At 39.8% G+C, this 288358-nt stretch overlaps 2 protein-coding genes and 1 long non-coding RNA gene across 3 annotated transcripts; 2 read left to right on the top strand and 1 right to left on the bottom strand.

The window, feature by feature from the left end:
* The first annotated feature begins 60300 nt into the window (after nucleotides 1-60300).
* gabra3 (gamma-aminobutyric acid type A receptor subunit alpha3) lies at nucleotides 60301-225692 on the top strand. The gene is made up of 11 exons (XM_047380092.1): nucleotides 60301-62596; nucleotides 112272-112378; nucleotides 148608-148729; nucleotides 160687-160754; nucleotides 184680-184900; nucleotides 193651-193733; nucleotides 197788-197931; nucleotides 203369-203521; nucleotides 208154-208359; nucleotides 220274-220312; nucleotides 220452-225692. Exons 2-11 carry the CDS (start codon nucleotides 112293-112295, stop codon nucleotides 220770-220772), a joined length of 1443 nt encoding a protein of 480 aa, XP_047236048.1. The 5' UTR covers nucleotides 60301-62596; nucleotides 112272-112292; the 3' UTR covers nucleotides 220773-225692.
* A 35470-nt stretch (nucleotides 225693-261162) lies between these two features.
* On the top strand, nucleotides 261163-287901 carry LOC124876993 (transmembrane protein 164). The gene is made up of 6 exons (XM_047380087.1): nucleotides 261163-261982; nucleotides 272906-272955; nucleotides 279118-279184; nucleotides 283714-283792; nucleotides 285935-286035; nucleotides 286771-287901. Exons 1-6 carry the CDS (start codon nucleotides 261545-261547, stop codon nucleotides 286975-286977), a joined length of 942 nt encoding a protein of 313 aa, XP_047236043.1. The 5' UTR covers nucleotides 261163-261544; the 3' UTR covers nucleotides 286978-287901.
* LOC124876994 lies at nucleotides 262502-269636 on the bottom strand. Its single transcript, XR_007040424.1, has 2 exons — nucleotides 269481-269636; nucleotides 262502-262706 (listed from the first exon to the last, which is right to left on the bottom strand). It is a non-coding gene; the product is annotated as an uncharacterized LOC124876994 (long non-coding RNA).
* Nucleotides 287902-288358: the final 457 nt, after the last annotated feature.

The raw sequence follows: 288358 nt of genomic DNA, 5'->3' as shown, positions 1-288358 counted from the left end.
TTTTGCTAAGTTGTGTTCTTGGATTGGGCTTCTGGTTATGCTTTGGTTTCATGTTTTTCTAGTTAGATTTCTATTTGTTTGTATCCTTGAAGTTCTGTTTTGCCCCTGTCACGTTGTGTTCTGTCTGTTAATTATCTTTATTCTGTTCACCTGCTCCAAGCTAATCTGTCTCCTTGCTCCACCTGGTTCACACTCCATATATACACACCTGTTCTGTTTATTCCTTGCGGAATCATTTTCAAATCATGCTCATGTCTAGTTCTCTCGATCATGCTTATGTCTTGTTTTTTCGGATCATGCCATGCCTGTCTCGCCTGCCCGTTTATTGTTTTGTTCCTGCCTCCTCCGTGAGTGAGTTTTTGTTTTTTATTCATTAAATCCTTTTTCCACTTACTGTCATGCTGCCTGCCAGTCTGCATTCTGGGGTCCTCCATTTCGCAAGCCTTGACACTGGGACTTCACATAATAGGTCTGGTGCTCAATCATCCATTCAGTAGAATCTACTGGGAGGTCCTCTAGAAGTCAAGATGTTAATTTTTCACAAAACGTGAGTATGATCTCAGACAGCAGTCCCCACCTTCACCTTTTTTTTTTTTTTTGAATTAAAATCAAAACCAGGATTCAGTTTGCATGAGCAGAGTTTTAGGGATGAACCGAAAATTCTGCAGTCATAATATCCATCTTGTACTCATGTTTCATCCTCACGGGATCCCAGAAGGGCCGGTGTCTACCTGCAGTGGTCAGTGGGCAGTGGGTCAAGGTACATCCTGAACAGATTGAGTCATCCCATCTTCTTTTAGTGTCCTCCTATGAGATCAATCTCATTAATTATTCTCCAGACCTTCTCAAGGATTTCAAAGTTTTTTATTGTTTTATTCAGAAAAGTACTTGACCATTTTCAGTTGTTTGGAAAGCAATTCAGTTCTAACCTTTAGTCAGTCGTATTCAAGGTATGAACTGGCGCTGAAGCTGCATAGCTTTAGGAACCTTGATATACTACCATAAGTACCATCCCACACAGTAATTTTAACCTGACGCAATCCATCTGTAAAGACAACTGTCAGGATCTGTCTGTGTGTTTTCTTCTGTTTTGGTTTTTTCAGCAGGTTCAGTTGGAGGGTGGAGGTGCGTGCTGCTGTCTCACACCTGCAAGCCATCAGGCTCGTTAAGGCAGGCTTTTTAAGGAGCGGGTTGCTAAGCATTCGATGCCTGAGTGTTGTCCTTTGCGGTACCTCAAGCTCCCCGAATCTTGTCGTTGACTGAAAACCATGTGAAAGATTTTTTGTCACCTTAAGCTCTGCTCCTTCCTCCAAGGTGCCTCCTGAGGCAAACTCTCTGGGTCCTCCCGGTGATCCTTGTACAGCCTGGTTCAGCATACCTCCGGAGTTCCACGTTAGGATCGCAGGCTTACTTCCACCTGCCTCAAGACGCTCAGCAACCGAAAACCGTCCGCTCTCCAAAGAAATGCTTACATCCAGAAAACACAAACCTTCCTACCCGAAACTGACCTCCCCTTCCGGACTCCTAATCCACCTGCAACTGTAAGCTTTCCTCACTCTAACAATTCCTCTAAGTTCATGAAGCCAAGATCACCCATCTGCTTTCCTTCCCCAAAGGGCGAACCGCCAGAGCAGCCGAGAGTTCTTAACACATATTATTGTCTCTTCAAAACAAATATCTTAAACTTCCCTAGTCTCCTGAAAGTTTCTGCATGTAGGTCAAAAAGCTCAGTAAAACGATGACAATAACTTGGAAAGCGACATTCAAAGGACACAGAATCTAAAATCTGTTTTTACTGATCGCTCAGAGCTGATCACACCAAGACTCAAAACCCTGATGTTGTTTTTTAATGGGTCATGCCGCGATTATTGTAAAAATGTTAGAAAACATGTGAGAGGCTGCTACAAATACGTCTTACTTTAGTCTCTTGACAATCAGCAAATAGGTGCCATTCTGTAGTTTGGATTTGCGGGTGTTTCTGCCCAGCTGTGCACTGCATTTTACACGGTGCCTCATTGTTAGGTATTATTTAGTCAACTCAGAGGTAAGAACGATACAGTCAGAGTTACTTGTGACAAGGGTAGCCCACTTTGCAGTGAAACTACCAAGTTTTGACACCCTATCTCTTTATTTATATGCACAGTTCAACAGACAGTTCAGACAGGGTGTGTGTGTGTGAGACAGAAAGGAGGCTGGTTCACACAGAGATAACAATGATCTCACACACACAGGGAGGAAGGCATAGTGCAGGTGCCTTGCAACCCAAGGTTTTTACATGAGTGATAACAAGTTTTTGCACCCATCCAACAGTCCCTCCTTTTATCACAAGTAAAAACATTTAATATAAAAACGAGTAAGAAAAATACTTTGTATGAGCGAAAACCCACGGACGGTAAACAGATTATATTTTGTGGGAAATACTCATACGGCCCCGCCGCCCTCGGCGACCATTAAAAGTTAAATGTTGATTAATACTTGAAATCATAAAAATAAAAGAATAATACTTGAAATCATAAAAATAAAAGAATAATACTTGAAATCATAAAAATAAAAGAATAATACTTGAAATCATAAAAATAAAAGAATAATACTTGAAATCATAAAAATAAAAGAATAATACTTGAAATCATAAAAATAAAAGAATAATACTTGAAATCATAAAAATAAAAGAATAATACTTAATGAAAACAGTGAAACATAATAAAGGAATTTAAAAATCTGCCCTGTTTATGTCATCATTGTACTTTTTCTCATTTCACTTAAGCAACAACTTCTTTCGATTTTCTGCTGTAAGGTCATTTTATGAAATACAATGTATGAGTACACTCAGGCTTTCAATGTGATTTATTTACAACATGTCATCATAATCGTCCCCTTCATTTTCGTGCATTTCTACCTAGTTCAGTGTTGCATATGCCACCATGAACAATACCAGAAATTCTGTAGGAATGAATGTGCGTCATGTTCTTCCGTCAGTGTTCTGAGATGGGTCCCGTCTGATGTCCATCTCTTCTGGTTCGGTATCACCTCCTGTGGATCCTGCTTTAGATAGAGAAAGAGTCCTGCTACCAGAATTAAGCTCAGGCTTATCAGTCCTGTCCTCATGTTACAGAGAGCCATTTTATAATTGGGTGCAGATCAGCTGTTTTCTTCACCGGTTTGAGACGCTGGGCCATCTTTGAACCCGGACTTCCTTCTGCTACCCCGTCGGTTGGTTTGGCTCCTGTAACGGCAAAACTGGCTTACAGTGGCTTTTATGGATCCAGGAAGGCCTCTCAGCTATTTTCAGAGCTGTGGGCGTTGTTAGGAGTATTTGAAACGGCCCTTTCCACCGAGGAGTTCTCCAATCCTTCCGGTGGAGTGTCTTAATCAGGACCAGGTCTCCAGGCCTCATTCTGTGGGATAGGAGCAGAGATTATCGGCAGACCACTGGACATTTGTTCTTCTTTTGTCTGCAACATTTTATTCATCCACTCAGCTAATGAAGTTTCCTGTTGTGCTTTCTCTATTTCATTCATGTCAGAGGGCAGAGAAAACGGTCTGCCATGTACTATTTCTTTGAGAATACAAATTCACATCAGCAACTTGGTGTCACGTGATCTCAGGCTCAGAATATAGTGGGTGGAGTTATACAATGATGTACAGCAGGTGGCAAATGGAGTAAGACCAGTTTGATTTGGAGTTATTCTCATCCATAATTAACCAGGGATAGGCATTCGGGCCATGGCCTCCCTGTTTCTTCCATTGTTTTCCTTAATCTTTAACTGAAACCCTAATGCATTAGAACTTAGTTCTATTAATTTATTTACAAAATGAGTTCCATTATCTGACCTTATAATCTGTGGGATACCATATGTGGGGAAGAAATGTGTCACTAGGTTCATCTATTACAACTAGGCAATATTTCTTCCCCCGTGTTTGCAACAACTTATGCATGATCTGCAAAAATGATTTGCATAGTCAGAAATATTTATAGTGTAGCATTAATGCTTTACCAGATGTGACATATTCCCCTCTTGACACGTGGGTCTTCCCAATGTGTCACTGTAGCTGCTGTGTTGTATACATCTTTTGGGAGGATTGGTTTATCTTCTATCTGATAGATGTCATCTTTTTTCTGTGCTCCTCTCTTTAGCCAGGCCTTTATTTCTGTCTTGGTTGCTGACTGTTGGGCGTCTTTCAGCTCGTCTGTGTCTATAAATAGCAGATCTGACATTTTCTCTTTAATAGGTTGAAATGAGTTAGTTCTGTCCCTGATGATGTTTTAAAACCTCTATTTTGCCAAATCTTAGCATGGTGATGTACTGATCCGAAAACGTATTGGCTGTCTGTGTATATAGTAAGTATTTGTCCCTCATGTAATTCACATGCTCTTACTACAGCATATAATTCTGCTGTTTGGGCTGAGCATGTATTGGGTAGAGATTTAGCTTCTATTATCCTATCGATGGTTGTTACTGCATAACCAACTCTATTCTTTCCATATTCATCTTTAGATGTTGAGCCATCTACAAACACAACACATGAATCTGGTATAAGGGTTTGAGAAATGTCTTGTCTGGGTTTTGTGTCTTCTTCAACTTTTGCTTTATAAGAATGTGGTTTTCCATCTTCTGCAGAAGGTATTAGAGTACTTGGATTTAAAGGGCACATCTTTTTAGAGTTATGTTTGGCTGTGATAATAATAGCGATGTCAGTGTGATATGCCTTGCATGTAGCGTCAGGTGCTTCTCTTAATATTCCTGACTTCAACGTATCTTGTATTACTGGCTTAGTATCTTCTTCAGCTTCTGGCTTTAAGGGGTATTGACGGACTAATGGCCTTTTTTCAGATATTAGTTTAACCTTGTATGGCGGGAACCCCTTTATAAGTCCTACATCAGTTGATGATTGGGACCACAGTTCAGGTGGGACAGCAGCTAGGACAGGATGCATGTTGCTCTCTTTGCTCTCAGCTAAGCCCTGTATTTGTCCCTCTGCCTCATCTAAATGTGTCCTTGGATGGACTTTGACTGTCCACGCCAGAATGAGCTTCCAGATTCCTGTATTAGGATCTACCTTTGACAGTGTCAGTGCTGTTCCTGCAGAGGTTTAAAGCCTCTGTTTTTCCAAATTCGTATTATTCTTTTTTATCATATATTATAAAGTAAGTCCTTATTACATTTAAAAATGAGATCAATATTTTTGGTAGTTGCTATTATTATAAATAATGCTTGGTTTAGTTCTTATTAAAAATAAAAACTCACTCACTGATGAACACAAAAAATGAAGGGCATATTATATCTTATAATCTTAGTTTATCTTACCCAGTTTTATAGATACAACATGCAGTTTCAGTCAGCTTTGTATTTAGTTCAAGTAACTAAAGTTTGTTTCATTTAACTCAAGTTTTCTCTATTTCAGTCCAGTCCAGTAATTCTGTTAAGGTTCATTTCATCTTATGTTAAGTTTGAGTCTAATTCAATCATTTTGAACCTGACTGGAAAAAGTCTAAACATCTGTTAAAATCTTTTTGTTTTACCATAGAGAACTGACCTAATATTATTATGGTAATGTTGAGGACTCTAATTTTTACATAACATGAAACAGACATTTATTTCACAAAAACAGAAAGTCAAACACAGACATTTGGCCACATGAAAGTTTAAATATCCTGTTTGTAATAGAATTATGAAAAATTGAAGACGGATCCATGAACTTTCTTATGGTTATCAGTATTTTCAATACAGGTAGAACCTTTGCTATCTTTATATGATTTTTCGAAAAAGATTCTGGAAACCTTATTAAGATATAAATTTGGCAAAGATCATCAGAACATCAGACCTTTATTAGCGCTTTTAAGGTCCCTCAAAGATGCATTACAATGAAATCAGTCATTCCCATTCACACACATTCACACACTACTTAATTATTTCTCTGTCAGAGTAATTTTTATTTGCAAAGATTTGAACATAATTTGACTTCTATTATTCTTAAAATGCACATTGTTTCCTCATAACCCCTTTTGTTTCCACAAGGTCTGTTTTGAACGCTTCAATTCTTTTTTTTTATTCACGAAGAATCAATAAGGTGGTCTTAGTGGGGTCCACCTTAAAGGTGTTGTCTGTTGGGTGTCATGTTATCATTGTCAGGTCAGTGAGGTTCATAAGTCAGTCAGAACCTTGGTCATTTGGTCAGTGCTCATAATGTTTCATAGATCCAGCCTATGATTAGTCAGCAAAACTTCCACCTATAGGAGAAAAATTGATTGTTAATGAATGAGCTGCATTTCCTAGGAACACTGTCTTCCTCCTGGATGAGCATCACCTGTTGAAAAACTTTCATCATTGTTTGTTTCACATATTCACTCAGATCTTTATATTATACCAGTAGGTGAAGTTGTTAGTATCTCATGTAGACTGACATATACTGTTGCATTTGGAGAGGATCTCAGATTAAATAAACATAGTTAGAGCTTCAATCCAGGTTCATTTTGTGTCTGCAGACTTTAGCCAATTTTTCTTTTCTTTCTTTTTTTTTTTTATACATAAAGAGCAAGATTCAAAACATTTTCAAAAGGCAGATTGTGGCAGAATGTAGACAAAACTGCTTATTGATTGACAAAATAACATTCAAGCACACAATCACCATATTAAAAGGCTCTACTTCTAGAGAATCACTAAACTTCTGAGGTCCGGTTTTGGCCCGCGGACCTTGAGTTTGACACATGCAGGGTAGAGTTACAATTCTTTTTTTTTTTTTTTTTTTTTTTCCAGACCTTTCAGCAGAGACAGGCTTCTGCTGTTTGCAGAAGTTTTATCTTTGTTTTCAGGCAGCTGCATCTCTTTGTCAAGGTCGTTTCACAGAGCTGAAATTTAACTTCTCTCAAAGAGGAAAACTCAAGAATGCACACAATCTGAGCCAAATATGGAATTATTTCCCTGTAAAATTAATCTTTTGCATTTTATCATGATATTGTTAGTAGTATAACACCATAGAATTATTTTTAAAGCACCTGTTTCTCACTAATGCTTGCCTACAAAATCCTTTACTCTCAGATTACTTCTTTAACAACTCTAGTCATTGTTCACTGGGTTGTCCAGTTGGATAGTTTCCATGTTGTCCACATTGTCACCTCCTCTTTTAACTTCTTTTACCACGTCCTCTAAAACCACCTCTTAGTCTTTATAATTTGGGGCTACCTTGGTATTCTAAACTGGGATGGGTGGCAGTCCGCCCCCCTTTATTTGTTTTCAGTTAAGCTGAAAGTTTTTTCCTGTGCTTTTCTTAAGGCCTCAGTATTATGGCTATGTCAGTTAAAAGATGCTCTTATTGTTGTTTTTTTAATTCATCTTTTTGTTTTAATCTGTTTATCAACTGTGAGCACTCAGGGACTGAAAAGTCCCCTTTGAAATTATAATCTGGCAAGGTTTTTTATTGTCTCTTGAATCTTTTGAATGCATAATCTCCAGTTTAAGATCCCCGTGTAGTTTTAGGATTTCAGTGATAATTAAGTTACCTGAAAATCCGTATTTTTATGCCATCGTGCACATATTTCTGTTAAATCAGAGCTTTTTCTCTGTTCTTTCCCCATTGTTCTTTGTTATTTTTCTCTTTTTAGTTTTCATTATTGCTAATTTTAGATCCCCTTGTAATTTTAAGACATCCTTTGTATCTAATTTGCCCAAAAACCCATGTTTTTTATTTTTTATTCCATCTATGACAGATCATACCTGCTCCTTTTACATAGTTCTCCATAAACTTTACCTCCCCTTCTAAGTAAATTAGTTTACTTTGTTTCTTCTCCATTATGTTTTATGTTAGTTTAATTATAGTATAAATGTCCCAGATAAAAGGTCACTGGCATGAGACTTTAAGGAGAGGACATTAACACGCCCTTCTACTGCGACTAATTCGCAGCGGTGTTAATTTTCTGGAATGAAATCCGACCTGAATCTCCAAAGTCACCAGTACGTAGTTTTAATCTGGGCAAAAGAAAACACAGGACTAGCAGAATCCTGCTGATTCTATTAAAATGCTTAGTCCTCCATACACACACAACACAGTCACACAGTTAGTTTCAGGTACCTTGTAATTTTTTCTAAGTTAACTTGGTGTTATTTTATGAGCTCAATTTACTCCGTTCTTTTTACTTTTATAGCGCTTATTCTATTCCCTCGCAGGGGAATAACCCTTAGTCGTTTTATTTGGCCCCCTTCTTGGCGGGGCCCTACCTTAATTTGTCACTATTCCTTTCACGGTGGAATAAAACCATCCCAATGCAGCGTCCTTACCGGCGACGCACTACCAACGACTTTTAAGTACTTTTCTTCTTTTATTTATATAGCGCTTACTCTATTCCCTCTCAGGAGAATAATCCTCAGTCGTTTTCTTTAATCCCCTTCACGGCGGAATTGTACCAAATTTGTCACTATTCCTTTCACGGTGGAATAAAACCATTCGAATGCAGCGTCCTTACCGGCGACGCACTACCAACGACTGTTAAGTACTTTTCCTATGAACTGTATTTTAAAACTGTCTCACCTCGGAGTTGACTTCTTGGTGACTCTTTGGACCCTGTGAGAGTCACCCCGCGCAGAGGAAGGCAATAACCCACTGGCCAGGTGTGAATTCACACACACCGGGACTTTCAGCCACTCCGGCTAAAGGACCTCATGCATGCCTGTTTCTGTGTGCAAGGGGCTGTAGGATGGTGGTTATTCTTGTGAAGATGGTGGATGTCTTTTTTTTGGAGTTCCTGTTGTTTTGGTTGAAGCCAGAGCAGCAGCATAGCATGATGTGCATGACACCTGGGCTGTTAAGAGCATGACAATAACTTACTTGGACCACTGCCAGCCATGTGCGGGTCTGATGAGGTAGTAGCCTTGGCACAAGGGAAGCATTGCCAGCTCTGCCTCAAATTCTCCACAGCCCCCACACTGCATCAAGAACCCCGTTTACCACCTGTACAAAATAAACGAACACTATAAGTTCACCAAACGAGATTTGTGTATTGTCTAAACAGTTGGGGAACTCTAATACTTTAACATGCAGAGTGGAGAATCTGCTGCACTCTTAAGATATGCAAGAAAACTTCTTTAGGATCCTGCAACGACTACCCACATTCTGGAGAATGTTAATCCTTGTTTAAAAAAGAACTTAGCTGAAATAGTGGTGGAAAATAAAACAATATTATTCAAATTGATTAGTGTTTTCAGCCCACATAAAGGAATATCAAAAGACCTATTAGTTGAAAGCCTATAGCAGATAATGAACTGAAGAAGAGTATAACACTCAGACCTGCATCATGTCTTTGCTGGATTTTCTTCTGCTTATCAAACACATGACCTTCAAATGCTGTCCATCTGTTCTAGATATTTTTGGAGCCCTGACAATTCTCCTTTTGTCCTCCTCTTTCCCTCACTCAGGGATAATAAAGGAGAAACCAAGGCCAAACCAGTCTCACAACTTTATTATTAAAACAGAGGCTTGAATGAGGGTTCCCTTGGCTTAGCTCACCAACACAACCACAATAACCAGTCATACAGAACTGTGGAACAATGTGGACAACATGGTTCCAGGAATGTGGAACCAATAGGGCCAGTGGTGCCTGGACGACACCTACGTTTCTGCATCTCTTATTAACACATACAAAGCAACACCCAAAATAATAAATTTAAATAATTTTCTAAAAATTACTCATAGTCTACTGTATGGAAATGGGACTCTTATAAATTCAATACAATTCAATTCAAAAATACTTTATTAATCCCAAAGGGAAATTAAATGTTGTAGCTCATTATGAAGGTTTCTTCAAAGAGCCGTTGTAGATGCTGATGGCTGTGGGCAGGAAGGATCTCCTGTAGCGCTTCATCTTACAGCAGATCTGATGAAGCCTCTGACTGAAGACACTGTTGTTGTAGGACAGTCTTATGAAGAGGATTCTCAGGGTTCTCCATAATGTTCTTCATTTTATGAAGAATAAGTTTTTCCAAAATGATCTGGAGAAGTTCCAGAAGAGTCACCAGAACAAAGCTAGCTTCTTTATCAGCTTGTTGAGCTTTTTTAAGTCCCTGGCTCTGATGCTGCTTCCCCAGCAGATGATGGAAGAAGAGATCACACTCTCCACAACAGACTTATAGAAGATATGCAGATCCTAAGCTTCCTCAAGAAGTACAGTCTGCTCTGTCCCTTCTTGTAGATGGCTTCACAGTTGCATCTCCACTCTAGTCTGTTGTCCAGGTGAACACCGAGGTATTTATACTCCTCCACCACCTCCACTTCTTCTCCCATGATAGAAATAGTTTTTGACTTATTCCTGTTTCTCTTAAAATCTACAATCATCTCCTTTGTTTTAGTCAGGTTCAAAATGAGATGATTGTTTCCACACCATGCCACAAAGTGGTCCACCACCTTCCTGTACTTAGCTTCTTCTGATCCACCCCATGACTGCAGAATCATCCGATATAAATCATCCAATATATTATAAATAATATCAACCAGGAGGGAGGTATTCAGAGGTAATTTGATCCAGGCTCATATTGTTATATTTCATAAATGCAGGCTGGTCCAAATGTGGTTCGGTACAAAAATCAGTGGCAATACATTATGATAGAAAATCTTAAGAAAATAAAATACTTTCAAATTATACAATAAGAGATTTGAGCCTTTTTGTGATTATCTTCATAATTAATGAAGATACTTAAATACAAAGCATAAACTGATATCCACACAGTTGCATTAACTGGAACCAAGGGTAAACTCCTCCTTTGGCAACCTTTCACAGTCCCTGCCTTTCCAAACCATCACTCCATGCACAAGCAAACACATACAGACACAATCCCACACAGAAGCCTCTTCTGCCAGATGGGACAAATTCTCTTCTGCCTGTAGACTGATAATTTCGTGAAGATGTTATCTGCAGTGGGAGGTTCTAAAGTGTAGGCATGTCGGCAGCACAAACACTTCTTGGTTGGTTGGTTGGTTGGTTGGTTATCCCCTCTCCCTCACCCACTAAAGTTGCATGGAAGAACTGAAAATGGAGGTAATGCGATATTCAGTCATCAAGGTGATTTTCAGAATTATATTTATGAGGTTGCCCATTTGTATTATGTAGCGTACATGTACAAAAAGTTCGTTCGTTCGTCGTCTTCCGCTTATCCAGGACCGGGTCGCGGGGGCAGCAGACTCAGCAGAGACGCCCAGACGTCCCTCTCTCCAGACACCTCCTCCAGTTCCTCCAGGGGGAGCCCAAGGCGTTCCCAGGCCAGCCGAGAGACATAGTCCCTCCAGCGTGTCCTGGCGTCCCCTGGGCCTCCTCCCGGTGGGACGTGCCTGGAACACCTCCCGAGGAAGGCGTCCAGGAGGCATCCGGTATAGATGCCTGAGCCACCTCAACTGGCTCCTCTCGATGTGGAGGAGCAGTGGCTCTACTCCGAGCCCCTCCCGGATGGCCGAGCTCCTCACCCTATCTCTAAGGGAGTGCCCGGCCACCCTACGGAGGAAGCTCATTTCAGCCGCTTGTATCCGTGATCTCGTTCTTTCGGTCATGACCCAAAGTTCATGGCCATAGGTGAGGGTAGGAACGTAGACCGACCAGTAAATTGAGAGCTTTGCTTTTCGGCTCAGCTCTCTCTTCACCACAATGGACCGGCACAGCGCCCCCATTACTGTGGCAGCTGCACCGATCCGTCTGTCGATCTCCCGCTCCATTCTTCCCTCACTCGTGAACAAGACCCCGAGATACTTAAACTCCTCCACTTGAGGCAGGAACTCCCCTCCAACCTGAAGAGGACAAGCCACCCTTTTCCGGTCGAGTACCATGGCCTCGGACTTGGAGGAGCTGATCCTCATCCCAGCCGCTTCACACTCGGCTGCGAACCGCCACAGCGCATGCTGTAGGTCTTGGCTAGAGGGGGCCAGCAGGACCACGTCATCCGCAAAAAGAAGAGACGAAATCCACTGGTCCCCAAACCAGACCCCCTCCGGCCCTTGAAATCCTGTCCATAAAAGTTATGAACAGGACCGGCGACAAAGGGCAGCCCTGCTGCAGTCCAACATGCACTGGGAACAGGTCCGACTTAGTGCCGGCAATGCGGACCAAACTCCTGCTCCGCTCGTACAGGGACCGGATGGCCCCTAATAAAGGGCCCCCGATTCCATACTCCTGGAGCACCCCCCACAGGGCATCACGAGGGACACAGTCGAATGCCTTCTCCAGGTCCACAAAACACATGTGAACCGGTTGGGCAAACTCCCATGAACCCTCGAGCACCCTGTAGAGGGTATAGAGCTGCTCCAGTGTTCCACGGCTGGGACGAAAACCACACTGTTCCTCCTGAAGCCGAGGTTCGACTATCGGTCGGACTCTCCTCTCCAATACCCTGGCGTAGGCCTTACCAGGGAGGCTGAGGAGTGTGATCCCCCTGTAGTTGGAACACACCCTCCGGTCCCCCTTCTTATAAAGGGGGACCACCACCCCAGTCTGCCAGTCCAGAGGCACTGTCCCCGACCGCCACGCAATGTTGAAGAGGCGTGTCAACCATGACAGCCCTACAACATCCAGAGACTTGAGGTACTCAGGGCGGATCTCATCCACCCCCGAAGCCTTGCCACCGCGGAGCTTTTTAACCACCTCGGTGACTTCAGCCTGGGTGATGAAAGAGTCCAACCCCGAGTCCCCAGCCTCTGTTTCCACCACGGAATGCGTGATGGCAGGATTGAGGAGATCCTCGAAGTACTCCTTCCACCGCCCGATAATGTCCTCAGTCGAGGTCAGCAGTCTCCCGCCCCCACCATAAACAGTGTTGGCAGAGCACTGCTTCCCCCTCCTGAGACGTCGGACGGTTTGCCAGAATCGCTTCGAGGCTAACCGGTAGTCCTTCTCCATGGCCTCACCGAACTCTTCCCAGGCCCGAGTTTTTGCCTCTGCCACAGCCCGGGCCGCAGCACGCTTGGCCTCACGGTACCCGTCAGCCGCCTCAGGAGTCCCACAAGCCAACCACAGCCGATAGGACTCCTTCTTCAGCTTAACAGCATCCCTTACTGCCGGTGTCCAGAGCGTGGGCTCTGGAACCCATCTCCTTGAGAGGGGTTGGACTCTCTTCTACTCTGGAGTGGCCCACGGGGAGAGGCGGCGGGCTGGTGTGGGTTTGCTTGTTGCCCCTCAGCTCAGCCGTCTCGTGTTGGGGTTTACCCCAGTGGATGAGAGGGTTGTATCCCTGCGCCTTCGGGTTGGGGAGAGGTCTCTGACTATCATTTCAGCCTACGGGCCGAGTGGTAGTGCAGAGTACCCTGCCTTCTTGGCGTCCCTGTCGGGGGTGCTGGATAGTGCCCCTCCCGGGGACTCCATTATTCTGCTGGGGGACTTCAACGCCCACGTGGGGAACGACAGTGACACCTGGAGAGGCGTGATCGGGAGGAATGGCCTCCCTGATCTGAATCCGAGTGGTGTTTTGTTATTGGACTTCTGTGCTAGTCACGGATTGTCCATAACGAACACCATGTTCAAACATAAGGGTGTCCATCAGTGCACTTGGCACCAGGACACCCTAGGCAGGAGGTCGATGATCGACTTTGTTGTCGTATCATCAGACCTTCGGCCGCATGTTTTGGACACTCGGGTGAAGAGAGGGGCTGAGCTGTCCACTGATCATCACCTGGTGGTGAGTTGGATCCGCTGGAGGAGGAGAAAGCCGGACAGACTCGGCAGGCCCAAGCGCATAGTGAGGGTCTGCTGGGAACGCCTGGCGGAGCCCTCGGCCAGGGATGTATTCAACTCCCACCTCCGGGAGAGCTTCGACCAGATCCCGGGGGATGTTGGAGACATAGAGTCAGAGTGGACCATGTTCTCTGCATCTATTGTCGATGCTGCTGCCCATAGCTGCGGCCGTAAGGTCTGCGGTGCCTGTCGTGGCGGCATGTACAAAAAGTACTGACTTCAAATTTGAGGAAAGGTAAAGAGGAGAAACCAGCATATTTAAAACTTGAAAGTGATCGTAGTGAAGCTGAAGCAGTGAGGTCAGAAAGAGGAATCAATAAAATTAGTAGTTCTCTTTCAACATTCGTTTCGGTATTTCACTATGGGACACGTCTCCAGCACCTGTCCCCCAGAAGCTCTATGACATTACGCCAGTGGGAGGGACTTCTTCCCAGTATAAAAGCCGACGTCACGTAGGTGATCTTCAGTCTAACACCTCTTAGACGGTCATTACAGTAACTATTGAGTTAGCTTAAGTGTTCACAGAGCGAGCTAACACCTCGGTCGCCGAACGCTTCTCATTATCTGTGCTCAACTGTTCTGAGTCTTTTCCAACGCTGGTCTGTCGCCAAACAGCAGCGCTGCAGCTGGTCACCAAACTAGCTGTAATCTCAACAGAGCTTACGAAGTTGTGTAACTTGCGCTCGTTCTCACCATGAACAGAGTCAAACCACCATCTAGAACTCTGCACATGTGGCAACCTCATAGCTGGGGCAGACACCCATTCTGTCTGCGCTTCGTGTCTGGGACTGCAACATACCCAGGACATGTTAGCGTCACTGGCGAGCTGCGAGCACTGTGCACAGCTCTCCCTTAAATCTTGTCAGTGCAGGCTAACAAGCCAAGCTAGCCAGTCGGAGGTTAGTCCTGTGATGGGGGTAACCAATCCCCTGCCACCGGAGCTTACCGGTACCGATGAGAGAGAGCCCACCTTGGCTGGAGCCAGTTGGGGAGATCAGCTGGACGGTGTCGCACCACTAACTGACGTAGAGGCATTTGCAGTTTTCAGCACTTTTGCTAATGCCGAGTCCGAATCTGAAGTGGAGTCCATCGGTTTCGGGTCTGATGATGACTAGCTGGACTGCGGGCATTATGCAATCCCATCAGCTGCAAAGCCCTTGGTGATGGGTGACACCTGTCGCAGTGGCTCCCCAAACCAGACTGCAACGGACCTGCATGATGTCTGCAGAAGGGCAGCAAGAAGCTGGGCATTGAGTGGCCGGAAACCCTCACCGAAACTACCACATCTCGGTTTGAGGGGAAACGGCTTCTGAGAGCCAAATCTTCCAGCAGACAGCTGTTGCCGGCTTTTCCTGAGTGCCTCGAGGAAGCAACCCGGTCCTGGAGCAATCCTCTCACCGCAAAGAACCCCACCCTGGGAGGGTCGGCGCTGGACTGGATGGGCATGGAGGCCAGCGGTTTTTCACATCTGCCTCCCGTAGAACCTCTGCTGGCATCTCACCTGCACCCATCGCAGACATCAACCATGCCAGTGGCAGGACCTACCTTTCCCTTCAAAGCTGTTTCTTTTCAGTCCACTCTGAATGAAAAAAGCTAGTATACGGTGCCTGCATCGGTTAAAGCCCTAAATGCTTCATCTCTTCTCCTCGCTTACCAAGCAGAGTAACAGGAGCAGATGACTGGTACACCGATGGCTGATTTGTGGGACAAGTTGTGCGTGGTGACGGACCTATGCCTGCGTCTCCACAGAAGCGCTGTCCAAGCCTCTGGGAGAGCCATGGCCCTGATGGTCACCCAGGAGAGAGCTAGATGGCTGAACCTGTCTAGCCTGTCTCAAAGAGAGAAGAACCAGCTTCTCGACACCCCTGTGGACCCGAAGAGCTTATTCGGCCCAACTGTGGCAGCCATGCAAAAACCCTGTTAGGAGAAAAAGAGAGAAGGTGAAGCGCTAAAGCTGTGTCTCCCCAGGAAAGCGCAGCCTCCTCCTCCCCACAGCACCCTGTGTGCTGTTTGCTCAAGCGGCGGCTCGACCGGCCTACCGCATACCCAAATGCCAGCCTCAGCCGCAGTCAGCGGACTGTGGGAAATAGACCGAGCTCAAAGGTGCTCGGGGAAGGAAGCCATTCGCTTCCCCGGCGACACCGGGAAACCAAGCGACCCCTTCCGCCACTGTGAGCACAAAGAAATAGAGGCGCACTACCTAGGGAGCTGTCTTCGGGGTGGGAAAGCAGGCTCTACCAGACACCAGCACCCCCCCTACCAGGACCCATCCTGTCCCAGTTCGGGTTCAGAACGCCTCGTTCAAGGCAACTCAAATGGCACCTGGCTACTATTTCAGCCTGTCACGTTGGCTTTGGTGACAAAACAGTGGGGCAGCACCCCCTGGTGTGTCAATTCATGAAGGGTGCACGACAGTTCCACCCAGTCTCGAGGAGCCTCACTCCTTCATGGGATTTACCTATGGTACTCGATGCATTGTCATGTGCACCGTTCAAACCATTGCAGCAGGTTGAGCTCAAAGTGCTTTCCTTTAAAACGACCTTATTGATTGCTCTGGTTTCTGCTAAGTGTGTGAGTGACATTCAAGTGCTCTCAGTTAACCCATCCTGCACGCAGTTTCTGGGTGAGGAGTCAAGGGTTTTACAGAATCCTAATCCTGCCTTTATACCTCAGGTTGCTACGGCTGTGCCATGCCGTGCCCTTGAATTAATGGCTTTCTACCCACCACCATTCTCCTCTCAGGAGCATGAACGACTGCATATACTCTGCCCAGTACGAGCTCTGCGGTTATATGTGAAAAAAACAGCGGATTTTCGCAAATCAGAGCAGCTGTTTGTGTCGTGGGCTTCATCAAATAAAGGAAAGCCTCTCACAAAGCAACGTCTTTCGCATTGGATAGTGGGGGCTATTACTATGGCTTATGAGAGCAGAGGCGTTGCACCCCCTGCAGGTCTGCGGGCTCACTCCACTCGTGGTGTGGCCTCATCCTGGGCGTTGATCCAGGGTATACCTGTGGAGGACATATGTGAGGCTGCCAGCTGGGCGACCCCTCAAACCTTCACTAGGTTCTATAAACTGAATGTCACGAGGCCCATACTGGCTCACACGGTTCTGGGTGTGGGTTCCACATTGCCATGAATGCAGGATGCATCTGTTGGTCTTCGAGTGAGCTTATCTGGCTATACGGAGCAAAAATATCCCATAGTGAGATACCGAAACGAATGTTGAAAGAGAACTTGAGGTTAAGGATTTAACCCTGGTTCTCTGAAACATGAGTGAGGTATCACATCAGATCACCCTCCTTGCAGGGAGCGAGGAAGAGGTGTGCTTACTAGACCTACGTGACGTCGGCTTTTATACTGGGAGGAAGTTCCCCCCATGGGAGCGGACCTCACTTCCGCCTGCCAGTCAAGTCTGGCGTAATGTAATAGAGCTTCTAGGGGAGAGGCGCTGGAGGCATGTCCCATAGTGAGATGCCTCACTCATGTTTCAGAGAACCAGGGTTAAATCCTTAACCTAAAGTTTTTTAAGTGTACTCTATGTGTTGAGGTATATTACTAGGAAATCACAATAGCAACGTACAGAGATATTTCGATAGTTTTGTAGCATAATATATCCACATGAATTTTCCCAATATCATGTGTTTTGCTGATGGATCAATTAATTTACTTGCAATTGGAAGGTTGGTATTTTGAATTCACGGCCTTTGACCGGGGAACCCCAAGACAGAAATGCTGGATGACAGCGGAGACCGACACCAAATTTGAGCTGAATACACATAAGGCTATTATTCATTCATTCATTCATTCATCTTCTTATACCGCTTGTTCCATAGTGAGTCACTGGGGAGCTGCTGCCTTTCTCCAGCAGTCTACAGGCGAGAGGCAGGGTGCACCATGGACAGGTCGCCAGTCCATCGCAGGGCAACACAGAGACATAGAAACAACCATGCACACACTCAGTCACACCTAATTTAGAGAGACCAATTAACCTAACAGTCATGTTTTTGGACTATGGGAAAAAACCGGTGTACCTGGTGAGAACCCAGGCATGCACAGGGAGATCATGCAAACTCCATGCAGAAAGACCCCCGGCCGGGAGTTGAACCCAGGGCCTTCTTGCTGCAAGGCAGCAGTGCTACCAACTGCACCTTTGTGCAGCCCCTATTTTTAAATATAATAAATATCACAACTGATTATTCTAAATAAAGTGGATATAGGAAAACAAACTGTCAAGATCTTCTGGCTTCTGCTATTCTTCTGCAGTGTCAAAGTGACTCAGTTAACTAAAATAATCTTTGCAATCATCTAATTTATCATACATTTATAATAAACATATTCATTTTCTCTTTTGCTAAGCCACAAGTAAAACATTTAAAATTTTACCCGCAGTCAGTGCTCTTCTGAAACGTTCTTAAGTCTTTTTTTTTTTCCAAATTATTTCATACAGCACCTAGCGGTGCATCAGAAAGCAGATAAAAATCCTGTACCTCTCCCCATCCAGGAATATTCGGAACCACCATCAGTGTCCCTTCTGCTCCCCCTAGTTGTATAAACCAGCTGGATATCCAAAAATAACTTCACATCTTGCCAGTCATATGCTCACGGTGCATAGAGTTATGTCATGTTATTGTTACAAATTTTGAGTAATTTTTTACAGCACCCTCATGTCTTTTGTTCTTTACAGACAACATAATATAAAGCCGTGGACTGAGTTGTGATGGGAAGGCAAAACGTTTTAATTGCTGTCACTGCTAAAAAACTTTGTAAATAAAAAGGACGTGTTTAAACACCTGGAGCTCCATTGCCCAGATACCCAGTCCCAGCAATCAGCAGCAGCAACATCTGGCCTCTCAGCAGCAACAACCCAGAGGTACTGCAGCCACTTCTGGGCCTTGGATGCAGGGTTAGTAGTCCAGCTTTCTGCTGTAATTTTCTCCTTTCACAATAAGTAACAAGTAGCAACACATGGTACTATGTTTTTCTTTTGTAATAGTTGCCATGAAGAAAAAAGATGTTCAAATCTACAACACTACACAACCTAAAATGAATGCTTGCATTTACATCGTTCGTGTTGTTCGATGTTGTCAATATTTTTGTATAATGCTGGCCTTTAGCACAAATAAATCCAATATTATCTGAGGATGTTTAAAGGGAATAAGAAATGCCACATTTTAGAAAGAAGGACAGCTCCTAAATCTGTTTTATTTGTTCAGATATTCTGGAAAGTTTATTATAAGTTCTGAAACAAAAACAAAACAATTTCTGAGAACACAAAGATTTTTGTCTTTCCTTTTGGTTTGTAAGGGTTGAAATCAGGGCACTTACTAAGAAATCAGCATTTTATTTTTAAGACAGACAACCTTCATGTTTATTGTTTCAATGCCTGAAAGTTCATTCCCTAAAATATAGACGCCAATAAGCTGATCTGATCATGCAACATGAAAGCAGCTGCATATAGGCAAGAGCACCAAAACGTGGTTCTATAATCTGACTCCTAAATGTGCTCTTAATCCGTTATTTGTATTTTTACTGATTCTTCTTTTTATGCTGTAAAATAAAGTAGATCTTTAACCTCATGTCACATCTCCCATTGCTGCCTTTGATGTGGGTTATCAATATTTGCAGATTGCACATAATTATATTCAGTTTTGTTTGTAGAGCAAAAAGCTTTATGACTAGGTTTATTTGTGGCACATTAATTAAGAGGCAGTTCTGCATGGTCATTATTACTATTTGAAGATATATCTGACATAAGGCAAAGTACATTGTCAGTAAATGCATCTGTGTGAAAAACTATTTATTGATGAAAAATAAGACATTTACAGTAAGTCTTATACATATATCATACACAGTTCTTATCAAATGTTTTAAGCAGCTGATAAATTGTTTAAAGTAGGAATGCTTTCTACTGAAGTAATTAGTTTTATGTTAATGGGCGAATAAAAGAATAACAAAAGAAAAAAATATGTAGCATGAGCAACTAATGAAACAAAACAGCATGATTTAATTTAGGTCTTCACACAGCTTTTAAAGAGACAGTGATATTTATATATTTGACAACTACACAGTAATGTGTGGATGTGGATTAGTTCAGATCCTGTTTGCATTTAATTGCAGACCAATGTTGGGATCAGAGTTGTGTGTCTACATAGGTGTATAGACTTTTTCCTTTATATTTATACTGGTGGATTTCCTGAGCTTTTGACAAATTATCATATGGTTATAAGAGACAACGTTGGATGTTATGGCAAGGTTTACCAGCTCTTTGTTCAAATGAAAGTTTCCAAGAAAAAGCATTTTATCTGCCATTTAACATGAGAAGATTCACTTCTGTTCTAGGGTTGTAGGGTGCATCTGGCACAGGTTGGCTTGAATCTGTGCAGGATAAAATGAAATACCAAGCCATATAAAGCGAAATGTGCTGCCAAGTGTCAGAAAGCATGGTCTCAGTCAAATGTCATGAGTCCTCCAACAAGATAATGACCCAGAACAAAAAGCTAAAACACAATTTACTCTTGTGTTCTAGCTGAAACATGGAATGGGAAGAAGTGACCTTTCAAACCTGAGACAGCCAGAGTGGTTTACTAATGAGATGTGAGCCAAAATACCTGCTCCAGCTGCAGAAATCTCAGAAAATGACAGAAATCACTCATCTGTGGTGATTGCTTTAAAATGTTGAACAAGAAAATATGACATTATGGGTACCATCCTTTTTCCCCAGGCTACTTAAATTACTATTATTATTTTTTAAGTGATATTTTTAATGTATTCATTATTGTTTGTTTCAAACTACTTTTGTCAGTTTCATATTATTTCAATACACAAAACAGATTTTCTTTTTGAATATAATGGCAGGGTAAACAATTTTGTCCCAATATGTACAATTAACCCTCACAATATCTCAGAAAAATCAGTACCGTTTATTATTAAAAGATCAACCTCGTGAAATTAAAGAAATAAATGAAAGTCAGATGCCAGGGAGTAAACTACTAAAATTAGGGAAAGAAGAAAAAGAATAAATTTTTGTTTATTTTTTTATTTTATTATTTTATTCATACAGTTTAAGTCTAAAAAAAAGTACAAAACATACTCCAATGACAGACATCAATTTAATATAATCGCTTCCTGTTATTGTCCAATCATATGCTGGGTTTGTTATCTGTCGTCACTTCTTGTTACAATCATCTATTCAGACGTTGGCTTATTGATACGCCCTCAGTGTATTGCGCTTGATTTCGCTTGTCCAATAAGGGTTGGCGTTGGAGAAATGCCTTCATTTAGATACTCCCACTTCGTCTGGAGAAATTCCTACTTGATAATTTCAGCAATATTTTGGATAAAACTGAGAATCACTAAGTTTTCGGTTTCACAAACAGCATAATGGAAAACACACACTGCATCTCATTAGGTAAAAGGCATAGCTGGTGCCCTTAACACATATGAGACGTTTGTGTTGGAGTGTACCCAAGACAGGATTGATTACAGGTCTCCGGCCTTGGATAGTTTAATCAGAAAACCCTTTTAAAAAGAACAGGTTCGAAGACGATTTAATGTGTGGGTTATGGGATAGGAAAAAATTGAGGATGTATGTGTGCATATATTCGCCAAAAGCTGGCTTGGTGAACACATCCCTGAAAGCACAAGACAGATGCTGGGCTTCCAGCTGTTTTGAGCAGACCACAGTGAACCATACTGTGTCATGTTTCATTTAAAGAGGATTCAAATGCAAAAAAATCTGAAATAATGCCTTTATTGATAAATATAAGAAAAACTTACAAAAAACTAGTCTTGCACAAGGAGGTTAGACGGGTAATACTGAAGTGGAAGTAATGGAGAATAACAGTGACAGGGAGCAAGAAATAAACTGAAGGAACTAATAAAGAGCAATAACAGTCAACAAGCTTAAATACAGGGGAAAATAGGCATGGAGACACAGGTGAGAGATTTGAAGGTAATTGGCAGGCACAGGTGGACAGAATGAGCTTAATTGCCAAGATGGAAGTGTAGAGGAAGGCTCGGCAACTGAGAGAAGAAACTGGGACTAAACAGACATGTGCAGAAACAAAATAAAGAAGGAAAAGACATATATAAATCTAAGGGAAAATAAACTAGAATACAGATAGAATACATTAAGAAATCAAGCATAAAGAATATATTTGAAAACACATAAATGAAGATAAACACTAATGATGGCAAAGCATAAGGAAGAAAATGTGAAACACACTTAAGAACTAAAATCTAACACTCAATGGTTATGACATACTGTCCATGTCCATCTCAAAAAACACCACTGTATATGCAATGGCTAGGTTTATACGTGATGCATTGAACAGGGCGCGAGGGTGCACACACCAACAGTGACGCAGTCCCCGGCGCGAGGACTGCTGTCATAGCACCTGTTCGTGCACCTCCGAATTTTTCCAACTTGGCGCGGACCACGCGCTCCATTCAGAATGAACAAAGTTGAAGGTGCAAACGTTTCACAAATAAATAAATCACTTCTTAATGAACAGAACGAAGAGAGTAACAAAAAAGAAAAACAACAATGAAAAAGGTAGGAGAAATGTGACTTAAAACGAGTCCGAAATTGTATCTAGGTAGAGTTTTAGATCCTTTACAAAGAGGTCAAAAAGCTTTTGCCCCATAGGCAAAATCCCTGATCAAAGTCGTACTTGTACTCGTCGTCTTCCGCTTTATCCGGGACCGGGATAAAGCGCCCAGACGTCCCTCTCTCCAGACACGTCCTCCAGCTCCTCCGGGGGGAGCCCAAGGTGTTCCCAGGCCAGCCGAGAGACATAGTCCCTCCAGCGTGTCCTTGGCCGTCCCCTGGGCCTCCTCCCGGTGGAACGTGCCTGGAACACCTCCCGAGGAAGGCGTCCAGGAGGCATCCGTTATAGATGCCCGAGCCACCTCAACTTGCTCCTCTCGATGTGGAGGAGCAGCGGCTCTAGTCCGAGCCCCTCCCAGATGGCCGAGCTCCTCACCCTATCACTAAGGGAGTGCCCAGCCACTCTACGGAAGAAGCTCATTTCAGCCGCTTGTATCCGGGATCTCGTTCTTTCGGTCATGACCCAAAGTTCATGGCCATAGGTGAAGGTAGGAACGTAGACCGACCGGTAAATCGAGAGCTTCGCTTTTCGGCTCAGCTCTCTCTTCACCACAACGGACCGGCACAGGGCCCCCATTACTGTCGCAGCCGCACCGATCCGTCTGTCGATCTCCCGCTCCATTTTTCCCTCACTCATGAACAAGACCCCGAGATACTTAAACTCCTCCACTTGAGGCAGGAACTCCCCTCCAACCTGAAGAGGACAAGCCACCCATTTCCGGTCGAGAACCATGGCCTCGGACTTGGAGGAACTGATCTTCATCCCAGCCGCTTCACACTCGGCTGCGAACCGCCCCAGTGCATGCTGTAGGTCTTGGCTAGAGGGGGCCAGCAGGACCACGTCATCTGCAAAAAGAAGAGACAAAATCCTCTGGTCCCCAAACCAGACCCCCTCCGGCCCTTGGCTGCGCCTAGAAATCCTGTCCATAAAAGTTATGAACAGGACCGGTGACAAAGGGCAGCCCTGCCGGAGTCCAACATGCACCGGGAACAGGTCCGACTTAGTGCCGGCAATGCGAACCAAACTCCTGCTCCGCTTGTAGAGAGAACCCTAGTAAAGGGCCCCCGATTCCATACTCCTGGAGCACCCCCCACAGGGCATCACGAGGGACACAGTCGAATGCTTTCTCCAGGTCCACAAAACACATGTGGACTGGTTGGGCAAACTCCCATGAACCCTCGAGTACCCTGTAGATTGTATAGAGATGGTCCAGTGTTCCACCGCCGGGATGAAAACCACACTGCTCCTCCTGAAGCCGGGGTTCGACTATCGGTCGGACTCTCCTCTCCAATACCCTGGCGTAGGCCTTACCAGGGAGGCTGAGGAGTGTGATCCCCCTGTAGTTGGAACACACCCTCCGGTCACCCTTCTTATGTAGGGGGACCGCCACCCCAGTCTGCCAATCCAAAGGCACTGTCCCCGTCCGCCACACAATGTTGAAGAGGCGTGTCAACCATGACAGCCCTACAACATCCAAAGACTTGAGGTACTCAGGGCGGATCTCATCCAACCCCGAAGCCCTGCCACCGTGGAGCTTTTTAACCACCTCGGTGACTTCAGCCTGGGTGATGAAAGAGTCCCCAGTCTCTGTTTCCACCGGGGAATGCGTGATGGCAGGATTGAGGAGATCCTCGAAGTACTCCTTCCACCGGCTGATAATGTCCCCAGTTGAGGTCAGCAGCTCCCCACCCCACTGTAAACAGTGTTGGCGAAGCACTGCTTCCCCCTCCTGAGGCCCCGGACGGTTTTCCAGAATTGCTTCGGGGCCAACCGGTAGTCCTTCTCCATGGCCTCAACGAACTCCTCCCAGGTCCGAGTTTTTGCCTCTTCCACCGCCCGGGCCGCAGCACGCTTGGCCCCACGGTACCCATCAGCCACCTCAGGAGTCCCACAAGCCAACCACAGCCTATAGGACTCCTTCTTCAGCTTGACAGCGTCCCTTACTGCCGGTGTCCACCACCGGGTTCGGGGATTGCCGCCGCGACAGGCACCGCAGACCTTACGGCCGCAGCTACGGGTGGCAGCATCAACAATAGATGCGGAGAACATGGTCCACTCGAACTCTATGTCTCCAACATCCCTCGTAATCTGGTCAAAGCTCTCCCGGAGGTGAGAGTTGAATACATCCCTGGCTAAGGGGTCCGCCAGACGTTCCCAGCAGACCCTCACTATGCGCTTGGGTGTGCCAAGACTGTCCGGCTTTCTCCTCCCCTAGCGGATCCAACTCACCACCAGGTGGTGATCAGTGGACAGCTCAGCCCCTCTCTTCACCCGAGTGTCCAAAACATGCGGCCGAAGGTCTGATGATACGATAACAAAGTCAATCATTGACCTCCTGCCTAGGGTATCCTGTTGCAAAGAGCACTGATGGACACCCTTATGTTTGAACATGGTGTTCATTATGGACAATCCTTGACTAGCACAGAAGTCCAATAACAAAACACCGCTCGGATTCAGATCGAGGAGGCCATTCCTCCCAATTACGCCTCTCCAGGTGTCACTGTCGTTTCCCACGTGGGCGTTGAAGTCCCCCAGCAGAATAATGGAGTCCCCAGATGGGGCACTATCCAGCACCCCCGACAGGGACGCCAAGAAGGCCGGGTACTCCGCACTACCACTCGGCCCGTGGGCTGAAATGATAGTCGGAGACCTCTCCCCAACCCGAAGGTGCAGGGATGCGACCCTCTCATCCACTGGGGTAAACCCCAACAATAGACAGCTGAGCTGGGGGGCGACAAGCAAACCCACCCCAGCCCGCTGCCTCTCCCCGTGGGCCACTCCAGAATAGAAGAGAGTCCAGCCCCTCTCGAGGAGATGGGTTCCAGAGCCCACGCTGTGCGTGGAGGCAAGCCCGACTATTTCTAGTCGATATCTCTCGACCTCCCGCACAAGCTCAGGCTCCTTCCCCCCAAGCGAAGTGACATTCCACGTCCCTAGAGCCAGCCTAAGCATCCGGGGATCGGGCTACCGAGGTCTCCACCTTCGTCCGCCGCCCAATCCTCTTTGCACCGGTCCCTCACGGTTCCCCCTGCAGGGGGATGGTCTCGCGTCTCTCGTTCGAGCTTGGCCCGGCCGGGTCCCGCGAGGAGCAACCCAGCCACCGGGCGCTCTCCGACGAGTCCCGACCCCAGGCCTGGCTCCAGGGCGGGACCCCAGCTCCGCCGTACCAGTCGACGTCACGTGCTTCGATTTTGTAGTCGTCATGAGGGGTTCTTGAACTGCTCTTTGTCTGACCCGTCACCTAGAGCCTGTTTGCCATGGAAGACCCTACCAGGGGCATTTAAGCCCCAGACAACATAGCCTCTAGGATCATTCGAGCACTCAAACCCTCCACCACGTTAAGGTAGCGGTTCAAGGAGGGGCTGATCAAAGTCAACATTTCAAAAGTGCAGGAAAACAACAGAGCAACCACAGTAGCTAATGCCAACAGAAAACGAGTAAGTAGTAAATGTAAACACAGAACCGGCACCAGTCACACAGTCACTAATCAGAAGCGTAATAGGAGACAGGATCAACAGAGGAGCAGAAGACGTAGAGTTTTGAATTGCAGATTCCTCTAAGATTTCATAGCTAGCCAAAAGGTCAACAGTATGCAAAAAAAACTTCCAAAATAGAAATGGTTTCATTAACAACCAAAGCTTGTTAGGAAGCCAAGTTGTAAACTAGAGGTACTATATGAGACAGATGCACACTTCTTTCAGTGTGTGAAAATTTGACTGGTGTAGTAAGCCTCAATACATTTCTTTAATGACTCATACGTTTGATAGACTGTGTGGGCACACCGAGGCATTTAACGGCCCACTCTCATGGCTATTTATCCGCCTGGACGCAGCTCAGAACTCTGTAATTACAGTATCATCCTTAGCATCAGCAATAAATGCAATGCCTGTGACAGGTAGGCAACCTTCAGTTAGTGCAAAAGCCTGTGAAGCTGTTCCACACCACAAAACCTGCCCATGCTGACTGGTCTATCAGTTAACTTTATCTTAATCATAGAAATTCAGCTAAAGAGAGCATTGGAGCATTTTAAAATGAAGAGGTCAAAATCCAAGGCTGGTTCACTTTACGGGCCTCACCAACCAGAACTTTTAAATATGTTTTCCAATCCCCAATGTGGATAAGTTGGATGTTTACGTATAAAAGAGAGTTGTGGTTTGTTTATTAAACGTTCCACAGACATTTACTAATGGCAAGTTCTAAATGGAGAAATTAGCCTTTTAGATTATTTCCACCCTGTTTGCCTCTTTTCAGCTACGGTTTCAGCACTTCTTCGACCTCAATTCCCATCTGACCCAAACATCACAAACAGTATGCAATATAAAGGAGCAATGGAGTGCACAGAGTGTACTGGAACGAAATGTGTTTTGGGAAACGGTCTTCGTTGAAATTGAGCAGAGGCCAAGGAGCCTAACAAAAAATTATTAATCACTTTACATTCTGGTGACTACTATCGAAGTAGGCCAGAATGATCCAAGAGCCACGCAAAAGCTAGAAGCAAGTAGATATCCTTAGGCACAAAACGACAGACAGCTCCACAGCAGGTATGAGCAATTTCAGCTGACAGGAATACACACATTCCATCAAAATTCCTATCCGACTGCTCTGGCTGGGCTGCAGTCTGTGACGACATCTATGACTATCCCACACAATTTCCACTGTTTCTCCTTGGTCGCTTGGGAAGGTTGGCGGACTGGTGTTGTCAGATGAAATGCACTGTGATGTGACAGTTCTTACTCTGAGCAAAAATAAGATGATGACTAAAAAACATTTAGAGTAAGCCAGTGATTCTATTTTAACCGGGCTTCCAGTGGGTTTCCAAAAGGAACACCCAGGACAATTTAACACATTAATTAATCCAGAATGTGTTGTGCTCATGTGAATATCTAATTAAATATTTTTGATAAAAGAAGACTGAAGCTAACAAATACGTAAAAGATGAGTATTTCTCTGCACAGACCTTACCTGAGGAAGCTGCCTGCATCAGGATGAAATAGATTTAGGTTATCTGCGACTGTCTGGTTTGTAAGCTTCATGCTTTGGTAACCAGGGAACAGGTGTGGGACTCTGTTTCTACATGAACACACAAAGGCAAGAAGCCAAACATACAGAGAGGATTAAACTGTTAGTTGTTCACAGTACTGATATAGACTAATGAGAAAACATGTAAAGAAAAATAGGAGAGAAAAAGTGGTCTGAAATAAACCAGAACCCGCAGAGTGTACTGTAATACTTGTAAGACTGGGTGGGTAAACAAGCCATTGCAGCCATCACCAGTATATTTGGTATTCTTTTACAACTGCTGGCAAGAAAATAGAAAATCACGTCTCCTGGAAGAAGTTCAGTCAGTTTTGTTTTGCACAGAACTGACAAAAATCATGGATATGACAACAAAGCTCTGGAGTTTTCCTCCGTTGTTTGAATTTGTGCTGCTCAAACTAACAAATTATTGATTTTCAGATTATCATTTGAATTAATTTTGTGAATTGAAACTATTTAATCTCTACATAATTTCCATTACTGTGTCTTCATTCTCAGACCTTATTTTTTCTTTTTTGTTATACACCTCTAACTTCTAGAGAACATTAAGGAACAGGAAACGTAACATTTTAAGGACTCCAGGATTTGAACCCAGGATTGAGCTTTGTCCTGAGTTTTTTTTACAAGGGGGTATGATCATACCTGTATCATACCCCCTTGTAAAAAACTCTTTAAAAACTTCAATTTCATAGTTTTATTTAATGCAATGTGGTTTTTTTCATCAAATCATTAGCGTGAATGAAGAAGAATACCTTAACATCTCAAGTCTTAGATGTGTTTTCTGTTACAGGTGTGACTTTTTCTTTGTTACAAAATTAAACAACTGTGTGATTATCCCACAAGAATAAATTATTCCTTATTTTCTGTTTGTTTGTTTTATACTAATAAAACGTGAGCGCTCTGATTTTTTTAATTTAGATGCTTTTTTTATTTGGAGAATTCCAACATGCAGAACTTGAGACTTGAGAACATGAGTCCATGAACCAGCAGATAATGTTACAGTGTGTACTTCCTGTTTTCTTGATGTATCTTCCATCAGTGCAACCGCATAATGATGGATCAGCGAGTTACTCCTTAATCTGAACCTATCCCATCCATCTACTGGCATAACTGATAAGGTGACATAGCCGGTCCACTCAGGAGTTTTTAATTTACTTAGTTTAAGCTGGTTGCTTTTATGCTTTTCAAGGACAAGGATTAAGAAATAAATAAAAATAAGACAGAAAGTTGCTCCCAGTAACACTGATGTGGTTCCATGTTTGATACCAAACACGGAAATGTGCATTTGTCATGTATATTGATGTGAAGAACCCAAAGGAAGGCAGAATCATAACAAATTTTATAATAAAACTGAAGAACATTGGTGAAGGGAATACAGGTGAGTTATTTCACTCATGGATGACAGCTGAAATGGGACTAGAACCAGGACAGGGAGGCTGAAATAACATAGGAAACCATGTCTAAGCAGAATATTCTAATACAGTAAGCACCTAGGAAAAGGCAAAAAAGCGGAACTAACAACATAATTGACAAAAATGGCTACAAACCAGAGTCCACTGAGATATTAAATATATATATACTTATATATACTGTATATATGACACAGAACGTATGAGCAAGGTGACAATATTGAACCAAAGGCACATATCCTTATAGCATCAGAAATCAACATCAATCCAAGATCCGCTGAAAATATATGCACAAAATATGTATATATGTTAGCATGTAAAGCAGACTTGATACTGTGGTAGAAGTTTAACAATTATTGATGAAGTCAGTGATGAAGTTTTCTAAACACAAATGTGTTTCCTTAATTTCAATTCTGCTGCAGAGACATTTCTGTTCCGTTTGGTCTGCACTGTTTTCATGTCACCATTTATTGTCTATTCAGCATTCATGGCATCTCTCCAATACTGAAAAAGGACCTAAAACCAGCTAAAGAAAAAGAAAATGTTTGAGGCCTTTTTTTTCTCAATCTCATTATTTTGTGAAGACTCCAGCATCAAACGCTCTAATCAGGGTTTGAATCTGTTCTACTGGCTGCAATATAGCAACCATATACGCCTTGGGCAAACAGAAAATTAGTCTACCGCCCCCTAAAATAAATTGAAGGGGAGCGATAGGATCGAAACTTACTCTCTGAGGGAAAACTAATGTCATTAAAGTGATAGTAACCCTGCAATTCAGTTATATGGACCTAGAATCATAAAGCTATCAACCACAATATCACTTGCCATCTTTAGGAGGTAACATGGCATGTTTAAACAGTTTTTTATAGAAGTGAAAGAAAGTCAAGAGTAGATTAAGCAGCAGTGGACAAACAGTGGATAGACCGCTTTGTGGCATGGTGTGGAAACAATCATCTCATTTTGAACGTGACTAAAACAAAGGAGATGATTGTAGATTTTAAGATAAACAGGAATAAGTTAAAAACTATTACTATCATGGGAGAAGAAGTGGAGGTGGTGGAGGAGTATAAATACCTCGGTGTTCACCTGGACAATAGACTAGAGTGGAGATGCAACTGTGAAGCCATCTACAAGAAGGGACAGAGCAGACTGTACTTCTTGAGGAAGCTTAGGTCCTTTGGTGTTTGCAGCAAGATGCTGCATATCTTCTATAAGTCTGTTGTGGAAAGTGTGATCTCTTCTACCATCATCTGCTGGGGAAGCAGCATCAGAGTCAGGGACTTAAAAAAGCTCAACAAGCTGATAAAGAAGGCTGGCTCTGTTCTGGGGACTCCTCTGGAACCTCTCAAGATCATTGTGGAAAGATGGATTCTTCATAAAATGAAGAACATTATGGAGAACCCTGAGCATCCTCTTCATGAGACTGTCCTACAACAACAGTGTGTCTTCAGTCAGAGGCTTCTTCAGATCTGCTGTAAGACGGAGTGCTACAGGAGATCCTTCCTGCCCACAGCCATTAGCATCTACAACGGCTCTTTGAAGAAACCCTCATAATGAGCTACAACAACATTTAATTTCCCTTTGGGATTAATAAAGTATTTTTGAATTGAATTGAATTGAATTTAGCAAATGTGCAGGATGTATTGTTTAAAATAAATTTAATGGGAAACAAAGTAATTAAGTTGAAGATGAAGTTATCCATGCCATTTAAACTGCAGGACCATTTGTCACACAAAGATAACACTACAAATCCAACTCATCTAAGGGGGATTCCAACCAAGAGACTATAGATTCAAAGTATTAAGTGTCACATTACTCTGTCACTGATTCTATCACTGAGCAGGTTGAAGTAGCTCTGTTACTTTTGATTGTGATTGATTTTTTTTTATTTTCTTTTTATCAATTCTTCCTCTTGTGGTGGATACAATTGATTTTTTTGGGACAATTGTTCTCTCCGGTGTCGGATGCTGTGCAACTTGGAGGATTTTTCCTACTACCTTTGTACTTTTGGACATTTGTTATGATGCATTGCCATGGCAACGGGGTTGTTTCTTACAACCGGGGGCAGCTGATTAAAATCTCAAAAGCTGAAATAATACTTCAGCTACAACCCCAAATCCCTGATGAGTTGAAAAGGAGACGCTGTGGATGCAGAGCAGGAGCAAAGAGAAGAGAGAGAAGGAGGAAGTTCAAACCATCTCTTCCGTCAATTATGATGGGCAATGTGAGATCGTTGGGAAACAAGTTGGATGAACTCCAAGCCCTAGAAAGGACCCAGCCAGAGTACCAGGAATGCAGTATTATGTGTTTTACTGAGACATGGCTGCAGGATCATATCCAGGTGCGTAGTTAGACCTAGGCTTATGGGGCGGAAGCCCCGAATGTTTTCTGAATGGCCCCAGACTTCTTGATAGAAGACATTTAGAAGTATTAAAAAGATGCAGCAACAAAATGGTATTGGACTTCACATTTTTATTTAAAAACAATCAGATTTTTTTAATTGTGTTCCATATAATCACGTCCCACTCCACCTAACCTGACAATGAGTTAAAAGGAGAAGACAAAAAATAGCTATTTGCGCACTCGCAGCACCACGAATGCGCAACTACACGCACAGCCAGAGACGGACTCCATTCTGGAGAAGTCCAGAACAGGAATTTACTGCAGGTCGACCTGCCTCCTTCATTATCTGAAAAGTTACACTGAGTGCCTTAAACAGGGATCATTTCAGAGAAACCGTGGAGCCAACCGGAGAGAGGGAGCATGGTGCGTGTGTGTGTTCAGCAACAGGTGGAAGCAGAGCGGTGTAATTCAGACGAAGATAGCGGTAAAACCTGAATGCTTACTCGGAATGGGCTATTTGTATGTTACAGCTAATCACTGATTCACCCAGCAAGACATGAGGTGGAGGTTCACTCTAATGGGCATCTTCATGGTCATGATGAGAACATTGGATCTCATGGCTGCAGCCGGTCTTATAGTCTAGATCTACATGTAGACAGAAAAAAGTGTTGTTCAATAAACCAGGAAAATATCTCCTAGTTCCAATAAGACGTAGTAGTAAGTTCAAAAGTAAGCCGCCCTCTTCTCTTTCATATCTTCTGTGCTGATTCTAAACATACAGCTCTGGCTTTAAAGATGCAGGATAATTAAGAAATAAATCATAGCAATTAATCACAGGTGGACCATTGATTAGTTAACTATTTTATTTTTCTGAATTACACATGTAATATTAAATAAATGAAACTAATTAAACAAGGATACAGTTTTACTGAAGGTGAGACATATGTATACAGTTATTAATAACTGTAATATTAGTACTGATAAGGTCCAGGATGAGGCTCTATGCTATATTTTAAACACCACAATTTAACACCCTTTCCTCTCAAAGTGTTTAATAGTAAGAACTGCACTAATGTCTGCTGAGTGCAGAACAAAAGACTGTGTTGAAAAATGTTTATTTTATTATTTTTGGCTGGCCAAATTTCTTCAGAAGTGGAATGAAGGACTGAAAAGATGGCAATAAAAGAGAATAAGTTCATAAAAGAAGGAACAATTTTAAGAAATTGTTTCGAAAGCTCTTGGCATAATAAAATAAATGTGTTTTAGGATTTTACCATTGGACTAAGATTTAGGAAAATCAACTTTATACCACTTTCCTTTTTTTAAATATAAGAATAAAGACAATGGAGCCTCAGGAGTGGAACACTTTGATGAGAATGTAACGTTTAAAAAGGTAATTTATGTAGATGACAAAAGAAGCACATTTATCTGGCCCATAGTAAACATCTCTGAGTTTAAGAAAAACAATTGTCAGCAAAAATGCGGATTAAATTCTTTTCTAAATACCTCAACATGTGTCATTATTTGCTTCAGCAAAATAGTTTTTCATCAAGCCTAAACTCTGTTTCTCCTTGTCCTTCATTCAGCTTCTAACAAAAATAAAAAGTAAAATTATTGCAAACCTTTTCTGTTTCACAATAATTTACATTCAGTCTAAAACCAGCCGAGACAGCGAACTGGTACAATATGTCCTATATTATTTTTATTTTAAATTACCTATAAATTGTCTTATTGACATCTAAGTATTTTTGATGTGGGCTAAAGCCCACAATGTTTTGGAACCCTAAAAACGCCCCTGATCATATCCCCGACTCCAGCGTCTCTCTGCCGGGCTTTTTAACCATACGAACAGACAGAGATTCAAAGAGGAGTTGCAAATGTAAAGGAGGTGGACTGGCAGTACTTGTGAACAACAGATGGTGTAATCCAGGACATGTTACTGTGAAGTGTCGTCTCTGCAGTCCAGATATTGAACTGTTAGCAGTAAGTTTTCGTCCATATTATTTACCCAGAGAGTTCACCAGTGTTATTTTGGCAACAGTTTACGTTCTACCTTTAGCTGTTGCCGACCCTGCATGTGATGCCATCAGCTCAGTTGTTGCTAAGCTACAGACACAAAACCCCAATGCGTTTGTGGCAATTTCTGGTGATTTTAACCATGCTTCACTCTCTGCTACACTTCCAACGTTTCAACAGTTTGTCAGCTGCTCTACCAGAGAAAACAAAACATTGGATTTGTTTTATGCAAATGTCAAGGACTCATACATCTCTACAGCAAGACCTCCTCTAGGCAAATCAGATTACAATCTTGTTTTTCTCTGCTCGAAATATAAGCACTTTGTTCAAAGACAACCTGTAATAAAGAGGACTGTGAGAAAATGGTCACAGGAAGCTGAAGAAGCTCTGCAAGGTTGCTTTGAGGCTACAGACTGGGACGCACTGTGCCAGCCACATGGAGAGGACAGCAATGCCATGACTGAGTGTGTAACCGACTATATAAACTTCTGTGTGGATAACATCATCCCCACCAGAACTGTGAGATGCTTCCCCAATAACAAACCCTGGATCACCGGTGACCTGACGGACCTGCTTAACAAGAAAAAAAGAGCCTTCAGAGAGGGAGACAGGGATTTATTGAGTATACAGAAGCAACTTAAAGTCAAGATAAGAGACAGCTAGGAGGTGTACAAGAAGAAGCTGGAGAGCAAGCTCCAGTAAAACAATATCAGAGATATGTGGTCAGGGATGAAGAAGATCACAGGCTTCCAGCAGAAGGATAATCAGACCGATGGAGGTCTGGACAGAGCCAATGAACTGAACACATTCTTCAATAGGTTCAGTTCAGAAACAAGCTCAGCATCCTTCTCTCCTGCTCACCGCCAAACCCACATCCCACCCTCCTTTGACCCATAGGACCCACAGCTGTCCAGTAACACCTCAAATGTTTTATCTTCCACCTCAGCCCTAGACCCTTCTGCTTCTACATGTTTACCTTCAACCATATTAGAAAATGCTGATGCTCCCTTTTGCCTCAATCTTAGCCTGGCCCAGAAGAAGGTTCCGGTGTTGTGGAAGACCTCCTGTCTTGTTCCGGTACCAAAGAAAACTCACCCGTCCTCAATGACTATAGACCTGTTGCCCTGACATCCCACATCATGAAGGTCCTAAGGAGGCTCCTGTTGGCCCACCTGAGTAAACAAACAATAAACCATCAGGACCCCCTTCAGTTTGCTTATCGCTGTGGAGTTGGAGTTGAAGATGCCATCATACACCTGCTTCAACAAACCCACTGTCATCTGGACAAAGCCATCAGCACTGTGAGGATCGTGTTCTTTGATTTCTCCAGTGCATTTAAAACAATTCAACCTGATTTGCTTTGTCAGAAACTCCAGAAGACTCAGGTGGAGGCCTCAACAATCTCCTGGATCAAAGACTACCTGACAAACAGACCACAGTTTGTGAGACTGAATGGTTGTGAGTCTAACCAGGTAGTCAGCAGCACAGGAGCACCACAGGGGACTGTACTCTCACCATTCCTTTTCACTTTGTACACCTCATACTTGCAGTACAAGACAGACTCCTGTCCTCTGCAGAAATACTCGGATGATTCTGCAGTCGTGGGGTGGATCAGAGATGGACAAGAAGATGAGTACAGGAAGGTGGTGGACCGCTTTGTGGCATGGTGTGGAAACAATCATCTCATCTTGAACGTGAATAAAACAAAGGAGGTGATTTTAGATTTTAAGAGAAACAGAATTAGGTCAGACACTATTTCCATAATGGGAGAAGAAGTGGAGGAGTATAAATACCTCGGTGTTCACCTGGATAAAAGACTGGAGTGGAGATGCAACTGTGAAGCCATCTACAAGAAGGGACAGAGCAGACTGTACATCTTGAGGAAGCTTAGGTCCTTTGGTGTTTGCAGCAACATGCTGCATATCTTCTATAAGTCTGTTGTGGAAAGTGTGATCTCTTCTGCCATCATCTGCTGGGGTAGCAGCATCAGAGCCACAGACTTAAAAAGGCTCAACAAGCTGATAAAGAAGGCTGGTTCTGTTCTGGGGACTCCTCTGGAACCTCTGGAGATCATTGTGCAAAGAAGGATTCTTCATAAAATGAAGAACATTATGGAGAACCCTGAGCATCCTCTTCATGAGACTGTCCTACAACAACGGAGTGTCTTCAGTCAGAGGCTTCTTCAGATCTGCTGTAAGACGAAGCGCTACAGGAGATCCTTCCTGCCCACAGCCATCAGCATCTACAACGGCTCTTTGAAGAAACCTTCATAATATGAGATTCAACAACATTTAATTTCCCTTTGGGATTAATAAAGTGTTTTTGAATTGGAATTGGAATTATGAGCAGTACCTTCCCACACTATTTTGAATAATTTGCTTTAGAGAAATTCAAATATGTTTTGTTGTGACATTGTACCACAAGACAGCAGAACATTATGCATGTAATGTAGGAGGCCTTTCAGGCAATTTTAAACAATTTCTTTTCCTCAACATATTCAATAAAACAAAGTGGATAGAAAGTTTATTCTCTAAATGAAAACAGCTGCAGATACTTTCACGCTCTGTAAATGAGTGTCCATATCAGAGGTTTACAAGCACTCATCACTGGTATGTTTGTTAATATTAATGTTGGCTTTTTAATGGTGCCCTTAAACTGTTTTGTTCAGGGCATCATTTTTAATTCAGTATTTATTTTTTTTGTCCAGTTTATGCTGACATGGCTATGTGCTGATTTTCATTAATAAGCCTATTTAGAGAGTTTACAGTGAAGTTTAGCTGAAAAATGGTCATTGGGATGCTGTTTGTACAAATGGCAGGGAGCTTCCCTGCAACAAACTGTGTGACACCTGTGTTTGCATGTCAGTACTTTAGGCAGGTAAGTGGAAACAGACTCCACATAGATAGTGGGAATGCAGGGAAAAGTTTTCTGTTCTATTTTACATGATTTAGTTTGAGTTAGGGAGATGCAGCAGTGTTATAATAATTAAAAAGCAGATTCTGATCCATTTATGGTTGGTTACTTCATGCTAAGGGTCTGTTTTGCTGCCAGGGGCACTGGTATATTGTGGAAAGTCAATGGAATAATGAAGGAGGACTATCATCCAAATCCTTCGACTTTGCAACCAATCATCAACAAGATAGTTGACACTTGGATGGGATTGACTGTTCCAACAGGACATTGATCCAAAACACTCATAAAACCGATTTTCTTTTGGACTGGATAAAGCAGGTCAGTATTAAGCTACTGTAATGTAACCTCAACCCTTTAAAATGTATGGTAAGTAATTAAAATATTCTGATAAGAGTGGTCAAACATCCAGCCAGAATTAAGCTGGGAGTTTGCTTGATGGGGTGCAGAAGGCCTGTGGGTTATCTGAATTTGGCTAAGGAAGATTTATTCAAATATTAATTAAGGGGGCCACAAAAGGGGTGAAAGTTGTGGATGACCCAAATGTAGGCAAAATGAAGGCAGGTGTACAAAAACAAAGTCCAACGTCCAAACATCCAACAATGTGAACTAATGTTCGTGAAACTAAATGAATCCAAAAACAAAACAGAAACATAGAGCAAAGACAATAGAGGGCAGAATAACATTGGGCGGATTAGAGCAGGACTGAGCAGATGAACCAGCAGTGACTAAAGAACCAAAGGGGACCGTGCTTAGGAGAACTGATGAGTAGAGTGGAAACAGCTGAGAGTACAATCAGAGATGGCAGAACAGGACCCCAGCACAGACCTGACTAATAAGTAGTACACACTAGAACACAACTAGATATGAGAAAGATTCAAAACCATCTGGGAAACTCGGAAACAGTAAGAAAACAGGACGTAAAGAAAACACAGAACAAAAAGGGCCAAACTAACCAAAATAAAACAGGAAGCTACTTACTAGAAACCAAGGACGACTCTAAGTGCAAGAAACTTTACCCACGCATGATAAACTCCAACACATGACAGGCGGTGTATGTAAATATGCAAGTCTATATATGTAATTTTGAACCTGCATGAATGAAAAAAAAAAAAGAAAAACATTTAAATTTGTCTTTCTGAAAGTCATCAAAAGCTGTTTGTTGCATAATCATACCTTCAAAAAAAAGAACAGTTAAAATACAGCAATAAAAGACCAACAAATAATGTGATTTCCATCCTGATAATGAACATATGCAAACTTCTGCCCGGAACCACATAAGTGAAACCAGTCTGCAGGTTGTTGAGCTGTCAGTGTGAAACAATCCCTCTCTGTCATTAATTCAACAGTCATCTGGAAAAGACAGCTTAGTGAGCCTAATTTTCTAATTATCCTTCTGTAATTGCAGGCTGTCAACTGCCTGCAAATGGTATGGAAAATGAAACATTGGTTAATATATTTTTCTTTGTAAAAATACATTAACACTAGATGTAAGCATTAATAGCATTTAGATTGACATTGCAATTGAGTTCCTGTCCAAAACTATAGCCAACTGTGTGAGATTTCTGGCAGCAAACTAGGAGACACTGTCTCCGGGGACGAGAAGGAGGAGGAGGAAAAAGATTTACCATCAATAAAAAGTAAAGTAATTTTCTATTCAGCTCCTTTTTTGGTACACCACACATGGAATTCCTCAATTTCACCATATATGTCTAGAGTTGAATGCGTGAGTGCCACAGAACATTTCCAACTGTGATATCTCTAGAATATTATGTTCTGCATCAGCTTCCATCTCCATGCTTTTCAGTAAAATCTGATCATTAGTAGCTTCCAGGTGCAGCTTAGTATTCTTCACAAGGGGTAGAATTTTACATTTATAGCAAATTAGCTTGTTTCTGCATGCATACACCAAACAGTGAGATATTTTGTTCAGTTTAAGATGTATTCAGAAAAGTGTCTTGTTGAGTGATGCAACAGCCACCTCATCATCAAACCCTTTTTTTTAATCAAAGTTTTGCAGACTTTAAGTTAAATGTCAAACCACATGCAACATATCAGGTTAGCAGCAGTAAAATCCTGTTTTCTAGTAATTGTTTCTTATGATTCTGGCACACTCAGTTGGATCCAGAACGTGTTATTAGCTGCACAATCTCTAAAACTATGCGTATGCTGTGAGGTGGCATAATCGGAGAAAATTAAACACTGTGAGAGGTATAGGTTCTAATATGATATCTAGAGTGTGTAGACTATGTATTAGAGACAAGTGATGTTGCTCGGCAAATTGGACATGTTTTTTGTTCCATTTTTCAATTTGTACCTTTGAATTTGAAAGCTTTCATGAGCATTACAGCAATTAAACCTTTCTTTTTAATGCTGACCAGCTTTTAGTATGTTTCCACCGGTATTTTGATAATTTATTTTATCTTTGGTGATTAGCTCTGAGTCTTTCAGGTTGGAAGGCCTCCCTGACATCACCCTGATATTTAGCTTCTGCTGCAGATTATATATCTGATTCAGGTCAGGACTCAGGATTTGTTGCTTCAAATGAGAGATATCTCCGCGAAGACTAAACAGAACAGGTGTGAATATATGGCGTGAAAACCAGGTGGAGCAAGGAGACAGATTAACTTGAAGCAGGTGAACTGAATAAACTTAATTAACAGAACAAAACGTGACTGGAGCAAAACAGAGACTCTTGAACACAAACTAGAAAAACATGAAGCAAAAGCATAACCAGATCCGAAAACCAAACTTGACAAAACATGAACAAGACGACAAAACAAAAGCATGACCAGGAAAATAAACAGAAACATGATTCAAAACTTGAACAGTGAAAAAGATAAGGAAAAAACCCAAAACCAAAAATCAAACAACCCCAAATCCTGACACTGGCTGCATACGTGTGATTTGATTTGATATCAGATTTCACACCTGCCATCAGTTACAGGGAATCTGATGAACCAGAAATATGAAGTAAAGAGAGGACATGTATTCTCAACACACACTGCCCTGTAGGTTTTACATGACTCCCTCTTACATCACTGCTGATTTATGGTAATTAACAATCTTCTTCAGAACTTGGCTAAGATTTAGGTGTGCTGACGTAGCAAACCATAAACCATGTGACGAGTGTGATGCAAGGATCAGGGTTATGAGATGCTGGCTTTGTTTGATCTAATCTTTAAAGTTAAGCTTTTGTCTAATGGTATTCAAATCTATAGCTTTTTCTGGAGTTCATTTTGTTTATGGCTGTATTCGACAGAATTGGATTTCCTCCGCTGTCACTTGCTTATATAACTGAGAGAAAACTAAATTTTAAAAAGATGGAGTTAAAAATGTGAAAACACTGCAGGGGGTTCTTTTCTGAGGATGACTGTTTTCAGCTTTATTGCCAATGCAAAGAGAGAGAACAAGGAAAAGTGAGGGAAAACTGCGCAAGCTGAATGCAGTTACTGCTGATGGCTTTTGAGCTACTGTGTCAGCTCATGTAAAATAATTATTTTGCGTGACAACGGCCACTGTTTGCAAGTATAGCTCTGCTTTCTGTCCACATAAAAGTTGCGGGATGACTAAAGCCTACCACTGAGTTGCTTTTGCTGATTTATTACGCTTCACTGGAAGCCTTGTCTGGGCTGTGCACTGTCACACAAGATGCCCTCAGACCTATGAATACCTCTGATAAACAAAGGAAAAAATCCCCACACTAGCTGTTTGTGTTCCTTTATAGATGCATGTACAATGTTTTGTTAAGGTATTTAGAACCTTTGAACTTTGTCAAACTTTGTCACATTAAAACCACTAACTTCCAAGTATTCTATTGGGACTTTAGGTGATATAAAGACACAAACAGCGCATACTTGTAATAATAATTACCTCAAGTCCCCTAATTAGTTTAAAAAAGTATTCCAAGCATCGCTTTATCTATAAACGTAAAATGTAAAGAATATGGCACAACTGCAGGTCTATCAAGTAATGGCCATACATTCAACTGACAGACCAGCCAAGGAGAGCACTCGTACTTGTACTCGTCGTCTTCCGCTTTATCCGGGACCGGGTCGCGGGGGCCGCAGACTCAGCAGAGTTGCCCAGACGTCCCTCTCTCCAGACACCTCCTCCAGTTCCTCCAGGGGGAGCCCAAGGCATTCCCAGGCCAGCCGAGAGACATAGTCCCTCCAGCGTGTCCTGGGCCGTCCCCTGGGGCTCCTCCCGGTGGGACGTGCCTGGAACACCTCCCTAGGAAGGCGTCCAGGAGGCATCCGGTATAGATGCCCGAGCCACCTCAACTGGCTCCTCTCGATGTGGAGGAGCAGCGGCTCTACTCCAAGCCCCTCCCGGATGGCCGAGCTCCTCACCCTATCTCTAAGGGAGTGCCCGGCCACCCTACGGAGGAAGCTCATTTCAGCCGCTTGTATCCGGGATCTCGTTCTTTCGGTCATGACCCAAAGTTCATGGCCATAGGTGAGGGTAGGAACGTAGACCGACCGGTAAATTGAGAGCTTTGCTTTTCGGCTCAGCTCTCTCTTCACCACAACGGACCGGCACAGCGCTCCCATTACTGTGGCAGCCGCACCGCTCCGTCTGTCGATCTCCCGCTCCATTCTTCCCTCACTCGTGAACAAGACCCCGAGATACTTAAACTCCCCCACTTGAGGCAGGAACTCCCCTCCAACCTGAAGAGGACAAGCCACCTTTTTCCAGTCGAGTACCATGGCCTCGGACTTGGAGGAGCTGATCCTCATCCCAGCCGCTTCACACTCGGCTGCGAACCGCCAGAGCGCATGCTGTAGGTCTTGGATAGAGGGGGCCAGCAGGACCATGTCATCCGCAAAAAGAAGAGACGAAATCCACTGGTCCCCAAACCAGACCCCCTCCAGCCCTTGGCTGTGTCTAGAAATCCTGTCCATAAAAGTTATGAACAGGACCGGTGACAAAGGGCAGCCCTGCCAGAGTCCAACATGCACCGGGAACAAGGAGAGCATTGATCAGTAAATCAGCCAACAGGCCTTCGGTAACTCTGGAGGAGATGTAGAGATGGAAGAAAGCCAAAAGAAATCCTGTGATGTTATTTGTGGAGGACCACTAACAACGCATATCACCCTGAACACACCATCCCTGCAGTGAAACGTGGTGGCAGCATCATGCTGTGGGGAGAATTTTCTTCAGCAGAGACAAGGAAATTGGTGAAAGTTGATGGGAAGCTGGATGGAGCTAAATACAGGCCAGTCCTGGAAGAAAAGCTGTTAGAGGCTGCAAAAGACTTGGGTCGGAGGTTCACCTTCCAGCAGGACACCTAAACATACAGCCAGATCAAAGCATATTCATGTGTAAAAATGGCTCAATCAAAGCCCAGATCTAAATCCAAGTGAAAATCTGGCTGAGCTTGAGCTCCTTTGTAAAGAATAGGCACAAATTTCAGTTTCTATATATAGACAAAGCTGGTAAATCCATGCGTCAAAGACTTACAGCTGTAACAGCCAAAAAAGATGGCTCTTCAGTTTACTGGTTAAGGGGCAGCTGAATATAAATATAAGGCACGGTTTTCAGATTTTTGTAAAGAAATTCACATATATTCTACCTTCACTTGGTAATATGGGTTGGTCTATCACATAAAATCCTTTTCAGATACAAAGGAAACAAAAGTGAAAATGTTTACCAGATGAATCATTTTGCAAGGACCTGTATGTGTGTGTGCCAGAAACATTGGTGATTACTCAGTCACTCAGGATCTACCCAGTATTTTCTCATCCATATGAAGTTGTGAGATCTGAATCAAGACCTAATGTCACACCTGCTTACTCTGACACATCCAGGAGATCACTAAAGACTTAAGGTGATTGTAGACATGAGGCCATATTGGTCCATTGATCATACAGAGAAACACGGAGCCGACGAGATAATTGCTTTTGGTTCTTTCATTATTGCCCCTCCTGCAGTCGCTGCAAAGGTCATAACCCTTCTTGTTAGCCTCTTTCTGTCATGCTGTGGATCAATTCCATTCAGCACCTATGAGTTACTGACAGTGGGATACAATCAATAATTTTTTTGTCTTCTGACATAAAAAAAGCATTTTATCTTTTAAAAAGAAAATTGATGATGCTAGATTGAAAAATAGAAAACAAACAGACAGGATCGACTTTGTGAAAAAGTAGTTTTGCTAGAGGATGGCTGTTTGGATATATAAGAAATGCATATTATTCCCCACATTTTCCATAGCTGCTTCGGATAAAATACTATCACCCAAATATCCCTAGAGAAGCTTTTTCCAGCTATGGGTCATCGGTTACAGTTAAAGATGCTTCTCTTTCACCGATCTCCCTCCTTTTCTTTACTTGCCTCTGAAGATGCCTTTGGCTGCTGATGAAAGGGCCGGCCGCATTTTTTTAAGCTGTAAACCGTTCACAGTCTTTGCTGCAGGCTGTAAGAGTTTCGCACCATATTTAGGGTTTTGCTTGCATACGCCTGATCTGAAGCTCTCTGGCGTGAACAGAAAGCTGAATGATGGACAAACGCGGGAGGTTGCATCTAAGAAGATGATGTTTGTGTTGTTTTTCTGGCATAACAGCAAGCTGATCTTTGCATGCCTGTGCTTCTCTCTCCCTCGTGTGCACAGGCTGGCCTAACTTGTACCTGCTCAATAATTCTTTTATATATGCTTTTCCACATTAAAGATCATATGGTTGTCTCTCATCACACATCAATAATTTACTTTAAGCTTTACTTTGAATTAGTATTTCCATGCACTGCAGCAAATGCCCACACTGTTAGTGCCAGCTGTATCATCAGACAGACGAGCTCTCCACAATCGCAGGCTGTTTCACAGACTCTCCTGTGTCTCTTCTCTTTCTAGATAAGCTTCTTTTCCTCTTCATTTACTAAATTCATTGCATTTCCCTGCTCAACATGTCAAACCTTTTATGCAATGAAGGATTTGCAAAAACATCTAACAAAATACAATGCCACACAAAAATATTCACACCCTTTCTGGAGCTTTTTCACATTTTGTCACGTTACAATTTTGAACTCAATATATTTTAATGCGCTTTTCAGATCAACACAAAGTAGTACATCATTGTGACGTAGAAGGAAAATGATACCTGGTTTTTAAAATGTGTTCCAAAGCAACAATATTTATAGTGTACAAAGAAAACACCTTTTGCTGCCTTTACAGCTGCAACTATATTGGGCTCTGTCTTTACTAGCTTTTACAACTAGAGATTGGACTTCTCTTAGACCCACAGTTTTTTTGTTTTTCAGATTCTCAGACCTTATCAATTTCGCAATTGCTCTGGCTGTTCGTTTAGGGATGATGTACTGCTGGAAGGTCTTGCCCCACCCCAGTCTGAAATTATTTTGCATCCTCTAACAGGTTTTCATCTAGGATCGCCCCCTAAGCCCCCCTGTATTTAGTGTTCTATCAACGTTGACTACTTTCCCTACCCCTCCTGAAGAAAATCATTCCCACAGCATGATGCTGCACCACCATGTTTCACTGTGGTGTGTTCTGGGTGGTGTGCAGTATTAGTTTTTTATCACACTTAGTATTTAACTTGTAGACTAAAACATTTAATCTTAGTCTGACTAGAAGCATCTTCTTCCACACGGCTTGTGGCAAACTGCTAACAGCACTTCTTATGTCTTTCTTTCAACAACAGCTTTCTTTCTGCCATTTTCCATAAAAGCCAGATTTTTGTCCTTTTAACACACTAAGCTGCAAAAGCAGCTCCTCCAGAGTTACTATTGGCATCTTAGCTTAGTTTTCTGATTAATACTTTCCTTGCCCAGCCCATGATTTTAAATGTAATGTCTGTAATTACAAAAAAAAAAATACTTTTTAATTGTTTTGTCTCTACTTTTTTAAGTAATGCATAGTGGGCTTTAACCCTTAACAAATACAATTGTTTATGCATAATGCACTTAATGGACAATGAGCTAAATAATTGCTATTTTAACTATATTCACAGAACTGCTGGTTTAGGTTGTGGGGGTAAGTCATTTCACAGCCTAGGAGATGGGTGGCAAACCTTTTCAGGCCTTCACACAACAGCTGCATTTACAGTAACACTGAATGACACATAGATGGACTGTATGCTGATAAGGTGATTTCTGAAAGCAGTCCATTGCATCGGATTTTATTTAGGGGTGTCACAGTAGGGCTGAATACAAACGCATGCCATATTTTTCAGGTGTTTTTATGTAAAAACTGAAATTGAAAACTACAGTTTTACAATTATAATTACGGTGAATTTTGTGATTATAACAAGACAAAATGTAGATAATTTATTTTACTTACTTTATGTACAAAGGCACTGTACACATTTTTGCATAACTCTTTAGCTGCTACTGCTTTAGAATATTTGATTACATGGGTAAAATACAATTGTTTGGTGAAAATTAGATTTTATAATAGCTTAATGTAGTTTGATGTAGACAGAATTGTGGTTGTGTATTGTTAGCAGCACCTTTGTTAACACACAAGCCAAGGATCTAAAGTTGCTTTGCTTGTCTGGGCAAAAGTTACTCTATTGGGAATCTTCTAACCCCCAAAATTCTAAAAGAACATCCTGCTTCATAAAATCCACATCACAACGGCAAACTCTTTGAAGCCTGCAGAGCTGACTGCAGGAAGCCTCTTTGTCAGAGATGCTATGTGTAGCTCAAATCACCTGGGTCTAAACATGTGAGAGGCTATATGTGATGCTGGCACAGGTTTCTGGAGAAGCATGAAGCCTTACGGAAATTAAAAAAAAGGTTTAAGATCACAAAAACATACGCAGGGAAATCTGCACTATATCTGCAGCCTGCACTTTGCATTTACTGTCACAGGAGATGTTGTGACAAAAGAACAAAAACACATTTAGAGACCAGACTCCTTATGTAACTGGCCTTACAGCTAATGTGCAGAATGGAACATTGTGTGCATCTTCAAATGCTTCCATTGTATGCCGCATGTCATCTCTCTGAAGTTCACTGCTATGATCTTTGTTAAAGGTCAATTAAAGACAATATACATGAACGAGTTTTAAAACTGACATCAATAGATCTGAATAAAATAAATGTGTCTGATCTCTCTTGGATTATTAAAAAAACAGTATTTATAATGCAGCTCCCCTCCCCACATTATTAGAATTTTATGAGTTCGGTCAATAGCATTCATCATTGCTTTTATTATTGCTGTAGCATTCTTACAGGACCAACGTTGTGCTGAATTTTCACTTTTAAATATTAACATTAAATATGCATTATTCATTATGTCATAATGTAGCTTCAGCTGCTTAAATCCAGAGTTAGTAGCTGAGATGGAAGGACCTTTGAAACTGCAGTTACTCTGTGGTACATGATACGGTTTTCAGCATGATATGTACAGCAATCTTTCAGCTGCAATGATTATTTAAAAGAATTGTGTTGTACTTATTCATCGCTCTTTAGGTCCTTTTGTTATAATCAGTCATAAACCTGTTTAAAATTACTTCTGCTTTTATGTCAGTCTTCTTTTATGTGGTCCGTGCTTGACTGTTTTTATGTTACGTGTCACAAATTAATCATTCCTGAGGTGCTGTCATGATGTTTTTAGATTTACTGAGATTGTAGGACCTATGCTGTCTTGATGCATGGATATTATTAGATAGTAACTTATTTGAGTGCAATTTGACATGGTTAGAAAATATACAGAGATGTAGAAGCTGGCTGATGATTTCAGCCGACTGATTTCAGCTCAGTTGGCCCTGACTGACCTTTGGGTTGGAAACTCAAAAATCTGATTTTTCTTTTTTATCAGTAAAGGTACTATAATATGCGGTACCAGGTTGCTTTGATAATACATAAAGTTAGCTATTTTTAGTTTAAAATGAAATCAGAGGAGGTACAGAGATAAAAAAGCAACTTAAATTGTGTTTAATGTTGAGTTTCAGCAGAAAATAGGAAGGCTGAATGTTGTACAGTGAATTTGCTCTGTTTTAATCTAACGTCTATTTGTCATAAAACATGCTAAATTCAGAAATGTTGGCAGCATTTTAGAAGTCTGATAGTTAAGGTAAGGATCTGCACTTTTTAGAATATACACATGAAGACTGCTGTTCACATTGCTACTTAGTTAACCATGCTAATTGCTAAAATAAGATGCTGAAGCCCATTTAAAATGAAGTATGCCACAAGATGCTACCAGAAGTGCTGTCACTGCTTCTATTTGTGCTTGGTCCTGCTATTGAAACATCTGCTCCTTGACAATTGTGGTTTTGGTATAAAGTAAAAGATATCTCTTTGAGACGACTGACATTATCTCTACTCCTAATATGAATAATAATGACCACTCATAGTTAAAAGGCTGGAAAAAGAACTGTTCTGATTGGCGAATCAAAACTTTACAAAACATTGGCCCCAAGACTTCAACTGTTAAAGGTTTAGTGGTTTCAAATAAAGTGAAACCTGTTTTAAAAATGCCTAACAGGACTTACAGTGAAAACGTGAAAAATCTGTTTGCATTTGATAGTTTTCAGGTATTTCATTATCTCAAAGGCCTCCTGTTAGCCAGCTCACAAAAACAGACCTTGTAGGAATTTGTCTGCTGTCAAAAAAGTTGCTTAAGAAGTGAGAGCAGTTCTGACTTAGCTGTTTAATTTCATCCTTTTCTGATGTTTTCATCAGCGTACACCCAGACACCTGTCACAGTGTTGCTGCATTCACCAGCAGCTTAGACGTTTGTGAGGTGAGGAACGAGACTGAGCTTCTGAAGCCTCAATTGGAAAGAGATTTTGATTTCTGCAAAAGCAAAACATGCCTTTATAGCATAGGAATTCAGTTCTTATCTAATACAGACCTTTTTCAGTTCGGAGTTTCTATAAATGTATTCATATCTATTAAGTGTAAATGAAAACAGAATGCAATATTATAGAACTCATGCAAAATATGTCTTTTAATAAAAAACTTGAGTATATACTCCCTTAAAATGTTGAAAGATGATTCTTCATTACTTTCAAGAAGAACGTTTGACCTTCACAACAATAAATTACTAAAGAATCCGACTTTGATGTAAGAACCTATCTGGCTCATTAGATTAACTAACTGCTGGTATTTAAAAGCAAAACGCTCATGCATCTTTACTTGATGTTGGATTTCAGCATTTTAGTAGTAGATAGCCTCCTTGGTTGTTCTATTTGTTTTATGATGTGCCAAATGGTTTTAATGTGTCACAGGTCAGTACTGCATATTGTCCCTTTTTAGGGGAAATTATTTTTTTGATGACTCTAAAGAATTTGATCCTTTAAAGCAACACTTTACAGCATGGGGTGCTCCAAAATGAACATATGTACTGTTAAGCATTAGAGATGTCTTTACTTGCGCAAGGTAACCATGCTGTGTGCACTACCACCTGCGTCTGTGAGGAAGACTTTGTAATAGTGCACTGCTTGCATACTGTGTGATACTTAAAGGACACAATGTCTCACTTCAAATGTTCACATTTTCATCCTAACCAAAGGACAGTATTCCCATTTTCCCTCAGTTCATTCTCTCTGGCCTTTCCATCAGTTTGCTTCGTTTCTGTTTTCAGTGCTTTTGCATACTATTTTATAATCATATAAAGTCACCCCCAGAAATTCTTTTTTTTTTTCTGTAATAAACAAAATTATTCTGTGTAGTGACTGAATGTGTCAAATTTAAGACTAGCTGGTAACTGATTTAAATTGTTACATTGTTTGGTAGAATCGTGAGAGGCAACCGTTCCCTTTTTGTTTCACTACGTTTACATGTGGAATAATCATTCAGAGGGAGAGTAAGTTCACATGCACAGCTGGAACTGCAGCTGCCACAGATTTAGCAGATCAGACAAAGAGAGGTTTCACAGAAGAAGGTTTAAATAGCTTCTCAAGCTTGCTGAGCCTTTTGATTCTTTTGATGAATAGTACCTCCTATTTATTTCCAGAAATAGGAACAACTGTCATTTAAAAAAAAACATTTGACAACTCTACTTAGATGGCAGGATTATTCAATAGTAATCCAGCTTCACAGAAAAACCAACATTAAAAAGTACAGATGTCTTCCAAAAGTATTTATAGGCAACCACACATTTCAGTGTAATTTATTGGAATCTGATGTGATTGACCAACACAAATCAGCACATATGTGAAGTATAGGAGAAGATGCTTTTTTATTAAATAGTTTTTTGCAAAAATAATTCTGAAAAGTGTGGGGTGCATTTGTATTCAACCCCCTGACTTAATACCTTTTAGAACCACATTTCCTCGGTAACAGCTGCAGATATTTGAGATATGTTTCTTATAGGTTTGCACGTCTTCAGTTGTTTTTTTTCCCCCAGCCTTCTTTACAAAAAAGCTTACTCAATCAGATTAATTAGAAAGCATCTGTGAACGTACAGGTACATCTCAAAAATGTAGAATATGCTTTCCGATTGGTCTGATGCAATATGTTAATGTTCTAAGAAGTTGAAAGTCATGTTTTCATTAAAGAATCATCATAATTAACAGAAATAATAGCCTGAAGCATCAATTGCTGTGTTTCACTTACTGAACTGAATTACTGAAATGAATGAAGTTTTAAATAATATTCCAATTTGTTGAATATGACTGTAATTTCTATCACCACAGTTTGTCTGTTGCATTAAAGTCTGGCCTTTGACTGGGCCCTGCATGAAAATGGTTTCAATTAAACTTCTCCCTAGTAAGTATTGCTGTTTTTTTATGATCATTGCTCTGCTGCAAAGGTAAACACTAACAGGCTTTCTTCTAGCATTACCCTGTAGATTGATTTGTTCATGTTGCTGCTGAAGAAAAGCATCCCCACAGAATGAAGAGTCCACCCCTATGCTTCACCATAGGTTTCCACCAGTAACATTTTCTCCTGAACCCCTCCAGAGTTAGCATGGCCCTGTTGGCAGCTTCTCTAATAAATGCTCTATTTGACTGCCTGTCAATACCTAACAGTAACCTATCTATAATAAATAGAACAGTGATCTGTGAGATATTCAAAGCTTGAGGTATTGTTTCATAACCTAAACCTGCTTTAAATTTCTCAATAACTTTATTCCTGACCGTCTTGTGGCCTTCCCTACTGGTTGTTCACTAATGTTCTCTAACAAACCTCTGAGGCCCTAAGAGAACGACTGGATTTATACTGAGATTACATTACACTCAGGTGACTAATTAGATGACTTCTAAAGGAAGTTTAGTTAGAGGAATCAGAGTAAAGGCAACTGAATACCAACACATGACACAATTTTCAGAAGTTTATTTAAAACAAATGTAGGAAACCATTTCAATGTCCATTTTATTTATAAAGCCCTTTACAACAGGGCATATATAATATATGTATGTATATATATATATATATATATATATATAATTATTATTATATATGTGTATATTGTACATTGTAAATATGTATATTCTGTAATGCAAAAACAAAACCAAAGAGCAAAGTGTACCGGAGTCAAATTCCTTGTTTGTATGTACGAACTTGGCAATAAAGCTGATTCTGATTCTGATTCTGAACAAACATATTGCACCAAAGTGCTGTTCTGCAAGAACAATACAACTAATATGATAAGCGTGGTAAAAACACAAAAGACATATACCAAAAAAATAATTGCATTAGTGAGAACTGAAGATGTCAAATTCTATGTAATTTTAAAGTGAATAGAGAGTAGAGGTGGGTCTCTAAAAACATATTAAAAGACCACATTATTTAAGCAACCCTGATATGGTTCAGTAGATTATGCTACAGGTTTTGGACAGACAAGGCATGATCATTTCTTGGTCTTTTATGGATGTATTCCGATTTAGAAGATCCTTTAAATATAATGGGGCAAGACCCCCAAAAACCAGTAAAAAGGTTTTAAAATCCTGTAAAAATCAGTAAGCCAGTGGAGTGAGGCCAAAACTGGAGGTATATGTTCAAATTTTTTAATTGCTGTTTGTAGACGAGCAGCAGCATTTTGTATAATCTGCAAGCACTGAAGAGATGACTGATCCAAGCCTACATATAGGGGAATACAATTAACTAAGCACGCTGGTATAAAAACATGGATTCATCTTTTATAGTGTTTAGGAAGAAAATAAGGCTTTACCTTACCATAGTTGAAAAAGTAATAGTCTTGTTAATGTAACTGATTTGGTTTTCAATTTAAATAGATTTCTCAAAAAATATGACAAGATTCCAAATAAAAGTGTAGATGTATGACAAGAAAGGCTCTATAATGTCACTGGAATGATCTAAGTGCCCAAGTAACATGAATTCTGCTTTATTATATAGAGTTGTTTGTTTTTTTATGAATGAGACGTTAGATTTGAATGTCATCAGGAAAGCATATGACAGTGGAAAGACATTGGAGAGAAATATTTTATTTCCTAAAAACAGACCCTAAAGGCAACATATATAATCAAGACAAGACAGGTCCTAGGATGAAGCCTTGAAGAACTCCACAAGTACAAGATGCGGATGTGGAAGAATATGTATCTGTCTGAACTGAGAAGGTACTGTCCAATAGATATACGTAAACCACTGTACAGCAATTCCCTTAATGCCCACACAATGCTCCAGCCCTAATAGCAGGATAGCGTGATGTATAATGTCAAATGCCGTACTTGGATCTCAGAGCATCAAAACACCATAGGCCCTGTAATCAAATAAATAGGATCATTAAAAACCCTCAAAAGTGCAGTTTCAATGCTGTGATACCTTTAAAGCCAGACTTAAATTTTTCATGAAGACAGTTTTCCTCAAGAAAAGTTTGGAATGGAATAAAAAACATTTTCTCAAGAACCTTTGAGAGAAAAGGTGGTTTCAAAAAAGGCCTGAAGTTAGACAGATCGGAGGGGTCTAAATGATTATTTCTTGATGAGTGACTGCACCACAGCATGTTTAAATCCAGCTGGGAGATGATGTAAAATTAGGGATGTTGGGACCCACAGCCATGGATTACACCGAACTTTTCTGGAACTTTCAAAATAAATGGCATTAACCTACTTCCATCCAGCCAGGAAAGGGGATAACAGCGGACTTCCCGTGATGACATTGTCTGTATAAAAACACCCCCTTTCCAATGAATCGATCTCTTCTACACGGGTTCCTCCATGGGGTCCGGACAGAGAGACACAGTGCGCTAATGTCTCTTTGCTGGCAAACAGACATAACTCTTCAAACTGGATCCAAGAGTGTCATAAGATCACGCAATCATATGCACTAAGTTAAGTACGAATGAATTGCTGTTTGTGTATCCGGTATTCATTCATGAACAGCGGTAATTAAGGTACAAGCGTGGCTTGACTTTTCTCTCTGAGGTCTACAGATAAAGCTGTGTTATAGAGAGTTCCCGGCAGAGACCTTGTGTTTGTGTGAAACTCAGCTATCTTGGTGCTAGCAGGCTATCTGCTCAGCACGTGCTCAGTTTTGTGTTCTGTGTTTGTGTGTTTTTAAAATTAAGACAAACTTTACTTGAAGGGGGATTTTACACACAGAAGATTGATCATAACATGCCGTCCACGCTTATGCATTTTAATCCTTTTATTAGAGGTATTTAAAGGTATGTGTTTGATTCTGATGATAAGCTATAAGCTTCTTTTGTTAGCTTTAACTGCTAACAGCTAAGAACACGTGCTTACATACTAAAGATCATCTACCCAAAAAGGTTGTTGGTTTTTTAATCCAGTAAAATAATATTTCCTTAAACATTATTTAACCAAACTTGATAACTAATTTAGCACCATTAAGCCCCATTTCTCCAGAAAGATTTGGCTCTTTTCCAAAATATTTCCTTAATAATATTTATTTTAATATTATTTTAATAAATAAAGGCAGCTAATGAGACACCGTTGAGAATTGGTCATCCAGAAGGTTGGTTTTATTCAGCAGATCATTCTTTAAAACATTGTTTTATTAAAATTATATTTTATCTGATCTTGCATTGTGAATGGTTGTCTAAAGGTATACCAATTATTGCCTAAGTTAGTTCCATGACTAACTTAACTTCATTTCCAGATTCTTCAAGATAATCCTTGGTCCTCAAACATAAACACTGCATGGTAATGTTGCATCACTCTTTTGGTCATGGTTTTCAACCATCTTTAATCAACTTGTTTATATCATAGCCCATTAGTCTTTGTTATTCTTTAATTCTGCTTGGTAGTTTAGTTGGATTGTTTTAGCATATTAAAGAGTTTGTTGATTGAAATATGTTTGACTTGAGTTGACTTATTTTTGTTAATAAATTATTGTATTTTAAGAAGTTGTGTGAATTCATTCCATGTGTGTGCAGAGTTTTGCTGTTCAATAATGTCAGAGCTTGGCTCATCCCCTTCAATTTTGTCCTAATACCACCGCCTTATTGGGCTGGTATTCACAGGACAACCCTTAACAGACCGAAATATTATTTGATCAAATATTAAAATATTAACATTAAATATTAAATAATGTATTCATAATCACAACAAGAATGAGTAGACTATATGACCAAAAAGCTCCAAAACCTTCCAAAATAAAAAGAACACTGCTTTAAGAGTAGGCTGCAGATGTTTCACAACCTCAGTTAAAACTGATGAAAACACGGGCTCAAACTGGTTAAAAGCATCAGGGGACAATGGAGAAGCAAGACTATCCCCATTATTTTTTTCTACTTTACTATTATGGAGTACTTTACGTTGGGCCATGAAATGAAAGTAAAACAAATTAAATACATTGAAGTTTGTGGTTGCAATGCAACAAAATGTGATGTTTGGGCTATGAAAACTTTAAGAAAATGACTGTGTCTTCAGCTGAAGATATATTATACAAACCTAGAGTTGCTAAAAGTTGTTTTTCTGAGTTGCTGGAGGGTCTTGGTCTCTGAATCTCTCAGCACAGCATGTTGGATATATAAACCAAACCTCCTACTGAAAGACATGACTTTGAACCTTATGCTATTTGGCACAAAGAAGGAAACACATCCTCATGCTCACACAAGAACGGTCTTCTTTACTGCTGCAACTTACCTCCCTTACAACATTTAAATGTACATATTTTAAATGCACATATAGGGAAAGATATCCATGAAAGGTATAATGGCTTAAGGTTAAAAAGACTAAAACCTGGAGTAAACACCTCAGAAACCCTACTGGGAGCTGTAGCCAGTCTGATCTAGTAGCTCATCTGTGTACTCTCGAGAGGCCCATGTTTGAGAACGAATATAAACTTCTGTTCTTTTCTCCACGGTCAAATAGGCAGCAAAACACCACTGGGACAAGCACTGCTAACACTCTCTCATGAGGCCCGTTCTATAAGTATACATATGGGAATAACTGTTCAGGGCATCCATTGAAATATGATGTTAGCTTTCAATCCAGTAATTCACTTAGGACTGAATGAAGACTGCAATACAGAGCAAACACAATGCTCCAATGCCAAGGTGTTGGAATGGAAAGTCAGAGGTTCACCGAGTGCCAAGAACCAAGACTAAGGAGCTCTGTTGTAGAGCAGCATGTTACGGCCGTGAGCACCTTTTGTCCACAGAGCTGCTTCACGTCTTGTGTGGAAAATGCCAGAGTCCCATCTGGGACTATTTTGAGCTTAATGGTCTGAATTCAGATAGCTGCTGAGTCTTTAAGGGAATTCCATTTGTGCTGCATGAAACCGCACGATTGCCATGGTCTCATTATACATTTAAATATGGCTCCTGCACAAATGACTGGCAAAATGCAGCTTAAGAAATGCTGACTTTATGAACACGTACAGACTTAAACAGCAACTGAACCTATATGATGTTGTTTGGGGGATCATGAAGGAGGCTGGAGCTGACGATAGACATACAGTGTTGACACATTTTCTGGCACTCCTGGTTAAGATGTATAAAAAATAAGTATCTTTTAAAAATCCAAACTTTAATTTAAATACATTTATTCAGTGAGAAAAACAAAATTGGTTCTCCCAATTGTCCATTAAAAACAATTGTTACTGAGTCCCTTTTTTTCAAATTTACACTAACATTTTTAAAGTTGATCAGAGTTTCTGGGAACTTCTAATTAACAATCCATGATGTTCAGTGAGGACCCATGTTTATCCTGCCAGAGTGCACAGTGACAAGGATGGTATGAACAAAATCTCATAAGTTCACAGTCAAAAAACTACAACAATGACTAGCATTTTGGAGTCATCAAGTCTGCAGAACAACAATTAGATACTATCTACATACCACTGATACCTACCGTCACCAGGGCAGGGGTGCTAAAATCTATTTTTCGATGCATCAAATTGAAATGGGATACAATATTTCTTTATTGCTAAAAAGAGTAAGAAACTGTGTCTTGCATCACAGCACTATTGTTTACAGACATATATACACAGATGGAATTGAGTACACATTGTTTTAAGTTTAGTTTGATGACTGACTGATCTACAAAAGCAGTTTTCAGTTTAACCTTTTTAAACATTGAACCCTGTATCTTCGACCTGATGGTAACAGTCTGTATTAATGATTCAGTGTGTGGTCAAGGTTAGAAACGATGTTATTAGCTGATCTCTCCATATTGCTATGGTAGCAAGATTCATAAGGTTTTTGACTGGGTGTGGCCTACAATGTTAAAGCAAATTTCATACAAGGGTGATTCCGAATCAACAAACAAATGTTATACCTTGATTATCTTAATGTCAACTGATAGCAGAACATAAAAGGCAAAACTCTGAAGCAAGTCAGAGGGAAACAGTTTTTACGAGTGGTTGGCTGAGCAAGAAATGCATCCTGCACCCTCTGTGTCAACAGATAAAAGGACTTGGCCAAGAGCCCCACAAAAAAGCAGCTGGAATAATTTGAAACACAACAAACATCAGAAAATATATTGAATGGTTCCCCCCCCTTGTGGAATGAAAAAGGTTGATCATACCCTGGCACCATCAACCACAGGACCATTGAGCAAGGGTGTCAGAGCTCCCTCATAAACTAGTAAAGGTGAAGCAGTTACAAAGTTCAATGCAACTCTTACTATGGAGGAATTGCCACCTTTGTCAGTTGTTGATTATCCACACTTTTGGACTGAGAAGTGCTCAGGATGCAGCAATTCCCCACGCTCTACAACAGGGATCACTAAAAGCTGGTAGGATAGCTTTATATCATCTAGCAAGGGCAGCACCTGTGAGTGGGCAGCAAAGCCTCGGTGACCCGTTCCCCCCCCCCCCCCCCCCCCCCCCTTGTCTTGTGTCATGATGTATGTTTGGATGAGTTGTACTGGAATTCTAATTTCCCCTCGGGGATCAATAAAGTATCTTTGAATTGAATTGAATTGAATAAGGTGATGCATTGACAGAATGTCACATGAATCTTAGGTCACTGTAATTACATATTTTCTGATGTGCCTATGCAGGAGTCACACAGTTGCAAGCATGAATGAGTTGTAACCGAGTGGAGAAGGAATGGTAGAATCCTAAAAAGGATATAGTTTTAGTTACTGATGAGGAGGAGAGATCTTAAACTCATTTTTTATTTGTGAATTAGCTGAGCTGTTTACGTTAGTTCTGAACATCTGAAGGTCTGCAAGCCTTTCTTTCAGAGCTGGTAGTACAGAACATTTATATTCTAAAATCCTAGGAACCTTGTTACACTGAATGGCATCACAAACAATTTAAAAATACTTTATTTTAAATAAAAAATCTAAAGCCCTTTAACAGAAAACTGAAAATGGGTCGTCACCTGGTCTTTCAACAGAAAGTCATCAAAAAATATGTTAAAATCAACACATAAAGGGTCCCCCAGATTCCATGGCCATCTCAATCCTCATTCGTAATGCTTATAGAAAATCTGAGGGGTAAACTGAAAAAGGAGCACAAAAGCGAGGACACAGGTGTCTGAATAATCTAGAGCAGGGGTGCCTGAATTTAGTCCTCAAGAGCTAGTATGCTGCAACTTTTAGGTGCATGTCTTCTCCAACACACCTGAATCAAATGAAGGGCTGGTTACCAGGCCTCTGCAGAGCTGAATGACATGTTGACATGTTCAGCCTTCTGTTTTAGGTATTTTGGAGCATGATGTAGCTTTTGAGGACTAGAGTTGGAAGTTGGGCACCCCTGATCTAGAGAGAGATTATGCAAAGAGATCGTTAAAGATTCCTCTTTCTGTATGCTCCAACCTTGTGAAATGTAACATGCGAAGATTTAGAGCTGTCCAAGAGGAAATGGGCACCAGATGCATAAAGCACCTGTCTAACATAAATAACTTGGCTTTGTGTAAAAGACCCTTAAATATATCTATCATCAAAATGATTACCACGGAGAGATTTTGTCATAGCTTTAGCAATTTCAAATCTGTTGCTGTCAAACGTGGTGACTTTCAGAGTAGCACCCAAATGCAGACAGGCAGGCATAAGGTAAAAATGTTTAATTAATAACAAAATGGAAAAATAACAGCAGGTAGGTGGTAGCAGATGCAGTCATAGACATGGACAGGCTTGGCATGGCAAAAAACAAACCATAAAGTATGGGCGTAGCAAAGCGAACAGTTGTAGACAGGCTTGGCATGACAAACAGTATTCTCCAGCAAGGAGTAAACAGGATGGAAGAGTAAAAATAGGGCATGACACAGGTGGACTGGATGAAGCTGATTTTGTTAGCAGTGGCTGAGAGTTAAAACAAAACATGATTGGAACTGAACAGAGATACAAAGACACCAAAAAACAAAAGACAAATCTTACAGAAGAAACAGAACTAAAATGGAACATAAACAGAATAAGTAAGAAAGTAAATCTAAAGGAATGAACTAAAGCACCACTTGGAAAATATGAACAATTGTGATCAGAGGTTAGACCCAAAAACACCTTCAAATCATGTATGTTTTTCCTGAACTCCCTCCTAAACCTTGCATTGAACCAATGTAGTTGTAGATTCCCAGTGTCACTGTGCCCATTTCCTATAGGCAAAAAGGGGAAGTATAAAATATGTACAAGCAACACCCTGCCCCCTTATAAATGTACTGGACCTAAAGGTTAAATTATTCTAACATTTTCTGTTTAAATTTATATCACAAACTTCTTTACCAGGATTAGATTACACTGGCAGTAGAATACAACGCAAAGATTTCTGGTGCAGGACTGTTGTTTTTTGCAGAATTTTTATTACGTTTATTTTACATAGTGCGATGACAAATAACCCATTTGTCATTGTATCTACAAAGGATCCAGGAGACAAGACAACAAAAGTTTGATGGATGGCATAACAGCTTGTTTTTGTTGTCTTGCCAGTGATTTGTGTTCCTTGATTTTAATGTGATGACCTCAGCACTTCCTCTGTGAAGCGTAACTCCTTCTGAAGCATTCATTATGCAGCATTTTGATTCCATGTTTGTCTCTCTGGCTAACAATCACATTTCAGTTAGAAGCATTGTGGGAAAATGTTTATGTAGTTGTATAAGGCAGCATACTTTAGATTTCGCTGCCTAGGATTAAACCACTTCTGCTGCAAAGAGCAGAGCTCTGTACAAACACTGATATCTACTCGAAATCATCGCCATTTTAAGTGACCTTTCCTTAAAAGCACGAGAAGAAGTTAGAACAACAGAAGGAAGATGGGAGACAGCATAAAATGACTGGTGGGCCGGAGCCACTTGAAGACAGAATGGCCAATTGCTTCACTAAGGAGCTGACATCTCAGCTCTGCGCATGGCAGTAAATGGTCCCATTTCACTCATTACATCTAGTTATAGATGGCGGCCTGCTCTCCTGAACAGCTGCAGAGAGCTAGAAAACATACCACCCTGCTGCATCGATGCAAAAGCACAAACAACTCTGAATCACTGCATCATTTTGAATTGTTTATCAATCCTGATAAGGCTTATGGCCTTGGCTTTGAGCACAAGGCAAACCAGCATTGTTTCGCCTTCAATTGTTGGATAAAATGCAACCAAGAGGCTAATTTTTTGGAATACAAAGAGAAGGAAAGGTCACACTAATCAGGGGCAGGGAAAAGAAGAAAACAGGAGAAAACAAAGATTGTAGGAGAGTGCTCAACAACGTGACATTCAGATACACGTGTTCACACCTCGGAGACACAGAGTGCAACCTTCCGGTCAACTGCACTCCTAGATGTGTGTCTCTCGCTCAGAGCAGCACTAGAGGTACCTGTAATCAAGTGATAAGAGTTTCTTATTCACAGCCAAATGGAGCAGGCTGACCACTGTCACCTTCAGATGGCTGTTCCTCTGCAAAAATCTCAAAATAGGGATTAAAACGTTTTTCTCCTTCCCACTGGAATGAAATCAGTTAAGGTTTCCTGTTTTAGGTCAGGATTGTAGAAAGACCCCAAGTCTATCTCTGCCCGCTCAAATGTGGTGTTGACGTGTGTTGTTGTGCAGTCACCCCCGACAGCACCCAGCACCATCAACACCCCGACAACCCCCACCTAGAACCCTGGGCTTATTAAATAGATCCCCCCTTGATGCCATTAAATGTGCGCACCTTGAAGGCCATCATGTGTTTGTCATGAAAATGTTATAAGTTAGAGTGTCTAAGTTGTACAATGAAATTGGGGTCCAGGCCACCATGGGACCCCGGAGATGAAAAACTCATCTCACACCCAAATGACACACCCGCACCTCAAAGCCCTACATGAATGGTAGTGTGATGGAGCAGGCAAAGTGAGGGGTCTGGGGAATGGTGAGGGAAGGATTCGGGGACACAAAATGCTCTCTCACGGAGCCAGCTCCTCGGTTGACCCCAGTAGGCACCCACGTTCACCGAGATTCACCAAGGGAGAGAGGCACATACACCCCAGGGCTAATGGCAGCAGCACCACCGAGCTCCACAGAGCCCAAGCAAGGGACGGGCGTTAGAGGTGTCAGGGTTTTTTCAGCTTGATATGGTTCTGAGAGGTTACAAAAACGGTCTGGGTACAATACCAATAATGGTGTCAAAAGTTATTCACTAATCTCGCAAGAAAAAGGTTTATACGGTCACATTCCTGTGGAACTCCTGCAGACACATTTTCCATTCTTGACACTGCACACCGTCCCCAAATTCTAGCAAACTATCTTAAAAACCATGTGGAATGATACCCAAAATGTTCAAAAGGCAATTTTCCTCACAACTCCTGAACGTAAGAAACCTAAAGAAAGAGAATTTTTAAAAACTATATCGCACATTTTTTTGGTATTCAGCAAAAAGAAGTGATTTTAACTTACCAAAAACAGAAAAGGTTTGGTTTGATTGCCAGACACAGAGAAATAAATGGTTAAGTTTCTTCTATAACAGTGCACCTATTTCCAACCTCTTTTCCTCAGCCTAAAACCAATTCATAAAACAGCTGAGACAAACACACCCGAGAGTCATGTGGCCAGAGTTTATAATTATTAGCTGGGGGACATGATTATCCTGACCCAGGGTATTACTGAAGGGACGCTAGCTGTGCAGCACTGGGCTGGATTTATTTTATCTCCTCGAAGAGGGACATAGATGGATTTTAAATGTCACACGTTTTGCAGGACACCTTTGCATAGAGTACCTCTTACATGCTGTTAGCTGGCACATAAAACAAAAAAGGATCGAGAAACGAATCTTACACAACAAGAGGCATTGATGATAAAGACGTGTGCAAGGAATCTTTACCTTTTCAGTGCAAGGATAATCTTCACCAAACAATAAAGCTCTGAGGACCATAATCTAACTCTCAAAATGTGTTTCCTCCCAACTCTCAGGCTTCTTGGCACAAAACGTCAGCATGTCTCTCTCTTCTCATCCACAGGAGATCACATAAAATCAAATTTGTTACAGTCTCTAATTACAATTATAGTCTCAAATGGTTTCACAATGGAAGAATACATGAAAATAATAAATAAAAATGGTACGCCGCTTTCTTTCACACTAACCTTAGACCCTCACTGGTAACAAAACAACAACCTATCAAGAAAACTTAATCAGGAACAAATAGCAGGAGACCCAGCAGTGACACTCACCAGGAGGAATCCCTTGTAGAAAAAGCAATACCGATTGTGCCAGAAATGTATGAAACTCATCTATTTCCTGTTTATTTTTCATCTTTTTCTCATTTTAGCCATTGGTCCATGCAGATATGCAATAATCAAGATGTTATAGTTGAGACGTTGTGTTCTGTCTTGTAATAGCCCAAGTTATAGTCACCTACAAAAAAACATATTAAACATGCATTTACAGTTCAGGTCATAAGCCATGATGTGCATTAAAGCCATATTGCTTTTAGACTTTAAAGGATGGATTTAAACTGTTCTTTTTTGGCAGTAGAATGATGATAGAAAGAAAGAACTTCAATGATTTTCCAAAACAAGAAATGGGTGCATTTTTACATTTATTGTTAGTTTTCTCAAATTCTCCTCAGAGAGCCTAAATTACACATAAAAAAAACAAATATATGCATATACCCCCACTGATACTAGGATAATTATCTCTTAGTGGGTTGTAGAGAAACCACAAGCAATGTATCGAGTAACAAGATCCTGACATAATTCTGGCAGGATTTTTGACCACTCTTTTTTATCAGAAATGGTGGAGGTCATTTTAATGGTTGCTTTTCAGTCACAGACCTCACCTTTAGGTAAATTCAACAAATTTATTTTTTCACACCTACTTTGTGCAATGCGTCAGTACTGAAAGTGAAGAAAACCTTCAGCATGACGCTCCCATCACCATGTATGGGGGTACAAAGTTCTTGGTTTTTTTTTTTTTATCACCTTAAATTCTCCAAATATTTTCTTGTTATTTCAGTCAAATGGTTTGTCTCATCCGACCTTAAAATTTCACTCATGCTTGGAGATGTAGATTTTTGAGCAGCGCTTCCTTCTCACTCAGCACTCTTTCATTCCATGTTAATGTAGCATCACTGTGGAAAGTACCACTGGTGTGTGTACACCATAGCAGCTTTCAGTTTATTATTTAGAGGAATTATACCAACTCTTTCAAGTAGAGTTGTCAAACATCCAGACAGAAACATACCAGTATCTTGTTGATGGCTACAAAAGTGTGTTTGAGGTGCAACTTGTTCCGAGACATTCAACTAAATATTAATCGAGTGGGTTGTATATGTTTGAGCTTGTATACATATCTCTGACTCTGTAGAATACAGAAAATCCACAACCAATTCAAGCTTGTGGATCCAATTCTTGTTTTTGTTTTGTTTTTTTGTTGTTTGAAATGAATGTTGTTTTATGTCTCATAATCACTCCACAGATGAAAAACAAGAAATAAATTACAAAAAATTAATTAAAGCCCAAAATAATACAACAAGCTGAGTAATGACCTTCATCCTACGTTAAACTTGGTTTTAAACATACTTGTAATGATCCAGTTAGCCACAACCAGGCCACATTCGACATATCTGCATCTGTCTTTGCTCATATTTAAATGTAAGGCATTATCAGGCATTATCCATGACACAGATATTGACTTCCTAATCTAAAGAAAAGATGTTGACTTTGGAGCTGAAATAACAACCCCCATTTTGAAGATTCAAATAGAGTGGTTTTTGTGTTTTCTGTTTTGAAATACATTAAAACAAGAGAATAAGAATATTTCCTAAGTAACATTACAGTTGTACTTACATTAAATAATAGGTCTACTTTTGTCGAGCCCTAAACCTGTCACACATTATTACCTAAACTCTCTCAGCAGATTCCAAAAACATCTTTCTGTAGCCAAAGCCATTTTAATGCCAGCTGAAATCTGACTGAGAGGTCATGTGGATCAGTTGTTGCTTGTCTTGACAGTTGTGACATATCTGTGTTCATAGCGTAGAACAAAATCAGTTCAGGGTCTGTTGCTCGCACAAACACACCTGGGAGTTGAAACAGAGCAAACAGCTTCTTGCCATTTGCTGCTGTGTGAGCTGCGGGTTAGAGGTGATGTTACCTACTCCCTCATAAGGGTACCTTGGGCACAGGGAGACAAAAGTGAGTTGTCTCATATTTCCTCTCTCCCCTGTCCCGACTTTTTGCGAGGCTCTCTGATGAGACAATAGCACCCCAAGGTCACGGAGTGGGGGATAATCAGCTCCCATTTCCTGCTGCTGCACTGACTCAGATGATATTACTTTATCACTGTCAGCAGCAGCTCTAAGGCTGGGCATCTCTGTCAGTCCTGGCTGAACCTTTGGACACCTGCGTCAGAGCTCAACTCGCGACAGCCCACGGAATCAGTGGGCCCACTCACCACCGTTTCACGTCTGAGAGGCTGCTGTGCACAGGCGCACAAGGAGGAGGGGGGTTAAGGGTCCTCTATTTGTCGGGAGCATCAGTGACAAACTGCTCGGTTAAACCCTCTTGCAGACGTCCACTACAGGTCCATGTGGGTTCTGATCGCTGTGACAAATCAACGCTTGTAAATCAGCCCTCGGGTTCAGGGTTTGCCCCTCCTGTCCAGCACCAATCTGAGCAGGGAAGAAGGAGGGGGCGGGAAGGTTAGTTTGAAGAGGGCAGAGCCTTGCGAAAGCACGCCAAATTATCCCTTCTTTCACCGCTGGAAAAAAAAGATCCATACCCAGTGGATGACAGCAGTTGAGGGTGAAATCAGACGGACTAAACGTCAGAACCTCATTAACTCACAGGAGCGAGAAGAAACGGCAGGGACGCAATCCTCAGTGCTGCGGGTGAGATTCAAATTTTTTTTAGTGCTCCTCTTTACCTGTGCCGCTGAACGTCTCATGGTTTGTAGGGTTTCCTTAACGTTTAGGTCCGAATAACAGCAGGAGACGCTTTTAGACGTCCTCAGCAGCAATGTTTCATTCAACATGCAACAACTGCTGGTTGTGGAGCTACCGCAGTATAATTGATGGCTTAACAGGTCTCCAGCTGAAGTGGAGATGATGCTGGGTTGAGGATGCGGCGCTGCATGCGTATCCTGCTATGCTCATTTGCGCTCGGGAAATTAAGTATTGTTGTTAGGAAAAAAAAAAAAAAACATGTATTCCTTTCATTGTGTTTTCTGTGCTGAATAAATGGGTTTTCTCTAGCTTGTATTAGAATTGCAGCAGGATGCGCCACTATGGCTCGTGCAGGTAATTGTTACTTTCTGTTAATAGGCAATTAACCGACAAGGCGCGCGTGACGTCCTTCTTTTTTCTTTTAAATGTTGACAGAAAAAAATGAGCGCGTTCATCCTAACTCCGGTCTCGTGCTTTGACCCCGCGTGTCGTCCAGCTCATCAGAGAGGAGATGCCGCAACACGAGAGTAGACTGTTGAGCGGAGGCTAACTTAACCTTGGAATAAACCCCCTCGTTAAAGCGAGGGGTCCGGAGATGTCTGCGTTTCCTTTTACAACAGCACTGCTCTTTAAATCAATAACCGACTTCTGACGGCTCTTTTCTCATAAGTTTAACCAACGCGAAATAATTAAAGATGACTCAAAGATCATTTGAGTGTTTATTCAAAGTGCTTGCGGGTTTTATATATATATATATATATATATATATATATATATATATATATATATATATATATATGATATTAAAACACATAATGACGATACATTTCTGCTCCCTTCTTTGCCCCTCTGAGACCCTCGAGCCTTTCCTCTGTTGCTGCTCATGCATGTTGTGTATTGTCACCATGACCTGCTAGAATAATTTATTTGTAACATTAAGGTTTGCCTTTAACATCCACTTGATTGCAGAAGTCCCCCCATGAAAATTATATAAAATGGGTCAACAAAGACTATGCACACAAAGAACATGCACTCATATCATATACTCTACATTGCTTGTTTTCCTGTTGCTCGAAAAGAGGAATACAAGGAAGCAGTCTTGATCTGCCAATTGAGACTGGTTGAAGACCACATGCTAAAATGTTTAGCTTTATGGTTTAAATGGTTTAAACAGTTTGGGTTGAAAGGTTATGACAGTTTTGATACCTATTAGCATGCCTGGTGAAGACATATAAAAAGGAGAAATAAATTAATCTTTTATTCTGAAATTTTAGTAAACGTTATTCAGTGCCTTTATTCAGTGGGAAAAACATTAAGGACTTATTATTATCAACAAAATCCCTTGTGTTTCTTTCTACAGCTCCGTTAAAATAAATGTAACTGAAGAATATTTTATTAATATTTATCTATTTGAAGTTTATCAGAATTTCTAGGACCTTCCTATTGGTAATTCATGATTTTCTGTTTCCCTGGGGTATAAATATGATATTATAAAGGGCAGAGGCCCATTTATTTTAGCCACTGGCCACTAAGGCTAGTTGAGAACCCATATTTATCTTGCAATCACATGGTAAGGGAGGTAAAAACATGCTTCATAGCTCACTGTTATAGACCTCCAGCAAAGAGCAGGATCTTTAGATCACTTGGTCTTCATACCAACCATTAGACACTTGTTTGAGAGTAATGTCAGAATAAATACCTTTTATTCTACTATCACAAGATGAAAACATTTGAAGTGTGCTTTGGTCAGATGAGAGAAGATTGAGCCTTTTGGCAACAAAAACTCCAGGTGGGTTTGACATGAAACAATGTATGGATCTGTGGAAAAGCACTTCATGCCAGCTGTAGAGTGTGTTGGAGGATCTGTGATGCTGTGGGCCTGTTTCCATTCTAAAGACCATGGGAACTTTGTTAGAGTACATATCATAACAAACGTTTTAAACCATCAGGGGATTTGAAATGCAAATTTGGCGAACATTAGTGTGCTAAAATGAGTATTATTGATCCAAACATATGTCCAAAACAAGACAAATTATTTAGAAGACACAAAATCAACTATCAGGAGCTCTGAACTTAGCTCCATTAGAAAGCCTGTGGGGTGAACTACAGAGAGAGGAGCATAACACAGGACGCAGTACTCTGGACCACCTAGAGAGACAAAAAGAAATTGTCAAAGATCCCTTTCTGTTTATGTCCCAACCTTTTTGGAAAGTTACAGAATACTAAGAGCTGTCCTGTTAACTGAAAAGGGTTGTACAAAATATTAACTTTAAGGTTACCAATAATAATGCCACTGGTATTGTTAAAACAATTGTTTCTTTAAGTTTTTTTTTTCCCATGCTGAAGAAATGTGCTCAAATGAGGTTGATTTTTTTAAGAGTAAGATGGTACAGGAAGCCTAATTACATACCTTAATCAGGGTTGTCCACAAATGTGTGCATACCTGTATATATTCTGAATGTCTAAGTTGTATTTTTACTTATGCAATGTCATTATAGGCAGGGACACTCTGTATCATTTGCTTATAAGTGTCATTTGTACTTTCTAAATGAGTGTGCAGATTCTAAGTTAGTTGTGTTTCTTGATCATCACTTCAGTCTGTAAAAAGTCAAAGATTGTTAAATGCACGAGTTTCAAATCGGTCATTAAGTCCTTAAAGCTGTGGATGAAGTCACGGTGGCTTTTAATCATGACTTAATTTCAGTCTGAAGCATGCAGAGGTTGAAACATAGCCTGCACATCAGGAATAGCTTTGTTATTTCTTGAGTTTTAGCTTAATCTTTCCCTGATTTTCAACCAGCCAGAGTCAGAGGTCATGCACTCATTTTTATTTCTGGACATCATCCAGTTCCAGGTTATAAGATAATTCCACTGCTTTTCCTGTGTTCTTAGCTCGCATGATAGGGAAACGTTTTAGGGGGTTTCCCTACTGCACGGTCCATTGTTGTTACCACACCTTTTACTGTGACAGACACACTACAACATGTTGCTCCTCACAGCCAGCTCTCAGCCTGCATGATACAAGGCTCATAATACCATGAATTCCTTGACTCATTAGTGTGACCACAAGTAAATGACTTAGCCAGTTTCTTCATCTGATGGGACACATGGAGCATGCCCCCCACCCCAGCACCGCCACGTTTTCTTTTACTGCAAATTGTTGTGTTGGGGAACAAAAGCCTTTTCAGTTCTGTTGTCTGATGTACGCAAACTTTCAGATTGAGCAATTTTTTTTTTAAACTTCAAGGATGCAGTGCTTTCACGATGAAAAGAAACAGTGCCTTACAAAAGTATTCAAACCTCTTGAACTTTTAGCACATAATTGTGAGGTCACAACCAGAAACATCAGTGTATTTTATTGTGATTTTATGTGATAGACCGACACAAAGTGGTGCATAATTTGGATGTGTAAGCAAAATGGCACATGGTTTTCAGTCTCTTTTAAAACAAAAATTGGAAAAAGTGTGGAGTTCAAGGGCAAGTCAAAGAGAGAATTTAACAGAAAAGCAGCCAGGAGACCAATGGTGACTCTTAAGGAGCTGCAGAGATCCACTGCTCTGGTGGAAGAATGTGTCAACAGATACCTATTAGTGGTGACTTCCACAGTGTCAGTATCTGCCATTTTGGACTTTGTTTTGGTTTTGTGTTTGTTTACTTTTTCAGTTAGGTATTTTTTATTTCTTTGGGTTTAGTAGTTATGTTTGTTTATTCCTTCTGTCATCCTGATGTTAGTTTATGTTCTCTCTACTGCCCCCTAGTTTTAGTAGTCCCTTTTCCCCTCGCCCATAGTTCTCTTTTCCCCTTTGGCCCCTTTTGTTATTATTTACCCAGTTGCTTGTTCCCCTTATTATTAGTTGTTCCTTCCCCAGCCCTGCCTTACAGCATAGTTTTCTCTTGATTAGTTTTATAGGAATAGTTCTCTTCGTTTATCTCTCATGTTTTAGTTCCTGTCAGTAAGTTATGTTCTGTTATTTAGTAAGTCTGCTTATTTACGTAGTCCCTTCCACACCCTTAGATTTAGTTCTTCCAAGAGTTACTTTTTACGTCAGCTTATGTTTAGGTTTCTTTCCCTGTCCCTCCCAGTTTAGTTTAGTATTAGTTTCCCCTCCTGTCTCTGCGTTTACTAGCTCTAGTCACCATAGTAACCTCCATTACCTCAGTTCCCTTCACCTGGCCAGCACATCTGTAAGCATTCGTCTGATTAACTCCTCCTCTCGTTCCCATTGTTTCACCATTCACCTTCCCTGTATATAAGCTTACCGGTTTCACTTGTTCCTTGTCGCCTCATTCTGCTAGACACCTGCTATTCACCTGTCATACTCGTGCGTTATTCCTAGTATCCCCGTCAGCCTAGTTCCTGTTCAGCTCTTGTAAGTTCCGTAAATCTTGTTTACTGCTTCCTGAACTCCTGGCAGAGTATCCAGCTCACGTCAGGCTGCAGAGGAGGAGAGGCAGCGGTTGCCGTTTCAGGGGTCCAAGTTGGCGATACCCCTTCCTGGTACCGGCCCGCTTTGCTACAAGTCTTCTCCACCTCCCCAGAGAAAGCCTGCCACTTTACCAGCTCCAGAGTCTTCCTCCTCACACCTTAAGCGCCGCCGTCGCCTGCTGTCCACGCCCCCAGCACCCGCTGCTCAACTCTCCTCACCCCCAGCACCCGCTGCCCAGTTCTCTTCATCTGCAGCGGCCTCAGCCGAGCCATCCACGTCCGCAGCGTCCTCAGCCACCACCGAATTTCCTGCAGGCTTTTCTTCTCGGCCGGGACGACGCCGCTGCCGGAGTTTCGCTCCTCTTCGGGACCCGACCCCGCCTTCCGGTGACTCCAGGCGAAAGAGGGCGGCGGGGCCCGGGTCTCCAGTACAGCCAGGGGCTAATGCACATGCTATCCATCCTCCAGTAAAACCACATACATCTTCGAGCAGCCTACATCAATTCCCGCTATTTGGAGACAGCAGAACATCTGGTCACAAACCCCCGGGACTATGTATCTGTGCTTTTGGCACTTCAGGAGGAGTTTAGATAGATATATCTTGTTTACTGCTTCCTGAACTCCTGGCAGAATATCCAGCTCGCGTCAGGCTGCAGAGGAGGAAAGGCAGCGGTTGCCGTTTCAGGGGTCCAAGTTGGCGATACCCCTTCCTGGTACCGGCCCGCTTTGCTACAAGTCTTCTCCACCTCCCCAGAGAAAGCCTGCCACTTTACCAGCTCCAGAGTCTTCCTCCTCACACCTTAAGCGCCGCCGTCGCCTGCTGTCCACGCCCCCAGCACCCGCTGCTCAACTCTCCTCACCCCAGCACCCGCTGCCCAGTTCTCTTCGTCCGCAGCGGCCTCAGCCGAGCCATCCACGTCCGCAGCGTCCTCAGCCACCACCAAATTTCCTGCAGGCTTTTCTTCTTGGCCGGGACGACGCCGCTGCCGGAGTTCCGCTCCTCTTCGGGACCCGACCCCGCCTTCTGGTGACTCCAAGCGAAAGAGGGCGGCGGGGCCCGGGTCTCCAGTACAGCCAGGGGCTAATGCACATGTTATCCATCCTCCAGTAAAACCACATACATCTTCGAGCAGCCTACATCAATTCCCGCTATTTGGAGACAGCAGAACATCTGGTCACAAACCCCCAGGACTATGTATCTGCGCTTTTGGCACTTCAGGAGGAGTTTAGATAGATATATCTTGTTTACTGCTTCCTGAACTCCTGGCAGAGTATCCTGCGCTGTTCAAGCCTTTCAAATAAATTATGGATCAAAACCTTACCCTCTGGCTCCCGAGTATCTCCCTGCAAGCTGGTCCGACCCAAACCCACTCTCTGACACACAGAAGCTTCCTTTGTTTTTATGTTGTCTTGATTCATTTAAAAAGCAACTGAAGACATTCCTATCCGAACGTGCCTTTCCTTCAGATCATATGTAACTAGTATTTCACATTTGATTTAATTTATTTATTTTATTTTTTGTTTTTCTTATATCACACTTGTGATATTCATTTGGCACTAGAGGCAGACAGGAAAGAGGGGCAGAGAGAGGGGGAGACATTAGGCAAAAGTTACCAGGTCCGGGACTTGAACCCGGGATTGCCACATTGAGGAATATATATACTTCTATATATATGGTTGTGCGCTTAACCCCTACATCACATTTGATTTTAAATATCTGTATCATTAACTAGATTTTTTTCCTCTTTTTATTATATTTTTTTTTTATGCTCTATCTCTGCATAGCGTTTTTAACTTACTTATAGGTCTGGCCTTCATGGAAGAGTGGTAAGAAGAAAGACGTTGATGAAAGAAACACACAAGAAGTTTACCACCAGCAATGTAGGGGACACAGCAGACGTGGTCAAAAGTGTTATGCTAAGATGAGACTAAAATTGAATTGAAAACCTTTTGAACTATGTGCAAAACCCTGTGTGTGTGTGTGTCAGAAAACACCACCCTCACTGTAAAATAAGTTGCTGGCAGCATCATCCACTAGGAAAACAACCCAAAACATACAGCCAGAGCTACAATGGAAGGATTTAGATTAAAAAAAAATCATACTCACATGTGAGAATGGGCCAAACAAAGTCCAGGCCTTAGTGAAATTATTACTCTTCGTTAAATCTGACTGAGTTTGAGCTATTTTGCAAAGAAAAACGAGCAGACATGTTTCCAAATAGACAAACCTTGTGGGGATATACCCCAAAGACAAAGGCAGGCTCTACAATGTGTTGACTCAGGGGAAATTAATACAAATACAGAGCACACTTTTCAGATATTATTTGTAAAATATCTTTAAAGCCATTAACAATTTTATTTAAAGCTTTATAACTATGTTACTATAGACTTTGTCTTGGTCTATTACATAAAATCCAATTAAAATACACAGTTGTTTGTGGTTTAAGGGGATTGAATACTTTTTCAAGCCACTGTAATTGGAGTACTTTGGACTCTGTGTGCACACGCAGTCAAATGAAATGGAGCAAAAGCAGGGGCAGATTGTTGCAGGGGTTTGCATTTGCATTATTGTTCCTTCAGGCACAAGGAGGCATGATGCAGTAAAAACTAAAGGATCTCAAGTGATTGCGAAATAAATGAGAGTAATATCTTCCTTTCCCTGTTTGGGAGAAACGGTTTTTGTTGCTTCTTTGTGCTTTGGTGTGTGCTTTTGACTGTGTGCAGGAAAATATAGTTACAATTCACTCCACAAATGTTTCAAGTTTATAATAAGAAAAGAAAAGAATGTTGTTTGGATCCACTGTTCTGGTAAAGGCGACATTGGGCAAAAGCAGGCAGCAGTCATAAAATGAATATGATAGCAGTATGTAATTATGAGATGCCCTGCATATATTGAACCACATTTGAACATTGAGCTCTAAGGTGAGATTTGCTGGTTATCTCCACACAGTAACAGATGATGAGAGGTGGAACAAACCAGGATAAAGAGAAACTGAGGCAGGGTTAGTGCAGACACTGTAATGCAGATACATTAGGTTTGGTCATCCAGCACAACAGTATTATTATCTAGATTGGGCAAAGATAGCCAATATTTCCTTTTGGGTTTTTTCGGCATATTTATTGCTTCAAAGAACTTTACTTTCGTCATTTACTCTCCATTATGGTCATGTTCCGTTGTTTTCACTATTTCATGTGGAGAAAACAGGTTAAATAACTCATGCGGGGTCTTTTCATAAAGAAGCAATGTTACCTTTGTTTACATATTGTGTGGTAGTTGTTGATGGTATTCCTTTGCAGATGTTCTTCCAGATCTGTAATTTATTTTCTGTAGTTTGTACAGAAACAGAAAAATCTTGATCAGGTGGATTTCTTGAAAATGCACTTTTCAATAAATAAGAGGGGGGATAGAAACAAACACGAGCAGGAATATCCGCATCTGTTCCCCAGCTGCACAGTTTGATGTATTCCTGTTAGATTATCATTAGTGATTCTTGTTAATTTTTTTTTTATTATTCTGTATTAAGATTTAGACCTTTTTCACAGTGGAATTGCATTTTTCAGAACGTGATGAAAGGAATGTAAATTTAAGGAACATTTTTCTGGATTTAGAGCACTAGGATTTAAACTAATTCATGAACCCTCCCTCTCTAATGTCAAGTGTTGTCAGAAGCATTGTCACCGCATCCAGAGTCTCATGCTGTGCAGTTCTTTGGAAGGAAGGCTGTGAGAAATTACAATTGCATGATGAAGCTCTAAAAATAATAAATCCACAGTTAAATCTTTCTGATTGTTACGGTAAATTTGAAATCTGCATGTTTGCACTGTAGTTTCCAAAGGGATTGATCTAATTATATGTTGATTTTTATGAGTCTTTTTTTTCTCCTAGTTCAATACATATTAAACAGGAGGCTAAAACAATCCTAGCATATTTTTCGGTAATTACAGTGCTTGCCATGTATTCATCCTTCTTGAACTTTTTTACACTTTGTTACAACTACTATTGCACAATGGTGCAAAAATCATGCTTGATTTTCAAAATGTATTACAAATGCAAATACACAAAGATCAGTGTTAATTTGCAGTTACTGTTTTTGTGACTTTTTAAGCCATTTGGTTACTTAAGATTGTATTTAGCAATATCAGAGTTAAGGGGGCTGAATACAAATGCAGGGACCATTTTTCCTTCCACTTCACAGTTATGCACTACTTGTTATTGGTCAATGGTCTTTAACATAACATCTCAGTGAAATGCATTGAAGTTTTCTGCCGGTAATGTGACAAATTCTGCAAAAACTGTAGTAGTATACATCCTTTTATAAGACACTGTATACATTGTATCTCTTGTGTACCGTCTGAGCTTAAGACTGACAAAAGCTTCAAAATGTCAACCTTCCAAGAAGACTACAACTTAAATTTAAGGTCCAGCTGCACAGCAGGAAAAGAATGTCTGCAGGTCAGGAGGCAATGAACAAATGTCAGACATTCAAGATCTGAAACAGTGTTGATGAATGCTGTGTTTAAAATAGTGACACATATCCAAAGGTTGTTTGTCCAGTGAGGAATTGCCACTGTTGTGCCCTAACTTGATTTCCTGGCAGTAAAAATGGAATTCAAATATTAGATATATGACTTACAATTAAAGCTGGCAGAGGACTAGAAGCAATTTTAGTCCCTCAGGGAAAGTCACTGCTTGACTGTATTTTGTTATGGATCCAGATAAGCTGCAACATTTAGCTTTAAAGGTTTTTAGATTGAACAGTGGATGCACATTTCGTGAATCTGCATGCATGGTTTATTTGAAAATCATGTGGATGAAAGGGTGGAGTACTAATGGGTCTTTTGGTGCAAGTACAAATTGTTAATGAAAGCTTTCCAAAGCCACTCAACTTCTTGAAGATGACATCTTGTTTACTGCCCTGCTCATACAAAAGGTAACCAGTGCAAATAAAAAAGATAATTCACTGATCCTTGGTGACATAAGTGTGATCCTTCTTGTACTTTTGTGAGACACTGTGGGCAAAACATCATTCATCAAGCTGTTGCCTTGGTAACCTGACGGGGGTGGGGGTGGGGGGGGGGGGGGGGGGGGGGGGGGGGGGTGAGTTGGCCAAAGATAGTGGAGGTTATTTGGCAATCCTGAAGGGGTTCTGTAAGAGAAGAGAAGCTTTAGCTGTCTTTATTTAATTTTGTAAAGCATCTGAGTAAATTGTGTGTGTCACTAGCTCCTGAGGGTGTCACAATCTTCAGCATGAACAATGCAATTGTCTTTACTTCTTCTAGAGCGGTAAACTGTGCGTCTGTCAAAGCGACGAATGTGAAGGCCGCAAAACTGTTTTTGCTATTTTGTGACAGTGTTGCTGGGCAGGAATAAAAAAAAAACTCCAAAAACCATTATTTAGCTGTGTGTGATTGTGCTTTAGCAGTGTAAAACAATGTAAAATAATAACACTTACCCCTTGAGTTTCTTTTTCAAATTCAGTTAGAGAAACACATATGCAAGTACCCTACAGGCACGTTTAAATTGCCTCAACTGGTCTTAACATATCATTTGATCATAAATATCTGCACCTGGCTGTACATTTTAATATTTGTTTTAGAATCTCAATTAGTTGTTTTGCCTGTGTCATACGGTCATAAATAAAAGATTTTCTATTCTGGGCTGATGGTTCAACAAGACCAGCAATCTGAAGAAAGCTCTAAACGAAGCCCTAACCTCTATTGGCCGATCCATATTGGCACTGGCTGACAGATGTGGCATTTAAAAGATTTGAGATATCTTTTTTGTGCAATTAGAAAGGATCCTTAAATTTATATTTTAGATTTAGTCTTTGGATTTGGTGATTGTTTGGTGTCCTTTTTTGGTGCTTCTTTCTTTATTTCTGGATTCATTGGTCACTGGTTAGTAGATTGATCACTTTCCTTCAGCTCCTCAGTTTAGTCCCTCACCTAGCTGCACTCACCTGGTTCTCGAGTCATTGAGTCTCTTCCCAAACAGTTAGTTTCATTACCTTCCTGCCAGATTCTGCTGGTGTTCATTACCTGTATTCCTCCATGTCAGTGCTCCCTTTCACCTTTGCTTTGTTGTTCCCTTCAGATGCTTTCTGCTCCCCCTTGTGCCCATTCCTTGCTTTTTAAGTTATTTCAATAAATCTTAATAATAATAGTGCGGTAATAATGAAATAGCTTTTTTCCTGTCAGCACCTGGGTCCTATTCCACAAAATCTGGCAGCCTTGTCTTTTTCTCCAGAGCCAAAAAACGCATATTGTTTTGTAACGTGAGGTGAAAGTATTGTTACACTCCAAGTGTCTAAAATTGCTCTGGGAGTAGAGCTGTGCTTCTACAACTTGCTTTAGTTTTCTGTTTCATAAGTAGCGAATGGGAGTCAAATATATCAGGAGTGAAATGGCATAATCCCAACTAGATGTGTGCAGAAGCTTTTTCCTACTCTAAATGACAGGAAAACTTTGAACATTTGCATTATTGCACACTCAAAATCTGTACAAAGTTACTGAGAAAATAGTAATTTAGAAGTAACAAAATATAATGTTCAAGCAGAACTGAAACATTATCTCAACTATTTAACATATTAAACCAAATACACTTCATGCATGAAGGTCCTCTAGATAAAAAAGAGCAACTGTTGACGTTTTTAAATATGTATTCTAGGAGCTTATGACAGAACTCCTATTGACCTATAAAGCATATTAGCAGATTTTCTCCTTAAAACAAATGTTTTAATTTACTTTGTGCTTTTTATAGCTCAGGCAGGAAAGCTGCAGAATGACTTTTAGTAAATTTCAGTAGTTCGCTGGAACAGGTTAACAGTGGGAATTCAGTTTCACATACAGACACTGTTCTTTGGACATACCCAACACAACAGACTGTAATCTTTTTAAATTAAAAGAAATGTATGTGCAAAACCAGCAGCTTCTTCCTTCATAAGTACAATCCAACCACCCCATCCCCCCGAGACGGCGGTATTTACAGTTATTTTATCAGACATTGCCAGAGGATTGCAGGTATTTTAATGTGCACAGCTTCTGGGCACTTTCCTGCTGTCTCAGCCTACACCTTATTACTCAAGGTATAGCACAGAGACATTTATTTCCAAGAGATTATTTTCCATGACTATACTGCACCGCCAGGATCAAACATAGTGTAGGTGTCATCAGAGTCATTCAAATAAACCTTTTACATGCACAATGAGATTTTATGGCTTAAATTAGACAAATTATATTTAGTTTTAACCAACACAATGGGATTGTTTAGCATTTGATTCAGGAAATTTGTTGTTCATGGTTTGAAAGCATTAAATCATGTGATGTCACATGTAGTAGACGGTGGTTTGTGTGCTTTGAAGCTCTGATAGAAACCCTTTTAGATGGATTTAAAACATGCCATTAGGCTGCTGTGTACAAATTCCAGATTGCACATTGGGCCTTTAGGAATCTAATGGTCACACAGAAGTTGATGCTTTTGGTCGTTTAAGAACCAGAAAACTCCTGTAATTCTGAGAGAAGATCGAAAAAGGAAAGAAAAGTGGTCCCATTGCTTTCTTTGAAAGCATTGAAGCAGCTTAGATAAATCAGGCGTTGTATTAAAATAGGTACAATAAAAGACTAAGAGACTACAGATGTTACAAGCAATTTTATCATGACAGGGTTACTTTATTGCATTTGGTGTTTGGCATTTTGGTATTTGTTAACACAGTGTACCTCCACAAAATCCCAGTTTTATATAAGGTTGGCCAAGAGAGCTTTTACTGAGGATGAGACTGCATCCTGAATGAAACATGTACAGTACTAAAAACATGAACCCCCTTTTTAATGAACTGAAAGGGACAGGAATAAATTCAGATCAGAGCCAAGGGATGCATAAATGTTAAAAAATACTTCATTAAGCAAACAACTAACTTCATTTGAAATGCCCAGCAAAAGTATTTCTACCCCTTTAACCTTTTAATATGATATCATTTGGAACACAGAGACTGTAATTTTTTCAGACCTTATGAAGCACAATAGCAAATGACTGTGAAGCTAAAAATGGTGAAAATTTGTATGCAGCACCCCTGGATCAATACTTTGTACAAGCGCCTTTCACAGCAGTTACAGCTGCACGTCTTTTGGGGTATGTCTCTACCAGAATTGCACATGTAGAGATGAAAAATGTTTGTCTGTTCTTTTTTACAAAATTGTTCGAGCTGAAGCAGATGGGTTAAAGAACATCTAGGAAAAGGAATTTTTCAGCTATGGCTTTCATATGGCTTTATGTCTGGACTTTGACTAGGCCAATCTAACACATACACATACATTGATTTAAACTATTCCATTGAAGCTCTGGCTGTACATTAAGTGTCGTTTCCATGCAGGAAGGTGAACCTTCCTCTAACAATTTTATGTTGTGTATTGCCTTGTATTTACTTCCATCCATCGTTAATTAACTCTCACCACTTGTCAAGTGACAACTTTGTTGGACTCCATCATCCACAGGAGAGCTGACGGAGCTTTTCTTTTCCATATTTGTTTGTCAGCACCTGCTTGTTGACAATGCCGCCAAGGTAAGTAAAACTATTAAACTTCACCTTTTATCATGATGGCAGATGTAAGAGCTAATTTAGACTTTTAGAACATGAATGGATGAGGCCAGCTTAGCTGTTTTTCAGTGAAGCTGGTGCAGAAAAGGGGAATGTCATTTACAAAGTTGATTATATTCAAAGTCTTTTTCTTTTATGAGTTGCAAAATGAGTCAGCACCCATCTTGTCTCTGTTTGGAAGTGCTTATGGTTGATTATGTATTATATACAGGGCTTGACATTAACACCCGCCAACCCGCCAAATGCGGGTAAATTTTAGCACTGGCGGGTAACACAGCCACTCCGACTAGCCACTTTGGCGGGTTGAATTATATATACAGTTTTTGATTGTAGATTTCTCAAATGGGATTCAAAATAATAAGCAAGTTGAAATGCGACACTACGACACTACAACTCCCATGAGGACTGCCTGCGCACAGTGTTTGCTCTCTGGTCCATTCATGACCGACGTTGCTTTAGACAAACGGTCCCTGTGGAGAACACAGTTGTGAAGCGGTGGGGGCGGCAATGTGGCGGTAATGTTTCTACTTTGTACACTGCCAGTGTTGCCAAGTCCGCTTATAATAAGTGACTTTGGACTAATTTTTCTCTAAAGTCGCTTGCAAATCTCGTGGGTTGTGGTTTTGTGGGCTTGTTTTTGAACATGAAGTTTAGGCTTGGCATTCCTTCTGAGTGAAACCCCTTGGTTATCTCCCAGCTCCCACAATAAAGCAAAACACAGGTCGTAGATAGTTTGTCCTTTCCACGTCGCTGTTTCCTGGTTATAGCTCCCACCACAGTTGACGGCACACCCCTAGCACTAGATCCCAGAGTGACAGGGAAATGAGTGAGGTGACAGCATCAGAATGAGATGCAGTAAATGGGGAAAATATGGGAAATATTTTAAAACAGAGTGGGAGAAAGAGAGCGCACTGCAAGACAGGATCTGACCTGAGATCGGAGCCTCCCTTCTGATTCCGTAGTGTGAAATATGTGCTCACCATGCCTTTTCTTTTAAACAGACTTTAAAGAAAGTTTTTTCTTGACTATGTTTATTGTCATTTTGCTGTTAGGTATGCAAAATGCACTTTTCGTTTGATCAGTTGTTATTCAGCATTTTAAGTTATTCAAAATGTTTATGGTAAAAGTGTTAATAATAATTTTGCTGTTGCTTTTGTATAATGCCATAATAAATGTATACATGTATGCTGCTTACAAGCAGCCTCTGTTTTACACAGTGGTGTAAAGCCAGATGGGCTTCTTTTGGGCTTGTTTTGATAGAGCTGGTTGCTTGTTTCTCTTACGAGACCTGGCAGCATTGATCACTGCACATTTTCATATAAAAGGAGCTTTACACAGAACCTTGTCTGAGCTGAATACTTGATAATGACCAGTAGTGGTAAACATTTAATGTAGTCTTGATAATATTGTGTAAAAGGGTAATTTACATTTAAAAATGTTGTAAAGCTAGTTAAAGTAAACTTTAGCATGCTATAGTCAGCTTTAATCTTATTAAACAAATTCTCAACAACAAAATTGTGGCTGTTGAAAATGTGTAGTGGCTAGTAACTTTGGAAAACCACTAGCCACAGTGGCTGCTGAACAGAAACGTTCATGTCAAGCCCTGATTATATTTACATAAAAGAACACAAGACTAACATAAATATCACCTTAACCTAATTAAATATTTAGCTGTAATACTTGTGTTCACTAAACTGTTCACTGATCTTCACTGTCAGTTTCAGCTTGAACCTGGATCACACAGAGCTGATAAAACACAGGCAAAAAACAATCCATTCAGCTGATAGCTGATGGTTTATATCAGCAGCTGATGACCTAAATGAGGAGACATGAGTGGGTGTTATTGGAGAAGGACGGCTAAGGCTAGAGCCCTACTTGAAAACAACTGCTAACGAGGACGGGTTTGAAGACGAAGATAGATGCTGGCAAGAACAGCCATACTGTCCCTTTCAAACATGTTGTAAATTCAACTCAATTTGAGCTTCAAATCCTCTTATTTAATAAATAAAACCTGCATTAACACCACTGAGACCCTCTTCATTTGTTTTTATTGGTTAATTAACATACACCATTCAGTCGTGCAGTCCGGTTGTGTCTAAAATTACACATATCAGCCTAATATTTCCATTTTAGTGCCAACAATTGTTCAAGGTAGACACACCTGATAAAAGATAAAATACATATTTTAATTTCTCATTTTAAAGTAAATGACAAAAACAAATGTCTACAAGAGTGTATGTGTAACTTGCAAGGAGAATTGCCCTCCTTATTCCAGATGTAAATAAACATATGGCAGTGTATTTCTACGGTTGTCTTGATGTCAGCCTTCAGCCCTCCCTGCTGTCATTGTTATACTGTTCCCTTAGCTTCTTCACAACTATTTTTTTTTTTTTTTTTTGCAGCACCTATACATAAAAAACGAGGAAAGAAAGCCACATTTGAGAGGGCTACAGTAGCAGGTGTTTCAAGAATATGGTGTTTGTCTGAAGAGTTTGTGGTCTCAGTAGTTAGAGCTGATCATACTGACTGTACTGTATGCAAATGAAGCCTGGATAAAGGGCCGTACAATTCATTGATTCCTAATTTTCTTTGATTTCTTCCCCAAAAGATCCTAAACACAATGCAAAAACCATTCTGACTGAGATTATTTGACCACAGTCTACTTCCAATGAATTCTAGGATGTGGAAAATATGGGTAGATGAATCTCCTGTTCAACCAAATATCGTAGAATATGTGGATGTTCACTAATAAATATAGGTTTTACCCCCCCCCCAAAAAACATTCTTATACGTGACAATGACATTCACAGCAAAAGAACACTGAGGCCAGAGGCCGTAATTGTGCTGTTTCCCACTAGCTGAGGCTCAGGTCTCTCAGGTGGGGGAGCACAGAGCACAGCACAAAACATTATTCCTTATTAATATGTTCAAAGAAAAGCACAACAGTTATGGAGCATAGGTTTAGTCTGCACTCAGTTGAATTTCTCCCCCAAACAGGATTCAGTCCAAGTTGTCAATCATTAAAAAAGAAAGGAAGCAAGCAAGAGTTAACTTGCCACATCAGTAAACTCCTTTCAATGCAAAGATCCTCAGTAGGAGTGGGATGGAAGTTTCCTGCAGATTTTGCTGCCGTTTTCGCCGAGTCAGATAGTCCTTTAAATAAATGATAAAGCTTAAAGTGTTTTAGGTGAAGTGCTGTCAGAACATTGTGACATTGTGACAGCTTTCTGAAACCCAGCCTTCCCCATGTTGGAGCAGAGAATGTAATGCTGAAGAAGCTCCTGCAAAGACAAAACATCCAGCCTTTCCAATAAAAAACAAACAGGAGTAAACGTCTGATCAATGTCTGAACATCACTGGTCAGTCAGTTCGACTACAGCTAAAAAATGCCAGAAAAAATTTTAATGTGATAGAAAATTGTCAAATGAGGATATGATAACAGTTACTTATAACAAAGTTATTTCTAAATAACATAGATCACAACAAAAGTCATTTAAAGTTACCTGTCCTATATAAAATAGGCATATGCACTGTTGTTTTTATGAAACAAACAAATGATCTTGTCATTTATGTTATTTTCTGCTCTCTTTATCATTCCCTCTCTGCTCAGACCCCCACCACCACCACCACCACATACAAGCGGCAAAAATTGACTCGTCACCAAGTGACAGGTTTTGACCTTGGCTGTCAGAGGGGAAATACTCCCCTTGGCTGTGCAAGACAGATTTTGGTAAGTTAGTATGCAAATACACATATAACAGATACAGATAGAGAGATGGAAAAAAAGAAAACAAAGCTGGACACTTTGTTGATAACTGAAAAAAGTAATTTTTTATAGTGTTCTTTTTTATGACTGTTATATATAATATAGTTGTATCTATATTGATTAAAGCAATCGTTATATTGCTGTCATTAAAATAAAACTTAAAAAACATGTCTCCCTACTGAGTCTGTGTCCGTAAGGCTGCACACCCCCTTAAATTTCAAAACTTAAATCTGCCAGGGGTTTAAATGATAATAATAATGTGGGCTTAACTGTACAAAATACACACAACCATATAAGTGTACTTTCTTTTTACCATGACTGTATCTTATCATTTCACTTAGGATGCAATCAACTAAAGAAAAAATAAACACATTAAGACCAGCTTCTATTAACATACAGTGCCTTGCGGAAGTACTCTGCCCCCTTGAACTTTTCAACCTCTTGCCACATTTCAGGCTTCAAACATAAAGATATAAAATTCTAATTTTTTGTGAAGAATCAACAACAAGTGGGACACAATCGTGAAGTGGAAAGAAATTTATTGGATGTATCAAACTTTTTTAACAAATAAAAAACTGAAAAGTGGGCCGTGCAATATTATTCAGCTCCCTTGTGTTAATACTTTGTAGCGCCACCCTTTGCTGCAATTACAGCTGCAAGTTGCTTGGGGTTTGTCTCTATCAGTTTTGCACATCGAGAGACTGAAATTCTTGACCATTCTTCCTTGCAAAACAGCTGGAGCTCAGTGAGGTTGGATGGAGAGCGTTCGTGAACAGCAGTCTTCAGCTCTTTCCACAGATTCTCGATTGGATTCAGGTCTGGACTTTGACTTGGCCATTCCAACACCTGGATACGATTATTTGTGAACCATTCCATTGTAGATTTGGCTGTATATTTTGGATCATTGTCTTGTTGGAAGATAAATCTCCATCCCGGTCTCAGGTCTCTTGCAGACTCCAACAGGTTTTCTTCCAGAATGGTCCTGTATTTGGCCCCATCCATCTTCCCATCAATTTTGACCATCTTCCCTGTCCCTGCTGATGAAAAGCAGGCCCAAACCATGATGCTGCCACCACCATGTTTGACAGTGGGGATGGTGTGTTCAGGGTGATGAGCTGTGTTGCTTTTACGCCAAACATATCGATTTGCATTGTGGCCAAACAGTTCGATTTTAGTTTAATCTGACCAGAGCACCTTCTTCCACATGTTTGGTGTGTCTCCCAGGTGGATTGTGGCAAACCTTAAACTAAACTGTTTATGGATATCTTTGAGAAATGGCTTTCTTCTTGCCACTCTTCCATAAAGGCCAGATTTGTGCAGTGTACGACTGATTGTTGTCCTATGGACAGACTCTCCCACCTCAGCTGTAGATCTCTGCAGTTCATCCAGAGTGATCATGGGCCTCTTGGCTGCATCTCTGATCAGTCTTCTCCTTGTTCGAGATGAAAGTTTAGAGGGACGGCCGGGTCTTTGAACAGAATCCTGAGACTATCACAGAGCAGGTGCATTTATACGGAGACTTGATTACACACAGGTGGATTCTATTTGTCATCATCAGTCATTTAGGACAACATTGGATCATTCAGAGATCCTCACTGAACTTTTGGAGTGAGTTTGCTGCACTGAAAGTGAAGGGGCCAAATAATATTGAACGCCCCACTTTTCAGTTTTTTATTGGTTAAAAAAGTTTGACACATCCAATAAATTTCATTCCACTTCACGATTGTGTCCCACTTGTTGTTGATTGTTCACAAAAAATTAGAATTTTATATATTTATGTTTGAAGCCTGAAATGTGGCAAGAGGTTGAAAAGTTCCAGGGGGCCGAGTACTTTTGCAAGGCCAACTACCTACCTACTACCAATGTATAACACAAATACATTATATATACATTTATTAATGGCATTGGTTATTAGTGTTTAAAACACTACTAACCATCCTGGAATACCTAATTTTCACCTTCCATTCAAATTCTTTACATAAATTGAGCATAGATTCTCCCACACTTCATCTAAAACTGTAGCTTTAATTCCCAACGTCCCTTTTATATTTAAATTGTTGTTTTGAAAGTCAATTATTAGATTTTGTAAATATGAGATATTTGAATAATCCGCAACAGTTAAAAAAACAAACATGGTTATTTAGTGAATTTCTATATTGGTAGGTTTTTATTAAGCAATGTTCAATTTGTGAATACCTAAATAGAACAAGGTAAATTTGAACATGAACCAGCTTCTGTTGTAATCTGGGCAGGGAAGAGTGACTTCTCCTCTGTGGGAATCTCATGCAGTGTCTGAGCTGCTTTCGTCCGGCTTGTGAGACTGTCGCTGCTCATTATGTGGGTAGTTTACTCACAGTTTACAGTTCTTGTCCCCCTGTTGTAGAATAACTTAACCAGCCTACTGTTAATTGTTCATATGCCATGAAATGGCAACAACAAAAGATAAAAAAACTACTTGGCATATACTGAAGTCATTCAGCTCCTCTAATCAAGGCCTTATCTGCACTGGTAAGCATCCCTGGATCCACTTATACAGCTTTCTGCCTCCACTGTTCTCTCAAATTTTGTTATCCCAGTGTTTACTCTACTTATTAATAGTTCCAGTTTAGTTAGCAAGAAGCTGGTCTGTTTGTGTTCTTCTCATTTTCTGCCCGTAGTTTACCCATTTTGGCTACTATTTTTGACTCGGAGTCATGCATGTTAGCGTTAGCATTAGCTTCATCCCTCATTGAGGTTTGGATTGGTTGTTTCAAGTTTTCAATTGTTACTTTCAGTTTTTCTTGTTTAATGAAGGTCTTACTTATTTGAACAGAGCTTAGTGGCTGCTGCTGTCTACATGATATCACCTCAAGTCTCACAAAGTTATTTTTAAAGGACTTATCAGACTATCAGACAGAAATGGGCAGAAAGAGAAGGGAGGAAAGACATGCAGTAAAGATCCTGAGGTCAGGAAATGTACTCCAAATGGCTGTGTCAAGGATTGACAGCCTCCATATATGGTGCTGCCCATTTTACCATTTCACTGGAAGCACTGAACATTTTGATGGTATTGTCATTGATTACGAAAATACTTTCACTTGTCAGGGAAAAATGTTCAAACATGACATATTTTGGTACTGAATTTATTGAACTGTCCACCATTTCAATAAACACTTTTCATCATGACAAATAAACTCGATATCAGTGTTGACCAAAATAATCAAGATTGTTTATTTGTTTCCATAATCACTTCAATTTTCAGTTCTAGTCTGTCAATCATTCTCATCAGTAACTACTCAGTCCAATCAAAGATTAATCTCAATCCCTGGACATGCCTCATCCAGCCCAACATTAACAGCACATCAGAATGACCCTGTTGGTATTTTACAATTTCCTTCCAAATGTCAGACATTTTCAGAAGCATCTAATTGAATTGGCATTTTGTTTGCCCATACTCACAATGAGATATTTTTATGTATAAGTTTTTGGGTTATTATAGAATAAGCCCTATAAAAATCAGGGAAAGGTGGAATCAATACTTTACTATCATAAAGTAACCTAGACCTTAGATTGAGAAACCTTCTTTTTTCTTTCCTGTTTGGTTCTTCACATGCCTCCTCATCTTTTGGCTTGTAGGTTATGGCTATGAGGCACTTACACACAAAACTGAAGTGACCCAGCGGGCTGTGTTTGGTGTTGTGTGCCGAGTTACAGTCTGAGTTTTTACAGAAGTAGATTTGCCAGCATTCAATTATAGATGAGAAAAGAAGGAGATAAAAAAGCAGGGCAGCTTTATTGAATCGAGTGCCGTGGAAGCTATTGTTGGGGGTTTTGTTGGCCCTGAAGTCTTATCAATGGAAAGGAATGAAAGTAAACTGTATCAGAGCTTCACAAGAATTCAGCTAGAAGCTAATGTTTACTGGTCAAAAAGAAGAAAACTATCAGCTTTGATTAAATGTGTTAATAAATATTAAACTAAAGTTGAGAAAACAATGTCTGGAAGCAGACTAGCTGATCTATAAGGAAGCTTTAGACTTTCCAGCTAATAAAAAGAGAACTTTTTCTGGGAAGAGCACAACCATTTCTCTTTCTAATAATGTTACTGCAGGTCCCAAAAGAAGGCAATAAGCAGACAGAGAAAAGCAACATTGTCTGAGTGGGATGGAGGGTTTAGGGGGGTGTCTTTAGGGCTGCAATCCAAAAGCTGGATAACAACTTAAAAAGAAAAAATGAAAGTAAAATGGTCGGACATGAACAGACCCCTGTAAGTTCCTTTTTTTTGCACACAAAAGTAGCACATAAAAGGCTACAGTAAAGTGTTGAGGTTTGGAAAAACAATATTCCCCTTGAGAATATTTACTCATAACCTCTTTGAACTTATGAATCAGATGCATATGCAGCTTTCACACTGTTGGCTTACATATAAATGCATTTATGTGGGTTTAAACTTGCACTGCTTGATTACGTATCATTTTCTAATCACGATTAGTTGTAGTAAACATTGAAATCATGGTTTTTCATTGAATTAGGAAAAACAATGCATTAGGGAAATTCCTTGAAACACGATTGTTTTTCCTTCTTCCCTATATAGTGTGAAACATAAACTGCTATGATGTCTATGAGGTGGGTGTATCACTTATGATGCATTCCCATTTTGTCTGGTGTGTGTGTATTTGGATGATGAGTGTAAAATGCAAAGCCTGCTGCCGTGTCAGAACAAAATTTTCCATTCTTGATTTTATTTTCTTTCCAGGTCAAATAGTTACTAGCTAACATAATGCAAAAATAGGTTGCACTGCTCTGCTGTTGAAGCCACTCAAAAGATTCGGCATGCAGAGGTGAGTGAATGATCATCAGGGCAGAGAGAGTGTTAAGCTTCTTTCTTATTTTTGTGTTGCTGTTCTCTGTACATTTTGGCCTAGACTCCTTTGTTAGTCTTAGCATTTATTCCTTTGGTTTATATATCCTTTATATTTAGTTCAGCCCCTCTGTGTTAATTAGTTACCTTCCCTCAGTGTCTTTGCTCCCTGCTAGCCCCAGCAGTCTCTCATCAGCTTATTTACTCATCTGTCTAGCCTCCAAGTGATTAAGCTCCCGTTTAAATACTTCTTGGTTTCCTCAGTCAGTGTTAGATTCTTCTGTTGTTGTCTGCTTGAGATGATATTAAATCATGGCTACAAGATGTAGTGGAGTGAACATTTAGAGCAGATAGAGTCATAGACAAATCATATTACAATAGGCCTACAATAATCTACCACATGGAACTGCTATGTGGTTGGAAAGACTAGAAGCCTTTGGATATAGGAAGTATAGTTTACTACTACATCCTGAATTTCATTCCTTGTTGTAATATTTTACCAAAAAGCTTGGCTTTAATATAATAACTGGCAGCAGAATGAGATAAAAATATTTTCATTAGGTTTCTGAAGAGCGTAGCTGTAACCATGGCTCTGCAGATGTTTGAATAGCTACACACTTGTTCAAACATTTTATTTTCTGCCTGGTGGATCACAGGTTAACAGACTTCACTTAGGTTTGCTTTGAGGTAAGATTAGATGCCTACATGCAAGATATGTTAAGCTTACAGCGGCTTCTAGTCTTTCCAACCACAGGTGAAAACTTGAAGGCATTGTTACTTTAAAGTGAGGTTTTGTGAAGTACTCTGTGCCCTGCCTGCATAAGATAGTCACTTTTAGCAGCAATCAATTGAGCAAATTTCCCACCCTCCATAGTTGCTCAAACCTAAAAAATTGCAAAATTGAACATTACTTTACTGTAGATTTTTTAAACTCCTTTCTATCAAATGGTTTCGAGAACTGCGTATACCATTTTAAATTAGCTTAGACATAGGCAATTCAATTCAATTCAATTCAGTTTTATTTATTTAGCGCCAATTCACAACACATGTTGTCTCAAGGCACTTCACAACAGTCAGGTACATACATTCCAATTAATCCTAACAATTGAACAGTGCAGTTGGAGTTAGCTTTTTATTGAAATTGGATAAAAAGTTTTTCTATCTAAGGAAACCCAGCAGATTGCATCCAGTCAGTGACTTGCAGCATTCACTCCTCCTGGATGACCATGTAGAGACAGTGGACAGTCACTGGCGTTGATTTTGCAGCAATCCCTCATACTGAGCATGCATGTAGCGACAGCGGAGAGGAAAAACTCCCTTTTAACAGGAAGAAACCTCCAGCAGAACCAGGCTCAGTGTGAGCGGCCATCTGCCACGACCGACAGGGGGTTTGAGAGAACAGAGCAGAGACACAAAAAGAACACAGAAGCACTGATCCAGAAGTACTTTCTATGGGAAGGAAAAGTAAATGTTAATGGATGTAGCTCCTTTAGTCGTTTCACCTAGAAAGAAAGAACAGATAAACTCTGAGCCAGTTTTCAAGGTTAGATTCTGAAAAAGAGCACATAGAGTTAGTTACAGTAAAAGCTCAGTCAATTTCCATGTCTAGGAGAGAGAAAGGGTTAAACACTAAAAGACAGGGCTATGTGGATCATCGGTAGAGGGTGAGCATTAAGTTGTTGCCAGCAGAAGCTCGGACGATTCCCCTCCCCAGAAAGGTGTCACAGGCAGACACAGAGCCAGGCCAGGTGTAGCTTCTAGGAAGAGAAAAGAGAGAACAAGGTTAAAAGCTGAAATAACAGCAAATAATGCAAAATTGGAGAGTAGTGTGAGAATGTAGCGAAGAGGGTGAAAGTGGTCGTTATGTCCTCCAGCAGCCTAAGCCTACATAACTACACAGATAGTTTCAGTTCAGATTATTTAGTTAAACGGCGCTTATTTACAACAATGTCATCTCAAGGCACCCCACAAAGGGTCCCACTGATGGTCATTGTTATACTAAAAACCACAATGATTGGGATACTTCTCTCTGTCAGACTGATTACAACCATTGGAAAAGAGAAGGGGGCATACAGGTAGCAGAAATGGATGGTGTGTTTGCACCTCAACCATAACTGAGCCGGTTTAGGCTAAACCTGACTCCCCCTTACTCCAACCAACAGGGAGGGAAGAAGACGGAGGTAAAAAATAAGGAAGATAGCTCAGGATAAACTAAACCACTCTAACTATAAGCTTTATCAAAAAGTAAAGTTTTAAGCCTAGCCTTAAAAGTAGACAGGGTGTCTGCCTCACGGACTAAAACTGGGAGCTGGTTCCACAGGAGAGGAGCCTGATAACTAAAGGATCTGCCTCCCATTCTACTTCTAGAGACTAGGAACCACCAGTAAACCTGCAGTCTGAGAACGAAGGCATGTGTCCATTATCACGGCATACTGAGGTTTTACATAGTTACGGTTTCAAAACCGTTAAAATTTTCCACCATACTATCCTTACAGTTTAAACTCCTTTCCCCCATTAGTTGCTGAGCACTGCTGGTGAGCTGTCTGAAAGAAGCTTCCCTTTTCCGTCAGGAGAGATCACCTTATCTGCCGGTTAATATTTCTGGTTACAAAGAAGTCATAGTAGAAAAACTAAAGGAGATATCCTGGGAAAATAACCTGATAACCTAACCTGATAATATTCTTTTATACTTGTGCTATAAAGAGCAGAATGAAAAAAGGTGTCGTTTTCTCTGAAATGAGTACTACAAAAGTTACTACAAAATTGAGCAGGTGGTTATTCTATACTTTTGCCTAAGTCATAACCTAACTGTAGTAACCAGCAGCAGGAATATTTTTTGCTTTTCTGTTTTCAATAAGAGTGATTAGATGATGTTACACATTTCTGTTTTAAATTTCTGTTTATGTACCAGGTCTTTTTCCTCAGGCTTGCCATACATTACAGTCTTTACACAGGTAACATCCTCACACTCTAAAGTGTATTAAATCATGATTTTGCATCCTTTAATGTTATCATCTGAATAGAAATGACTATTTCCATCTAAGTGCATCACAAAAACAAAAACAAGTGGTTTGGAATTTTGAATATTGGCTACATCTGGAAGTAGAAACACGCTCAACAGTGTCTATCTAGGATGCTGGAGTGGTCATTGTCCTCACACTCCAGTCATGCTTGTAACAAGTACCGTGAACAATGCACCGATGAGTGTTGCTCACCACAGCTGCAGTCAGTCACACTTGTTGTTGTGTTTATCACAACGCCTTCCTGCCCAACCAGCAGTTTCCAATAGAGTGATAACTTGCTGCACCAGCACTCAAAGCTGCCTTCAACAGCGGAATCACTCTTCCCAGTCTGTCAATCTATACAGCAGCAGCAGCCCACACAGAGCCTCCGGAATTATGCTACACACATCGTCAGTCATGCTATTATTAATTGGGTCGAAGCAAGGATGATCCAAACGGTCCAGATGAACCCCAAGCTGATGTTTTCCACAATCTGCCATCACTGTACCCAGAGCTGTACTCACACTTTCAGCTTTCAGCATCGTTCTCATCAGAAACGAGCTTACCTCAGCCACAGTCATTCATGATCACTGGAGTGCCACACACCCTGAGCACTTGGCGCTGTACATGAGACCAAGCTGCCACAGTTGAAGTCACTATTGCCAGAGGCAACCTTACAGCTGCCATCATTCACATTAAATGGGATACTGACCACACAAAAGCTCCGGTAAACATACATTCCTCAGAGACTCTTAGCAGAACCCAAAACTAAATAACCTAAAAAAGAACAGCCTCTAATTCATATGCCAGGAAATGGTGTCCTGCAATGGTGAAACAAATTGGATTTAGTTATGTGCATGTAGCAATATTTATGAATGAAATTCTAATTTGTCAGCTCCCTGTCTGTGCAGCATAGGTGATAAAACCTGAGGGTATCCATGCTCCATTTGGATGCAGCATGTCTGGGTGCACTGCAAGGTGCAATACCATCAGTAGTACCTCTCTATGGTCATAAGAGAAAAAATATTGGCTCCTGTGCCTACAGAAAAGCATTTGCCATATTTCTGACTGAATGATAACACTTTTAAATATTATCTACTTTTTTTTTTCTGTTTTTTTAACCGTGTCCTGTTCGGCAGAGTAGCACTCAGAATTGTTGTCTGAGTGTCAAGAAAAAGCCCAACAGATTTACTTTCACAAGTGGAGCGTTACACCTAATGCTTTAAAGCTCTGCTTGATATTTATAAAATAAACTTTATTTGAAAATGCTTTGGGATTATTTCAATTGCTACAGACAGAAATGAAAAGGAAAAAACTAAGAATCACGAAACAGAGGGAGGTGGGCCAAAAAGGAAAAGGAGAGAGAAGGAGAAAAGAATGGAGGAAAGAAAGAAGGGTGAAGAGAATACAAGATAACATGCTGCTTGCTTCTACACCTACAGAAACGTTCATATTACCAGCTTTTTTACCAAAAGGTGCATGGTACTTATGAATGCAAGATGTATTTAGAGGTAAATACGGTTCAATATCAAACATTTATGTATCTGTTAACACCTGAACCTAAACACCTGTGTGAGCATGCTTGTGCATACAAGTTTTCTCCATAAAAATATGCAATAGCAAGTGTGAGGAGCCACAGACCTGTCCCCCTGGACCTGGGACAGATACGGAGGAGATCTGAGCCACAGACATCCAAAGGCCCCCCCAGAGCACAGGAACCCCGGAGAACCACCCCCGGGACTACCACATCCCCCCCCCCCCCCCCCCCCCCCCCTCCCCCCCCCCCCCAGAGAAGAGCAGGGGAAGCTGCAGCGACGAGCCCACAGGCCCCGCCTGAAGTCTACACCCGTGCAGATCCAGCCATGGATCCAGTGACCCGAGACCCTGGGACATATCACGCCCCGAGCAGAGGTCCGACAGAGCCCATTGGAGTAAGCCAGCACACAGCAAAGCACCCAGCCCTGGACACCGAGAAGCACAAGTACACCAGCAGGCAGAGACACCAACCACTGGCAGGTAGTGTGGTGGGGAGGAAATAGGCCCCACATTTGATGGGCGGCCTAAATGATCAAGGAGAGGGAGCAGTCCAAGAGACCCAACCTGACACAAAAAACAGGCACACACAGTCACAATCAACATTCCCACGCAACGTAAAGGCAAACAACAATGGATGTCGTACACTCACTCACACTCCTCATACATACTCTATACTCCCACGTCCAGGTGCCGATACCCCATACGGGCAACCAGCCGTTCGGGGGTGGAGATAGGCAGACTGCCTCAGGACCTGAACCTGGGCTGGGCTATCCTGGGCTGGTGCCCGGACCTGAGCGACCGCATGAGACCCCCAACCCCCAGTGAACCCCAACATGAATTTCCCCACAGGGGCACCCCCAACCAGGACACAGATATCAAACATATGCCCCCACACCCAAATGCTATGAATCCCCTCCCCACAGCACAGGGGCACACCCCCACAAGCGAGCTGCATCCCTGAAAAACCAATGGAGCCACACCCACACAGCGCAAACTCCACACACAGCCCTGCTCCAAGCAAATGCAGCTTCACTGAATTTCAGAAACACATACAGATGCAAATATATACAGTACACACACCCCTGCTGCCGAGCAATCAAGCTAGCTTATATTGGCTTGTTTTCATGAGGCTTTTAAAAATAGTCTATACATTTTTAAACTGAGTGAAGATCAGATATATTCCAGAATTTTAAAGTTAGTCTGCTTTATCCATTTAAAACAGTTTTGTTGTTTGTTTGGGATCGTTGTCCTGTTGGAGTACCCAAATATGTCCAGGATTTAACCATCTTATCCAAACAGTCACCCTGAGATTAACTAAATCTAGCCAAGGATATACAGTACATGACCAACCTAGGAAGCATTAATGCCATCATAAACAATGAAACTACCTTCACCAGTATAGACTGAGCACCAACCAAGAAAAAGGTGCCTGCTCCAAAATCTAAACATGCTATAACTGAAATTTGCAGCTGTCTACATGGACAGGCTATATTCCTTCATGAAGAAACGTTCATGCTCAAACAGGACAAAAACTGAGCCATTTGGCCACAATGACAAGAAATATGCTTGGATGTGTCAAGGTGAGGCGTTTAAACCTAGAAGACTGTGCCAACAGTAAGCATTGTGGGGTAGCATCATGCTGAGGGTCTGTTTTTGATGCCAGGGATACTGGTGCATTGTACCACGATTATTAAGGATGGAGGACTACTAATATACAGCATTCTTCAACTTTAGCTGAGATTAACAACTAAATGGTTGAAACGTAGACACAACTAGGTGTTCCAGCTGGAGAATGACATGAAATCTAATTTTGGAATTGAGAAAACTTGATACCATTTGTTATTTGGGATGGCCCCAACAACTACATAGTTTAAATAAATGTTGGACCAATGATGGACAGAAGACCAAAAAATAAATGAACCCCATCATTTTTATAAGAAATGTGCCAGATCCAGCCAGAACTATGCCCATTGGAGTTGCATCTTGTATTAGTAGTAGAACTTGAAAAAAGGGTTATGTACAAATACATAATTAACAGCCCAAAATGAATTAGAACTTCATGGAGATGTTGGGCATATATTTACTTTTGATCAGAATTATATATGAGGGTTCATGACTATATATATTTATTTGATTTTAACACACTGTTTCAGCACCATATTCTGGATGACCGTGGCAAATCTTCCTGAGTAAAATCTTCTGTACTGCATGATAGATTCTCTCTGTATTGTCAGCAGTACTTGAAACGACTTGTTGGAGCTGCATGTAGCAACTGATCACATTAAATTTATTTCCTGAGATGAAACCAGCTTGTAGCTTTTAAACCTGCCCTCATTCATCACAAAGCTGAACCCTGTATCTTTTACTGCTACACAATACATCGTTGAACCCCTACAGTATATTCTGTGTTTAGATAGGATACAAAAACAGGAACACGTATTTAACACAATTTCTGACTAAGTAGGAAAGACAGGCCTGTGGAGCTTCAAGGTGAACCCCTGAGTGGATGTTTGATTTATAGCTTAAATGGTTCTGTTGGGACAATCTGGTGAACTCCCCTGCTTTTTGTATGGCTATTACCTGAGTGTGAAACCTTGAATTCCAATTACTGTTAGGCTATATAGCTGTCATTCATGTTAGTAATGACTACAGCTTCTCCTCACACTGAATACCAATCATAGTCATTAATAGTGTGGTGGAAGTGTGATGCGTTGTTGCCGTTTATGCCCCCTCACGGATGTAATCCTGGCTGTACAAGCTACCTGACTCTTAAAAAAATATGTAACCAAAATCCTTATCCACAATTAATAATATTCAATATTTATTATACAATGTTGTAATATTTACTATGAGGTCTTCACTGTACATGATCAATATACAACCCTAAATGAATATCCATCCCATCTTTGTGTCTTACTACATTAACTTTTAACATGATTGGTGTTGCTAATTGAAAAAGACTTGTGAAAAGGTATTTGGGGCAGTATAGTTTACTTTATTGATCCTGGTTGTTGTGAATCCATACTAGCCTTTGTTAAATAAATGCTCTCCATTCAAAATCAATATATTGAAATAAACTTTATTCCTGAACTGTAAGTGACAAAGAAATAAGTCATAAAGTAAAGGTGATAAAAATCCACTTGAGCTAAACTAGAGAGCAGTGAAACTGAATAAAACTGAAAGCCAGAAAGATAAAAATAAACTTGCCTTGCCATAAATTACCAAGTTATTTATAGGGTTTTACAGCAGATTTGCTTAAAAATACTGGTGGTGTAAGAAAAACAGCCACTCGTCATAATTATGTCATGCATGGATTGAACATACATCATCCACGACAGCCAATGTGCATTCATCATACCTACAAATCTATTTTAGGTGTGTCTGTTACAAGGAGAAAAAAAAATCACCAAGGAATGTCAAAAACTTTAAGATTTTTCTGTCTCGAAAACAGCAGCCAGCATCAGTCCTGCACAACTGGGAAGCAATAAATGGCAAATATGAATCAGGTGCCAAACACCAAAGGGTAATAATTAGCAAAGAAGTATCTTCATAAAGTAGGCTATTATGACAACTTTAGTTCAATTTAAAAATTGAAATGATTATATTATATCGACCAGGGGTGTCCAAACTTTTTATCATGTGGGCTAGGACCTTCTTGCTGCAAGGCAACAGTGCTACCAACCGTGCAGCCCTAAAATGAAACATTGTTATTAAAAGACCAATACTTTGTGTTGTACCTTACATTTTCCAGTGTAAGGATATTTTAATGTGTCGTTAATATGAGAAGAAACTTGTGCCATCACAGTGCTATAGTGTGTACTTCTGTTAGTTTTGATAATTATGTCACATAGCTAAAGAAAAGCCTAAATTAATTTCTCAAAAAGTTAAAATAATACACAGTAAATAATATTTTTAAACCAAAATATTATAGCCTTGTTATGACTTACACAATCATGACAAAGCCTGCTGGACTCATAGGTCCAGCAAACAGTCATTACAAACCTCCACAACAAGGGGTGACCCACAAAAAAGCATTGCTAAAGCAGCTGACTGTTTAACATGTGATTTATCCAGACATATTAATAACATGTTGAGTAGAAGCAAAACATGTGATGGACACTCAACACTGTATCCTTACAGCACTGCAAGGAATGTGAAGCAAAAGTCCATTAAAGGGTTTGGGGGGAATTCAGTGGACTTTGCTGGAGACTTTTCTTCAGTCACACACAGACAGGACATGATCTACAACTGTCACATTCTTTAACCAGAGGCAACATCAGAAGAGTCTTACCTGGGCTAAATAAAAAAAGACTGGGCTGTTGCTCAGTGGTTCAAAAACTTTTTGAAAGTAATTTTTTTATTTAATTTGGAAAGTCTAGAGAAAGAGTGGAGAGGCACATATTCCAATTTGCTAAAGGTGCCGTAGGATGTTTCAAGAGAAACATCAAACAGTTGTTTTGGGGAGTCATGTTATCAGCTGGTGTTGGTCTACTGTGTTTTGTCAAGTCCATAGTGGTTTAAATAGCTTTTTTCCGGTAATAAATTAAGTCATAATTTGAAAACTGTATTTAGTATTTAGGTATAACAAAAAAGTAAAAACAAAACAAATATTATTTTTATTCAGGCCCCATGTGTTTAACTCATTTCGCTTTCAAGAAAGTTTCTGTGGGTATCAGTCAGTAGCTGTTAGTATCTATGCCAGTTCTCATGCCACTCATCCCAGTGTTTTTTGAGATATTTCATTGTGGACAGAAGCGGTAAATCTGCTGACAGAGAGATTCCTCTCTGTCGAAGAACTTTCAGCGGGTCTGTCAGTTAGATAATAGAGAACACCTGACATGTTCGTGCACAAACCCTCTTTGTTCCTGTGCTGATAAAAAGTGGCACATGTGGAGGATTTGATTGATGGCCACGACATCCAAGGACCAGTGTAGAACAAACAGTCCATCTCATGCTCTTGCTCTGGCGCATCTTAAATCACAGTGAAGTCACAAGACTGGAAGGACAAAGTAAAGTTTGACAAATATTTGCCCCGTTCTCTCCATTTCTTCGTTACTCTGAGTCGCTAATGACATTGGCTGACCATCTGTCAGTCTAAGGGACTGTTACACTGAAATATTAATGCTGTTGCATATTGTATGGTATGATCACTTTATGACCTATAAAGCTGTTATTTAAGTCAAAATGGACGAACTGTTAAATGGTGCTGGGGGTGTATTCAGCTTGTTATTTGTGGTGCGACACACCTTTTTTTTTTTAGCTTTTTGGAAACAGGAGTTGTTGGGCGCCACTCTGCCTCTTAGTTAATTTATTGTTTGAGTGAAAGGAAGCCCACATGCCTCTGACATGTTATCTCCTGTACAGTGAATTCAATAAATGGTTCATTAGTAAGATATAGGTTTTGTAGTAGATTGGAGAAGCTCTTGGGCTGAGAACATTTGCCTAAAAACATGGTATGGGTGGTTTAGCTCATTAGAAAAATAGTGTGAAAGTTTCATTATCTGTTCTGCTGTTGCTTCTGGGCTCATCTTAAAATGTCTTGTTAGAATTGTATTTTACAGAATATGAAACATCAAATACCAAGAAAGTTAAGCTCCATTGCAAAGTGATTCAGTGTTTAGAGTTCCTTGCTTTCTGGCTTGAAGCCTTAGGTCCTCTGGGGGACAAATCTGAGGGAATGGTGACTTCATGTGAAAGCAGTTGGTTTGTGTGTTGAGTGATGGATATACTCTGAGTAAAAGACAGTTTGTCTAAGTTGATAACATCATCATGAGGTTCAAGGTTTCATCACAATCCAAGGAGAGAAGTTTACTTTTAACAAGTTAAGCCAAACTGTGCCGTTGTTGAACTTACTTGTGAGCTCAACAAATGAATCAAGTGAGAAGTCAGCAAGTTAATCATAAACCAATTACTTCCATGTAAACAAAAGAAGCAGACTGTGACATAAATAATTCAAACACCGACCGTTAGAGGGAGCATCATTGTCCCATGTTGTCCTTCAGGTGATCAGTTAACCACAACTGGCTTGATTTTGACAACACAGGAGTGTGTACTGCAGTTTTAAACTGAATTCACACCTTTTAGCCACATTGTTCTGGTTATACCAGTCAGCTGAAGCTCTTTGATAACATGGCCTGACAAGAGATTCTGTGGCCCATTTCCGATCTCAGCTTTCTGTAAAGTTTTGACCAGTAGACATCAATTTTGACCGACTCTGATTTCTGTTTATTATAATTATAATAAAAGAAGATATAAAAAACAGCATTCAAAGTATGACTTTCTAGCTTTCCTGTCTTGAGTTTTATTTATCATATTTATTTGTAAGGCGACGTCACACCTTGTGAGAAAACAGTCCCTGTAAAAAGGGGTTTTAACATTTTAAGTCAAAGTCAAAATTATTTTAGAGTTGACCTGACTCTAGAATCTTATATTAGTGATTAGCACAGCAGGTGTAGCTAGCACTACTAAAACAGCATATCTATGTGCATTCCTTAGAGCAGAAGTGTCAGACTCAGGCCCTTGGGCAATTATATTTGGCCCCAAGATAATTCCAAATATCTACAAGCACTGGCCTACACTGGTAGATGGTTTGCTGGTGCCACAAAAAAATTTTTTATTCAACATTTTATTTCACACGTACTTGTTGTATTAGGCTTTACTTGTTCCAGAGTTCATGTTTAAGCAAAAACACAGGTTATTTTTCCATAAGAAAAGCTTTAGATTATATCTGGACGGAAGAAAAAGCATTCTCAGTTGTAAACATTTTATAAATATATATATATATATATATATATATATATATATATATATATATATATATGTATATCATCTCTGTCATTCCCCTGTCATTTTTAAACACCTCACTGAAAAAAGCTGACTTTGAGTCTACTTCACTTGCTTTAGAGTTTCCATCCAGCCTATCACCAATTAGGGCCAAACAAGCAGATAAATGTCTGATTGCTGGTAACAGCAGATTTTTCGGTGGATCTCTGTGTGTCTAAAGCAAGTCTACCCTGTATCAATTTGGCTCAACTCTTTCTACTTCCGTCAAATCTGTTGGAACAGCAAGAATGTCTAAATGGAAGAGAAGAGGTCAGCATTTAAGCCATTTCAGTTAATTTCCACATCTACTGTGTATCTGGACCAAGCATTGGAGATATCATCCTTTGTGTGAAACCACCCATTTTGTCAGCAAAATTACTATTATATGTAATTAATTGGTAGTCTTTGTTGCCATACCAACCAAGGAGCCTATCAGGAAAAGGAAGTGGAAGGTTTTAAATTAGCCAAATACATTTTATTGACATAAGCCCTATTTTGCTGTAGTGAATTATTTGGTTGTAATGTGATATAGTCATATTAATATTTTATGTCTATACATTTCTAGTGTACTGAAATAACGAAACTAAAGAACAAAACAACTGACCTTGTTACATCATAGAAGAAACTGTCCTTTCTCCACTGACAATGGCATCGGCTGTATTCACTGCAGGCCGCTTTCATTTGTATTCCCATCACATCATGACAACAGCATGTATCTTTGCTGACCACCACAACAACTGAGATGTGTCCATGGCACTAAAGTGATTTAGCGAAACATGACTCAATATGTTCAACTGGAGTTTGTGCTGAAGCATCAGTACTGTCTGTTGGAGTCCCTTAGTCTCTCCGATAACATTTAATCTTATTTAATCACGCCTTAACTTGAAAATGTAATTCTTTTTCTATAAAGAACTCTCATTTGATGCACTACCTGCCTGATAATGACATGTGTAATGCAAACTCAATACTTTAAGTTTTCACATCTGTGACTGCAAAAGTCACAGAAACTAGTCAAATTTGAGCTCCTTAACACTGCACATTTTTGAATATTATTAGGGTAGAAAGATTCTTCTTTTCTATAGTTTGATCTGAATATAATATAGTAAAAGGCTTTAGAGGTTTGTTGGAGCACATTAGAGAACACACACTATATTGAAGACCAAGGAGTTATGGCAACGTTCATAGTAGAATTAGGTTATAAAACAATATCTGCATCGTTTGGTATCTAACAGAGCACTATACAATTCATCATCTAAAATTGAAAAGTGTAGCAAAATTGCAAATTTACCAAGACATGTTGGTCTCCCTAAACCCTTTTTTTCAGTGGGCAAGGATAGCATTTTTAAAGAAAAGCAGCCAAGTAGTAACAGTAGAGGAGCTGAAGAATATCATAGCTCAGGTACAATAATCTGTTGACAGATCAACTAGCCGTCTCTGCACAAATGTGACCTTTATGGAAGAATGATAAGAAGAAAGCCATTTGCAGTTTGCTATAAGCCATGCAGCATATCTATGGAGGATTGGGCTCTTGTCAGATCAGACCAGAATTGTACTTTTTGGCCTAATGGCGTTACACTACATGTGCCAGAAAAATAAAACTGCTGTGGGAGCATCATGCTGTGGATGATGGTATTCAGTGTTAATGGGATGATGGATGGAGTTAAAGCTGAAGAAAACCTGTCAGAGGCTACAAAAGACTTGAGACTAGGATAAAGCTTCACCTTCCAACAATAATCTTAAACATACAGCCAGAGCTACAGATCATTTGTGTCTTCAATCAGTGTTCAGGGGTCAGTGTCAATGTTTTAGATCTTCCCCTGGTTCCACATGCCTGAAAAAAGGTTCATTACCAGGCTTGTGGAGAATGTGGCTGCAAGAAGTGTTTCAATCATTTGAATCTGTTGTAGGAGGGACATACATAAAAACTTCAGGAAACCAACTCTTGAGGACTAGAGTTGGACACCCTTGGTTTAGATCAAATCATAATAAAGTATGTAACCAATCTGACTCAGCTTAAGCTATTTTGCAATTGAAAATGGGCAAAATATGCATTCACTACTTGTAAAGCTGTCATTACAACAAAAGTTGGTTCTACAAAAAAAAAAAAAGCTGTCACCTGGGGGAACTGACAAACATAAAATGTGTAATTGTAATGTGACCAAAATGTGATAAACTTCAAGGGTGTAAATACTTTTTCACTGCCCTGTGTTTGTGGGTGGGTCAGTTTTAAATATTGGCGCAAACACAGAGAAGAAAAAAGCAGAATGAGGAAAACAGTACTTTTATAAACATAACCTGTGATGTGCTTGACATCACCGGCTCGGATCAAGGATCCTCTAGCCTAATAGAAGCTGGTAATAGTGCCGGACCAAACTGCGCTTTAAACTGCTTATCTCATCTCTCGATCCCATCACTGTGGTTCACTTCTCTGCTGGTTGTTCTCCTACTGGGCTCACAGTATCTTCTAGCTTTAATCATTAGCCATTCTAAGGATTCAGAACTTGCCCTTGTCTGAACTGTGACGTTATTACTCCCCTTCCCCATCCTTCAAGGGCTCTGCACCACTGATCCTGCAATGCTATTTGCTTGAAGAGGAATCTTATTTTCTTAAGAGCTTTACACAAATGTTCTGTGTGACATCTATTTTCTTGGTTAGGAGTTATATGCATTTGTTGTGTGAAAAGAGTCATTTGGTTCAGAATAGGTTTGAATTTTTATAGCTTGCATAAACAGTAAATCTAATTTATGTTTTTTAATGTTGTTTGCCTGTTATCCTCTGGCCTTGAGCAGAGAGTGACTTATTTTGTTTTCCTGTTAGAACCCTAAAGTGTACAATATGTTTGTTGCTGAGAAGCACTTATGCTGATGTTTGTGTTCTCTGTCGAAATAATTATAACGTTGCACAGGCTGACAATTAGTTTATTTTTTTCCCTCTATCAAGTCTTTTTCCCATTCATACAAATGATTTGCATCCTCAATTATAACATAGAGGCAGACTTACAGTACCACAAAAAAGTAATTGCCTCCTTATAAATGTACCGTTTTTTCTTTCTTTTTTTGTGAACATAAAGGCCTCTTATCATCAAAACATTATATCATTCCAAGGAGTTTTTGAGCACTGTATGTTTCACTCACATTTGGCCTTTATACCTGCCTCTTGTTTTGTTGATTGTAATATTAAGTTGTAAAAAAAATAAGCCATTAGGTAGCTTAAATAGCGTAAACTAGCATGTGTGAAGGTCTGCTGCAGTCTGCCTTGTTCAGACTCTAGGCTGCAAGCAGTTAAACAAAGCCTGAGGTAATACATGAGCACAGGTGGTAAGTGCTAGAAAAGGTATTGCTCTTCAGCGGGGATCCCTGATGAACTCTGACACTTTTCACCTATGAGGCAAGCCTTCTGTTCCAGATGCTTTCCACTGTTTTAAAATCACAGCTGCCGTGTTTGTGCTCCAACATGGGGCGCTATGGTTCCAACTGTACCAGCCACACTGTTTTGAATGATTACTCTCGTTAGGCTATCAGATCAAATCTCTTCCAGCAGCCTAATTAATTTACCTGTAGGCACAATATTCGTATTGGAGTCTTTTTATAACTATTTTAATTCAGTGGGAAAATTACTTAGCTAGATTTTTTTTCCAAGTGATTTAAAGTAGAAGTCTTCGGAATTAACTAACTGTCACCAGGTAATTAATAAAAATTTAATTTGGCACTGTCTTTCTTGAATAGTGAGGATTACTGGAATCTTTTTAGCATGTTATATCACAGCTGGATTAATTTACACTGAGGTCATCCTGGCTGATTTGTAGCTTTGATAAACTGGTATCAAGTAGTGTATGTTTAGCTGCATCTGTAGAGAATTACCCAGCTTTGCTTTGTGTGTGCAATGTGCTTAACTGGGTAAGCACTACAGATCTTAACCATTTGTAGCCTGAAAGATGACACACACACACAAACACACACACACACACACACACACACACACACACACACACAAGGGAAGGAGAGTGTATTCTGTTACCCAATTTTAACAGGTAAAAGAGTTACAACAGGTCACACAGTCCAGGGAGCAGTGTTCCACTATCTGTCATGTTCATGGGTTTGAACATGAACTTCTTTTCTCATCCCTTGTAGAGGAAAATCTGAATGTTTTATTTGCTGTCACCGTGTACAATATGGGCTATTGTGACAATACAGGGATCTCCTTCTTATGAGGTTCCTCCTGAACGCCAAAACACAAATCTTTAATGCCTGACAGTGACACTGCTTTGCTTTTAAGGACTGTGGCCTCTTTTTAAAAACCACATTTCTGTTCTGCCCTCACTGCTGCTGCAGTAATCTGTCTTTGTTTAAAAAAAAAAAAATGACGTGGTATTTTTTAATATTTTTTCTGCAAATGAATGTCTCCATTGAATTTTAAGAAGTCACACAGCCTTTTCCCAGGGGTGGTGTGCAATCAGCAGAGTAAACGGTTCCAATGCAGATCTTGGCAAAAGCAGCCAGCGAGAAATTGATTACTGCCAAGTTTAGCTGTGAAAGATTTGTCAAGTCACTTCTCCATAAATTCAAAGGAGATTAAGTCCATTTAACTCAGATTAAACTGGACCATTAGCCTGTTTCATTCCTCGGTTCCATTGCTCTTTTCAGCACACTGACAACACAATGCATCGCTCCTCTGCCCCCTGAAAACAGCAACATAGCGTTATTGTCATGTGGTGCCATGTTCATAATGGATCCTCTTTGCTCTCATTACATGTCTGTGAGGGAAAAACTGAAATCCTGACTAATTATCTTTGGCATAACATAATCACGATGAGCCTCATCAGAGGCTGTTTTGCCTGGCAGCTTGATCTATTGATCATTGGCTTGAGATACAACCCGAAGCTCATACTCCTCCCACTCCCACAGCAGAGAGGAAAATGTCCTCCCTTATACAAAGGTTCACCTGTGAGAAGCAGCCTGTCTGTCTTAATATGTTATGTTTTGCCATCACGTTTCTTACTGCTGTAAGGAAAGGAGACTTTGCTGCATTTTGTGATTGTCCGACTTCCTACAGAGTCTGTAAAGGTCTGGAGAACTATGGAATTTAATAAACTTTTCGGTTTTTACATTGGGCCTAGCAAAGTTTGGGAAAACTAGAGTATAGAAAACTATTTTTATTTCCAGGCTTTATTACCAATTTTATTGTCTACGTTGTCCATGTATCTGTCCAGTTTAAGGTAAATTATCGTCTGTCAACTCATTTGTTTACCATCCATCCATCCATCCATCCATTTGTGTCCATCAGTCTGTTCATCCATACACGCATACATCCATTAATAAACTCATTCATTTACAACATCCATCCATGGATTGTTTGTCCATTATCTATCTGACCTCCACAAATTCATAGTGAACTTTTGGATTTAATTACAAATTTCTACAAAATACAGAATTTTGACATGTATAATGTGTTTGAACTGTCAGCTTCAGTTCAGGAGCTTTTGGATACAGGCTGTATTGACATCCCTAACAATAATAAATCAGTGTTTTTGCTTAAACGTAATTAATGACAATAAACAATCAATCTTTCTGAGACACATTTAAAAATGACACACCAACTGGGGAACTTGTCTGTTTTAATTTATCCAACTGGCAAAAACTATCAAACGCATTTTCATGTATAACTGAGCACACATTGCTGTTGTTATTTAGTCCGTGACCATTTCATCCAACCAGAATGTGACAAGATCTGGCGCTATTTTTAGTAAACAGCCACTTGGATTACATGGCTGTAAAGCTGTGTCCTTAATTCAAAAATTACTGCAGTTGGCAGTGCTTTCTATCTGATGAGGAAGTCTCATTACCCATATCTTGAAATATTTTATACCGCAGTTTCAATTTCTGTTTTCTGTGGATGTAAAGTAGATGTAATTTTATATAGAAAAACACAAACTTTTCCAGTTGCCCAGGGCATGGCACTTCCCATTTCACCCCCTTACTATCTGTATTGTTTTATACTGTTTTAATTTCTGCATTGTCATGCAACAAGACTAATAGCGTACTAAAAGCCTTCAGAGTTTTTAATTCTGTCACAAGTGATTACATCAGTCATCGCTTACTTTTTCCCCACATATAAAAGAACTGACAGCCGAACTGAAAACAAATGTTAGAACTGGAAATGGAGCAGGCTTTAGGTCTACTGTCACCTGAGGCAAGCTATTTATAATTTCCCAACAAAAGCGTCAGTTTCTTTTTCTTTTTTTTTTTTACTCTGTCGCTTCGTGTTCTCTGTTTCAAGCATAATCCAAGGAGCCCTAGGGATCACTGAGCCCCTCATTTGCATGACAGGAATGAGTAAATCAGCTACATTGTATAGAGCTGCAAGCAGTCTATTTGGCCTGTCTATGTTTTTAATATGTAGAAATGATTCGCTGCCACCTGGTAACAGCGTTTTGTACACTAGCTCTAATTATAGCTTGATGGGAAACATGAAATAAAATAACATCACAGAACACAAATGCTGTAGGACATGATTATTGTTTTTACAGAGGGCTTAAGAAAATACATAAATCTTTACTTTTTTATTTGTCCCTCTGAAACTCCAGTTCCTGGTTGCCAAGCAGCACATTTGTTGGCTTTTTGTTTGTAGAGTGCATAGCAAAAGTATTCATGCTTCTCAAACTTTTCCAGATTCTGTTACAGTACAAACTTCAGTGAACGTTATCAGGATTTCATATTATAGACCAACACAACGTAGGGCATAAAAGTGTGATTTACATCCCTGCAGCTCCTCCAGAGTTACCATAGACTTCTTGGCTACTTCTCGGATTAAGGATCTTCTTTCATGGCCTGTCGGTTTAGGAGGATGGCCATATCTTGGTAGATGTGCAGGTTTTCAATTGTCTGTAACCTCTTCCCTGACCTGTTTGCTTGTGTCTCTTGGTCTTCATGATACTGTTTGTTCACTAATATTATCTAACAAACCTCTGAGGACTTTACAGACCAGTTGGACCTGAATTGACATTAAATTATCACTCACATTGACTCTTTCAACCAATCAGGGAATGTCTGAAGATAATTTGCTATGGTTGCACTAGATTTCATTTAGGGTCATCAAAGCAAAGGGGAGGGACATTCACAGATTGCCTTGTATATTACTCTGTCCCTCTAATACCATGTTTGATGGTGTTTTCAGAGTGATGTTCAGTGTTACTTTTCCTGCCACACCTATTGGTTTGTATAGTCCTCTGCATGGCCTGTGATAAATTCTAAACAGGACTTCTTTTAACTTCCTTTTTGTTCAGATGTGTAGAACAGATTACACAGAATAAGACTTTATTCATTAATTAGGTGACTTCCACATGCAATTGCTTTCTGTACATTATATTCTGTAGATTATATTTGGCGGTATTAGAGTTTGAGGGGTTATAGCAAAATAGCACTTTTCTTTGTTAGTTAACGACACAAAGGGCCAAATAAAATATACTGAAGTCTTTTCGTCAGTACAAATTTACTCTGGACCTTTAAAGTCTTTAAAATGTCACATAATCAATGATAAGAATGAAGGGAAGTGACTTGAATATAGAAAATTAGCAATCCCAATTTTTAAGCAGACATTGTAGAGGAAGAAAATTATCTTCGTGGGACCAGAGGACATCTTGCAGATTTATTGGAAACATAAAGATAGTTCCCATTGTTTAATGGTTGCTGATGGATAATTAGTTGAAACAACAGGACCCTCTGCTAAATGAAGAACAAAGGAAACAGAGAAATGGGAGAGTCTGTAAATCGAAAATCAGTGGGGGAAAAACAAAGCTATCCGTTTACTTGCATTTGTTAGGCAGCACATGATTGGTGTAATTTGACACAGTTTGGGAGTTGGTTTACCCTTAAGCGTGACATCTGTTGAAAGGGAGATGAAGGCGGAAATTATAAAAAGTAACATTTCAGCTAATTTGCATGCACTAGGCTCTGTTCATCTGGCTGTAGTTTTGCTCTTTATGCTTTAATTTAAGCAACCTAGTTTTGAGTGAATTCAAGTGAACAAATGAATGAGAATATATCTGAATCCTGGTTAACATCTTAATGTTGAAATCTTGTGGAAGTCTGAAAAAAGGAAGCAAAGAACAAACCCAAACTGTGATGTTGTAATTTACTTCTATTTCATTGCAGACTGAGCTCAACATCTTTCCTGTTTTGTCAACCTAATTTCATTTATATTGCTTAAAGTTTTTATACAATGTCAGTATGCATCTAAGCTTTTATTGTTGCCATACTCTCTCATAACTCTGAAAAGCAATCTGCAAGGGGTGAAGGGTTTTACATCCTTCCTATGGGGTGGAACAGTGTGGGGTCATTGCCACTTTTTCCATTTCATGTTTTTCATTTGCAGGCAGATCAGTCCAGTGCTTTCTCCTTTGTCTTTCACAAAGCCTTTGTAATGTGTGCAGCCTGTGCTTTGACACTGTCTTTTAGAAAAATGTATTGATGTCCTGAAAAATGATGTTTTCTTGTTGGCAGCATATGTTGCTGTAAAATCTCAGTGTACATTTAGGAATTAATGCTTCCATCACAGAAGAATAAATTTTCTTTGCCAAGGGTGCTGATCCATTACCATACCATCACACAGATTGGCTTTTGTACAGATAACAGTCAGGATGCCCCTTTTTGTCTCTGGTCATTATGTGTTTCTCAACTTGATGAAGACTTTCTAATATTCTTTTACAATTTTATTAGCTGTACAAAAACAGCGGGTCTTTGTGAAATTGGTTTTAAGTTCCGCTGTTGGGCTGCCCAATATACAGTAAATATATCACTCGCAGTTTCACTATGTGTGTAAATAAAGAACTTTGTGGAATGCAGGGTGAGATATTACATTCCATAATTGTGTTATAAATTCACACTTTGCATGCCAATACAATATTCTGCCTGTTAGATGGAGTCTCACAGCAAGTGGTGGTTGTTGCATGAATGGTGTCCTGGGCGGGCCCCTCCTTCTGCAACATCAATCAAATTGCAGGAAGTCATCTAAGATTCTGGGACAGAATAAAACAACCTAATCTTCCTATTTTGAGCTGTACGTGTCCATTGACTACACATGCATAAAAGCAATAGAACATTTTCTTAGTGTGCAACTGATCGATAAACATGATAGCGTGCTTCCCTTTCTAATGTCACCCTGGGCAACTGCCCATATGGCTCATATTAAAAACCACCACTGGTAACTGCAGTAGATTTCCAAACCTGACAAAGACAATAGTGGCAGAGATGTTAAAGGTCACATAGGGTTAGAAGCCTCATAGTCAAAGATGAGAAAGGTGAGGAAAATGTGGATTTATGCAGCTATTTTTGCTATATTATTACAATCACACGATATATTAAGTAGTACGGTTTGAGGGTGTACCACTGGAGAGGAAGACAAAAACTGCTATTCATGAACACAACTTTATGCTAAATTATATATGATATATATGTTTATAACTTGTTTCAAATAGCGTTGTTGTATATCATCTATACAAGCCTGACACTGCACTTTTTGTTGTTGTAGGAAGGGTTTGTTGCAGTCCTGAAATTAATTTACTTCTACCAACCAATGAATTCAGACTGTAGATGTAAGACATACCATTCATTTGGTTCATATGACATGAAATGGAAAAAATAAGACAAAGCAGTTAATATATTTTATGTTCTGCCTTTTCTGATTTATATTTCAGCTCATTTAAGGTTGTGAATGTGTTAGATAAATATGACTGCTGAACAATATTAGTAGCATGAAACATATTCAGTTTCTACTGACTAATTTACTGCAGAATTTCAAACTTGGTCAATCACAGCATATTTTATGGCTATTTACCCACTAGGAAAAAAAATATATTTTCTGGTCTCTAATTTACTTTAATATAATTAATTTTGTCAATAAAACCTAGTTTTCTTCAGGGTTTTCAAACATGAGGTTGTCACAGCCGTTCAAATTGACACATTAGGTGAAGGTTTGAGGTACATAAGGCAGGAGCTAATGCTGAATGGTCTGCTTGATTGAATCAGTAGAAGGGACTTAGTGGGTGGTGCTCTGTAGTTCAGTTGCTATATGTTATGGGGCTCCTGCTGAGGCACTTTCCAGAAATAACCATAGAGCAGCAGCAGAGTTTTGGTGATTGCAGAACTCGCACTGAGCTGAGTGTTTGCAGTTTCAAGGATAAGAGGGCAGATTGAAAGTGTTGGCATTCTTTCCCAGGAAGCAACTTTTTAGTTCAGTTAAATTTATTTAGGTAGCTTCTAAATCTGTAAAGATCCATAAGAACTGACATAGCTTGCTTAAGGTTAGTAGTATAGTGGATCAACAGCTTCCTGACAGACCGACAGCAGCAGGTGAGACTGGGGAACATCTTCTCCCGATCCAGATCAATAAATACTGGTGCCCCCCAGGGGTGTGTTCTATCCCCACTCCCCTTCTCCCTCTACACAAATGACTGCACCTCATCGGACTCGTCCGTGAAACTCCTTAAGTTTGCAGATGACTTCCACTGTCATTGGACTGATCCAGGACGGTGATGAGTCTGTATACAGACAGCAGGTGGATCGGCTGGTACACTGGTGCGGTCAGAACTACCTTGAACTGAACCCACTCAAGACTGTGGAAATGGTGGTGGACTTTCGGAGAACAGACTGCAACAAATAATCAGGACTGCAGAGAGAATAATCAGGGCTGACCTTCCCTCCATCCAGGACTTATACAGGTCTAGGGTCTAGAAAAGAGCCAAAATCTCTGCCGACCCCACACACCCTGCACATAAACTGTTTAGAGTTTTACCTTCAGGCCGCCGCTACAGAGCACTGTTTACTAAAACCAGCCGCCACAGAGACAGTTTCTTCCCCCAGGCTGCTGCTCTGATGAACATTCAATAGAGTATAAAACAACAGCATACAGATGTTGCAAATGCACCATTTTTATTAGATATGTGTATATTGTACTTTGTAAATTGTAAATTTGTATATTCTGTAATACAAAAACAGAACAAAAGAGCAAAGTGTACCAGAGTCAAATTCCTTGTTTGTATGTACGAACTTGGCAATAAAGCTGATTCTGATTCTGATTCTGATAAAGGAAAAATGTGTTGTACTAGAAGTGTCTAGTGTTTGTCTAATGTAGAGGTACAAAAACAGTGTAAAGCAAAGAAGTATTCGCTCTCACAGAACTTTCACGCTAACATTCACCCAAACCTTCTGAAATTCCTTGTTCCCTACATCCCAGACACATTTACTTGATGCTTAAAGTAGTTGGAAGTTAAAGCTGCCCGAACTCCAGTGGACACATTTTAGAATATTAGACAATTGGGGGACTAGACCTTGAAAGGGACCTTAGGAAAATAAAACAGTACTACAGACAAAAAATGGTTGGTTAATCCTAAAGCCTGTCTTAGACTCATTACAATGATTTTATTATTTTACATGAGTAGGGGTGTATCGGTATATCTGGCCAACAAGATGAGATGAAATGAAATTTTAGCAATATTTTTTGGAAAAGCAAGAATCTCTATTTTTCAACAAATATAGTTAAAGTTCCACCAATCACAGGCTGTGTTTTAAAGAATGTAATTGGTGTGGAATAATTCAATCCATGTTTGGCTAGTCTGTGTATTGCATTTTTTTATGCCTGTATAGCTCTCAGGTAGTCCTAATGCCAAAAAAAGCCTTTTAAAAAAGCACCTTTTAGCTTTTCACATATAGAATTAGGGGTTTCATAAATCTCTGCTTATGCTTGGTTCACACAGCAAGATGCCAATTTTTGACCTGATCTTCCCCTTGCAACAATCTTAAGGATGCCACGATTATCGTCATGGATCTAAAGATAATACCATTATGAGATATTTCTGCTGTGTGTGGTGTGTTAAGAGTGATCTAGTCTGCTAGGAAGGAAGTCAGGACCGCCTCGACCTTAAATTGGGGATATTCAACATGTTGGATTGTCTTGGCCCAATATCCTAGTGTGTGGGTTGTTCCTCAAGGACAAATTAACCTGTTTAATGTGACTTATAGCCAATCAGAAAGCGAGGTGACAGAGACATGGAGGGGAATCCAAAATAGAGAAAAGCTCAATGAAATATCAGAACAGAGAACAATCTAAATACAGTGTGTAGCAACGTTTCCCGGGAAAGAAAAACACAACTCACCTCCATATCCTAGTGTCAAAATTAGTTAAAATTAGTCCACATTAGTCCACATTAGTCCACTGCTTCTTCCTTGTCAGTCATGTTTATTTACTCTGAGCTCACGTTTGATCTCGAGAGGTTTCGTGAGATTTCCCGTCTGACATCTGATTGTTCATGAGTGAAATCTGTTCATCTGTGGTGTGCTGTGCTTGCCGTGTGGTTGTACACCATCCACTGTAGGACCAAACCTGTTATACCTGCGATTTTGTATTGTCATGCGTGGGGTCTCTCAGGTTTTGAAAATCAACCGACAATTTTGAAATCTTCCCATACGAATCAGGCATCAGTGAAGAATTATCCATTTCAGTTTGATCATTTGAAGTGTTACCTAGATATGATCAAGTACATTCTTTACTCTTAACAGTGAAATACCCCTTTGTCTTAGCACTGATAGAATGCTCCAAAAAGCCAAAGTTAACTTCAGCATCTTTAGCAGCTAACAGTTGGCCAGTCGCCGTACTCTCACAGTGCTTACAAATAATTCATATCTTATCTGTTGTCAGGCACACCGATGAGAAGTCTTTAAAAGTCGAAACCGTCTGCAACGTGATACAGGCTGTCAGACTAAAAGCATACACATTCATATCCTGGGCCAATAATAATAACTTACAATTACTTCACCAGAATAAGTAATCAACTGGTTAGCACTCTATGAGACAGACATATTAGTATGAGAACTTATACCATCAGATCTCATTACACTCTTATACGTGAATATTAAATGGCTTGTTTATATTTTAATGAGAAATAATTCATTATGTCTCCATTACTTTTATGGCAAAGATTTCATAAAAGTAGAGCTTCGTATAACATGGTGCTTAGAAAGCACTTTTAAAATAAATACTCATCAGTTCGGTGACAAGAGGTAACCAGTTGCAGCATCCCTGAACTGAAACTGCTTCACAGCAGTTCATTTGTTTACTCCTCCTGTGATGATTGGAGCTGTGCTATAACAAAGAGTTCACCCATTCCCATGTGGAAACTGTTTGATCCTTTTTCAACACAGTGGCCGAAAAAAAAAAAAAAAAGATCTGGATCTCAAACACACAATTGAAGCCTTTTAAGTATGACACAGCTGCTACACGTGTGTGTATGTTTGTGCAGTCCTCAGTCAGCATGCTTTCTCTCCCTCATTGTTTTTTATCCGCATCCGTAATTAGGTAGAGCAATTTCTGAGCCCATTCCTTTTTTAATGAGGGGTCATTTAGTTTTTCAGTAAACTGCTGGGCTGCAACCTTCTTGTAATAATTAATAATAATTCATGTGTGAGAAAAGCAGTCACTGTGCAACATGGTGAAATTGAAGGTGGAGGGAAACAAGAAAGGCACCTGTTCCTCCGTTTCTGTGATGGTGTGACTGCCGTGGGTTTAATGTTCTGTAGCTATAATGATGGCCTGGTTTCATCAATCATTCAATCTTACTGCTGGACCAGGATTGCAGGACGAGCGGAGATTGTTGGAGAGAATGTCACCATTTAATAAAGCGAGCCAACTTACAACTGCCAATGCGTGTTTCACAAAAGATCCAAGGTAACAAGTTCATCAAAAAAAGTCCTGGTTTCTGGATCGCAGGATAAACCTCAACAGTTGGAACAGACCGACTAAATGGACTAACTTAGATCAAACCAAATTAGACACCGCGTGAGACAAAGGACAAAGACGAACTTAAATACAGACGAAGGTAGGCATGGAACAATAGGGCAGATAATCAGGGGAAAACAGACACAGGTGTGGAGCAGGCATGTGGGAAGACAAGAGGGGCAGGTGAACCAGATAGGGATAACGAGAATATGAGAAGTCCGACAAGACAAACAGTAAACAAAACCAAGGGACCAGAACACAGGGAGATAACTGATCTAAGAACACAGTAAACAGAACAGAACCTAGAAATAAGACACCAGAAACGAGGACTCAAAACTAACCATACTTAAAACAGCAAAAACACCTGACTAAAACGTAAACAAATATCAAACCAAAAACACACACTGTGACACCTGGACTCAGGTAAATGTATGAATATGTAATGTACTCTGATAACAATATGTACAATAAAGTGGATTTACATGCCGTATTCAATAATTAAGAAATCCACTTCAAACAGGTGGATTTAGAAAATGTTGGCACAGGGTTTTGATTTATGTTTGTAGATCTACTATATGCAAAAAGGTTCTCTCTAACGGGTATGAGCAATGACAATAAGCATTATGTGCAATTAAGAAAGAAAAAAGATGTTTGATAAAAGCAAAGGAATGAGTTTTAGTCTTGTGTTAATACTAGCCTTTGGTGAGCTTGATCAAAAGCTGCTGTCCTGCAGGATGTGTCTTTGTTCCATCATGGCTAATTTAAATGGCTAATTTACCTCCTCAACATGTTTCCAAGCTATGAAGAGGCCTGGTAATGAACCAATCATTTAATTCAGGTCTGTTGACCCTGGTTGACATCTAAAACATTTAGGACACAAGCCCTTGAGGTCCGACTTTGGACACCACTGACTTAAACTGACAGCTCAAACAAAGAGACCTTCACTTAGAGAAGCAGCAAAGGGGCCCGTTGTAACTCTGGAGAAGCTGCAGCAATCCACAGCTCAGGTGGGAAAAATCTGGTGACAGGACAATTATTAGTCATGCACTCACAGGTTGTCCATGGTGGTGTGGATTCTGCGCAATTTTTCAAAGAAGAATGGATTGCATTAATCCCTGCCCCTTACTTTGCTGTATTTTGAGCAAAAACTGATTCTTTAATGTATTTACTCAGGACAGCTAAATGCACATTATTATGTCCAGTTGGTTTATTGCCTAAAAGCCAAATAAAATACGTTAAAATCCTCAGTTGTAAAATTACATGTAAAACGTTTTGAATGGTGTGAATACATGTGCAAGGCAGAACAAAAATCATTAAGTGACATTTGAGGTGACATATGGTCCACATGTAGAACTATACATATTGATTTTTGTGTGCATTAAAAATGAACTAGAGCCAGTTGTGTTGCATCACTGAGACATGTACTTTTTATCAGTAACTATGCCAGTTCATTATACCTGCTGCATTTTTAAGGGTTTTTTTAGTCTTTTTGTGCACTGAGGTGGTACTATGTTCTTGCTGCTTTTTGCCTGTGGACAACAGTTAAAACAAACAGCTACATTTATTTACTGAAACATTTGAAGGTGGCACAAAAGCAAAATGATAGACCCCAATTGATTCAGGTGTTGTGTAAAACTGGTGATGGCTGCATTCTTGCCATAATTCTGTGTGAGGCTTGATTCATATTGCAAGGCAGAGCCACAACTAAGATGAACATTTTTCTAAATGGGACTGCAATGTTTTTATAGCAAGAAATGTTTGTCATATCCAAGCTATATTTGTATCCCAATTCTTCGATTCATGTACAGAACTCTAGTAGTGTCAGTGCATCCATCATGCAGCATTATGCGGGCGTGTCACTGTATTTCTTTCCTATTAGTATTCTCCTTGCTCAGCAGGTGTTTGACAAATTGCTTATATTGTCTCTGTTATTTGCAGATTTTGTTGCACTTTCTTGTCCATAACTTAACCGGCTGCTCTGTGCTTGTATTTGTGAGGAGCTAAAGCCAACGCCAAGGCATCAACACAGAAAAAACATTCAGTTTAAAAAAAAAAAACACATTCAGATTTCAAGATACATGTTTGACCTTTACAGCCAGGATCTCTGTTATTGGACTTCAGTATCAGCAAAATCATCATAATAACATTTTTTGTTTACCAGACCGAAATATGTAGGACAATATTGTGTGCTTCCCTTTCAAAGATAATTAACTTCTTTAAGGACTGGAGTTTTGACACCCTTGGTTTAGGAGGCCGGCCATGTCTTGGTAAGTTTGCAGTTGTGCCATAGTCATTCCATTTTCTGATGGCTGGGAAATATGTGGTCAAACTTAATGTCTTTAAATCACTTGATGACTACAGAGCAATAAGGACAATCAGGTCATTACGTTCGGACATTATTCACAGATTTATCTTTACTGCATAGCTTGTAACAAAGATCTAACTTGTTCGATCAACAGTAAGAGAAAGCAAAGATTGTGGTTCTCCTCTTCTCTGCCTCTGTTAAACAAAAAGGAAATGTGAATTTTTAGTGCCACATTAAAGCTAATAAACATTATATGGGCCTAAATTACATTTTAGATTTGTATTACTAACTAAATTCAGCAGAATATTCTGCTATAAAAGAAAAAAAAAAGATTGTCTGCATACAATCCAACCAACTACAGTATTTCAATCATATAACTAAAATTACTGATTCAAGGCTGGGAAATGTATCATGCTGCATCTGAGACTTCAATGCACAAATAACAAATAAACCTTTCTTTTTCCTACCTATATTCATGTGTTTAGTTACAAACGGTTAGATTATTGTGCTTAAACCCCAGCAGCCGATTGCCAGTCTTCTTGATCTTCTTCTCTTTTCTCTACAGGAGCCTATTTTCTGAACTAATATGGCTGCTCTGCAGAGGGAACCTAAATCACCAGACTTTGGCTTGTGGGTCTTCCTCCTTTTCCTCAGCCTTCTTCCTGACGTCAGGTACAAAAATATTCTTAAAAGCTCTTGTTATTTTTTTACTGCCATCATTTCTCTGATCACGAGCTTCTTCTCAGAACCAGCCTCTGCTATTCTGGTGTTTTGTAGAATAACTATCAACCCGGCTCACTCCTGCAGTATAACTGATGACCTAACAAACAGAAGTAAATGTTCTCAGCTGTCACTGTCTCTGCCATTTATTCAAAATAAATGATCTGACCATAAGAGTATATTGGGGGCAGTTCAGTGCAGGATATAAACCTTTAGCAATGAATAATCAAAGGGAGCGTTTTTTATTTTCTTTCTCACTCCATGCCTTTTAGTTTTTTGGTGGTATTCTTTCTTGAGAGCAGTGTTCACATCTTTAGCTTAAAGTGCAACTCACCCCACCTTGTCCTCTAGACCAGATCTAAAATTTCAGTTTGACCTCCCGTCAATATATAGCTTGTGTGTTACTCTGCATTGATCCAGATTTTACTGACCTTTGAATTAATTTGCATTCTGCAGCACACTCCATAGCCCTGATTGTCCGGCCACCGCATACTCTGCCGTCTTGTGTACGTTTTTCAGTCTGCATGTTGGAGTCAGCAGAAAAAAAAAAAAACATGCTGCATGTCTAGGAGTCATTTTATAATTTCAAATGAAGAGATTGCCAGGTTGCAAGGTTAGCTTTGCTGATAAGGTAAGCTGGTATGGCAGACGACGTTCAAATCGCTTTAAAATTTCACGATATGAAAGCCTTGACAAAATGTGGAAGAATGCTGCTGGAGAAGAAAATCTGTGAAAGAGATTAGCCCACTTTGCTTCATTATTTGTACCACTTGTCTCTGCTTGCTCACTTGGAGAATCCTGTGATTGTAATTGCACATAATAAATATAAATATAAGGCCAGCTGATACCAAAACAAATATTCACCACATATATTTCAATATTCCACATGTATCAACAACATACCAAGCCCAATTAGGTCCAAACCAAAGTGCAATTCAAAGATAGTTTACCATCAGTCAGGAGGAAAAGAAACATATTTCTAAAGGTAAAAAACTGATCAATATGAACAATGTGGCATTACATAATGAGTTTTTTTTTTTTATTATTGTATAGTATGTATTATGTATGTATTGTTAGTCAAAGAAAACAACTTGTTTATCCTTTCGTAACTTTATTCCGCCATGAGCATTCCTCCAGAACAACTCCGACACGGCTACCTCCAGTAGCTCCCCCTTCACACCCTTCCCACAACCCCCCACAGTGCCCCTAGCGGATGAACATGTAATACGAACCAAACAAAGGATTAACAATCTCCCACCTTTTCTAAAAAAAGAAAAAAACAAACAAAACAAAAACAAAGATACTTACATTTTTAAGACTCATGAGAAAACACAGCCGTTAAAGATCTTTGTTAGAACAGTTTCAACCTGATAGAATGTGAAACATCTTGTGAATTAATTTATTGAATTTTCCAAAGGCCTTCATAAAGAGCCTTAAGAAGTGAGGTTGTGGATGCTCCTTTCTTTGTCAAGCAGTCTGCAAGTTGGTCTTTTGTTTGAGACCACAACACTTGATGAACTCTCTTAGTTTGAATCAGCTCTTTAATTGAACTGATTTCCAGCCGTAACCTTTTCTCTGCAACAGACTTAGTTGACCTAAGTGCATCAACAAGAGAGTCCTCCACCAGATTATAGGTGGAGGACATGCAGTACTACCAGTACTGAGTTCAGAAAAGAGTGTGGAAAGAAAAATGGCATTATCAATCTCCTCAGACATAGCAAGTGTTTCACCTGCCAGAGTGCTTCTGACAATTATCTTAATTCTCTTTGACTGCCATGAAATGGGAGAGAACTGCCCATTGTCACCCATCAAAACAATGAAGTGCCCGCCTTGAGTGCCCCCATCTGAAAGATTTCCAAAAGATGCCTCAGTAAATGTAACCATCTTTAAGTTACTGTCTTCCCCAATATGTTGAAAATTCAATTCAACTGACTTGGCCTTGAGCTTACACACAACTCTGTTTGCTTCATTAATGGTCTGTACTGTAGCATGTTTGAGACGAGATGCTAAATTACTAGCATCAAACATGACATCAGGCCTACTCTGTCTCGCCACCCACAGAAGTTGGCCTATCTTAGATCTGAGCTGCTCTGTCTCCTTTTCGGTGAGAGGTGAAGCTGACTCTGCTGCTCGTGAGGGTGAGAGGTGTATGGACTCCAAGTGCTGAATGTATGTTTCTTGGTGTATTTGTACCTTCTTTCCTTCAGTGACAAGATCTACCCCCACATAGGAAAAGCTATTATGTGCTTCACGACCGACATTAAACTTTGACCTCAGGTGAGGTATGACTGACTCTGAAAACGTGTGATCCACCCCATATAAAATCATCAACATGACAAGCAAGTACACCAGTTACATTTTTTAACTCATCCAGCCAATAGAAAACTGCAGGATCAACCTTAGACATAATGCCTCCTGCTTCAATCATGATGCTTTTTACCCTGTTATACCAATACAGTGAAGCATCAGCTAAACCATACACACATTTTTTTATTTTCCAAAGCACACCTGTGCTCTTGGCCTCTGGAGGAGGTTTGATAAAAATGTCTCTGGACAGTTGCATTCCTTGTAAAAAGGCAGATTTAATGTCCATAGAGTGAAGTTCCCAATGTTTTTGACATATAACTGCCACTAGGAGTCTCAGTGACTCTGAGGCACAGGTTGGAGAGTCCTTTTGTATGTCAGAAACTTGTAGCTCCTCAAATCCTCGTGCAACAAGTCTTGCTTTAGGTATTATACCATTTTCAGTTTCTTTCAGAGTGCACACCCAACGAGTGGAGACACACTTTTGTCCTTTGTCCTCAATTTCTTCAAACACTTGGTTTTGTTTCCAGCTTATTATTTCATTTTTCTTTGCTTCATCAAACGACATGTCATTACTCACAAAAACATCCTCGTGTGTATCCATATCCTCAGCATCTGCCTGGACTTGAAAATCCTCCAACTGTGACATATCAGATGATTCACTGTTGCCAGCCACTTCTGCCGGCTCCAACAGCTCCAAGTTAAACCAGTTCTTGTATTTCCCAGTTGCTTTGCCAGCACGCCCCAACACTTCAGCTTTATGTGAGACACCCTCTGCATTTCTGAATGTCACAATTTGACCTGTCTTTATGATGGTGATCCCAGTGTGCTGTCTCTCTGCCTCTGCATTTACAGGAGCAGGCAAAGGATGATTCTCAGGATTTACTGCAATAGTCTCTTCTCCTACATTCTCTTGAATGATGTCCACTGTATGTTGTCCTTGAATGTTCTCCTCATTGCAGGTAATCTGAGGTTCTTCATTCTCGTGAGTAACTTTTCTCAATCTGAGTTGATGCACTCTGACACAGGTGCCTCCGTGTCTTACAAAAACGACTGCACCATCTTGACCAATCACCACTCCTGGTCCTTTCCATTCTGGACAATCCACTCTTTTGTAAAAGACTTTGTCTGTTTCATATCGCTTGTCTATGGGTCGCAGCTGCTTCTTTAGTGCTCTGCGTATCCTTTCTGAACATTCCGCTTCTGTAAAAGCCTGTCATGCAGCATGCAGGGCTGAAATATGCTTGGCAATCCATTCGCTCTTGGTGGTGCCCTCTAGAGCTGGAGCTTTGTCTATTAATACAGAGGGTAGGTTGGGATTCTGCCCGAACACCAGCTGATGTGGGCTGTATCCATGGACACTCTGCATAGAGTTCTTTGCCATAAGGGCCCAGTCCATGGCAATGCTCCAGTCACATCCAGTACTTGCTTTGACTTTCAGTAGGATCTCCGTCAGAGTTTGATTATGGCGCTCTAACAGTCCATTGCTCCACGGACTGTAAGCGGGTGTTGTCTTAACTTCAATATTAAAGTTCTCGGCCATGTCTCTCACTTCCTCGTTATTAAATTCACCATCATTATCACTGAACAACTTTTGTGGTGGGCCATGTACACTGATCCAATCATGGATAAAACATTTGACTATTTCTGAAGACTTCTTTGTGGTTAAGACACTACCAGCACTGAAACGGGTGAACTGGTCAATAATGTGTAGGTACCAAACCCCAGGTTCAAGTTCGTGCAGATCTACAGCAACTGTTTCATTGTATGTAGATGCCAATGGTAAGCCGACAGCAGGTTTTGGTTTGGTCTTACAACATCTTTGACACACATCACACTGGTTCACAACCTTTTTCAGTAGGCTGTTGTATTCTGTGTCCTTGTTACCAGAACCAGTCAAAAGTCTCTATATTTTATCAGCAGAGGCGTGTCCAAACTGTTTATGAAGTTTCTCCAGAACTTTCATCTTTTTATTTGTGTTCATCTTGTCTGTTATAGTCAGTATTTCTTCCTCAGTAGCTTCTAATAGCTTATCAGAGTGAATAACATTTCTATTTTCACTGTCCACAATGTTCACGCAGTAATGACCTGAGCTAGTAAAGTCCAGTTTGACAGGCTGGTTGAACATCACTGCACTGTCCCTTTCCATGTCCAAAATGGTCCCTGCCCTTTTTAATGAGGTTTTACTCAGAAGCAGCGGGATGTCAGCAGGTACTACTTCAGTTTCTATATTACACTTTGTGTTGCCAATTTTAGCAGGTATCTTTACCTTTTTTATGGAGTAGACGATTTTTTCCATCTCCAAACTTGAAGGGCCTGTGACTCTGTATTTCTGTCTCTTTCATACTCTTCACACTTTTCTTTTGTAATACAGTACTGTAGTTGTCCAGCCACTCTTGTCCACAAACTGTCCTAGCGCAAGCAGTGTCAATTATTGCCGAGCCAAAACATTCTGTCATGAATATTTCGGCATCTGTTGGTGATTCTTTGGTGTACAGAGTTAAATTGCACTCTTCCACGCAATTTTAACACTATCAGCTTTGTGCGGACAGTTTTTAACCCAGTGAAAAGTTCTTTGGCACACTGCACATTTCGACCGTCATCCGTACTTATCCAGCGGGTTTGTACCGGGCTGCAGTGTGTTGGGCTGTGGAGTTTTCTGATGGGGACTTTGCCGCCAGTACTTGCCTTTTTGCCGCCATTGCTCCGTTGCAAACACGGACTCCTGTCTAATGCCTTCTGCTGCCGCTCTCTGCTCTCTTCTTTCGCCAAATATTCTCTTCAAAGCGGACTTCATAGAAGCAAATGTTACATCTGAGCATGCCGTTAAAGCCAGCTGTCTGTCCATCATATCCAAACATGCAGTGTCCAAAAGCTTAAAAGCCAAAACTCCGTCAGGTAGCTCCATGTTGTATTTTTTTATGCGCGAGTAACGCTGCTCGAAATCAATAATATAGTCCGCCATCGACATGTTAACTTCTTTTATGATTCGATCAAAATCCGAGTACGCCTCATAGATCCTGTCCTTTTCCTCTTTCAGGAACAAGTCATCTAGTTTGGCGAACAATATAATCATTCCAGTGTCTTTATTTAGGTCGTCTACCGGAATTTCCATCGCCGTGTCCCGCGCTCTTCCAGACAGCGCAGGGCGACTGCAAGCGCTTGTTTCTTTTTTTCCAAATCCGTAACTCTCGTCCAAATGTTGACTTCATTCTTCCAGCTTTCGTAAGGCTTTCCTTCTTCAAACGTTGGCGGAACTCTGTAGTTACTAACCATCCTCTGCTACCAATGTTAGTCAAAGAAAACAGTATATTGTATGTATAGTGCTATTTTTTCATCTAAAAAGGTAATTTTACAACACATAGGCTGGTGCCTATTCATTCAGCAGTTGAAACTACTTGTATCTTGACAGTTTGTATGTGAAAACAAAATAACATGAAGAGAAGCAGTGTTTGTTGAAATACTGCTAAAACAAAACATAAAGGAGACAATGAACACAGTTTCTGTGGGACAACCTATTTAAGGAGCTATGGCTGGCATGATGGAGACAAATCCATTATAACTTCAGGGAAGTCATACCAGGGTGCTCTTCATCCTAGGTCCGGAAAACCAATGCACTGCCCACATATTTCGCCAGCACTGGCATCCCTCAGGTCATTCTTTAGAAGTGCCAGCAGCACTGGTGTCACTGTCTCTAGACAGCAATTAAACAGAACTGCTCCATAGATACTTGCTTCTGCCGGCGCTTTGAAAATGTCAGGAAAAGTGCCATAAGATAGTTATGTTTATGGTTATTGTATTTTGCTGCCAGAGACAACAGGTTCGTTTGGATGACGCTGCACACAGAAGATTTGCTGTTTTCTCTACATTGCACAATTCTTTAACTGCTCTGGGAGAAAGAACCTCTACACCACCTTTGTCTTCTTTGCTGAGGTCATAGCAAGCAGAGGAAAAGTTGGCAAAATGCAACACAGGAGACACAGCATGCATGTAGCTGCAACACATGGATCCTAGGTTGAAGGAGGAGTGCAGCAGGCTTTGCTCGTGCATTTGCCATGGCCAGTTAGTACAAGGAAAATCCACGCCTGGAATGTTTATGGGGCATTTGCATTTGGAAAAATTTGTATTCATGTTTTTGGATTTGGACGTTTCAGTGTAATTCATTCAAGATTATTACACCATGAGAATCTCTCACTGCCCTATGCCTAGACCCAATTTTCCAAAATGTCAACAAATGCAAATAAGACCGCTTTAAGGAAACTTTATGATGAAACAAAATGCACATCAGATGAAATCCCTGTATTTAGTACTTTATTTCTTACCATTTTTGTTATTATGCAGAGCTCTCATTCAAAGTCAGCAATCATTACTTAAAACATTTTGTTCAAGTAAAACTGTACTAAACGATTGTTTTAAACTTCATGAGGGCAGAAAATGCATGAGCCCAGAGCCAGCATTAAAATGGGATTTCTTCAATATTCATCAAAGTTTAGGAGTAATCCTCAGAGTGTGCACACACTCACAGAATATCTGCATATCAGCAAAGCTGTTTCTCCCTGAGAGCTGCCATCTCCCTGATGCTCACTGATGTTATCTGCAGACTTGAAATCGGCTTTGCTCCAGTTGCTGCAGAAGAGTTTCTTAACGGATTAAGGTGTAACAGACAAATCCTCTATTTAAAAAGACTGTCAGTCTGCCAATTCTACATTTCTGTATTTCTCTTACATGGATAGATTGAGCATAATTAGGCATTACTCCCTGCAGTCCATGTGTGGTATATGCATGGCAATGATGCCTAGAGCTAAGGGGCCTATCAATCCATCAGCTACCCTCAGCTCCACCCACTCCCCGGATCAACACTTAAAGGGTGTGGACAGTCAGTCCATCTTGTTGTCTATTCTATTTGTAATCTAGTGCCAAGTTTCTGGCTAACGCAGCATATAACCAATAGCCTTATGCATGAAAGAGCTGTATGTACACTTTGGCAGATGATTGGCTCTGAACTTGCACTGGCTCTATTGGCTTTCTTAGCCCATCTCACATAAATTATTGTCAGAGTTAGATGCGCTGATAAACTCAGAGAAACCTTTTCTGCAATGAAGACACAAGCGAGTCAAAGTTATCTTTGGCTGGCCAGGGAGAGACAGTCCATTATCTCAGAGGAGCTGCCCTGTTTCACAGCTTTTTATTAAAGAAAGAAAAGAAACCCTGATGTTACAGCATCGTGGGTGTGGCTACACACAGTTTCACAAATACAAGTCCTACTGAATAAAACTGGTTCTGGCCAGATACTGATACAGCACACACGTCCACATCTGGCATTCAGGAACACGTAGATTGGCTGGGGTGCGAACAGACTGCTTCCCAAACTCCTCCACACACACACAAATTCCTGCTCAGTCTGCATAGCTACCACCCAAATGCAACTAAGACAAGATGAAAATTCAGTTAATAGTTCATAAAAGTACTTCAAAGATAAATGTAAAAAGTATTCAAACCACTTCTATCAACGTTCACCAAACTAAATAAATGAAAATGTCTTTTAATGGTAAATCATAAAGATAAAGAATCTTTTTAAACTAAGCAATGATGATTCATGTACAAATCTTCCAACAAATATTCAGAGCGAGACAGCGAGGGACATCACTTTGAGATACGACCCGGTCAACAGATAACATTTTGTTTCATTGGTGTTGTCAAGGTTAATGTGTCACAGGTCCAGACAAGGGTAATGCATTCATGGCCGAACCACTCTGCCAAGTGAAAGAGCAGGAAAACAGTTTCTTCACGATGTCAAACAAAACAGAATCAAATCAAAGCATATGGGACAAGTTGATCCACTACCTTATATTTGATTAAATTTTGTTGTTATTGGTTAGACCTTAAGGTGACAGTTGTGAAATTTTATTGAACAACTGGAGGTCGCAGGGGAGGATTACGGTGTGCTCCATTCATCTCTACAACTGCGAGAGAGGCCAAGTGTCTATTATATTTATTGGAAGGATTTGGAAACTGCATTAATGCCGGTCATTTGGTCAAAGAGAAACACTAGGTCCCTCCAATATACAGGCCTGAACTAAATGATTCAAAAAATCCTTTCAACCTTTAAATTTTACATTTATAAGAGTTACTTGAAAAAGGGATTTTACTAAACGCTAATCTATAACAACAAATAAAAACATTAATTTAAAAAATGAATCACTTCCTCTTATGGTTTTATTCTTCATTATGCTTACATATTTGCCCCTGTTTTACTTTTATTGGTTTTTTTTTATATTTAACTTGTATATTGGCTTCCATTTAAATAGTTATAATGTACACTAACCGGCCACTGTATAAGGTACACCTTACTGGTATTGGGTTGAACCATTTTGCCTTCAGAAAATCCTTAATGTTTTGTGTAATAGATGCAACAAGGTATTGTAAACATCCCTCTGTGATTTTGATCCATGTTGACATCACATAGCATCACATAATTGCTGCAGATTTGTCAGCTTCACATCCATGATGCAAATCTATGTTCCACCACAACCCAAAAGTGCTCTTCTGGATTCATGTCTGGTAACTGTGAAGGTCAGGTTCAATAAACCAGTTTGAGATTACTTGATCTTTGTCACATCATGCATTACTGCTGGAAGTAAGTATCAGAAGATGAGCACACTGTCATCATACAGGGATTAAAAACAGCACCACCAGCCTGAACCATTAACACAAGGCAGGATGAATACATGGCTTTCTGATGTTTACACCCAGTTTGGACCTACCATCTATCCTACCATGTTGCAGGTGAACTTGAGACTCATTAGACCAGCCAACATTTTCCAATCTGTTATCATCCATATTTGGTAGACCTGTACCGATTGTAGGCTTGGTTTATGAGCTGACAAGAGTGGCCTCTGGTGTAATCTTCTGCTGCTGTAGCCCATCTGCTTCAAGAGCACATTTCCTGTCATAGTTCCAGAATAAACATGCAACACAGAACCTCCCATTTTTGGTTCACTTTGTACTATCACATCATCTGAGGCGATCACTGAGAGCATGTCCAGATTTGATCAGTTAGTGACATTGATTGGCAGAGTCCTTATGGTTGTTAAAAAGCAATTGAATGGGTGTACTTAATAAAGTGGCAAGTAACTGTGTATATTCTTGAGTGAACAGTAAACAACCAGAGGGGCAAGGTGGGGATGTCACGCAGAAAATGATTCAACTAGTTGGGAGTCAGCACCACAACCGCTCAGTGATTGGGCTGAACACACTGGGACACCTTTCAGTTTCATTGCTCTAAATTCTAATTACTTTAGAGTTCCAGTCAATTTTCTATTCATATAGTGAGGAACTGATCAATGATGTTCTAAGTCACCAATTATCAGTCAACCCTAGCAGCTATGAATCAAAATAAAACAGGAAGGGGATTTCTCAGCAGCTGTCTGCCCAGTTGCTTCCTGGATGCAGAATAAAACCAATCCTGAACTTTTATTTGACGCCTTTATGAAATTCTGCACTTGACCGTCGGGCAATAAAGCTGCTACTATAAATTTGTTTTTGTTGCTCTAACATAAGGTGCACAGGATTTGTACAGGTTCTGAGTCACCTTCCATGAAAGTGCAGCATATGAAACAATCACTGCAGTACATCTGAATCCCTCCCCAGCAGCAACATGTACCCCCAAACAGTCAGATTTGGAAAAGCTTCGACGAGAAAGCCATTCAGTGGAGATTAAGATCCCTAAACCTATCAATGTCTTCAGAAATATAATACAGACTCACTATAACTGTTGAAAACAAAAAGTTAGCTTTATCATTTTATCAATAGTTTGGTTAAAATACACAGCACCTTTAGGATCCAGGCATACTTATCTAACCAATTGTCTTGTATTTTGCATTATTTGTGGGTGAGATAGTAAAAGGATCAACACAAGATACTGTGTTGGGAAAAACTGGGAAAAACTTGATCTAAAAAAGACATATTTAGCTGAAAGATTATGCATCTTATTGCGGTGTTTGCTGAAGCAGTACTAAGTGAATTATAAGCGGAGTGAGTTTTATCTTTTATCACAGCTTTACCAATCAATTAACAGCTTCTCACAATGTTTTCTTTGAATCCAAAGTATTGCTGCCAGAGACAAGAGTGTTTAATTATAAATTCAAAATAACATTCAGAGATATTCAATTCTTCAAATGTATGCTCTGAATCAAACCCAGTCCTGCCAGTCCAATTAGGGGCAGTAACATTTATTCATATCATATTGTAATGTTCAACTAGGGAAAGATGCATGGTGCCATTTTGAAACTACATTCAAAAATAAATCCTTCAGACCCAACATGTAGAACCCGGAGTCATTTTATTCTAGCATTGGGCACAATGCAGTAATAATCTGTGGAATCTGTTTTACCATGGTGGAAATTTGACATTCAAATGTTCAAGTCTGTCTGAAAGTGACATGGTAGTGATCTCACTGAGGCCTTAAAGCTTTTGACTGCATCTCGTGTAGAGAAATCATCTGAGGACCCAAATAAGACGATTTTAGATTTGATCAATGATTGGCTGGCCAGAAACTAAACATCAGTGTTTTCCAAGCAGTGAACAGGTCATGCTCACAACCCCTTTAATGTAGAAGTTGTTACTGAATAAGAAAAACTCAGTTATGTAGATTCATTAGAAAAAGTGAAGTCTTTCAAGCCTTTATTTTTTAACTTTGATAATCATGGCTTATAGATAATAAAAACTCAAAATTCAGTCTCTCAGAAAATTAGAATATGTCACGCTTCTGAATAGTATGCTCATTTCCATGCTCTCAATACCTATAATTGGGGTTGCTTATGCATGAATTACTGCATCAATGCAACATTGTGTGAAGACGATCAGCCTGTGGTTCTGCTGAGGTGTACTAAAAGCCCAGGTTGCTTTGATAGCCACCTTCAAGTCATCTGCATTGTTGGGTCTGGGTCTTTTATCTCCCACTTGACAATACTCCATAGATTCTCTATGAGTTTCAGGTCAGGCCAGTGCTGGGTAATCAGTCACAAAAACACCATGGTAACTGAACCAGCTTCTGGCACCTTTGGAAGTGTGGGATGGTTCCAAGTCCTGCTGGAAAATGAAAATTTAAATCAGTGTCTCCATAGAGCTTGTCAGCAGAAGGAAGCATAAGTGCTCTAAAATTTCCTGGTGTTGACTGTGGACTTAGGAAAACCCCGTGGACCAACACCAGCAGATGACATGGCACTCCAAACCATTACTGAATGTGGAAACCTCTCACTGGACTTAGAGCAACGTACATTTTGTGCCTTACCACTCCTCTCCAGACTTTGTTACCTTGATTTCCAAAGGAAATGCAATCTTTACTTTCTGAAAAAGGACCACTGAGCAACGGTCTAGTTTTTTTCTCCTTGGCCCAAGTAAGATGCTTCTGACTTTCTCTGTTTCAGAAGAGGCTTGAAACAAAGAAAGTAACATTTGTAGCCCTTATGTATGAATCATCTGTGGATTCAGCTCTTGTGAAGCTCCCCAAGTTTTTGAACAAATTTGGCTTGACAATCCTCTCATGGCTGCAGTTATCCCTGCAGCTGGTGCACCTGCTCCTACCACACGTTGTCATTCCACTCAACTTTCAATGACTTATGCGACTTTGTGATTTTCACAAAATTCAAATTTTCTGAGACATTGAATTTTGGGTTTTCATTATCTTTAAGTCATAGTCATTAAAATTACAAGACCTGCAATATTTCACTCTATGTGTAATGAATTTATATAATATATGGATTTCACTTTCTGAAATGAATGAAAAAAAACTATTAAACTTTTTCATAATATTCAGATTTTTTGAGCTGTACTTGTATATCAGTTGAGAACCTTCAGGCTCTCACCACTGTTTGTATCGGTTTTATCATAACTTCACCTCTGCAAACTTATGTTTTTTAATTAGCATTTCGGAACCTTTATTATGTTATAAAACAAAAGCAATACATTTTTATGCAATCATCCGTTCGTGTGCACTTGTTCAGTCCAAGCACAGCATGAGTGTGCCTGCTGTCCGTTGTTATAGTGTTCATTTCTGTCCTCTGCTTGCTGTGTTTAGAGAAAGAGACAGACAACTGAAGTAAAAAATAAGTTAGTCATTATACCACCAACTACTTCAAAACTGCCAACCAGGAAAATACATAAAACTGGACTGCTGTTTTAAATGACTGGGAAAGATACATTGAATTTTTAGAGCAAGATCTTTTTTGCTTTTTTCAGTTATTATTTTGACTTCTGAAATTTTTCTGACATTGCCGAATAAAGCTTTAGAGAAGATAATTGTTTTAGGTAACTGCTTTAAATACCTGATTAAATAGTTATGCATTGCCTATAACCTACACGGTACAGTGAAACAGATCTCTAAGCTCTGTATTTTGGCTGTGGTGTATTCTGAATCTACCCTATTTGTTTGTTAATGCCTGTTTGATTTATTGTTTTGCACCAGAAAACTTTGTTGGAAACATATGACTACATTTGTAAACATCTCATTATTTTGCCTTGGTTGAACATATATGATTTTTTGGAACTTGTAGTAACAGCAGCCATTACCTTGAAGCGAGCAAAAATTTGAAAGGAATAAGAGTACACTCCAAAGCCCCACCACTACCACTGCCAAGGGTTGTTGTAAAATGTGCCAAGTGTTCTTTTGTAGACTATGATGCACTCTGTGTCTCATCGAGAATCATCTGGCTTTTTAATCTAGTTTCAGCTCCTGTGACTTTCAAATGTGGCAATAAATTATTTTATAGGAATAAACAAGCTGCTTGTTTCAAATGGATTGTATTTATACGGTGTTTTTCTACTGTTATTGCCTGCCTTTACAATACAGCACACGTTCACGCATTCAGATGCAAAAGCACACACATTCACAAACCAACAGGCAGATCTGGGACAACAAGGGGGTCAGTCTCTAATCCAATGATTCACTGACAAAATTTAAGAGCCCTCAAACTAATAGGTTTCAGTAAGTCTTTGGAAACTTGTTTTGGCTAATTCCAGGACGACTAGATATATAGATGGAAATAAGCCCAAAGTTATTCACACCCCTGGCAGATTTAGGTTAAAGGTGAGCAGGAGTCTAGTTCGCATTGCCCGCATTAAGTCAGACCTGTTCTCCAGTGCATGTTGGACTCCAGCAGGGCTGCCCTTTGTCCCCCGATCCTGTTCATAACTTTCATGTACAGGATATCTAGGCGCAGCCAAGGGCCGGCCGGAGGGGGTTTGGAGACCAGTAGATTTTGTCTCTGCTTTTTGTGGACGACGAGGTTCTGCTGGCTCCCTCCAGCCAAGACCTACAACATGCACTAGGGTGGTATGCAGCCAAGTGCGAAGCAGCTGGGATGAGGAACAGCTCCTCCAAGTCAGAGACCATGGTTCTCGACCATAAAAAGGTGGCCTGCCCTCTCCAGTTTGAAGGGTAGTTCCTGCCTCAAGTGGAGGAGTTTAAGTATCTTGGAGTCTTGTTCACAAGTGAGGGGAGAATGGAGGGGGAGATCGACAGACGGATCGTTGTGGCAGTCGCAGTAATGAGGACGCTGTGCCGGTTCGTTGTGGTGAAGAGAGAGCTGAGCCAAGGGCAAAGCGTTCAATTTATCGGTTGATGTACGTTCCTATACTCACCTATGGTCATTAACTTTGGGTCATGACCGAAAGAATGGGATCCTGGATACAAACGGCTGATATGAGCTTCCTCCACAGGGTGGCCGGGACTTACTCAGTTTAGGGTGAAGAGCATGGCCATCCAGTAGGGCAGTGGTGTTGAAAGCACTAGGGGGCTACAAACAATATTTTTTTTTAAGTTAAAAAAGTATTTTATCTGCTCAATAGTGAACTAAAGATGCACGATTTTGTTTAAACGAGCCAAATAGTCTAACGTTTGTACAAGAGGCATCTGTAAACCATTGTAGATCCAAAACATATAAAGGGTCTGTCACGAACATGTTATAAAATGACAGGCATACCCTTTCCTAATTTTTTTGGGTTGATTGTTTTCTTTTTTGGGCTAGAAATTTTTTTTAATTCAGCAACAAGAATGGGACATAGGTCACTCTTTCTTCTAAAGTAATAATCAGTGGGGGGGATCACCCAAGTGTATTTTTGAGTTAGAGTTGCTGGATGTTTGTGGTTATATTAACAATGAAATTAAGATGAATGCTGAAGCCTGGTTAATAAATGAGAAAAATTGCGATTTTTTATTTTTATTTTAAGAAGATTTTATTTGTCTGTAACAATCCTGCCTTAAAAAAAAGGTGTACATCTGCATCAACCACCTGTGGTTGCCAGATTTGCTCCATTCTAGAATTGTGGTTAAGAGCTGCACAAAATCATTCAGAGTGCCACAAATGGCCCCCAGGCCACACTTTGAATACCCCTGCGGTAGGGGCTCGAAGTAGAGCCGAGGACTCAGCAGAAGTTGCTCGGGCATTTGTTTTGAAAGCCACTGGTCAGCTCGCTCGGGAAGTGTTTCAGGCACGTATTTGGCCAAAAGTATTTGGCTGTCTGATGGCATTAATCTGTAAGGTCCAATTTGTTGATGGATCCACCATTTCCAGGAAGGCCCCGCAGTGGCTGCTGGATTTTGTAGGACAGACTATCCTGCGGTACAAAATGACCAATGACGTTGGAAAGGCATAGTGGCGTCCAACAACGTGCAAATGGTCCAATATTCAGCAAACAAGTGGTCCAACAGCTCTCTCACTTCATCTGTAAAAACTATCAATTTACCATTCCTTTGCTACATTCTGTAATAGTTCAGTCAGTCAGTCATTTTCTACCGCTTCTTCCATTGTGGGTCGTGGGGAAGCTGGTGCCTATCTCTAGCAGTCTATGGGTGGGAGGTGGGGTACACCCTGGACAAGTCACCAGTCCATCGCAGAGCAAAACAGACACCCAACAAGACAAACAACCATTCACACACTCATCCACACATAAGGGCAATGTAGAGAGAACAATTAACCTAACAGTCTGGACTGTGGGGGGAAGCCGGAGTACCCAGAGAGAACCCACACATGCACGGGGAGAACATGCAAACTCCATGCAGAAAGACCCACGGCCAGGAGTCAAATCCGGGAGCTTCTGAAGTTTGGACACACCTTCTCATTCAAAGAGTTTTCTTTATTTTCATGACTATGAATATTGTAGATTAGAGAACAGGTCAATGCCACAGAGTTCTAGCAGCAGACACATCTATAGAACAACTGTTAAGAGGAGACTGTATGAATCAGGCCTTCATTGTAAAATAGCTGCTAGGAAACCACTGCTGAGGACAGGCAACAAGCAGAAGAGACTTGTTTGGGCTAAAGAACACAAGGAATGGACATTAGACCAGTGGAAATCTGTGCTTTGGTCTGATGAGTCCAAGTTTCAGATTTTTGGTTCTATCTTTGTGTGGCGCAGAAGAGGTGAACGGATGGACTCTACATGCCTGGTTCCCACCGTGAAGCATGGAGGAGGAGGTGTGATGGTGTGGGGGTGCTTTGCTGGTGACACTGTTGGGGATCTGTTCAAAATTGAAGGCACAATTTTGAACCAGCATGGCTACCACAGCATCTTGCAGCAGCATGCTATTCCATCCAGTTTGCGTTTAGTTGGACCATCATTTATTTTTCAACAGGACAATGACCACAAACACACCTCCAGGCTGTGTAAGGGCTATTTGACCAAGAAGAAGAGTGATGGGGTGCTGCGCCACATGAACTGGCCTCCACAGTCACCGGACCTGAACCCAATCGAGATGGCTTGGGGTGAGCTGGACCGCAGAGTGAAGGCAAAAGGCCCAACAAGTGCTAAGCATCTCTGGGATCTCCTTCAAGACTGTTGGAAAACCATTTCAGGTGACTACCTCTTGAAGCTCATCAACAGAATGCCAAGAGTGTGCGTAGCAGTAATCAAAGCAAAAGGTGGCTACTTTGAAGAACCTAGAATATAAGACATATTTTCAGTTGATTCAAACTTTTTTGTTCAGTATATGTTTCCACATGTGTTAATTCATAGTTTTGATACCTTCAGTGTGAAGCTACAATATTCATAGACATGAAAATAAAGAAAACTCTTTGAATGAGAAGGTGTGTCCAAACTTTTGGTCTGAACTATATATATACACACTTACCAGCCACTTTGTTAGGTACACCTTGCTAGTACCAGGTTGGACCCTCGTTTACCTTCAGAACTGCCTTAATCCTTCGTGGAATAGATTCAACAAGGTACTGGAAACATTCCTCAGAGAGTTTGGTCCATATTGACATGATAGCATCACACAGATGCTGCAGATTTGTCAGCTGCACATCCATGATGTGAATCTCCCATTCCACCACATCCCAAAGGTGATTTATTGGATTGACATCTGGTATACCAGTTTAATAATGAGTGGTTATTTGAGTTACTGTTGCCTTTCTATCAGCTCAAACAAGTCTGGCCATTCTATTCTGACCTCTGGGATCAACAAGGCATTTACGCCCACAGAACTGTCTCTCACTGGATATTTTCTCTTTTTCAGACCATTCTCTGTAAACCCTAGAGATGGTAGTGTGTGAAAATCCCAGTAGATCAGCAGTTTCTGAAATACTCAGACCAGCCCGTCTGGCACCAACAACCATGCCACGTTCAAAGTCACTTAAATCACCTTTCTTCCCCATTCCGATGCTCACTTTGAACTGCAGCAGATCGCCTTGACCATGTCTACATGCCTAAATACATTGAGTTGCTGCCATGTGATTGGCTGATTAGAAATTTGCGTTAACGAACAGTTGGACAAGTGTACCTAATAAAGTGGACGGCCGGTGAGTGTGTGTATATATATATGTATATATATATATATATATATATATATATATATATATATATATATATATATATATATACATATATATATTGATACATATAGCTCCAATTCACAACACATGTTGTCTCAAGGCACTTTACAAAGACAATTCAATCGATTAATACAAATTTCAAGTCAGGTACATAGAGAGAACATAAAGTTGAAAGCTGAAATGACGGCAAATGACACAAAATTGGAGTTTAGTATGAGAATGTAGCAGAGAGAATGAAAGTGGTCATTATGTCCTCCAGCAGCCTAAGCCTATGGGAGCATAACTACAGAAATAACTCAGGATAACTTAAGCCAACTATAAGCTTTACCAAAAAGGAGAGTTTTAAGCCTAGCCTTAAAAGTGGACAGGATGTCAAACAAATAACATTTAAACCAGCCTAGTGCTGTTCTCCTGATCCCTACAGCATGTTACAACTTTTCTAAGAAAATAATGTGATCAACTGCATCAAATGCAGCACTGAGATCTAACAAGACAAGTACAGACACAAGTCCATATCTGAGGCTAAGAGAATATCATTAGTGACTTTCAGCAGAGCTGATTCAGGGCTTTGATGAGCTCTGAAACCTGACTGAAACTCTTAAAACAGATCATTTCTGTCTAAATGCTCACACACTTGATTAGCAACTATTTTCTCAAGAATGTTAGATAACAACGGAAGATTGGATATACAGTGCCTTGCGGAACTACTCGGCCCCCTTGAACTTGTCAACCTCTTGCCACATTTCAGGCTTCAAACATAAATATATAAAATTCAAATTTTTTGTGAAGAATCAACAACAAGTGGGACACAACCGTGAAGTGGAATGAAATTTATTGGATGTGTCAAACCTTTTTAACAAATAAAAAACTGAAAAGTGGGGCGTGCAAAATTATTTGGCCCCTTTACTTTCAGTGCAGCAAACTCATTCCAGAAGTTCAGTGAGGATCTCTGAATGATCCAATGTTGTCCCAAATGACTGATGATGATAAATAGAATCCACCTGTGTGTAATCAAGTCTCCATATTAATGCACCTGCTCTGTGATAGTCTCAGGGTTCTGTTCAAAGCGCAGAGAGCATCATGAAGACCAAGGAACACACCAGGCAGGTCCGAGATACTGTTGTGGAGAAGTTTAAAGCCGGATTTAGATACAAAACGATTTCCCAAGCTTTAAACATCCCAAGGAGCACTGTGCAAGCAATCATATTGAAATGGAAGGAGTATCAGACCACTGCAAATCTACCAAGACCCGGCCGTCCCTCTAAACTTTCTTCTCGAACAAGGAGAAGACTGATCAGAGATGAAGCCAAGAGGCCCATAATCACTCTGGATGAACTGCAGAGATCTACAGCTGAGGTGGGAGAGTCTGTCCATAGGACAACAATCAAGTCGTACACTGCACAAATCTGGCCTTTAAGGAAAAGTGGCAAGAAGAAAGCCATTTCTCAAAGTTATCCATAAAAAGTCTCATTTAAAGTTTGCCACAAGCCACCTGGGAGACACACCAAACATGTGGAAGAAGGTGCTCTGGTCAGATTAAACCAAAATCGAACTGTTTGGCCACAATGCAAAACGATACGTTTGGCGTAAAAGCAACACAGCTCATCACCCTGAACACACCATCCCCACTATCAAACATGGTGGTGGCAGCATCATGGTTTGGGCCTGCTTTTCGTCAGCAGGGACAGGGAAGATGGTCAAAATTGATGGGAAGATGGATGGGGCCAAATACAGGACCATTCTGGAAGAAAACCTGTTGGAGTCTGCAAGAAACCAGAGACTGGGACGGAGATTTATCTTCCAACAAGACAATGATCCAAAACATAAAGCCAAATCTACAATGGAATGGTTCACAAATGAACATATCCAGGTGTTGGAATGGCCAAGTCAAAGTCCAGACCTGAATCCAATCGAGAATCTGTGGAAAGAGCTGAAGACTGTTGTTCACGAACGCCCTCCATCCAACCTCACTGAGCTCGAGCTGTTTTGCAAGGAAGAATGAGCAAGAATTTCAGTCTCTCGATGTGCAAAACCGATAAAGACATACCCTAAGCGACTTGCAGCTGTAATTGCAGCAAAGGGTGGCGCTACAAAGTATTAACGCAAGTGGGCCAAATAATATTGCACGCCCCACTTTTCAGTTTTTTATTTGTTAAAAACGTTTGACACATCCAATAAATTTCATTCCACTTCACGATTGTGTCCCACTTGTTGTTGATTCTTCCCAAAATTTAGAATTTTATATCTTTATGTTTGAAGCCTGAAATGTGGCAAGAGGTTGACCAGTTCAAGCGGGCTGAGTACTTCCGCAAGGCACTGTAGGTCTGTAATTTAGTAAGTTCTCTTGATCAAGTGAAGGTTTCTTAAGTAAAGGTTTAATTACAACTACATTGAAGTTCTGTGGTACATAACCATTTACTAAGGATAGATTAATCAAATCTAGAATGGGACTGCTAATCAGAGGGAACACTTCCTTAAATAATTTGGGTATGATTGGGTCTAAGATACAAGTTGAAAGTTTAGATGAAACTAATATTTTTGATAACTCATGAAGCTCCACAGGATCAAAACAGTCCAAACACAGATCAGTTTCTGCAGTTACTTCCAATGTTGTCTCACTTACTGGGAATGAAGTGATCATGTTCTGGAGAATGCCAATGATTTTATTTTTAATATAATCAATTATATTTAAAAAGAATCCCATAAAGTCATGACTGCTAAGAGCTAAGGGAATGGATGGCTCAATAGAGCTATGACTCTGTGTAAGTTTAGCAACTATACTAAAGAGAGACCTAGGATTATTCTTGTTCTCTTCTATTAATGACGAGAAATAAGCTGTCCTAGCTTGACAAAATGTCTTTTTATACAACAGTAGACTATTTTTCCAGATTAAGTAGGAATCCTGTAGGTGTGTAGAGCACCATTTTCTATCAAATTTCCTAACAATGTGCTTTAAAGTACGCAGCTCTGAAATAAATCAGAGAGCCAGCCTCCTATAAATTATTACCTTTTTTTCAGGGGTCTACATTGTCTAATGCGCCACGCAATGAGAAAATAACACTATGAACAAGAGAATCAATTAGTGAATGGGAAGAAACAAAATTATTGCCCTCATTTGTGTTTTTTCTGTAATAATGAGTAAATTAAAAATGGAACAGATTTTTTAAAGATTGTCAGACAGCATTCTCTGATAATGATCTACTATAATGAAATTTTCTTGGAGGACTCAGGTAAATTAAACTCAAAGGTTATTAAACATGTTACACAAGACAGAGTTATGAAGAAATATTGTTATTTACACTCCATGCCATATGTCAGCACAAGGTCCAGAGAATGAAGACAAAGGTGGATAGGTTGGCTAATGTTTTGAGCACAGCCAGTTGAGTCTAAGATAGCATTAAGGATACTTTAGGCTATCACTTTCAGTGGCAATATGAATATTAACAACCCCCACTATAATGATCCTATCTGTATGCAACACTAAATCAGATAAGAAGTCTGAGAACTGATCTAAAAATTGAGAGGAAGGGCCTGGTGGAAGGTAAACTAATAAACAGAAGTTGTTTTAGTGCTTTGCAATTTGGATGAGGAAATGATTAAATATTCAAAAGAGTTGAAGCTATTAATTGGTCTGGGATTAATAAATAAATTGTACTGAAAGATGGTTGCTACTCCTCCTCCTCACCCAGTATTTGAAGGTATGTGTTGTATTTTTTATAGTAACATAATCCTCTTGCTGCAGCCAGGTTTCTGTGAGACAAAAGAAATCAATCTGATTGTCACAAATCAAGTCATTAACCAACAAAGTATTTAAAGAGAGATGTTCTTGTGTTCAATAAGACACATTTAATTGTTTTATTTTTCTTTTTGGTCTGATTTGTATCTATTTTTATGAGATTTTCATGGTTTCCTCCTTTTAGATAATTTTTTAATCTATTAAATTTTTGGCCGTGGGCGAGACACTGTCTTAATAGAGAGGAGTGTTAAACTACGACCCTGCTTCCTGGTCTGAACCCTGGTTTGTCAGAGTTTTGGAGAACTAATAAATTCAGCCAGATTCCTAGAAAGAAGAGCTGCTCCATCCAAAGTGGGATGGATGCTGTCTCTTACAGCTGTTTGACCCCCAGGTACTGCTCTCCTCAGAAGATAGCACAAAGCACGCAAGCTGTCACCAATCAGAAAATGTGCATATTTGGTGATCTGTGGCAATAATTGTCCATGATTTACATGTTAGAGTTATTCAACCTGCTTTTACTGATCCCAGGACTTTTTTGGGGGTTTTCTTTTAGTGTGGGGAATCTCTGAGCACTCCATAGCTCTACTATTGACGGGCCGGAAATCCTTCCCAGTAAAAGCTTCAATGTGCATTGCAAATGCTGTAGTCTTTTCAATGATAAGAGGGAGCTTTGATGTCTCTTGCTCGAGGCTTGTCCAGCTAATGTTTCCATCGCTGCTGGCTGTTTGCATGTGATTTATTTATGTGTTCAACACAAACTGCCACGGTGTCACATTTACACTCTTGCAAGTACCGCTTTTAGCCTGCCTCTAAATTAAATTGTAATTTTAACATTAAGATTGTTAGGTTTTAACATCTGTAAATCAAATCAATCTTTTGATCCAAAATAATTATCAATATGTTCTACCAGCAGTATGACTAAATGTTGCATTTCTGTTTTAAATAAAAATAATTTTTCTTATGTTACATGTTTTTGCTGTACAATGTCATCTTAAATACCACGGTACTATGAACCCATGCTATTTTCATTCAAGGACATCATAAAGTGGGAATCTCTTACTCGCCCTTGCCTAATTATTGAACAGATTTCTGCAGTAATGCGCTGTGTCATGCTCTAAATGTTGTAAATGTTTCCTATAGGCCATATACCCTTTTATTTATTATTATTGGAGACCATTTCAGATAGCAATATGAATTAGTTCAACAGTGTGAGAAACATTTATGTTGCTTTACAGACAGGAAATTTTCATTTCTGCTGCAGTCAGCTGAAAAAAATGGAAGCACTGAGAGAAATCATCTTGAAAGCAGAGTGAGGAGAGAAAACATGTTACTGAGATGGAAAAGGGATGAAAGGATAACATTGATGTCAGGATGTGAGAGGGATGGGTTCCAATATTTTCAACCTCTGCTTCACAGAGGATCCACTTCTCAGTCAGATGGGGAAACAGAGGTTGGTTGTTATATCTGCAACATGCTGCTGTATGCACCCCTTACCCATGGTGTCAATACATCAAAGCAATTCAAGCAGCATAAGAAGAAATATGGACCCATTCCATGGTTGGAAGTGTGGTATGTCACCTGGGTGGACAGGATTTATGAGCAAATCTAATACAAAATACGTTATTATGCTTCAAGCTGACCCGATTTGTTGCCCCTCAACATCTGTAAATACACTGCAATGATATTAAAAGTGTAATTAGACTTAGAATGTGAAAGCGTTCAAACACTGTCAGCAGTTGAGCTAATTTCAGTTTGCTTTCGTTTGGTTTGTAGGAAATTATTTACTACTTGAAATAGGCTAGTGATTCTGCTCCCAATGAAAAATGACCACATCCCCTGAAGAGTCAGGTTTTTACGGCTCTGAGGCAGGTCTGTGGAGCATGCTCAGGGTTATAAATGATATCTTCGCTGTGGCTGATGCCGTTTTTTGTAATCCCTAAAGATATCAGGGTTCCATGTGACACGAAGAGCCGTGGCTTTCATCTGAATGCCCCCAGGAAACAAGGCTGGTGTCAGAATTGTTAATATCATACATTTCGAATCATACTTCATGTTTAAGATCATTTACTGCTACTACTGCTGCTGCTGTATGGAGGGTCCATTCCTATGCAGCATGGCAGCACACCCCACAATAAAACATCTGTTTTTCCTTGTAATAGGTCATCTATCAGCATGACGTTGCTATTCAAAGTAATTTTGTTATTCAGAACGAAAAATTAGAAAAATTACTCACAGTAACACCATGCTGTGGAATGACACATGGAGCTCAGACTATTAAACCTGATTCCCCAGAAATAACGAACATGGCAGCCAACTTCTCAGAACCAGCTCTCATTCATTTCTGAAAAAGAAAAAATATCTAAGTTATTATATTGTCCCAAATTAAGCCTTGGAGGACGACTGGTCAGCTGCAGTGGAAACGGGCACCAGAAAGGCGTCTGTCTCCCTCCTCTCTGACCTTGGCTGTCATGACAGTGCATTAAAGCTGCTTCAAGATCAAGGACAACAAGGGAGGCGAAAACCGTTAAATTCACAGATCAAGAAAGACAGAAGCTTTTACTGTGATGGGCTGGGGAAATGGGATTGTGTGTGGGATGAGCACACGGTATACGTGTAGGAGTGCAGAATGGAAAGAAAGGCACAGAACAATGATGGATTGTACCAAAAATGTTAAAAATATTCTGAAATTTGCAAACAGTTTTCATTTGCAGAAAAAAAAAAAACATTTGAGCTGATTCATACTCATATTATGTCATATTTCATGCATGCACAATCTTTTAGCAGATGACTGAAATGGCACAACCTTTCTGGTAAATCTATGTTTAAATCTCAGACTCCAAAGTTTTACAAGCAATTATTGAACCAGCTTCCACAAACTGATAGATAAGGTAATTCTTTCTTTACAGAACAGCAGTACCTGAACCGGATGTGCCATTGTATCTAATGGTAATCAATGGGTGAAGCAGGCCCTGGCTCCAGCTTTTTGTTTGATCTGCAGGCATGAAACAGATTCCTGGAAAGAACTGATTGCCATCTATGTCAAGATTACTGAACATCTATTGAAAATCTTTGCCCAAGGTGAAATACTTTTTTGCATTTTTCTCATATAAGCAAGAACCGTTAGATACATTTTCTGAGCTGTATGAAACTTAAAGCAGTTTATTTTTCAAGTAAATAATTTCTGAGGATTTTTCTGTTTTCAAGAAGCAAAATAAAAACCTTACTTGGCATCAACTGAAGAAACACTGCAGTGTGCCCCAGGGGTGGTTGGCTTAAGCCTTCACTAAAAATGTCCCCCAGGTGCTTGCCTTACAAAGAGTGTCAGATATAAAACTGGAAAAGGTCCAGCAGAGTTAACGGGAGAATCTTAGGTTCTGACAATATGTATGAATGGATGTATGTGCAGTGCTGTGCAAAAGTGTTGATACTACTTACAGAGACAAACTTTAGTGTATTTTATATGATGGGCCAGCAAAAAGTAGTGCATGATTATAAAGTGAAAGGAAAATGATACATGGATTTTTGGAGAACATTGGTGAACAAACACCATCATGAATCCGAGGAACAGCAGACAGATCACAGTAGTGTTAGGTCATACAACAATATCAATATCCGAAGGTTTTGATATCTCTTAGAGATCATGTGGAAATGGAAAAAGTATGGATATTATCAACTACTAATAATTATTATGAATAATTAACAATTATTAACAATGTTATTAATAAGGTTGGGCTACTAACACACGCGACAAGCACGCAGGGCTGTGGTTCCCGTGCTTTCTTTTCTCGGGGCAGTAGAAAGAAAATTGCTTGTCGACGTATTTTTAGGAAACCAAAATGCCATCAGATTTTTCCTGCTGGAGCTCAGACAGAACTATTTCAGACAGTTTATCTTTATTTCGGCCATTATACAGTTGACAAATATGTAGACAGTTGACCGTATTTTTCTTGGGATCCTAGGAATCTTTGAAAATGCAGAGTTTTACTCGCCAGCGGGTTTCAAACCTTTATGCGTGTTTTCTCTCCTTATGCTGCTCTAGTTGCAGGCAGCAGGTTAAAGAAAGAATTCTGCTGCGAGCCAGAGTTTTATACTCTGACATCATGGAGATTCCAGTTTTGACTCCTCCTTCCTGAGGCTGGCCTAACAAATTGGTTAATGCTGTGCTGTGTGGGATGAAGAGGTTTTTTTACCAGTCTATAGTTTTCTGTGTACAGTTCAAGTCCATGTTTCATCCATGGGCGGGGCACGATGGATGGATGGATGGATGGATGGATGGATGGATGGATGGACATTCACAACAGAAATCATCTAAGGAGACTTAACAGGAATGCAAACAAGATTCTATTTAAATAAATTACATGCATTCCAGATTGATCTGTGTGTACGATGTATGCCCTATTAGGGCCAGCCTAAGAGATTTTTTTTTTATTATTACGTAAATAAAGTCGCAACATTACGAGAAAGTTATGACAGCTCGTTTGGTTCGGACGACAGTCCGTGAGGTTCTTTCTTCAAAACAGACACAGTCATATGCACAATCTTTTCAAAGTCCAGATACTGGTAATAATTTCATCCTGGTGTTCTAAAAGATTAAGAATGTCCTCATTTGTGAAACGGATATTAAAGGAGTCTATAACTTCACAAAATGCTCAACATTCCTCATTTTATTGCATGGAAGACTGCAGTATTTTGTAAGAGTTCTCATAAAAATTAAGGCTTTATTCTTGTAATCACCTGCACTGTTGTATTGCTCTTGCATCTTATACTGCTCTATATTTACTCTCACTCACTTAAAACTGTGCACATATATTTATATTATATTGTAGATATGTTTATACTGTTTAATTTGTACTGTATTGCACCGACTACGCCAAAACAAATTCCTTGTATGTCCAAAAACATACTTGGCAATAAAGCTTTTCTGATTCTGATTCTGATTCTGATTCTAATATTTTTACTTTATTCTCGTAATATTAAAAATAATTCTCTTAGCCTTGCCCTTATACTTCGTCGTAGGTATGCATGCAATGCATTTACATAATTACAATTCATGCCTATTGATTCTAATTCCCTATATTCCAACTCAAATGAATTACAATCCAATTTAATACGGTCAGATTCAGTACAGTAGATAAAACAAGGGGGCCACTTTGTAACACAAAGAAAGAAATGTTGTCAGGTTGAGAAAATGTACTTATTGAATTGAGTCTTCACTTGGATTCAGTCCTACATCCTGAGCATGCACTGAGCAGTGGGGTTCAGGTAGGTGTAAGAACTACATGTTGCTGACTAACCTCTGCCGGAAAACAGAACAGAACTGTTTTAACAGAGATACAGTGATAAAAATTTATGATTCCAAGGCAATCTCTGCTCAAATAAAAATGTTATATGGGCAACCTCCCAAATGCTTCACTGAGTAAGATTGAGTCAAGTCATCCAAAGGTCATCCAACAACTAATTATGATAACCTCACATGTTATGAGGCTCTTATTTCGAAATTTTGCATGGTGATAGTTTTAACAAAATGCATCCACATGCATTCTAGTATGTTCATTATGACTATTTTTACAGGTTAAAACCAAACATATTCACAAAACTGCAAAGCTGTGGTACAGATTATTAATTGTTATACCTTTTAAATTACATGGTAATGTTTTCCAGTACCAAAGACAAAGTAAAAGCTAACTCATTTCAGCACTGCTGATGTTTCCATAGATTCTATCCAGAGCAGGTCCTGCTGAACACATCAATCAAAGTAGCTGGAAGACATCAGAATATTTTGTTGAAGATTAGTTATGATGCAAAGGTTACCTCATGAATAAATAAAAGATCCAAATTTACCATCTAATCAACGATATATTAATTAAAAATTGCCTGCTTTCTGGCTTCTTCCCCTTTGTCGGGATGGTAGGATGGTGGTAGAAATATGGAAAGTTTTTCTGCCTTTTATTTGAATAAATAAAGCCGTTCCTCCATAACTTACATCTAGTAAAAACCAACTAGTTCCAAAGTGTCTTTCCCACAAATCGCTGAGCAGTTTGTGCCTCTATCTGAGTCTTTTAGTGAATCATCAGACCCCTTAGTGATGGTTGGATTTCAGGATTCTTCCTCAAGCTGTGGCTGTTATTCCACCTCAGATGAGTGAATCAACAATAGTTGTAAAGGACAGTGGGATGATTCCTAAGGAGCCCACCTAAGGTTGCATAAAGGGCAACAACAGCAGCTGGGTATCTGACGTTTTGAGTTTTTTGGTGAAAAGTAATCCCCAAGGTTTTTTAGTTTGTATCTTTTGCAACATTCTTTTACTAACATTCAACTGCGTTCCAGTTTGACAACCTAGAGTATTAAAAGATCTATAATTGCATGTTTTCTGGACAGTTTTTAGATATGAGAAGAAATCTGACTTTGTGAAAGACACGGTTCTAGTGTTACAAGATATGGTGTAACATATACAAATAAAGTCCTCACATACAGTGCTTTACAAAAGTATTTCGAATACAACCCAAACATAATAAAGATATCTCCGCAACACCTGGAGAGACTAAATTCAACTTTACTGCACTCCTACAGACTGCAGGTACACAACAAAATCTATTTAAAAGCTAAAAAAGTGGATTTTGCATGATATGTCCCCTTTAAGTGCCCTGCCTGCTTTATGAGACCATTACCTAGCACTTAAAATGTATTTATATTTGCTTGGACAACCAGGTTTTTTGTGGAAATGCTTCCCATTAAAGACATTATAGTGTTTCGTGGGACCTGTAGGTTGATTATAGCTTAATTCATCACATTAATGACAATTTTTTGCTACGATCTCACTCGGTCATCTTTAACTCAAGGCCAAACAGAACAAATCTGGGCCCTGCTGCCAGAGCATAGAGCATAGAAGATTGTCTTTAACTGCTTTAAATATTCATCATGTGGGCTCTAGGATAAAATAACTTCCCTTATGGAACGAAACCGATCAGTTACTGAATGTAACACTCATTTGCATTTGAACTTTAGTTTGTGTAATTACCCCTCTTAACTCACAGTTCCATTTGCTATCATGCTGTCAGCTCATAAAGCACCTTCACCTCCTACTGCTACCAAATAGCTCTCATTACTGCTCACTGTCCTCCAGCTTAGTCCACACCTCCCAGTTGGCAGCAGGCACCTGTGTGCCCTGACAGACCACCGCTACATCTCCTTCTCAGATCAAGCCTGCAATCCTTCACCTGTCAGATCGATTCAGCTCGCTAACCTTGGATTGGAGCCAGATCACTCAGTGCACGCCTGGTCCACTAACTCGGCCTGCCAGGCCCTGGGAACACACACACACCTGTTTGTTTTCACAGGTTTAGCTGTTCTGTTTGCAGTGCATGTCTCTGCATCCTCAGCATAAATGAACATCACTGAATTCACCCAGAGGCATAAGAACACAGATAGCAGCTGTTTGTTGAAGTTGGGATGAAAGCCCTTTGACACCATCTTTTAGTCTGTCAGTCATTTTCTACCGCTTATTCCATAGTGGGTCGCAGGGAAGCTGGTGCCTATCTCCAGCAGTCTATGGGCGAGAGGCAGGGTACACCCCACCCTGGACAGGTCGCCAGTCTGTTGCAGGGCAACACACATACAACCACGCACACACTCATTCATACACCTAAGGGCAATTTAGAGTTACCAATTAACCTAACAGGCATGTCTTTGGACTGTGGAAGGAAGCCATAGTACCCGGTGAGAACCCACGCATGCACGGGGAGTAAACTCCATGCAGAATGACACCCAGCTAGGAATTGAACCCAGGACCTTCTTGCTGCAAGGCAACAGTGCTACCAACTGTGCCACCATGCAGCCCCTCTTTTAAATTCTAATTGAAAAATCTAATAATGAACCGAAGAATTAGTCCGTTATAATTTCGATCCTTTCAGTAACACAACCAAGCAATAATTAATTAAAACCATGATGTTAAGAGAACACAGCTAATTGGGTGACTGGGTTTTAACAGATAAATGTTAAATTGAAAACTGCATTTTCATCAGAGGGAAGAAACTTCCCACAAAGTTTAAGCACATTTTATTAGGTTGCATAATTGTGCTCCATAACATTTATCCCTGTGTTGTTGTTGGAAGTGGTAATTTTTGTGTCATAAACGTCAAACAGCAGGCAACCAGTTTGTTTTTTTTGTTGGTTTTTTTACAGCTGCGGCTGTCAGTGCAAATTATTTAGAGCTGAGGATGAATGTAGGCCTTATATATTGCTGAAATTATTCCACCTTGACAAAACTACCTGCACCTAGGCCCCTGTATTCATTTTTTTATTTTATTTTCCGACCTCATGAATCATCAGTGAGGGATGGCAGCTATCTCAGAATAACAGCTAGATTACCGAGACGATTAATCAGTGTTTTACTAAACTGAGGATTGGATTGACAGTTTCAGTGCTGCCAAATGTCTGACTCGAGTTCAAGTAACGGTAGGAAAAATTCTACAAGCTTTGCAGCCTATGGCAAGTGGTAACTTTGTGACAACATTTAATTTGCCACATTGGTTGACATATTGGTTCTGTGTTGCCAAGAAAAGATTTTTATGACAACTGAACTGCTGTGAGAGATCTCAATTGGATAAATATTGATTACAACCTCTATTTATCATGCTAACTAAATAATTGTTAGGATAAGTGCAGTGTAGGACCTCGGAATGCAGGCAAGCAGGCAGCAAGACGGTAGGTGAAAAAGATTTAATCTTGGAAAAACAAAAACTCACTCACTAGAGGAGGCAGGAACAAAACAGTGAACAGGCAGGCGAGGCAGGCATGGCATGATCCTTAAAACAAGGTGACATAATCTGAAATGTTTCCGCGATGAGTAACTGAACAGGCGTGTATTTATGGAGCGTGAACCAGGTGAAGCAAGGACACAGATTAGCTTAGTGCAGGTGAACCGAATAAAGTTAATTGACAGACAGAACACAACGTGACTGGAGCAAAACAAAACTTCAAGGATGCAAACTAATAGAAACAGAAAAACATGAAACCAAAGCATAACCAGAAGGCCAACCCAAGAACACAACTTAGCAAAACATGAATACAAAAACTAAAGCATGACCAGGAAAACAGAAGCATGATTCAAACCCCGACTAAAAATAAGACCATCAAAAACCCAAAAACACCCACAAATCATAACAAGAAATACTTAATCACATTTATAGCAGCTATTTGTCCACAAAATTGTGTGATGCCTAGAGGTAAGTAAAGTTGGTTTGTTCATAATTTATGTTCATTTCAGAAAAGTATCATGAATCACTTAGGTAGTCAAAGTAGAACAAACCAGAGGATGAAAACAGACTCAACACACAGGATATAGACGGTAAGTGAGGTTTATTTCTAGGGTAGGCTTGCCTAGGAATCTAAGTTGGAGTAGTCCAGGAACCAGGGGAGGAGGCCAGAATCCAGGAATCCAAGGAGAGAGTGCTGATGGTGAGTATATTTACAGTGCAGTCCTTAGGAGGGAATATTACCAGGTGCAGGCAGGCAGGTAGGCAGATAGGCAGATAGGCAGGTTGACAGGTAGACAGGCAGGTAGGTAGGTAGCCGGGCAGGTAGGCAGACAGGCAGTCCACATAACAGAGGTATATTCCAGCAAAGGCCTGTACCAGCTGCTGATAACGAGCTGCCAGAACCAACCAGGAGGAGAGGAGCTGAGATCCTACAAAAAGAAATAGTCAGTTGCAGTGTCAGACTCAATTATTGGGACTTCACTATAATATAGCTATAATATAAATAATGTTTTTGTTGAAGTAGCATAATTTCACAATGAAAAAACTACAAAACCTTTTATTTGTGTACATATGTATAAAGGGGGAATCCCCTTAAAATAAATCTCACCACTAGTCATAGTGAGCAGGAAGGAAGAAATTGAAATCACCTAGTCTCCATATCAGCTATTAAGAGCTTTCTACATAGTACACAGGTGTTTAAGACACATGCCTGAAATAAAACCTCTTTCCTCCCTGCCATCACAAATTCAAACACAAAGTATGTCAAAACCATCCAGGAATTTAACTGGAACCTCTGAGCAGGTGAGAATACTGAGTTACTTGGCAACAAACACTCCTGGGTTTTTTTTCTTGAAACATACAAATGAATGTATTGAAATACTACTCATGTTAGGTACCATGGAGCATCACTGATGCTGTGGGCCTATTTCTCTACCAAATGCCCTGGGAATCTTGCTACAAAACATGGTGGCATAAACCCTTTGAAATAGCAGCTGATTTGAAATGAAAACCTAGTGCTGTCCATCTGAAAACAAAAAATGTGTAGTCATATGGTCTTTCAACAGAATAACGACCCAAACAAATTTACAATTTTACACAAAAAGGGTTCAGAAGGCCAAAAATCAACTTTCTTAAATAGCTGCCTCACTCTCCAGACCGTTGATCCTATAGATAACTTGTGGGCTGAGCTGAAGAGAAGCAAGCATGAAAGAGCATCTCGATGATCTAGAGAGTTTTTAGAGGAATGGTCAAAGATTCCTTTCTCTGTATGTTTCAACCATGACGTGTAAGTGCTGTCCTTCAGCCACAATTGGACTGCACAGAGAAGTGACAGCAAACTTACCAATTATTGTGCCATATTTGTTTTTTTCAGCAGGGAAAAAAATCCCTGCTGAAAAAAATTAGACTAAAGGCTTTTTGTCACTTTTACTGTGTGATATTAGGCTATTGCAATAAAAAACTAAATTGTTAAACTTGTTTTACATCTTCACAAAATACATGTGTATCTGTTATATTTAAAGTGATTTGTATTTTGACCACCATATACCAGGATCTTGGATTTGTATTATTTTTAACAGCATTGTTACATATCACTTCTATTCAGATCCCCCAAAACTCACTTTTAGTTATAACATTATAGCTTGTGTACAGCGTAAGAGAATATACAGTTACAGAGTCTGACAATTATTAATAATGAACACCATTTAAATGTGAAACACATAAGAGTTAAAAATTTTTAATAAGATGTAAGATCTGGCATCACAATTAAATAAGACAAATTACCTTTGTAAACTTGTGAAAATCTTTCTCTACAGCCTTGGTGTGTACATACCTGCATCTTCTCAGGTGCTTGTTGGTAGTTTTCTGGCTTTTCAAAATGTCACCTACCGACAGAATCAACTCATGTCTATTGAAGAGAACCAAGATAGTTAAACTAGCAGCTGGCAGGACCGTAAACTGCGTTTGTTAACACAGAAATGATGTCCAATTCACAGAGTGTCCCATTTTTTTGTGCTCATCTGTAAATTTTAACATCTGTCTCCTAATGGAGAAATATCAGGATGTGTGTGTGTCACAGACTGTCTCCAGTGAAAACATGCAGATGCTACTCACTACATTAGTTTTTTATTATTCAGAAAAGCATATTTCACTGTAGAGCAAGCTTAGATGGAAAGGTTTTTCAGGGAGTTTTCTCATTAATTTTTGAATTTGCACAGGGGCTGACTGGGAGGTCAGAAAGGTTTTTGTTTGATACATGATTAATGGTGAGCGGGATATTAGCTATTTCTGTTAAACTTGTCCCTGACATTTCTAAAGCTTTTTGTGCATGGTGTATTCCCTCAGTTTGAGTTGCTGTAATAGAATATGTATCTATTTTTCTTGAAGTGGTATTTGAGTATATTTTCAGAAACAAATTATTTAGTATACAACACAGTTTATGAGGCAGTACCCAGCTTATTGTGGTCAAAGTGTGGAATTAAGTGTTTAAAGGCTTATTTTAGGGTGGAGTGCATTTGGAGTCGCTGATAACATTTGGCTGATTACTGTTGGTAAGAGGGAAATCCTACCTGATTTAGCTGCATCATGCTATCTGTGTTGCCTTGAAGAGTTTAATACCACAGCAAAGACATGGGCTTATATCAAAACAACACCATGAAAACTGGTGAGTCTTGACTCTGCATCTGAACAAAACATGCTTCAAGTAGTCAATCAAAAATAATTGCCTGCTCTGTCTGCACACGTAGTGCAGTCTGTGGCAAAATATTCCAACAATTAGGGTTTTAGTTGAACATTTTTAACAGTAACAACTTTTTTTCTCTTTGCATATTTATAAAAAAAACAACATGTTATTGCTAAGATCCACTGTTATGCAGTGGCATGAGATCATCACAAGCCTGGTGAGCAGTCGTTACAGGACAAAACTAGATATATACACTGGGATATGACAGGGTTCGGATGAGTCTATGCTTGACTGGCTCTGACCAGTGATAGCTTGAAAGTCAAAAATGTGACATCTGTGTCAATGAATGCACCATACATAAGTGCTAAACACAATACCCTTTGGTGTGGAAGTGGTTATAGAGTAAAGGATAATTAGTTAGCTCTTATAGTAAGCAGCAATGTCTCAAAATAAAGCCAAAGGAAGCACAAAAAAAGAGAAAAGGCTGTTACTAAAAGGCTGAAACTATAAACCATTGCTCTGTAAACTATATTTTTACAGAGGCATTTTGGCTTTCATTTAGGATGCTGCAACAAAGAACTCCATGTCAGCTGGTGCTGGTCATTTTGCCTCATTGCCATTTTGTACCTTTTGGGGTACAGGATGTCGCTTTATCAAATTAGGAAGGGGTGAAATAACCCAGAGCCAACCTCTGCAGATATCAGGAAGCCAGAACAGAGTACAGCAAGGTTGCTTTGTTTTATTCTTTTAATGGGTTTTTTGAGGTGAGGTTCTGTGAAGTAATTATTGGTAATAGTTCCCAAAGCAGTGGCATAAATATGTTGTATCACCGTGAGCCTACTGGGAAGGAAAGAATGTGGTAGAAGCTAATTGCTAGTCAAATATACTCAGCCTGTTTTGTTTTAGGGATTTAAAACAACTCAAAAGGAAAATGTTTATATGAATGGGATACAAGCACATGACAGACAGCTGTTATGTTTTGTGCTGTTCCAAACATAAGTTATGATAGGAATTCCAGCTGTATGAATGCGCCAGACCAGCTGAGACTCATATGTCCTATTTATCTCCTCTGAAATCAAAGAGGGCTTGAGATGTTAGGTTAATTGTGCAGCAGCATCAAAGATGTTTTGTTCCTATGCTTTCCAGGTCATAGCTGTTTGAAAATCATTTCAGCTGACTTATTCTCTGCTGAGTCCCAAAATCAGGTGATGAGACAGATTGATACAACATACTGGTCAGCTTGTTGGCTTCCACCATTCTGAGGATATTTGATTTTCCAACACATTCACAGTAATCAGACATTTATTACTACGAGTAAGAACTATTACTGGTTATAACTTTACAATGCCCCACTTCAAAATATTAATAGTTTCTGAAAAAGACCCAAATACAGAGACTGAACTGGCAAAAATTGAGTTTCTTAATAAAAAAAAAAGCTTACAAGATGGTTTTCCACAGTGAGAATCAGATCAGGGAGCACAAGTAAGAGACAGGTGTGGAACCGACAGGGTAACAGACAGCCAAACAGGAGAATCCAGCAGTGAACAATGAGAACCAGTGAGTGTATATACTGAGGCAAGGGAGGAGAAATGGCAAGCAAACCAGATGAGATGTGGAGCAGCTGTGGCAGAGGGAAGGCTGAGCAGCTGAAGGAGAGAGTAATTAGCCAGGTCAGAGCAGAAATACAAAGAAACCTAAGGAGCCTTGTGTGACATGCACATAAGAAAAATCACTGCAGTGCTTAATAAAACATCAAGTGCAAAAAGTTGGGTTCATGAACAAGCTGATTCTTCTGTGACCTAATAGTCCTGTAATAATCTAACGTTTTGGTTTAGGCGTTTATATGCAGAAAAAAAGAAAATATTATCATGGTCAATAAATTTGAATATTTTTGAAAAGTTAATTTATTTTAGTAACTCAATTCACTCAGTGAAACATATATACTGCAGATTAATTACACACAGACTGATGTTTACAAGCCTTTATTTCTGTTAATTATTATGATTTTCTGCTTACAGCTAATGAAAACATGACTTTTAGGATTAGATATTGAGTCCAATAAAAACATTTTTAATACAGAAATGTGTACCTGCCTTAAGGTTGTCATTATAATGTTAAAAGGTACTGTATACTTTACAAGAATAGTTTTAAAATCACCTTTTTCAGCTGAAGTCCTTGCCCAGATGCCTGAAACCTCCTGTTTCAGAACATGCAGTTGTCATTTGGAACACACTGAGCTGATTAAGATGAACGCTGCCTGTAAGTAATAGGATCGGTAGCCAGTGAGTGTATATGGTTATGGCTTGTGTGGATTCTTACACTGTTATTATCTGGCATATTAAGTTACAGAAAGCCTTCCTAACAGCACACAGATTTGTTGTTCAGGGAAGGGTTCACTCTTGCAGAATTGAGACAATTTATTTAGGATTCTCTTTAAGTCCAGGATTCCTTTAAGGCTCCTTCCTTAGCAGATGACGTAAGGCTGGGTCTGTGAGAGAGCAGCAGCACAAAGAGATGTGGTCCATGAGGATTACTGGGATATTATAGGTCAGGTCCTTTGGGCATTTTAGTTTAATTAAAGATGGTACTCATTAAGTCAGCAGTGTTGCACCTACATTATACTTGCCTTTTCATTTCAACTCATTATTGTTCAGCAGGAGATTTGATGCAATATAAATTAATAAGAGTGGCTTATAGCATATGATGGATTATCTAATAAAAACACGGCTCAAATCTGGCCTTTATGGAAGACTAGCAGGAAGACAACCCTGATTAAAAGAAAGCATAGGAAGTCCTGGTTGGGGAATCCACAAAAAGCCACAAAAATTCCCACTGAATGTTTTCAAAGCAGACATGTAACAAGGTGCTTTGGTCAGATTAGACCAAAATAGATTTCTCCTTTTTATGAAGCATTTCATAAGCAGTTCAGTGTTTTCACAATATTATTATACCAGCCTGTAAATACATTACACAAAACAAAAACAACAATGGTAGTCAAATACTGATTAAATTTGGTGGAGGATTGTTGATCTAAGATATTCTCACTGCTACGCAAAGTAGGCGGACACATCCTAAACAAAATGTCCAGTTTCTATTCAGAAGTTGTGAATACATTTGAAATTTTAAATAATTATATCTGATGTGTTTATAATATGGTTGTTAAATCTGCATGGCCCTGAAACACAAAGCTGTGCTGTGAGAAAATAGATTGGCTGTGCAGTGGCTGAGACGAACCAGCAGCAGCCTTTCTGTTATGGCAAACTGAAGACAATGCCTGTTCCACTGTTTTAGGTATCTGTCCTCATTAATAATTGCTACGTCTAGCATTGTTTTAGCTTTGTGACTCCACCTTTGTCTTTCTGTCCCCCTGCAGGGCAGTCGTTGGACACAAAGAACCGCTGCCTGATGACAGCAAAGACAATATTACTATTTTCACCAGAATCCTGGACAGGCTGTTGGATGGATATGACAACAGGCTACGTCCCGGGCTCGGAGGTAACCAAGGATATTTGTTAGATAAATCACAGACACCCACACAGAAAATGTTTTCAGCCATGATGTTGATAGTATCAGACTGCTCACAGTCCCAGCAGACGAAAAACCAAGCATCAGGATAATGTAATGCATAAATATAGTTATCAGGCTTTATAAGATGTGATATATATTCATGTACATTTAGTCTTGATGTCAGAGATGTTATTCTTCATATATTGCTCCTCTAAATAATTTCAACAGTGCAAGTAAAGTGGGGCCTATTGGGGCTTTCATTGACAAACCAGTTAACTATAGAGGATTTCATGCCTTCTGTAAGTATTCATTTCTAATTTAATTACATTAATTTTAATAGAAAATCAGTTGCAGTGACCACAGGGGAAAATTGTTGGATTCTCAAGGTCAGGTACATGTGAATGCTGATGTCCTGAAAACAAGAGGAAGTAAGTGAAGGTTGGCCTGTTGATCCGGCTCGAACACAGTCAGCAGTTACAGCAGCAGTACTTGGCAAAGCTTATGAAGGTGATATACGTTTGAAGGTACTTTAAAGCCCTGGGCGCATTCGGTCCAATCTTGCATGCAGTACATAGACTCCTGCAGAATCCAAACAGGACTTTTTAATTTTTTGCCACACTGTGGTCTTATCTGGGTTGTAGCAAACAACTCTATGAAGTGTTTGTGTTTACATCTCTGAAAATCAGAACATTCATGACATTTTCTGCTGCCATGTACTAAATTTAGTGCCTTGCAAGAATTCATGAAAAACTTTGTGATTTTGAACTAATAATCGTTCCAGGGTCCATATTCAGACCTGCTGAAGTGCTGAGAACATATGCAAAGGTTTCGTATTGCACCTTTCATTACTTTATCCACTACTAACAAATTTATACACAAGAGACTGTATAATATCTAGTGTTAGAATAATTTTTAGTGTATGTGCAGGAGGTGTTATATTTTAAGGTGTTAGAGAAAGCACTTTTTCATGAAAATGATCTCAGTTTGGTATCTAATCAACCTCATGAACCAAAGATGTGCTTTGATAGCATGGATGGATTTACCATCAGCATCCACTGCAGCTGTACAACTTGATAAGTTTTTCTGCAGAGTTATTCAGATCATAGTTTTGTCAACCATTTCATGGCAAGCAGAGCTTTAATAATTGCTGTGACCAACAAATTTGTGAAGCTTGATCTAGAGCTGTACAAGCTATTCAGAGCTGTAGCTATCAGGATTTAGAATTACTGTTCGTGTTATCAGAAAAAAATTGAAAATTGTCCAAATTAAAGATATGGATATTTTTATGTCCTAATAAAACAAAACCAGCTCTACATGGCCCAATTAGGGGGCTTATTAACCTTGTAGCAGAGGTGGGTGTGTAATGTTGTGGATGTTAGACCAAAATGGAGACGAGGGAGCCACAAGGTGAATGATATGGTGTTTAATAATAAATAAAGACTTGTAAATAGATATAAGACAGGATCCTGGAGAACAATGGACATAAAGAGGGAAGCAATAGGGTTGACATCAGGAGAAACCAGTGGCAAACAATGAAGACCAGAAAGTTTAAGTACTGAGGGAAGTGGAGTATGGATCAATCAGCTAGGAGAGGTCATCAGGGAGAGGATCAGGAGCAGCTGGTGGAGAAGGAATACAGGATAACTGAGGGAGAGTGACTAATGAAAAACAGATCAGCATGGAGAGCAGGGAGGTAGCAGAAAACAGCTGAGTGAACAGAAATAAGTAAACAGAGAGACTACCAACAGATCTACAGGAAAATACAAACTAAACATCTACCCAGGGAAGTGACAAACATCTAAACAACAAAATTAATCTAATAAACCTGAATGATCTGAAATAAAGCAAGTGCAAACCATGGCAGTGAAGAGAATGAAACAGAACTCAAAACCCCAAACACAGGTAGATCATGACAGAGTGGGCTTGAGGCAGCTATAAGCTCCAATGGGCACTTTTTTACATAATGAGTGCTACAGCTGTACTGAAGGGCTTACTCAATATTAAACAAAATTATTAAAGTAAACAAATTAAAATATGACTGTAGTAAAAACTAGATGGTAGCTTATCTGAAGACTCTTCACAGTTTTGCTAATCACTGATGTCTGCACTGAATAGCTCGCTATGAACCGTGTTCTTATTGTTTTATGAACACGATTTCTTCATAAACCTCTGTGTGTATTCATGGCCACAACCACTTTTGGCATTTAAATTCAATTCTCAGATTTTTCAGAGAGTTTCACGCTCTCTGTGGAGGGGGGTTGCCCATGTAGGTGAGACTGAGGGGTGGAGGGGATGAATATGACATCACACTGCAATGGGATAAGGAAAATGATACAGGGTATAAATAATTCTTTACAAATAAAATCTGAAAAGTGTTTCAAGTCTTCCAAGCAATGTTTTGAGTCATGCCATGCATTCTCAATTATAGTTTATTATGGGCTTTAGCTAGACTATTCTAAAACCAATATTCTAATATGTTTTGATTTAAAGCATTCCTGTCTAGCTCTGGTTGTAAGTCAATGGTCATCTTACCAGAAGGTAAACCTCAGCCCCAGTCTCAATTTTTTTGAAGCCTTTATTAGGTAATTTTCCAGAATTCTCCTATTCAGTATTTAGCTCCATCCATCTTCTCCTGCTTTTTCCCTGCTGAAGAAAAACATCTCCCCAGCATGATACTGCCACCACTGTGTCTCACAGTGGGTGTGGTGTGTTCAGGATGATGTTCAGTTATAGCTCTACTTCACCCAGAGCCTTTTGAAAGTAAGTTAAAATGTTTAGCTTTGGTCTCATCTTTTCAGATGTTGTTTGTGAAAAAATATATTCTTTTTCTTCCATTTCACAAATTGATCACATAAAAATCCAATAAAATACATTTAGTCCGACTAAATATGTTTTTTGGTTGGAGCACAACAAAACCCTGACAAAGTTTAAGGAGTGTATAGCAGTGCACTAGATGTCTTTTCATCTAGGATATTCATTTGCTGTAAATTTCAGTCTTTCTGTTGTTGCTGCATGTATTATACTGGTGCTCATCTTCAGTTTTTTTCATCTTGTTTGTTTTTCATCAGTCCAAAAGGTCTCCCTCTGTCTGCTGCTAGTATAGGGCTCTTTAACTTGCACGACGATGCACCAGAGCGCACAAATCCTGATGAAGTCAGGTCACTTTGTGCAGCTCCACTATGGAAATGTACCTTCCCCTGGGTCTTTGTTCAATCATGCCCATATGGCAAATAAGTGTATATGTCAGTCTAAATCCGACTAATTGAAGCCATCTGATCCAAATATGCATCCCTCCAAGGACAAAATACTGCATAACAGTAAGCCCACATGCTCATCAAACAGGCTTCATTATCTCTCAGCCAGCCAGCTAGAATGTCCATTTCTGCTCTAGTGCTTGTTACTCAAGCCTGCCTAGGGGACCACAGTCACCAGGCTGGATAACCTGGTTTCTGTGGCAGCAACCATGAAGACAGGCCACACGCAGGTCATTATTGTCATGTTCCACTAGAATGACTTGATTTTTTTTTTAATCAACACTGAGTTGAAGGTGCTGGAAGAAATCTACAAAAATAGCTAACATGTTTCTCTTGCCTACTATAGTCACTTTAATCATGGGTCACAAGTCAACAAGTGCTTGCCACATGTATTCACATCCCTGGTAAATCCCTTCAAAGAAAAAAGAATAGATTCATTGTTTAGTGCAGTGGCAAGAAATCCAAACTTTAAGTTGAGTACATTTACTCAGTGGGGAACAAACTATTTTTTTTCCATTTTTCCCTGCAACGCTTCACAAGGTAGGAGCATACAGAGAAGGATCTTAATCTTACATCCAGAGTCCTGGGTCCTATCATCTTCTCTCTTCTCTTTTGCACAGCCCACAGGTTTTGTGCGATTTAGCCTTTAAGACTGATTAGAAGAAGGTTGATTTTGTTTTAGTTGAAGTGTTTCTCTGTGACCTAAGGACATACTTTGGATCATTATCTTGATGAAAGACTCAATGACAAGCTTTTTTCAGTTTACTGGCAGAGACCCTCAGATTTTTACTTACATTTCAAAGAATTCATGTTGCCACGCACTCTACCAAGATTTCCATGGCACTTGGAAGAGAATTAGTCCCTCAACATCACAGATCATCCCTTAGCATGAGATGCTTTTACACATAACAGTCCATTGTTTCATGCTGAACCCTCCTGCAGTTGTTTTACTGAAATGCTCAACCTTGGTCTCATTTCACCTCAAGGATCCAGGTACAGCCCAAGTAGAGTTTAGCAAACTTCATTATTTTGATGGTAGAGCAAAAAAGGTTTCTTTCTGGCATTCCTCGCACACAACAAGTTGGCATGTAAACAGTGTCTAACAATGGTTATGGAGACTTAGTGGCCCCAAAATATCCCTCTTTGCTGCACTTCTCTAACTGCTGTTTTTTTTACCATCCTACTCACTTTGCACAGTTTGAAGATAAAATTGGGTCCTCACCCAGGTGCTTCTGTGTTACGTCATTTTGATACCCTGCAAAAAAGCAGAAAGTTACTAATTAGGAATCAGAATCTTCCAGAATTAGAAAACAGTATCATTTTTAAAAAAAAAATTTATTTGAGTGGAATTGTTAGGGGTACATACGATAATGTTGGAGGGATGTTGGAGACATAGAGTCCGAGTGGACCATGTTCTCCGCATCTATTGTCGATGCTGCCGCCCGTAGCTGCGGCCGTAAGGTCTGCGGTGCCTGTCACGGCGGCAATCCCCGAACCCGGTGGTGGACACCGGCAGTAAGGGACGCTGTCAAGCTGAAGAAGGAGTCCTATCGGCTGTGGTTGGCTTGTGGGACTCCTGAGGCGGCTGACGGGTACCGTGGGGCCAAGCGTGCCATGGCCCGGGCGGTGGCAGAGGCAAAAACTCGGACCTGGGAGGAGTTCGGTGAGGCCATGGAGAAGGACTACCGGTTGGCCCCAAAGCAATTCGGACAAACCGTCCGGCGCCTCAGGAGTGGGAAGCAGTGCTTCGCCTACACTGTTTACAGTGGGGGTGGGGAGCTGCTGACCTCGACTGTGGACATTATTGGGCAGTGGAAGGAGTATTTCGAGGATCTCCTCAATCCTGCCATCACGCATTCCCTGGTGGAAACAGAGGCTGGGGACTCGGGGTTGGACTCTTTCATCACCCGGGCTGAAGTCACCAAGGTGGTTAAAAAGCTCCACGGTGGCAAGGCTTCGGGGGTGGATGAGATCCGCCCTGAGTACCTCAAGTCTCTGGATGTTGTGGGGCTGTCATGGTTGACACGCCTCTTCAACATTGCGTGGCGGACAGGGACAGTGCCTTTGGATTGGCAGACTGGGGTGGTGGTCCCCCTACATAGGAAGGGTGACCGGAGGGTGTGTTCCAAAAACAGTGGGATCATACTCCTCAGCCTCCTGGTAAGGCCTACGCCAGGGTATTGGAGAGGAGAGTCAGGTCAATAGTTGAACCCCGGCTTCAGGAGGAGCAGTGTGGTTTTCGTCCCGGCCGTGGAACACTGGACCAGCTCTATACCCTCTACAGGGTACTCGAGGGTTCATGGGAGTTTGCCCAACCGGTCCACATGTGTTTTGTGGACCTGGAGAAAGCATTCGACTGTGTCCCTCGTGATGCCCTGTGGGGGGTGCTCCAGGAGTATGGAATCGGGGGCCCTTTACTAGGGGCCATCCGGTCTCTGTACAAGCGGAGCAGGAGTTTGGTTCGCATTGCCGGCACTAAGTCGGATCTGTTCCCGGTGCATGTTGGACTCCGGCAGGGCTGCCCTTTGTCACCGATCCTGTTCATACCTTTTATGGACAGGATTTCAAGGCACAGCCAAGGGCCGGAGGGTGTCTGGTTTGGGGACCAGACGATTTCGTCTCTTCTTTTTGCAGATGACGTGGTCCTGCTGGCCCCCTCTAGCCAAGACCTACAACATGCGCTGGGGCGGTTCGCAGCCGAGTGTGAAGCGGCTGGGATGAAGATCAGCTTCTCCAAGTCCGAGGCCATGGTTCTCGACCGGAAAAGGGTGGCTTGTCCTCTTCAGGTTGGAGGGGAGTTCCTGCCTCAAGTGGAGGAGTTTAAGTATCTCGGGGTCTTGTTCACAAGTGAGGGAAGAATGGAGCGGGAGATCGACAGACGGATCGGTGCGGCTGCCGCAGTAATGGGGGCACTGTGCCAGTCTGTTGTGGTGATGAGAGAGCTGAGCCGAAAAGTAAAGCTCTCGATTTACCGGTCGGTCTACGTTCCTACCCTCACCTATGGCCATGAACTTTGGGTCATGACCGAAAGAACGAGATCCCAGATACAAGCGGCTGAAATGAGCTTCCTCCATAGGGTGGCCGGACACTCCCTTAGAGATAGGGTGAGGAACTCGGCAATCCGGGAGGGTCTCGGAGAAGAGCTGCTGCTCCTCCACATCGAGAGGAACCAGTTGAGGTGGCTCGGGCATCTATACCAGATGCCTCTTGGACGCCTTCCTCGGAGGTGTTCCAGGCACGTCCCACCGGGAGGAGGGCCAGGGGACTGACTGCTGACTCTGCTTCCCCCGCGACCCGGTCCCGGATAAAGCGGAAGACGACGAGTACGAGCATATAATAACGCCACTATTGACTGTTGTAGAAAAAAACAATAATTTCTCTACATTATTTTTTTTCCCCTCTTAATAATAACTGTGGGATGATATGTTAATTGAGGCTGGTAGTGAATATCATCAATAAATATAACGTTTATTCTGAATTTTATTCACATATTGTGTTTTAGAAAAGTTAATACTTATATTTAAAAATATCAGAATTAACCAAAAACCTTTTTAAATTGTAAAAAAGATAGTGAATTTTAAACAATGACAAATTTAAACAAATCTTTTTCTGAAGCAAAAGGCAGTGCTCATTAATCTACCATTGAAATTTCTTTGTGACGATGCCCAGTCATACTTTAAGTCAGCTTTTGTCTGAAAAGAAAAGGAACATCTGCAGCTTGCTGTAGTGACTGTCCAGAGCTTGTGTCTATTGTAGACCCTTTAACAACAGTCACCACAAAACTAGTTAAATGCAGTTTCATTTTATTTTCAGCAAGCATCTGCAACTGTTGTTCTGCCTGGCGTATCGCTATAAACAGAAAGAGGGCATCTTGTTCTGTTTCCCTGCCTAAACCTGCCATGCAAACTGCTGACTTTGTGTTGTGATAATCACATATTTGGAAGAGCCATTTGTGTTGCAGAAATGATTAATGTGGAAGTGGATCTTTTCTCACAGTGGGGACCTTTGCCAAAGGATTAGAGACTTACCTGTGGGTGGTCGCTTAGATCTGGGACACAGTTAGAGCTAAGGATCCATTCACTTCTGGAGAAAGGGCTCATCTATCTCTAGTTGTTGCTGATCCACTGGGAACGGCAATTTGTCTCGCCAGAGGCCCAAGAGCCTGTTTGGCATGATTGCCCCAGAGGAGCCGATTCAGTCCACACTGAAGAGGGCAGCTTTTGACTGTCATGACATTTATTGCACGCTCTACTTCATGCTACATTTAAATAATTTAGTAAATGTTCATAACGAGTCGCTCAATATTGTGTATTTAAATAGGATATAAAAGTCTACCCTGCCCCCCGCTTAAAATGCCAAACGTTTTCCATCTTTTTCCATAAATGACAGAAAAAAATGAAATACCTCTAAAAACCTGGTTGTTCACAACTATAAACTACTTATTTGGTAAAACACCCCCTCATTTATTTCCAGCAATTGGTGTTTCTTGGCAGGAGTCTGCTAGCATCTCACATTTTAACTTCTTAATAGTTGGCTACCCTACCTTGCAGAGGTTCTCTAAATCTATCAGACTGTGACAACATCTGTTGTCCACAAACCCCTCACATATTCATTCAGATATTGTTCGGAACTCAACTTTAATTTTCTTTTGGTGAAGCATTTCTTTTGTTGATCTTCATGTAAATTTGGACTCAGAATGATGAAAAATAACCAAATGGTGTTTAAAACTGTTCATGATCTTTTTAATTGAGGTCAAAAGTTCAAGTTTGGTGTCATCAGACCATCTTCCACTTGATTTTCGGAGATTTTAGCTACACCATGATGGGTTTTTTCTTAATGAGGTCTTTTAACCTTATTGCTTAGTTCAGACATATGGAGAATATATGTGACATGTGGAGCACAACCAGTGCTCGCCAGAAATTCTTGCAGTTCCTTTAGTGCAAGGGTGTCAAGCTCTAGTCCTCAAGGGCCGGTGTCCTTCAACTTTTGGGTGTCCAACACACCTGAATCAAATAGCTGAATTACTTCCCTATACATCCCTACCCACTCAAGTTCCACAAAGTCCTGCTACTTATCTAATTATGTGATTCAAGTGTGCTGACCCAGAGACGCATTTAAACACTTGTGCTTTAGTGTTATTATCAAGCTCTTGGCAGCCTCACTGACCAGTTTCCATCATGTCTGTTAAACCAGTTAGGGGAAATGATAAATGACTGTCTTTACTGTCCTATGGTATAAATGTAATTCTGTAATCCTAAAGTGGTTAGGATATATTCTGTGCTGGTTTGGAATGTTCATCCCATTTATGTGATTGATGCAAAGCCTTAGTTAAACATAATAAAGGCAGTGTTATGCTGTGAGGAAGCTCTTCTTCATTAGGGACATGGAAGCCTGTTAAGGTTAAAGGCAGGATGGATGTAGCAAAATTACAGGACAATCCTGGAAGAAAACCTGTTAAAGTCTTGAGACCGGGACAAAAATGCACTCCACAATTTAAAGAGTAGTATTTGTAGAAAATATTGAAAAAACAAAAAAAGCATAGTTTTGGTTCCACTTCAATATATTGCACTAATTATTTTCTGTCTGTTGCATTAAACCCTAAACCAACAAAATACATTGTTTGTTGTTGCAATATGTCAAAATGTGTTCAGTGGGTGTGCGTTTGCAAGGCACTTTAGTAACATAATATGCAATGACATTGTTATGGCTTAATAAATGAAGTGTCTTTCAGACAGAGAGGAAAAGAGTTCTAACACTGCTAACCATATTCTAATTTTAATATCATGAGTGAAAAGATGTGCAAATTGCTTGTTATTTGAACAAAGAATACACACTGACATATGTTGAATGCTGAGCAGCTACATTTGCTTCCTGAATCACTAGTCCCTTAGGTACCGTTAAATGTTTTTGGGGCAAGCTCACTAAAATTAATTTGGGTCAAAAGAGATGTCTTCTTTCCAAAGATGTCAACTCAAACACAGCCCAGAGCATCTTTTATGCTTTGGTGGATGAGCTTCAGTCAAACAAATGATAGTTTTACTCAACAGCAGCTTTTCCAAAGGCTGAGATGTTGCTCATAGCAACATTTTGCATCTGAATTGAGGTCAGGGTGTAAAAAAACCCTTCCATGCCAAGTCTTTGGGATTGTTATTAACATTGCTGTTTAGTGCCACTTGAGGATACATTCTAGCAAATCTGTGATACTATTGGGCCAGCATTGTGTTCTAAACCTTGCAGTGTGTAGCTTAACAAGAAAGATATGGATCGGACAAGATTAGGAACAAAGACAGTTTGAATCCATGGATTAAACTACAGAGAAAGGCCCAAAGTATTCAAGGCGCACACTGAGTGGTAACTCAGTAGGCTTTTTTGCTGCCTTTTCTTTTGCATTTCTGCACTATTGGGTCCAATTTTACATATGTAAGCCTATGTTTGTCAAGGCAAAGGACTAGATTTAAAAGGTATAAATGGAGTGTTGTTTTTTAAGTATTAAATATATCTATAGAGTTCTTTGAATCTGCACTGTGTGCTTCTTTCCAGTATCAAAAGAAAAAAGCCCAAAAAATCATGTCTAAAGCCTAGGCTCAACCAGGCTACAGACCATGTGTTGATTGATTTACAGCTTTGTCAATAGTACTGAGTAACAAAGAAGCAAATGTAATGTGTCTAGATTTATTCTCACTTCTGTCTATCACTTAACCAGTAGATAAATAAAAGGTAGTAAAATATTTTGTAATAGTAATAATATATTGTTTTATCTTGAAAAAGAAGCTTTTTTAATTACCCATTTGTTGGTTTAATTTATTTTAAGACCTGATAACTGTTACTTAGGCGTTATAATTTCATACTTTAAAGAAATGACTTGAATGTTTATTTATGCTGAATACCTCAGCCAATACAATGATTTTTGAAGCTTGAAATATTCCAGTGTGGCAGAAAACGCTGCACAACAAGAAGAGGTGACCAGACCCTGAGGAAGATTGTGGAGAAGGGCCGATTCCAGACCTTGGGGGACCTGCGGAAGCAGTGGACTGAGTCTGGAGTAGAAACATCCAGAGCCACCGTGCACAGGCGTGTGCAGGAAATGGGCTACAGGTGCCGCATTCCCCAGGTCAAGCCACTTTTGAACCAGAAACAGCGGCAGAAGCGCCTGACCTGGGCTACAGAGAAGCAGCACTGGACTGTTGCTCAGTGGTCCAAAGTACTTTTTTCGGATGAAAGCAAATTCTGCATGTCATTCGGAAATCAAGGTGCCAGAGTCTGGAGGAAGACTGGGGAGAAGGAAATGCCAAAATGCCAGAAGTCCAGTGTCAAGTACCCACAGTCAGTGATGGTCTGGGGTGCCGTGCCAGCTGCTGGTGTTGGTCCACTGTGTTTTATCAAGGGCAGGGTCAATGCAGCTAGCTATCAGGAGATTTTGGAGCACTTCATGCTTCCATCTGCTGAAAAGCTTTATGGAGATGAAGATTTCATTTTTCAGCACGACCTGGCATCTGCTCACAGTGCCAATACCACTTGTAAATGGTTTACTGACCATGGTATCACTGTGCTCAATTGACCTGCCAACTCTCCCGACCTGAACCCCATAGAGAATCTGTGGGATATTGTGAAGAGAACGTTGAGAGACTCAAGACCCAACACTCTGGATGAGCTAAAGGCCGCTATTGAAGCATCCTGGGCCTCCATAAGACCTCAGCAGTGCCACAGGCTGATTGCCTCCATGCCACGCCGCATTGAAGCAGTCATTTCTGCCAAAGGATTCCCGACCAAGTATTGAGTGCATAACTGTACATGATTATTTGAAGGTTGACGTTTTTTGTATTAAAAACACTTTTCTTTTATCGGTCGGATGAAATATGCTAATTTTGTGAGATAGGAATTTTGGGTTTTCATGAGCTGTATGCCAAAATCATCCGTATTAAGACAATAAAAGACCTGAAGTATTTCAGTTAGTGCGCAATGAATCTAAAATATATGAATGTTAAATTTTAATCATGACATTATGGAAAATAATTAACTTTATCACAATATGCTAATATTTTGAGAAGGACCTGTATATTTTTCTAGGACATTTTCCCTTCCACTTAACTGTCCTGTAATATGTTTCTATATTGGCTGCACAGAGTTTGCATGTTCTCCTCGTACATGCGTGGGTTCTCTCCGGGTACTCCGGCTTCCTCCCACAGTCCAACAACATGACTGTTAGGTTAACCAGTTGCCCTCAGGTGTGAATGAGTGTAAGTGTGGTTGTTTGTCCTGTGTCTGTGTCTGTATTGCCCTGCGATGGAATGGCGACTTGTCCAGGGTGTACCCCGCCTCCCGCCCATAAACTGCTGAAGATAGGCACCAGCTTCCCCACAACCCACTATGGAAGAAGTGGTAGAGAATGACTGACTGACTGATGTTTCTGTATTGTTTTCTGTGAACAGCCAACTTATTTAGCAATAACCTTTGGTGACTAATCCTTCTTGTGGAGTGCGTCAATGACTTGACAGCTGTCGAGTTTTTTAATGATATTCTTATTTGTTGACATGCAGCCGTGAGGTTGGTCTAATATGTGCTTATGCCATTGGTATCCTTTAAGTCTTTGCCTAATTACTGTTATTGTTATCTTTAACTTTGTGTTGCAGGAAATCTTTTTGTATAGAAAATGAACTTGAATCATGAGGCACTGCTTTTCTCTTTTCTCAGAGAGTGTGACAGAAGTGAGGACAAACATCTATGTGACGAGTTTTGGGCCAGTATCGGACACAGACATGGTGAGTGTCTCTTCTTCTTCTCACTCTAGTTTCAACTGTGAATTGGCAAATTACTGTAAATTCCCAATTTAGCATGTCATTACTGTACAGTTGTTGCTAACAATGTCAATTGAACTGAAACAGCATCTGGGGAAAAAATTGTATGGTAGTGGTAATTCTCTTGCTTCACTTTTGTTTTGTATTGTTTTCTTTATCCAGTAACCACTATCTCCATTACCCCCTTTTAAGAAATTTTGGGTAGCCTCATTGGTGAGAATATACATATATGAAAACAGTATATTGCTTAACATGTTCATGCAGTAAAGTCTAAACATCTGAACATCTTGGTTGGACAAGCAAAATTTCTCATATAAGAGATTAAATACATTTCCGCTTTTTGCTTTTCTATAAGAAATGAAAAAAGGTAGTGCAACCACAGTGCTGGATCACAGTTGTGCAACTGTATTATATACCTCCAGAAATATGTAATAAAGTTGCTCTGAGTCAAAAGCACCTTTCAGGCCGGACTGGATGACCTCTATTTAATCTTGGTACCCCTTGCAGCATTTGACATATTTGATCATGCAGCTCTAATTGACCACTGTGGGCTTCAGGTTGTTTCTGTAGCCTGCCTCAGAGCTGCTCTGACAGCCTGAGTGACACAAGAAGATAAGAACGATGTGGTTTTACTACACAGCTCGTTCAAGCACTGTGGTTCTACTCTTGGTTTCTTTGGAGCGACTCATGTTCATGCTGTCAAACTGTTATTTCTATAAGCCAACAAAGATATCCTTAGGATCTCACTGACTTATGTTATTGTACCTGTCTTTTTGTGTTATTGTTAAAATTTACCACCTTGACTTTTTGCCAGCTTACATAACAATATGGTAGGGCAGGGTGAAAAAAACTCATACAAATTGATACACATACAAGGTAGAAGTAATAGTAAAAGTCTTTATTTCTCCTCTCTGCAGACACATAGTTCCTATTCTCATTTACAGCTGAACACATGAAGCCTAGCTGAGCTTTATAACACTGAGCCGCTGCTCAGCATCAGCTCAAAGCATCCATCTTACAACTAGGTGATCTTCATATCATGACTAAAAGGCATATTTCGGAAAAAGGAGATCTGATTTTCTACTCTGCTCTGTTTGAACCTTTCATCCAAACACAGTTTTTCACGAGAAGCATGGACATTTGCAAAAATGCTTTTCAAAATGAAGATTTTTAAAACACTGTTGACTGGAGAGAAGGAGATTATTGGAAACAATGACACAGAGGCCCAATTTATGCATGCCCACTATTGTTTTCTGAGGTAGATACCACAACAACAACAGAGCAGTTGTAATGGGTAACTCAACTCAACATCTGTCTTACCTCCTCCTGTGTCATGGTATGACATCCTTGGGCTTGGTTTGTGTTTTTGTATTAACTGTTCTTAGGTCTATGGTTTCCTTTATTGTTAATTAGTTCCACCTGTCCTTTATGCCTCCATGTCTCCTTGCCACACCTGTTCTTAGTTCCTGTGATTACCTGCCTTTGTTTTCTCCCTGTATATTAGTTGGTCTGTGTTCTTTGTTCCCCACTGGTTCCTCCGTCACTATTTCCTCATTCACTTCCCCTGTTTATGTTCAGTTTTGCTACAACTGTGTACACATGTAAGTTTTTGGCTCGACTCATGTTTGTACTTGTTGGATTATGTTACGTTTTGGAGATCTTTAATTAAAGAAAAGTCTTCCTCTCATCATGCGGCTGCCAAGCTCTTATCTGCACTTTGGTCCGATCCAAACCCAGAACGTGATATTAGGAACCAGCCGGGAACAAAGAACACAGACCAACTAATATACAGGGAGAAAACAAAGGCAGGTAATCACAGGAACTAAGAACAGGTGTGGCAAGGAGACATGGAGGCATAAGGGACAGGTGGAACTAATTAACAATAAAGGAAACCATAGACCTAAGAACGGTTAATACAAAAACACAAACCAAGTCCAAGGATGTCATACCATGACATCCTGACTGTTTCTAATAAACATAAAACGTAAGCCAAGGAATGTAATGACAGGGAGGACAAGGTGAACAGAATCAAAGGTAACATGAGCTACAATAGTTTTAGGAGATACTTTATATCTCTCTCAGAGTTTTGTGTATCTGCCTAGTGTTTCTATGCCTTGTGTGTAGGAAGAGACAGGTTTAGGAAATAACACTTTGGCATCACCTTTATTTTAACCACTATTTGATCAGAAGGTTAGCCAGGTCTTTGTCACAACTTGGAGACACCATGCATACCCCAGATACTTGTGGAATTTATGTAGGCACTACTCAAATGTCACAGCATAGATCAATTAATAACACAACAACATTTTCTGATGAAAACGGAAAAGTTTAGTTGCATTTCTACTCTTTTTTTACACAACAGTACGCATTTTCTCTGAAAATGGCAAAAATTTGAGAACGGATTCCAAAGTGTATTGGTTTAAAAATGTCCCGGTCTCTGTTGTTGTGTAGACAAGAAAAATTGAATCTCCCTGTACATGTGCAGTACATCAGTAGAAATTAATGTGCACGCGCACAACATAACGGATTTCAACCAGTTTAAAACCCACAGAGGACGAAGTAATCGGCAACAACAATAGCGGGTTGCAGAGCATCTGCACTTGTGGTGCTAACTCCTTTAAATCTAACAACGGTTCTTCAAAAAAGAGTTAATTTTCTCCCCCGTTATCTAAGCAGGAAGTGTTCGCGCATGTTGTTGAGTTTCAAAGGACATACCACCTACTAGAGGCATGGCAGAGGAATTGCACCAATTTCCTGTTTCTACTGGTACCATGTGCACAGGGATTGTAATTAAAACGTCATGTATTAACAGAAACAAGAAAAAAATCCAGTTTTCAATTAATCGTATAAACTATCGTCAGGTAAACAGGGCCTTAATCTCATGCTGTCCTATGCAGATGCTCTGTCTGCACCAATTAAGATTTACTCACCTCCACATCTTGAACTGATGGCAAGATAATCTACTTCGTAATAGTAATTATACTATACCAGTATATTACTTGGATGTATTCGTGGCATTTGACCGCAATTCCCAGGATGTGAATGTGTACTTAAATAAGGGGGTAAAAAATAAACAAGAGGGTAAAATCACTGCAAAAGCAATATATTCTGTCCAGACACTGTAGGACACTGAATTTTACACCCTTCATTCCTGTAAGCACTCACCATACAAAATAGTGTAGCTTGAAATGCGGCAAACATGCTTCAAAAACATGAGAAGAGAGATAGAAAACTACAACCAGTGAAAAAGGTTTTGAAAAACTAAATAAAAGTAGAGCTTGGTAAAAGACAGGAATTGATCTACCATAAAATACTCTTCATTTCCTCTTGTTTAGACTGATATCACACACGTTTTCACGAATACACTAACATAGATTTCTTCAGTTGTTTTGAGTTGAAACGTTTTTGTTTTTTGCATCCTGTGGAATTTCTTTTCAGAATGTTTGTTATATCTCTCTCTCAGGGAAGATTTTTGAAAGAATTATATGAAGTTAGTATCTGTCCACAATCAGCCAGCTTTCTTGAGGACACAATTTTATGATGCATAATTTACTTTACCCACTAGCAGTCACTGAATAACATGTAATCTGACAGAAAACATTTTTAGCCTCTCTGTTATTTATTTACATATTTATTAGTGTATTACAACAATTTACTCATAAATGGGAATCTGCTGCACAAAATTGACATCCTAAAACTCTCCTATGAAAAACACCCTGTCATCTGCATACAGGCTGTTGGCTTATCCCATCCTGATAATTATCCATGAAAACGTGTGTAGTTTTTCCATGTACGCCTTTATAATCAAATGTAGACCTGCTGCAAAGGTTCCCACTATCTCTGTACTTCGTGATCACTTTGCTCAGACATTTTAAAAAATGCATCTGCTGTTTCTTTCTCATTCCAGTAATATTTTCAGAATCTTCTTGCATAATTTTTTAGCCACATCATACTGGTTCTTTTACTGAAAATGTTGTAATTCCCCCATCCGACTCTAAATTAAAACAGAAATAGTGCTTTGTCCAGGAGTGCTCCTTGGTTTGAGCCAGTCCCTGCTTCTGTAAAGACCCAGTATGTGAAATACTGTATTCCCAACATGCTTTGTGAAAGACAGTTGGCTCACTTTCATTATTTTAATAGATAGTCCTTTATCTTTTTCAGGACATATCACCTTTGGGGTCTCTCACAGCTCACTTGTGGACCTAGAATATCTTTTTCCACATGCTCAACTTGACAGGAACATGAATCAAGTGAAAACAGCATGGGACGCAGAATCCCACTTGTGGTAATGTTTTGGCCAGATAAACAGATAGTAAGGTTGGTGCATATATATTGTATCTGCTGTAAAAGGTGAAACAAAAGCTGCAATAACACACAAAAAAAACATATTTGTCTTGTGATTTTTTTTCTATAAAGTAGGTTTTAAGGTATCATTTAATCCCATGTGTGTTACAATAACTTTACATTCTGTATCATGTTCCTATCTGTTTTTATTGATTATGATAATTACCCATGAAGATTACCCTGCTATATATATTAGCTTATTATATTATCTTTTTGTTAATATCGTTGTGAGGATTTAGCACAGATGAAGAGACACATCACTTTTACAAATTATAAATATGACTACATTTTGTGCACTTCTGACGTTTAACTAGTGTTCCAGTGAGACGTTTCCATACATTCGTCATGAGCCTAAATGTCCACCAAACTTTACACTTGCCACAATACAGTGAGACAAGTACTGTTCTCCTGGCAACCGTCAAAGCCAGACTCGTCCAACAGATAGCCAGATGGAGGAGCGTGGTTTGTCACTCTCGAGAACGTGCCTCCACTGCTCTGGTGGTGTGCTTTACAGCACTGCATCCGATGCTTTGCATGGCACTTGGTGATGTATGGCTTGGATGCAGCTGCTCGGCCATGGAAACCCATTACATGAAGTTCTCTGTGCACTATTCTTGAGGCCACATGAAGATTAGAGGTCTGTAGCGATTGACTATGCGCAGTTATGTGCGTCAGCATCTGCGGCCCCTGCTCCGCCAGTTTACAAGGGCCTACCACTTAGTTGCTGAGTTGCACTTTCTTATAATATCACTGACAGCTGATGGTGGAATATTTGGGAGCGAGAAAATTTCACAACTGAACTTATTCAGAGTGCCACGCTGGAATTCACTGAGCTCCTGAATGTGACCCATTCTTTCACAGACTGTTTCTTTGTAGAAACAGTTTGCAATCCTCGGTGCTTGTTTTTAACCACCAGTGGACATGGAAGTGATTGGAACACTTGATTTCAATTATTTGGATGGGTAAGCGAAATATATTTGGCAATATACTGTAATATAGTCAAGTTTCACTTCAATTAATCTGTGCATCTTTCTCACGCTGTGAACTGCTAATTTATTTATGAATTTTTTTAATTAGAGTTTACCTACAAGTTGAACAGAACAATTATAGATTATTTCAAATTATAGAATATTTAGCAAAAGGTGAGATGTGGACTGTTGACCCTCCACCTAATCATGAAATATTGGTGGAGCCATAAACGTGAAGCTCCACATTTGCCTTTCCTTTAACATTCCAGACCAGTGTTGCTTCTGATGAGGGATTTAGTGGTTGGAGCCTCTGGTTCAGCTAAAGCTTTGGTTCATCATCCTCTCTACAATGGTTAGTGTTACTATGGTTTGTTTTCAACTATGACAGTAATAGTTACCTATACTGTGCAAAGACTCATCCCTGGTTTGCTTCCACAGAGATTTAGATTAAGACTGTGTTGATACTGTCTGGTAACAGTTAGATTTCATTATATTGCAGCATTTAAAAACTGGCCAGTATAGAAGTGACTGGACTTCTGGTGAAATTGTACTATTTAGCAAAACCAGTGTTCAAAAGTAATGTGATATCTAAATAGCTTAGGGTGTCATTTAGAAAGTGCTGATTAAGACTTTAATGACATTTGCTAATAAAATATTCAATTTTATTTTCAATTTTATTTATTTCAATAAAGATAATATAGTGTACGATTTGAACGCACCGACTGATTTGAAATATGTTCCCCAGTCCTTGTCTTAACCAGTTTCTGGTCATCCGAAGGTGCCAGTTTTGATCAGATGGTTGAAACTTGGATACAGGTTGATGTTCCAGCAGAACAATGATTAACACAGATGGTAAAGCAGAAGAACATTAGGCTTTTGTAATGTTCTTCTCAAAGCCCCAGCCTGAACACTGTTGAAAGCTTTGTGAAGTATGATTAGATCACTGGCCCATGTCAGGAAACCAACCACTTTAAATGATTGTTACCAACTTTGCTAAGAAGACTGGTCAGTTATCCAGCTGGAATTCTACTAGAAGCCTGTTGCTGTGTTTTGGCTACAAACAAAATAAGGTTCAGGTGCAGCTTGCCAAGGAACATTTAACTCAATTTTAATGGGTTTCTATGTTGATATTGTGACCCTTAGTGGATTCTAAATATGCACCATAAATTGCTCACCTAACTCTTTTGTTTAAATCATTTAAATTGTTTCCTGCATAATTACTCCCCATTAGAAGCCAGAATATATTGATGCTCATGCCCATGATAAGTGTATGTAAACTTCTCATCAGACCTGTATGTTTGTTCTTTGCAACATAAACTTTTTTTTGCTTTCATGAACTTAACAAATGAAAATAAACTGTTGTCTTTACCCACACATTTTAATAATTCCTCCCACTGAATTTCCAAATGTTTCATTCCTTATTAAAAGGTGGAATTGGATGCTATTGCATTAGATTGCATGAGTTGAAGCTCGCTACACCTCTAAGCTTTTGGGTCACTTAAATAAAAGAAGAGGTACTAAGGCAACGTGAGAAAATGAGCAAATAATAGATGCACCAAAAAGTAAGTCTTGACTGTCGATCTGGGGTTTGAAACACAGCCATCAATAACTATCCACAAACCAGGTGGCACTTTCTGATTAAGAGTTTTCTAGGAGCCTTGCTTCACATCTGTATAGTCTGCAGAATAAATTAAAAGGACTGATGCATGTTGTGAAACAGAGTTGGACCATGTTTATTGGTACATATGGAAAAAAATCTGATGTGCCGAGGGGAAAATCCTCCTACTCATAGCTGATAAAAGCATATCTACAGTGGGTCGGGGACAGGTCATGTAAATGTGTTTTCTAGATCACCGGTTTTCAGGCTACGTAAATGTGGACTGGTAAAGTGCCTGAGTATAGAAGGCAACACAGATTACTGTTCTGGGAATAAAACGGTTCTGTCAGTCAATTGAACAAAGAGAAAATGGATGATCCATACAGTGTTTTACAGGATGAGAGAATGCTTTTAGAACGAGTGAAGATATCTCCAAACTAACTGCAACACCAGAGGAGAATGTAAGGGAATTGACAATATGGGAAAACATGGTGACTGACATTAGTTTAATATTTTGACCGGCTTGCTGAACTAGAGTTAGTAAACAAGTAAAGTTCTTAGGTTCCACAGTCAGAAGAAAAAGTGTATATATTTCAGATTTTAATAGTGATAATTTTAGGAGATTAATTATTGTGGCTCAAAGGATGCAGCAGGGGGATGTTCTTATCTTAGAAGTCGTGTGACTAGCATGACCTAAAAATTGTGGCGCTGTAAGAAAATATTAAAGTTGAGATGTTCCTAGACAGTGCACACTCTATACCCTCGGCACGTCAAACTTTTATGTTGTGTACATCCAATGGTCCAATTACTCCTCACTGTAACATCAAGTGTCCCAGAAATGTCTGCTATTTACTCAGCCCTAGGGCCTCTCGTTGAGTCTTCACTCCAACTTCAATACACCATATCTGCCTTCAGTATCCCATATCACAAAAGGGATAAGGTTTTAGTATTTGACTTTAATACTTTGGCAAAAATAGCTATAAACAGTGTCTAACTATAGTAAATGTCCACACTTTTTACAGTTACAACCAGCATGTGTGTTATGATATTCTCTGGTTATTCTCTGGTAAAAAGGGAAATATATTTCTCTTCCTTAAGCCTTTTACTGTCATTTCCTTTCTTCCCACTCTGCAAACTGGCATAGTCACATCTCATTCGCATGCATGCAGTGTTGCGGCACATGTACCTGTTTCATGGTGGGCTTGACAGCCCTGTGCAGATATGAGGCAATTCAGGTTGTTACGTGCTGCGCTCAAGCTTGTTTTGACAAGATGTCAGTGATGGCCTAATCTCCCCAGGTGTGCACATTTTCTAGGGTGTAAATACCTCTGAGAAATTAGATTTTCACAACACATTTGTATGCCTGAAATCCAGGATGCTGCTCAGTTCCAGGTGTTTCCTGAGAAGATGGATATTTGTGCCACTTAAGTTTGGAGGTGAACTCCTGGCTTCCATATCAATCATGTTGTCCTTGTTCAAAGGCTGGTAAGCCCAATTAGGCCCTTTTCCACACAATACACACTGACATAAATGTGTCCTCCCAGCATATTTTAGATAAACTATAAACTTAAAATAGGGTTAAATTAGTTTTTAATATACACAATGCAAGTCAGAGTTTTCTCCAATGTCTAAGTGTGATTTATGTGTGGGTAAGTCGAAAGCAGAGTAGTTTGTTGGAAAATAGCTGCTAATAGGACTAATAAGACTGTATCATAGTCTTTGCCTAACTAGGGAGCAAGATGTGGACTTGAAATTGTCATAGGGCAACAAAACTGTCACGGTTCTGTCTTGATATTGGACCCCACAATGCGGACGAGCAGGCAGTGTGATTTTAAGTGGAAAAAAAAAGGCTTAATTACGAAAACTCACACTTAGCAGGAGGCAGGAACAAAACAAACGGGCAGGCAAGACAGGCATGGCATGATCAAAAAGACAAGACATGGTTTGAGAACAAGACATGAGAATGAAAGATGTTTCCGCGAAGACTAACAGAACAGGTGTGAATATATGGCGTGAAAACCAGGTGGAGCAAGGAGACAGATTAACTTGAAGCAGGTGAATTGAATAAACTTAATTAACAGAACAAAACGTGACTGGAGCAAAACAGAGACTCTTGAACACAAACTAGAAAAACATGAAGCAAAAGCATAACCAGATCTGAAAACCAAACTTGACAAAACATGAACAAGACGACAAAACAAAAGCATGACCAGGAAAATAAACAGATTCAACATGATTCAAAACTTGAACAGTGAAAAACATAAGGAAAAAACCCGAAACCAAAAACCAAACAACCACAAATCATGACAGAAAACATTTTAACTATAGTGTTAGACATTTATGTAAATTTAAAATAATGACACAACAAGACACAAGGTGCTTAATTTTTATATGTTTAATAAAGAGGGGTTTTGCCTAGTTGTAAGCTTAATCTTTGGCCCTATCCCAATACCCGCACTTCCACCATTGTGTCCCTGAATTGTTCCAGTTGATGGGTTCAAGTGCGTAGTGTGTCCCAATTCTCCAGAGTAGTCCTTAGCCCCGCCCCCTTTGTGCCCTCAATCCACACTTTGGCTAAGCGCACATCTAATCGGACTTCGTCGAAGTATATTACCCACAATTCACTGATGCAGATGACGTTCTGAGCAAGAACCAATCACAACCATCAATGTAATCAACCATCAAATCAGAATAATAAGAACTGCGTAAACTTTAGACAGCAAGCCAACAAATATAAATTTTTCACTGGTTTTCAAGGCTCAACATTGTGAGATACCAGTGGGTTCAGAGTGAGTCTGGGCAGTCAGTAGGCCATAACACTGAAGATACCTTTCAAACAAACACTGGCACCGCGACGAGTCTGGTGTAAGAGCCTCCTTCGCTTCCTGCATTTTCTTCTCCTAAAAAAATGCTTGTTGCAATTTAAAAAAAAAACTTTTTAGCAGCAAGACTGCGAAAACAGTGCCGGTTCCCACCCTTTTTGATGTTGCAGTTACGGTGCAGAGGTGCAAGTCGATGACGTAACCCCTACTGTCCCAATTCTCCAATTTTAACCTGCGCACTTCCACCCCTACGTGCACTTGTACAAAGTACACTCTTCAAAGAGGGGTGTAGGGTGTAGTGTGAGTATTGGGACAGGGCCTTGGTTTCTGACGAACATAAACAAAATACCTCTTGCTTGACCGGTTCCCTTTTAAATGTGTAAAAGAAGCTACAAAAATCAGATTTTAAGCAACTTTTATACTGAAAATCCTGCATTCAAAATTTTAATTGTAAATCCCCAATGGCCCCATGGGCACTCGTGCTTTTATAAATCACATTGAACTTACTGATGAGGGCAGAGAATAAAGGCTAAGCAATTACAAAGAAGAGAAAACCCAAAAAGGAAATTTCAGAAAATACAGGTCCTTCTCAAAATATTAGCATATTGTGATAAAGTTCATTATTTTCCATAATGTCATGATGAAAATTTAACATTCATATATTTTAGATTCATTGCACACTAACTGAAATATTTCAGGTCTTTTATTGTCTTAATACGGATGATTTAGGCATACAGCTCATGAAAACCCAAAATTCCTATCTCACAAAATTAGCATATCATTAAAAGGGTCTCTAAACGAGCTATGAACCTAATCATCTGAATCAACGAGTTAACTCTAAACACCTGCACAAGATTCCTGAGTCTTTAAAACTCCCAGCCTGGTTCATCACTCAAAACCCCAATCATGGGTAAGACTGCCGACCTGACTGCTGTCCAGAAGGCCACTATTGACACCCTCAAGCAAGAGGGTAAGACACAGAAAGAAATTTCTGAACGAATAGGCTGTTCCCAGAGTGCTGTATCAAGGCACCTCAGTGGGAAGTCTGTGGGAAGGAAAAAGTGTGGCAGAAAACGCTGCACAACGAGAAGAGGTGACCGGACCCTGAGGAAGATTGTGGAGAAGGGCCGATTCCAGACCTTGGGGGACCTGCGGAAGCAGTGGACTGAGTCTGGAGTAGAAACATCCAGAGCCACCGTGCACAGGCGTGTGCAAGAAATGGGCTACAGGTGCCGCATTCCCCAGGTCAAGCCACTTTTGAACCAGAAACAGCGGCAGAAGCGCCTGACCTGGGCTACAGAGAAGCAGTACTGGACTGTTGCTCAGTGGTCCAAAGTACTTTTTTCGGATGAAAGCAAATTCTGCATGTCATTCGGAAATCAGGGTGCCAGAGTCTGGAGGAAGACTGGGGAGAAGGAAATGCCAAAATGCCAGAAATCCAGTGTCAAGTACCCACAGTCAGTGATGGCCTGGGGTGCCGTGTCAGCTGCTGGTGTTGGTCCACGGTGTTTTATCAAGGGCAGGGTCAATGCAGCTAGCTATCAGGAGATTTTGGAGCACTTCATGCTTCCATCTGCTGAAAAGCTTTATGGAGATGAAGATTTTATTTTTCAGCACGACCTGGCACCTGCTCACAGTGCCAAAACCACTGGTAAATGGTTTACTGACCATGGTATCACTGTGCTCAATTGGCCTGCCAACTCTCCTGACCTGAACCCCATACAGAATCTGTGGGATATTGTGAAAAGAACGTTGAGAGACTCAAGACCCAACACTCTGGATGAGCTAAAGGCCGCTATCGAAGCATCCTGGGCCTCCATAAGACCTCAGCAGTGCCACAGGCTGATTGCCTCCATGCCACGCCGCATTGAAGCAGTCATTTCTGCAAAAGGTTTCCCAACCAAGTATTGAGTGCATAACTGTACATGATTATTTGAAGGTTGACATTTTTTGTATTAAAAACACTTTTCTTTTTTTGGTCGGATGAAATATGCTAATTTTGTGAGATAGGAATTTTGGGTTTTCATGAGCTGTATGCCAAAATCATCCGTATTAAGACAATAAAAGACCTGAAATATTTCAGTTAGTGTGCAATGAATCTAAAATATATGAATGTTAAATTTTCATCATGACATTATGGAAAATAATGAACTTTATCACAATATGCTAATATTTTGAGAAGGACCTGTAATTGACTTAAAAGAATTTGTGTTTCAAAGAAATGTCAAATCTGACAGTCTATTTCAAACCTTTCTGGGCTTTGCAGATAATATTTGATCTGTATTATCAAACAGATTGATGCAACAATTTCATTGACAAAGGAGCTCATTTAATTTAAGAACCCATCTATTTTAAAAACCCACAGTCAAAAGCCAGAGCTGGGAGTCACTTGTATTTAAAAAAACTGAGCTGTGACCACAAAGCTGATTGCATACTAACGAACATACATCTTCATCTTTATATTAGAAGAAAGCACGGCCTCTTTTGATTCTCAGCCTTTATGTATTGGAATGCAACAAATAAGAGCTCATCCATCCCTTCTATCCCTTTTTAGTACAGCTCAGTGTATATGGTCTTAGGGGGCTGGAGTTTCTCCCTCAGCAGCCAACAAGCAGGAAGCAATTAATCTGTTAAAATATTTTTTGTTTTTTCCTTTTGTTGCTTCCCCATTTCTTGTCTTAACATTAGCTTTTGCTGTTTTGTATTTCAACCTTCCTCCTGCATGCTACTCTCCCTACTCTTAAACACTAAACTGTAGTTTTTAGATCCTGGGCACAAACCTGAAACCTTTAATTTTCCAGGCAATGAAGCTGATCACTAAACTATGTCTACCTTAAAACCAGTTCACTTAGGAAGCGTATTACATCAGTGGAGGTTCTAATGCTTTCTTCCTCTGGCAAGATCCTGAAAGCTTTAACTGTGTCACATTAAACCAGTGTCCCCTTCCTTATTATCCAGGTTTTTAAGTTTTTTGCCAGGGGAAGAAAGAATTCAGCTGTGAAGTCATTTTTACACATGCAGGGTTTTACACTTGGGCGACAGGTATAATCTGGATTTTTGGCAGTTGTGACTGAAAAGCCCATTATCTGACAACCGCACCTTAATGCTGAAAGAAGAATGAGGAGTGAGAATAGGGTCAAAAGTAATTTGGTAGGTAAGACAGTGTAATACAAAAATGAAAACGGTCCAAGTATAAAAAAAAAAAACAATTGTTTTGGGGAGAAGAATAAGTAAAGCTATTTATATAAATGTTAAAATATATATTTTATGCTACAGGAGTTCCTCTTTTTATTTCTCATTCTTTTTGTTCTATTGCTACTTATTACTGATTGAAAAGACCCAAATTTTATAATGTGTTTTTTTTCTCTATTATCTTCCATATCTTTCATCATTTTACGTGTAGACGTCTTGTGTGATGTGCAGCACAGCGAAATGATAAACAAGCTCAAACCTTAGAGCTATACAATGCATGTGAACTCTGAATATAATGAGTTAGCATGGGATTCACAGCTCATTGCAGATCTCACACAGGTTACACTTCCAGCAGGGAAATGTGGACGGCACACGAGAAGCGGAGCGAGGGAGGATGATTTACAACAGGGGAATAAGGAGGAGTTGTAATTAAAACATTGATCAAGTCTGACTGATGATTACAATACACAGAGTGTGAAACCCAGCACAGCCAGGTCTGATAGATGCGCAACCTCCCGGAAGTGATGCGTGTCATTACCACACAATCAAGTCGCTATGTTAACCCTGGCCTGCTGTGTACAGATACAAACACGGCATCATTTATCATGCATACAACTTCTGTGGAAAACTGTTGCTAAGCTTCTTTTCTCCACATATGTTGTCAAAAGCTATACATCAAACCTGTCAAGTGAGCCTTTTAAAAATAAAATAATAAGTTGCAGCCAATAAAAAAAATGCTCCGAAATGGTTGTGATAAAGCAGTTGAAGTAATATTTTAGTGATCCGTTTTTTTAACTAGAACTTTGGTGCATAATTTAAAACGTTTACAATCAGCTGATATAAGCTGTAGATGTAATGTTCCAATCTACAGAGAACATAAAACCAAAGTGCGACAGTATTATTAAAAGATTTAACAGCAAAATGTTTAAACTTCATGAACTACTTTATTCTAGATAAAAAGCTTCTTTAATATTCTATCTGACACAACCTTCCGGCCATAATCGGCCAGTCATTTGTTTAAAGTGCAGACTCATTTGGTGGAGTCTGCTGTACATACTAGCTTAACTGCCATCTTATCAGGGTTTTCTGTCGTTTTCATCATTTCCTTTTCATTCTCATTAGTTTCAGCCCTGCCACCAGCGGGTGCTTTCCACTTAGATGCTGGACCGGTATCTATAAAGGAGACGTTTCATTTCAGCGTGTGACATGCACATCAATTCCCTTTGATTTTTAATTTCTTTTCCATCCGCTCTGCTTTATAAGAAACAATGTTAATGACAGTCCAGCAGCGTTTACTGACACGGTTCAGCAATTTATCCCAACTTCAAAACATAAAAGGTCTATTTATTTCAGACAAAAGACTTATTCTATATGTCATTGCGATGACTGCAGGCCTTTGCAGCAGCATTTTTTGCTTCAGTAAATCAATTTTTTTGGGTTGTTAGTTGAGGATAACCATCAATGATGCATGGAGGATAGTGGACAGCTTGTTGTAGAAGAGGGTTTGCGTGCCTGAATTCTTAACCAAACACATACAATGAAACTTAATTCCACTTCTCTTGTCCAGATAGATAAAGTTGAGTCTCTCTCATCATCAGTCAGTAAGGGAACAGCAACCATCACATCTCTGAATATCCAAACAGCAAGAGCAGTTACCTAAGACTTGAGTGTAAATTGTTGCTTAGCAATAACGTCTGTCCACCAGGCCATGTTCAGTCTCCATAATAACAAACTGTTGTACTGCTTGTGGTAGTTTGCCATTAATTCCATTACTGCTTCAAGTTTGAACTCATTCAACACAGCATCAGAATATGGGTTCTGGAACAGACCCACCTCTATGTCATCTAGACAGAAGGATGTTAGCTTCCACCCTCTAACTTGGCTTAAGACATGTTGCTATGGAAACAGTTGTAAACAACAACACAGCTGTCTCCTACTTGCAGGTGTAAAGGCCGCCTGTGTACCTGCAGCCATAAATAATCATTCATCACCCAAGAGAGTAACAATAGCAGAAAAAAGTGGGGTGCAGTTTCCTGGAGGTCTGTTGTAAGCTGTGCTTGGCTAATGACTGTGCTGCCAAGCCTCTATGTCCAGCACACCGTATTGCTAGTTTCTTGACCAGGCCAATTTATTCTTAGCAGGTGGTCATGCAGTACAGTCTTGGCAATGAGCAAGCCAACATATTTCATACACTATCGAAATACATTTTTGACTCCATGGAAAACAAAAACCCACCAGCATAACTCATGATGCCAATAATAAACTTTCTTTTGTCTGAGCAACAGAGGCTTAGAGCTGATGGACATGAAACAACTGCACCACTGTATTGTCCTGCTAATGTTTATCGTGGAGATAACAGAATGGATAATTTACAGCTGGTACATGTGCTGCATGTGTACCAGCAGGACAATACATCTGCAAGCAATGACTGCTATGTTTTTGTTTTTGACCAGCTCCATAGCCACGTCACTGAATCCAACAGGATGTAGACTCCTAGTGGACAGACAGCTAACATCATTTTGTCCAAATGCCTGTGTAGTAGGTTTAATGTGAGATATCCTGATTCTGTGGCAAATGTCTGATTTAAAACTCAATAATGCTGTTGAAGTAATCCACTACATGTTTTGGTTGCGATAGAGCCTGAATACAGATGATGGATTTCATTACTGACAAAATACTTTTCTAGGTTTCTTACGCAATTCCCAGTCCTTCTTGGGCATCAACAGATAAGACATGTACTGCTCTTTTACCGAGTGCTGCTTGATGTCTGACATCTGAAAAAAGATTGCGTCATCTCTAGCCTCCAGACAAGAGAAAAGCAATATTGTTTTGTATGTTTTATTGTTATTCATTTTAGCTCATTAAGATGTGCACTGTAAATGTATGCATGGTATTCCAATTCAATAAGAATTAGTTTAAGTGGTTTGTTTTATGCAGTGACTAAGAAGATGGGATCATGATACTGCATATAAATGGAACATTTAAATTAGGGTTAAGTATTTCTTCCAGACTACATATCATAAAATCATTAAAAGCAAATGTGTTAATATTGCATGCAGAGCTGCTCAGGGTATAATTCATATTCTGTCTGATGAAACCTGACTGACTCTGAAGCTTAAGGATGTATACAGTACTTTTTTTTACTTTGCTGGTTTCTAATTGTTACATAAACTAATGGGCTAATCTCCTCTATCCTAAATAATAAAGTTTTTGATGATGAGCGTGGTGACAAAATCTGCCCTCTTGCATTATTCTTCTGTTTTGCTTTTTGTCAAACTTAAATGTTTCAGATCATCAAACTAATGATATTACCAACAGTGGGGAACCTTCCATGGAGTGACTAGCCTGCTAAAATTACCTGTGCAGAACATTTAAAGCACTGCAGGTCTCAGTTGCCTCAGTTAAGGTCAGTCTTCATAATTCATCAATGAGAAAGACACTGGATAAAAATTGCATTAAGAGGAGAGTTTCAAGTCACAAACTGCTGACCAAAAATGACACAAAGGCGTCACATTTTCAAAAAAAAAGCATATTGATGATCCTCAAGACTTCTGGGAAAATATTCTGTGGACTCATGAGATAAAAATGCAACTTTTTGAAAGGTGTGCTTTCCATTGCATCTTGGGTAAAGCTCGGCATTTCAGAAAACAAAATCATGCCAACAGTCAAACATAGCCATAATGTGATGATCTAGAGCTGCAATGCTGTTTCAGAACCTGGACGACTTGTCGCAATTGATGGAGCTTGAATTCTGCTCTGTAGAAAACCCTGGTAAGGTAAGCACACCAAAAAGTCCTCACATGAATAGCTGAAAAAAGCCAACATTTCTGTTGTGTTGGAGTGGCCTAGACAAAGTCCAAGCATTAATCTAACTAAGATGCTCTGGCATGTTCAAACTTGAAAACCCTGCTGTGTGGCTAAATTAACATATTGTGCAAAAAGGGTGGGCCAACATCCCTTCACAGCAAGGTTAAAGACTGACTCTCAGTTATTACAAATCCGTAATGACAGTTGCTGCAAAAGGTGGCACAAGCATTTATTACGCTTAAGAGGGAATGACTTTTGACATAGGGTTTGGATACATTTCCTATCCTTAATAAATAAAAATGTCATTGGAAAACGGCTTTTCATAATTACTAAGGGTATCTTGCATATTAAAATTTGCATTATGATCTGAAACATTTTTTTCATAACGGGTTAAATAGGTTTAAGGCACTGTAACTCTGTTGAACAAATAAAAAGTTTATTTTTCTTAAAATGCAGTCTGGAATACTGATGCTCAAGGGAGCAAATCCATTCCTGATTCTCTGTCCTATAAGCAGAGAGATTTAAAAATTATGGTTGGATAGAAAATTCCCACCGTCATCTCCGTCAAGGGAAAATCAATCACTCAGTCCGTGGAAAACACCAGCTGGCACCAGATCCGACTGTGCTATTTGGCCCTGGGGAGATTGGCTGTATTTTTCCTCATTCGTGCCTTTCAATCTTTAAATTATTTCCCAGTGCTTAAAGGAGATTTTTGACCAAAGGGGACAAACAAATAATGACTTCATCCTTGTCAAATGCATTTCTTTTATGTTTATTCACCAGCAGCCAATCAACTAAAAATTTATAATCTATTTAACATGAGAATACCTCTGGTTATAGAAAATGAACTGGTATTTCCCGGCCAAGATAAAACCAGCTCACCGATTGCTGTAACGTTTTGGTCACATTGTTCTGTGCAAACATAAAATCATAGTTGTTTTTTTTTTCTTTAGCTGTTGTCTTTATGTTTTTTTTTCGGTCTGTACGAGTCTTTTGTTTTCTTTGTGGTACATCTAATTCATGGCCAGAGTTTAAAAAAAAAAAAACAAGCAAATTGCTGTTTGAGTTTAGCTTTATTTAATTCCTGGGTTTGTTTGAATGCCTTAGAGATTGCTGTGTTGAGGACAGAATTAAATGAAAAACCAAGCCAAACAGATGAGAAAAATGTGTTTGTCACTTTCTTGCTTCTATCTGTCAGCAAGGCTCTCTATGGACTTTATTAAAAGTGCTTCTGTTAGCACTCATGCAGTCTGTTTTGTTGCGCTCTAGGTTTCATGCCATCAGGAGGTCAGTCAAATCAATTAACAGACCTCCACCCAGCATTGTTTAGAGGAGCCCCGTTGATGTGTTGAGTGGAAGTGGTACACCCCTCCTGCTGTGCATGATTACTTCCTGTCGTTAACTCTATTGAGAAATTAATTTATTAGATTTTCACAGAGGGAGTAGCCACTTACATTCTGCTGATGTGCAGATTACTACTGTTCTGAGTAAAAAATGTAGAGATGATTTTGGATAAACAAGTATGTTGAGCTTTTATTGATCATTAATAATGTGTCATGTTGCAGGGGACAGAGACCGCCTCCCTTCAGCCTATGTTTAAACAATGGCTGTCAGCTGCACAGCCACAATAAAACAAAAAGAACATTGGGCTGTTTAACAAAGTAGCAGTGTCTGCATTTTTCTTTACAAACTCAAATATTTACTGTATAAACTGAAAACTCTTTAGGATTTGCACAGGTATTCCAGCCCAGGATGATTTGACAGTATTCCACAATTCTTCTGCATTTCTTGGTTTTGCCTCAGAAACAGCATTTGTGATATCAACCCACAGGTCTTTAATCAGATTATAAAGTCCAGGGATTGGGCTGGCCATTCTATAACTTTGATTTGTTGGAACCAAGATGCTGCGTGCTTACTGGTGTGTTTGGGGTCGTTGTCTTGTTGAAACACCCGTTTCAAGTGCGTTTCCTCTTAAGCATAAGGCAACATGATCTCTTCAAGTATTTAGCTATATACAAACTCCCCCATGATCATTTTGGTTGTGATAAATAGGCCCGACAAAATAGTAAGAAATATATCCCCATATCATGATGCTTGAACCTTGTATACAATGATTTGCAAATCATGTTCAACCTATATGCAATTGAATACACTACTGTAAGAGTTTATGATTATTGATTGTAAAAATGTAGGAACCAGAATCACTTTATGGTCAAGTTTATACAGACAAAACAAGGAATTTGACTCTGGAACCATCATCTGGTACACTTGCTCTCAATAATAAAGAATATCTTTTTAAATGTACATAAATACACAATTGACTTTACAACAGGATATAATGTGAGATCAGTCCAAGTATGCATGGTTTTGTTCTGAAACTGACTGTCAAGTGTTCATCAGAGAAACAGCCTAGGGGAAGAAACTGTCTCTGTTGCGCCGACCTGACGGTAAAAGTCTAAACAGTTTATGTGCAGGGTGTGTGGGGTCTGCAGAGATTTTAGCTGCCCTTTTCCTGGCCCTTGATCTGTATAAGTCCTGTATAGAGAGCAGGTCAGCCCTGACGATTCTTTCTGCAGACCTGATTGTTTGTTGCAGTCTGGACCTGTCCTGTTTTGTGGAAGAGCCAAACCACATTGGGATGGACAAAAATGGGACAGACTGAATTATGGCAGTGTAGAAGATGATCAACAGTTCCTGTGGAAGGTTACACTTCTTGAGTTGCCTCAGGAAGTACAGTCTCTGCTGGGCCTGCTTCTGAATATTGTCAATGTGTGAAGACCATCTCAGGTTTTGGGGAATGGTGGTTAGTATGAGCCGGAAGTAGTCCACAGCTGACACAGTGTTGTTGAGGATGGTGTGGAGTTGGTGTTCTCTGAAAGTTCCAGGTGGTTCTGACCACACCAGTGTACCAGCCGATCCACCTCCTGTCTGTATGCAGACTCATCACTGTCAAGGATCAGTCAAATAACAGCGGTGTCATCTGCAAACTTCAGGAGTTTCACAGACGGGTCCGCTGAGGGTCAGTCATTTGTGTAGAGGGAGAAGAGGAGTGGGGCAAGAACACACCCCTGGGGGGCGCCGGTGCTAATAGTTTTTGTGCGGCAAAAGATGCTCCCCAGCCTCACCTGCTGCTGCTGGTCCTTCAAGAAGCTGGTGATCCACTAACAGGTGGAGGCCAGGACTTTGAGCTGGATGAACTTGTGATGGAGGATCTCTGGGTTGATAGTGTTGAAGGCTGAGCTGAAGTCCACAAACAGGATCCTGGCATACATACCTGGGTGCTCGAGGTGTTGCAGGATGAAGTGTAGTGCCAAGTTGACTGCATCATCCACCAACCTGTTTGTCTGGTAGGCAAACTGCAGGGGGCCCAGCAGGGGGCCTGTGATGTCCTTCAGGTGCTTCAACACCAGTTGCTCAAAGGATTTCATGACCACAGACATCAGGGTCTGTAATCATTTAATCCTGTGATGGTGGGTTTCTTGGGAACTGGGATGATGGTGGAGTGTTTGAAGCAGGAGGGAACCTCACACAGCTCCAGTGACTTGTGGAAGATCTCAGTGATCTCAGTTGAAGATCTCAGTGATCAAAATTGTAATAAAAAAAATTCAGAAGGAATACATTCTCGCCAAAAATAGTTTTTTACGAATAGAGATCAGAGATACACTCTCGTGGTGGATTATTGGGCTTATAGCACTTAATAACTACAATTAGTTAATTGTCATTAGTAACTGATAATTACTGACGAAAACCACGCTAATTGTTACTGTGTTATCAGCCGTTTTACAGAATGGTGTGGAACACCAAACTTATTTTGACAGATAATCACTCTTACACAAAATAAGCACAAACACATTGTTAAAATGTATTGATCTTACACTCAACTATTCTGGTCAACGTCTCACCTAAGCATGCTCTATTCTACAAAAGGAGCACATCAATAATCAAAACTATGGATGCATGCTGAGTGTAGATGGAGATCAAACCAGCAGTTTATGGACTGGGTGGGAATAAAATAACAACTTGAATTGACTCGGAAAGTGGAGCAAAACCAATAGCCTATACGGTGAAGCCTTCTCTGGTTCGTTGATGCCTCTCGATAGTGGCTGTCAGCTGTTATACAGTAGGGCTAGGCCAGCTCAGACACGGTAAAACACCTAGCAGCTGGGCCCTTAGCCACTAACAGCTGATAGTGAGCTAGTCTTGAAATAAAGGGTCATAAAACTCTGAGGCAGGAACCCAGTGGAAAAACACAAATGCCATAAACAGTGGAACATTGAGATGAACACGAGGCTCAGTTCGTAGCCTCCATCTACTTTAAAGTCCACTTCAACTCCAACTGAGGCAGCGCTCAGTTGATCAAAACATGGTACACACGCACCAGCATTCAAACCTTGCTGCACAGCCGCAGAGTCCAACAGTTTTAAACAGCATAAACAGTTCAGCATAAACTTAAAGCTAATATATCGCATGCAACCAGTTAATAAATTGGATTAACTAGTGGTCATCCTAGGTCATATTAATCTATATGCCTCACCCTGCCCAGACTAGAGACCAAAAATGCCCCAAAATAGGAAACAAAAGAGTTTACTTGGTGGTGAATCCTCAAAGAAAAGGAGTGCAGGCGAGTGGGCTTCGTTCTAAGAAGGAACGAAGTTGTGCGTGGCAAATGTCCGCGTCCGCAAACACTCTAAAAAAATATGATGAACTGTTGCAGTCGACTGAAACAAACAATGAGGAAACTCCTTGGGAAACCTCTCTGGGTTTCCACCTTCACCTAGATAGCGACTCCGATCGGAATATAAATCTTTTGATCTTTCTTATATCAAGACAGATTTCAAGTTTTGTCAAGCTCTTCCGGGAATGGCCAGTGTAGAGGAAAAGTAAATAATAAGTATAAGTATAATTACATTTTACACAACATCCCAACTTCATTGGAATTGGGGTTGTACATTTAAGTTTACCCTTTTAGATTTCCCTTAGAGTTCCTCCGTGTTAGTCTCCTCCCTTAAACTCCTCTGCCTTCCTCTGCCTCAGCTGTTCCCCATTCTCACTTAATTGCTCACACCTGCTTGCCATGCATTTCTCCATACTTCCCTCTGCATATACGCCCTGTGGTTGTCATTACTCATTGCTGGTTTCTTCTTTTGGACTGCCTTATGTTCCGTTGCTCCGTTTCTCTGCCTATTGCTGTCTGTGTTCCTAGAATGTGAGTTCTCCTTTGTTTTTTATTAAATAACTTTTTTTGCCATTCAATCTGCACTTGGGTCCTTTATTAACTGACACGACCATGACACTGTAACACTACAACCCTACAGGTCAACTCAAGAACTTTTTTTTCAAAATAAGAATCTGAAACATTTGAAAAGAAATATTGCAGTGTTTTAATAATTGTGCTAAAGTATACTCTTAGGGCCAGATCTTCAAAGATCTGAAATAGCAAGTGCTAATTTGCGTGTACTATAAACAAATTGCACGTGCAATAAGTGGGCGTGGTACGTGCGATTTTCAAAGATTGCGCATGCAGTGGATAACAGGAGCAAAACAGGTGCCGACCGCCCTATTTAAATGAGAAAATTGCATGTGCTACTGGCTGAAACAAGAGGAAAAGCAAACAGATCCTCTGCTGTGTTGATAGAAATATGCAGGGATTGTTACGCTGCATCATTATAAATGATCCAGTCGCTGATTTTTTTCCTTCTGTTCCGTTTGGACCTTGCTTTACTGGACTGTTACAGTTAGTTAACTTTTGTTGCGCTACTAACAGCAGGTTTATCATCTGCCCTGACGAGAATGTTTCTCTTATCTTGCTTGACGTAACTCGCAACAAATTGACCAATCAATATTAACAATATAAAAGACAAATATGTCTGTTAATTAATTTGTCTCCTTTGATCTAATGTAATTATTTCTGTTGCTTTTGTTGAGAGTATATGTTTGAAGAGTTCAGAGTTTATCATAAACAGCCACAATATTTAAGCCGTGATGTAATATTAGCAACATAAAAATATTGTTGTAGGAGTTGGCAATCTGTATGTTATAGCTTTGCTAATTTTAAAACATAGCGTCACATAAATTGTCCTGAAAAAAGTTAAATCAAATATCATATTTATTTATGTAAAAATAAATAATTTTCCAATGATTTTACTGAATTCGTTTGTTTTGCCAATATTTTAACCATATACAACATGTTTGATTGTTTAAATTGTTTTTGGTGACACAAAATAATTTTTCACTGCATAAACAAAACCCTCTCCTGGCATATGTTCACATTTAAACAACGTAATCAAACTGATCCAACTCTGATTGGCCTGCAAAGTGGGTCTTTTGCATGATGTGCAATTACCGGCTGTGCACACTTGATCAGTTATGTGCGCGTTTTGCCAGGATCAGGTTTGTGCATGTTCAGCAGATGATCACTGACAGCGATGTTATGCTGGAATGATGTTGGATGAAGTGTTGCAAGGAGTTTTACCCATGGAGAAATATCATGGCTTTTGTTTGTGATTGGTTCCAAATCCTACATAGAATCCTCTATTTTCATCTATTTTTATTATTTTTATTTTGACAACCCAAATGTGTTGGCACAGGTACAGAAGATTCTATCTCCTTGTCATCTGTCATTCTGTCTACGCCTCTTTCTGGCCAAAGTGACAGCAGACATTTTTGCATCACAGTTGGCACCTGCATTTCAAACGTGCTATATCCACTCGCAAAAATTGCGCCCGCAAACAGTTTCTGGCTTTGAAAATCACATTGCGGGTTAGCATATCCTCCTCCCATGAATTTGTGCGTTTGGATCATTATCATATGTTTTGCATATTCATGAAGACAGACACACAAAAAGGTTTGCACCCACAGTTCCACTAATTTTGCAAAGGCAATCTGATTACCATCTCATTTGGTAACGTGCTTTTTTGTTAAAAGAAAACCATATTTCTTTCCCTTTATAAGCATAATGGGGCTGAAAGAACTGTGTGTGACTATACACAGATGGTGCCAGAGGCTCAGTCCTTTCTAACCTAAATATAATTTAGCCTTTATTAATATCTCTAATTACACTGTGGTTAACCTGGTCCATGTGATTGCAGTAATCAGTTCTATACTCTAGCTGTAAACTGTTCTCTTATAAACAATTTTATTTCCCATGTCCTCCTTGTAGGAGTACACTATTGATGTCTTCTTCCGTCAAAGCTGGAGGGATGAGAGGCTTAAGTTTGATGGTCCAATGCAAGTTTTACCGCTTAACAACCTGCTGGCCAGTAAGATCTGGACTCCCGATACCTTCTTTCACAACGGGAAGAAATCTGTGGCCCACAACATGACAACTCCTAACAAATTGCTACGACTAGTTGACAACGGCACACTTCTCTATACAATGAGGTGAGACCTGTTTGTTAATACATATTTAAATGTGTGTGTGGGGGAGTGTTCATGTACCTGCTGTTGCGTGAGAACCATTTTTCGTAGTGAGGAAATGTTTGAAAATGTTCCTGGTCCTCATCTTTTTAAATGCTATTCTTGGGTTAGGGGTTTGGTTTAGGTCTAAGGTGTGGATTGAGTTTAGGTTAGGGTTAGGGTTATATATGCGCTGGTAATGATTAGGGTGAGGGGTAGGTCAGGACTAGTCCATAGAAATGAATGAAAATGAATGGAAGTCAATGAAAGTCTGTGAAAAGTCCTAATTAAGATATTAAAACAGGGATGGTGTGTGAGTCCATCAAGTCTCTGTGCATATTCTAGAGAATGTAGATTAGGGATGGGGAATATATGGACTTAAATGTTTTTTCAATATTTTGTAGTATTTATTGCAATGACAATATAAGTAAAGATTAAACGTATATAAAAATAGAAAAAGATGGGATTTTTGTGTCTATAACTGATCGATCCCTTAACAACTGATGTCTTAGTGAATCTCTATATACTAAAACTTTGAATGCATTTTCCTCATGATTATGTTGAGCCACACAAGGTATTGATCATGATCATTATAGCAGTATCAAAATGTGTAATACTGCAATCACAACGGACATCTTGGATTCATTATTTGCCAGGATATTTTATTTTATGAGCCATACATAGACATTTTGTGTACAAATAATATGTTTGAACAGTTGGATAAACGGTGACGCAGTTGGTAGCACTGTTGCCTTGCAGCAAGAAGGTCCTGGGCTCGATTCTCGGCCGGGGGTCATTCTGCATGGAGTTTGCATGTTCTCCCCGTGCATGCGTGTGTTCTCACCGGGTACTCCGGCTTCCTCCCACAGTCCAAAGACATGCTAGTTAGGTTAATTGGTAACTCTAAATTGCCCTTAGGTGTATGAATTAGTGTGTGCATGGTTGTGTGTTGCCCTGCGATGGACTGGCGACCTGTCCAAGGTGTACCCTGCCTCTCGCCCATAGAATGCTGGAGATAGGCACCAGCTCCCCCGTGTCCCACTGTGGAATAAGCGGTAGAAAATGACTGACTGACTGACAGTTGGATAAACGTCGTTGTTGGCCACACTTGATATACACTGCTCAAAAAAAATAAAGGGAACACTTAATCAACACAATATAACTCCAAGTAAATCAAACGTCTGTGAAAGCAAACTGTCCACTTAGGAAGCAACACTGATTGACAATCAATTTCACAGCTGTTGTGTAAATGGAAAAGACAACAGGGGGAAATCTTTGGCGATTAGCAAGATACACTCAATAAAGGAGTGGTTCTGCAGGTGGGGACCACAGACCACTTCTCAGTACCTATGCTTTCTGGCTGATGGTTTGGTCACTTTTGAATGTTGGTGGTGCTTTCACACTTGTGGTAGCATGAGACGGACTCTACAACCCACACAAGTGGCTCAGGTAGTGCAGCTCATCCAGGATGGCACATCAATCCGAGCTGTGGCAAGGTTTGCTGTGTCTGTCAGCGTAGTGTCCAGAGCCTGGAGGCGCTACCAGGAGACAGGCCAGTACACCAGGAGACATGGAGGAGGCCGTAGGAGGGCAACAACCCAGCAGCAGGACCGCTACCTCCCCCTTTGTGCAAAGATGAACAGGAGGAGCACTGCCAGAGCCCTGCAAAATGACCTCCAGCAGACCACAAATGTGCATGTGTCTGCATAAATGGTTAGAAATCGACTCGATGAGGATGGTATGAGGGCCCGACGTCCACCAATGGGGGTTATGCTCACAGCCCAACACCATGAAGGACGCTTGGCATTTGCCAGAGAACACCAGGATTGGCAAATCCGCCACTGGTGCCCTGTGCTCTTCACAGATGAAAGCAGGTTCACACTGAGCACATGTGACAGACGTGACAGAGTCTGGAGACACCATGGAGAGCGATCTGCCACCTGCAACATCCTTCAGCATGACCGGTCTGGCAGTGGGTCAGTAATGGTGTAGGGTGGGATTTCTTTGGAGGGCCTCCATGTGCTCTGCAGAGGTAGCCTGACTGCCATTAGGTACCGAGATGAGATCCTCAGACCCCTTGTGAGACCATATGCTGGTGCGGTTGGCCCTGGGTTCCTCCTAATGCAGGACAATGCTAGACCTCATGTGGCTGGAGTGTGTCAGCAGTTCCTGCAAGATGAAGACGTTGAAGCTGTGGACTGGCCCGCCCGTTCCCCAGACCTGAATCCAATTGAGCACATCTAGGACATCATGTCTCGCTCCATCCACCAACGTGTTGCACCACAGACTATCCAGGAGTTGGCGGATGCTTTAGTCCAGGTCTGGGAGGAGATCCCTCAGGAGACCATCCACCATCTCATCAGGAACATCCCCAGGCGTTGTAGGGAGGTCATACAGGCACGTGGAGGCCACACACAATACTGAGCCTCATTTTGACTTGTTTTAAGGACATTACATCAAAGTTGGATCAGCCTGTAGTGTGTCTTTCCACTTTAATTTTGTGTGTGACTCCAAATCCAGGCCTCCATTGGTTAATACATTTGATTTCCATTGATGATTTTTGTGGGATTTTGTTGTCAGCACATTCAACTTTGTACAGAACAAAGTATTCAATGAGAATATTTCATTCATTCAGATCTAGGATGTGTTATTTGAGTGTTCCCTTTATTTTTTTGAGCAGTGTATATTTCTTTGTGTCCAAGATGCTAATGCTCACAAAGAGCAATGACAGCTCTTACCAGTAAACTCACAAGGATTATTAATGTCATTTGATTTGTTTTTCTGGGTTTGATTTTCTGTATCATTGTATTGTTTTTCCTCATGTACAGCAATTTTAGTACCTCGTTCCTGAAAACCGCAATATAAATAAACTTGACTTGACTTGACATCATTGCAATATTAAGAAATAGTATCCCAATTACATGTTTTTCTGATGTTGTGCTGCTCTAATGTCATGGCATTAAGGCAAATTTTGAATGAAAGACTATGATATATAGGCAAAATCAGAAAATTAACAATTATACTGTTTCAATTATGTTATCTTTAACATTTATTTATATTTATTTTGTCTTTGATACATTTTGTTGAACAAAAGGAGACAAAACACCCACTAGATTTACTGGTATTTTTAAGGGGTGTTTGCACAGAGTATCATAAGTCATTTTTAATAAACGTGCTTGTAAACTTAGTGTAGTAGAGCACACACAGAAGAAAGTTTTGTGTCTGTGTCTCTGAAGCTTCACACACGCTGCAACGATAAACATCTGATGCCGAAGCAGGGAACACCAGTATCGAGCGCAACCGTACCAGAAATAATTAATTGATATCATCTGATCTTATCATTTAGTCTCTGGGGCAACCTTCCATGAGACCGTCTAGAGAACAGTTTTTATAATACTCACTATCATCCACTTGTCCTGCACTAAATTTCAGTCAAAAGGAAATGGTGGGTGAGTTTAGTTCTTTGATCTCACATCAGCAGAGCTGGTGAGGTGGCAGTTCTGCCAACACCAACAAAAACATCTGTGCTTTGATGCTGTAAGAAAAAGCATCGACATGGTTTCACAACCAAGTACATGTGTAGGGGAAAATAATGTGTGAAAAGGGAAAGTATTATAATATGTTTACAAAGTCTTGGGTATGGTATGGTATGGTATGGTATGGCAGTATTAAATTGTAGGATTAAAACATGTTGAGGATCTTCAAAGGCAGAGAGATCCTGATATTGTCTATATTGCAAATTCAGCCAGCCCATTACTGTTTTATACTCTTGCACAGACACTTCACTTGCATTGTCTATCTCTTATGATGTGTTTGCATTGTCCTTTATTAGCTAACTGTAGTTTAGCAAGATTGCACTCCCTCTGAGTGTTAGCTAAAGAATCTGAGAATTGGTGCACTTCAAGTGTGAAGTAGGAGTTGGCAAAATTGTACAAATACACGAATATCTCTTTCCTTGGCTTTAAGAGATATTAAGAGTAAATAGGGTATTAAAATCATGATTGTGATTAGGAAATTAAAAAAATCGTGATGTGGCATTTTTACTATATCACGCATCTCTGATTTCCCAGTTCAGAAACAATAAATAAAACATTGGTGTAAAATGGTGAAACAAGAAATGGAACTCCTATTATTACTGCTGCTGAAATCATCGTCTCGTTTATTACAGCTAAAATAATGGATGTTTTCATATATACAGACATATTCGATACATTAGAATATTACTGAAAAGTTCATTTATTTTAGTAACTCAGTTCACTAGGTGAAATACATTTTATAGATGAATTACACACAATGTTTCAAGCCTAATTTTCTAGCTAAAACGCAACGTTTAAGGTTAGAACATTAGATTAGAATAGTATGTTTAAAGGTGGCTCAGGGGGTAGGGGTTCGTCCTGTAACCGGTGCATTGCCGGTTTAAACCCCCGCTCCATCTGTCTCAGTCGTTGTTTCCTTGAGCAAGACACTTCACCGGGCATGCCTGCTGATGGTGGTCAGAGGGGCCAGTGGCACTGATTGTATGGCAGCCCCACTTCTTTCAATCTGCCACGGGACAGATGTGGCTACAATGCAGCTTACCATTGTCAGTGTATGAATGGCTGGTTGACTGATAAAGCACTATACAAGTGCAAGCTATTTACCTGCCTAATGGTTGTTATTATACTGTTAGAAGGTACTTTTATCTGACAAACCAGCCTCATCAGAATGCTGGACTATCATGATTTACATTTTGATATTGTGGACTTTAATAACATGTGACTGTGTTGACATCTCACTGATATAATGTTGAGCTTTAGATTTTTTTGAAAAAGAATGTTGAATGCAGGGCTGCAGGGTGGCTCAGTTGGTAGCACTGTTGCCTTGCAGCAAGAAGGTCCTGTGTTCAATTCCCAGCTGGGTGGTCTCTGGTCTGTTCCTCACAGTTTGATCTACAGCAACAATTTGTCTCTCAGCTCATTCCAGATGTCCTTTTTGGAATTGTGTTAAAAACCTGCATGCTCTAAATTTCTGTGTTTATAGAGATGGTCACAGCTTCTGATAATCAGATGATTATGTGCATTTTTTTAGCAGCACTAGACTACTACTTTCTCCCTTAAATAAATACATTCTAAGCAAATAAATTTGTTCTTTCACCTGAGGTGGCAAGAAGAACAAAGTTCTTTCTGAACATGCAGAACAGGGATGTGCAGAACTCCTCGCAGTTTCTTCCTACTTTACCACTTGTATATAATAGTTGTTAGACATCATACAAAAAAAATGTTTTGGCTTTCAGAGGATGTGTCAAGAACCAGCTGCAAGAACTCCCAAACCAAGACTGCAAGAGCAACAATTTTGTTTTGCAGGCCAGGGAGAGAGCAATAACGCATCTGTTATTGCAAAGCATGGGGATTTTTATGTCCTAATATTATATATTAAAACCCTAGTATGTACCCTAGTAGTATTCATAATGACAAACCTTTTGGGGGTACAGAAATTTGTCGTTTTTTGGTCTGTCTCCACCAGTAAACCATGAAACAGAAGGAAAACAACTGAAAATAAAACCTTGTTTCCAAACTAATTTACAGCACTTGCATATTAAAGTTTAGATGAAAACACACAAATCTCTGCACATGATCGCTGAACTAATCAGTTTGTCAGATGACAGTTGGATTTTGTTGTTTATACACTCAAAGAGGATTTACCTGCTTCAACCCAAACCCTACAGATCCTCTGCACATCACAAATCCAAGTTTAACCCCAGTGTGTAACACTCCAAAGGAGAGACTCATATAATTTTTTTGCTCACAGCACAGGTACAGTATTAGGCTTTACAGTGCAAATCCATCTTATATGAGGTTGAATGTGGAGTACTTTGACTTGGCACCCTGTGTTGATTGGCACTTCTCACTAGACAACTGCTTAAATCCAGTTAATCAGCACGTCTGCAGCAGCTCAGAAGGCCTCAGCTTTGCTGGCTTGCATCATTATTTTGAATGAAGGGAGCTGCTATTGTCTGCCAGAGCTGCTGCAGTCTTATTTTTGTGAGGGAATTTATCAGTCACTGTCAGTTCGCAACAGTACAACTCCAACTCTGCTTTCTACAGCTGTGTCCCTGAGAGTGAATGTGAGTTCATGAATAAATTAAATCTTAAAACATAAATGAATAAATAAAATGTAAATAAGTGACAAACTGGATTTAGAAGCTTTTGAATACTCACATTACTATGTAGAGAAATAGTGCCTTGCAAATGTACTCAGCAGCAACCACACACTCCAGTATATTTTGTTGAGATTTTATTTGATAGACCAACACTCAGTAGTGCATTAATGTGAAGTGAAGGGAAAATCAGGCATCATTCTCAATTGTTTTACAAATGAACATTCTGTACAGCATGCATTTCTTTTCAGACCCCATGAATCAATTTGTTGAACCAACTTTTTTGCAATTACAGCTGCAAGTCTCTTAGCGTATGTCTTGCCAGCTTTGCATATGTAGAGACTGGATATTTTTGCCCATTCTTCTTCATAGAATAGCTCAAACTTTGTCAGATTGGAGAGAGGGAGTCTGCAGGCAAAATTCTTAAGTTTTTCAACACATTCTCAGTTGGATTTAGGTCTGAAATTTGACTTGGCCACTCTAAAAATGAATATGTTTTGCTCTAAACCATTTCATTAGCTCTGCTTGTATGTTCAGCGATGTTGTTCTGCTGGAAGGTAACATTCTATCCAAGTCTCAAGTCTTTTGCAGCCTCAAACAGTTTTTTTAAGGATTACCCTGTAATACACGTTAGACATACACACCTGAATTGCTTGAAATATGTCACTTTACGACAGACACTCATGGACATACCAGGGGGAGGATGGCCGCCCTGGGCAGAGAGGCACAGCATGGCACCCTTTTGCCCCTGCTTCTGTGCCTGTGCTGGTTCGGCTTGGTTCAGTTGTGATGTTGTGAAGGGGGGCCCGTCAGGGGGGCTGTCCGCCCGGTGTGGTGTTGTTTTTGCAGGGGCTTGGGCTACATCTTAGCATGGTGGGTTCCTTGTTGGCAACCTGTGGTTTTCTGGGCTGTGTCGGGCCAGCTGTGGGTCGCGGGGACCATGCTGTGTTCTGGTGGGGATCTCTTTTCTTGGTCGGTCAGGGGCTGCTTCAAGAGGTGGTATTGCTCCGACCTGCCAAGGTACATGTGAAAAAAATCAAATACCTCTGCAAGGCACTAGATTAGAGGTTTCAAGTTCAGTGCGATGAGATGTAAGTTGTAGACTGAAGGTTAACCGGTAATCCATAGAGTCACATCTGTGTCAATACCTCACACTGAATTATTAAATCAATTCACAACAAATTTTGTCTCAAGGCACTTTACAAATTACTAGAATGTTTGTTTTTTCTGAAATTACTTTATGGTTTTTAACAAGCGTCTTCAGACATTCATTATGTGCTGGAGTTGTGACCTTAAAAAAAGCTTGAATCAGACGTTGATGGGTGCGGTGGTGGCAATGGGGTAAAGCACGCAACCCATATACCGAGGCACAGTCCTTGATGCAGCCACCGCGGGTTTGAGTCCCGGCCCCGTCGACCTTTGCTCCATGTCTACCCCTCTCTCTGTCCACTCCATTTTCTGTCAAGTAACTTGCAAAATGAAGGCCTCTAGTGCCACAAAAAAGCAAACGTTTACATCAGACATTGATGGTACCTTTATGTTGTTACATTTTGCTTAAGGAAGAGCTGTGGTCTCAAACTGAGCAGGGTGTGTTGTTTTTTTCCATGCCTTTTCATGAAGTTTGGTTTCACAGAGATCTTGCTTCTTTGTTTATGATCAAAGTAATTCTGGTGCTGTCAGTGCCTTTGTGTCTGAGAGAACATGAGTTCAGCTCAGGAGTGAGATGAATGACATCAATTAGTTGCTGATGCAGGAGCTGTGTGATTTGCTACGATGCAATGCTTGCTTTTGATTTATGTTCTATTGTGTTAATTTGGGTAGTTATTGAGACACTTATCAGTAACGAGACAATACGAGATAGCAGCCAGTGGGGTGAGAGGAAAATTGAGGCCACAGGGTTGCTGTAAAAGCAACATGAGGATCTAATTAGAAACATAAAGTTTGCCATAATGGTATAAGATCTTTAACTGAGACTACAATAAACTTCACATGTAGAATGATCTGCAACATTAAAACTACTGAATTAACCTCCTCAAGTGCCTAAGTTGTTTTAATATGTTCCATAAAGAAGTTAAAAATTCTGTTTATGTATAAAATCAAACTAGGAAAACAATAGATTGAGGATAATAACAGTGGTTTCAGTTTAGCCAGCATGGTTAAAGAATGAAAAATGCATGTAAGCTAACAGCATTTACTAACCCAGTAATATTTTACTGTCCTATTTCAAATAACCCAATCCTGAGTTGATGTATGGACTATAAATGCTTTAACTGAGTTAGAATAATGAAATTTATGTGGAAGTCAGTCAGTTGAGGAATAGTTTTATGAGTCTCTGAATCACCTGGATTTGATTCTTGATTAAATATTTATGAATGGGACTATATGAACAATAAATGTCTGGTTATTTGAGGTGTATTTTGAAGCTCAGACAAAGAATATAATTGTATCCTTCCTTGCAGTCTGGAGGTCTAATATCTCTATCCATCCTGCAAAATCTCTTCCAATGTGTTTGTAAACATAAGGCACAATATTTCTTTCAAGGTTTGCCACATCCACCCTTCAGTTTTGTGTATAATTTAATGTGTCTGTGCCCTTTCAGGTTGACTATCCATGCAGAGTGCCCAATGCACCTGGAGGATTTCCCGATGGATGCACACGCCTGTCCTTTGAAGTTCGGAAGTTGTAAGTCATGTTCAAATACAGAGTTCAGTGGAAAATCACAGTAAACAAATAATAGCTAATTTTCTCAGGAGGCATCAATTACCTTTTACTGTTCAGAACTTTTTGCATAGTAGAAGAATTCCTCTGATTCAAGCCACCATTGATCGTAATAACAGATAAGTAGGTAAAGACGAGGAGCTGGAAAAGCTCATGTATTTAACACATCCATTACAGAGTCAAAGGTTTGCTATTGATGGCCAATTGTAAAACATAATTAAGAAAGGAATATCACTGTACTGCAGAATGCAGTGAAAGTGCTCGAGCCAGCATTAGGTTATTGGTTTATTTCAGATATATCTTTACCATAGAACAGATCTCAAGCTGTATAGATAGATGCGTATAGCATTGGCAGTTGCGCATCAATGTTAAAGCAAGCTCAGGGCACTTTTCCACTAAAACGTCTGTTAGTAGAATTTAATTGCAAACAATTTACCATAAATCTCCTCTAAAAATCGGTTGAATTAATAAACACATACATGTGCTGCTGCAAAACAAGAATAGTCACAGCGGCAGGCCTATGAGGATAGAATTAAGGTATTTTTTCTCTGTAATTGCAAAATCCAACCCGCTGGTAGTATTAAAAGCAAAAGAAGGGAATCAATCAAATGAGTTGAATTTGTCTTGTTGGTCTTATGAACACTTTGGTAATTTTACTTCCAACCCACTTATGTTTAGAAATAAACACTATTTATCACAAAGATTCATTTTCGGAAACATAAAAATCCTATATATGTGATTGGTTCATTTGTTTAACTGGCTCAAGTACACAGCAAATTAATATCAACACATTCTCTCACCACTTTCATACAATTCAAACAAATACAGATTATTTTTCTGCCAGCAATGCCCTTAAACAAGTAAGGATGTCAGAGAGGTAAAGATGTTTACAGTGCCATCTGTCTCTTGACCTTTTTCACTATACAACCACAGATTTCCATATAATCGGTTGATATTGATTATATCTGACTAAGACAAGGTAGTACATAACTGTGAAATGGAAGTTGTTTTCAACAGTTTTTACTAATAAAATTCTATAAATTCTGTTAATATGTATGAAGCCTTTTCCGTCAGAAATCCGGTACATGGTGTTGCCTTCACCCTGAGCACACCATCCTTACACTGAAACATGATGGTGGCAGCAACATGCTGTGGCAATGCTTTTCTTCAGCAGGTAGGGGGTAAGTTGGTCAGAGTTGAAAGATAGTTGGGGCTAAACACAGTGTGATAATGGAAAATAACCTGTTAGGGGCAGCAAAAGATTTGAGAGTGGGGTTGATTTCACCTCCTAGCAGGAAAATGACCCAAAATATACAGTACAGACCAAAGGTTTGGACACACCTTCTCATTCAAAGAGTTTTCTTTATTTTCATGACTATGAATATTGTAGCTTCACACTGAAGGCATCAAAACTATGAATTAACACATGTGGAATTATATACTGAACAAAACAGTGTGAAACAACTGAAAATATGTCTTATATTCTAGGTTCTTCAAAGTAGCCACCTTTTGCTTTGATTACTGCTCTGCACACTCTTGGCATTCTGTTGATGAGCTTCAAGAGGTAGTCACCTGAAATGGTTTTCACTTCACGTGTGCCGTGTCAGGTTTAATAAGTGGGATTTCAAGCTTTATAAATGGGGTTGGGACCATCAGTTGTGTTGTGCAGGAGGTGGATACAGTACACAGCCGAGAGTCCTACTGAATAGACTGTTAGAACTTGTATTATGGCAAGAAAAAAGCACCTAAGTAAAGTAAAACGAGTGGCCATCATTATTTTAAGAAATGAAGGTCAGTCAGTCCAAACAATTGGGAAAACTTTGAAAGTGTCCCCAAGTGCAGTCGCAAAAACCATCAAGCGCTACAAAGTAACTGGCTCACATGAGGAACGCCCCAGGAAACGAAGACCAAGAGTCACCTCTGCTGCGGACGATAAGTTCATCCGAGTCACCAGCCTCAGAAATCGCAGGTTAACAGCAGCTCAGATTAGAGAACAGGTCAATGCCACACAGAGTTCTAGCAGCAGACACATCTCTAGAACAACTGTTAAGAGGAGACTGTGTGAATCAGGCCTTCATGGTAAAATAGCTGCTAGGAAACCACTGCTGAGGACAGGCAACAAGCAGAAGAGACTTGTTTGGACTAAAGAACACAAGGAATGGACATTAGACCAGTGGAAATCTGTGCTTTGGTCTGATGAGTCCAAGTTTGAGATCTTTGGTTCCAACCACTGTGTCTTTGTGTGGCGCAGAAGAGGTGAACGGATGGACTCTACATGCCTGGTTCCCACCTTGAAGCATGGAGGAGGAGGTGTGATGGTGTGGGGTGCTTTGCTGGTGACACTGTTGGGGATTATTCAAAATTGAAGGTATACTGAACCAGCATGGCTACCACAGCATCTTACAGCGGCATGCTATTCCATCCGGTTTGTGTTTAGTTGGACCATCATTTATTTTTCAACAGGACAATGACCCCAAACACACCTCCAGGCTGTGTAAGGGCTATTTGACCAAGAAGGAGAGTGATGGGGTGCTGCGCCAGATGACCTGGCCTCCACAGTCACCGGACCTGAACCCAATCGGGATGGTTTGGGGTGAGCTGGACCGCAGAGTGAAGGCAAAAGGGCCAACAAGTGCTAAGCATCTCTGGGAACTCCTTCAAGACTGTTGGAAAACCATTTCAGGTGACTACCTCTTGAAGCTCATCAACAGAATGCCAAGAGTGTGCGGAGCAGTAATCAAAGCAAAAGGTGGATACTTTGAAGAACCTAGAATATAAGACATATTTTCAGTTGTTTCACACTTTTTTGTTCAGTATATAATTCCACATGTGTTAATTCATAGTTTTGATGCCTTCAGTGTGAAGCTACAATATTCATAGTCATGAAAATAAAGAAAACTCTTTGAATGAGAAGGTGTGTCCAAACTTTTGGTTTGTACTGTACAGCCAGAGATAGCCCAGTCAAGGTCTACACCTAAACCACACTGAGGATCTTCAGCAATTGCAGGAAAAAGTGAATCAACCAGTATTGAGGTGGGTCGAAAACAAATACAACCTTCATGAGATTGCATGAGAAACAATCACTGTGATCATTATAGCCACTTGGGGCTCTGCAGTGCCTTAGAAAACAATTGTCACCACAGTCTGCCCCTGCATCAGGAAATGATCCCTAAATCAGTATTACTGTAGAAGAATGCCATATAGCATAGGAGCCCAGCCAAGAACGAGCTTATCTGACATGGACAGAAAGACACTGAACACGTGTCCTGTGGTCCATATTTCTGCTTGCTTTTGCTAAAAGTACATGACTGTTTTAAGTGCAAAAGATAAGAAAGGCCATCCAGGCTGTTATCAATGAAATTCTGCATAACTTAAATAGAGTGTGATCATGAGTGTGTGTGTGTCTGCTCAAGTTGCCTTCCCACAAAACCAGATATGTCTTCAGTTAAAAATGCAAGTCTTATCACTGGGAGAAAAATCAGACAAGAGAGACCATGTACTGTTGAGCTGCTGAAACCTAGTTTTCAGTAAGAATGGAAACAAAAACATTCTTATAATACCGTAATAATTCCTATTGTCTTATCCACACAAAGCGTGCGATTAAAAGTAAAACAGATTTAACACCATGGTTAATGACTTGGTTGTTACACTTGCAGTAAAGCTAGTGAGGGGAAATTTCTGTTCATTGGGCTGTTAAATAAATTTTTAGATAAAAGATCAAATTTTAGAAACAGTTTTAGAAAATGTCAGCAAAGCCTTCAGAAATTTTCAGTAAAACCTTTGCAAGTTAGTGTGGCTATAAAAGAGATATGAGACCAATAACACAGAAAAATATTTGTTATCCTGTATTTTTGAACAATATTTAAAGAGAACAGATTCTCATAACTCTATTGAAGGAGGTAAATTTGCTGTAAATTCTATTTTCCCCAAACATTGCTTATGCTCCACCACATTGATAGGAACGTTGAAAAATGTCTAATACCTCTTTGCTATTTTTTCTACTCTTGTTGTGACCCAGATGCTTACACCAACAATGAGGTGATCTACCTGTGGACCCAAGGAGACGAGAGGTCTGTCTCTGTGGCAGAGGACGGCTCCAGGCTTAACCAGTATGACCTACTGGGTCATGTCATTGGCAAAGAAACCATCAGTTCCAGCACAGGTATAGCTTATGCCACACTGTAACAGATTGTGCCTAAAACCCTGTTTACCTCATGTAAAGGGTTAGGGCATCATGCTAATAATACCACGGCACTGAGCTTGACTGTCTAGGTTTTGCAGGCAGGTCAGGCTGCATTTCAAACTAGTCTTTTACACAATTCTCCACTTTGAAACAGTATCTTGCTAATGGTGAAAGACATTGACTGAATCATAGAATGACACTTCTATCAAAAGTTCCCTTTTTTCTGCTTCTGTTTTGCAGTAAATAAACCGTTTCATTGCTTTTGGTTTAGGCTGGCACTGTTTTCACCCAGCAGTCTGCTATTTTTTTCTGTTATTTCTGAATTATTTAAATTGTTTGGGTACACTGTGAAAATGATAACTGTTATCAGTTTTTCTTCAGAACTGCTCAGCATATTTACAAAGATAATATAAGAAAGAGTGCCAGAGGTGAAAATTTACTCAAATGTGTTGAGGCCTGTGGCCCAGAGTAAACTTCAATAATTGCAAAACCTAAATGAAATATCTTCTAGCCTAAACCCTTTGGTGCATAAAAATTCTATCTCTTCATCAAACTGTTTAAGTCCTTTTATCTTTCACACACAAATAATTTTTTTCCCCACTAGAGGACATGAAGCTTATTACAGCAAATGAAAATAAAGATATGAAATAAGCTGTGCCAACAATGCCATTGGTATTGAGTCAAAAACATGGGATAAATCTGCTCAAAAGTGCTTACTAAAATATCGAGACTCCATCAACTGTTTCACATGTCACATTACAACCAGCTGATATGCAATTTAATCATACTATCTTATGTTAATCATTGACTTTTTTTATGTAATTAAAAATGCTTGCTATAAATACTGTATACTACTGCAGTTAGTATGAAAATTTCTAGATTTTCTGTACATTTGTATCTTCATGTATCTTCGTCATTTGCTGACATTAGAGTTCTTTGGCTGCTTAAAGTCATAACCTTAAAACTCTAAAAGTCTTATGTTCTTGGAGTACTACACCTGTTAATCAATGACTCTATGATATTGGTTAACACATGGGTATAGGAATAGATTAGTCTATGTGTGTGGGGTTTAGTATGTAAAGCAGCTGAAACTAGAACAACTATATAAACTATATTTTTTACATGAAGCAATACAATATACAGCCATTAATATTTACAACCAAAAACCTCATTGTATGTTATTGAGGTTATTTATTTGATAGACCAGCACAAGAAAATCTGAAAAGTGAGACGTGTATTTGTATTCAGCCCGCCTGAGCTGGCACTTTGTTGGGATTCTTTGTCCTCCATTTACAGCTGCAGGTCTTTGGGATATGTTTCTAACAGCTTCAAATATCGCGACACAAATTTTTTTCCCCTTCTTCTTAAGATAGCTCAGGTTCAGTCAGATTGGATTGAGAGTGTGTCCATTAATTGTCAAGCCTGTCTCAGATCCTCAATTGGATTTAGGTCTGTACTTTGACTGGGTCATTCTAACACATGAATATGCGTTGTTCTAAACCACTTCTATGGTGTTCTGGCTGTTTCGGGGGATGTTGTCCTGCATGATGTCGAACCTCTGCCTCAGTCTTTGCAGCCTCTAAACGTGCAATTCCACTGCAGAATCCAGGTTAAAAGTAAACAAAAGTAGTTACAAATCTGGCCTTGATAGGGAGCTAGTACTTTTTGGATGGATTCTAAACAAAGGTTTGAGATTTGTCGTGAAAGGATGCTTAAAATATCTCATTGGCTGAATATCGCCAACCTTTTGTTTTGGTCATCTCCTAGTTTCCAGTTTATATTTTCTGCATTTTTGTTTGCAGACAGCAAACAACCTAGCCACCCATGCCAAATGTCACAGTGTTTGCATTTAAAAACATTTATAAAATCAGTAAGCCTTAGTGGAAATACATCCACTGAGACAGAGAGAGGGTAATGCACTAATATAAACCTTTATAAGAGAAAATTTAACTGGTAAAATTAGAATTTTTATAGTGTTTGTGTTCTAAAATAAAGATTAACATATTCGCAACTCCCCAGGATTATTAATCTTTCACCAATTTTACGTTTGATCAGCGTAGACACGCTGCTGTGGCTGCAGCATGTGGGTGTGTGGTAACAGTTCCTTCAAGGCTACAATTATTATGACAAACCTCTTCAGAGTTAAAACCTTTTTTAGTTTGGTTTCAGAGCTTAAACAGCATGAAATTGTCATAGATCATGTCTTTAGATAGCTGAGTATAATCCCGATCGGAGCTCTTTTCCTTTCTCCTGCACACAGTAGTTGGGATTCTACCTACACATTTCTAGAGTTTGGAGTCGCAGTCTGTGGCTTTTAAACCATAAAAACTACTAAACAATCTGATATTAGTGCTGTATTAGTCAGACCTCACGGTTTTTATATATGCATTTTGGACTGTGCCGTTACAGTGAGTGGAGATCTGTGTTCCCAGATTGCATCAGCACTCCTGCAGGAGGAGGAGTCGTTCAGCGTCAGGAGACGTAGTCTACATAAACTGCACAGTTTTCAAACCCCACAATGGAAACACCACCCAAAACAGACAAGGTAGATTAAAAGGTTCCAGGAAGATATGTTCTGGTAAAAAAAAATGCTTATGACCCAATGACCGAAATACTCTTTAACACATTTTCTGTTAAAATTCCTCTGCATTTAGCTTGAGCCATCTTCCTGTCAACTCTGAGCCAGTTTCCTGTCCATACTGAAGAAAAACCTCCTTACAGTGTGACACTGCCACGTCTATGTTTTGCTATGGAAATGGTGTAATCAGCGTACAGCATCAGTTTTCCAGTATTTCAGTTTTGGAGAGCACTTTCTTCCAAATGTTTGTTGTGTCCCTGTATATGGCTTGTGGCAAACTGTAAATAAGACTCATTTTGCCTTTTTCTAAACAATGAATATCTTTCTGCCACTGTTCCATGAAGGACAGATTAAAAAGTGTCCTGTGAACAGATTCTCCCACCTGAGCAGTGGATCTTTGCAGCTCCACCAGAGTCACCATGTGTCTTCTGGCTGCTTCTTTGATAAATAGCCTTCATATTTGAATATTTTATACCGTTTTGTGCGATTTTCAAAGCTTGGAATATTGTTTTATAACCCAACACTGCTCTAAACGTCTCCACAACTTTCTCCCTGACCTCTCTGCTGTGTTCCTTGGTCTTCATGATGCTGTTTTTTCACTTATGTGTCAGGAAGTGGTTATTGGATCAGACCCCAGAATGCAGACAGGCAGGAAGCAGCGTTACGAAAATAAAAAAAAGGTTTTAATAAATAACCAAAAAGGAAAAACTCCCAGCAAGCAGGATCTAACTGGTGCAGGTATGAATACGGTAAGGCCTAGCCTGGCCTGGCTTGGCTTGGCTTAGCTTGGCCTTGCCTGGCCTGGCTTGGCATAAACAAATATGTGAAGTATAAACAGAACAGCAGAGTATAAAAAGTGGAAGGCACAGGTAAAAACAAGAAGACTGCTTAGCATGAAACAGACCGACACAAACCGAATGAAGCTGATTATGGAGGCAGTGGCTGAGAGTGGAAAAACAACCTAAGAGGAACTGAAACGAGAAACAAAGAACTAAAATGCTCCATAAACAGAATAAATAAGAAACTAAACCAATAAGGAATGAACTATAGCACCACCTGGAAAACATAAACAATCATGAGCACAAAACAAAACTCAAATACCTACAAATCATGAGACTAATGTTCTCTAACAAACCTCTGAGGCCTTCAGTGTACAACTAGATTTATCCTGAGATTAAATAAATAAACAATAACTAAAGTGGTCTTGATTAACTAATTAGGTGACTTCTGGAAGCAATTGATTGCACTGACAAGAGGGCTATCAGAGTAAAGGGGTCTGAATGCAAATACCACCCTTCTTAAATTTTTGTTTGTAAAGAATCTTTTAAAAAACATTTTCCATTCACTTAACAAATATGCACTACCTGTTCTATTGCATAAAATCACAAAAATAAATTAAAGTTACTGGTTGTAATGAGAATCAGTAATTAATATTTTAAGGCCCTGTATAATTATTACTGTCAAGTGAAGTCTGAAAGCTGTTCGTTCGTCAGAAGAAACACTAACACGCTGCAATTTGAGGTAACACTGCAAAAGGGCTGACTGAAGTTCAGAGGAACATGCTACTGCAAAGCTGAAGATAAAAGGTTGTTTCTGTAAATCATCGGGAGAGAGCACAGCTCTACAACTGAGGCTCACCAACTTCCTATTGGGAGAGATTTAACCTCAGGATTGAAGCTGTTTGCAGATGTAGCTCCCAGGTGTCTTGCAGCATTGCAGAGATCTGTCAGACATTAGCTGTGACTGAACACAAACAAAACACGCCGGTGCTTTGTTCACAGTTTTCAGAACAAGACTTTAAATAACTTTACTTGTTTCTCAATGAGAACATCCTGTATTCACTGTACTGTTTAGTTGTTAGAACAGCAGTGAAGAAAACTGCAGCAGTTATTTGATGGCAAAAATGGGGAAACCTTTAAGAGCACCTAAACAAATTTTATTTTACATTGGTTTGTATTCCAGACCTAAGAAAATTTAGAGTTTAATTCTATTGAACTACAGCAAGCAGAGGGAATAGGCGAGTTTGAGCCTCTTCAGTCCTGGTCAGAATCTCGTCAGACAAACCACCTCAGGGAACGGGAGGTTGTTTCTCTCGTATCTCTGCAACACAGATTGCAAACGTGGGAATGAGAGCCAGGGCTTAGGGAAACTGTGAATCTGGCTGTTTGCTGCCATCAGTAACAAATACAAACGCTGGAGAGTGGTGCACGCACACACTTTCCACATGCACACTTATATATAGAACTGGCACACAGGAACATCTCAGTGTTCCTTAAATGGGATAGTCCACCTAAATGTTATAACTACAGACTTGCTTGTGGTTTTAAATTTCCCTTGAGGTACAGCATAGAGTATTTTAATATTTCCCAAATGTATGAGGAAGCTTCAAAGTGCTTAAAAACATCTTACTTTAGCTGAACTTTTCTCTCTACTTATGTTTGATTGCAGTTCTCACATTTGATTGATAAGGCACACATGGTTTTTGGTTTGCTTTTTTGGCCTTGATAACTTATTGAAGAGATCTAAATCACCAAATCTGCAACAAGCATGCTTCATTTACAAGTTACTTTAGTCTTTAATTAGGGTTCTATTCAAATGCTCTTCATTGCTTTTAAGGACATCTTAGTTTAAACAGAAATAGATGTTAGTTTAATAATTTCTTATAGAGGGAACATACAGTAACTATGTCTGCATAACCATCCTGACAACCTTTAATCAGCTTTTGCTTTTATTTGGTTCTGATCTAGTTTTTAAATGGCACATTTGTCTTTTAACTGAGAATATTTGTGTTAATAACCCTTATCCTCTTTGTGTCTCTCTGTTTTTGTTTTCTCTCAGGAGAATATGTGGTGATGACGACCTATTTCCATTTGAAACGGAAAATTGGCTATTTTGTGATTCAAACCTACCTTCCGTGCATCATGACAGTCATACTGTCTCAGGTCTCCTTCTGGCTGAACAGGGAATCCGTTCCTGCGCGCACTGTGTTTGGTGAGTGCCAAAAATTGCTTTCAGTCCTACTCAAGATTAATGATTTCTTAATCAGATCGGTAAATTTCAGGGATGATCACTTAGACTTTAAAAACCCATGTACAACTATCCCCTTCTTGCCTAAACTGCTACTACTTTGTGAGTATTAGCTAATTTAGATAAAACGCAGCTCCCTGAGGGCAGGATTGCACATTTTCAGTGTCTGAGGAAAATAAATTAGGGAAGGTAGAAGGAAGAGGAGGAAATTACATTTTACAAATATTTTGCTGAAAACTGTCTTTTCAGAGTTTTAAATTCAAAGCTTTTATAAGAATATGTACTGTTTTACAAGCAAATTGGAAATGATTTAGGATTATGTACTGAGGAGCCATTTGTTTCGATAATCATCGCATTTAAAAACATTTCTTTTAAATCTATACTTTGATTCTCCTCCACTCAAATAGAAATCCATAGATTATTATTTTGATTTTACAAATTAAAGGAAGTAGCATTGACTGCACAATAGGGCATTCAAGTTTGAAAAAAACATTCTAAAAGTTATTCCTATATGCCAGTGGACAGTAAAATTAAACTTTATTCCTTCTTTTTACTATACGATTTGCACATATTGGTACCTTTTACTTCAGTATAGTTATTGTTTGTGCAGGGATTTACTGCTATCTAAAAGCCAAATGGATGTTAGGGAGACATGCCAGGAAAAAACGTTTTTTTTTGTCCAACAAAGGAAATGTATGGGCTTTGGTAAAACGAGACAAAGATTAAGCTTTTTGGCAACAAACAAGTCAGATGGGTTTAGTGTGAAACAAAGGAAGAACATGTGGAGAAGCAGATCATGCCCACTGTTAAGTATGGTAGAGGATCTGTGATACTATGGGCCTGTTTCTCTTCCAAACACCAGGTTAAAACACCAGAACATTTTAATTCATTATTGGGTGGACAGCCAACCAAACATGGGTTATCATTGGTTTTTTTTACATGATAAATAAATCAATAAAACATATGGTGAAATCAACAGAGTAATGGTTATTAGACACAAAGTCAACCTTCTACCATGGACTCAGTCCCTAGATCTAAATCCTATAGAAAAGCTGTGGGGTGAGGAATAATTTCTGCTGCTAATCTTTACCGACAATTTATTGACAAGATTGAAAGGATTTCTAATATATGTGCATAGCTTTAGTAAAGTTCTAGTCTATATCATAAAGTCTAGTCTACATCATAGACCAGTGGTTCCCATTCTTTTTTGACTTGTGTACCCCCCTTTTGTTATACCATGAGTACTCAATAAACAGACATCTAAACCTAAAAAAATCAGGAACAGAACACTTAACAAAAATAATATTCATGCTCACTATATCAGTTTTACTTTGTTTCCATCATTTGACTGAGCTTTAATGAGACACCTGAGATTGCTTGTCTTTGATAAGCTTTGATAGATCTGGAGGCAGCTGCTACTATTCTCTCTCTCCCTGTACTGGTAGCTGAGTGTCGTGCAGGTGAACAGCAATGACACCCCTGCTTTAGTCTTTCCCACCTGTAGTTGTTTTATTGTGCTTTTTTTTGCTTTTTTGGTTGATAAAAACCTGGTGTATTTTGGACGTGGGTCCAAATAAACCATTACACATCCAAGAATTATCCCTAATAACTGATGATATTTTCCCATCATCTTTGAAATAAAATGTTAAATGTTTCATGTACCCCCAGCAATGTGCTCATGTACCACTAGGGGTACAAGAACCCCCGGTTTGGAATCACCGTCATAGACTATAACACTTGTAAATGTAGCAAACATAACTACAAAACATTTGCTACACATTCCTTGGTAGATGTAGCACGCTTGAATTCAGCAGAAAATGAAGGTATTACAATATTTTTATTATTAACTTTTATCAGATTTTTATTCTAATTAGAACTGAACTGAACTCTTTAAAGAGCACATGGTTTGTTGATGCATTTACTGGCCAAAACGGTGGGAGTTTTCTGTTTTAAAATGTATTTAATAAATAAATGGCTCAGTACTACTCAGAGCCATCCTGTGTCATTGCTCCACAATGTTTTTACTGGAGAGTAATCAGAACATTTGACCAAACAGATTTTTTGTCCCACTGATCAAGTCTATAGATTAATACGCGGTCTTTCTCTACAATCGTGTAGCATTTATTTATCTTCTTTGCTCTCTTGTAGCCTTTTACATTTTCATTAAATATGGTTTAATCAATGCTGAGATTTATTGCTGTAAATAATCCACTTCTGCTCAGCTCTGAGAATAAATATATGTTGTTTAAAAAGCATGGCTTGTGATAAAACTTTTGATATCTCTGAAGTTTTTTTGTCTTTATTCTTCACTCATGTCTCACTGAGATGAAATGACCTCCCTGCTCTTCAGAGCAATTATCTATTGTGCCTCTTTTCTATATTTCCATTGTTTATGAGATAAGATAGATTGGAACAGAGATGGGATTGTTTTTCTGTGGTTCGATGGGTAACCATTGTCCGAGTTAAATCTCATTCCCAGCAGTGTTAAGTGAAAAGGATGGGAAGTGAAATGCTCTATGAAATTTTTAGTTTACACCCCAGTGGATTCATTTCCCAATTAATTCATTTCAATTGACAGAGATCTGCTGTTCGCTTTTAACAATTTAAACTTTTTAGTGAAGATAAAACAGTCCTGTTTATGGCAGGACTTGAACTGAATCGAAAGTTGGGATCAATATTATCCATGTCACGGAGTGACATTTTGGACTTTGTTTTATGGTTTCTTGTGATGGTTTTTTTTGTCTAATTGTTTCTATTAAGTTTATTAGTTTGTTTTGCTCCCTCTACTGCTTCCGGGTGTTTTGTTGTTCTCCTCCCTCATTAAGTTATTTTATGATTGTTTTCTTATTACTTGGTATGGTTTATTATTATTGTAATTATTATAGTTCTTGGTCTTCCCTGGATTCTCTAGTTTTATTTCTCTTTAGTATCTTTGTGTTTAATTGTGTTATATGATTTGTTCCTTTGCACTCTTCTTGTTTACTAGTTTATTTTCTGTTTCCTTTCCAGTTATTTCAGTCAGTGTGGTTAGGTTTGTTTACTTTTGTATTCAGGTTTTCTTTATGGGTTCTTTGTTCTCAGGTTGTTATGGTTGTTGTTCCTATGTTCCCTCTAGTTTCTCTGTTTACTTTAGTCATGATTATTCTAGTTTTCTTATTTCCCATTTGATCATTTATCTTTGTCTATAGGTTTGCTTGGTCTGTGTTTCTGTTTATTGTTTATTAGTTACTTTGCCCATCCTCCGTCTTTGTATTTGTTTCACCTGTTCCTTCTGCTTCCCTGCCTCCTTGTCACACCTGTTCCCTGTTCCGTTGATTATCTGCCTTTGTTATCTCACAGTATATAAGTTGGTTTTGTGTGTTTGTTCAGTACTGGTTCCTTGTGTTCGTCACTCCTCGTGTTCGTCCATGATTATTCTTTGTTTTTTCCACGTCTTGCCTCGGGAAACCTGCAGTGATTTTGCTACGTTTTTTGACCTTGTAAATAAATCCTTGAATTACAAAGATGATCCTGCCGAGCTCTTGTCTGCACTTTGGTCCGATCCAGAACCACATCGTGACAATCCAGACCACAATTAAATTTAGATTTCAAATTATTTTCATTCTACCAAGACGTTTTTGATTGGAAATGGCACAGGGATCCCGGACAAAGATAATTAGACAATGTTCAAGGGGGATCAATTTTGGAAAAAAAAAAAGTCTGTTTTTATTCACATTTTTATTATAAAAAAAGGCATGTTCTTTACTGTCTTAATAACAATCAGATGTTTGTTATTGCTGACCAGCTTTTTGCATGTTTAAAAATGACCATTTATCTTTGGTGGAGATTCCAAGTCTTTGAGGTTGGAAGACCTCCTTGTCATCACCTTACACAGATCCTCTATCAGCTTCATGTCAGGACACTGGGCCACTCCAAACTGTTAATATTACTTCCAGCCTGAAGAAACATGTTGGTAAAATTAAAACATTACTTTAAACCTAAATCTGCCAGAGGAATGAATCATTTTGAGCCTAACTGTTGTTATCCAGTAGCATCTGTCTTCGTGCATAAACTGAAGTTATGGCTCTCTAAAATGTGCTCTTAAAATGTGGTTATATAATGGCATTACATTCTCATTGCTTTTGTTTCTTTTATTATTTATTGCAAATAGATGGTTTGTTCCTTCGAACTCCTCACAACCCAGTGTCATACAGGGCTCCACTCCATTTATGATTTATTGAACAATTTTTGCATCAGACTTGTTTAAAACAGAGCAAATACTGAACAATAATTCCTGCGTAATGGTTTGACGCAGCAAGGACTAGTTTCTGATTGTCTGAAATTGAAGTAGTGACCCAGTGCACTTGTAAAGTGTACACATCAATGTATTGTGTCAGCAGTATGAAGCTCAGCGATCTGATTTCTGAGTTTTCTACAGTGGATTATGTAAAGCTATGTTGGGCAGGTTTTTTTTTAGGTGTCACTTTAATCTAAAAGTACAAACTTTAATTAGATTATTGATTTTAGATACGTGCTCTGAACAAATTTAGAGTTTCAAATGTTGTAAAAAAAACTTCTTAACTTTCTTGTTTATTTATGTTTCCCTTCTATCCTCAGGGGTCACCACTGTCCTAACCATGACCACTCTGAGCATCAGTGCTAGAAACTCCCTCCCTAAGGTGGCCTATGCCACTGCCATGGACTGGTTCATGGCTGTGTGCTATGCCTTTGTCTTCTCGGCCTTGATAGAGTTTGCTACAGTCAACTACTTCACCAAACGCAGCTGGGCGTGGGATGGAAAAAGAGAGGGTATGGAAATAAGGGTGAGTGATTAAGCCATCGATACAGCACACTTTTTTCACGGTGTACATCGATTTTTCACTGCAAGCACATCAGCATGAGGAATCCAAGAAAGTTTTTCCAAAATAAGTCAACATTTTTTGCACTTAATACATGTCATTAAATTGGATTTGCCCTCAATGTTAAAAATAATCAGTTTTTCAGAAAATCCTCTTTTTACATGTAGGAGCTTTGGCCACGCATAGAAGGTTCCTTTTTTTTTTTTAGCACAGCCTTGAGTATTCTATAAAGAGTTTAAAGAAGCCTTTTATTTATTCATTAGCAGCCAAATGGAACAGGGACATTGGGGCGGAACACTGAGAGCGAAAACAGAAGTAAACTCCCAGAGACATTGGCCCTGATTTACAATCACAGCATATGTTCAGTGCTTATTTTAAAGGCAGTCCGCACCACTAGAAAAGATGCTATCATTATCTCTGCTTGCTGATTTGAGGGTTAGCATGCCTCACTTCAAACGAATCACCTCAGGTTTACTCTTTCTTACTGCATGAAAGCAGAAGAATCATAACTTATAGAATTTCTATTTACCAGTAATGGGAGCTGTTTGTGTGTTGTTTACAAGGATACAGGAAAAGGAGTAAATTAATGTTCTGCATGTGACCCATTTACTGGTTGGAGTTTGAGCACATAGCTTAATGTGGTGGCAGGAGTGTAATCTGCTTACACAAAATATGTTTGCCCTTAATGTTTCGTTATATAAAACTATTTTTTATTTGAGACAAAGAAAACCAAATGAGAATTTTATTTATTAAGGGGGATAAAAACTTTCCAAACCCACCTGGCTTTAGGTAAATAAGTAATTGCCGGTTAAACACACCCTTGACGACACAGCCAATCAGCTGTTTGATAACTGACAGTGAGTCTTTGACGTGAGTGTAGAGGAATTTTGGCCCACTCCTAACTCAGCCACATTTGAGGGGTTTCATGCATGAACTGCATGTTTAAGGTAATGGCACAATCGAATATAAGTCCAGACTTTGAGTAAGGCACAACAATACCTTCAATACATTTTTTAACCCTTTCAGAGGTGGACATGCATATGTGCTACACATTATTGTCATGCAGCATATAGCCCAAATGCACTTGAACATAAGGTCATAGACTAATGGCCGGACATAGAGACCTGAATTCATAGTTCTAACAATTACAGCAAGATGGTCAAGTACTGAAAACACAAAGCAGCCCACGATCATCACACTACCGTCATCATGTTTGACTGTCAGTATATTATTCTTTTTCTGAAATGTTGTGTTAGTGCCAGATAGAACAAAGGCTCACACCTTATAAAAAGTTCCACTTTTCTCAAGTAAGTCTACAGAATATTTTTCCAAAAGTCTTGGGGATCGTCATGTTGGGCCCAGCCATGGAAGGGAACAAGGACTGGACTACACTCAGAGAACGAAAGAGACTGCTAAAAACTCAGAATCCCAGAATGCACAATATTAACCCATTTTCGTGAAAGCTCCCAGGAAGAAGGATTTTCACAGCTGGAATCCTTATGACGTCATAGAGCTACAAAACTCTGCTCCAAGCAGCATTTCTTCTTCTTTGCCCACAGCTCTCCACGGGCTGCATTAGGAAGGATATGTGAGTGAACTTCTTGATCTCGCGGGCCGAGCAAAAGACAATATCTTTGAAGAAACCTTGATTCGAGTTTGTGTATCTGGTCACCGTACCCCAACCAAAAATAAGACTAGCCCCCTGGAACTGGTTGTCTGAGCTTCAGCAGAAAAAATCTAAGCTGATGATTCTTCAAGAAAAGACGGGTTGCCTCTATTAATGAAGCAGTTTTCCCTACACTGCCCTGAAGAAGACAGCATTTGAAACCACATCTACGCATGCCTTATGTCAGTCCGTGCAGACACTCGCTCCAGCCTCTAGTCAGAGAGCAGTTGCCACATCTTCTCTGTTCATCGGACCTGCTGAACTCAACACACTCTCCTGTTCATTAGAATGGTTCACAGTAAGAGGTTGTGTCTTGGCAGAGAAAATTAGTTTAGGATAAAACAATTTAAGTGTTTTTGTAATTTTGTTGGGATTTGTATTATTTGTAGTGTTTAACTGCTGGACTGCTTATGTTGTTTTTCCCCATCAGTGGGTGTCACCCTGGAACTCTCCCATTGATGCCATTTGGCCCAGAATCCTTTTTATTGTTGAATCATGTTGAAACACTGAACTTAACTGAGGCATGTAAGGCCTACTGTGCTTCAGTCATTGTTCAGGGTTCCTTCGCGACCTCCTGGATGAGTCATTGATGCGCTCTTGGAGTAATTTTGGAAGACTGGCTTTATCTGGGAAGAATCACCACTGTTCTATGTTTTCTCCATTTGTGAATAATGGCTCTCCCCGTAGTTTGCTAGACTGCCAAATCCTTAGAAAGCTCACCTGGTAGTGATTTATATTTTTTAGATGTGGTACTTTTGAGATATTTGGACTTGTATGTAGCTAGACACGATCTATTCAAGCTGTTATTTTTTGTGTTCTATAGGTGTGGCAGTACTCAGGCCTGGCTGTGGTTTGTGCAATTGAACTCAGTTTTGCATAAAATGTTGTTAACCACAGTTATTATTTAAAGACAAGGATGGAGGGTTACTGTTTTTTTTTTTTTTTTTTTACAAACGTCCAGGTGTGTTTGGATAGCTTTTTCTTCCAATAAACGTAACAATCAGTTTAAAACTGCATTATGTATTCACGTATTTACTCTGATAATCTTTCTCTGATCTTAAAATTAGTTGATTATTTGAAACATGTATGAAGAAAAGTAAAATCTTAAGAAATCTGGATGGAAAACTTCCCAAAAAAACTAATAAAAAAGCTTGGTACTCTGGAATGCCATGAGAGAGAGTTTAAGAAAAAAATATTGGTTTGAAAGTTTTCTGTGGTTTATCGTGTCAGAATCAGAAGTCAAGAATTCACTTTGATCGGATTTTCAGTGATAAAAACTCCAGAATGTAAACGATCCGTCCTTCTCCTTCCAAAAGCGGGATTTAGACATACATATTTTATTTAATAATTGATTTTGTTTTTCAGTTCAGCCTGCCGAGCGGATCCTTGCAAAACGTCAGGGAGATACAAGAATAACATAAATTAATATTCTTAAAAACACAAAAAAAAGCTGAAAAATAGGAATTTAAAAGATTTTCTCCTTTTTTATGTAGTGAAGTATATATTTTTTACTGTAGTTTTGGTTTTTTTGTCAATAAACAGTTGTGCTCACATAATACATGGTTAGAGTTCAAACCTATAATTGAATTTACCTAAAAACAATCCCTGCTTGTAAAAAGCCATAGTATGCACCTGCTCTTGATGCATTATTGGTAGTGTTACCACGGATTCTCTTATATCTTTCAAGCATGCCAACCTAAGCTGTTCTAAGATTGTCCACTAGGCTGCTGAAACTATATTAAATGCCAGATTTAAGCTTGAACTAGGCAGAATTACTACTTATGATTGTAAATTGTGAATGTATGTCCATGTGCAGCCTTATGAAATTATTATAATGTTATTCTTGCAGCTTGTCTACAAACCAGTGGGTATATTTTTCATAAATGGCATGTTAAAACAAGAACAAAAGATTAGGCTAAATTACAGTTTACTTAAAATGAATGTTAGTTGATTCAGTAGTATTTTTCAGAATTAATGAGAGCATCTAATATCTTAAGACAGTAAAGAGAAAGTAAAAGCTTTACTGACAGGATGGTTTGACAAGATGCTTATAAAACCAAAGAATCCCAAAGTACACATATTCAAACTTTCTTCAAACTGCAAATGAAGCACATCAAAACGCCCGTCAACTCCAACAATATAACATTATAAGAAGAAACTCACTTCAGCTGCAACAGACTCGGTCACAAATCTATTTTTGCTACAGATGTACAAAGTGTTTGACCCAATCAATAAAGCTTCCCCACTCTTATTTATATATATTTTTTCTATAGCTTGACATTTGGTCTTGAGAATGACAGGCAGAAATGCAATGGAACGTTTTAGTCAGCAAAGATAATTTCTTCCTTTTTGAAGGCTCAACTTAATGACAACAGCCTTGGCTGCGTTCTCAGGGGCTGTACTGAGCACGCAGTTGTCATGATAGATAAAAAAGAATGGGTTCACACAGACATACAAGATACTACCATCGCATTCCCTATATAAATGAGCAACTGGAAAGCAAAGGCAACAGAGTTTAAATACGTGCCCTTATAACAAATGGAGCAAAAGATTTGATCTAATACGATAAACTGTAAGATGAATGAGGTTGCGTTGGGGTTTCAACTGAGTTTGTCATGGGGACTTTCCAGCTCTACAGCACTTTGCACATGTATCTATACCCCTTGTTACATTACAGTCACAAACTTCAATGTATATTATTGGGATTTTATGTAAAAGATCAACACAATGATGCACAGTAATGAAGTGGAAGGACATTTTTCACAAATAAAAATCAGAAAGTGGTGGCATTTATTTGTAGTCAGTTCATTTTAATAATACTTTATTAATCCCAAAGGAAGATTAAATTATTACTATTAGCGCCCCTTTCTTTAAAACCCATAGATGAATAAAACTAGTAAATAGAGTCCACCTGTATTTAATTTAATCTCACTATAAATCTAGCTGTTCTGTTTCCGGTCTCAGATGTTTGTTAGAGAACATTAGTAAACAAACAAACAGCATCCTGAAGACCAAGGAGAATACCAGACAGGTCAGGGAGAAAGTTGTGGAGAAGTTTAGAACAGGGCTAGATTGGAAATCAATATCTTAAAGGGGACAAATCATGCTTTTAAATTCTTCCTTTCCCCCCTTAATCATTAAGTTGTGGTCTATATAAAGTGGAACTGCAAAGCTTTGGTCTGAATTACTTGTTATTGTAGCTCCACAGGCTCCTCTTACTCCTGTTATGAGGCGCATCTGAGAGCAACTTGCTCTGGTGCGGCCTCTTTAAATGTTACTGAGGCACTTGACCCTTCCAGGTCAAAGAGCACTGCGCTTTAACCGGCTCCGCCATTTTTGCAGTTTGATAACAATTTATCTAGCGCCGTAGAAACAAAACAAAAATGGCTAGTCTTATGCTGGCGGAGGTTGCTGAAGGCACTCGTCTTGATGTGAGTACATTTCCATGAAAAATAAAATTTGACCAGGCACTTCAAAGCGGTTCTGATGCGGGGGGACGGAGTAGTGAATTGCGTGGGTTAACACCCCCAAAAACCGAATCGAATTTACCCTCTTTCAGCATAGGCATACTTGAGGTTGGACTACAAAATAGCGGCAAGAAATAAATATGACTGATATGCGAAACTGATACGGCGGAAGTCCATGACCTTATTTAGCTGTTCCGTAGCAAATACTGTGACATAACAGTTAGAAAAACATACCAGACGATAGAGAAAACAGAACAGACTGAAAAATACGAACCAAACAGAATATAAAGATATATCCACAACACCTGGAGAAAGATTTTACTTTTCTGAACTCCTACAGACTCCAAATACACAATAAATGTATTTAAAGGCTAAAAAAAGTGTATTTGCATGATATGTCCCCTTTAAGTTTGGAATATCTTATGGATCGTTCAAAAATGAAAACAATATGGAACAACTGCAAACTGACAGCCTGTTTAAGGAAAGCATAAACCAGCGAAGCAGGACAGAGAAGACTTCCATGGTAACTCTGGAGGAGCAGAAACCCACAGTTCGGGTGGGACAGTCTTCTGACTCTTCTGGTTAGCTGTCCCCTCCACATATCAGGCTTTTATGCAAAGGTGACAAAAATAAAGTAGTTGTTAAAAGAAAACCATAGTCCGTTGCAGTTTGGCAGCAGCATCATGCTGTGGGGATGCTTTTCTTCAGCAGGGGCACAGGAGCTGTTTAGAGTTGGTTGGGAGATGGCTGGAGCCAAATACAGACTCAGATTTGTATTTGTTAAACAATGTTTTTGAAAAACACTCATTATTTTACTTACACCTCACAATTATTTTGATCTCACAGTAAATCATAATAAACTCAACTGAAGTTTGTGGTTATAACATGGCATCATGTGGAAAATGTCAAGGGGTATGAATACCACTCCAAGTGAAACCCAGTGAAAGCAGACAATGACCATCACCCTCGTTTTTAGATCTCAAACTGTGAGCTGTAGACAAATCCATGCAAAATGGTTTACTTTGCTGCTAAAGCTTTAATGTCATTGTCTTTTTTTTTTTTTTTGTCATCACCTTATTTTCTTTTTGGCAAGCCATGTGCCTAATTAGCTTTCCGTTTACAGCTGAAGGTGTGCTCATCTCAGGACTTAGCCAGCGGGGAATTTTGGGTAGAAAAGCAAATTTTTGCAACTCCGTGACACAAGATTGGACGTTTCTGTGAGAGATATGTTCTTTTTGATTCAGCAGAGGCTGAGTGGCTCTGATGCTGCAGTGGCTTTCACTGCTAAAGCTACAAAGTGATTGTGGTTGCACTTGCAAAACAAATGGTGATATCTAAAGACAGTTAATGGAATTTTATATATATATATTTACAGTGGGGAGAACAAGTAATTGATACACTGCCGATTTTGCAGGTTTTCCCACTAGCAAAGCATGTAGAAGCCTTTAATTTTTTATCATAGGTACTCTTCAACTGTGAGTAATGGAATCTCAAACAAAAATCCAGAAAATCACATTGTGTGATTTTTAAGTAATAAATTTGCTTTTTTTGCATGACATAAGTATTTGATACATCAGAAAAACAAAACTTAATATTTGGTACAGAAACCTTGGTTTGCAATTCCAGATATCAGATGTTTCCTGTAGTTCTTGATGAGGTTTGCACACACTGCAGCAGGGATTCTGGACCACTCCTCCATACAGATCTTCTCCAGATCCTTCAGGTTTCATCGCTGTCACTGGGTAACACAGACTTTCAGCTCCCTCCAAAGATTTTCAACTGGGTTCAGGTCTGGAGACTGGCTAGGCCACTTCAGGACCTTGAGATACTTCTTATGAAGCCACTCCTTAGTTGCCCTGGCTGTGTGCTTTGGGTCGTTGTCATGCTGGAAGACCCAGCCATGACCCATCTTCAATGCTCTTACTGAGGGAAGGAGGTTGTTGGCCAAGATCTCGCGATACATGGCCCCATCCATCCTCCCCTCAATACGGTGCAGTCATCCTGTCCCCTTTGCAGAAAAGCTTCTCCAAAGAATGATGTTTCCACCTCTATTCTTTACGGTAAGGATGGTGTTCTTAAGGTTGTACTCATCTCCCTTCTTCTTGCAAATGCAACTAGTGGACTTTAGACCAAAAAGCTCTACTTTTGTGTCATCAGACCACATGACCTTCTCCCATTCCTCCTCTGGATCATCCAGATGGTCATTGGCAAACTTCAGACGGACCTGGACATGCACTGCCTTGAGCAGGGGGACCTTGTGTGCGCTGCAGGATGTTAATCCATGGTGGCGTAGTGTGTTACTAATCTCTTCTTTGAGACTGTGGTCCCAGCTCTCTTCGGGTCATTGACTAGGTCCTGCCATGTGGTTCTGGACTGATTCCTCACCTTCCTCATGATCACTGATGCCCAAAGAGGTGAGATCTTGCATGGAGTCCCAGACTGAGGGAGATTGACCATCATCTTGAACTTCTTCCATTTTCTTATAATTGCTCCAACAGTTGTTGTCTTCTCACCAAGCTGCTTGGCTATTTTCCTGTAGACCATCCCAGCCTTGTGCAGGTCTACTATTTTATCCCTGATGTCCTCACACAGCTCTCTGGTCTTGGTCATTGTGGAGAGGTTGGAGTTTGATTGATTGACTATGTGGACAGGTGTCTTTTATACAGATAACGAGTTCAAACAGGTGCAGTTACTACAGGTAATGAGTGGAGAACAGGAAGCCTTCTTAAAGAAGAACTAACAGGCCTGTGAGAGACAAGATTCTTACTGGTTGTTAGGTGATCAAAAACTTATGCAATAAAATGCAAATTAATTACTTATAAATTAAACAATGTGATTTTTTGGATTTTTGTTTTAGATTCTGTCACTCACAGTTGAAGAGTTCCTATGATAAAAATGAAAGACTTCTACATGCTTTGCAAGTGGAAAAACCTGCAAAATCTGCAGTGTATCAAATACATGATCTCCCCACTGAATATATGCTTTTAGCAAGCTACGCTTGATATCATTGTTATGTGTCAGCATGGCCAATGCTCCACTAAATGTCTTAAGGTTTGAAGGACTCAAGAGTAAATCAGCAGCAGTGGAGGAAAGTAGAAAACTGTGCATGGAACAAAGAAGAAACAAAAAGACATAACGTAATAAAACATGCAGTTATATGATCAACAGAGGTCTCCTCTAGCAGCTATTTCTAATAGTCACCACAGAAAGCCACAAGCAGGGACATTATGGCTCTTCATATGCTGCCCACACTCTCATACACCAACATGCTTACATACTTGAGGCTAATAAATATGCCAACATTTCATCTCCAATCATAGAGGGGGACAGACTGTCCCAGGTTCTGCCACATGCACACCTGCACACTCTGAGCTGAATGCAGTGAAGCACGGGGAGGCACTATCACCCTGAGATACTTAATCACCTTGAGACACAATTCAAGTCTTAAGCAAAAATTTGCAGAAATTAAGAGGACAAGGTCAATGGATGCATAGTGATATTTTTGCTTTCAGCTAGACCAATTATTTTGACTAGTACAAGCAAATCTTTTAGCAGGAGTAAATTATGTGCTGTGACACGTTAGGTTCATAACAAAATGCATACAGCCCAATGCTACAGATGGTTTCCCAAATAATTAGGCCCCATAAATTAATGCAGATGACAGCCTGGCTAAAAAGCAACAGAAAATGACTTTGTCTAGCTCATTTGTCAGGTTAGTGAGCACAGAGCATCCTTAATGCTAAAGACTGAGGAGTCGAGTGATCTTTGATTAAGGTCATACGACACTTGAAAGTAGTAATTAGTTTTTCTTGCTGATCTAAGACATCACTGTGACAGAAGAGCCTCGTTGGGTGATAGATGGAAAAGCATCCGGCTATCAAGGAGCATCAGTCCGACCTTGGACTGTTTGTTAGCTCTGTTAGGCTTCAACAGGACTTGCTGTCAAAGCAAACCGAGGATCATTCTCTTGCTTTTGCCCCTGTTGTCTAGGGAGAAACCAGGTTTACACATTTCTCCTCCTCAACTCACTTTCTTAATCTTGGACCAAAAAGTTTGAGATTTATTTTTTAGCAGATCTACAAGAGCTATTGCTCTTATTCGTGTCATTCCTGACATTGAATAGATACCCAATGACAAGTTTTTGCATGTTACACTGAACATACATCCCACATGAAAACAGTGTTGTGCTTACATTTTGTGAATATGACACCAAAGTTCAAACAGCTTTTTCATGAGGACTTTTGTGCAAAAAATTCACGGTGAGGCATGTTTGTGGAATGGAAAAGAGGACATTTGTTATGGTGCCTATCATAAGTATTCACACCCCTTGACCATGTTTACATATCAATGTGTTTGATTGGAGATTCCATATAATAGAACAGCACAAAGTGGTGCATTTGCAAGGGCAGTGAAATAAAAAATGGATTTCACAGTTTTTGTTACAAATACAATTCAGAGAAACGTGGCTTGTATTTGTATTCAGTCCCCTTTAATCTGGCAGGAGCAGCATGATGCTGTGGGGAAAGGGAAGGTGGTCAAAGTTTATAACAAAATTGATGGAGCTAAATACAGGCCAGTCCTGGATGGCAATATGTTAGAGGCTGCAGATGACCTGAGACTGGAGTGGAGGTTCACCTTCTGCCGGGATAATGACCTTAAACATACAGCCAGAGCTGACATCAAAGCAAATTCATTTGTGGGGTTGCCACAGTCAAAGTCCAGACCTAAATCCAATCGTGAATCTATGGCAAACTTAAAAAAAATGAAGTGTACAGGTGCTCTCCTTCCAGTCTGATTGAGTTTTGAGCTCTTAGTCTCTACATGTGCAAACCCTGGTAGAGATACAGGGGTTGGACAATGAAACTGAAACACCTGTCATTTTAGTGTGGGAGGTGCTAAATTGGACCAGCCTGGTAGCCAGTCTTCATTGATTGCACATTGCACCAGTAAGAGCAGAGTGTGAAGGTTCAATTAGCAGGGAAAGAGTTTTGCTCAAAATATTGAAATGCACACAACATTATGGGTGACAATATACACGGCCGGGCTGCTATAGCCAAACCTTTGGTCACTCATGCCAATGCCAAACGTCGGTTTCACTGGTGCCAGGAGCGCAAATCTTGGGCTGTGGACAATGTGAAACATGTATTGTTCTCTAATGAGTCCACCTTTAATGTTTTCCCCACATCCGGGAGAGTTACGGTGTGGAGAAGCCCCAAAGAAGCGTACCACCCAGACTGTTGCATGCCCAGAGTGAAGCATGGGGGTGGATCAGTGATGTTTTGGGCTGCCATATCATGGCATTCCCTTGGTCCAATACTTGTGCTAGATGGGCACGTCACTGCCAAGGACTACTGAACCATTCTTGAGGACCAATGTGCATCCAATGGTTCAAACATTGTATCCTGAAGGCGGTGCCGTGTATCAGGATGACAATGCACCAATACACACAGCAAGACTGGTGAAAGATTGGCTTGATGAACATGAAAGTGAAGTTGAACATCTCCCATGGCCTGCACAGTCACCAGATCTAAATATTATTGAGCCACTTTGGGGTGTTTTGGAGGAGCGAGTCAGGAAACGTTTTCCTCCACCAGTATCACGTAGTGACCTGGCCACTATCCTGCAAGAAGAATGGCTTAAAATCCCTCTGACCACTGTGTAGGACTTGTATATGTCATTCCCAAGACGAATTGACGCTGTATTGGCCGCAAAAGGAGGCCCTACACCATACTAATAAATTATTGTGGTCTAAAACCAGATCTTTCAGTTTCATTGTCCAACCCCTGTATATCCCAAAACACATCCTAAAATTTGCTTTTCAACTTTACAAATATGCGCTGCTTTGTTTTGCTCTGTCACATAAAATCCAAAGTAAATACATTGAATTTTGTGGTTTTAACATGACCAATGTTAAGGGGTATGAATAGTTTTGCATGACACTGTGCTTATTAGAGATGTGGTGAAAACATAAGTGAAAATAGGAGCACTGTTTCAGTCTTGAACTGAAAATGGCCTCAGGCAGAATGAATGGTGTGAAGTAAATGATCAGAGTACAAACTCGGTGCGAGCCACACAGGAAACCAAAACTCTGCTCAGTAATCCATCTTACTGCCTTACTTGTTTCCCCACATCCATCTTCCTCATAGCACTGTGCTCAGTTAGACTGACAGGATCCTCCAGAGATGCAAGTTTAGTTATGTGAGAGTAGCAATGTGGCAAATAAAACTGTGTCTTCCTGTGCAATTTCAAAGTGAAAAACAGACTAATCATACCGCTCCAGAGTTAGGGAGACGGCAGACCCTCCAGCTTGCTCTATCACACACAGGCTTTGTCATGTTTGTTTTATCACAAGCTGTTTGCCTGAAGAGGCCTGGCTGCCTTCATTGATACAGTTTGTCAGACATGTTTTCAGGCGCTGTTATTTTGCTTTGTTTCTAATCCTGCTCTGTGCTGTTACTGCTACTGTTAGCAGTACCAGACGCCAGTCCAGCCTGGTTCTCCAAAAAAAAAAAAGAGAACTGTTCCAATTTTCCACGCTCTTTATTTGCCTGATAATTTTGTCATGATATTTTTACTCATGACATTTTTCTCCTGCAATCCAGATTTGTGTAGTATTGATTTGACATTATTAAAACTGTAAAATGTAAAACGTCACTTCCAGCTAGATAGTAATGAATAGATTCTGTAAGTTGGGTAATTCTACTATAATTGGTAAACTTTTTTTCTTTTCTACTTTTCTTTTCAGGAACCGTTTCAGGCTAACATGGCCAGGATTAAAGATATGGTTAGGCTTTTGTTTTGTTCTTGTGTGTGTCTCGTGTCTCGTGGTGTTGCTTCTATTTCCTCTTCATGAGTTCAAATGGAAGTATTGTTTAGTCCATTGCCTCGTGACTCACAACCTTAACTGCCTTCTTCCTTTTCAGAGAAGAGAATCTGCCACTTTGTCTAAAAAGGCAAACAACACCTTCAACATTGTTGGGACCACCTATGGCATCAACGTAGCCAAAGACCAAGGTTTAACGACCATTTCCAAGAGCGCCCCAGGACCTTCGGTCAAACACTCCTTTCTGCACAGAATGGATGACCCCTACACGGAGGCCAAGAAGTCCTACAACCGCGTCAGCAAAGTGGACAAGATCTCGCGCATCATTTTCCCCGTGCTGTTCTTCATTTTCAACTTGGGCTACTGGGCTACGTATGTCAACAGAAAGCCCGCCATCATGAAGGCGAACAACCTAAACTGAATTCAACCAAATGTTGGCTTTGGAAGATATATAGGTTTGCAAGAAGCCAAGTCCATCACATCTTAATGCGTGTATTTGTGTGCGCGCATGTTTTGTGTGTCTGTTTTTTCTTAAACGTTTGATATTTTTGCACGGCTGTATTGTTGGGAGGCAAATCAAGTTTCCATTACACTCACATACAGGGGTGGACCTCGGAGGAAGCACATTCTCTCATCAGTCTGTGTTTGTGCAGCTTTTCTTTTCTCCACTTCACCCTTACTGTAGCTCTGGCCCTGTTCCTTGTTGTGGTTAATCCTTTGCTGTATCTTGGTTGCTTGCTGTTTTGTACAGTAGTTAAATCGTGTGTCCAATGTTTTGACATGTCTGGGTTTTTGCTTATAATATGTTAGCACACGCATGCATCTTCTGTTTTCATCGTAACTCATTACCAGTTATAAGATGATGACACATTGTATGCACACACATACACACACAGATATTGCAGAAAACACAAGGAAAGCCATTCGCTGGTCGCTTTATTGTGCTCTGTTAGTTGGGGCGGCCTGTATAGTTTTATAGGAGCATCATTAATAATTGTCAGAGTCTGGCCTTCAGCTCCTGCTGAATCTCAACACACACAATGCAGCCTCAAAGGGCTGCCTGTACATTTTCTAGTCCACTGGTTCTTATTGTTTTAACTGGCTGATTATGTTTAATGACAGATAATATATGTGCCTTGGTGAATACACTCATCATAAAGAAAAAGAGCTGGACATGTACACATTTGCATTTCCAACACTAATACGCACAACCACAGTGCGTTGCAAAAGTATTCAGCCCCTGTTAAACCTTTCCATATTTACTCTTGCAACAACCACAAACTTCAATGCATTTTGTAGGGATTTTATGTAAAATATCAACACGAAGTAGTGCATGACTGTCAAGTGGAAGGAAAATTATATATAGTTTTGGTTTTTTTTTAGATAAAATTCAAGAAAGTGTGGCATACATTTGTATTCAGCCCCTCTGAGTCAACACTTTGTCGAGCCGTCTTTTACTGCAGATACAGCTGCACCTCTCTTGGTTTATGTTATTGTTTTACTTAACAAAATAACTCAAACTCGAGTCAGATCAGCTGGAGAGCATCAATGAACCAAATTTTTCATGTTTTGCCAGATTCTGAGTTAGATTTAGGTCTGGACTTTGACTTTACCATTCAGACACATTGATATGCTGTGGTCTAAATCCAGAATGTCTAGCTCTAGCCCTGAAGAGATGTCCAGCATGTAAGTGAAGGGTCATTCCTAAACTGGAAGGTGAATCTCGACCCCAGTCTCAAATCTTTTGCAGCTTCTAAGAATCCATCTATCTATCAAGCCTTATCAGCTTCCCTGTACCAGCTGAAGAAAATAATTCCCACACCATGATGGGCCACCAACATGTTTCAAGGGGATTTTTTTATGTGGAGTTAGTTTTCCAGCACACAGTGTTTTGTGTGTTGACCAATAGGTTCAGTTTTGGTAAAAGCTGCTCAGAGCACCTTCTTGTACATGTTTGCTTGTGGCAAACTACAAATAGGATATGTTAGGGCCTATTTATACATAATGTTAAATATGCAGACACATACAGACAGAGCCTTCTGTCTGTCTGTTGAGTTTATTTTATCTGTATTTTATGTGTATTTTGGTGTCATTATGGAGCTTACCGATGCACATTATAATGAAGCAGTGGTAATCATATGGGTAGTGTGGCGCTGTAAAGCTCACATGCATTCAGCAAAAGTAACAATGAAGAAGATGAGGACGAATCATGGAAGTTCTGTGATGTATTTAATGGCCACACAGACCCCTCCCTCTAGTGCATTGCCTCTTTTTATGTCTTTGAGAATCTATGTTATCAAGATTTTATTTCATTGTCGTCATAGACACTACTGTCTAAAACATTCTTCTGAATTCAGTAGCTAACTCAGAGCTGCCTCTAGTGGCTACATTACCTCGCAACCGAGCCACCTTCATCAACATATTGAAAGCATGAGGTCAGTGATTCTTGACAGTGTTGAAAAAAGGGAGAACCTATTTACATGTGGCAAGGGATAATATATGTGCCTTTACAGTGTTTTTTTAATAACTGCCATTTGTTGATAAAGGTCCGGATTGGTGGACTGCACAACTAGCAATGGTCCTGTCCACACATTCCCCCAACTGAGTAGTGGATTTCTCCTGCTCCTCCAGAGTTACCATTGACTTCTTGGTTGCTTCTCTGATTGAGCCTTCCCTTTTACTGATGTTCAGAAACAAACCTCAGCGGACTTTGTAACTTAGTTTATACTGAAGTTTAAATTACACACAGGTTGATATCATTAATTGGGTGACTTCTAAAGGCAATTGGTTGCCCTGCATTTTACGGATAAAGAGGGCTAAATTCAATTGTACACCACACTTTTTAGATTTTTATTAGTAAAAGGTTTTGAAAACCATGCATCATTTTCCTTTCACTTTACAATAATGCACTGTTTTGGGTTGGTCTATCACAAAAAAACACATTGAAGTTAGTGATTGTAATGTGGCAAAATGAGAAAAAGGTTTTAAGGGGTATTAACGCTTTTGCAATGTACTGTATCTGTAAAGACATTTAATGGTCTCTGTAGGTTCTATCTACTTTTGTATGGCTATTCCCACCCTAAACCAGCCCATATACATAAATACCCAGACTAAAACTGCCTCTTAGTATGAAGGGTTAACAGACCTATTCCTGTGAGAAGATGTTGCAAACAGATTAAAGGTCCCAATGTAGTTGAATAACTATCATGTAAATTTATGCAAGCTAACCAATAAACTACCACCATTACCTGTTGATTTTATGGTGTATTGATTTTGAGTTTTTCCTTTAGACTACAAATGTAATGTGTCATACAGTGATTTTCAATAATCTTCAGAGACCATTTGAGTCCAATAATCTACATTGTGGAAATTACTGTACCACCTAATAACCCCAAATAAAAAAGCCCATTTTCTTGAGAAAATGCATTAAATTGACAGAGAAGACAAATTATTGTTTAAGGTCATTATTTTATGATAAATGTTGATCAGAGTCGCATCAGATTTGGCTACTAAGCATCAAGTGTCTCTGCTTTTGTTTCCATTTGTTAAGTGACTTCAGGATTTGTGTGAGACATTCTGCTTATGTCTTCTGAACCTTTGTATTTGTACAACCTGATTCCAAAAAAAATGTTTTTTGACAGATGCATTTTGGATATTTCTGGGTACTTTAAGTATAGATTCTTTAAGAGCTGTACTTGAGACGCCAACATCCACTGAATTCCAACAAACTGTATGATTAGACGGAGAAAGAGTGTACTGTGTTGTGGCTTCTGTAAAAGGTTGTTGGTCAATCATATACAATGTACAAGCCATTGTTTTCTGCATGATAGTTTGTACATGTTTGGTCCTGCAATCTGTATGGCATAGAGTCAGGATGTCCACATTTATCCCATTCACTTCGTTCCCTATATTAACCAGTTGCATAAACACTTTTTAACTTCATGCATTTTAACATGCTCATGAGAGGCTTGTGTTTCATAGCTAGTACAGACCTCTAAAAGTGGTTTACATTATTTAGTTTACAACTATACACATGGATCCACTAAACTGACTCAACATCTGTCTCCATTTACTTTTACCAAGGTTTCTAGGGTCTTTTAACCTTAAAAAGTATCTGATGCATTAGGATTTTCCCCACTTTCTCTTCATTTGCATTTTAGTTCCGTTTTAAATTTCTGTTTCAAAAACTGACTTATTGTAGTTTGCGAATAAAATTCCAAACATTCTTGCTACAAAAACCTGCTGTCAGTGAGCAAAAAGAAGCTTACATAATGAGGTTTATATATTTATCTGTGTTCAGGTTGGGTAACTTATGTGAAAGAGCATCAGAGTCACATGCCAAATTTCAAAAAGTCTAATTTAAGTTTACAATGTTATATTTCACTTGCTTGTGATAGTACGTTAGTCAAGTAGAAGTCATTATGCTCAATAAGTAAGTTATTAAGGTAACTTTTAGCTTTTTATAATTCTTGTCATTAATTCAAGTAATAAAGATTTTAAAAAGTCTTAGTTAAGAAAACTTGCAGAAACCCTGTTTAAAATAAGTTAAAAACATTTGAGAGACCTTTTATAAAAGTAATTTCAGATTTAGTTTAGATAGCAAAAATTTAACTATTCATTTGCCCCCATCTCTAAAAGTGTATTATACATAAATGATTAAGAAAATGAAGCCTCTTTTTGCTTTTGAAATATTTTATCATAGAAAGAGTTTCATTCTTCTGCCAACTGTGGCTGCAGGTTATTTAGGATGTCTGGACCAATCTAATTTAAATAAATCTGAGGTTCCTTGATAAGTGTTACTGTAGGTTGGTGGCTCTAGACAAAATAGCTGCATTTGTCAACTGATATGCATAAAATATTTGATAGCCATCCACTCACTGATGTCATCAATAGTGTCCATCACAGAAGTATCTGGAAAACGTATACCCAAACATACATTTACATAGTAATACATTCACCATTAAAACATTCAGCAATGGACTTACTTTGCCAAAATATTCATACACCTTGTCCTTTTTCATATTTTGTCACATTACAAGCACAAGTTGTAATGCCTTTTATTAGACTTTTAACAGGTTTCAAAGTTGCCTTTAATTTGCTCTGTTTATCTTTTCATTAACTACGCCTGGCTTCCCTTTTCCTATCTGAACTATCCTCACATCATGATGCTGCCACCACCATGTTTCATTGAAGCAAGTGTTTGTAGTGTGACAAAGTTTAATATATTTTTTCAAGGCACTGTAAACTGTAAACTCAATATTCATTTTGTATTTAAACCTGATTTAAATGACATGAAGTTTTTAAAAATTTTACTTAACCTACAGTACAGACCAAAAGTTTCTTCAAAGTAGTCACCTTTTGCTTTGATTACTGCTCCACACACTCTTGGCATTCTGTTGATGAGCTTCAAGAGGTAGTCACCTGAAATGGTTTTCCAACAGTCTCGAAGGAGTTCCCAGAGATGCTTAGCACTTGTTGGCCCTTTTGCCTTCACTCTGCGGTCCAGCTCACCCCAAACCATCTTGATTGGGTTCAGGTCCGGTGACTGTGGAGGTCAGGTCATCTGGCGCAGCACACCATCACTCTCGTTCTTGGTCAAATAGCCCTTACACAGCCTGGAGGTGTGTTTGGGGTCATTGTCCTGTTGAAAAATAAATGATGGTCCAACTAAACCCAAACCGGATGGAATAGCATGCTGCTGCAAGATGCTGTGGTAGCCATGCTGGTTCAGTATGTCTTCAATTTTGAATAAATCCCCAACAGTGTCACCAGTAAAGCACCCCCACACCATCACACCTCCTCCTCCATGCTTCACGGTGGGAACCAGGCATGTAGAGTCCATCTGTTCACCTCTTCTGCACCGCACAAAGACACAGTGGTTGGAACCAAAGATCTCAAACTTGGGCTCATCAGACCAAAGCACAGATTTCCACTGGTCTAATGTCCATTCCTTGTGTTCTTTAGCCCAAACAAGTCTCTTCTGCTTGTTGCCTGTCCTCAGCAGTGGTTTCCTAGCAGCTATTTTACCATGAAGGCCCGATTCACACAGTCTCCTCTTAACAGTTGTTCTAGAGATGTGTCTGCTGCTAGAACTCTGTGTGGCATTGACCTGTTCTCTAATCTGAGCTGCTGTTAACCTGCGATTTCTGAGGCTGGTGACTCGGATGAACTTATCGTCCTTTACTTAGCTGCTTTTTTCTTGCCATAATACAAATTCTAACAGTCTATTCAGTAGGACTATCAGCTGTGTACTGTATCCACCTCCTGCACAACACAACTGATGGTCCCAACCCCATTTATAAAGCTTGAAATCCCACTTATTAAACCTGTCAGGGCACACCTGTGAAATGAAACTCATTTCAGGTGACTACCTCTTGACGCTCATCAACAGAATGCCAAGAGTGTGCGGAGCAGTAATCAAAGCTAAAGGTGGCTACTTTGAAGAACCTAGAATATAATACATATTTTCAGTTGTTTCACACTTTTTTGTTCAGTATATAATTCCACATGTGTTTATTCATAGTTTTGATGCCTTCAGTGTGAAGCTACAACATTCATAGTCATGAAAATAAAGAAAACTCTTTGAATGAGAAGGTGTGTCCAAACTTTTGGTCTGTACTGTACATCTTTTAAAAAGACTGCTTTTCATTCTTGTTTAAAATTGTTCAAACGTAATTAAATTCAGTATGTATTCTTCACTTTTGTGGTACGTCTGAGTACCAAAAAAGGGAGAAAGAAAAACTTTCAGAGCTGCTCAAACAAAACTTCTGCTTTCCAAAGCAAATCCACAACAAAATCCTCGTCACCCAAACTGCTGTGATTGAGTTCTGATTGAATACAGCAAACAGAACATGTAGATGGGTGAGCAGAAAAAAAAAATCTGTTTTATTATTTGCAGTAAAATCGATTTTTGGAAAACGCACGCACCCTTGGCTTAGTAGGACAAACAGGGGAAATGTTCATTTAATTTTTTTACAGAGCTCAGTGGGTTTAGACAGGATTCTACAGTAGTGTTACCATTCAGGTTTGGGTTCGATTGTATTATGTGTTTTTTTCCAAACAGGGCCAGAGTTAAATCCAGTAAATCCATGTCATCATATACAGTGAGCTACAGTATATTAACAGCATAATACTATATGAAAATATGTATGCAAATTAGTACAGCATTAAATACTACATTTTATACAACATAACCTCTACAGCATTAATGCAAAGGTCTTGATGCATAGAAAGTTGTAGAACAAAAGATCAACTAAAGAGATTAATAATGGCAAAAACATGTTCAGAAAGTGTAATTAACATGTGAATTTGTAGATATTGTGAAATCAATTCTAATAGTTTTTGTGAATATTGATGTCATGTCATTTATTTTTACATCATATAGATACTGCTGTCTTACATTAAGCTCTGTAACACTAAGTGTTATAGGAGTAAAGTACAGTAGAGATAATATTCATCCAGCTACTTACGAGATCAGTACCTTGTGTGCACTTTCCAAACCTAACTGTGAATTAGCAGCTGTCTGCAAGCAGAGTTGTACACACTGTGTTTTCCTTCCAGCGATTTCACTGCATGTCCCTCCGCATTGAGAGATCAAAGACTTCCTCCACAAAGACTGCTATGGGAACTTTGTGGACTTTTGTGATTTTATTGAGAAGTTGTTCTCCATATGCCCAGTGACTGGACTCTGTATGTTACACTAGTTTCTGTGCTTACTGTATGAGATGTAGCAAATGGAAATAGGGATTAAAAGGACATTGTATTTTGTCTTGGAGTTAAAGGGCCTTTCTTGATCACATTCAACCTTCAAACATCCACAACTTTATTGAGTTTTTCTCTGACTCTGCAATGGTTGGTACTGTGCATGCAAGTCATTTTGCATCTGCTGTTAAGACTGTGAAATATTACGGTGTTGTGAGACATCCTAAAATGAACAAACATGTAAAATTGCAGCTACTAAGAACCTCTGAATATTTTTGTGGTCACAGCTCCAGTAATTCCCTTGACAGTGACTGACTAAGGAAAACCTAATAAAAAAGCCAACAATAATGTTGATAGTTTGCATTTCCATAACCCTCTCATGCTTTTTATCTAGAGGTTAATTACAGCAATTTTCAAGGATCTGATTCCTCTCTATGAGAAGCTAATTGTCCAATTCTTGAATATAACTTTTAGGCTCAGGATTTTAAGATATTATTATAAGATATTTCTTAGACAGATGGACAGTTGGGTTTTGGCAGTCAGAATGTGACACTTTGCATTTGTAAAGACTACCTATAGCTAAGCCCAAAATTATTCATACCTCTGGCAAATTTAAATGCAAAGTCATCTTTTGACCTTACCAACATGTTTCTTCTGACTGATACAGATTTCAGCAAAAAGCAAATAATTTCTCTCTTAGGCTTACATTTTATGTAAAAGAGCATGTTCAAAATGTTTTATAACCATAGCAAATTGTTAGTGTCTTAAGGAAAATGCAAGGTTCCTCACCTAACAAACTGCCCATGCTGTTTGAAAGATCACCTGATCACCCTGATTAACATATTCAGGTGAAAAACAGCAGCTCTCTGTAGTTGGTTTTTGGCAAGTCATGGCTAAAACAAAAGATAAAAGGACAGACCAAGGAGAAAATCACTTCGAGTAATGTCTGGTTCACACAGCAAGATTAAAAAAAATTCAGTTTTTTGTTTTTTTTTAAACCTGAGAGACCCCCATACATGACGATAAAAAATCATAGGTATAACAGGTTTGGTTCTACAGTGTGTAGAGTCCAGCCACACGGCAAGCACAACGCACCACACACTAACAGATTTTACAAACATTCAGTTGTCAGAAGGGAAATTTCAGAAATCCTCTTAGATCAAACGTGAGTTCAGAGTAATTCCCTTCCATTTTTTTGTCACCTCCCTTTATGATTGGCTGTTCGTCACATTCAACAGGCAGTGTGCTCGTTTGTCCTCGGGGTAAATGACGTAATGAATAGGAATGGGTATCTTTCACATTTCAACTGATGTGGTACCGATGCCTGGTACCTGGGAATCAGTATCGGTACTGAATGGTACCAGTTTTCGATACTTTTGTGTGTGTTTATGTGGTAATAAATATTAATTTGTTTATTAATAAAATCAAAACATTTTTCAATTTAACATATTTACGTCTCAATATATAAACTTCAATGAATATATCAAAACAACATCCAGCTGTTTGTATTGTAACATCTATAATCTCAGATTACAAGTATTCCCACTGCTGGCCTTATGCTTCGCGTCACAAATATTGCAGCGAGCATAATCTGCACCACATTTTGAAAAGTGGAGCCATACTTTTGAGGGCTTTCTATAGGCCATGCTCTGTTGAGGGTACCAGCAACTACTGACATCATTACGCTCTTGTGTGTGCAATGCCGTGTTCATGTCCGGCTTGGAAAATCACCTACTCTTCCACTCCTCAGTGTCACAATGATGCATTTAGGTACCGAAACATGGTACCATTTCATTTTATGTGAATCGGTACTCGGTAGTACCGACAGAATTTCATTGATTACTAAGAAGGGTATTAATAATTTTTGATATGGGATTTTACAATCATACTCCTTGTACATAGTTTTATTCTCCTTGGAGATATGCCGTGTCATTTCTAATCATAAAAACAACTTACTACTGAAAGAAAATAATTTTAAATCTCAACCTGTCAGTGGTGAATGAATTAATATATCATTTGAAGCTGAACCTTTGTCAGATGGTGCAAAAGTAAATCCCAGATGTAATGTGAGCTATAGTTCATTTTACACACATAAATTTAATATCCAGAGCATCAGATAAAGGAAACTAAATGGATGGATATTTGTCACTGTGAATCATAGTGAACGAAGGTCAAATCAAGTAACAACTTAGAAGTGTGTGGCTCTTTCATGAATAGATAACAGATCACAAAAAAACAAAAGTTTTATTTTAAAAAACTTCTCGCTGTGCCAACAATGTTCTTTTTGGAGAACCGACATATTGTATAAAGGAATCTGATAAAATAAAACTTTGTAAATTATAGTGCAATGCACCAAACAGTACAACATAAAGAAACTTTAATCTGCACAAGGATTTACTATTACGAATTTGAGAATATTTTAGTAAACATTGGAGTCCTGTTAGGCTGCAGAGCAATCAATATTTAGTGCTCTATAAAGCAATTATATTTGTTCAATGTTTTTGTGTTTTGTCATATTACACCAACAAATTTGAATGTATTGTTTTTTTAATTGTATGAGGTAATGCAACACAAAGTAGCACATTATTGGAAAGTGGAAGCTTTACATTTTTTTTAAATAAAAGTATGAACGTAGCCTATGGACATTTGAATTCAGCTCCCTCAACCAATACTTTAGAGAAACACCTTTCCACAGAAAGTATTTTGTGGCAATTCTTTAACCTTGGCACATCTACAAACAGAAATGTTTGTCCCTTCCTTATTGCAAAAACCCTTGAAGCTCAGTGACACTGGATGCAGAGCATCTGTGAATGTCAATTATGAAGCCTTGCATTAGATTCTCAATTTGATTAAGGTCTGGACTTCTTAGCTGGGCCATTCTAACACATGAATAGGCATTGATCTAAACAAATAAATTCTGGTTACATGACGTGCTGTCCTGTGGCCAGTATCTTGGAGCCTCTAACAGGTTTTCTTCCAGGATTGTCCTGTACTAAGTTCCATCCACCTTCCCAGCAACTCTGACTAGCTGCTCTCTTCCTGCTGAGCAATAGCATCCCTGCAGTATGATGCTTCCATCACCATGTTCCTCCCTAGGAACAGAGTTTTCAGGGCAATGTGCAGTTTTAAGTTTTCAACCACACAAGTAACCACACAAGTTTTGCATGCAGAACAAAATCTCATCTGACCACACTTTATTCCACAGGTTGGCTGGGTCTTCTACATGGCTTGTGGGAAAATAAAAGTGAATTGCTATTGCTGTCCTTTAGTAGTGGCCTCTTCTTGCCACTGTTCCGTAATGTCCTGTCTATGATTACTGCTTTAGGTTGACAACCATGTTTTGTTGGTTTGTAGCTGTGCCACACTGTTGTCAGTTTCAACGATTCATGAGATGATCAAAGCTTAGTACATTGTTTTAACCTAGCCCTGCTTTAAACTTGTTAACTTTTTCAAACTTTCTTTCTGACCTTTCTCCTGTGTTCCTCTGTCTTATTCTCAGACTAATGTCACTTCTGTGGACTCCACAGAACAGTTGGATTTACACTGAGATTAAATTACACACAGGTGGACTGTTTACTAATTAGGTGACTTCTGATGACAGCTAGAATCACTTCATTTGCAATTTCACAAAGAAATTCCCTTCCACTTCACAATTATGCACTTATTCATGTTAGTCTATAAAACTGCTGATTTATTTTAATATTGATGTTTATGGTTGTAACATGACAAAATGCCAAATGAATTATTTATCTGAATTATTTGGCAAGGCACTGTACATTGTTAAGAATAACCTTGCTTACAATTACTTATAGATGAGCTTGAACACACTGACCAGAATGATAAAGTATGAATGCTAATGTTTCCACTTTTCTTAGAACAGCATAATATTCTCCAGTGACCTACAGTTTTACATGAATTTTAGTGCATTGGGCTGATTTTGGTACATACTGTAATAGGAGTGATTCGATTGCTGCAGCCACGTTTAGGTTCATGGTTCAACACCTGCTATTACACACTCTATCAGATAGCCTCCAGAATGGTGACACATTCATCACTTAATTCACCAAGCAAGTTAAGGACGTGAGCCATCAGCACTGATCTCTGTTACCATTCCTCTGCCTTATTTAAAATAGAAGTATTGAGAGTATAGAACAGTTTGAGAGTCATTCCTTTTAAGAGAAAGTGATTGTAAGCAGAGATGACGCTTCTGGGGAAAAGAATTCGGGGGAGATCCGAGGCGTCTCTCCGCCAACAGGGTGCGGTAGCTCGGTCAACATGTTATTTTAAAAAGCTGAACCAACTCATTTTGCCAGCATGCTTGAGAACATATTAGGCCCTGCCCTTTATCAACCTTATCCCATGGACTTCTAGATATTGTTCTGTTGCCTTGCTTTTTATGATAAATTAAGTTAATTTTGCAAATAAGATCCTTGGCACAAATTTTCTGGGCTTTTTGGGCTAATATTTGAAAAACAGCAGCTCTCTGAAGCCTACCTGATCAGAAATAAACTCCTGTACAATTCTTTCTGAAATAGCAGCTCTATATATGTAATATCCAAACTAAAATATGCAAAGTAGAGAAATAAATCTAAAATCTACAATAACATCAACTGAACTAATTGAAGTTTGCATTGTAAAAGCAAGAATTTCATACTCTTTTTCTGATGACAAACCAGACTTGCCTAAAAAAGGCCATCCGAGCTCCACAGCCCAACAAAATCTAGGACATCGATATCAGGTGCAGAACTTTGTTATAACCTTACCTATTTGTCAAAGAAGAATGCTCACCTTTCTGTCTCTAAGGCTCACTGTGGTTCATTTAAAAAACTGTCGCCAATCCTTTTCTGCTTAAAAACCTCACACAAATGTCTGTGCTTTGAAGCGTCTTTCAAAAAGACTGAATATCTGGTTATATGCAGATCTGACAATGATGGTAAAGAAAACTAAACCTCAGAGATGTTGCTTAGAAATGTTCTGTCTCACAATGATCAACTTCTGTTCATGTGACTTGAACGGAGCAGATTGCAATGAACGTTGGATTGCTCCATGAAAGCCCTGGGCTTGTTACTACCTACCAGTAAACTTACCAAGCTAGAGTCAAAGTAATAAATTCAAAACAAAAAATTATAAAAACCATCAACTGAATGCAATGCTGTGTGGAAAGACAGGTGACGCCAGCCGGGTAAGAATTACGGCCCATTGAGTCTTCTTAAAAACAGCACAGGAGAAAAAAAAGTTATGTGAAAGCAAAAAAATATATTTTTCTGTTTTACTTCAACACTCCAGCTAATATGCAGCAACAGCAAATCTGTCGCTCTTACTTTGTGACATAAGTAATTAGTTACTAAACCATACAAACACTGCAGTGGTTATACCCTGTGTAGCAAATTACCAGAAAGTAGGTTTGTTAAGTTGAGAAAAACTTTAGCTGTTGAGAGTGCAGCACTGGTATAAATTATACAATGCTCAGCACTTTAATTATGATAGAAAAACAAAAGGAGAAAGTGGCATAATTTAATAATTTAAAATGAGGTATTTTCCTCAAGCTGAGTAACTTGACGTTTTCGATGGAAAAGTGATATGTTGACCCAGTTAGTGTGTTGCAATCACAAAACCCTTTGGATAAAAAAAACATTAACTATTATGCAAATTAAGTTCATGTGAAACTGTCACATTAACAGCTTCAAAGCCTAAACACAAAAAATATACGTGGCACAAAAACCACAGAGTTTAATTTTAACCTCTTGTGTTTTTTGGTTTTCTTTTTTGACTTGCAATAGAAAATGATTCTGATCATCAAGAATTGTTAAAATGTTTCAATGGTTCAAAAATAATAATAAATAAAATTAACAAAGGTTAACCAGTCAAAGAGTGACATCCATAAAGAATGGATAACACTGGTTTACATGAGGGTGCCCTATGAACAACAGAATTAAAACAGACCATCTCAGTCCTGGACGGCCAGATGACTTAACAAGCCAAAAATACTCATTTTATCTAAAACCTCTGCTATCATTACTTGTATACCAACAAGGATAGCGCTGTGGCAGGTCTTCTTGTTAGCAAAAGCAAATGGGAACTTAATCAATGATTTTATTAAAAATCATGGGCATACTATCTGCTCTGATAAATGAAGTCAATGTGGTGAAAGACAAGCTCAGCTGAGTGGCCATCTTCCAATAAGAAAATTGGTTATTTAATCTTGTGCCCTACAAAGTGTCCTTGGGCTTGATGCTTCTGATTTGTTCTTTGACTTTTGTAGACATGCTCATTTTGCAACCATCATTTAAAATAAAATAGACATTAGACATGTTGGGACCTCAGCCATGGCAGTAAGAACTTTTCTGGAACTTTCAAAATAAATCATATTAAAGTACTTCCAGCACAGCCAGAAACGGGGCAACGGCGGACTTCCCGTGACGTCACTGTCTGAATAAAAACCCCGCTTTTGCGACAAGCTGACCTCTTCCACGCAGGTCCCCAGAGGAACTGGACAGAGGGACATAGTGCACTAATGTCTCTTTGCTGGAAAACAGAGATAACTCTTCAAACTGGATCCAAGAGTGTCATATGATCATCAATCATATGCACTAAGTTAAGTAGGAATGAATTGCTGTTTGTGTATCCGGTATTCATTCATGAACGGGGTAATTAAGGTACAAGCGTTGCTTGACTTTTCTTTCTGAGGTCTACAGAAGCAAACTGTGTTCCAGAGAGTTCCCAGCAGAGACCCTGTCTCTACGACGCAGAGTGGAGCAGTTTTCCCGGTCTGAAGGAAGGACAACGGGACCGCATCCCCGTGGCTACAGTAGTAACGTGCAGTTTAGCCGGCCGACAGAATGAGCCTCCCCACCCCACAGCTACGGAGGTTAGCTGCAAGTTAACCTTTTGTTCACGGTGGATGATTTCCTCAACTTCGTCGCCCTGGACAACTTTTCCTCAGCACGGTTCATGTAAGAGGTTAGGTTTGGGCAGAAAAAAGTAGTTTAGAATGAAATAATCTAAACATTTTTCGTTTTATGACGTTTGGTTTTGTTGTGTTGAAAACTCAGCCATCTTAGTGCTAGCAGATTATCTGCTAAGCACATGTGCTCAGTTTGTGTTCTGTGTTTTTTTTAAGTTGAGACAAACTTTATTTAAAGGGTGATTTTAAACACAGAAGATTGATCATAACACACTGTCCACGCTTATGCATTTTAACCCTTTTATTAATGGTATTTTAAAAGGTATGTGTTTGATTCTGATGATAAGCTATAAGCTTCTTTTGTTAGCTTCAACCGCTAACAGCTAAGAACACGTGCTTACTTACTAAAGATCATTTACCCAAAAAGGTTGTTAGTTTCAATCTAGTAAAATAATATTTCCCTAAATATTATTTTACTAAACTTGATAACTAATTTAGCACCATTAAGCCCCATTTCTCCAGAAAGATTTGGCTCTTTTCCAAAATATTTCCTTAAATATTTTATCATTTCCTTAATAATATTTATTTAAATACTATTTTAATAAATAAAGGCAGCTAATGAGACACCGTTGAGAAATGGTCATCCAGAAGGTTGGTTTTATTCAGCAGATCATTCTTTAAAACATTGTTTTATTAAAATAATATTTTATCTGATCTTGCATTGTGAAGGGTTGTCTAAAGGTGTACCAATTATTGCCTAAGTTGGTTCCAAGACTAACTTAACTTCATTTCCAGATTCTTCAAGATAATCCTTGGTCCTCAAACATAAACACTGCATGGTAATGTTGCATCACTCTTTTGGCCATGGTATTCAACCATCTTTAATCAACTTGTTTATATTGTACATACCCCATTAGTCTTTGTTATTCTTTAATTCTGCTTGGTAGTTTAGTTGGATTGTTTTAGCATAGTAAAGAGTTTGTTGATTGAAATATGTTTGACTTTGAGTTGACTTATTTTTGTTCATAAATTCTTGTATTTTAAGAAATTGTGTGAATTCATTCTGTGTGTGTTCAGAGTTTGTAAGTTCGAAATTCTTTACCTAGGACCAGTTTCTATGATAATTTCAGAATGTATTGAATACTCTTGTTCTTTTGACCAGTATTTACGTTTATAATATAAGCAGGATGTGAAATTGAACAGCTTTGTTTTATATTGAAGATCTCCGCTCATACAACCCATGTTGCAACAGTTCACCATTAACAAAGACTAGCTTTAAATTTAGTTGAGGCCTGCTATATGCAGGGGCATCAAATCTGCTGAAAGGCAGAAGCCTTTTTGTCATTGGTAAGTTAGCTTCTGACTGTTGTCAGCAGAGAGACCACCCGTCCCTCTCTACCTCTACCCCTGGCCCTCCAGTTAAAACTCAGTCACTGTTTAATATGCAAATAAGCCTAGAAATAGATGCCGCCACACTCCTAAGCTGGTAATGTAAAATTTTGTGGAATCCCTGATGATGTTTGATGCAAAATTAACCGCAACGCTTAACATTATAGCGATGCTGAAAACATTATGCAGTTTCTGGCTTGACGTTTGTTTAAAAAAAGGCAGAGGGGGACATGTCAGTGTGACACTTGCTGAAAAACGCTTGTATTTTCTTCCAAAGAGCATTAATGCATAAGTGCATACTGCATTGCCTACATGTTTTATACTCATAAAATCCTTGATTTCAAAGCATTGTCCAGCTGTTGACTGATGTTTGTCAGGTTTCATGAAAAGAAAAAGAGGAGGAGAGACACAAACAATTTCTGTATTACAATACTTGCAACAAAAAGCCTTGGAGTCATCCTCTGGGATAGGGGCAATCCACGATTTGAACTTTCTGGATTTTTTTTTGTATTTTCCCCTTCAGCATGATGCTGTCTGTCAACGAATGTCTCAATGACTGTCTCTCAACGAATGTTGCATTATGCTGAAGGGGGAAAATAGGGGGACAATGGCCTTAAATGTCCTTAATTTCAATGAAAAACAGACTGAAGGACTTGTCTTTGGACCTAGTGGAGCATGTCAGACCCCTCCTGTTAATTAGGTGCCCTGGCAATGTATTTTAAGTCCACAGTTATGAACCTTGGTTTTAAGATGGACAGTGAGTTTAAACTTGAAAGTCAAATAAGGGCCACAGTTAAGTCCAGTTTTTACCATTTAGGAAAAATAGCAAAGGTAAAATCTATTCTTTCAAGGCAAGTAATCCATGGCAAGAAATTCAAGGCAGTAATCCATGCCTTCACTTCATCGCAGTTGGATTCCTGTAATTCACTGTACCTTGCAATTAGCCCTCACGCATTTGCAGCTGGTTCAAAGCACTGCTGCACACCTTTTTACTGGAACACATTAAAGGGAGCACATTACCCCACTTCTGGTTTCCCTCCACTGGCTGCCTGGTATTTTGGAGTCTAAAATACTGTTTGTTTTTAAGGTTTTAAGGCTTCTGGTCATTCACTGTTCCAAGCAGAAGCTTAGAGGGAACAGGGCCTTCTCTATTGGGGCCCCTGTGTTATGGAATGCTTTACCTATGCACATTCCACAGGCTCCTTCACTGTCCATTTTTAAAACTCGTCTAAAAGCTTTTGCTGATTTTGCCTGTTTTATTGTTTGGTTTTTACTATGTTTTGTATTGAGTTTTGAAGTTATTAACATTATTGTGTGTTTAGCTTTGTTATTTTATTTGTTGTTTTTCTTATCTTATTTATCCCCGATGTTCAGCACTTTGTTTCAGCTGTGGCTGGTGTTAAAGTCCTTTTTAAATGAAGATGATGATGATGATGAACATCAAGTCAAAGCTTAACAAAGTAAAGGCTGCACCTCAGTGTATTTTAGATTAACTCTAAACAGCATTTGGGGCGTTTACAATTGATCAATATTGTTTCACAGTAACACCACTGACTATTACTGATTGATGATGTCAAGTTCAATAGATTGTTTATTTCAAAATAAATGAACTATTAATACGGCTGAAAAGACAACATTTTGAGATGTGTAAGTTTTAACTTTTCTGCTACACAGTGACAACTATTTTGATAGAATTTTCCTATGAATATTTTCTAACAAATTGTTGTGAAAAGCACCCAAATTTTAACAACCTGCCCACAGCTATTATTTTTCAGCCCAATGTGTTCAAAAGAAGTCCAACTGGGTGGAAACCACTCCAATCTGGCAACATCGCATCACTACACCCTATTAAGAAAAAACTAACCAACAGCAACAATAAATATGGTGGGGCATAATGATTACGCATGATGATGCCTCCTTCCCATTCATGCCTGCCTTCTCATATATGCATGCCTAGAACCGGCCCTAGTTCAGACAGGTTACAATGAATTATTTCACGTGTAAGGTTCACCACCTAAACATCCTGAGCTAAATTTCCGGTTCTTTCAGGAACAAGCAAAAGCAACTTTAACTATTCTGTAAACATCTTCCACAAGGTTTAGGAGTGTGTTCATAGTCAGATGAGAAAACAAGAATTACAGCCTCAACTCTAATTCATCCCAAATATATTTAAAAAGGTTGAGGTCAGGAGTCTGTGCAGGCCAGTCATATTTCTCCACACCAAATTTTATTTACACCTGCAGCCATGGATGTGACTCTAATACAGGAATTTACTGATTTGGTTATGTGACCCAATACCTTTGGCAATATAGTGTAATTGCAGAAACCTGTATCAAACATAGGGTAAATGGTTAATGGCCTGAACTTGTATGGCGCTTTATCAAGTCCACAGAGACCCCAAAGCGCTTTACACTACAGTCAGTCATTCATCCATTCATACTGTAAGGATTATGATTATTTATTAATGAACATCTATTAAAAAATATAAATAAAAACTATAATTCAGAAAAATAATTTTCTTAACTGCAAATCATTGCATACGAATAGAAGTCAGAGTTGTACTCTGATGTTGTGATTATGGGCTCAAAGAACTTAATAAATACAATTAATTAATTCTCATTAAGAATTGGTAATTATTAAACAAACTACGGTAAATGTCACTGTTTAATCAGCTGCTCCACCAATTGGTTGGGGACTTTGACCTTATTTTTACAGATAAATCACTCTTGTACAAAATAAACACAAACGCTTCTCTTATGCTCAAAGAAATAAAGGGAACACTCAAATAACACATCCTCTGAATGAATGAAATATTCTCATTGAATACTTTGTGCTGTACAAAGTTGAATGTGCTGACAACAAAATCACACAAAAATCATCAATGGAAATCAAATGTATTAACCAATGGAGGCCTGGATTTGGAGTCACACACAAAATTAAAGTGGAAAAACACACTACAGGCTGATCCAACTTTGATGTAATGTCCTTAAAACAAGTCAAAATGAGGCTCAGTATTGTGTGTGGCCTCCATGTGCCTTTATGACCTCCCTACAATGCCTGGGCATGCTCCTGATGAGACGGCAGATGGTCTCCTACCAGACCTGGACTAAAGCATCCGCCAACTCCTGGACAGTCTGTGGTGCAACGTGACGTTGGTGGATGGAGCGAGACATGATGTCCCAGATGTCCTCAATCAGATTCAGGTCTGGGGAACGGGCGGGCCAGTCCATAGCTTCAATGTCTTCATCTTGCAGGAACTGCTGACACACTCCAGCCACATGAGGTCTAGCATTGTCCTGCATTAGGAGGAACCCAGGGCCAACCACACCAGCATATGGTCTCACAAGGGGTTTGAGGATTTCATCTCGGTACCTAATGGCAGTCAGGCTGCCTCTGGCGAGCACATGGAGGGCTGCACGGCCCTCCAAAGAAATGCCACCCCACACCATTACTGACCCACTGCCAAACCGGTCATGCTGAAGGATGTTGCAGGTGGCAGATCGCTCTCCACGGTGTCTCCAGACTTTGTCACGTCTGTCACATGTGCTCAGTGTGAACCTGCTTTCATCTGTGAAAAGCACAGGGCGCCAGTGGCAAATTTGCCAATCCTGGTGTTCTCTAGCAAATGCCAAGCGTCCTGCACGGTGTTGGGCAGTGAACACAACCCGCATTTGTGGACATCGGGCCCTCATACCATCCTCATGGAGTCGGTTTCTAACCATTTGTGCAGACACATGCACATTTGTGGTCTGCTGGAGGTCATTTTGCAGGGCTCTGGCAGTCCTCCTTCTGTTCCTCCTTGCACAAAGGCAGAGGTAGCGGTCCTGCTGCTGGGTTGTTGCCCTCCTACGGCCTCCTCCACGTCTCTTGGTGTACTGGCCTGTCTCCTGGGAGCGCCTCCAGGCTCTGAACACTACGCTGACAGACACAGCAAACCTTCTTGCCACAGCTCGCATTGATGTGCCATCCTGGATGAGCTGCACTACCTGAGCCACTTGTGTGGGTTGTAGAGTCCGTCTCATGCTACCACGAGTGTGAAAGCACCACCAACATTCAAAAGAGACCAAAACATCAGCCAGAAAGCATAGGTACTGAGAAGTGGTCTGTGGTCCCCACCTGCAGAACCACTCCTTTATTGAGAGTGTCTTGCTAATCACCAAAGATTTCCCCCTGTTGTCTATTTCATTTACACAACAGCTGTGAAATTGATTGTCAATCAGTGTTGCTTCCTAAGTGGACAGTTTGATTTCACAAAAGTTTGACTTACTTGGAGTTATATTGTGTTGTTTAAGTGTTCCCTTTATTTGTTTGAGCAGTGTATATATGCATATATATGAAAATGTATTGAAACCATATAGCCCTGATATAATTACTACTCTGGTCCAAAACCCTTTACCTAACTAAAAAGCAATATTCTACACAAAGGGGTGTGTAATACCGGGTGATGTCGGAGCTGCAACGCCTGTTGAGCTGCGCATGTTGAACTGTTAAACTGCGCTGCCCAAAATGGATGACCCCAACAATAGTCACATTGGTGAGCTACAATGTAGCCACAGCATCCCTGGGGCAGAGTGACAGAAGTGAGGCTGCCATACACAGGCACCACCAAGCCCTCTGACCACCATCAGCAGGCAGGTCAGGTGAAGTGTTTTGCCCAAGGACACAACAACTGAGACGGACAGAGTGGGAGGTTTCGAACCGGCAACATATTGGTTAAAGGACGAACTCCTACTACCTGAGCCACACCCGCCACCTACATGACCATTCATTAAGTTTATTCTTGCCACTGATAGCCGAAGTCCCAGGATCCTTTAATTAATTGGTCTGATCAACTCTTTCATATGAAAAATGATTGCCAGACTTTAACAATATAAAACATTTTCCCTTCCCGGCGTCATGTGACTTGTTACTGTTGCAATGTCTCAGGTGTGAATGAGGAGCAGGTGTGTTAAATTTGGTGTTACCGCTCTCACACTCTCTCATACTGGTCACTGGAAGTTCAACAAGGCACCTCATGGCAAAGAACTCTTTGGGGATCTGAAAAAAAGATTGGTTCCTCTACATAAAGACTGCCTAGGCTAGAAAAAAGATTGGCAACACCCTGAAACTGAACTGCAGCACGGTGGCCAAGGCACAAAAAAACTACAATTTTAAAATGACTTTCCAAAGTCTTGGTGAGCTATACATGCGGACAGGATATATGGAGATTACTTAAAATCAGACTTTAGAGCACCAGTTTGCACATGCCTGCTTTTGTGTTCTGTGATGAAACTTGTAGCATCACAGAAGGTTTTTTTTTATGGGCTGGTTATTCCACATCTGTCCCATTTTGACCATTTTCATAAGACTTCAAATGTAAACTAAAGAGGTTAAAGATGGGGGAGTTAAAACTTAACTATTTCAAATAAAACACAGGATACAATTGTTCTGGGAGAATCTTTAGCCCAGCACTGCTTACGAAATGCCCAAGAACAACCTTTTACTATCTCCATGTCCTGTGTCAGTTGTTTTTTATTTTAATGTACAAGCTTATGTATGTATAAAAAAATTTGATTTCTCTACACTGTCAGTACTTTTTTCATTAAAAAAAAACATCTGTCAGATAGATCTGGCGAAGTAAAACAGTGAAGGACAGAGCTAGATATTATTTTTTTATTTTGTTTTGAAATGTGAATACAAGTCAATTCAGTGTTGGTGGTTTGAAAATTAAGAGGCAATTAGGAGTCAAGAAACAATGAACATAAAGCTGTCATAATGTGGTTTGGTAAAGGACCCGAATGCAGGCAGAAGCGTAGGATGAAAGGGTTGATAGTTTATTTAAAAAAAATAAAAGGCAAACTCACCGTATGGAACAAGATCAGGACATGGAGCATGGACATAGTAACAGGATCAACAAATAAGAAACAGGCATGGTAAGAGACTATACAGGAACTGAAATGGAAAAATGCAGCGAAAAACAAAGAGACCCAGTGAGTATATATAATGATGGTAGTGTAGGGAAATGACAAGCAAACCATAAAAGCAATCAGAGTAGATTTGGGGCAGCTGTGGCAGAAGGAAGGTGGGGAAGTTGAGGGAGAGAGACTAATTAACACAAAGCTGTACAAAGATACAAAGAAACTTCAAAACATGGGGGGCAAATAAACAGAGATGTTACAGAAATAAATCCAATAGCAAAAAAGAACAGGAAACAAGTAAACAAAAGCAAGACAACACTTTACTAGCAAAAATGAACTCAGAGAAATGCATTGAAAATGACAAAACCTGAAAACCATAAGAAAGGAAATGATCAAAAGAAAAACACAAAAGAAAATCAAAACCCAAACACCTTTAGATTGAGACAAAAATAGTAATGCTGTACTACTGATTGTACTCTAAAGATTATAGCCAATATTCGGGGAATCAATAAACATACATAGGTCTTTAAAATTAAACCAAAACGAGGGAAAAACAATGCGTTTGCAGATGTGGAAAAAACTAAAGGTCTGTTTACCAGCCCAACTATGCAATAGATAGATAATTTAGCTCAGCGGTAAGAGAATAAAATGACGAAAAATTTAAACTCAAGGTTTGTCTTGGAAGACCATCAGCAGGCTGAATATATGCTTACATAATTCAAAAATTCAATTCAAAAATACTTTATTAATCCCAATGGGAAATTAAATGTTGTTGTAGCTCATATTAAGCAGGTTTCTTCAAAGAGCCGTTGTAGATGCTGATGGCTGTGGGCAGGAAGGATCTCCTGTAGCGCTCCGTCTTACAGCAGATCTGAAGAAGCCTCTGACTGAAGACACTCTGTTGCTGTAGGACAGTCTCATGAAGAGGATGCTCAGAGTTCTCCATAATGTTCTTCATTTTATGAAGAATCCGTCTTTCCACAATGATCTCCAGAGGTTCCAGAGGAGTCCCCAGAACAGAGCCAGCCTTTTTTATCAGCTTGTTGAGCTTTTTTAAGTCCCTGGTTCTGATGCTGCTTCCCCAGCAGATAATGGTAAAAGAGATCACACTCTCCACAACAGACTTATAGAAGATATGCAGCATCTTGCTGCAAACACCAAATGACCTAAGCTTCCTCAAGATGTACAGTCTGCTCTGTCCCTTCTTGTAGATGGCTTCACAGTTGCATAAGCTAGCTCATAAACTCATAATAAGTTGTTCTTAGAAAAATATTAGAATTAGCCTACTGATTCCAAAACAACATATTAAGAAAAGTTCTAATGTTTGAATTGAACAACATTTAAAATTTAAAACCTCATTTAAACATTATAAGTCCCATTTTATCTTGGGGTGAATATACAGGTCCTTCTCAAAATATTAGCATATTGTGATAAAGTTCATTATTTTCCATAATGTAATGATGAAAATTTAACATTCATATATTTTAGATTCATTTCACACTTACTGAAATATTTCAGGTCTTTTATTGTCTTAATACGGATGATTTTGGCATACAGCTCATGAAAACCCAAAATTCCTATCTCACAAAATTAGCATATTTCATCCGACCAATAAAATAAAAGTGTTTTTAATACAAAAAACGTCAACCTTCAAATAATCATGTACAGTTATGCACTCAATACTTGGTCGGGAATCCTTTGGCAGAAATGACTGCTTCAATGCGGCGTGGCATGGAGGCAATCAGCCTGTGGCACTGCTGAGGTCTTATGGAGGCCCAGGATGCTTCGATAGCGGCCTTTAGCTCATCCAGAGTGTTGGGTCTTGAGTCTCTCAACGTTCTCTTCACAATATCCCACAGATTCTCTATGGGGTTCAGGTCAGGAGAGTTGGCTGGCCAATTGAGCACAGTGATACCATGGTCAGTAAACCATTTACCAGTGGTTTTGGCACTGTGAGCAGGTGCCAGGTCATGCTGAAATATGAAATATTCATCTCCATAAAGCTTTTCAGCAGATGGAAGCATGAAGTGCTCCAAAATCTCCTGATAGCTAGCTGCATTGACCCTGCCCTTGATAAAACACAGTGGACCGACAACAGCAGCTGACACGGCACCCCAGACCATCACTGACTGTGGGTACTTGACACTGGACTTCTGGCATTTTGGCATTTCCTTCTCCCCAGTCTTCCTCCAGACTCTGGCACCTTGATTTCCGAATGACATGCAGAATTTGCTTTCATCCGAAAAAAGTACTTTGGACCACTGAGCAACAGTCCAGTGCTGCTTCTCTGTAACCCAGGTCAGGCGCTTCTGCCGCTGTTTCTGGTTCAAAAGTGGCTTGACCTGGGGAATGCGGCACCTGTAGCCCATTTCCTGCACACGCCTGTGCACGGTGGCTCTGGATGTTTCTACTCCAGACTCAGTCCACTGCTTCCGCAGGTCCCCCAAGGTCTGGAATAGGCCCTTCTCCACAATCTTCCTCAGGGTCCGGTCACTTCTTCTCGTTGTGCAGCGTTTTCTGCCACACTTTTTCCTTCCCACTGAGGTGCCTTGATACAGCACTCTGGGAACAGCCTATTCGTTCAGAAATTTCTTTCTGTGTCTTACCCTCTTGCTTGAGGGTGTCAATAGTGGCCTTCTGGACAGCAGTCAGGTCGGCAGTCTTACCCATGATTGGGGTTTTGAGTGATGAACCAGGCTGGGAGTTTTAAAGGCCTCAGGAATCTTTTGCAGGTGTTTAGAGTTAACTCGTTGATTCAGATGATTAGGTTCATAGCTCGTTTAGAGACCCTTTTAATGATATGCTAATTTTGTGAGATAGGAATTTTGGGTTTTCATGAGCTGTATGCCAAAATCATCCATATTAAGACAATAAAAGACCTGAAATATTTAAGTTAGTGTGCAATGAATCTAAAATATATGAATGTAAAATTTTCATCATGACATTATGGAAAATAATGAACTTTATCACAATATGCTAATATTTTGAGAAGGACCTGTATGTAGAATCTTGGTAGCAGGCAGTCTTCCATTGGTCTTACAAAGTGAGGGAAAGCATATTTGAAACTCAGGTAACACTGGGTGTTTACTGGACCAATGTGCAGACAGTAGTATTGGAGCTGCATTTTGAGTAAAAGAGTTTTTAAGAATAATTAAACTAGAGACTTACAGACAAATCCAGGCATGGAAACAAAGGCAGGGATTCAGGCATGAGTGTAACAATGAACTTAACTAAAGAACATAAACAGGGAGAAACCAGGTCTACAAGGAAATACAAACCAAAACATCTAACAGAGGAAAGAGTGTAATCTAAACAACATCAATGAACTAAAATAACAGCAACTAAAGAACATGGCAATGCAGAGAAAGCAGATAGAGCTCAAACTCAAATCCCCTAACACAGGCAGATTATGACAGAATCAGGATGCAAATGTTATGACATTTTGGTTTTAAGCCTTTCTTAGGTTAACACATGCGTGCTCAAGATACACCAAGTGTTTTAAAATCAGTATGTAATCTGTGTGGCTGTCTGGATGTATTTTACTTGGATTTAATGAGAGAGATCCACACAGAATAGTGTAAACCTGTGAGGTGGTCCCTAAATAAAATACAATGCAACCAATTGCTTTACAAAGTCACTTACCTAGTAAATAGTATCTACCTGTGTTTTATTTAATCTCAGTTTAAATACAGCTGTTCGGTGAATTTCTCAGAGGCTTGTTAGAGAGGGTTTTGAACATCTTTAAAAATCTTCAAGAGCGCTTTTTGTTATATCATCTGAAAATCTTAAGAATATGGCATAATGGGAAGCCTACCAAGACACGTCCGTCCACCTAAACTAACAGACCAGACAAGGAGAGCAATATTTAAAGAAGCAGCCAAGATATCTCTGGCGGAGCAACTGAAATTCACACCTCAGGGATGAGAATCTCTTAACAGGAAAGCTTAGTCCTTCATTCCAGAAATCTGTGCCAAAAACGGCAAGAAGAAAACCAAACATTAAAAGAAAACAATAAAAGCTCCGAAGATTTTTTGTCACAAGCCATATAAGGGATGCAGCAAATGTGAAGGAAGACTTTCTGGCCTGCTTGTAAACGCGGTGTGAACGAAAATTAACACTGAAAATCATCCTGAACATACCATGGTAACTGGTGATACATAGTGGTGGCAGCATTATGTTGTGGGGTTGTTTTTCTTCTGAAAAAACAGGGAATCTGGTCAGAGTTGAAGGGATGCCAAATGGAGCTAAGTACAGGGAAATCTTGGAAGAGAGCTTCTTAGAGGCTGCGAAAAGCTTGAGAAAGGGTCAGAGATTCACCTTCCAGCAGAACAATTACCCTAAACATACAGGCATTGTTACAAAGGACGGAGGACCAATCCTGCCATGATTAAGAATATATACAGAAATAAATAAATGCTCAATAAATAAATAAGCATACGATTAAATACACAAAAAATGCAGTAAAGTAAGGGAAGCTGCTAATAGATTGGAGGAATTAGAACACTGTTACGAGGTCGGACTCCAAACATCTGCCTGTCGAGTTCACCACTGCTAAATGCTTTTTGGTGGGGAAAAGTCACGCAGAAACGAGCTACGCAGGCTAAAGCTAACCAGCTAATTGGCAGAAGTTGGTGCCTGAAGACACGGCCCATCTTCATTTGCATAATGAGGCAGAAATGCATACGGAAATGTAAAAAGCACAAGCATATATAAATAGCATTGACCAAATAAATAGAGTTAAAAATATACAGAGGAAAAAACAAACACATAAATAAAACCTACACATAAATAAATACCTTTAAAAATAAGTCATTAATAAATAAAGTTGAAAATTGTAATGATAATAAATAAATAAATAAATAAATAAATAAGGTAATTATTACAAAGGTGAATAAATAAAGAAACAAATTATATTAGATAAATACAATTATGTCTTTTTGAACAATTTAATTACTGCCTACATTTAAATGGTATTTAATCATATGCTTATTTATTTATTTATGAAGCATTTATTTATTTCTGTATATGTGCTCTATTATGGCAGGATTGGTCTGCCATAAACAATGGAGTGGTTCAGATCAAAGTATATTCATGTGCTTGAATGACCCCAGTCAAATCCCAGACCTATGTTCTGATCTGAAGTTACTTTAGATAGAAGAATAGGTAAAACATTTAGTCTCTAGTTGTGCAAAGCTTGTAGAGAAAGGTGGTTCTACAAAGTGTTCACTCAAGTGGGCTTTATACATGAACTGTTATCCAGTTATTCTCTATTTTGTGTTGGTCTGTTAGATAAAATTCCTATAAAATAGATGCAAATATGTGGTTGTGACTGGACAAAAGGTAAAAAGGTTTAAGGGGTATGAATGCTTTTGCAAAACTCTAAATGGCAACCCTCCCATATCTTTAAATAAAGACTAAAATAAATGCTAAAGGCCTAAATTGACATATACTACTGATCATTACCTACAAAAACAAACTGTTCTGTGGAAAGAGCAACTTACTGATATGAAAACCTTTTAATGAGACAGAAGTTGTCAAGATAGTCGGTGGATTCTGAGATGCTTCAGATATGCATGTAGGTGTGTGAAAAGACACGGCAGGTATTGCATCAATGTGGACTGGCATTTAATGAGTCTCTGTTTCACATCCTCTCCACTTCTAAAGCCTGACCTCTATTTACATCGATGTCTCTGACATATATGTTTCAAGGCAGCATTATTATTTTTAATAGCCATAAGCAAGTTGCACAGCCTTGTCAAATTGAAGCCCTGTGGCTTAGTTTCTTTTCAGTATCATCTCTGATTTATGTAGCCTGAGAGCATGAGGTCAGCTCAGCTTCAGCAATCTGGGCAATTTTTTTCCACTAATTGGTTTGATATCAGATCTTCTGGGTGTAGTCTCCTCTAAGAGACCCACCATGACTTTATATAAAAACATTAGCCACTTTTGACTTGTATAAAAAAAGAATGATGCAACAACAATACGATAATTCATGTAAATAATAAAAGTCTGTCCATTTTCTTTTTAATGAGAACATCATTGATACTAAAACCATTCGGAAACGTGATCTCAACATTCTAGCTAATATAAAAGGGTGAAACAGTAGTTTTCAGCTTTTTGTTTTGTTGACAGATTGCCTTAGTTCCAAAACTTGAAAACTTGTCAGTTTATAGAGAAGAGGATAGTTCTTGGACTCCATGTGCGTGGTGCTTTTCAGTGATTATCAGGGACTGTCCACCCGCGGGCATAAGCTTTGCCTGAAGGGTTTTGGCAGGTACGCTGGTTACTTGAGGGCTTGTTCATAGTACAAGTGGAAAAAAATACATCTCATTTTGAATCTAGCTTTTGCTACTGGTTTTGAGTTTAGCATAAAAGTACAAAAATGTGTGTGTGGTTGTTTTTTTTGTGCTTCTTGGCAATAAATATTTTACCAGTGGATAGCCTGTTTATTTCCCACGTTTGAAAAGAAAACGATTTTGTGGGTGGAGCAACAGAGTTGAGAATGTGGTTTGTACCCACAAAGAACTTGTCAAATCTTCTCTGCCAATGCCAATCCACTTATCCTGCTAAGCTTTTGACATCACAGGTGCTGCCAATCCAGTGTCTACAGGTACATATCAAAAAATGTGAATATCGTTAAAAGGTTTAACATTTTTTGTCACTCATTTCCAAAAGTCAAACTCATGTTATATAAATTCATTACACATGGAGTGAAATATTTCAACCTTTCATTTCATTTTGCATTTCAGTTTGCAATTCATTTGGAAATTAAGGTCCCAGAGTCTAGAGAAAGAGTGAGGAGGCACACCATCCATGTTGCTAGAAGTCCAGTGTGAGGTTTCAACAGTTAGTGATAATTTGAGTGCCATGTCATCTGCTGACTTTGGTTCACAATGTTTTCTGAAGTCCACAGTCAATGTGGCCACCTACCAGGACATTGTAGAGCACTTCATGCTTCCTTCTGCTGACATGCTTTATGGAGATGCTGACTTCATTTTCGAGCCATGATTTGAACCTGCCCACACTGCCATAGGTACCAGAAGCTTGTTCAGTGAAACCAATTTGCAGCATTATTTTGAGTGAGCCCCAGTATTATCTCCAGATTGAAGGCCAACTCTTATATAACAGAGGCTGTTAGAGAGGCAGACCTCAAAGTGGGCACCTGAAGCAGATAGCAGCTTAAGAAGACCCTTCTCTCACCCTTTCACCACTTTGGATCCATAGGTGGTCTTTAACACATAAGGTTTGTTACACTTGAGGTTTGCAGAACAATATGGCCAACGTCTCAGACAATCCAGAGAAGACTGGACACAGCCTGTCTCATAAGGCTTGACGGAGGCCCGCCATGATGGCCCTTCACTGTCAGGCCCATTTGCATTGGTGTTGGAAACGTGCACTGGAACCTGAACATGTGAAAGAAGCCTATGTTCAGCAGTCATGATTCTGTCTAGTTGGATCATAATATCAAAGTGTGCAGAAGACATGGGGATTGCTATGCTGATTGCTGCACTGACAAGGGGAGAGCTTTTGGTGGAGGCAGTATTATGGTGGGGGGCAGGATCTCCCTCACAGGAAAAACAAGGCTTGTCATCATTGGAAACAAATTCAGCACAGAGATATCAAGATCTGATTCTGCAGTCAGTGGCCATCCCATATCTCCACAGTCTGGACTGAACTTTATCCTCCAAGAGGATAACACCTGCCTCACAGAGTGAGATTTATCACAAAGAGCCTCAATAATTTCTGAGTGGAGAGGATGGAAAGCCTGCCTGCAGTTCTGACCTCGACCTGATTGAACACTTGTGGAATCAGTGCTGTTAGCACCACAACGTGACTGACTGGCAATAAATGTTGGTTGAAGAATGGGATGCCATCACACAGTAGTGTGTGACCAAGTTGGTGACCAGCATAAGGAAGAGGCACCAGACTGCTGTGACTCTGTACATGCTACATCTGCTGTTTGTTAAATTAATAAATCACTAAGTTGACAATATAACTTGTTTGTTCAAAAAGAGTAAGGTGTTTTTCATTGGTAGAATGAACATGGTAAGTTTTTCATGGATGCAGTCCACATTTACTGATCATCCCATAAATCCATTTTCCTTGGAAAGTGAGCTATGTTATTTACCATAACACGACTACATGTCATTTCCCATGATCAGTCTTTCCAACAAAATAAGGTTTAAGCAAAGACATAACTGATCAAGCACAAAATTCCTTAAATTTTGTGCCAGTGTTATTCAGAGGTCAAATAGCAACTGATACAAGGAAAACCATCCCTCTAGTGACACATTTATTGAAATATTTATTTATCTGCAAATAATTATATGTATGATTTAATGCTTTGGTAGGATATTAAAATATAATCAAAGGTTCCATTTAATTCCAGCACAAATCCTAAAAATCTTTTTTAAGTTAAAGTTACAAAGCTTACAGTGCAACGTTAATAAGACACATGAAGGGAATCTTACACAACTCCTCAGCCAAGTCTTGGTCAGCAGCAAGTTTTAGGCTGTGGCAACGCTTTGTACAGTGACACAACATACATTTTACACATTCTGTTACGAGATCAAGCTGCAACATGATTGGGTCTGCAGCATCATTTTCACCGCCTTAGCTTGCTCCATAATTTAGGTGTAATTCTTTAATCTGTTACAAAGTGGATGAAACGGGATAAAAAATTCCCTCCTGTATGCTAGGGACTTCTCTGTTCATGTTGAAATATTACAGAAAGAGCAATATTACATGCATCGTGAACTCAGTACGATGTTCACGCATTAAATGAGCCGTGTTGTTATGTTGCATGCCTGTACCATGTCTCATTTTACACTTTCCTTAAATGGAATAAGAAAACAAGGTTATGTAAGCATTAATTGTTGTTTTTTACATGAATAGCCCCTCTCTTCAATCAGTAAAAGCAATGTGCAGTTAGAAAAGAAGAGCCTCCTAATTTGCCTCCTAATCCCTGGAGATCTTTCAAGCATATGCGCGCAGAGTGACTGGTGTTGGCATCTCGATGAGGGGGTTCATCTGCGTTTGAGTTCTGTCTGCACTCTGCTGCTGCAGGAGCAAGCAAAGTCTCAACGGCTTCAGAACATGGATGACTAACAAATGGGTTTGGAAATAAATATGTTATGACCTGAAGAAAACTTGACTGGGAGGAAAGCTGACTTGCATCTTCACTTGCTATTAAGGTAGGGAGAACTGTACACACAGACACAAGTGTCTGGGGTTTCATAGCATTTTATAAAAGAATACTTGATTTTTAACATTCTTTTTGCAAATATCTGAAAAAAATGTTAAATGGTTGAAGAGCATCTGTAAAGGTCTCAAGTCATGCCACAGATTCTCAATTAGATTTAGGTCTGGATTTTGACTTGGTCATTGCTGAGGTAAACCTCAGCTCAAGTGTCATGTCTGTTCCAGCCTCCAACAGGTTTTCTTCCTGGATTTAGCTCCATCTATCTTTCATCCATTCAACACTGTCCAGCTGTCCCTGCTGAGAAAAAGCAGCTCTACAGCATGATGCTGCCACTACCATGTTTTACTGTGAAGCTGGTATGTTTAGGCTGATGTGCAGGAGTAGGTTTTTTTTTACCTCTGGTCTGATCTGACCAGAATAACCCTTTTCTACATGTTTTCTGTGTCCCCCACATGGTTTGTGGCAAACTGCAATCAAAACTTTCTAAAGCTTGAAGTGTATGACTAATAGTTCTTATGAAAACACATTTTTCCACCTGAGCTGTGTGTCTCTGCAGCTCCACCAGAGTTACCACAGGCCTTTTGGTTGCTTCTCTGATTAATGCGTTCCATGCCCAGCCTGTCAGTTTTGGTCCACAGCTATGTAATGATAAGTTCGAAACTGTGCCATACTCTGTCCATTATCAGATGATGGATTGCACAGCGCCGCATCCTTCTAAATGGATCATTTTGAAAAGCATTGTATTTGTTTTGGTATCAAACCTACAAAAAAGATACCACCACTTAGCTTTCCCTGTCTGTGGGTGTTTCAAGTTAAATCCCTTCTGTGATTTTCAGCTTGGGTTATACCTTCGATTTGTAAGCTAAAATTGAATGTTTACATGTTTCTGTAGCTGCTAGCACACAGGACAGTTGTGGTACATTAGATTATCTGTGGAGTGGAAAGCTAAGAACCAGCCGTCAGCATGGGATATCCTCATGGAGAAATCAACCCGAGAGCACCACTTGTCCTTGGGAGCATAACCCAGTATGAGCAAGTGGAGCAGAGAGGCAGACAATGATGGTTTCTAATGTTGCTCAATGAGAATTTAATACAGCATGTTGCAGGTAGTGAATAATGGACTGCTCCTGAAATATACTACATAATGTTATGTTCTTTGTCTGGCTCATTAGAATAGCTGGAGGATTGGAGGGCCATGAGGTGAATTACATTAAAAGAATGACTCAGAAATATAGCATTCCTCTGTTCTCACATGGGGGGGACACATGTCCCTTTCTGGGTCACCGTGTGGACTGCGGTGCTGTCAGCTCCGTGTGACATTCTTCCAACTAGGATTATAATGTGGTCCAGTGGGCCATGCTTAAATTTCAGGATCTGATGGTGCCAGCCTATTCTGTTCAGGGTTCATTGTCTGTGGACCTAAAGTCAGCCCACATCACTTCTCCCAAGACGATACCCCCGACACACTCACCAGGACAGCTCCTCCTATCTGAAGCTTCATACCTCCCCTAAGAAATGCATGGATGAGCAAGCTTATTCTCCTCGTGGGGTGTTCCCCATGCATGACTGATGTTTAGATTAATATCCTCGACTGACTTCTGCTCAGCGGTGAAGAGACAAGTAGGTCTATCAGAGCCCAGCCGCCCCTGCAGGAGTTGATTGATTTTCGCACTGTTCTGACAAAGCATGAACTCAGACGCATCACATACTTTATTTGTTGCCCAAGTAGATGCTCCAGCCTCAGGTCAAGTTGTGCACATCTGTGGGTAGAAACTGCTCTCTTTGCTGTTTGGATGTGCTAATTCAACTGAGCATCCAGCAAAAACATGCAAACTGCATCTAAAACATATCACCTTTTTGTATTTGAGAGCTCACATAGTAAGTCAGTAAGCCATGCATTACCTCCAAATAAATATATGGAGTTTGTTTAGTCAGAACTAAACAAAATACAATATAATTCAGGCATAGTAAAAAAATAAAACAAAACAGATACAAATCATTTATGTTGAAGAAAAATTATGTCCATTAACAGTACTGATTGAACAACCAAAGAGTGAAAACCATAAAACCAACTTTTTTCTGCATTTAAGGATATTGAAATTTACAATGCAGTACAGTTTTGGAGCCCAGAGAACTGTGCATTCATGGGAAAATGGTAACACCGCCCCCTATTGGTACATCACAATCCCTTAAACCGGCTAGTCATTTTGAAGGAGTGAAACTGAAGGAGTGAAACAGTGATAGACACATAGAAATGAAAAATATATTTCAGTGTGATTTAAATAAATCCTTTCACTTATGAATATTACAAAATAACTTATTGGTACATGTTTTAATTGAAAGTGTCTTCTTGTTTCTTAACGGATATTTCTGCTTTCTCTGTTTTCTGTTAAAAATATATACAATATACCAAAACTCTAAAGATTAATATTGAAAGCTATCAAATCTCTTAAAAACTACCTCTGTGTAACCGGCGCTGTGTTGCTGTCTCTGCTCCCAATCCACCTGTTCTTTCTCACCTCTCTCTGTTTCCAACTAATTGGCCTCTTTCAACCAGACCAAAAGGGTCTTGATTTCCCTAAGTTGCTCCCTTCAGCTTTTTTCTTGTCTGGTGACCAGCTCACTCTTTATCCCCCAGGATTACATGCTACAAGGCCAAGTTGATCTTTAGTCCTCCTTTTATTAGTCTCCAGATCCTGAACTCGGTCCTGGACTTTGGTACTTGTAATGACCCATGGGATGGAGAGGTACTTACAATCTTTTTAAAGCTGAATGTTACACTGTGTTTACTACTTGGCTATATACAGTACTTCACAAAAGTATTCAAACCCCTCCGTTTTAAATTTGTCTTTGTTTTCAACCACACTATATGGTACATGCCCAATACCAGCACAAAGTAGGGTAAAATTGTGAAGTGAAAGGAAAAGAACAGATGATTTGCTAAAGGTTTTAGAAATTATTTTTTTTAAGCATGACAGGCATTTGTATTAACCCCCTTTAATCTAACAACCCCTAAAAATTATAGTGCAACCAACTATCTTCAGCAGTATTAAATTAGTAAAGAGAGTCCACCGGCGTGTAATTTAATCTCAGTATAAATACAGCTTTTCTGTGACTGTCTTTCAATCCAACATGTAAAAATGGAAAGAATATGGCATAACTGCAAACCTTCCAAGACATGGCCGCCTACCTAAACTGACAGGAAGGCTAGGACTGCATTAATCAGAGAAGTAGCCAAGAAGCCCAACGTAACTCTGGAGATGCTGCAGAGATCTAAAGCTTAGTTTAGAAAATCTGGATAACTGTTATGTAAGAAAGCCAAAAAAATATTTTCCAAAGACAACCAAAAGAAGTTTCATGTGCAGTTTGCCACATGCCATTTAAGGCACACAGCAAAGATGTGGAGGAAGGTCCCCATGTCAGCTGAGACCAAAATTGAACTTAAATGACAATAAATTAAAGGCCATGTGCAGAGGAAGCTAACACTGCAAATCACCTTGAGCAAACCATTGCCAGCCCAACTGTGACATATAGTGGCAGCATCATGCTGTGGGGATCTTTTTCTTCAACAGATACAGAGAAGCTGGTCAGACTTCACAGAAAGATGGGTGGAGCTACATGCAGGGAGATCGTGGAAGAAACCCTGTTAGAGTCTGCAAAAGAGTTGACACTGCGGCAGAAGTTCACCTTCCAGCTGGACAGAGACCCTAAATATTTAGCCAGAGCTGCAATTGAGTGGTTTAGATAAAAGCACATTCATGTTAGAATGGCCCAGCCAAAATTCAGACCCAAATAAGAATCTTTTCACGCAGATGCTCTCAATTCAATCCCATGTCCAGACATACCCCACCTGGTTAATTGATTTTGCAAAGAAGATATGAATATCTTTTCCAGAAACTGTATTTTTCTGTGCAGCAATATGAAAAAAATGTGTTTCCAAAGCTGTCCTATTAAATGCCAGAACATTGCAGAACAAAATACAAAAACAAATTTTGCATTCCAATTGTATTTCAACCTGAAAAGACTCACAATGAGAAACACAAAGACGGCGATTAGAGAAGTTTATTGATAAAAGTTAATATATTTGGCGCTCGCACCCCGAAGGAAGACATGAATGCTGAGAATGGCATTAGCTTGAATGAACGTCTTAGGCTTAGAATTAGATGAGTCTTCCTCCCCCTTGGGATCTGATACTGGTGGTGGAGTGAAGGCCTAAGAAGGTAAGGGAGCCGAGGGGTATGGAAGGGAGATGGTGGGTGTGGGGTGGAGGAGGGTCGAAGCTCAGCTGAAGAGCGGGGAATCCATGACTGGAGGTCCTTAAAAGCAAAGCCTCGGAGGAAGATTGATTGAAGACACATGCGGATCTGACGCTGTTTGGATGGAGGAGGGACACATGGTGGAGTCATAGGACGGTCGGGGTGGAGGTGAGCTTTTCAGCATGAATTTTCGTCAAAACTCCATTTTCTGTTTTTTAAGAATAGAGCTAACATATGGTTGTTCAGAAAACTGAATCCAAACTTGCACGATACACATTGTCTTACCTGTCATAAACAGAAACCCATAATATCAAAAAATAAGCTGTACATTTAGGGCCTGATATTCAAAAGGTTTGCATGTACAACACCACCGCAAAGCTGATCTACCAACGAGGTGCCAGTCGGATTGCGTGTGTAAAATCAGTGGAACAGTGAGCGCAATCCTTTTAGCGTGTTTGCCTTCATGAATATACAAAACATATGATAATGACCAAAAACATAAGATAGTGACAAATAATGACAAAATCTACAGGAGGGGGATATGCAAATGTAATCCCTTACCACCCATAATGCAATTTATCAAACCTGAAACGGATTGCAGTGCTGGGTTGTGTCTAAGTTTAGCAGGTTTGAAATGCAGGTACTAACTGCCACACAAAAATGCCTGCTGTCACTTTGGCCAGAAGAAGGCACAGATAGATGACCAGGAGAGAGAATCATGTGTACATGTCAGCACAGATTTGGATTGTCAAAAATAAAAATAGATGAGAACCGAGGATTCTATGTAAGATTTTCTAAGGCATGATTTGGAGCCAATCACAAACAGAAGCCATGACATGTCTCCAATGATAAAACTCTTTGCAACACTTTTTTTTCTTGTATCTGGATCATTCCAGCACACCAAAGCTGTCAGTGAGATCATCTGTTGCTGAATGCATACAAACCTGATCATGGCGAAGTGTGCACATAACTGATCATCCGGCAGAGAAGCACGTACCGCCTGTTAACTGTAATTACACATTATTCAAAGGACCCACTGTGCTTTGATATTGATAATATCATTAATAGGAAAGAAATACAGACATGATAAAGCAGATTTAATCCATCATTTGCAAACTGGATGTTAAAATCACTTTTTATCAGGTGAAAAATTATCATTTTAAGTCGGCCTGTTCCATGTGGTGAGAAAGAGTGAATGCTTTAACATTGTCACTAAAACACAATGCATTATTTACAGTAACACTGTGTTATTGCAGAGCAATATGGATCAGTTTCATTACATGTTTTGAACGTGAACATATGCCAGGGGACGGTTTGTACAGGGAAAAATGATTTTGTGTCACCAAAAACCGATTGAAACAAACATGTTGTATATCGTTTAAATATTGACAAAAGCAACACAAATTCAGTTCAATCATTGGAAAATAAGTTATTTTTATGTACATAATTGTTCGTTTTAAATTCTTTGCAGGACGGTTATGTTTTAAAATTTGCAAAGCTATAAAAAACAAATAGCTAACTCTTACAACAAACTATTTTGATGTTGATAAACTTACAGTCAGGCTTAATTAATGTGGATGTTTATGAGAAACTCGAAACTCCTTAAACATATATTTACAAAAACAAAAAGAACACGGTGAGTCTCTGAAAAATATTAGTTCAACAGAGACGAACCTCTAATAAATCGACAGACATGGTTGTCCTTTTTATTGTTAATATTAATTGGCCAATTTGTCATCAGTTACGTCCAGCAACACCACTAACAAGCTCAGTGTGCAGAGGGCGCGTGTTACTCTGGACACAGCTCTGCCCACCTGCACAATGGTCTGTAATCCAAAATTTTGATCAAAGGCTGATCAGAATGTTGTTATTGCCTCACTGTATCCATCCAAACCCCAAACATGAAGCATCTCCTCGGAGAACAACTTCAAACTCAGCCTTCTGCATGCGCAATTAAGCACTCAGCGGCACCCTTGCAAATGAACATAGAAGGGAACTAATCTCATCAGGGCAGAGGCTGTGATGACTAACCTGCTGCTGTGAATAGCGACGAGAAAGGTTCATAAACTGTAACAGTCCAGAAAAGCAGGAGCAGAATGGAACAGAAGGAAAAAAAAAACAGCAACTGGATCATTCATATTGAAGCGGTGCAACAACCCCTGCATGTTTCAAACAACACAGCTTTTGTTCGCTTTTCCTCTTGTTCCGCAGCCAGTAGCACACACAATATCCTCATTTAAATAGTGCGGTCTGCACCTGTTATGCACCTGTTATCCATCGCACACGCAATCTTTGAAAATCACACGCAACTCGTTCCCTTATTGCACATGCAATTTGTTTTGTTGCGCAAGCAATTCAGGGCGCCCTATTTGGGATCTTTGAAGATCAGGGCCTTAGTTGGAATAGGCAAGCTGGAAAAATATATCATTCATTTTGTGTATGAAACTGAAAGAATGTTCCGAATAAAGGGCGAAAATAACAATTGTTTATCAGCCATGTACTGTTACATAAGTGCTTCTATTCAAATACAACTTACGTATGCCTACATTTGTTTTAACTCTTCCTCATTAAGCCTCTCTGAGCACATTCACTGAATTATGTAACACAGTAATTACCTTTTGCTATTAGAGTTAAAAATTCTTTGTGAAGCAAGTTGGGATAAAAGACAGAAAATTGTCACACTACAAACCAAATCCTAATGCTATCCTTATCCATCACTGTCCAGACGGTAACAGTTTTTTTATCACCTCATGCAATTATCAACACAGGCATTTACACACCAAATATTGGACCTGCTTTTAAACCCTGCACAGCATGTACATGCCCTGCACTAATAAGACAATATAGGTTAGCCAGCCAAAATCAGAACTTAGGGAGAAATATTACATGGATCTAAAAAGGTTTTCTCACTTCCCTTATCTCTTCTTTTCATGAGCCCGTGTCAGTCCCTGTACCCCCCATCTGCTATGCTCTATCTCCCCTTGCATGCTTGAAAATATTTGTGGCCTTGAAGTGCATTCCAAATAAATGACTGTTCAGCATTACTCACCACTAGGAAATAAACACAGTGCCAAGCATGGTTGAAGGACCCCAGCTTACAAAGCTGTCTCTGGACTGTGAATTTTTACTTTCTACTTCACTACTATCAGAAATGTGCTGCTTATCCCAGCAATTAACAAAGTTATTTACAAAACATATTCCACTTTAATCCAAATTATGTAATATTTCAGATTTTATGATATGGTATTTGATCATTTTTGTCAGTATGTCGTTTTTATTTTGCCTGAAAAGAATGAGTCATGAGTCTGATGGTAGCCATGGTGATGGTAGCATTCAGCCCAAAGCACTGATATCCTACTGTTTTAACATCTTCTTGACATGGAGAACTCTTCTTTTCGACAGATATCCTGCTGTGAAATGCTTGCGATGATTCGGATTGCTGTACCTTTTATTCTTTTTTAAAAGTTTCTTTGGCACTAGTGGCATTTATTTGCAGTATTCAGATAGAACAAGAAGGGGGGAAAACATGCAGCGAAGGTCCCAAGGTCAGGAATTGAACCCTGGACAGTTGTGTTGAGGACTAATGGCCTCTGTATATGGGGTAAACACTGTACGTCTACACCACACGCTGCCCCAATGCCTTTTATTCTTGTTTAGGGTAAACAAAATGATGGAAGATGGTGTTCCTTCTAACTGTAAGACAATGGCTGCACACACATTCACAGCCTCTCTTGCTCCAGGATCGTCTTTTTTGGCTTCATTCAGTATAATACAATGTTTATAATGTTTTCCATTGAGACAAGGATGACCTCTGATGATATATGAAAGATAAAAGGCAGCATGTTATGAAGGAACCAATAAGAAGGCAGCTCAGCTGACTGAGCACTCTGAGTTAGGATGCATGGAATGCGGTGTGCTTAAAGATATAGAGTTGGCAACACAGTTGTTAGCCAAACACAGCTTAGAGCTGATCTGCATGATAAAACGTCACCATGGCTCTTTCCCGCAAATGTTTGTCCCTTTAATACCATGATGGATTATGTACAACTAGTGCATCAAACTGAATTCACAGACTGAGAGGCCACTGTGGCTCAGTGGGTTAAGTAGTCTTGCAATCGGATGATTGTGGACACAAAATGACTCAATTGGTGTAACCAGGTGAAACACACCCCCCACCCCCCCACCCCCCAAAAAAAAAAAAACAGAACAAGATCTAAAACACTGAAGGCCTCATTTGCCTCAGCTAAGGTTTGTGTTGATGATTTAACAATAACAAAGAAACTTGAAAAAACTGCAACCATGGGAAATTTCTGTGATGAAAACAAGTGATCTAAACTAACGCAACCCATCTCTCACATTTGCCAAAAAGCATTGTAATGATCACCAAGATTTATGAGAAAATATTCTGTGGACTGAAAAAACAATGGTAAAATTTTAGCCTAGTTGCATCCTTTTAGCCTACATCTGGTGCAAAACTATCACATTATTTCAGGAATATAAGATCATATCAACAGGGAAACATGGTAGAGGTGGTGTAATGGTCTGCTTTGCTGCTTCAGGACCTGTACAATTAACCATAACTAATGGAAACCTGAATGCTGCTCTCTTCTGGAAAATCATCAAAGTGAATGCACAGTTATTAGTTTGTGGCTGAGCTTTAACACACTTGGCTTGTGTAACAAGACGATGATCCAAAGCACACCAGCAAGTCTGAATCGTTAAAAAAAAACTCAATAGTGGCCTAACTGAAACTATTTTGCAAAGCAAAGTGCACCACAATTCCTCCACAACATCATAAAAGACTCCTTGCCACAGGCATAGAAAATGCATGAAAGAAATTTCTTCCCACCAAGAGTGGCACAACCAGTTATTAATTACTTTTACATGTTGGTTTTTTTTCTCTGTTTAATGAAATAAATCATCAACTTGAAACTACAATTTGTGTTTACTTAGGTTATCTTTAGTATCTTTAAGTATAAATTATTTTAAGTTTTAGGTTAAAACAAGTTATACTTATATTGCATATTTGGTGTCTGATATGACATTTGAAAAAAAAAATTTTTTAATTTGATGACATAAAAGGTATATTATTTAAAGCTGTTGTGGTTGATGATAGTTGGAGGACCCCTAATTCAAATTCCAATTCGGGTCCCGTACAACCTTGGGCCGTGTCCTAATGGATACAAGGAAATGAAAGTCTCCTAATTTTCAATGAACGCACCACTATCAGACATCACATAGGGTGTTGTTGAATAAATAAGTTATGCCTCAGCATTGACTTGCAGGCAGTTTAGAACGCAATGACTGTAGTTTACCTCGCCAAGTATAAACATGAATGTAATTCCCCAACTGTGAATAATAATAAATTTGAAAACCCGCTGGTTGCTTCTGTGAATATCAGCTGCAGACTCATTATTTTCTACTTAAATACAACACAGCCTGCGAGGCTAAAAACCGGAGCGAAGCGATAAGGAGCAGCACCTCTTGGGAGGCTGAAGCTAGGCTAACTACCTGTGTGGTGTCGGTGAAAACACATGCTAACGCGGCCTTTGGTAAACTGCTTCAGACATGATTCATTTATTAGGAGCTGGCGACCGGTATTTTCATTGGCTCTAAATGAGCCCGCCGAGTTAGAGTGTTTGGAGCGACGTGAGAAACGAGAGAGGCTTGCCCCTCAGTACCACCAGCTTACGGGTAGTCTTGACAACAACTTCCTCTTTTCGCTAACTGAAGTTCCCCGTCCGCCTGCGGATGAGGTAGTTTAGCGGGTTAGCTGTCTGAAATCCACCTAGGCGGTGCGTGCATGTCTACCACGGAGTGAACCACAAGGAAATCCAGCTGTTCATGTTTCGCCAAGAAGTCGGCGTCGCGTCTTTTATTCCGTCTTGTTCGTATCTTTTCCAACACGAGAAGAGGAATATGTCTCGGTATAACATATACAGCCTGCTGGACTGGATCTACGGCGGGGTGGACCCGAAGTTTGAGGGTAACGGGGGCCCCGAATGCGCAGCCTTCCTCGCCCCACAGCAGCGCATCATTGAGAGCCTGGCCATCATCCTCGTCTTTCTGCTGGAGGTCGGTGTTGCGCTGAAGAAGATAAACGTGTCTAAGGAGTTCAGGGTTGTCGGCAGAGACTGTGTAAGGGCGAAGGAGGACAGCCTGGGCAAGAACTTGTTGCTGGTCGCTCTTTGCATGACCTTTGGAGTGGAAGTTGGGTTCAAGTTTGCGACTAAGACTGTGATCTATCTACTGAATCCCTGCCATGTGGTCACCATGATTCAGGTAGGCTTGGGCCATAGCTGACCATGATGTTTATATTAGAGAACTGTCCAACGAATGTCTGGAGACGGGTCAGATGCTGCTACCTTTTAGGTGGCTTATAAGGTCCCTTTTTAGAAATTATTGAGGTATTGGTCTAGCTTTAGCTCAGCTGTAATGAAGAAACTCTGTAGATGGTATTTTACAGTCAAAATAAATTACTTCCTGGAGATGGGTTCCTCAAACGTGCAAGCCACTTCAGCATTACATAACTTGAAACTGAGGCATCCAGCAGTGGATTTCTTTAGTGTGTTGTTGCATGACTTTGACTATCTTTCATTAAGTCTTCTTAAATGCAGACATTTATCAGCCAGCGATCAGAATCAACCTTTGTTGGGTTTGATTGGGCCTGATCAATGAATGCTTACCCCTGTTATAGAATCTCCCATGTGTTATTGTCCTTAGGAAGGAATTGGAATTAGCTGGTCAGACCCCAGAGAAAACCGGAAATCGTTATCGGCCAGGAAAAGTCTGACACGTGCATTCCCGCTTGAATTTGATTTAATACATTTTTAAATATAACCCGTTTGTTGTGCCACAAAATTTTTACCAGAGAAAAAGGCAAAAACTGTGCTTTTATGGAAGTTTGGGGTGTGATGTGGTGACTTTCTTGTTTGTGTGTGGAGCTGGACCAGGGATGCTGTGATGTCTTTGGTCCTTGAGGTGTCCAACCAGAACTGGATGTGACCTGATCAAAAGACATAGAGCTGTTACTTAAATGCCCACGGCTTTAAACAATCTGTGAAGCAGGACAATTAGAGTTGCACCAATCAATGTGCCAGACTTTGGGACTGACCGATTTTCTCAATTGGTGAAAATGCATCAAAACAAGAACATCTATTATTTTTAGTCTATAAAGACATCAACCACGTATACTTGCCTGATTGTTGCTTTTATGACATAAACTGGCATAAAAGTTGCCGTTGTAATGAATTATTAAAGTATTGGCGTGGCCTCACCTTGTTCAGTTTTGGCAAAACAGTGGCTGATATTCTGCAGCCGGTTACTTCCTTTGGATTGATTTCACAAACAAGCCATCTATTTTAGCATTACATAAATTGAATATTGAAGCCTCCAACCTTGTAAAATATTTTGATTGTATTGTTGCAAGGCAATGACTCAAATATTTCCAGTCTTTGAGTATTGTTGAATTTGGAGATTCAACAGTCAATGGGCCAGAGATCGGAATCGGACAATTTTTTCTTGATTGGCTCTGATCAGTGATTGGCAGGTAAAGTTATAAAATGTATTAATACTAAGTAGTCCCACTGTTTCTGCTCTATCAACCATCTGTATGTACTTCGATGCACTTTTTTAGTTTAATAAAATCTGATAAAGGTTGTTGACATATCTTAGGATGCATAAAAAGGGATAACTGGAAATAGGTTTCGGCCGGGAAAAATCAAATTGATGTGTTTGTAGTTGATTTGTTTACATACTTCCCAACTCAGTCAAAAGTCAAAGATGAATATGTCTGTTGTAACTTTACATTTTTACAAGTATAGTCATATTTACATCTTCTGAGAAGCAGTGCAGGATGGATTCGTTTGCCTTAGTTATTCAGTCGGGGCATGTTTTTCCTCTCCACATCCTGTTTATTTTTCTAACTCTCTGATCACATGTTGTAAGTCAAGGCAAGAGGTCACAGCAAAGTGACAGTACCGTATTGATCATAGAAATGAAATAAAGAGGAGTAATGTTGGTTTAGTGGCAGTACAGTATCCTGAGCCCACTGATGTTTACAATATGTGATGGAAAATGGACTTATGGTAGCAAATTGTCACCAATGCGTGATGGACAGGGTTAGCGTGGCACACAGTAGGAATATTTCTGAGAAGAAACTGCACTAAATAGTTTTTTTGTTGTGTTTCACATTTGGAACCAGTTGACACAGAGCTGTTGTTTTCCTCGGCTGTGTGAGGGTTGGCTTCAGGTTTTACTTTATTGCAGGTTATAAGGCAAGAGACTTGCTGGTGCTTGACTGTGTGTTATCAGAGAAGTAGAGGAAGATATGTGTAATTGTTTGCCCGGGTGGCTGGGTGGGAGTTTTTTGCAGCGCATTGTTTGGACTTCTTCAAAAGAGAACTGGAATGAGATTAAACATGTGATGAATTTTTAACAGGATTTACCGTGACACTTCTTTTGGGGACTTTTTATTCTGTATGGTACCTCAACTGGATTTAATTTTTTTGAGGGCTGCATATGTGCTGCAGTGCTACGCTAACTGACTTTTCCTGATATTATCTGCAGCTCATAATGGGTGTGGCTGGTCCATTTAAACCCTTTTCTGATCCTGTTCCGTCACAAATGAAAACATCTCCCTGGTAACAACCGTTCCTGTCCCCTGTGGGCTGGGGGTGGTAGTCTTGAATAGTGAGTGTTAAAAGGTATTTGCTACACTGAGAAATGCAGTTTCCTGTACAGTTTTCAAAATGCTTGAGGAGAAGTGCAGAGTCTGGAGATAGCAAAGTGGACTTCTTGCAATCCCTACAAAATCAAAGACACAAATGGCTAATGTTGTCCTACAGTGCCCTGCAGAGGTATTCATACTGGTTTGCATTTGTATTAAGCTCCCCCAAGTCAATACTTTGTAGAACCGCATTTTGCTGCAATTGCAGCTGAGTCTTTTATGGTATGTCTCTAGCAGCTATGCATATCTAGGGACTGAATTTTTACCCATTGTTCTTTGCAGAATAGCTCAAGCTCGGTCAGATTGGATGGAGAGGATCTGACTTTGACTTGACCATACTATTACATGATAGGCTTTGATCTAAAACAGACCCAACCATTATTTTGTAGTTCTGGTTGTATGATCTGGGTTACTGTTCTGCTGGAAGTTTAACCTCTGCCTCAGTCTCAAGTCTTTTGCAGCATGCAACACGGTTGTCCTGTGTTTTTTGCTCCATCTGTTATCGCATCAACTCTGACTAGGTTCCATGTCCCTGCTGAAGAAATGCATCCCCACAGCATGATGCTGCTGCTACCATGCTTCACAGTGTTTTGGGCAATGTGCAGAGTGAGCTGCATAGATTTTTGCATAAACACCACAAATAAAACTTTGGTCTCATCTGAGCAGAGCTTCTTCTCCACCATTCTTTCTGTGCACCCCTACATGGCTTATGACAGACTGCAAACAGGGCTTCTTGTTTTGTTTTTGTTTTTTTTCGAACAACAACTTTTTTTTGCCACTCAGTCATAGTTATCCTGTCAGCATATTGTCCTACCTGAGCTGTGGATCTCTACAGCTCCTCCAGGTTTGTTATGGGCCTCTTGGCTTCTTCTGTAACTAATCCAGTCCTGGCCTGCTCCGTTCAGTGCCTGCCATGTCTTCACTAGATTTGCAGTTTTTCCATACTCTTTCCATTTTCAGATTGTGGATTGAACAGAGCTCTGTGAGATGCTCAAAGCTGGGGATAATGTTTTTTTTTTTCACTTTGCTTCAGACGTCACAACTTTATCCCTGATCCAACCTGGTGCATTTTTTTTTTTTTTTTGTCTCTGAGGCCTTCACAAACAGCTGGATATAAAGTGAGATTAAATTACGCACAGGTGCACTGTTTCTAACAAGTTTAACAAAATTGAATTTGTATTAACTTTGGTTATGCACCACTTTGTGTAAATCACATATAATCCCATAAAAATACATAGAAATCCATGGATGTAACATAACCAGATGTGGAAGAAGTCAAGAAGAACAAGCATATCTCGGTAGAAGGTGAGAGAGTCCCACAGAGTGAGCTGACTGTCTAATAATAAATGACATGTGGATCCTTTAAACGTAACATGGAGGTCTGGTATGGGCTCCGTCAGACAGCACATTAGCAGTCACACTGAGAGCTCCCATGCTGGCTTGTCAGTTAACTGTAACACATTTTCACTGGAGCTCACTCGATATTGGTGGAGCTCCTTAAACAAATGATTTAGGACCAGAAGCCTTATGAGGCATTTTAATTTTTGATTTTGAACTCAAACTGTCCCTTAGCAGAGCTGTACCTTTACAGAGATCATGTAAACTTGACTTACACCGAATGAGGGTTCAATTCACAAGAAAGTCAGCCCTTCTTTGCATTTGTCTCCCTTTTCTGTAGAGATCTTGAGATGCTGCAATCACAGGTGATTCCTTTACAGGTTAAATTTACCACCACTGTGGAAATGCTAATGACTATCATTGCTTTTCAGGTTATAGAGAAAGAGATGTTTATGTGTTGTCTAAATAACTTTGAATGCCTGTTGCATGGGTTTTATCCCTGAGCACTAAATCTCCAAGAAAACATCAGCTTCATGTAGATCACATCAGTTTCCTCATGAGTCAACCAGAAAGCAGATGGGCTGCAGGGAAATATTTCCACATCCTGCTGATCTGGCTTCTGGAATGTCTGTTATTGTACCAGAATGTGCTGATGACAGTGAAACGCTAAAAAGATAACTGGAGATGGAGGAAACGTAAAATAAAATAAAGGTTGGCAACATATGCTTTGATGCATAGATTGGAATAAAATGTGTAATTCCTTCATTTTCTACTGAATTCAAAACTTCTAGCTCTGCCAAAAAAACTCCTGCAATTGTCTCCTCTTTCATGTGTTACGGTACTTTTTAAAAAGTTGGAATTGTTCGATATCATACCTCAAAGAAAACTGAAAATCATGACTGCGGCATCTCTGCATATAATTCTGGGTAAACAACAAAAAAAGGCAATAAAAAACGCACAATTAAAATTATTTGTATGCAGTAGAAATTCACTATCATCTTAGCAGGCGGTATCAGCCGTGTTCACGGGATCGGCTGTAGCATTAACAGCCAGCTGAATGGATTGTTGACTCAGTTGTTCAGATAACGCTGGATGGACCTACGTTTTATGACTCTCTTTGTAAAAAGAAAAAACACTTATCAGCATTTAAATTATCCAATTCTATAAACAGATAGTCTTTGATAAATAACTTAATGCTCCACTTCCTGGCATGCAGTGAAAAAATAAGTTTTTGTTTGTTTTTTTCCCTTAAATTGATATTTCTGCAGCAAATGAGTTGCTGATGCAAAGGAAGCATAAAGATCTCAGCAAAAAGTCAACTACACTAACAAATACTGCAGCACAGGTCACCTTCAAGTACTCTGATATAGTGTATTAGTCTCTTTGAAAAACTGTTATCCTTGCAGCTCATTCTTACCTGGAACTTCTACGCAATTGTTTTCAATTTAATGCGGGTCATGACTCAGACGGAGAGCTACATGGAAAGAAGGAGGATGGTGGTGTTATGTTTCAGTCTGCTGCACCTTGAGATGAGATTGCAGTTTCAGAAGAAAGGAGAAAAACTTTTGACTTATGTGTTTGTTTTAATATTGCTGCTGCAGCATACTGCTTGATTTGATCATAAATGCATCCATGCAACTTAATGTCTTCTCAGAGCCCTGTTATATATCGTTGCTGCAGGGGATGAGAAAGCTGGTTGAGAAGGTAATGAGAGCTCTTGAATCATGTGCTTATTTCCTCCTCTCTTTTTTCAACCACTGTTTTCCGAATCTTATAATAACTTCGCTGCCTTTGTTATTGTTTTTAGATTATTGTAGAGGCGTGATCAAATTCGTATTACTTTATTGCAAAAACACTTGATTAGCTTAAAATTTCACTCGATTAAAAAAAATGCTAATTTTCATCATATTTTGCCCTGGGTCAAAATGATTTGCTAACTTCAGTTCAGTACGGTCAGATAATAGGCACAGGTGAAACCGTGAGAGAGTCCAACTATAATCACTCTGTAAGTCTCATTAGCAAATTGATTCCTATAAAAGGAGGACAGGTGGCCATTAGATCACTGGCTGTTGGTCTGTTTTGACTGTGTGACCAGCAGAGACTCGTCCTGTGAAAATAAAAAGCCACGATTTTCCGCAATTACACTTGAAACGACTTTTCTGTCATTACAACTACACTTTATTACTTTTATAAAATCACTTTAAGTGTTGTCAGATGTGACGTTGTTCTGAACACACTTCACTGACTCAGGCTTCCATGTTCTTTTGCTTTGAATCATAGAAGAGGAAATTATATCTCATGCTGGGATTATAACCCGTTCTACTGGCAAAACTAGTAATTCATTCACAACGATTACACCCTAAAATTGAATCAAAGTTAGAGATTTTTAACATTGTAAATGTTTCTGGATGTTTACCCTGAGTACTGTAAAATACTCTGAAAAAAATGCTTAAAAGGATTTTTACGATATTGTTTTTCTCTGGTTTCAATATGCGAAAGTTAACTCTTCATTTATTTCATTTGATCAGTATTTCCACTAACTGATTTTATAAATGTGTTTGAGTGTTTGAAATTCTCTTTAGCATCATACTTGTGGAGGTATTATTACTAAAGCAGCAGTCTCTGTGTATTTCCTGGGGAATGTAGACCCTCACTTTAACACTGAGATTTCCACCCGGCTAGTCACCAGTCAGAGCCAATCTGAAAAGCACCCTGTTCTGGTCACCAGTTTCTCAGTTCGCCTCCGTCTTTAAAATATTAACAACATACTATTGGATTTTTTTTTTCTGAATAAAGTTCAAGACATTGTCATGATCATACTTAAATATCTCTTTTGCTTTAGTTGTTTTTAAAGATACTTCACCGAATCAACATGATAAATACTTCAGGGGATTTTTCTGTGTGGTACTTTGTAGATAAAACCTCTGACCTCATCTCACAGTCGGCGCAAGCAAACCAAAATGTTGTGCCAGTTGATATTTAGCATCATCTTGATCTAATTTTGTTCTCCTGGGGTTTTGTACGTCAATGTTTGCTTTTGTTGAAATGTTCTGGTGTTGCTGTATCAATGAACTCATCTGTCTTGACCAGCAAATAGCCTGATCCCATCTTAAAAGGAACCCAGTAAGGAAGTTAATGGAGAATAAAGTTAGATTTCCTTAATGCGTACAAATATTTAAAAGTTCATCATTTGAAAAACAACATCACAAGCCTGCTAAGTGATCATGTTTCACCATAAATGGTTTCTGAAAAACTGTTGATGCTTTTCAGGATGTTATAGTTTGTTGTGTATTGTCTGGGTTAATGCTAAAAAGCCTCCCTTCTTTTGTTGTGTTTTAATCTTTAGGTTTAGCTTTCGCTAACATATCCACATGTAGGAATTTGAATTATTTTGTGCCCAGTAACACATTAATTTTTTTTACATCTTACTAGGCACCAACACGCTGCAATAATTATTATAATTCTAGTTGATTTAATAAACTCACTGTGATTTGTGTTTTCCTGCTTGCAAGGACAAAGGAGGCCTTACCACTGCTTGGTCAAAGATTGTGCAAATATGCAATATATTATATGCAACTGCATGTGTTTTTTTTTTGTTGTTGTTGTTGTCTAACACAAGTCAACCACTTCCTTCCTTTATAAGATTAAGACTTTCTAGCTAGCCCAAACTAACTAGATGCTGCTTCTACAAATAAGCACAGAGTAGTTACAAACCTTATATTTTCTCCTTTGATATCAGCTTACCAAGACATGACATGATGCTTTCAGATGTTTTTTGAATCAGTCTCCAATGAGCATCTTTATATTCATATTGTTGTCATGGAAACGCAGAGTTTACAGGTTCTCCTGGCAACACTAAAACCTGCCTGTGTAACTTTGTCTTCCTTTGATGCTGAGCTTAAAACATGCATCCAATCTTCTTCCCATCCAAACCCAGTTCAGGCACAGCAAAACACACAAGGCTGCAGTTGTGGTGATACCACAAATGGCCCACTCTATGCAGTACCTTTTAAACATAGCTATTCAAAGTGTAAAACTACCTTTTCAGATTGCATATAAAGTATATTTTACTCATGATCTCACACACACACATTCTCAGTTGTCATAGTGTCCCCCGAAGTGGCCTCTCCCACCCCAAAGATGGCCATCTCAATTTGATCATTGTCATTATTGGGATCATTACCACGCAATTCTTGAGAATTGCCCTTTTTTACTGCTTTTTTACTGCTTGCAATTGTTCTTCTTATCTCTGACACTATTAAAGACTAAACACTATTAAAGTGTGGACTATAATGTAAAAATACAATATTACACTAGTTCATCCAGTTGTGTTCATCCAGGTAAATGAAGCCAGTTCCAATGGTTATACAGCAATGCTTCTCTATCCTAATTTAGTTATTGACTCATCCCAGATTCCTGAAGGTGAGCACACTGTGATGACACACTGTATGTGTATGTGCCTTGAATAATCTTTGTTGCATAATTTATAATACATAAAACTTACATAATCTTTATTGCTTATTTACCCCCTTTTTAATTGGACGCTTCTCTTTAGACTGTTGTGTAATTGGTTAGAAATGCCTGATAATTTACAACCAGCGCCATTAACCCAAAACTGTATACAAGGGTAGCTAATAACGTTACCCTGGAAATTGTTGTCCCAGATGGCCAGGCCTCTCTTTACAATGGTCCATATGTTGCATTTTAATCCTCAAAAGTCACCAGTAAATTGGTTCTTAGTTGGTTTTAGCTTACAGTGACAAAAATATTTCCACTCCTTTATACAAGATGGGTCAATAACTGGTTTCACTTTCATCCATGATGCAACAAACTCCAAGATGCCTGTAATAACAGACCCATGTTTTTGGTTTTGTTTGACCAAATCCTGGTATAAAGGTGGTGCTCTAGACATGTCATGTGCAAACTTTTAAATAAGTTTGTGGATACTTAAAAAATCTGTTTATGGAAAAACACTTTTAATGTTACTTCTATTAGGTGATGTTAAAAGCTATGTACACAAGGCCTGCACATGTGTTGGTCTACATGTTGGTCTTTTCACTTCTTGGCCATTTTGTTATCTTCAGTTCTTTTCATTTTCTCGAATATTTTTACCCGGATGAAATAAAGCTGTCCTCCACAGCACTTTTCATACCAAATATTTGTCAGTTCGTGCCCACTTCAGGGATGTTTCATACGAGCGATGTTCCGTGGTATTTTTCAGTAGTCTTCTCAGTCTCAGTCCCCATCTAACTGGAAAGAGGTCACTTATAATTATTTTGGTTTTATCAGGAGGCCATAATCTGTCATATTTTGTAGGAATCGACAAACAGAGAAGCGGAAACACAATCATTGGAAATAGGGTCTTCTTGCCAATAATCTATTTGACCGCTTTGACGAACATATACTGTGATATAGGTCTTAGTGACCAAGATCATAAAGCTTAGGGGCAGCGATGGTGATTTTGTGATATAGGGATAGACAATATGGTACATGGCCTGCACTTGTATAGTGGCTTTATCAAGTCCGAGGACCCCAAAGCACTTTACTGTACAATCAGACCTCTGACCACCATCACTAGGCGAGGCGGGTGAAGTGTCTTGCCCAAGGACACAATGACTCAGACAGAGCAGGGGTTTGAACTGGCAACCCACAGGTTACAGGACGAACCCCTACCACCATCCCCACCGTCGGACTTTATGGTGTTTTTGGTAACAAGTGTCACTACGTGCAGTCATGCACACAAATGTTTTTCTAAAATTAAATAGTAACTTCAGTATACCAATTACATTAAGTAGTGGAACTGTGCTACTAAACAACACACACTGGTTGCATTTATTCATATTTTCAAATGTATTTATTTGTTAATGTTCAAGGGGAATTATTATAAGAATAGCAATTGCAATGGATGCGCAATATTCAACATTAATATTGCAGTGTCATGTTATCCCAATGTCATGGAGTCCTATAAAAAATCACAAACTCCCGAGGGAAATAAAAACGGGTATGGAAACGGGTAACTTTAGAGGTGGGAAAGCATTTGTTCACAGGTCTGAAGTGGAAAAATGGTGATGTGTGGGTTTGAAATGTGGTATAAATTGAAAAAGAGTGGATTGACTAAGACCCACCTCAGCAACTACAACCATACAAACCTAAGGCAGCTAACCTCAAATAAGACCTTTAGATCGCCACCAGATAATCATTAATATCCCATCAGTTTGTGTAATTTTTGTTGATAAATATTCCACAATAATTTATCTGAAACATCGGTTGTTGATGTATGTATGGAAATGGGACCTGTTCCCAGTCATTTATTTAATAGCTCATTGAAAGGTAGTTTACCCAGAAGTGGAAGGTGTAAAAGTAGCAGTCATTCCCATATTGGTAAGGGACAAAGCAGGAGCTGCAAACTTGTTTTAATTGATCCAGCACACAAACACAAGAACATTGCTGTTAGACTGCAAATATTGTCACAAAGCAGGCTACTCCTTAGCTGCTTTGAACCAAGACTCCAGTGTTCATCAACATGGAGGTTGCCAAAGTAAATGTTTAGGAAAGGATTTTAAAACGCAGTGGAAGTAGGAGTAAGGAAGAGATAATCCTTCTCATGCAAGTTAAGATGTTTGACTTTAATAGTTTAAATTACAAATTTCCTACTTGTCAACATATTGAGGTGCTTCACACAATAAAAACTGACTAGATATGGCAAGAAAATCAAGGACATTTGGCTTTGAACAGAATATCATCTACCAGTTCCTGTAGTTGTGATGAATGTGTACAATAGATCCTAGGTTATTTTCCTTGTTCTTTCATAGAAACTGACACAAGCAGAGGATTTTCTACTTTACCTTGCAGATAGCGACACACAGCCCTTTAACAGCCACTGTAAAGCTGTGCACTTAGGCTGACTTGTTGTTCGCCTAGGCCTCCTCCAAGCTCTTCATGTGGTTTTTATCGATTTGAGGCCGATCCCCACGGAATCATCTCTTCAAGATCTTGCCTCTTAATGTCTTTCTGCAAGCGTTTTTACTCTCAGCATTAAGAACAGGAAGCTCTTAACTCATTCAGGCTGTTTCTAATAACCATCTGAGCTTAATGTAATGTTGTGTGGTCGTCATCTCACTTTGTGGTTTCTTCAACAGATCTTCCTGCTGGCCTGCCCACCATGTAAAACGGCAATGGTTGTATTTAGGTGAGTGTATTTACCCTTTTCCTTCCAGTCTGGATCTGGAATCCGTTAGTTTTAGGCACTAACTGAGAAAGAGGCCATAGCTGAGTTTGTCTTTATGTTATCCACTTGCACTATAAAACTGTCGATGGTGACCTCTAGTTATAAAAGCATGAATGTACTGTGGACCACTTACGCTGACCCATTCCAATTCATTCCAATGACTCCTTATTTCCATCCTAAAGCTATCGTCATTGCCGCTGATTGTTATGACTTGAAGGCTTCGCTGGGGTTTATTGGATTCTTTCAGAGATTTATTGTAATGCTTTCGTTTGGGTTTATAGTCTCTCCTTTAAACCTCCTCTGGTCAGAGAAGTTAATTATTTATTGGAAGGTTTTGCCGGTGGGAAGACGGTGTGGGATTTACTCCAAAATCAATCTTAGCAGAGTTTACTCTGTAACTCATAGAGAACAATCACAGTGAGTGGTTAGAAGTTACAGCAAGCTAATGTGAGTATGTCCATTTGAAATGGGGAAAAAATGAGATATTGCCCCATAAAATTCTCAGCAATGAGTTTATTTCCATTCCATACATTTTGTTCGAGATGAGTGATCTCGAGATGATACCTGTGCAGTATTTCTGTAACAGTGGCTCCTCTGTTGTAAATGCAGGGAAACGCTCAGTTTCTGGACTGTTTATTGATTAAATAAATGTGCTACATTTTGCACAACTGCTTCATTATGAATTGCAGCTCAACACTTTGAATGCAAAGCACTAACAGCTATGATGAAAGCGTTGGGTAACTGACATGTAAACATCTGAAACAGTAATAATACAGTGAACTGATGTGGTTAGATTAAATAATCCAGGGTTAATCAGTGTCTTGTTTGCTAAAACAAATGTTTTTATCTCTAAATGCATATTTTTGTAAAGGCATGTAGTGTGCAAATATACTAATTACTCTATAACTAAGAGAGTTAGTTGAAAGTGAGCTGACAGGAAATGGGGAGAAAGAGAGGAGGAGGACATGGAGCAAAGGTCAAGGGGCCGGGACTTGAACCAGTGACGGCTGGTTCGAGGACTAAGGTCTCCGTACATGGGTCGCACATTCTACCCCTGCGCCACCACCGGGCCCATTTTCGAAGATTTTATGCACTTGACCCAAACCAATTACTGCCTAATTGTGGGGTATAAAGAGAAGGGTAGATAGTTGTTGTGCTGTACACGGCCCTAAACAGAACTTCTTATTGCTTTTTTTCTCGACACTCTCCCATAAAGTCCAGATTTGTCGATTTGCACGACTAATAGTTGCCTTGACAACAACCTGAGCTTTGGATCTCTGCAGCTTCCCCAGAGTCACCATGGGCCTCTTGTCTGCTTCTTTGATTAATGCTCTTCTTGCTTGGCTTCTTGGTTTAGTTGGACAGCCTTGTCTTTGTGGGTATGCACTTGGAACAGTTGGATTTATACTGATATTACATTACACACACATTAAGGTGAAGGCATTATATTCCAATGGGTAATATTTAGTGGTAGCAGATTAAAAGGGGCTGTAAGCACACCTCTAAAAAAGTTGAAAATCTTTTCCCTTCCACTCCCCAGTTATGTGTTGCTCTGTACTGTTTTGATTACATCAAATCGCTATAACATGCATTAAATAAGTTATTTTGCAAGGCGATGTGCAAAGAATAGCTACTACAGAAAATTAACAATAGCGCCTACATTTTTATAGATGCATTGTGCGGTGGAAGCAGAAAGCATACCTGTGAATAAAGTGCTACATTGTTGGGGTGTTGGACTCCATCCCCTTAGGATTTAAACCGTCAATCTTTGAATTGTCAAATATGCCGGCTTGCCAAACTACTTCTCCAGGGTGACGTCTTTCTCCCGGAATCATTTCAGGGAATAGCCGCATTTACATGCACAGCAAAACCTCGGCCTCTGACCTTATCCTAGGCAAGAAACTAGTTACTTGTTCCAGGGCACGGCAGGTTTAGTGCCTTGGGCTACTCAAAGACCATCATTATATTCACAGCAACGACAAAGAAGATTTAGCGTTTACCTGGTTGGTTGGCTTCCTTTCTCTAGGAATGTAATAAGTGAAGGTAAAGTAAAAAAAAACCTTACTCAGTTTATGACAGAAAGGATCTGGACAGTATATTGAACCTAGTGATGCACTAAACACGGATTTGTGGCCCGTTTCCAATCTCTGATCTTTAAAGCCTTGACCTGCTGGTATTTTTGTTGCCTTTCAAATAGTTTTTTATAGATCATGTGCTTCTACAAGTGCTTTATTTGTAGAGTCCTGCAGACAGCACTACATACAATCACACTCACACTAACCCATGCAGTAAAAAGAAACCTATTTCAGGCCTGGTCACTAGCTGATGTTTTTATGCTTATTTAAGTGACCTACAATCCTCATTGCAGTATCAATGTGCGCAGTGTCACAGTCGCAAAGGACTGCTTGGATGTTGTATCTGGAAGGCTGTTATATCCACATATTAAGCATTCATGTTTTCAAATATAATGTTTGCCAATAACATAATTGGGCAATGACCTCCAACTAGCTGTTAAGCACGGTGTTGGCAGGCTGATGATTTGGGCCTCTTTTGCACCTCAGTGAGAATCTGAACATGCAGAGCTATGGTTCAGATTTAAATAGGCTGTAGATGCTGCACAAAGCTACATAGAACCAAATATATTTTTGTCTTAATTATTTGCATGTTCTAATAAAAATAAAAGAGAAAGAGACTTTTGTTCTGGGATAAATTTTTATAAATCCAGTTTATGGCATATATTTTGGTTACATCACAAACCTATAATATTTAGTGTAAGGAAATTGTGCATTTAAGTTAGAATGAAGGGAAGTGTTTCCTAAAAGAAATGTCTGCAGGCTACTCAGAGTGACAGCTGGGTGTATTAGAAGTGACAGTCCTAGCACGTCTGTTTTCCCAATGACCTTAACTGTCACAACAGTTATTTTGGCTCATTTGGACAAAAAGAGCAGTTTATGTGTCAAAGTTTCAGGGGCCTATAGTTTGACACAACCTTCTGGCCCTAAAGACCGTGTAGGGCAGCTCCAACATAAAATGTGGATAAGGGGAACATTTCTCACAAGAACGAGTGTTTTCCAAAGGCTGAAATACCAGATTTCCAAGTTAGAAGCACACCTACAGGTCCTTCTCAAAATATTAGCATATTGTGATGAAGTTCATTATTTTCCATAATGTAATGATGAAAATTTAACATTCATATATTTTAGATTCATTGCACAATAACTGAAATATTTCAGGTCTTTTATTGTCTTAATACGGATGATTTTGGCATACAGCTCATAAAAACCCAAAATTCCTATCTCACAAAATTAGCATATTTCATCCGACCAATAAAAGAAAAGTGTTTTTAATACAAAAAACGTCAACCTTCAAATAATCATGTACAGTTATGCACTCAATACTTGGTCGGGAATCCTTTTGCAGAAATGACTGCTTCAATGCGGCGTGGCATGGAGGCAATCAGCCTGTGGCACTGTGAGCAGGTGCCAGGTCGTGCTGAAAAATGAAATCTTCATCTCCATAAAGCTTTTCAGCAGATGGAAGCATGAAGTGCTCCAAAATCTCCTGATAGCTAGCTGCATTGACCCTGCCCTTGATAAAACACAGTGGACCAACACCAGCAGCTGACACGGCACCCCAGACCATCACTGACTGTGGGTACTTGACATTGGACTTCTGGCATTTTGGCATTTCCTTCTCCCCAGTCTTCCTCCAGACTCTGGCACCTTGATTTCCGAATGACATGCAGAATTTGCTTTCATCCGAAAAAAGTACTTTGGACCACTGAGCAACAGTCCAGTGCTGCTTCTCTGTAGCCCAGGTCAGGCGCTTCTGCCGCTGTTTCTGGTTCAAAAGTGGCTTGACCTGGGGAATGCGGCACCTGTAGCCCATTTCCTGCACACGCCTGTGCACGGTGGCTCTGGATGTTTCTACTCCAGACTCAGTCCACTGCTTCCGGAGGTCCCCCAAGGTCTGGAATCGGCCCTTCTCCACAATCTTCCTCAGGGTCCGGTCACCTCTTCTCGTTGTGCAGCGTTTTCTGCCACACTTTTTCCTTCCCACAGACTTCCCACTGAGGTGCCTTGATACAGCACTCTGGGAACAGCCTATTCGTTCAGAAATGTCTTTCTGTGTCTTACCCTCTTGCTTGAGGGTGTCAATAGTGGCCTTCTGGACAGCAGTCAGGTCGGCAGTCTTACCCATGATTGGGGTTTTGAGTGATGAACCAGGCTGGGAGTTTTAAAGGCCTCAGGAATCTTTTGCAGGTGTTTAGAGTTAACTCGTTGATTCAGATGATTAGGTTCATAGCTCGTTTAGAGACCCTTTTAATGATATGCTAATTTTGTGAGATAGGAATTTTGGGTTTTCATGAGCTGTATGCCAAAATCATCCGTATTAAGAGAATAAAAGACCTGAAATATTTCAGTTAGTGTGCAATGAATCTAAAATATATGAATGTTAAATTTTCATCATGACATTATGGAAAATAATGAACTTTATCACAATATGCTAATATTTTGAGAAGGACCTGTAGTGCAGAGCTTAGTGACAAGTAGTTGTTCCAGTTACCGGCTGTTCTGGATGGTTTCTAGGGCTGGGTTATTGATTCAAATTTCAAGAATCTATTCGATTCCAATTCTCAAGATTTAGAATCGATTCTTTTCGATTCTTATCGATTCAATTCAATCCAGTTCGATATTGGATTGCTGGTGTAAAATTTTTTTAAGCTGTTACCTGAATTACATGACAATGTAGTTATGAAACATATTAATACTAGTATTATATTACCATTCAACAGTATATTAATAAAGTAATGGTAGTTGGTTTAATCCTTACAGCCACCATTATCTTACTGAATGTGGTAACAGTTGCAGAATACCCAAACAGATCCAGGGTAGAAAACAGAGCACACCAGATGTCTACAGCTGCTATTTGGACACTAACCTGGTAAAATATGACAGTAAAATTTCACCTTTAAAGATGTTTGTTAAATACAAATGCACTTTTATTTTAATTGTCAGTATAAACAAAATCTGATCCAACAGATGTCCACGTATTGCTTGTAATGCCCACCCTCTCTGCTGACTGAAGTTTACTTTTCACATTTTGTTTTACGGACTTGTACGTGTTTGGGATGACTTCTTCAGAAACACGTTTGCGAGACACCATAACATAATGCAGTTCTGCTACTTTCATTAGCCGCCTGAAACCGTCTTTTTCAACAACTGAATACGGCCGCATATCTTTGCAAATAAAAGGCCGCAGTCGCCTCTGTTAGCTTTCGGGAACGTGCAGAATTGGCTGGTAGTTGTAGCGTTTGCTGGAGTTTCATCTGTTGCGGCCCGGAGGATGTCTTAGACATGACTTCCTGGTGATGCCGCAACATGTCATTCCTGAGGTTGGTCGTACTTCCACAATATTTCACTTCTACTCGGCATATCTTGCAAATCGCTCTGCTTTTGTCAAGCTCACCTTTGTCCACAACGTCTCTGAATCCAAAATAATGCCAGATAGGGGCTTTAAGTGTGTCGGGTGTTTTTAACGCCAGGGCTTGGCTAACATTACCCTCATGGCCCAATGCCATGTTAAAACTCCATCTTTATGCAAACCCGCGTATGGCGTTGTTCTCCTTATTTTTCTTCTTCTTCCTGTATCGTGGCGGTTGGCAAACAGCTTTTTGGTCCATTACCACCATCTACTGGAGTGGAGCCAGAAGTGCCGGCTCACACATTGAAGCTCACAGTGGAAAATGCACTTTTAAAAAATCAATCTTTGGTTATATGAATCGATCTTTAGGAATTAATATGAGAATCGATTCAGAATTGGAAAATTGATTTTTTTTTTAACACAGCCGTAATGGTTTCTAAAAGTCATGTTGAAATTTCAGGTGTCATGTAGGATAAATCTGACATTTTACAAACCTTATCAGAAACTGATGTAAATAAGAGCAACCTGCTGCCATAGAGTCTGTTTTGCTCTGAGTTCATCAGCTTATAACACCACTAGATTTCAATACAAATGTCAGTCTGATTAAAAAAAAAAAAAAAGCAAAATGTGGGAAATAATTGGAATAACCTTGTAAGATTTGTTTACCTTTATTCCTTTAATTATTTTTTATCCTTTCAGACTGCATGTCCACATGTTAAATGGAGCGTTGCTGGCTTTAATGTTCCCTGTAGTCAACACCAGGCTGGTGAGTAACCTCTGATTGTCTTGTTTTACTCTTTGTGAAATTTCAGTGTAATAACAAATGTTATTTCCTGACCTGGATATGTTCCAAAATGTTAAATCATTGTATCAGCTGTAATATTAGTAAAAATCCCAAAATACAAGGAGAAGATTAGTGGAAAGTCAGAAAGGTTTGTGACAAAAAATTATTTATAAATACTCTAGCACAGTTTTACACAGGAACCCGGCAGGTAGAGCCTATTTTCATACTGCCTGTTTAACGTGGGACTGCTATGTGAGGGACAGACTGATTAGGGGCGTCATGCTAAAATCCAAGCATGCATGTAAAAAGGAGAGCTGGATAATAAAATGCCATGCAGTTTGCACTGACAGCAGGGAAGCTTTGGGATGACACAGCAAAGGCACGTGAAGGAGGCATAAAAAGCATTTTACTGACTTTTTAACTGAGTTCCTGCTCCAAAAACAACAACCTCAGTATGATCATAGAGGGCCATCAGTTGGTTGTCTGTCATTGTTTTATTGCAGTAGCATATAAGAGAAATTTTATATTTTAATTTGAATGCATTTATTCAGAAGGAAAATATTCTTGTGTTAGAGATTATGTGTGTTTTTTTTAAATTGCTGATACTGGTCTTATTGTCACCCTTAATTTCTGTAATAAAATTTTATGTTAAAATATTATTCCAAGGCTCCCTGTGTCCCTGGGTTATAAATGGGACCTTATGGAACGCCTCGTTTCTTTTAGCTACTCTTGAAATGGGAACAACCAGAGAAAATGTCAGTGTAAGCCCTGTAGATATGTGTGAATCTTAATAAGTCAGGAAATAGCTACAACACCACAACCACTTTCCTAGACTCAGTTGTATCTACTGTCAGAAGAATTATTTAAAAAACTAGGATGAATGGTGGACATTTGGTGTGATAAATGAGCTGCTTATATAACCCTCTACATTTTTCTTCTTTACGGATGTGGTATGGGCAACACCGTCCACTTCAACTGGATCTATATTTGCACCTACATTTACAGTTACTACTTTATTCCTACTTTATGGTACTTTGTGTGACTTTTTCAAATCCCATATTTGAGAAGGGAGGCTAGTTGTAGCGTGATGCTATGGGCCTGAAGCTGCATCTGACCGCTGAACTGTAGGTTTTTATCAGATTCCCAAACAAAGAAGCATGGCTTCAGAGAACTATTTAGCATTTTGTTTTACCATACCTGTGTTGGCGATCGTATCTCATCTTGGCACAGGTTCAGAAGCATGAGGAGCTTCCTACTGATAGCAAACAGATACATCTGCTACACTGGTTGATAACTCTTGACATATCAGATGATTTTCCAGTTTTTAAGATTGTCTCATTAAACGGACAAAAATAACATAAGTCTCTTGTTACTTTTAGAAATTTGAATCCAAGTAATATATAAAAAAAATCAAGAACTGCTAAAGAAGTCCTCTTTGAAGAGGTATACAGTGAAAGTTATTCAAACTTAGCTTATCAAGTGTTTATGAATTATTTCAATGCAACTTTAATATTTTCCTCTGGTTTGTCTTTCTTCTGATTAGCACAGAAAATATGAGAATCCTCGGTTCTCTGTTGGGTTGAACAAGTCTTCTACAGGTCCTTCTCAAAATATTAGCATATTGTGATAAAGTTAATTATTTTCCATAATGTCATGATGAAAATTTAACATTCATATATTTTAGATTCATTGCACACTAACTGAAATATTTCAGGTCTTTTATTGTCTTAATATGGATGATTTTGGCATACAGCTCATGAAAACCCAAAATTCCTATCTCACAAAATTAGCATATCATTAAAAGGGTCTCTAAACGAGCTATGAACCTAATCATCTGAATCAACGAGTTAACTCTAAACACCTGCAAAAGATTCCTGAGGCCTTTAAAACTCCCAGCCTGGTTCATCACTCAAAACCCCAATCATGGGTAAGACTGCCGACCTGACTGCTGTCCAGAAGGCCACTATTGACACCCTCAAGCAAGAGGGTAAGACACAGAAAGACATTTCTGAACGAATAGGCTGTTCCCAGAGTGCTGTATCAAGGCACCTCAGTGGGAAGTCTGTGGGAAGGAAAAAGTGTGGCAGAAAACGCTGCACAACAAGAAGAGGTGACCCGACCCTGAGGAAGATTGTGGAGAAGCGCCGATTCCAGACCTTGGGGGACCTGCGGAAGCAGTGGACTGAGTCTGGAGTAGAAACATCCAGAGCCACCGTGTGCAGGAAATGGGCTACAGGTGCCGCATTCCCCAGGTCAAGCCACTTTTGAACCAGAAACAGCGGCAGAAGCGCCTGACCTGGGCTACAGAGAAGCAGCACTGGACTGTTGCTCAGTGGTCCAAAGTACTTTTTTCGGATGAAAGCTAATTCTGCATGTCATTCGGAAATCAAGGTGCCAGAGTCTGGAGGAAGACTGGGGAGAAGGAAATGCCAAAATGCCAGAAGTCCAGTGTCAAGTACCCACAGTCAGTGATGGTCTGGGGTGCCGTGTCAGCTGCTGGTGTTGGTCCACTGTGTTTTATCAAGGGCAGGGTCAATGCAGCTAGCTATCAGGAGATTTTGGAGCACTTCATGCTTCCATCTGCTGAAAAGCTTTATGGAGATGAAGATTTCATTTTTCAGCACGACCTGGCACCTGCTCACAGTGCCAAAACCACTGGTAAATGGTTTACTGACCATGGTATCACTGTGCTCAATTGGCCTGCCAACTCTCCTGACCTGAACCCCATAGAGAATCTGTGGGATATTGTGAAGAGAACGTTGAGAGACTCAAGACCCAACACTCTGGATGAGCTAAAGGCCGCTATCGAAGCATCCTGGGCCTCCATAAGACCTCAGCAGTGCCATAGGCTGATTGCCTCCATGCCACGCCGCATTGAAGCAGTCATTTCTGCCAAAGTATTCCCGACCAAGTATTGAGTGCATAACTGTACATGATTATTTGAAGGTTGACGTTTTTTGTATTAAAAACACTTTTCTTTTATTGGTCGGATGAAATATGCTAATTTTGTGAGATAGGAATTTTGGGTTTTCATGAGCTGTATGCCACAATCATCCGTATTAAGACAATAAAAGACCTGAAATATTTCAGTTAGTGTGCAACGAATCTAAAATTTATGAATGTTAAATTTTCATCATGACATTATGGAAAATAATGAACTTTATCACAATATGCTAATATTTTGAGAAGGACCTATATATCAAAAAATAAACTCAGATATATACAAAATATATTTAATCTCCAAATCCTTTACACTTGGCTAATTATAAATCATATAAAAACAAATACAGTCATCACCTAAGACCAGGGGTGTCCAAAGTATGGCCCCAGGACTGATTGTGTGTGGCCCCTGACTCCAGTTCAAGAATGATACAAATTTAGCCTGTTTGCACAGGTGATTAATGCAGATAGAGACATTTCATTTTTAATTAGGGCAATATTTTTACTGACCAATTAAAATCCTTCCCACAAGCGAACAGATTAGGTATGACACACAGCATTTGTCTTTTAATAATTACACTTTTTGCACTTAACTTTTATAATAAATAGGACCACATCTATCCAGTGACTTTTACTCAGATCAGACTTTTGTTCACCCAAATCTGCCTTTAATTTATTTATTTAACTTAGCTAAACACAAAAAAATGTGACTCAAAAGAGTTACCCAAATCCTGTTCTTATTGCTGACTAAACATTTTTTGATCAAATTTGCAAACAGGAAGTCTATATGACTATATGAGTTTTGGACCTACAATGATTTTTTTTGTATTTTTTTTGGCCCGCAATTATTTCTATCTTGACTCTTTGGCCCTCGTGTCAAAAGGTTTGTACACCCCTGCCTTTGACCAAAAAAAGGATTTTCAGTGACCAGCTCAGGAAATCGAATAATAATATCAAGGCTACATGGAAAATAATTAAGCAGTTATTACAAGGGGATATAACCTAAAAAATTAGAACTAAAAGAAGTTCTCAAGTTCTACTTTTCTACGTTTGTAGGTTTTTGTAGGTCGTGAAGCAGTTTTCATGGCTTGTGATGCCAGTTTACCTCATGAGTGTTAAAAAAGCAAAATATGTATAAAATATGAAAAGTGCGGCATTATTGTAACAGAGATGTTCCAATCATATGTTCACCTACAGTGTGGAGAATGGAGAATAAGTACTTGATACACTGCCGATTTTGCAGGTTTTCCCACTTGCAAAGCATGAAGGGATCTTTAATTTTCTTCAAGGGCTTCATAAAAAAGAACTAGCAGGCCTGTGAGAGCTGGAACTCTTACTGGTTGTTAGCTGATCAAATACTGATGTCAAGCAGTAATATGCTAATTAATTACTTAAAAATCACACAATGTGGTTTTCTGGATTTTTGTTTTGGATTCTGTCACAGTTGAAGATTACCTATGAAAAAAATGAAAGACTTCTACATGTTTTGCAAGTGGGAAAACGTGCAAAATCGGCAGTGTATCAAATACTTGTTCTCCCCACTGTATCGCGTGTTTCTATTTGTTCCTCAGCTACCCTTTGAGAAGGAGATCTACTACATCCAACACTCCATGATGTACCTGGTGCCTCTTTACTTCCTGAGGAAAGGAGGTATGTGCTAGTCATGATGTGACAAGTCCTCCCATTCCAACCAAGCAGAATCAGGATGGCACGATGGGCATCCATCCTTTTTTTTTTTTTTTTTATCAGTGGCTGCAGATTGCATGTTGTTACTTTGTGCTTACAGGTTCTGGCTTACCTCACTGGTGTGTTTATTGTAAACAAACATCTGATCACCGACTGCTGACCCATGTATTGTGTCTGCAGTCTATAAAATCTGTTGCAGACAAGAGCCTTTTATATGTGTTGTGTTGCACCTCTCTGTGGAAAACAAGAGGCTTCTGCTTTCCAGTTGTTATAGCAACAGGATGCAAAGCCTGTCCTGCTCATGATATAAACATCAGGAATTGCATTACAGAGACTGATCGTTTATTTAACTTCTAGGTGTGGCCAACACTTGATCAGCTCTGTAGCTGAAATATTATTCCCCCTATTCAAATAATGTAAGACGAAGCTCTAATCAGGGTTAACTGGATAAATTCTGTGGTTTGAAGTAAACAATCTATCCTTGGAGAAAAATGCATAATGATACTAGAACACATACGGTGCCTTGCAAAAGTATGTTTTTCTGGATGGGTTTTATGTTTTGTCACATGATACCCACCCAGAGTGAAGAGGGTTTATCGTTTTTCTTTCCACTTCACAATTAAATAAATAAATAAAACCCAGATAAAATACATGGACGTCTGCGGTCGTAACATGACCAAATGTGAAGAAGTTCAACAGGAATGATACTCTAGCAGGGCAGTGTAAATGCAAATCAGCAAACAGGGCAAACGGGCAACGTTCAGACAACTAGACCAAACAGACAGAATTAAACGGTTTGTGTTGGTAGAAGCAGTGGGAAGTGGTTCTCGGTATCCTGGGCTGGGTGCTTTGGTGTCTGCCGGCTCACTCCCGGTGGCTGCTTGCCAGGGCCTGGACCCCTGGGGTCTGTGGGGCCTCTGGTTGGGGAGTGATATGTCCCAGGGTCTTGGGTTTCTGGGTCCATGGCTGGATCTGCTCGGGCGTAGGCGGCTGCCAGCGGGGCCTGTGGGCTCGTCGCTGCAGCTCCCTGGAGCTTCTGGACTGTGCTGCTGGGTGGTTCCCCTGAGACTCTGCCCTTCTCTTCTCTGGGGGGTTGCAGTAGTCCCCGCGATGGTTCTCCTGGGGTTCCTGTGCTCTGGGGGGGCCTTTAGATGTCTATGGCTCGGTTCTCCGTATCTGTCCCAGGTCCGGGGGTGGCAGGTCTGTCACACTCACTATTGCATATTTTTATGGAGAAACCTTGTGTACACAACCGCGCTCACACTCAGACCCACAGGTGTTGAGATTCAGGTGTTAACAGATACACAAATGTTCTATATTGAGCCGCATTTACCACTAATTACATCTTGCATTCATAAGTACCGTGGACTTTTCGGTAAAAAAGCTGTTATTATGAATGTTTCTGCAGGTGGAGAAGCAAGCAGGGGGTTATCTTGTATTATCTTCATCCTTCTTTCTTTCCTTCATTCTTTTCTCCTTTTCTCCCCTTTTCCTTTTGCCCCACCTCTCTCTCTCTCTCTGTCTCTCTCTCTTGTGCTTCTTATTTTTTTTTCTTTTCGTTCCTGTCTCCGTGTCTGTAAGAATTAAAATAATCCCAAAGAAGTTTATAATAAAGTTTCTTTTATAAATATCAAGCAGAGCATTAAAGCATTAGCAGTAATGCTCCACGTGTGAAAGTAAATCTGTTGGACTTTTTCTTGGCACTCAGACAATTCTGTGCGCTACTCTGCCAGACAGGACACGGTTAAAAAAAAAAAGAAGCAGTGAGGAGGCTTGAGAACATGATCTGGTGGGTTTTACATTAATAAAAACACTGAGGCCAGATGTTTTTTCATAGTTCATTCTTAACATCACTGTGACTGAAGAAAAGACTCATTTCAACCATAACTCTTACAGACTGAGAGCTGACCTCTTGGTATAACACCAGATTACGCTACCAGAGAAAAACCAGAAAAAAAAACCATGTGAAACACACACACACCGCTCTTCAGTTCTGCAGCGACATGTTTAACAGGTGGCCAGGCCTGGTGATCTAGATGCATTTCTTTTGCTCTCTGTTTAACCTTGAAACTGCGTGAGATTTTTCACCGCTCATTCTGTCTGCAGGTGTATACCGGCCCGAGCCTCTGGGGGACATGTGGTGGGCGCTCCTCGCCACTGGCATCCTCTTCCTGTACCACTTCATCTTCCTACAGGTCCTAGGCCTGGTAAGGCAGAGCCCTCTGCTGGCTGTCGAGTGGCATTACAGCATATTTGCTGTGAACTTACCATCAGATTTCTTTATTAGTGAAATAATTTTAGCAAGTAAACAGCTGAAATCCAAAGGCAGGTCCAAAAGAATTTAGTAGTGAACAAGAGAAAGTATCTGAAAGGAGAATTTTTTATTTATTTTTTTTAATTCAGCAAAGCTACATTTTGGTGGCTTGATGACAAAATGATTCACCCTAACAGAGGTTCACATTTATCTGTAAGGCACTGCTTTTTAATATATATTTTTAATAATTAAAAAAAACAAAACAATATATATACAAAAAATAAATATATTAGCTAATGAAATGAAAGAATAAGAGGAATTCCAAAGTAGATCCATCAGCTTCATCCTTCTCTCTTCAGCTATGAAGCCAATGAAGCAATAAGAAGAAAGGCAGAGAAAATCTGCAGTGCTAACAAGATGTGAAATCATTTGGCAGCCAAATGAGTTTCTGCAGACTAATGCTAAGTTATAGAGGACTTCCAGGCGGTGAACTCATCACTCCTTCCATTTGCGGGAAGGATTTTTAGAGCAGATATTCAAAGAAAATTAATGATTCATAAAGATACGCACAGTGAAGTGGACCATGACATTCACCAAAACTTCATCCAAGTGGATAATACTTTTTAAATTGCCATTAACACAAAAATTAGGTCTCACGCCCAACTAACCTGTCCCCGCTCTCCTCCAGGCGACAGAAGTCAACCTGAACAACATGCTGTGTCCAGCCGTGTCCGATCCCTTTTACGGGCCCTGGTACCGGGTGTGGGCGACGGGCCACCAGACTCTGCTGACGCTCCTCCACGGGAAGCTCCTCACACTCCTCTCGCAGCACAGCTGCTCCGCCTGCAGATATCTGCTGGACACGCTCCGACTGCGCAGCAAGAAAGTTGACTAGATGCCCACGCAGGCGCAGTCCTGGCCCCTCACTTTGACTGGCTGCTCTCAGCACGGAGGTTTCATTTTAAATCAACATTTTAATGTGTCTTTTACGACATTATCAACTTCTCCGTTGATAAAAGGGAGCATTGCAGTCATACTTGCATGTACAGTTGAGCATTTCTAAGCTGGTTGCTAAGAAGCTGGATGTGTTGTTTATTGGAATACAGTTTTCACCCAACAGCCTTTCTGTAAATGTAAACGTCTTAAGGACTGAAAATTGGAAGTGGGCAACTGAAAGACACCACCTGTCTGCAAGGCGTTGCTTTCAGCTGTCAGTGAGTTTAGTTATGCTCTTATTTTCATTAGTAAAGCTGCTGTTTTTATTTGTCTCAAGTGCGCTTTGAAGCAGATTGCAAATGTGAGCTGTTGTGAAAGCTACTGCCTGTTTATAGCGCGAGGATGGGGATGTTCTCTTAATGTTTTTATGAACAGTGGGGGGGGGGGGGGCTCATGGGTTCAGGATAGGAAATAATTTTTTTTAATGGTTTTTATCTTTCAGTCTGCAGTCTGTTTTGTGCATTCCAGTTATGATAATCAAGAGGACTGATGACTTATATGCTGGTAGTTAAAGCGGTGAATAATGACTGACTGGGTGTAACATGGGTTGGTATTTTGTTTTTGTCCGTGTTGTTTATGTTGTTTGTTCGTATTCATCAAGGTTTCACCTTGAGAACATTGTTAGGAAAAACATTTTTGTCAAAATGGGGCAGATGCTGACAAAATGAGTGTCTTTGCAGCTAAAGCTTTCTGAAAGCATTCATACCCCTTGAACCTTTTCTCTTTTTGTCATGTTACAACCTGCTAACTTCAATGCGTTTTATTGGGATTTTAAGCAATAGACAAACACAAAGCAGTGCATAATTGTGAAAGAAATTATTCATGGTTAATTCTGCTGTGATTTGGGCAGCCGTGGTTTTATGTTTTTTGGATACAATCCGGGTTAGCACCCGAACATCCCTTTCAGACAGCTTCCTCTTGCGTCCACAGTTAATCCTGTTGGATGTGGTTCGTCCTTCTTGGTGGTATGCTGACATTACCATGGATACCGTGGCTCTTGATACATCACAAAGACTTGCTGTCTTGCTCACAGATGCGCCAGCAAGACGTGCACCAACAATTTGTCCTCTTTTGAACTCTGGTATGTCACCCATAATGTTGTGTACATTTCAATATTTTGAGCAAAACTGTGCTCTTACCCTGCTAATTGAACCTTCACACTCTGCTCTTACTGGTGCAATGTGCAATCAATGAAGACTGGCTACCAGGCTGGTCCAATTTAGCCATGAAACCTCCCACACTAAAATGACAGGTGTTTCAGTTTCATTGTCCAACCCCTG

Source organism: Girardinichthys multiradiatus, chromosome 11 (assembly GCF_021462225.1).
Source record: "Girardinichthys multiradiatus isolate DD_20200921_A chromosome 11, DD_fGirMul_XY1, whole genome shotgun sequence".
Lineage (NCBI taxonomy): Eukaryota > Metazoa > Chordata > Actinopteri > Cyprinodontiformes > Goodeidae > Girardinichthys > Girardinichthys multiradiatus.
The sequence above is the reverse complement of the archived record's forward strand: the minus strand, read 5'-3'. Positions and strand labels throughout refer to the sequence as shown.

Coding starts and splice junctions, on each gene's coding strand:
- gabra3 (XM_047380092.1), top strand. CDS start 112,293: ATGGCTGCTCTGCAGAGGGAACCTAAATCACCAGACTTTGGCTTGTGG. Junction 148,730..160,686: donor GCTACGTCCCGGGCTCGGAG/GTAACCAAGGAT, acceptor CTCTTTTCTCAG/AGAGTGTGACAGAAGTGAGG. Junction 220,313..220,451: donor TGGCCAGGATTAAAGATATG/GTTAGGCTTTTG, acceptor CTTCCTTTTCAG/AGAAGAGAATCTGCCACTTT.
- LOC124876993 (XM_047380087.1), top strand. CDS start 261,545: ATGTTTCGCCAAGAAGTCGGCGTCGCGTCTTTTATTCCGTCTTGTTCG. Junction 279,185..283,713: donor CTGTAGTCAACACCAGGCTG/GTGAGTAACCTC, acceptor TTTGTTCCTCAG/CTACCCTTTGAGAAGGAGAT. Junction 283,793..285,934: donor TTACTTCCTGAGGAAAGGAG/GTATGTGCTAGT, acceptor TTCTGTCTGCAG/GTGTATACCGGCCCGAGCCT.